General features: G+C 35.4%; 14 protein-coding genes, 1 long non-coding RNA gene and 1 other non-coding gene across 22 annotated transcripts; 9 read left to right on the top strand and 7 right to left on the bottom strand.

Annotated features, from left to right (window-relative positions):
* Nucleotides 1-23,235: 23,235 nt before the first annotated feature.
* Nucleotides 23,236-25,216, top strand: LOC128237094 (uncharacterized). The gene is made up of 4 exons (XM_052952303.1): nt 23,236-23,245; nt 23,616-23,839; nt 24,287-24,397; nt 24,623-25,216. The coding sequence occupies exons 1-4, from the start codon at nt 23,236-23,238 to the stop codon at nt 25,016-25,018; spliced, it is 741 nt and encodes a 246-aa protein (XP_052808263.1). The 3' UTR covers nt 25,019-25,216.
* A 3,848-nt stretch (nt 25,217-29,064) lies between these two features.
* Nucleotides 29,065-32,395, top strand: LOC128239029 (uncharacterized). The gene is made up of 3 exons (XR_008261806.1): nt 29,065-29,251; nt 29,728-29,820; nt 30,385-32,395. It is a non-coding gene; the product is annotated as an uncharacterized LOC128239029 (long non-coding RNA).
* A 586-nt stretch (nt 32,396-32,981) lies between these two features.
* LOC128237435 (uncharacterized) lies at nt 32,982-67,639 on the top strand. 2 transcript variants are annotated; one of them, XM_052952974.1, is made up of 11 exons: nt 32,982-33,164; nt 45,737-45,859; nt 46,733-46,807; nt 48,064-48,078; nt 51,137-51,301; nt 51,864-51,992; nt 59,146-59,271; nt 60,620-60,688; nt 62,654-62,788; nt 63,227-63,286; nt 64,157-67,639. In XM_052952974.1, exons 1-11 carry the CDS (start codon nt 33,083-33,085, stop codon nt 64,444-64,446), a joined length of 1,269 nt encoding a protein of 422 aa, XP_052808934.1. In that variant the 5' UTR covers nt 32,982-33,082; the 3' UTR covers nt 64,447-67,639. The 2 variants fall into 2 exon arrangements, with proteins under 2 accessions (XP_052808934.1, XP_052808935.1); XM_052952975.1 differs by lacking the exon at nt 48,064-48,078.
* Nucleotides 67,640-75,184: 7,545 nt separating this feature from the next.
* Nucleotides 75,185-113,290, top strand: LOC128238982 (centrosomal protein of 290 kDa-like). The gene is made up of 56 exons (XM_052955370.1): nt 75,185-75,271; nt 77,557-77,656; nt 77,898-78,036; nt 78,509-78,564; nt 78,750-78,899; nt 79,117-79,170; nt 79,721-79,870; nt 80,626-80,739; nt 82,465-82,533; nt 82,765-82,854; nt 83,330-83,570; nt 84,560-84,669; nt 85,027-85,098; nt 85,510-85,580; nt 85,898-86,090; nt 86,710-86,922; nt 87,341-87,475; nt 87,829-87,942; nt 88,171-88,335; nt 89,711-89,863; nt 90,278-90,403; nt 91,026-91,118; nt 91,794-91,943; nt 92,224-92,304; nt 92,638-92,811; nt 93,192-93,303; nt 93,826-94,025; nt 95,131-95,191; nt 95,567-95,664; nt 96,112-96,244; nt 96,491-96,693; nt 97,121-97,234; nt 97,551-97,745; nt 98,055-98,243; nt 99,021-99,155; nt 99,443-99,679; nt 100,627-100,845; nt 101,196-101,350; nt 101,700-101,913; nt 102,189-102,326; nt 102,560-102,674; nt 102,966-103,075; nt 103,402-103,551; nt 104,006-104,157; nt 105,530-105,680; nt 105,905-106,039; nt 106,994-107,140; nt 107,357-107,473; nt 107,758-107,922; nt 108,193-108,315; nt 108,689-108,907; nt 109,257-109,349; nt 110,482-110,558; nt 111,048-111,132; nt 111,568-111,693; nt 112,377-113,290. The coding sequence occupies exons 2-56, from the start codon at nt 77,564-77,566 to the stop codon at nt 112,533-112,535; spliced, it is 7,533 nt and encodes a 2,510-aa protein (XP_052811330.1). The 5' UTR covers nt 75,185-75,271; nt 77,557-77,563; the 3' UTR covers nt 112,536-113,290.
* Nucleotides 113,291-132,225: 18,935 nt separating this feature from the next.
* LOC128237093 (protein FAM76B-like) lies at nt 132,226-141,853 on the top strand. Its single transcript, XM_052952302.1, has 7 exons — nt 132,226-132,344; nt 132,721-132,781; nt 133,128-133,283; nt 134,112-134,548; nt 135,394-135,628; nt 137,226-137,327; nt 137,809-141,853. Exons 1-7 carry the CDS (start codon nt 132,226-132,228, stop codon nt 137,941-137,943), a joined length of 1,245 nt encoding a protein of 414 aa, XP_052808262.1. The 3' UTR covers nt 137,944-141,853.
* Nucleotides 141,854-142,635: 782 nt separating this feature from the next.
* On the bottom strand, nt 142,636-157,098 carry LOC128237485 (reticulon-4-interacting protein 1 homolog, mitochondrial-like). Its single transcript, XM_052953064.1, has 11 exons — nt 157,057-157,098; nt 155,536-155,724; nt 155,120-155,236; nt 154,735-154,883; nt 154,424-154,492; nt 154,074-154,198; nt 152,867-152,915; nt 152,473-152,609; nt 151,992-152,169; nt 151,430-151,525; nt 142,636-143,152 (listed from the first exon to the last, which is right to left on the bottom strand). The coding sequence occupies exons 2-11, from the start codon at nt 155,705-155,707 to the stop codon at nt 143,042-143,044; spliced, it is 1,203 nt and encodes a 400-aa protein (XP_052809024.1). The 5' UTR covers nt 155,708-155,724; nt 157,057-157,098; the 3' UTR covers nt 142,636-143,041.
* On the top strand, nt 143,807-143,957 carry LOC128239496 (U12 minor spliceosomal RNA). Its single transcript, XR_008261903.1, has one exon. It is a non-coding gene; the product is annotated as a U12 minor spliceosomal RNA (small nuclear RNA).
* A 20-nt stretch (nt 157,099-157,118) lies between the features above and the next one.
* On the top strand, nt 157,119-161,333 carry LOC128237484 (sodium-dependent glucose transporter 1-like). 3 transcript variants are annotated; one of them, XM_052953061.1, is made up of 4 exons: nt 157,119-157,172; nt 158,322-158,429; nt 158,919-159,210; nt 159,533-161,333. In XM_052953061.1, the coding sequence occupies exons 2-4, from the start codon at nt 158,370-158,372 to the stop codon at nt 160,477-160,479; spliced, it is 1,299 nt and encodes a 432-aa protein (XP_052809021.1). In that variant the 5' UTR covers nt 157,119-157,172; nt 158,322-158,369; the 3' UTR covers nt 160,480-161,333. The 3 variants fall into 3 exon arrangements, with proteins under 3 accessions (XP_052809021.1, XP_052809022.1, XP_052809023.1); XM_052953062.1 differs by lacking the exon at nt 157,119-157,172 and adding an exon at nt 157,182-157,261; XM_052953063.1 differs by lacking the exon at nt 157,119-157,172 and adding an exon at nt 157,655-157,703.
* LOC128237092 (uncharacterized) lies at nt 161,329-167,361 on the bottom strand. Its single transcript, XM_052952301.1, has 5 exons — nt 166,443-167,361; nt 165,113-165,229; nt 164,657-164,785; nt 162,986-163,114; nt 161,329-161,441 (listed from the first exon to the last, which is right to left on the bottom strand). The coding sequence occupies exons 1-5, from the start codon at nt 167,143-167,145 to the stop codon at nt 161,329-161,331; spliced, it is 1,191 nt and encodes a 396-aa protein (XP_052808261.1). The 5' UTR covers nt 167,146-167,361.
* Nucleotides 167,362-167,370: 9 nt separating this feature from the next.
* Nucleotides 167,371-168,267, top strand: LOC128237089 (sodium-dependent glucose transporter 1-like). The gene has a single exon (XM_052952295.1). The coding sequence runs from the start codon at nt 167,371-167,373 to the stop codon at nt 168,265-168,267; it is 897 nt and encodes a 298-aa protein (XP_052808255.1).
* A 5,082-nt stretch (nt 168,268-173,349) lies between these two features.
* LOC128237076 (uncharacterized) lies at nt 173,350-181,022 on the bottom strand. The gene is made up of 7 exons (XM_052952274.1): nt 178,899-181,022; nt 177,567-177,683; nt 177,110-177,238; nt 175,376-175,504; nt 174,921-175,034; nt 174,593-174,633; nt 173,350-174,306 (listed from the first exon to the last, which is right to left on the bottom strand). The coding sequence occupies exons 1-7, from the start codon at nt 179,599-179,601 to the stop codon at nt 173,683-173,685; spliced, it is 1,857 nt and encodes a 618-aa protein (XP_052808234.1). The 5' UTR covers nt 179,602-181,022; the 3' UTR covers nt 173,350-173,682.
* Nucleotides 181,023-196,427: 15,405 nt separating this feature from the next.
* Nucleotides 196,428-203,492, bottom strand: LOC128237075 (uncharacterized). Of its 2 annotated transcripts, XM_052952273.1 has the most exons (8): nt 201,595-203,492; nt 200,621-200,737; nt 200,164-200,292; nt 199,137-199,262; nt 198,656-198,769; nt 198,273-198,343; nt 197,900-198,081; nt 196,428-197,767 (listed from the first exon to the last, which is right to left on the bottom strand). In XM_052952273.1, the coding sequence occupies exons 1-8, from the start codon at nt 202,292-202,294 to the stop codon at nt 197,437-197,439; spliced, it is 1,770 nt and encodes a 589-aa protein (XP_052808233.1). In that variant the 5' UTR covers nt 202,295-203,492; the 3' UTR covers nt 196,428-197,436. The 2 variants fall into 2 exon arrangements, with proteins under 2 accessions (XP_052808233.1, XP_052808232.1); XM_052952272.1 differs by having other exon boundaries at nt 196,428-198,081.
* Nucleotides 203,493-204,763: 1,271 nt separating this feature from the next.
* Nucleotides 204,764-220,072, bottom strand: LOC128237087 (uncharacterized). The gene is made up of 10 exons (XM_052952294.1): nt 220,051-220,072; nt 217,138-217,248; nt 214,349-214,491; nt 212,540-212,741; nt 211,564-211,700; nt 210,305-210,451; nt 209,254-209,393; nt 208,661-208,724; nt 207,815-208,278; nt 204,764-205,127 (listed from the first exon to the last, which is right to left on the bottom strand). Exons 1-10 carry the CDS (start codon nt 220,070-220,072, stop codon nt 204,764-204,766), a joined length of 1,794 nt encoding a protein of 597 aa, XP_052808254.1.
* A 3,138-nt stretch (nt 220,073-223,210) lies between these two features.
* Nucleotides 223,211-232,647, bottom strand: LOC128237074 (uncharacterized). The gene is made up of 7 exons (XM_052952271.1): nt 230,723-232,647; nt 228,220-228,336; nt 227,778-227,906; nt 227,028-227,156; nt 226,584-226,697; nt 225,398-225,462; nt 223,211-225,097 (listed from the first exon to the last, which is right to left on the bottom strand). Exons 1-7 carry the CDS (start codon nt 231,417-231,419, stop codon nt 224,408-224,410), a joined length of 1,941 nt encoding a protein of 646 aa, XP_052808231.1. The 5' UTR covers nt 231,420-232,647; the 3' UTR covers nt 223,211-224,407.
* Nucleotides 232,648-232,737: 90 nt separating this feature from the next.
* Nucleotides 232,738-259,627, bottom strand: LOC128237073 (uncharacterized). Of its 3 annotated transcripts, none has more exons than XM_052952268.1 (13): nt 259,526-259,616; nt 257,569-257,747; nt 257,288-257,351; nt 253,537-253,665; nt 250,608-250,718; nt 245,161-245,303; nt 243,344-243,545; nt 242,369-242,505; nt 241,100-241,270; nt 240,007-240,146; nt 239,414-239,477; nt 238,573-239,036; nt 232,738-234,302 (listed from the first exon to the last, which is right to left on the bottom strand). In XM_052952268.1, the coding sequence occupies exons 2-13, from the start codon at nt 257,719-257,721 to the stop codon at nt 233,939-233,941; spliced, it is 2,142 nt and encodes a 713-aa protein (XP_052808228.1). In that variant the 5' UTR covers nt 257,722-257,747; nt 259,526-259,616; the 3' UTR covers nt 232,738-233,938. The 3 variants fall into 3 exon arrangements, with proteins under 3 accessions (XP_052808228.1, XP_052808227.1, XP_052808230.1); XM_052952267.1 differs by having other exon boundaries at nt 232,741-234,302; nt 259,552-259,627; XM_052952270.1 differs by having other exon boundaries at nt 232,748-234,302; nt 241,100-241,246; nt 259,552-259,627.
* A 3,393-nt stretch (nt 259,628-263,020) lies between these two features.
* Nucleotides 263,021-283,821, top strand: LOC128236603 (venom nerve growth factor 1-like). The gene is made up of 4 exons (XM_052951574.1): nt 263,021-263,164; nt 269,877-270,076; nt 282,686-282,906; nt 283,536-283,821. Exons 2-4 carry the CDS (start codon nt 269,882-269,884, stop codon nt 283,666-283,668), a joined length of 549 nt encoding a protein of 182 aa, XP_052807534.1. The 5' UTR covers nt 263,021-263,164; nt 269,877-269,881; the 3' UTR covers nt 283,669-283,821.
* Nucleotides 283,822-288,358: the final 4,537 nt, after the last annotated feature.

Here is a 288,358-nt window from a genome sequence, read left to right as displayed (position 1 = left end):
TATCAGCCTTAAGGTGGAAGGCGCCAGAATTGCAATCTTAAATGCCAAGCAAATGGTAAACAGCATTCAATGGTTAGATGCATATTGTGGTTTTACAGTTACATCAATGGTTGTATAGAATGAGTTATTTGGCATTATTTGTGCTGTCTTATATTGGTGAAATCGTGAAAAGTTTAAAACAGAAATTAAAGACCTAATTAATGTCTAGTTGATGAAACTGTATATAAAACCCATCTACACAAATCTTACAAATTTCCTAAAAAAATAAAATCAAGGTTTCCTTATTGTAACGAGTGTTAGTCGGTTTTTATCAAATATATTGCTCATTTACTTTTCCCAACTTATCATTTTACTTTTAGATAATTCAATTAATTTACAAGATTAAATGCGATACAGTTGAGCATAGTTGAAAAGGTCAAATACAAACGTCGTACATTTCAAAAGGTGTTCAATTATTACCTATCATTTATTGCGCACACATTATTACAATAATTTTAATTATAACAGCTGACGTCACAGTCGATTTTACTGTCGAAGCAAGTCGGGAAAATACATAGAAATGTCACAGGACTGGCTTTCCAAACCGGAAACATATTTGATATATCAAATTCAAAGGTAAATAAAATATTACATGCACTACTACTACTACTACTACTACTACTACCACTACTACTTCTACTACTACTATTACTACAACTACTGATTATGAAAATACAACAACATGTTTTTCAATAATTTGGAAAGGGATATAAATATTGAGAAAAAATCTAAATTTATATACAAATAAGATGTGTTATTCACCGATTGATTGATTTTTTTAATCTTATCTTACAGATCATAGATTTTCTGCAACTAGACTATCAACATGTCAACGACATCAACGAGATGTTTGAGAATTACCTCGTGAACGGACTAAGCAGTTTTAACAGTGCAGCTTCATCTAGTATCTCCGACATACACATCCGGTTATTGAGTCTCCAGTGCGATATAAAAGTTGGATTACTCGGGATGGGTCGGGCTGTGCCAGATGTGAAAGAAGCGCATTTTGACAGTAGTATAATCCTTCAAAGTTGTGATAGTGAAAGTGCTTGCCTTTTAAAAACATATGCAGTGTTTAATGATATACACATTTACATGGTTAATATGGAACAGTTTTATGGTGGCTTGGATAATTCAATGCAAAATTATAGTAATATTACACAATATTAATCAAAACAGTGGCGCATTATTTCCATTATTCGGGACCATCTGACCTGTAGACAATGGTAGCTAAACATAACCAATTGAATGGTCAGAAAGTCCATTTGAATTAAGGATATGAGTATCAAGTCACTTTAAGTTTATGAAATTGTAATCTCCACTTTAGTTTTATCACGTTCCATTTACAAACGTTGTATTATTTTTGTTTCATGTTTTGTTTTAAATAAAGCGTAGAATTGGATTTTGAATTATTTTACATCCCGCCCTGCAACAAGCAAAACTGGTTTTGAATAGGTAAGTTTATATTGCGTTTTCCAAATTGCAATGGTTGGTTTGAAGGACCAAAAGATAAACCTGTCAAAATTTCATTTTTCATTGAGTTTTGGAGTTCAATATTTAGCATGCATAATATATACATCCTTTCCTTTTTGTGTTGGTGAAATACGGAGTTGAGCAAATTTTAAGGAGAGAACATTTTTTTAGATGTTAAATTAAATAGCTTTTTTTTCTGAAAAGTCTCTTTACAAAATGAATATTTTTTGTTTCAATAATTTTCAAGACTTCCCGTTTGCAATGTCTAGTGGCTATATATAATATATTTATTTTTCACTTTTTTATTGAATATCTTTTTTTATTTCAAAACATATTCGCAAGAAACCACATTATTTTGTTGATTTGTCAGCCTTGGGCATTACAAAAACATATTTGAATTATTGACAAAGCTTTCCAAAAGAAACATTTTTTTATCCAAAATTTGATTAAATTTTCGTTCGTTTAATTTGCTCCACTCCTTATTTGCTACCCCAAAATAGGTTGCAAATGATTCATGTTGTACCCCTGAAAAAGATTGTTTTTTTGAAACAGGATTTAACATGAACTTTTTAAACATTTGAATTTCTGGCCTTCCCCACCTACTTTTGCACTGTGGAAAGCCATTAAATGAGAACACGTATAAAACATCTGAACGTGTGTGAGCATTAGTCGCTCGAATTTCATGGTACAGTTTATGGGTTATATCCCATTCGCAGCTTGAATGCATTACGCAATAATGAATGGTTCAAAATATTCGATGTCATGCTTTTCTTTAATATTAATGATAAATTGAAACGAAAACTGTTGTGACAAATAATAACCTTCGGACTTACTTTATTTTTTTCAAAATGGTAGTTTGTGAGGTCTGTCATTTAATAATAAAAATTTATAGTAAAGGTTTCGGCGCGAATCTTTCTGCTTATTCTCACTGTGACAGTTTTTACTTGTATATCTGTCTCGCCGAGGTGAACCGTGTTTCTAGAAACAGGGTATTGTGACTTTTGGGCTTGTCCCTGTAGCTTCCGTCGATTTATTTGAAATTTATTTAATTGACAAAATTGAGCGAAAATAAGTTTATGCAACCAAAAAAAAAGCAGCACTGTTCCCAAAGAAAAATGTAATTCCCAGCTAGCATTCAACAGTTAAACTTAAAAAAAAAATCATGGCCAAGGGTTTTTTATTCATAAGCTTCAACATAAAATGGGTAATTTTTACATTATTAAATTAATTATTACACGGTGATAATGCATAGCGGATTCTTTCCATCCACAATTTTCATTTACTGGTTCTATCTGGCACTGATCCGTACAAATCGCAACAAAGTTGAGTACTTTTCATCAATTTTTCGCATGTTTACTGTTATCTTTTTGGGTATAGGAAACATCTTTATTTTAATGATGACCATATTATTAATGACTGTAAATTATTGGTATTTAAGGGATGTCGTTTTACGATCGTGTCAAATTAACCAAATCAAATGAAGAAATTTTGCAAGAAAAACGTAGGCGACGAGCAGAAACGGTTTTTTTATTTCTATTTTCGAAATATCACTTATTTTAACATATAATATAAACGCAAAACAGTTAAGAATCATGCTTCAAGTTCATGAAATTTCATTGTTTAATCATGTTTTAAGGACTTACTTTCATTTTAAAACGGAAACGGAATCTAGCCATTGTGGTCACCGGATTCTTCAGGTCTTGACTCGTTGTGTGATATTGTTTTGAAGTCTATAACTAGTTAATGGTAGAGGATTTTGTGTGTATTTTGTAAGGGTATACTCTGGTATGCTCGACTGAATAAAGGGTTGGGCCTTACGTATGCCAAAATAGAAAAATCTGTGCTTATGGTAACGGTCTCAAAAATAGAAGAAGGGTCGTGACAAAGTTTGTATTTATTTTTTTCATCAAAATTTAAAAAAATATTAGGTTTGCAAAATATTTATTGAACATATACTAAAAGACACTCCTTGTTCCAGAGTAAGGATGGTAGGAATATTAGGTTGCCATAAACACAGAAACAATTCTTTGATCTTAGTCTGATACTTAGAAGTGTGTTTTAGGTATAAGTTTAACTCACTGCTAATTTTTTTCGCAAATATGGGTTGTATATTCATATGCATGGTAAATGTAATTTTATCATCTGCCTTTTCCTGATATAGGAAACAGTTATAAAAAGAAGATGAATTTAATGTGGTCATATTTGAGGTGCCTGGACAATGTGAAAGAATCCGCTTTGCATCATCACCGTGTATTAGCCAAGTACCAATTATCGATTTAATCACTCAATTACTGCAGAACATATGTGATCGTTGCCAACTTATATAGTTACTTGACAAGAAGGATAAGACGCACGACCAAAAATATTATTTACTATCATTTTAAACTTAAGGCGATACCTAACAGTCCTTGATAAACATACCTATTTTTTTGTATAATATATAATGCACTGTGTTGTTTGTGGAATTTTGTGCTGTTGTTCCATGTTTCTTGTTTTTGATTTTTTTTATGTTTAAACTTTTGGCTACTTTTCGCTACGGAGCTTGTTTCTGTTTCTGATTTTTTCACATAAATATTGATGTAAGTGTTATGCGCACATAAATCCGTAACAACCCTTTGATCTCATGTTAAAGTGAAATCGTGTTTCACTGACCGTTTTGATGTATGTGTTGTATGTTTGTGTTGTCTGTACGTTTTGTTCTCGTTCTGTCAGTGTGTTTAAAATGTGCCTTTAAACAAAATGGCAGAAAAAAAGAAATGTTTATTTCCAAATTGGCCACATTGTCGATATGAAAAGAAATTTAGAACTAACTTTTTTTGTAGTTTTGTTGGTTGAGGAAACATAAAAACTACATTGATAAAATAAATATATCCTCTAAATGAAGCTATTGAAAGAGACTCGCAAACAGCAGCGTGCAAAAAACGGGCGCGAGTCCTCAAAGGGGCATGATTTGTCTATTTTCAGACATTTTTAAACAGTCATGTTTTAAAAATATTTTTTCGCAAATGGGCAAAGCGTCGACGCAGCGGAACCAGAAATAAATTAGTATAACTTATGATCCCGTAAATTTCTGTTATACACCACGAGAAAACTCCCGCGCGGTTATAACGTCAATTACGTCCGCCGACGTCACACAAATATTCCTATTATTAGCGTCAGAAGTCATCGGACATGCTTTATTTTGTGTAACACAGGTATCAGCTTCGTCAGCAAGTACTCATTTGGTGTATAAAATTTCAAAATATGGAGAAGTGATGAACACTAGAGGATGCAGGAACGGAGTGTCACCAGGCGTCACCTCCAAATAGACTAACCGTAACACCATCCCCCTTCCCACAACGCGTTTTTCTTATTTATTCTAAATTATAGGTTAATCCCAGGCCTAGTGTTTTAAGAATCACGAACCGTCTGAACCATGGTTTGATTTTTAATAAATGAAAGTCATCATAAGCTTCCGAAAGCCGAACACGGCCAACCACCGCACGTGGTTGATTTAAATAAATCAGCGGTGGTTTTTCGTTAGTTATGGTGGCATTTATCGATAAATCCTCAACTTACAAGAACAATTGGAGCGCTTAGCTTCTCTTACTCGAAGTTCAACCATAACCATACTTTCTTGCTATATAAAACAACAGATCAAATAACTTGTCAAAATTTTATTTTGTTTTATTTACATTTAAAGTTTGGGTTTAATGGCGAGGCTCCATGTTATTTATACAAGCACGAATGCACAAGCATGAACAGCGAACGAAGCAATCTGGTCACCTGCCAACTTGGCGTATTACTGGCGACCGCCCCAAAGGGCAAAGCAGCAGTTTTGAATAGCCCCCAATGGGCTTTACGAGTTTGATTATGAAATAAACTCAAGTATTTGAACGTGAATTCCGTCAAGGTGTACTATGGCCAGAACTCACCAATTAGCATTTTAACTTTAAATATACTGTCTGTATTTATATAATTCCAATAGCTTAATAAAACATCATAATTTAAGAGCTGCCGAACGCTAATCACAACTCATAAATCATTCTATACATAACAAACACAAAATGTCACGATTTTAATAGGAGCCACGCCGCTGGTAAATTCACGAGTTGTCCATCCGATGAGAGTTTAGGTCCCACGAGTGAAGAATGTGCACCTGTGTTTGCGTAGTGGTCAGCGACTTTGCAAGTTCGTCGTGGTGGCTTTATACGACCATGGATGTTTTAGCTCTGCTGAAAACAGACATGCAAAACGGGCGCAGACAAATGCAACACATGCCGCTATTCATGAACATAACTATAAACTAATCAAGAGCTAATAAGCAAAAGGCACGGGAATTGGGTGGAAGGGAGGGAATTTTTCTTAAATAGCAATCCTAGCTCTTAAAAAACTGACCTCTCGGTTCGACTGCTTGAACGAAAGTGTTTCGGTGGGGTTGCGCGCTCGATTTAGCGCATGCGCTGAATCTCTGTTTAAGTTTTAACCAATGAAATGCTTTAACGAAATGGCGGGCGCGGGAATCTTTTGATTACGTAATACTGTAAGGCGCCCTCGAGCGGATCTGTTGAATGATTAGATGTGTATTGCTAACGTAAACATAAAGGTGATGAAACGGGTTGATTATTCTCGATAACAACAGCTATTTTATAGTTAATAGCTGGTAATAACTGCCGTAAGATTACCTGTTAACGTTCGCGAATTGTTTCGTGTTACCCATTTATTTTCGCGATTATTATTTAGCTATCTAGTTTATAATATTCGCATTACTTTTTTGGTAAGATAAATATCATAAGACTAAATAAGGCTTGAAAGTGCCCCAAACTGCCACCTATTACCTTTTTAGCTGTGCAACATTAACAGGTTATCTAGGTATGGTTTGCGAATTCCACTTTATATATAGCATACTAACTGGTTAACGTAAATTCGTGATTCGTGTTACCACTTAGCTATAAATGTATTCCAGATTCAGGCGCTAACAAGTTATCTAATTGTGGTTTGCGATTTCCAATTAATAAGTGACTCTCGTTATGAACACTATGGAAATTAGTTCGGAAAAGGCTCGCCGAACTGACGATGAAACTAGCCGTGCACATTCAACTGCACGTGCTTCAGACCAAGAGGCTTCGCAGCCAGACAAAATTGCAGAATATTTGGAACTAGTCGCAGCGGAATTAAAGGAACACAGAAGCGAGCCCAATGGTCTCCGAGAGTACGTAAAGTGACACCAAGTCGCTGTTGCCTCCAAATAAAACGTTTGAAGGAGGGGGGGGGGGGGGGGCAGGGGCGGGTGTCCTGGAAAACGGAAGGTTTAATTTTATCAACAGTACAATTCCAATTCTGAAATAAACGAAGATAATAATTAAAAAATCAATTATGAGGTGGGGGGAATCGTGTGATATGTCTGTATTTGCTTATAAATACAGATATTGTATTTCTACTTCTTTTTTTAAATGAACAAGTACATTTGGCTTGGCAGCCATTAAAATTGCTAGACATAAAATAGTACTTAAAAGACACGGGCCGAGTAAAATTAAGTGTACACACATCATAAACTGTTCTTAAAAAAATAAAAAATAAAAATAAACAAACGTAAAAAATAACAGGTTAAGATAACTGTGTATAATGACAATTAGTTCCCATAAATTTCAATGAAGAAGTGTGTCTTCAGGGCTCTTTTAAAGTTCAACTTTCAAGTTTATTTATCTTTTCCCAGAAGGTCATAGACCCATGTGGTATAATTTGCAAAATATATAATATGGCAAACGTGCATCAATATTAAGTTGACATGATCTCATACATGCATTACAGTAGCACATTTTACATAGGAAATGAAGACTTATATTTACCTATTACATGATGTACATGTTTATAATAATTCACATTTTCGTCGTATGTGTCAAAAGTATATATGCAACATAAGACTTCAAAGAATAAAAAAGTGTGACAAAAATCCAGTTGTACTGACTTTACATATGTAGATAATTTGACAAATTAGAACCTTTCTCATTTGAATATTGAATTTAAATCTTATTGATAACGAAAGTGTGAATTTTACATACATTTTTACATACTGCATACACCATTTTCGACAATAGTAATATTTAAAGAATTTATTTAACAAATTCGATTTGATTGTGCACGGGAGATAATTGCTATGGTCTTATCACTCGACCTGTATATCGAGTTATGTAACATCCGCCGCACTATACCTTTAACAATATATTGATAGTTACAATATAATTTCTTAACATAATTAACTGCAGTTATCTAATAAAATGGAACGCTTTAAAAGAAGCATATGAGTTGCCTGTCTTGGCTGGCAAGCCATTATGATACGTTTTCTTTGTGGGATTTGTGGATTGTGTTTAGTTCTGTAATAATTTGAATGCATCTGATCTTTTTTTTCCAGTGATTCTATGATGAGATAGAGGCGTTGCCAGATGTACTTGCTGAGAAGGTGCCCTTGATCCCGGAACTACTGACACCAGCTAGAGCAGACAGTACTTCAAAGTCTTATTATACTGCATTCAATCGCTTGAGACTCTTTGCGTTGAGTAATACCGTTGTAGAAGAGGACATCTTGCCAGCAAAGCCATTCCTATTTGCCATATATATCTGTGTTCATAAGTGCAAACTGCTAATTCTGCTAGTCCATTGATTAAAACATTTTATGGTTTGAAATATGTTCACGACATTTTTGATCGTCTTTCACCGACTTTTTCATTATAAGTGAAAAATGTACATGACGATGCAAAAAAAAGGAAATTTGCAAAAGTTCCGAAATTGTTATAGACCATTCTTGTGCAACTATATTTATTGAATCCATGGAAACTGATCAGTACAGGACGGAGCTTGGATGTATTTAGGTCGGACAGGTACTAAGTTGTGATCTGAAGTTAACTTAGAAATATTAATTTTTTTGTATAATATAAAAGATAAGCCTTTTTGTTGAATAGAGTTTATGTTAGACCCTAACCCTAACCCTATGTTTATGGTTAAACTTTTTGCTTCTGAGCTTGTTTCTGTAGCTTTTTGCATAAATATTGTAAAAAAAGAACGGAATTTATGACCTAAGGACAAATCTGTGTCTTATACAACTTTACAAGAATTGTTTAGAAATATATTTAAAGATATGGTGGTTGACATTAATAAATATGGGCTTCACTTCCTTCGTTTAGGGTGTGCATCGGCAGCTGCTATTAATGTAGTTAGATATAGACTTTTTAAACGCCATGGTAGATGGTTAGCGAAAAAGCCAAAGATGGTTAACATAGTGGACTCATTGGAAGAACGATTAATTGTCTTTCTCTCTTGGATTGTAATTTCACAAGTTAGATAGATAGATTTATTTCAGAAATAAAATGTACACAACATGTATTGGATTGTAATTTCACAAGTTAGATAGATAGATTTATTTCAGAAATAAAATGTACACAACATGTATTGGATTGTAATTTCACAAGTTAATAGTAATGTTTAATGATTATATAGTGATTATAAGTTTTTAATTATAATTGATATTTGCTGCTAAAGTTTGATCTGATTTTGTCTGGTTTATAGTAACCCGTTCTTTTAAATTCAGCCTTGTCAAAGCGCTATCTTACAAATTACTATTAAACATTGAAATATTCAATAGTTTCGTCTTGTATCGTCAATGAATTGGGAATGTTAGAGGAAATGTATTTTCCGACTTTTGAATGTAATGAATTAAACGGGAAATAATTTCCTCTGTATGAGAATATCATTGGTCATTACAAACTTGTTATGATAGTCACCTGACCAGTGGTCTGTTAATCGATATTGGTGTATATTGGTCATTCAGCGTTAGAACTCTCGTTATGAACACTGTGGAAATTACTTTTTAAAATACAAAATCAGATGTATTGATTTTAAATAGTTTATGATGCAAATACATATAGCATGCTTGAGTATATTTATTTTGGATAAGAATGTATTGTTGAATGTTTGTGTTGCATGTGTATGTGTTTGTAACAACATTGTCCGAGCGCTATGTACAAATTACTGTTAAATATTGAAATATTCAATAGTTTCGTCTTGTTAAGTCAATGAATTGGGAATGTTATAGGAATTTAAATGATTGATCAATTTAAAGACATATAACAGAACTTGTCGTTCTTTGCTTTCACTCATATATAAAAAGCCCGCCCTTTTTAAAGTGCAAACCGGTGATGTTATTTCTGTTTGCTATGACGTACGATAAAACGCCGGAAATAATTGAACTTTTTGAAGAGACGATTTGTCCCAGCTTTTTCGGGTTGGTGTGCAAGTTTATTTATACTCGCAATCGGTCAAGGCCCATTCGGTGAGTGCTCCGATAAGATTGTTAGTCATATTAGATTTTTGGACACTATTTAAAATTATTAAACACGAAATTATCTTTATTTAACATTATTAATGGTAAGAATTTCCACACTAGTCAGGCTCATGATGAAATCACGGGGTTGGGGGTTCAACCGGAATACGAAAACACAGAAAATAAACCTCATAATTATTATGCAGTAAGGTAACTAAATCGTATCAGATTTACCCTGAATTTTAAATTACATGTATCAGCTGATATATTCCATGCAATCTGAAACAAAGTTTAGCTTCCCGCTCAAATTTATTGTTGTACAGTATATCATATATAAAAAACTTTGGCTCACGACAGCACCCTCAATATAATACGTTAATATGACGTTATACATGACGAAAAGTGTATTGCATATATTAGCGAGCAAATAAATACATTAATAAATATATAAATACAGATTTATAAATAGATAAATATAAATATTTTTCCAAAAGATAAACATAGATTATTATCATGACCTTTTTAAAAACTATATATCGGCTAGTGGGATTACTCGAAATTCTCGTGCACGGTCCACTTACAACCGTAAGAAGACACCTTTTTATTAGATCTGCTGGTGGTTTAGTCGTATAAAAAGTCCATACCCTACTTGCTGAAGACAGACATAACAATGATGAATCCAGCAATGATATGTTTGTTAAAATAACTGTAGTTTAATTGTAGAGTGTAGCTTCTTTATTATGCAAATGGTAGTGTCTAACGTATCATATTCACCTTTTCAGTATATCTGTCAGTGGCATTTGTGATTTCTTGACCCGTTAAGCAAATGGCAAGCGCCTTCATTCTGCAGATATATGCATGTAACATGAATAAAGGTGAATCCAACCTCATCAAGAGGACTTTGAAAAAAAAACTTTGAACACGACAATTCAAAGATCTGCTGAACTTGTATCAAATGTCATCGAACCTTTAAGGGTATGTAGAACAACACTTGTCATAGCGATAATAACGCATGGTATTTCTACGTGTTGCTGGGCAGGCCGATGTCATTATTGGCACATGTGTGAGGTTAAGCGCTCACAAACCGGTTTAAACTCATAGTAGGTTATACAATATATATATATAGTTTTCACAACCAGAGACAAAGGCCGCTATCCCAATATTTGCAAATGACGCTATTTTGACAGTTCTTAAGTGTATGTTGTTTTGCATTATTTCTCTCTTGCTTGGTGTTAAGTTGGCCTTGATCCCTGTTTCTTAAAGCAGGACTTTAGGCTACTGTGCTGGCCCCTATAGTTTCCACTTTTTTATCAAATTCATTCATTCTTACTTTCCGACACTGAAAAAGCAAAAATAAGCATTATTATTAATGGTAGTATGCAATTGGCACAGTTGTGAACTTGTGTGTTGATGATAAAAAGGGTTATGGGATACGTTGTTTAATAGGTTTTCTTTTGTCATATACATATGTATATATTTCAATTTCAGCTTGCTGGTCAGGAAAATCGATTGCAACGTATTTCAGTCACAACAATAACTGGTCATAATTTTAACACGAAGGATATAATTGTATATACACATATTACATACTTCTGTTTTCGAACACACGAAAAACTAACTGTCGGCGGCGGGAATAAAACATGCTGGCGTTAGTACTTTCCAAGCTATGGCCTGGAAAGAACCAATCATGAAAAAGTATAGAAGTACTTGGGGTTTACCTATATGTTTATTAATATTTGTTTTATTGATAAGTTTCCTCAAGTAAATGCATACTTTGATAAGATTTACCTTTTTTGCGTTTTATCTTTATTAAGGATTGTAGGGATAAGAGTGAGGTTTGTGCACATAAACTGGTTTAAACCCCCAGAAAATTTACATTTTACTGACCGTTCCAAGAAAATAAATAGAGTCAATAAACTAATGACACAACGTGGATTTAATTCATTTCCAGGTTACAAAAGGGCAAAAATCTTTTATAAAATAGCTGTTATCGCCACAAAGCCTCAATACAGTTCTGATTGGGTAGTTCCGACACAAAAACATATTCATTTTGTGTAAAGACATTTCTGGAAAATGCAAATGCCATTAACTGAAAATCTTATATTTTTTATAAATACAGCTACACATGTTGCAACAGGCATATGTATTATGCTTGTTAAATATTGAACGTCTAAACTAAATAAAAATCTTTTTTTTAAAAACATCAAACGACTTACTTGAGTTTTAAAAGATGAACTAACAATCAATTATCAACATAATGCTTTTAAAATCAATGTTTATTCCCCACTATCTTATAATTTTCATTTCTTTAAAAATTGCAATTATAAATCAATTATCTATAAATGACTCAATATTGATTTCTGCTCCAAATTGGCTTTTTACTTTGAACTTTAAATTATAAATGTAAACTTTTACATCTTAACTTTGCCTCAAAGAGTAAAAGGGTTATACATAATTTGAAAACATTTTAGAGTCCAGAAAAAACGTAAGACAAAAGGACTTTTTAATTTTACGAGACAACCTGAGGTTACAGAGGTGTCGATCCCAATGAAAATTTTAGGTTTGTTAGATTTTGGGTAAAGGTATTCATACAGGCTGTAACCTTGTTAACAACTCCCATGGTTCATATACATTTGCATGGACACATAAAAAACCTAATTAACGTCCCTTCCCGAAAATGGTTCGTACAATCAGTGCTGAGTGGTTAAACAACCCCTGGGTATCTTTAAAGGAAACTGTACAAGAAAAACATCGTTCTTTACGTATACCCATTTTGAAGCGCTAGTACAGTTCATATGGTGCTACATAAATTGGTTTACACTCCGTACACGGGCTCGGACCAGAACGGACTAATCTGATCTGAAGAATACTAAATGAACAAATATTTAAGAAATTAATCAAACTTGTAAAAGTGAGTTGACAAGAATTTTGTGTACTGATTCATGCTGGGTTTGTCTGGCATGTCTTTGTGGATGGAGACCTGGTATTTAAGATAGACAGAGTGCGACTCCTCCAACGTCTGTTTAAACTCCGTGCTTTGTTGGTGGCAACGTACCAGCCGGATCTGGCATGCAAGTGGAAAGCTGAATATCATTGCATATCAAGGTTTGACAACATAATCATTAATAATAAGATATGCTTTATAACAGGACTTAGCCTAGTGATCTTTTTGATTATCAAAATAAACAAAATTTATTTTATAGTAAATCAAGATTGAGAAACAAAAAATTGACTTGTTTCACTTCAAAACTTTCGTGAAACTGGAGTAGTGTTTTCTTGTCAGGTCACACATCATTTATTGATCCAATGTGTGAATTGCAGGAACACCACTGTGACATACTAAGATAAAACTATTTAAGAAACTCATCAAACTCAGTGCTATACCTGTAAAGATATTTATAATGATCACCAACCTCAAGCTTTTGTGCACACTTGGTGGCCTTATCGGGCTTCGCCAGCCAGTCTTCAAGGCTCTTCTCCCCCGTGGCAGACCCGCCCCAACCCCATGGCTTGCATGACTAGGGCCCACAAACTTCTGCTTTAGAAACCAAATACAGAGTTAATGCCAAACAAACAGATACTTTTTGGACATTACATTATAACTTTTTTTGACGACAAGAGCCGTTGATTTGAAAAATTATATCTTCTTATTACTTTACTACCGGTATTTCATTTTAACTTGCACCTATAAGATTCTGTAATGATTTATATTTGCTGGCGCTTTTGGGGAAATTTGTAAGTCTGCCTTTCTATGTTCTATAGCGTGAATAGACACAAAACAATGTCATAAATCCTTATATATGCATTTTAAGTTGTAAAAAAGAATAGCTGATAAATGTCGTGTACCATTCGTTAGTTAATGCAGGGCTCATTCAATCAGAGTGCAATTTTGAAGTAACAATGACTTCAAAACTCCTTACGAGTTATACAATATGGACATCACAACAGAAATATACCTCACATTTCTTACTCCAGAACATTCATTAAGGTATTTATTTGACATCTTTGGTTCAATATATATGCAAAAAGCTACAGAAACATGCCCAGTAGCAATAAGTTTAAACATAAACCCGGTTTAGTGGCAATGGGCAACGCCAAAGACATAGAACACAAATTCACAAACAAAAAACATAGAACAGCACACAACTCTACAAACAGCACATTGAAATTCACAATGAATTGCTTTCCAATTTAAAATTTGATATTTTTCTTATGCATAGGTCAATGTTTATATATATACTAGGGATGCAAACGAATGGCAAAATTGATATTCGAATATTCGGTAATTCTTTCGATCGAATATTCGAATATTCGTTTACCGAAATCAATATTTTGGAAGATGTAGTAAACTACTATTATTATTCGCTTATGTAATAGCCGGGGCAATTTGACCGTATTTGTCGTAGCGGCGGACCCCGATTTTCTCCAAATATGCCTTTGAAATTCGCAATTTTCAGGAAGAAAAAAGAATACCTTATAAACAGACAAACAACACAATCAAATAATTTCAATTCCGCTGCCTTTATATGTGTAAACAATGTGAAATTAGCTGGAGTCCTAGTCAAATAGCGTTTTTCGCCAACAGAGGGTCTTTCCATAGGACAAGCAGCCTCGTTCTGAGATTGATCTTTAATTAAATTGACTAAATGTAACTATGGAAAACCCAAACCAACTCGGGAACTAGTAAAAAAATAAAACGAAAACATATCTGGATTTGACTCATCCAGTGTTCAACAATGGAGGAAATATATCATAAAACGCTATACTATACATTTACATTTTAAAGCGCGAACATTGTATCGAAACATGGAATACAATTTAAAGCACATATATGTAACAACATTACTGTAGCACATGGCATTCATATCGTCACGGCGATTTGAGCTATGTTGCCCAGCTTAATTTGCAGCCAGGACAAAACATTGGTGTTTAAACGTTAATGCCAATTCCTAGTCAGTTATTGTAAAAGTAAGGGGACTTTTTACAGTACCCGACGATATGTCCCTTAATGACATATGACACGTGTTTAGTGTATTGTCATCACATTCACACCTCTGGCATTAGGGGCCAGTCGTTGTAAAAACAAAACAAACAAACTTTCTTTATTGAGAATTAGTATCATTACTCTTTTTCCGAATATTCGAATACCGATTTTGACTTCGAATACCAAACGTTTGATCGAATATTCGAATATTCGAATATTCGTTTGCATCCCTAATATATACAAATACTATACATGAAGACCCTTTAAAACCTCATACATGTTCCTGGATAATTAATGGTGGTTTGTATAGAAACAAACCTTTTTTGATCTCATTTTATTTCTTAATACAAGAATGATCAATCCTTAGGATGATGTCATATAAACATACAGCTTTTACTTCATCCTAATTGACGAACTTCTCTCAACAACTTTTGACCTCACCGGTCTGTGTTATTACATATATTATTTTTTTCCCATGATTTCATTCACAAATTTTCTTAATCTTTACTCATATTTTCAATTAGTTGGACATCTATCAACAAACAATCATTCAATGAACTTCTTTCCAATTTTATATTTATTTTCGTATACTTCGGTCAATGCTTATTAATATATAAATACTGCACATGAAAACCCTTTAAACACCTTGCACATGTACCTGTATTGGTTTTTGTATAGAAACAAAATTCATTTTAAAAAAAATCATAAAAAATGATTCATCCTTAGGATGATGTCATAAAATCTTACAGTTTTTACTACATCCCAATTTACAAACTTCATTCAACATCTTCTCTTTTGACCTCACCAGTCTGTTATTACATTTTCCCAAGATTTCATTCACAAAATTTATTTTCTTAATCTTTTCTCCTATCTTCAATGGGTTGGACATCTTTAAACAAACACTCCTAGATAGCTTTCCCACTTGCTATCTTTTGTCGCCATTTTAAAGGTATACGAAACAGAAAAAGGAAAAAAGTCCCTTTACATTTCTGTATGCTTGGGAGTGGTTGAATATATTTCGCAGACTTAAAAATAGGTCAATCATAAATACAGGTCAACCGCAACTAATGCCAAACCCTGTGTATTAACCTTCTTGTACTTGAGTTTCCAGTTGCTCATCTTTCTAAATTTAGTTTTGACAACTGAGCTTTTGACCGCAATAACAATATATCAGTTTCATGTTGTTATTTAATCAAACTATCTCAACCTTGCACACTTCAGTTAGATAAAAGCAGGTCATTAAAATGATATAGTAAAAATGAATAGTTTACGGATACGATGGTAAAGTCAAACTGAAAAAAACTTGTTCACGTGAAACAAGAAATAGAAGGATTTCAACAGCTGTCGAAGCATAACATATACATATTTCAGATATAACAAATACAATTTAAAATGTTACCTTTTCATTAATAGTAAAATATATTAGCACAAGAGGAACATTTGTTTCTCAAACTTTGCCTTATCTCTTGGTATTTTTTATATATAAATAAGGAACTTAAATAAATGAAAGACTGCAGCATCCTGGATATATGCCCAAACTGTTCAATTTCCTCTACCAAATACAATAATTCTACCTGATTGTTTGTTTAACCTTTGTTGCTTTGGCAGTTTTCTTTCTTTTTCGACTCAGCTCCTAAGCTTTACGACAAGGTGGCAGGCCAAGGTCCGCTCCACCACCGGCACAAGTTTAGTTTAAGGTAGTAAGAAGCTTCTCGATTTATGACTATATCTTTAATTTCAAAAAATTTGGGCACAAAAATAATTTGCTCTCTTAAAAGTTCGTAGAAACTACTGTTGCATGTTGTTGTATTCAAACAGTAAACTTATCTAAGTTAACTTATCTTTAAACAGACTTCAGCGATTAGGGTTCAGTCATTTGATTGAAAAAAAATCCCATATTACTTCTTAGACTTGTGTCAATCTATGTTTATTGAATATGGCAAGATCATCTATGTACAGCTTTTATGTATTCATCTTCAAAATACATGCATTATAATTTAATGTAAATACAATTTTATAATGAACCAGTAACAGTGTTCCTTTCTTTGTCATATGATTTTCTTACTAAATACTACAGGCATCGGAAACAAGCGACTAAGACCGTGTTACTTTTTCCCCTTAAACTGGTTTTCCTCCTCTTCATTCAAGTCACCACCAGTTTGAATACAATTCAGAGCACCTTATGCAAAACCTTTCAAAGATACGATGCAGTCATTGTTTGAAACTATGAGCATCACACACATTCTGCCTTATAAAATAAAAGGCTTAAAACTGTGTGATCATAGAGTTTCATAATAAAAAGCCTAATTGTACTTAAACTGGGAACAAATAAAGAAAACATTATTAAAAATAAAAGCGACATATATTAGCAAATCGTTTCTTCCAAATGATTACCTATGTAAAATATTTGAAGAAAATGACGTCACGTGCCAAAACATTCCAAGGCAGCAAAAATCGGATGAAAGATAACATGAATCTGCAAAATTTTCATAAAATCAAAGGACTGAAAGCTTAGTAGGGTCGGTCAAAGACGATTTTAAAGATAACATGAATTTGCAAAATGTTCATAAAATCAAATAACTGAAAGCTTAGTTATGTAAGGATGCTATATTTAATCCTATATTTTGTTTCAGGAATTTATCTTCAAAAACTAGAAGGCAAGTACTTCTCAAAGTATTGCCTTTATATCCACTGTGTAAATAAAATCCAAGTAATTCATTGAGTCTATCTGCCCAACTACCGGCTGGAAACATTTTAATTTTAAGAATTTTCTTTAAAACATCACCATAAAAATCTATTAGCAATCAGCGATTTAAGACTAATATTGTACTTTGATATAAGATTATAGTGACCATTAACAAATTTTGAGAAAGTTTTCCTTAATTCGTAATATTTAAATATTTATGCGAAAAACTACAGAAACAAGCTCAGTAGCAAAAGGTTTAAACATAAACCCTGCTTTGGAAGTTTTTCCCTCATAAGTTTACTGCGAGAGCTGAAATCTATGACATCAGTACATATTCTAGCAAATCAACTGTGCAATAAAAACACCATATGATGCTGAACTAGGAACATTTCCGTCTAAAGAAGTGTAATAAATTATTTTAAAATTAAAATCATCACGTTTATTGTAAAGATTGATACTCAATATGTTTTCTTTACTTCGAGTTGCAGATCTAAATAGGATGCTTTTAAATCGGATGTATTAGATTTATTAAGTGGCAAATGATTAAGGAAAGTACAACTACATCGAAAAAACAATCATACATAAATTTGCAAATACACTACACGAAAAAGCTAATAAGTGCATTTGGCTGGGTTTGAACCATGACCCCTTGCTCAAGGCCGACACTCCAACAGGTTGGAATAAAATTAGAATAATAGCGAGACATATTTTTTAGGCGCCAAATGTTTATATACTTTGTTTATCTGGTGGAGATCAAACCTCCCAGACGGACACTCTACCGGTGACACTGACTGTGATTAAGCTAGACCAATAACGATACAGTTTAAGTGCAGCTTTATGTACAATGCCAGGTTACCTATTGGCTTACACGATAACATCATATGCTATTTTGCTCAAAGTCGAATACTTAGTACTTCATCGGTGAAAATAGGTAAAAGAGCAGCCCAAAAATGTCATTTAAATCTTGCTACATCATGGTATTTACATTTCACATGGTTGCGGCACAACATTCAATTGACCAATATAAAGCGAATATATTTCATCGTTTAACAACAGCACCCAGTGGGTCACATGATTACATTGACCACCCCTGACCAACAACATCCGTCATGTAAATGATCAATTAGTTTGTCCAAATATATAATTTTATGCTCGGGCAAAATTAAGATGAGTGCATCTCATATTCTCATTTAATGTGATTATTTGTCATTCTTTTTCCCTGTAAATTCTGACACAATATATCGAAGAGCTTTTGAAGCGACGAACATAATCTGATATGTACATGTGATTGAGGGCCATTTACAATTCCCGAAAAATAACCAGTACTAAACATCATGTAAGCTCTGTGAGGGAATAAAACTGGTACCGTCATAATCAATTCAAAGTTTGATATTCTTACCACTTTGCTTGTCCATATAAATAGGGGCTATGAGTTGTTTTTTTATGAATTGAAGTAATATTTTACCAATTACTTCATGTATAACATTGAAACTTATGAACTCAAGTATAAAATGGAATTGTAATCATTAAATAAATCAAATTATTACTATTTTTAATGATACTATGTATCTTAGTAATACCTTCCGAAAAGCCTGTCTGAAATAGGTACTACTTCAACTAACATTGCATGATTAGGATAAGTGATGGAAAAATGATTTGACAGTAATATATATATATTATCAGGGAATATAATTAAAAAAAAGTTAATGTAAATTGAATACGTGCTGATTCTAATGTTAACATTGGCTGTGAGGGAAAGTATCATATTGCTATGAAAACTAAGTTGTATCATTAATAAGTGCATTGCGTATAACAAACGCATTTTTCATATATTTACAAACATTCATAATTTCATTCGTATTCCATGAGGTCAGTAATCCATGAAACTTAAATACAGATGTATTTGCACAGCAATAAGGTTTTATACAGTGTATTTCGTAGTTGGGAATAACATCGGCAAACACATCAAACACATTTTTTAAATATCTGTCAATACATAGTAAACAATAACGTGCATTACGAGGTTTCTTATAACAAAAGTATCCACCTGTTCGTATATTCAATGCGTGTGCAGAAACTCTTAGTTTAACAGAGTATTAACGTAAATTCATAACTACTAAATCACAATATTGCTCTTAATCAAAATATGTTTTAAAATATCTATACATATCCAAAACAGAACTATCATTAATATTTCCATACCATTCATGTTTAAACGTATTTATTATTTCACACTTAGGTTATTTTTAGCTTTCGGTTATAAATGCGTAAACATTAACAATAATGGGGCTATCAAACACATAATATACAACATAGTAATCCGTGATTATTTAAAGTGACACTCTTATTCGAAATCAATACATACGAATGCACAACAAACATAATTTTTGTGTGATAAACCTTTAACTACTTATTAATCAATTTTGCATTTATGGACAATTTTAATTAATGGTAACAAGATTGTTACCGTGTATTTAATAGCTGAAAACGACAAAATGTTAAATTATTGGTGAATGGTTTAAGGTTTTTTTACTGGGATCTTATATTGTTTCATAAGGTAAAAATACCGTGTTTGCTGCGCCTTTCTTTCAAACTGAACACTGCAGTCCAATGTACACGTTCGTTTTATTTTGACTTACCAACATCCCCATATTTCACAGGCATACATCAATATTGAGCCAAAAAAAGCATAAGATAATATGTTAGGTTTAAGGTCGCATTCCATGCATACTTTTTACATAAATATATGCATGTCCTTAATGGCTTTTCAAACCAAATTATCAAGATTCAAGATTCAAACATAGATTGATAACATATTCTTCAAACACTACACTTACTTTTTAAAGCTGAAATTTTCGTCCAACACTGTGGACATCATCAGAGCAACTGGTCTGACTATCGCTCACTCGCAGCTCTGACACTCGGGACTTCCCGCCGAATTTCCGTAATCCGGCGAAAAGTGGGTTGTAAATCCCAGAAAGGAAGGCCCCCTCGTCCCGGTTCATAACTGCCCCCTCAGTTTTGATGCAGATAGCCTCCTTCGTTTTTCGCACTCTCCAGTCTGATTCTCTCTCTATTACGCGTGCCCCCTCCCAGTCTATTTCATGATTATTTATGTTCTGGTGATCTGTGATTGCACTTTTTTCTATTGTCGATTCTGATTGTTTTCTAGTTGATCTAGTAAATGCCTTATTTGAGTTTGTTTCACAATCTTTTTTGTGTTCATTCAGTCTTATTCCAAATTTTCGCCCCGATTCACCCACGTAGACTTTATCACAATTTTTACAAGGTATTTTGTAAATTACTTCTGCTTTCTCTGTTGTTTCCTGTTTGTCCTTGGGGTGCACTAAGATGTTGCGTAGTGTCTGATGTGGGCGCATGGCCGTGGCGACTCGATGTTTATTAAACACCCGGCTCACTGCTTCAGATAGCCCTTTCACATACGGAATAACCACCATCCCTTTAGATTTATTGTCTCTATCTGTATGTTTCACTTTTTTCTTGTCCTTGTTTTCATTTTTTCTTTTCAAAATCTCGGTCTTAACCCTCTTTATTGTCCAATCAGGGTACCCACACTGGCCTAAAGCTTGTTTTACATGTTCTTCCTCTTTATCTGAACACTTTTCGCCGGATTACGGAAATTCGGCGGGAAGTCCCGAATGTCAGAGCTGCGAGTGAGCGATAGTCAGACCAGTTGCTCTGATGATGTCCACAGTGTTGGACGAAAATTTCAGCTTTAAAAAGTAAGTGTAGTGTTTGAAGAATATGTTATCAATCTATTGGATTTACCTACACAATGAACTCATTCAAGAAGATTCAAACATATTTATCAAGTTACGTAAACATATTGTTTCTTGTTACATGATAAGTTTAATTAACATTATATATCACGTGACATAATCATTTCTAATAAATTAATTGCATATTAAGTATATAAATGAAAACGAAAATTAATAAACGTATGCATGCATAAATACCAATATCAAAAGAGGTTGACTGTTACGTTTTTTATCCAACAAAACAATCTAAATCCATTTATATTATTGCTATACATTTTTAACAATATTAGAACGTAAAACAAATACTTCGTGAATAAATTCACACAACCGTAGGAGAACATTAGTTTTGACTGTTTGTAAAAGTTCAATGAATGTGACAACACTTGGTTTTACAAAGTAGGTTTACGAAAGATACTTTTCCGAATATTTTCATATGTTTTACTTACACAGACAAAATGATACTCATCTTCCAAATCACCAGAACCATATATTAAACAATATCGTTGCTCGTGATTTATTCTGTCAATGGCGTATCGGCCAGTTTCAATACGTAAAGTGTGTGAAGATAGCCTTAATTTTGCAAAAGCAATGCGGTATGTTTTCGGTACATTGTCAAGTCAAGTCAAGTCAACACATTTATTCACTCAAATTCATGCACAACATGAAAAAATTGAGGTAATTGATAAAGACGATACATTTCTGAGGCTTAAATTGTCCAAATAAAGAGAAAATTCATATATATGTTTTAACTCTCAATACATAAATATAACCGGGCTAATCTGTAAAGAGTTTAACCATGTTTGTTTGAACTAGTCCATCATTCTTTGTTTATGTAATAAATGGTAATATTTTACATTCATACCATTTGGGTTATACCAAATAACCGTTAACCTGCATTATCTAATAATGTCTTTATATTTGATGCTCCACTACTTTTACTCTTGTAACATCAACCAACATACTTTCATATAAACGCTGTACTATAATATTATTACTTTCTAATATTTTACACCAAAACATGATAATTCTAACATATCTTAAGATTTACCTTTTACGTTTTTTTTCTTCATTCGGGATTGTTGGGATAGGAGTGAGGTTTGTACACGTAAACTGGTATAAACCCCCAGTAAATTTACATTTTACTGACCGTTCCAAGGCGGTACCTAACAATCCATTATAAACATACCTAGTTTTTTAAATAGTATATATGCACTGTGCTGTTTGTGGAATTTTGTGCTGTGGTTCCCTCTTTCTTGTTTGTGATTTTTTTATATTTGTATTATATGTCTTTGGCGTTTACCCAGTGCCATGAAACGGGGTTTATGTTTTAACTTGTGGCTACTGAGCTTGTTTCTGTAGTTTTTCACATTAGTATCGTTAAAAAGTTAATCATATGAACATATTCAAAACATGTTTGGCTTTTAAACTTAAAGATATGTATCATGATAGCATTGTCGTTATTGTCTAGAAAATAGTTTCTGTTTGTTTTTTTTCCAAATGTTGCTGTCCTTCGTTTTGTTAAACATTCAACAGTATTTGGTATTTAAACAAGTTCATGCTATATCTTTATACATAATCATATTTTACATTTGTTAAATTTAAACCTCGTGCTTCGATTTAAATACTTTCTTTGCAGTTTAGAAATACAATGTGTTGTGTAATTATAAAAGTGATCAATAATACCAACATCATATTAGTGAAAGTGAAAATAAGAAAACAAAATAACATTTATTTATTTACATAGTTAATTAAAACCATACCAGCTCACACATTGTTTTTAATTTGCAAATCAATAAGGTCAGCCTTTACTGATATCATGTGTAACTGAAATCAGTACAATTTCCCTTTCTATTTTGGACACCTAAAAACCAACATCCGAGTCAATATATAACTAGCTTCATAATACGGTATAAAAGAACTAAAAGTTTATTGATGTTAACTAAATACAATACAGAATTCGATTGTTACAGACATCACAATGCGAGCAGGTACATAAACTTATTACAGATTAAATTTGTTTTCAATTTTAGCATTACTTGGTACACGGAATATTCATAATTATTTAGTATTATTTTACTTCAATTAAAACTCCAAACAGTTTGACTTGATACAAAGGTACATGGGTAAAAAATAAGTGGACAAAAACCCCCAGCTCGATACAATTTTGTTTTTGTCTGTATCATTCTGCCTTTAAACAAGCTCATAGTTATTATCATTATAATTATCATTATAATTATCATTATTATTAGTGTTATTATCATTATTATTATTATTATTATTATTATTATTATTATTATTATTATTATTATTATTATAAACTATACAATACTAACTTCTCAAATTGTCTGCCCTTTACAGAAGCTATATCTACAGTTGTGTTCATCATCGCCGGAATTTTACCAACATGCATCGATCTTTCTTTCGGAGGACCGGTTCCAAACGGAAACAGTGATAATCAGTCTCCGTGTTTTCTAATTGACAAGGAAGGCAATCTACAGAACAGAAGTTTGGCTGACACTGTAGCCCATGTCAGCCGTGAGGTGGAAGGTGCCAGAATTGGAATCTCAATGGCCAAGCAAATGGTAAACAACATTCGTTGGTCTATTTGGACTATACAGTTGCATTAATGATTGAAAATAATAAGTTTTGCGACATATATATGACATTTGTATTGTACGACATTGGTGAACTTATGAAAAAAACAATAACCAAAGACCTATTTATTGGGTAGTTGATGAAACTGTATATATAAAACCCACCAACCCATAATCTGACATATTTTTCTATTTTCTAAAATATGTTCCAACTAAGGCTTTATAATTGTAACGAGTGTTTGTCGGTTTCTATTAAATATATTGCTCATTTACTTTTTCCAACTAATCAGTTTACTTCTAGATAATTCAATTAATTAACAAGATTAAAAGCGATGCAGCAGCATAGTTGAAAAGGTCAAATACAAGTGTACATTTCAAAAGATGTTCATTTATTACATCACATTTATAACGCACACACTATTACAATTATAACAGCTGAAGTCACAGTCGATTTTACTTTCGAAGCAAGTCGGGAAAATACGTAGAAATGTCACAGGACTGGCTTTCCAAACCGGAAGTAACAGATTTAATATATCAAATTCAAAGGTAAATAAAATACTTCTTCTACTACTGCTACTGCTACTGCTACTGTTACTACTACTACTAATAAAAATAACAATAATTACGAAAAATACAACATTTTGTATTAATATTTTGGAAAGTGATATAAATACTGAGAACAAAATAGGACTTAATATAAAAATAAGATGTGTATATCACCGATTGAAACAGTTATGTTTTTTACGAATTAGTTACATTCTTATCTTACAGATCACAAATTTTCTGCAACAAGACTATCAACATGTCAACGACATCAACGAGATGTTTGAGAATATCCTCATGAACGGACTTAGCAAAATTCACAGTGCAGCTTCATCTAAAATCTCCGACATACACATCCGGTTACTGAGTCTCCAGTGTGATATAAAAGTAGGATTACTCGGGGTAGGTCGAACTGTGCCAGATGTGAAAGAAGCGCATTTTGACAGTAGTAACATCCTTCAGAGTTGTGATAGTGAAAGTGCTTGCCTTTTAAAATCTTATGCAGTGTTAAATGATATTGACATTTACATGGTTAATATGGAACAGTTTTATGGTAACTTGGTTATTTCAATGCAAAATAAAATTGAAACAGCATTAAATGAAAGTAATTCTACAAATAAGTAACCAAAATAATATTGGCGCATTGTCACGATTATTTAAGACCAACTGACCTGTAGTCAACGGTAGCTAAACATAACCAATTGACTGATCAAAGGGTGAATATGAGATATGTTTATCACTGTTTTATCAAGTGACTTTAAGTTTGTGTTCTGTAATCTCCACTTGAGTTTTATCACGTTCACTTTACAAACGTTGTGTCATTTTTGTTACATGTATTGTTTTAAATAAAGCGTAGAACTGGATTTTATATCATTGTACATCCCGCCCTGGAATAATCAAAACTGGTTTTAAATATATAAGTTTATATTGCATACTTCAAGTTTTTTAAAAGTTCAATGGTTGGTTTGAAGGAGCAAAATATAAATTTGTCATGGAGTTTTCGGATCTAATATATATTTATATATATCCTTTGCGTCATGTGTAGATGAACGATTGAAGATTGATTAATTTTTATAAAACAATATTTTATCAGATGTTCAATCAATAAACATTTTTGTCTGAAAAAGTCTCAAAATGAATATGTTTTGTGTCAAAAAATTTTTCCAAAACCTCCCAATCAACAATGTCTAGTGGCTATGACTGTCTATTTATCAATATTTCATTGAATATCTTACTTACTTCAAAATATATCACCAAGAAACCACAATACTTTGTTGATTGGGTAGTCATGGGCATTTTGAAACAAAAACATATTTAAATTGTCGACAAACTTTTCCAAAAAAAATGCATTATTTTTATCCTAAATCTGATAAAAATGTATTTCGTAACATTTGAGAAACTCCTTGTTATCCTCAAAAACGTTGGGTAGGATTTATGTTTTACTCCTGAAAAGGTTGTTTCTTAAAACTAAATACAACATTACTTTTCAACAATTTAGACGTATGACCTTCCCACCTACTTCTGCACTGTGGAAGGTCCTTTAATGGATGTTTCATTTAAACCTATCAAAAGTCTAAACGAGTGAGAGCATCGCTTTATATGAGAATCGCTCGAATTTCCTGGTACAGTATATGGGCTATATCCAAATCGCAGTTTGAACGGGTTACGTAATAATGAGTGGCACAAAACATTCGATGTCATATTTTCCTAAATTTACGATAAATTTTAAAAGGTGTTGCGGAAAACCTTCTGACTTACTTTGTATCAAAATGGCTGATTTCGTAATGCCAATCATAGAAACATAGTTTATAATAATTGTATCGGGGAATCTTTCTGCTTATTCTCACTTTGACAATTTTTACTTGTATATCTCTCTCGCTGAGTGGAACCGTTTATCTGGCAACAGAGTCTTGTGAATTCATTTAATAGACAAAATTGAGGGAAAATAATTGTTCATTTTATTTTAGCGAAGTACCAATTAGTCACGAATCAGTCACTTAATAATTTCATTACATGTGTGATGGCTGCCACCTTGTATGGTTACTTGTGAAGAAAGACAAGGCGCAAGATCAGGTCATTTACTATCATTTTAAACTTTATGTGTAAGGTCATGCGCATTTAAATCAGTGAGACCCCCATTGTTCAAGTGAAATCGTGTTTGCAAGGCGGTAATCCCATCATTTATTAATTAATATATTTTGATGCATGTACTATATATCTGTTTGTGATGTTTGTACGTTTTGTTATCTTTCTGTCAGTGTTTGGTTATTAAAGGGTTCTCGTAACCGATGAAATAACTGCAGGAAGAAAAACAATATTTGCACTCTCACAGATTGAACGTTTTGACATTTTTTTGTTTTGGAACGAGCCAATTTATCCAAAATAAACGCATGGAAACTAGTAATATAAGACTGCAGACAAAAAACAGATCGCAGATTTTCCATAAAACATTAGTTTTCTGACGGAAATATGAAAATCTGTGATTTGGTCTTTTGTCAGCAGTCTCATATCACTGGTTTGCATATATTAATGCAAAAATTGGTTATTCCACGAAAACAACAACAAGTTGTGGAATCGGTAAATCTGTGAGAGTGCAGCTTAAAATGTGCCTTTAAAACTTTTTTTTATTTGACAAATTGGCTGGTCCCTGTATATTTCATTGCACTAAGTAATTCAAATTAGATTCTGAAAACGACTGTTTTTTCATAAAATTAATTGCACAAAATTGTGGTTATAGAAGTCACAACTAAGTACTTATATCTCTATTGGCTACAAAAATTGCCAATATGAAAAAAAAATAAGAACTGACTTAACTAGCGTTTTTGTAGTTTTATTGATTGAAGAAACGATAAATACTAATTTGATAATACATGTTCTTAACTAAATGTAGTCATTATGTGGGTTTGGTAATATTTTATTGCATGAATATAATTACAATGTAAAAAACAATACAACTTAGGCAGGTATACATAGAATTTGTGACAAATAATTAATTATAAAACATGGGCCACGAATTATACCGACATAAATATCGGCGCTCTCCCATTATGTGAATATTTATGACTAACAAACTGCAGGGTCCCACAAACGGGCGTGATTCCAAAAAGGGCAGATTTATAAAATATATTTGACAAAAAGGCAACGATGTCGACTCAGCACAACCGAAAACAGCTTCGTATAATTTTGGATCCCGGAAATTATTGGTATGCACCATGAAAAAAAATCCGCACAGTTATGACGCCAATAACGTCCGCCGATGTCACAAAAGTATTTCCAAAATAAGCGTCATATCTTATCGGGCTTTTTTTTTTATTCTAGTGTTATACACAGCTCTTAGCTACGCCGGCAAGTACTCATTCAGTATTTAGAATAACAAAATATTGAGAATGTGTTGAGCGCTTGCGGATTCAGGGGTTGAGTGTCACCCGGCGTCCTTTCCAAATAGAGTAACCGTAACAACCTCCCCCATTCCCAGCGCGCCTTTCTTATCAAGTTAGGTATATTTTTGTATAGATTTACTGCCTCGCTTAATCAAATAAGCACGTTGCACACGGCTGTTTTCGCTCCAAGAAAACGTATGTGTTTCAGTCGCAATTTAAGTACACCAGTTTAATGATAATTCAAAACGCCTCCTCAGTCTTTACATATAACGGGAATCAGTCGTTATATATTGAATGTCGTTTTAAACATTTAAATAAATCAGCGGTGGTTTTTCGATTGAAGCGAACATCTTAGTATGAACACATAATCTGCAAATTTTAAGCAGAGCATCATTTTCAAATACGTTACATTATCACACTGTTTTAAGATAGTACAAACTTTTTTAAGTAATCGTCCGTTTGCCCACCATGTAGATATTTTCAAAACTCACTGGAATTAATGACATGAACGCTTATGAAAAAAACATAATCAATTATGCCTTTCCACGACCTTCTTTAAATATCAAATTCGATTACGTTATTTCTGATTGTTATGATTTCCGGTATCGGCGGTATGACGCCGTCATGTATGGAAAAACATTAATATCAACTTGGCTGGTACCAAGACGATAACATGGTCACATACACGACAGGCTTTCACCTTCATATTTCGATATTGGACACCTTATAATATGATTTAACAGAAACAATTATTTATGTAACAACATTAATGGTAAGGATTTCCGTACTAGTCAGTCAATGCTCCTGTGAATTCATGGAAGTGTGGGTTCAACCGGTACTCGAAAACGCAGCCCACACATATTCCGTTTATCAACGATGCAAAAGTATAATTATAGCCATAACCAGAAACTGAATAGAATAAACTTCATAATTATTAAGCCGTAAGGTAACAAAACCATATCAGTCTGTACCCTGATATCTAAATTACAGGTATCAGCTGATATATTCCATACAATCTGAAACAAAGTATAGCTTCCCGTTCAGATTTATTGTTGTCATTTATAAAATCCCTGTTGCTCATGAGAAAACACCCAACCAACATTATATAAACCCCATACGTTACTTGCTGAAGACAAACATTACCATTATGAATTCAACAATGATAGGTTTGTGAAATAAACAAATAATTCCTTAAACATGAAGAAGACGTTTCTTGTAATATTGTAAAGCTTCTTTATTATGCAAATGGCAGTGTTTATAGTAGTATTATATTCATTTTTCAGGATATCTGTCAGTGGTTTTTGTGATTTCTTTGCCCGTTAGGCAATGGGCAAGCGCCTTCATTCTGCAGACATCTGCATGTAACATGAACATCGGTGAATCCAACCTCATTAACAGGACTTTTGAAGAAACTTTGAACACGGCAATTCAAAGATCTGCTGAACTTATAACAAACGTCAACGAATCTTTAACCAGGGTACGTAGAACAACACATGTCGTAGCGATAGTAGTGTTTTATATCTATATGTGTTGCTGTGTTTGCCAATATCATTTTTGGCACATTTGTGAGGTTACGCGCACACAAACCGGTTTAAATTCCCAGTGATTTACAGTTTAGTTTTCAATGACAGAGGCCAAGGCCACTATCGCGACATTTGCCAATGACGATATGTTGATGGTTATTAATTGTATGTTGTTTTGCAGTATTTCGCTATTGCTTGCTATTTTGTTGGCCTTGATCCCTGTTTCTTTAAGCAGGACTTTTAGGATACTGTGCTGGCTCTTATAGTTCCCACTGCGTTATGAAATAAGATGCATTCTAACTGTCCGAAACTGAAATACCATAAATAAGTATTATCACTCATGGTACTTGAGTGTTGATAATAACATAGGAAACGGGAAACGTTGTTAAATAGTTTCGATTGTCATAAGGTTATCAAATAAATATTTCAGCTTGCGAGTCGGAACAGTCGATTGCAACGTGTTTCGGTTACAAACATTACTGCACTTTTGCAAGAAAATTATTTAAACACAAAGGATAAAAATGTATGTATACATCTTATTTTTCTATTCATAGTAGATGATTTTGCCTTATATTTAATGGGTTTTTATTTTACGTATTGTTTAGTAAATTGTGTTTGTTTCATATACTTTAACTTGAATATGTATCAGTATTTCTATAGGGATTTTAACAGAAGTATCTGTGTATTTCGAGATCTCGCAATTTGACGTTGGATTTTTTTTTTACGGATATTTTGAATATTTTAAGCCAACTTTTTTATAGTGTATTTGTCGTTGAATGTTGCAATTTGCAACAAAACCTGTCCGTTTACAAAAAAAATGTTTGGTTGATGTTTTTGTTGTTTTGTATTAGCTTTTCTAGTCAAAACTGAAATAATCCTAAGGAATCTCATTATGCTTTTATAATAAACATAATAATGTTTGAACATATTACAGTAAATGTAGTAATATTTGAGTTACATAAAGTCAAAAAATTGCTGAACATCAGGAAAGGGTATATAAAGTAAAAATTTATGAGTATTTAAAAGAAAAAAAACGTAAACGATTATCAATGAAAATGTTTCACTGACCATTCACTTCATTTTATAGGTAGAAGAAGTATTGTTCGATGACTTGACTGTTCTTCAATCATTGGCGGCAACTTTAGAGGATAATAGAAACAATATGACTTGCAATGGTGCCGATGATTTGAAGTCACTGTTTGACACATTTATCACGGATATATTGGCGATATGCTGTGACCTTGAACTGTTTCTACACAAGGGAGCTGAGGTTAGAGGAAAATCAGTCTGCAACATGAAAGATTTCGCCACGTGTTTAGTCTGTTCATACGCCATTGTCCTAGATGTCCAGAAAATACTTATTTCCGTTGGAGATCATTTTCAGTCATTTTTTTGAAATATAAAAATTCTGATCTGGACAAGTCTTTGATTTAAATACATCTGTTGACAATTGGTTATTGACATATTTTTGCGACAATGTAAACAAATATACATGTGTATAATTATAAGTAGATTGTATCAATCAAGGGAAAATATAGATGTACATGTATTTATTTGCTCTGTGAAGAGTGTCAATATTGTTACTCTCACTGTCCTTTTTGCATTGGCGTAAAGTTTTTTTCATGCCTGAAACAAATGTGTGCATAATTTAAAGATTAATAGAACATAAAAGTTTTTATACAACACATATTGGAATAACACATTTTATTGCATTTGCAACATGTGTGCATATGACATAACATTGAACTGAATTATGGAATTATGTCATGAATGTGCGCCAAGAATCTAAATGATTGAAAACATTTTTAACTTCTGGTCATGAATTTTAAATAATTTTTCCAAAGCAATGTATAAAATGAAAGATGAAAGTATGTTTCTTGATAAATCGCTTTTAACAGATCGCTTATTTTAAACAAATTTTGGAACTACTATTTTGCCTATAAAATATCTAAAAGAATTATATTTTTATAAAATATTAAAAAATGCGTTGTCTGTCTTTATAACTTCTTAAAATTTTGAGGTATTCACATCATAATTGGTGAGAACATAAGCTATGGTTTTCTTTTATAGAAATCGCAAGAAAAATAGGAGAAAGGCATTGATTTTGTTTTGTTTTACTGATAGTGTTTATTTAAAAATAAGACAACGTACACGGTTTAAAATGTTTTTTTATAGTGATTAAAAAAATATTCGTCCGTATAACGTTACAAGACATTAAACTGTTTACACGTATCTAGTATTGGTAAAATGTAAGAATAGTTAAAAAATCTGATCCATTTTTTCTGGAGAATCAAGCTTTTATAACCAAACTAATGACGTTTGTATATAGAGGGAACAATATGTTTTGTATTTTTCATAAAACTCTGATTTTTGGAACGTATTAGGTTCAAAAGTGCTATAAATTATATATAGAAACAGAAATACCACTTATATACTCGTTTAATGTTAAGATTTGAAGCTTTCAAAGACAATTACTGATTATTTCAATTGGCAAAACGACTACACCAAGTGCATATGAAAAGGTATAAAATCACATTGTTACTTCTGTGCTTGGCATACCTACAAGCTAAAAAAAAAATGAACTTTTGGAGTAATTTTGCATTAAAATGTTCAGGCATGTATCTGTTCCTTAGTTGTCAAAATCTAACAAAAAAATAATGAAAATTATTGTATTAGCTTATTTTAAAGCTGAACAATGGTCTTTTTGCACTCATAAATACAACTTGCTCTATCTTATTGGTTTTAAAATATTAGCTTATCAACCACATGGAGAAAAAAGATTCTGACATTCTGTGTTTTTATGTTAAATTTGTTTGTACTTTTTCCTTGTTTATTACACTGATGAGAGCAGCGGTCAATGCCCTGTGTATTTGTTTATAGGCTCTGGACTCGATGATTTAGAGTTGACACTTCTAGAGTAGCTAGATAATCTCATTGTCTTACGAATATATAGCCAATCCTTGTATCAACAATGCATTGCCAATGTATTGATTTATTTGGCGATGGGAAATAAATAATAAAACAATAAGAGAGTAAAAAGTGTTTCATGCCATTTATGTGGTACTGTATAGTATAAATCATTTTAATGGGCTATTATATAAATTATAACATATGACATTACTTTTATTTTTTATTCTAAAGTATTGTAATAATAATTTTAATTGTATTTGAAAAAGTAAACAAAATAAAACAATAAGATAAGATGCTTTGTTCATTTCTTTACTTAAACATCCAGCGCTGCACAGCAGGATACTAAGATGTGAGCTCTGATATACAGTAGATGGCAATCAAGATATCAATACACAGAACTTTATGTTTCGTACACGGATTTGTTTTTATTTCACATTTTTTTATTCTTTATATTATTGTGGTTGGGGTGGGGTGACATAAAGAAGGCTTAACCTCGGCCTTTAAATTTAGTCTATTCATAACCTAAGATGGACCATATGAGCCTCATTTCCAATGAGGTCCTTGTTAAGTTCTGTACAAAGTACGTACACAATGCAAAAATATAGTTAAAAATGATTATATAAATCATTTTCAAGAACCCAAAAGAAAAACACAGAAGAAAGACACAAAACCACATTGTATCTATTTAGGGACGAAAATTCTATGGGTCGGAATTTCCAAGGGTCGCTAATAAATAAGTAGTTCTTCGATAGAAACTGTTGTGTGCTACCTAATTCCAGAGAAGGAAGTGGAAACAAAAAAGTTTTCTCTTGCGGTTCTTTTGCAGTACATTCACAAAAAAAGAGTCTGAAACTTACATTCTTTCAAGTAACATCATGAAGTTGGATCAGTACATTACTTGTGTTATTGCTGTCAACCTTTTATCATTAAATGGCATGCTGTTCGATAATGGAACAGGTTTGTAGCTCTTCAGCTCTTAAAGTTATTAATAGTCTATACTTAATTATGTATACAGTAAAACAGTCGCCATCAGTCATTGGAATATTTTGGTCTGGCAGATTCTTTACTCTTTTCTAAAGGGAACATCTGAATGATTAAAAGTTGAAAAATTCCCTAACCCAGCACTGTAGCCACATACTGGTTGACCGTACATATTTCTGAACAGGGCACAAATCCCGAACACCGGTTAAAACACGTGTTTGTTTACCGTGATCGATTATTCGATGATCTAGATCAATACGAAGGCTTGCCTTGGTCACACTTATGATGTTTCATCTTGTTCTGTTAAGTATTTTTTCTAAAAAAATGCCATTCAATATTTATATGCTTAAAGATCAAAATGTAGCGCATGGAGGAATGACGTCAGAGGGCGCAAGGGCATCTTAAGATTTTGCAGTTATGTTGACCTACATTCAAGATATTTATGAATAGAAATCACACTTTACATTTGAATTGGATGTTTTGAAAAACATCAGAAACAATAAATTACTTTGTGTTTATTTAATATAGCATACTTATTAATTATAATTGTATGACCATGTATTTTCGCTTTGCAAGTGTTCGGTATTTGTGCCCTCCATAGCATAAATTTAAGGGTGATTTACTGTTCATAAAATGAACGCTTTTTGACATAAAATAGATGAATCTGTACTTTGACAGATGTTGTCACATTAACCAAAGATGTTTCATACACAATTTTAACTTACTACAGTGAAACTGCGTTCCCTCAAACAAGCGGTCGTTCGAGAACCGGCGTTCCCTCGAGGTCGGAGCTTGGGCCCGAACTTTTTTCCTTCTATTTTCATATAAAATATACCCACGCTGCATCGAAACCTTATTATGTAGAGCAGTCGAGCAATATCCTCTGTCCCAAGCACACTTTTTCCCGAACGCGTGTTCCAAAATAAACAAACAATTGCTAGGTGTTAAAATTTTTGCAAGTAGTAAAAATTGCAATGACAGTAGAAAGGCAATTTGATAAGGTGTGAAAAACCGTTTTTCACTGTTAACGCATGACCGATATAAGTTGATATGGGCATTTGAGATGATAATTATGAGAAGTTAATGACGAGAAGTTAACACTTTAGATATGGTCAAAAGGTTCTTTGAATTCACTGCCGATGTTGACCGTGATCTTCAGACGCTCTGTACGCTGTCACGTCACATTACGATTGAACAGTTTCGCGAAACCGGCAAGATGCGCTAATCAACAATCCTTGATTTTGCGAAACTTAAATCTGACTAATGCCACAATATGTTCTGTCATTCAAATGTTGCTTGTTACGAAAATGTGCTTTTTTGTTAAAATAAACATTAATTTTCTATTTATTCATTTATTGTTTTTTCTTTTGCGTTTTACATTTAGTTTACGTCAACATATTAGCGATTTTCACAACGCAACACACAATCGGTGTATTAGTAAACAGTCTGTTAGACGACTTCAAACTTAAAATACACTGAAAGATATTTCATATCAAACTGGAAAATGGAAAATCGGGTCGTTCGAAACATCGGTTCCCTCGAGGTTTTGGTTCGTTCCCTGGCGACCTCGAGCGATCGCAGTTTTACTGTACAACAAAAACTCTCCAAGATAATTGTGAAAAACCTCAAAAAGTGTTCAGATTTGTGACCTTAGCCAGTATAGCTACAATAATGAGCGATCAGGGATACTTTTTTCTATTATTTTGACATTTCTTATGTATCCCTGTAACGATACAACTCTCAACCATTTAACAGCGGGCGAAAGAATATATAGTAATATTATGCATTGATGTTGAATAATAATGACAAAATTGTTCAACATATACCCGACAGTGATCTAAACTGGATTTAATTTGTCATTAGAGTCTTTATTTTCACATAAATATATTTTGGGTCATGAATACCCTTTTATACATGTACACAACCTGTCAGATTTGTCTAAGATTTACAGATAATTGGACACTTGATAAACAATCGACACATGTGTTTTATGATATCCAAACATGTTTTTTGGCATAATGACTTAAAAAAAATATGTGTTTAATAGTAGGCAATAATATTTTCATAGAAATTTGAATTTCGAAATTGTGGCCGCGAGGATTCTGTGCGCAAGGACCGTTCGCTACTTTTTGCTGGGATAGTGGACGTCACGAGTCATGCCATAGTAAAAAAAAGTCGAAAGACTCGTTGATGGCCATTTAGGTGGACTACATACCTTCACTGAGGCACACTGAGGCAGTGCCACAGTTAAAAGCAAATGAGTTAAATAAAAATGATTAAACCAATCTGAATTTGAGAAGTGACTACAATGTTACATTTTATTTTGCAAAATACCGTAGTTATAGACTCGGAGGCAGCTCGATGCACAATCCTAGCTGTCATTTACATTGCCTAGACTCCATACAATGCATCAAACCCTACGGCAGTGTGTTTTTAGCTCGACTTTTCGAAGAATAAGGAGAGCTTTACTACTCACCCAAGCGTTGGCGTCGGCGTCACACCTTGGTTGTATGTATGTATGTATGTCTTTAGACCTTGTGGTCAAGGATAACCCGTGAAAGTGTAAGCACTTATTTCCAACGGGGTCCTTTGTTTTTTGCTGAAGGGACAGCACGCTGAAGAGACAGTGGTGGGATACAAGGAAGTCCGGGTGCGATACCCTAGCTCTTTTTCGAAGAGACCCCTTGGTTCTTTTGCGTGCTCGGTGTAAAGCACCGATACAGGGGGTACAACTTTCCTGGGTTAAACCAGTACTGAGTACACCACTTTTAACCACTAGGCCACAGAGACGGTTAAGGTTTTGCGTGCAACCACACATATCTCAGCAACTACTTGAGGTATTGCATTGAGACTTTATACAATGGTACTCAACCATCCAACCTACTTAATTAACCTAGTTAGATAACTCTTATTTGCATTAAATGCAAATAATTGCGCTTTATTATTTGACTTAGAAATTCTGGTTACGGTCTTGCATGTTAACACACATAGGATAATATCTCAGCAACTACTTGATGTACTGTATTGAGACTTTATACAATGGTATTCAACTACCCAACCTAATTGAATAACCAAGTTAGATAACTGTTTTTTGCAAATAATGGCCCTTTATTATTAGACTTAAAAATTCTGGTTCAAATTTTGCATGTAACTACATGTATGTTAATATCTCAGCACATCGTGTATTGCTTTGAAATCTTATCTAACAGTGATCCATGCATGTTTCACGAAAATTTTTCAATTCTTACACTGAAAAGCGGCGGAATAGTCGAGCGCGCTGTCTCTGTGACAGCTCTTGTTTTGCTGGCGCTCTGCCTTGTAAATTTTCTCTTATTCAAGAGAAAAAAATCAATTTATCCACACCGGAAATAGAGTCTACGGAGACTATCCCCTCTTCTTACTCAATAGTTCGTGAGTGTCATTCAGCCTTTATTCACATGTATGCTATGTACTTCAGGCATTTTAAGAGCTATTGTAGATGCACTCAGATTCCACCAATTCGGAATTTTATGAACACATTCAACAACTTACTTTCTTTTTTCATAATTCTGCAAAAAAGAAAATGTATCCTAAAAACGACACATGTCAGGTAGAAGCGCAGTGTCCGACGTTTTAGCTGATGCACCAAAGTGTGAAGAGGAAAACTAATCTGTCATATTTCAGTGTGCTTCAAAAAGAGTGTGTGTGACAGTGTTCATAACTCAATTCTATATACTGCAAGGCTATTCTTGTGGGATTCTCCAGGACGTAAAATTGTTATGACTTTTGATTCATGAATCAAAACAAAAAATATGAAATTATATGTGGTGTATCTTTAATCAGTGTTTGTTAACTTCATTTGGCTTGCAATTATCGTAAATCATTGAAAATCAATTTAACCAACTTTTTTCTGGCAATCCTGTTCCAGGAACCTTATACCAATTTATGGATCAATGAAAAATAGCTAAAAATAAAAATATGTATGCTGTGCCAATAATATGAATAATTGTGATATAAGGATACACAAAAGAATACCAAGAAAATACAAACATCTTTGGGAGCATACCATCGGACCCCAGAATACTGCCTCGGTTTAAATGTGCCTCTGGCTACGGCACTATAAACGTCCATCATCAGGTAACAGGTTAAGGGACCAAAATTGGAACATTACACAAATCCTGAACACCTGTTAAAACACAAGTTTGTTTACTGTGATCAAAATTGGATTATCTAGTCCACTACAGGCACTTGTTGTAGGAACTCTTTTTATTGTGTGAGTATTTTCCTTAAAATCCCATTCATTGTTCCAACTTGATAAAGGTCAAAATGTCGGAAAATGACGTCAAAGCCTCAGGGTAAAGACATGTTAACCTTCCAGTGGTAGACAAAATCTACTGCTTTTTAGACCTTCTAGACCTTTAGACGCTTTTGTTTAAATTCACCGCGTTGTAATAAATAAATAAAAAATGCCTAATTTCTAGTAAGGTCATAAATTTGTCATAATGTAACTGAAGCTGTCTGGTCACACATTGCTGGAGGGCAGTGATTAACACTATGTACCTGGCATGATCCTACCAATTAGCAGAATCTGCAATCATTGGTCCATTGTTCTCAAAGCATCTATAAATGATAGACAATGAATGGGATAGAACTATAGGCTATTGTGTATACAGTGTTAATTTCATGTGCTGCGATGAGTTCAAGGGCCTAGAACAATAAAACAGATGTTCACACCTCGTGGAAATAGCCAGATTTGTTGGCAGTTAAATAGCCAGATTTGTTGGCAGTGTAAGCACAGTGAACAAATATATCACATATTGAAATATGACAAATGTTTGATAGATTATTTGTTATTTTTTTTTATGATAAAAACTGTTTTGTAACAACAAAACCATTTACCGGTTCTATGCTTTTATGTAAGGTTTACTTTCGGCATTTTTCTTATATCTACGATGTCAGAGTTCTATTTCGATTTAGTGAAAACACTTCCAACGACAGTGATTTTAAATGTCATAATGTTTATAAATGTCAGCATATTAAAAACTGTTTAACTAAAGACGAGGCAGCTGAAATGTGACTTTCATAACTTTTCCTGATTAAACTAAAATAAGATTTGCACCCTATACTTATGTTTTAAGATTACAGGTGTACATCCGTTATATTATAGACCATTTTGATTATTTAAAATGCTTAGCTGACTTTGTTTGTTTCTTTGTTTTCAATTCTATTTAAGAGAGAATAAAGTGTGACAAAAAAAAGGGCACATTAATGCACCAGTTAGTGGAAACCACGCCCCCCCCCCCCCCCCCGGTCCGTTACCAGGGATAGCGGGGAAAATGGGCCATGTTTTTACGTTCCATGTGGCCCCGCTGTGCCGAGCAAATGCATTGGTTCCGTTATTTGGCGGAAAATAGCGGGCAATGGGCCATGGCTTTGTGCCTGGAAATATCTCTTCTTTAAACAGGATTTGTCCTTGTTTTAGCCAAGCTTTTCCCTGAGTTTAATGAGATCTGTTTTAGCCAAGCTTTTACCACAGTTTGAAGAGATCTCGCGAGATATTTTAAAAAATAGCGCCTCATCCTGATTCTCTCCCAATTTGAAAGAAGTCAGTTTTAAATTACAGGATGTTCCGTGTTGCAGGGGCATTTGGCGGGAATTTTAACAGCAGTTTGTCTCCGCATTATAATATAATAATATGAAAATAAATGTTTTATGGCTAAAAGCGTTAATATGAAAATTGAAAATTTCTGCCATTTTATAAATTGTTTTATTGTGAGTAACCTTGTATGACTGAATTGAAGGCATTGATGCCAAAATCAGCTGAATCTGAGACAAAAATTTATAAAAAATGTCAAAACTGTCAATCTGTGAGAGTGCATCTTTAGAAAACAAAAGGTACCGTATTATATCATTCATAGGACGCACTTTTTTACCCCCAATTATCGTCTTAAAAATTGCCTGCGTCCTTTCTATGCTATTAGAATTTCATCTGTTTTTTTCCAAGTCCATTTCAGGTCGAAAACATCGGACCGGGGAAGAACGCGGTAATAGTAAGTATCTGTACTGCGTCACCGAAGAGAACAACTGACATAGGTAAAATCACGCAAGTTAACACACGCAGAAATATATTGAAAGTTTACTTTAAAATGATTTATTGAAAAATAAATTGAAAAAAAACTTGAGTGTTTACTTTTTTACAAAAGGGACGCTACTTACAAAAACTCGATGTGAGTCAGCACTTTGATTGAGTTATAACGGCAACGGAAAATCGGGAAAGGAGGTATTTATCAATTAATCGTTGTTCATGATTTTAATGTTTCGATATCTTACATAACATTTTGTTGTATGTTACTGTTTTAAAAAAATAATAAAGGAATGTGCATAACGCAAAGTAGCATTATTGTCACTATCAAATCTTTTCAAATGTGCGAAGGTGTGAAAAACACCCGCTGTCTGTCATTAGAAAAACATCAATAGAACGAACTATTGCGATGGTAATACCGTATTGTTGTTTGTTCGCACTTTACCCGAGGTGCCTTCTGCTGGCAAGGCTAATTACCGACACGCAATAATTATGCTGACATGCTTTAATCCGCGCAGCGACAAGCCTTATCAAAACAATCATTAATTTTGACAATACACAGTTTTGCAACGGTTGCAACGGTTGACTGTCATTCAGAGGGCATGTCCGGAGATGCAACGGTTGCAACGGTTGACTGTCAGTCAGAACTAGTCTATTACAGCATTTGTATAAGTCTTATATTATGCGTGAATTTCCTCAAAATGTCAAGACATATATCATTGTTGTGTACGTTTAATTACCGAAATACGACGATAATTATCGAAATACACAAGACACTTACCGAAATATGCCTTTTATACAATTTTTGTTTGTTTTTTTACTTCAATATATGTTATAAATACTTTACCAACCTCAATTTTTCGGCTCCGATTTTGACATTTTTCCGCTGCGTCCTATCTTATATATTAAGGGGTTTTACCCGTTTTCTCAATGATTTTTTACCTGCGTCCTATCTATGCTAGCGTCCTATACATGATATAATACGGTAACTCTGCAGTGGAAAATGAAAATACATGAAGTATAATTATTAAACATAATTTCATGTACAGTAAAACTGCGGTCGTTCGAACAACCGGTCGTTCGAGAACCGGCATTCCCTCGAGGTCAGAGCTTGGTCCCGAACTTTTTTCCTTCTATTTTCATATAAAATATACCTACGCTGCATCGAAACCTAATTATGTAGAGCAGTCGAGCAATATCCTCGGTCCCAAGTACACAAATCGTGCACAAAACCTAATGGCTCCCTCGAGGACATAATTTCACACTTTTTCCCGAACGCGTGTTCCAAAATAAACAAACAATTGCCAGGTACTAAAATTTTCGCAAGATGTAGAAATTGCAATGACAGTTGAAAGGCAATTGATAAGGTGTGAAAAACCGTTTTACACTTTTAATGCATGACCAATATTAGTTGATATGGGCATTTTAGAAGATAATTGTGAGAAGTTATTGACGAGAAGTTAATTGTGAGAAATGTAAATGAGTAATAAAAATATGAATAAACAATAGTAGGCAATAATATTTTCATAGAAATTTAAATTTCGAAATTGTGGCCGCGAGGATTCTATGCGCAAGGACCGTTCGCTACTTTTTGCTGGGATAGTGGACGTCACGAGTCGTGCAATAGTAAAAAAAAGTCGAAAGACTCGTTGATGGCCATTTAGGTGGACTACGTACCTTCACTGAGGCACACTGAGGCAGTGCCACAGTTAAAAGCAATCGGAATCTCTGAAAAGAATTCCTTTTTGTCACTTTGCTTTGCAAAATGGCCATTTTGTAAAATTATTGATTTATTGATATTTCTTTTATAGTATTTAGTATACATATTGTGAACGACAGCCTCTGAAAATATGAGCGATTTCCACAACGCAACTCATAATCGGTGTCTTAGTAAACAGACTACTTCTAAACTGAAATACACTGAAATATATATCATAACAGACTGGAGAATTGAAAATCGGGTCGTTCGAAACATCGGTTTCCTCAAGGTTTAGGCTCGGTCCCCGGCAATCACGAGCGATCACAGTTTTGAGCCTATACTTCGACAGGTGTGACACATTAACCTAATATGTTTAATGAAATGTTAACTAACTATGTTAAAAACCCACAAATATAACTGTAAAAATACCTTCAAAAGTGTTCTGATTTGAGCCGTGAACCAGTTTTTGGAATACAGTTCCAACAAATTTAAAGTAACCAAGGTATATGTTTATGATGTATGAAATATAAAGCACTATTGAAGTCTACATATAATGATATACACATGTTTATAAGGATCTGTTACCAGTCATCATATACATATAATTCGCAACTTCATTCAACAAGGTCAGGAAATAAGTTAGAAAGTGAAAGGCTCGCTTTACCTGCATGTTTCCTGAACAAGTGAAATAAAATTATGTTATATATGATGAAAAGTGTCTGATTTTTAAAATATGACATATTGAAATAAAAGATTATCTGCACTTGTGTCTTAAAATTATATTGTAATAATGTTTGTTAATTTTGCACAATTAGTACAAAAAACTTGTGCATATGTTTCTTGCAATAATTCATGGATCGTGTACCAAATCATACTCAGGATATTGTCACAACATGGACTTTTTCATGTAAATAAAGTTAAAAAAACTGAAAAATGGACTGTGTTTTAAGTTTGACTAATGGAGGAATAAGGAGGCTTTACTAGTAACCCCGGTGTTGGCTTCTGGTTAAAGTTTCATGTCGAGTTGGCATTTTTGCTTATAACTCTAATACCCTTCATTTGTTCTTCACACAATTGTTCTGGACCATCACACAATGATGTTATAAGTTACTCCATATTATTCTGAATACAAATTATGGCCCCTGATTAGCTTAGGAACTTACTGTAGAATTAAATTTTAGGGCACATTGTGCCCAGTTTAAGTTTTAGCACTGTTGGGATTCTAATTAATAACTTAATTCTTTACTCTTAATTCATTGACTTATTACTTCACACAATTGACGAAAATCTTACCAATAGGTTACATAAATACATATCAACTATTTCATAGAAAGATATGCGCCATGTTGATCAGGCAGGAATATGTGATGATGGAGTCAAACCCACCTAGTGAAGTGAAAATGCCAACTTGCCTTAAAACTTTAACAGGTCACTGACGCCGAGGCAAATAGTAAAGCGTCCAGCGTTGACATATTGTGACCAAACTTGGTATAAAGGAAGAGTTTATAGAAACCTTTCATGGGATTGTGTTTCGGGCCCAAAGAATCATGGTCAAGGTACAGGTCTTTGAAATACTGTTTTCTCACATTGCGGTGTTCCTTGTTTCCTTTTTAATTTGATTTTTTTTAAGCTTTTGATAGGCACACATTACGTCATTACTGTATTCATTTCTAAAACAAAGCTGTGTATAGTAGAGCTCGCTGTCTTGCAACAGCTCTTGCTTGTTACCATCGCAATATGCATTTGTAGTATACTACATGAGTTCCTATCAACAAATTTCAATCACATGCTTATATTTCAGTATTAATATAGACTCAAAAGTATGTCTTATTGATATCTATATCAATGTTACAATGTTAAATTTTAACATTTATGTCATGTTCCACCTGGTGTAATCTTTAAAGACTGGATACATTTCCACACTCTTTTTTTTATACATTTCCACACTCTTTTTTTTATACATTTCCAGACTCTTTTGGTGTGATTTTCCAAAGTTAAAAGAGAAAAAAGGAACTTTTATTTGGCAAGAAATCGGGTCAATGTAACAAATAAATGAAACTGTTGCCTGAATTATATGTGATTATATGTCTAAGTACTGTTCTGTAATTTTATTTGACAACTGTACTAAAACTCTGTATTCATTTCAAGATGATTTTCACGATTTTAAGACGATTTTCACGAAGTGCTCAAGGTGAGCTATTGTGATCGCCCTGTGTCCGTCGTCCGTCATCGTCCGTCGTCAACAATTTGACTGTTAACACTCTAGAGGTCACAATTTGGGCAAACTTGGTCAGAATGTTACCCTCAATAAAATCTTGGACGAGTTCGATATTGGGACATCTGGGGTCAAAAACTTGGTCACCAGGTCAAATTAAAGGAAAAGCTTGTTAACACACTAGAGGTCACATTTATGACTGTATCTTCAGGAAACTTGGTCAGAATGTTAATATTAACAATCTCTAGGTCAAGTTCAAATATGGGTCATGTGCGATCAAAAACTAGGTCACCAGGTCAAATTGAAGGAAAAGCTTGTTAACACTCTAGAGGTCACATTTATGACTGTATCTTCATGAAAAGTGGTTCCAATTAAATATAATTTATAAAGTGCCATATTCATAGTAGTAAAGTGAAAGGTTCATTAATTCAAAATCTATATTTGTATTTGAAAGTAGAGATGTGTGGCCTAAAATAATGAAAAAAGTGCATGTATGCATTATCAATTGATATCAAAGTGGCATTAAGCAGTAAAATAACAAAATTGCAAGTATTTATTCATGCACCCCCTTAAATGGTCAAAGTGTACTTTTTATTTTAATAAAGGAGAAAAAAGTAATAAAATACACAAAAAATGCACCATTTTGTAAAAAAAAAACTTGCCAACACTAGAGCAAATGAAATTTAGGTTCTGAGGGAAGGGTGAAGCAAAAAGTGAGTCAAAACGAAATGCCCGTGACGAATATTTTACAGTTTGCAATTCCTACCTGTAATGATTTGTTTATAATAACGTTTCTCCTTCAGATTCCCAGATGTATTGCCTAATGATCATTTGTAATAGTTTTAAATCTGCTTATTTTCTGTGTAACAGGACCTCACCGCACTAACCAAATTGGCCTGTTTCACCACACTAGGTTTCCCAAATTGTTCACAGACTTGAGTTGACAAAAACGCCTGAGATAACAAACTTAAGTCCTATCCATGGGCAAGTACCAGGGTGCTTGTGGGTCTGGGATATATATTCTGCAGCAGACATTTGTCAGTGTGTATCTTCCGGTAATGTCAAACTGCTAACTGGTCCTTGAGACATTTGGTGAATGGAGAGGAGAGTTGAAAAGACAAAGTACTCTTCTTTGTACTGTAATGTGTTGTAAGGGAAAATACACACAAGTTCTGAGACCCTGAACTACTGCTCTACTGAATGCTTTCTGAAAAAATAGGCATCAATTTTTAGCTCGACTATTCGAAGAATAGGTGGGCTATACTACTCGCCCCAGCGTCGGCATCAGTGCTGGTTAAAGTTTTAGGGCAAGTTGGGATTTTCACTTATAAGTCCAATACCCTACATTCAATTGACTTAATACTTCACACAGTTGTTCAGGGCCATCACATGATGAGGTTAGATAACTCCATATTATTCTTTACACAGATTATGGCCCCTGATTGACTATGGAACTTAGGTTAAAGTTTTAGGGCAAGTTGGAATATTTATTAATAACTTCTATATCCTTTGTTCAATTGACTTAATACTTCACACAGTTGTTCAGGACCATCACACAATAAGGTTACATACCTAACTCCATATTATCCTTTATACAAGTTATGGCCCCTGATTGACTTAGGTTAAAGTTTTAGGGCAGGTTAAAGTTTTAGGGCAAGTTGGGATTTTCACTTAAAACTCCATTACCATTTATTCAATTGACTTAATACTTCACACAGATGTTCAGAGTCATCACATAATGAGGTTAGATAACTCCATATTATCTTTTATACAAATTATGGCCTCTGATTGACTATGGAACTTAGTTTAAAGTTTTAGGGCAGGTTGGGATATTGTTTAATAACTTCTATACCCTTCATTCAATTGACTTAATACTTCACACAATTGTTCAGGACCAACACCCAATGAGGTTACATAACTCCATATCCTTAATTAATACAAGTTATGGCCCCTGATTGACTTAGGTTAAAGTTTTAGGCAAGTAAAAGTTAAGGGCAAGTTGGGATTTTAATAAAAAAACTTATATACCGTTCATTAAATTAATGCACTTGATAAAATTCAAAATTGATAAAGACCATCTTACAACAAGAAACATAACTCCGTTTTAAGCCTAAATATAAATTATGGCCCTTGAATTTTTTTTTTTTTTTTTTTTTAATTTCATTTGAAAGGCATATTTGTATATTCTTAACCACATTTTCATAATGGAAAATCAAGTTATTTGAATAACTTGCGTCATTGTTTGGGCGGGCTGGTGGAAGGGCAGCATCAAAGTCACCTTATGTATGAAATAATTTTAGTTAGGTTTGACATAAAGAAACCAAACTTGGTATTATTACATCCTTATTGTATTCTAAGTCAAAGCAGCGTAGTCGAGCGCGCTGTCTTACGACGGCTCTTGTTTATTTCCTTCATAATTAATCATCAAATAATGAATAGACAATATTCAGAATTGTCAGATAGACTCAAGATAAAGTTTTGGGCCAAAGGGGCAATGATAAACCCCCTGATATTGTTGTTTATCACTGTTCATCACTATATAGATCACATGAGGCACCAATGTTCTATTTCAGGAGAGGAGGAATGTGCCAAGACCTATACGGGGGCACATGCCAGCGAAGAGTGTTGTAACAAGGGCTGTATGTGGGGCTCATGCCTGTCCATGGTTTGGAATACCAAACCTGTATATCACTATGGTATGTTTTGAATTGTAGTATTGTTTTTAATATGTTTGTATCTCCTCTTTAGGTTTGTGGGTTTCTTGGTAATGTACCATGACAATGCAGCTAATGCTCACTGCAGGCTACTAGAGACTGACATTTTCTCTGAGCCTTAGGCGTGACATTTGTATTTTTTAAGAAAACAGTTGAGGTATTGCCATAGCCTTGGTATTGTCTTTGTAATGTTTCTTTCGCATCATGTTATTATATATATTAGCCATGTTTTGAAACAGTTAAATTATCATGAAACTGAATGGTATAAATGTTTTACTATACAATATACATAACAAAATCTATCATGAAACTGAATGGTATAACTGTTTTAATATACAATATACAACGAAATATGTGTAGCAAGTCCAATTACAGAAACTTAGCGATATGTTGAGTAGCACCCTTGATTTACTGAGAAAAACTAATGAGCTTTGGCATCAGCACGAGGTGTACTGGAGACTATCATATTATTAGGGTACTTGAGATTGTGCTCTTTGTTCTAAAATACAAGAGACTGCTTTAAATACTGGAGACTATTATATGTTCTCTGGGGTACTTGAGACTGTGCACTTTGTTCTAGAATACAACAGACTGCTTTAAGTGTGTCTGTTGCTCAAAGAAAAAGTTGAGTTAGTGTGATGTGCTGTTCTTGTTTGATGATGATGACGCCTCAGTCTGTGGTGTAACCATGGCCATGTATACTTATTTAAACCATGTGTAGCAAGGTCCATAAATTTAGCATTACGGTAATAACTATTGTGTAAAGTCTTGTAAAACAGATGAGTGATGGTATCCCATTGTGGTGCTCTTGTTTCTCTATTTGTAATATACTTGAGCAATGATATTTTTATTTAGGATGCCATGCGATTGGCTGGAATGGGACAAAAGATTGTCTTGAAGGTAAAATACCAGATATCATCTGTCCAACAGGTAAACAATTTTATTATTATTATTCTCTAACACATAAATCTCTTTGGATATAAAAAAAATATACAAAATACCTGTCTGCACTGATACAATTGTTTTTTTTTATTATGCCCCATTTTTCAGTTTAGGCTTTATTTCTAGCATCATCAAGCAAATGTTCAATACCTTTAAAAATTGGTACGCATATTTTATTTAAAAGTACATACTTATTTAGCAAGCCTCATAATACTTGCTGAAACCTTTGCTACTTTTGTTGCTTGATTGACTCAGAAAATTGATCAAGCATTAATTTTGGAATTTAATTGTGGTTGTCTGTGCTGATAATTGGTTAGATTGAAATGTATGTTTTATTATAATTATTCTTTCAGAGATGTGATAAGAAAATTTGATATTGTTAACAATGTTCTTAAAGAATATTTCAATTTAAATCATTTTTAAGCTACTTCATTTAAGGAACTTGCTCATGTTTTTGACCAAAAATTAGTTTTCCACTTTTTTTATCATTATTTTATTTTTTTATATCGAAATTTTGGAAAAAAATCCATTTATAGTATAAAAAAGTATTTTGGTTTTAGTGGGGTGTGTACCAACACTGATAAAGTCAAGAAAAAAACAGAATACCTGAATGCCTTCACTTCTAGGCCACCAGGACTTATACAAAAGAGATGGATATTTTGACCTTTTGAAAACACATTGATAACATCACATAATTAATATGATAATGTCAATCAACCAATCTTGCAACAACAAAGCTGAAATTAAGTTACCATAAGCGTAATTAAGGCTTATGAAAATTTTGTAAAGACAATATTTGAGCAAATATCAACATTTAGTAAAGGGTTCCAGCTTTATTTCGTCATACAAAAAAGGTGCATTTTACAAAACATAAGCGAGTCCCTTTAAATGAAAATCTGAAACTGTTTTTATTTCTTATGAACACTGAAGCTTTCAGACACAAATATCAAGATGTGGCTCTAATGCAGTGTCTTAACATGGTAACATTATTTCTTGCGTAACCTTTTTGCATGCATTTGCACAGCTTTGCTTTTAATATATGATTTAGTAGGATAGGACTAATGTATGGTGCCATGTGGATGAATGTAATTTTTCATGACATAGTATTGTATACTTGTACTTGTATGGTGCTGTAAGGGCTGCTGTAAAATGCATTCACACCAATATAATGTAAAAATGAACATATATATTTTATCTTTAAAACATGATGGAGCTGTATTGATGATGTCACAATGATATTTCAGAAGCAACGAAGCCAGGTAAAGCATCCTGCTGCATATATCCAGCATGATAAATTAGAATTGTCCAGTTATGTTGAATTGTATTCCAGCATGATAATTTATTACTGGCCGGATACACTTTATTGTAATGAATAATGTATGCTGCATTGTTTCAACATGATAAATTAGTATTTGCCAGTTATGCTGCATTGTTCCAACATGACAAATTAGTATTGGCCAGTTATGCTGCATAGTTCCAACATGATAAAACAGCATTGGCCAATTATGCTGCATAGTTCCGACATGATAAATTAATATTGGCCAGTTATGCTGCATTGTTTCAACATGATGAAATAGCATTGGCCAATTATGCTGCATTGTTCCAAAATGAAGTATGAGTTGACTTGCTGGGTATGCTTTGTTGTTCTGGAATGAAATCATGACTACCAGCATCTGGGTCTGCTGTATTGTTGATGATACAATATGCCCATGTGAAACAAGAGGCCCATGTTTTAAAGGGTGACTCATACTTCAATACTTTTGAATTCTCTGTACAAAGTTGTCTCCGTAGGTGTTTCGTCACTTTCAATTCAGAGCATGAAACCATTTTTCAAAGGATAACACAAACACTTCAATACTACACAACTCTCTGTAAAAAGATGTCTCTCTTAAAAAAATGCATTTCAAGGTCCATAATCCAGCCATACATGGGCGGGTCAGGTTGGTTTTGGAAAGGATAAAGCTTTCATAGCTATCTTGTTACTGTATACATTTAACTAAACACTTTTTTTTGTCCACAAGTAGTTGTTGACAGATGCATGGATGTACACACGGACATCGTGCCATCCCATTAGCTCTTCTGGCCTTTGGCCAGTAAAACCAAAAAGGAATACTCTTTTCCAAATTAAATTTTGCTGTATTGTTCCTGCTTTAAATGTTCACTGCTGAGTTATTCTCTATTATCTCAGCATAAACCTCATCAACTCCTTTCAGTTAAAATGTTGTTTTTATCATCCATGCATTTTTTTTTATTTGAATTCAAAATTGTTATGTTTATTGCCTTGTGTAATGCATGCTGTTAAGAGCATTTCCATATTAGCGTTGAATATTTAACTTACAAATCATACACATTTCAAATTCATTGTTTCTTCATTACTTTTGACATACACATCATTTTAGCAAGTATTCAATGTCATCAATCATTTTCTCTTGCAACTTAGAAAGGAATGAATTTTGTTGTTGCTCTATAATGAAACATTTTGGGCTGTGAATATATTCATTTTCTGTGTTATACCTTTGGCTGTTGAAGTTTGTTTGTTAGGCCATCTTCAAAAACTATTGTTTAATGTCCAGACTAAATTTTGACCTATGGAGCAAGCACAGAATATGTTGTTTAGTGTCCTTAAAAAGTCCTTAAGATATAATTTTCAACATACATGAAATACCAATTCACTGATTTTTTTTATCTAAGTCAGACCACTGCAAACACTTTTTTTTTGAGGATGGCCTTGTATTATTTCATTATTCTTTATTCGGGAAAGTATGTTCACATTTTCCAATAAAACAGTTTAGCTTGTGGTATATGCGAGAAATGTAGGCTATGTTTTAAGGTTAAAACTTGCTGCAAAATTGTTCCTGCTTTCAAGTGACAATCTGCCAGGGTGGCTCAGGATATATTTTTTTTATGTAATTTTAAGGGCAAATAAATAACCTAGGAAGGGGAAAGACAATGATAAAACAGTCGTGTTTAGCAAGATATGTGTGTTATATTTCATTTCATTATTAAATTATGGTAATATTGTAATATTGCAATCATAATTATGTACGGTAGTCAAAACAATAATTGCTTTATGGTCACCAGAGGTCTGAGTGTCACTTGATAAGTTCTAAAATGCAGACTGACCTTCCATTTTATGTTATCAAGTACTGGATTAAAAACAAGATGTGTAATCGTATTTAAATGTGGCTTTTTGGGCATGAGGTCTTTGTTACAGTATTGTTCCTATGCGCTGGATAGCCTGCGTATTACTTCCCCTCGACTCATTTATTGCAGGATCGCTAGATTGTAGAAAAAACCTTGTTGTGGTCTTACTTCTGAACTATAACAACTGGTGTATGACTATGTATTTAAACAGTTACAAGGGCAACAAGACAACAACGGGTTGAATTTGTAAATCCAAAAAGTTTTGACAGTTTTTTTAACATCATTTTGGTTGTAGTAACTTTAAACTTGCATTCAACATGTTTGGTTCAAACCTCAGCATCTGCCAAAGAACAAATTAACAAAATATTTAGATGGTCGAAAGTCTTTATTTTATACACAGAAGATCACCTTTCACCTGATGGCATGAAGTTTGTAAATCCCAATCGCTTTTAAAATATTTTTTTCCAAAGATAAATTATTACTACTTTGTATAAACTGTTGTGATGTGAATGGGAATCAACTCAATCCAAATCAGCTAAGAAATTTAAAGAGTTGCATCCCTTGCAAAAATCTTATAGTATTCCTGATCATGATTAAAAATATAATGAGCAAAAACATGATAATTAGCCTAAACATTTCAGAAGCCATATTACACAAATACATGATGTTTGCATAAGAGGGAAGAAAAGGACAATATAGTAGCGTAGTTGGAAATGCAGATGCATCTTGTATAACATGAACAGTGATTTGTTTGTAACAAAAGACGGCACACGGTCTGTGATTTTATCCCCCTGGTGCTAAATATTTACATTTAAGCTGCTTGGGACCTTGGCAGGCATTTTGTTGTTCTTCTGACTGTATTGAATTCATGAGACACTAGGTTTAGAAATAATAATGCTAGCAAAAGTACTTTTCTTTTGACTGTTTTAAACTTATGAGACACTAGGTTTAGAAGTAATGCCAGCAAAGTAATGTTCTTCTGACTCTTTAATACACTAAAATTCACACTCTTTATTAATATACGTGCTAATTTTATATGCATTATTGAAAAGTTGTTCTTAATCTTTTTCCAAACAACAGTGTATTCTTTGATACTAACAAAATTTTGAAAAAAACTGTTTGAATTAGCTTAGCTTAGCTGTGAATAACATGATGAATGTGTCATCATTTTAGTTGTGGGATCCTTCTGCACGTTCAATCATGGGGAGTGTAATGACATCACTGGTGCATTCTGCAACACTACGGAGAACACAGCAACGGACATTACCAAGGCGTTATGTGAGTGTGCCGCGATCTACCAACCTGGCAAGAAAGGGGATGTGAAATGCATTGCCAGAGGTAAGGCAAAACCTGATAATAGGCCTGTCTTTTATTGGAAAGCCAAGGCAGCTGTAAGCTCTTGTTATTTATTGTAATCTCGAGTAAATTGGTAAAAAAATATTACCACACTTCAAATTGTTTTGCACCCTGTTTTGGTTACTAGGTTTTGTAATAGTTTAGGCCAGTTAAAATGTTGATTTCATTTTTTTCTATTAGACTTTTGATTGAAACTTTTAAATATCATACTTTAGCCGTTTAAAATTGATAACTAGAAAAACAGTCTGTGCGTCAAATATACAGTGTTTGAAGTAACTTAAGGTTAATTACCACTAGTTTGATTTTGTAGCCAGAAAAAAAATGGGTTGTGCAATATTTAGGTGTGGTACCACTGCAAAACGAAAAAAACACCTTGCCTCACATTTTATCCAACATACATATCAACTGAAAGGCTTGCAACATTGTAGGTTATACTTTTATATACATGATGAATTGAAATTGATTCAAGTGAAAGCAGAGCTTATAATGTTTCTCTCTGATAATATATATTATAATATACAAGCATGTTACTAATGAATTTCAGACTGCACAGACGACAAATTTTGTGTTGACCTGGACAAGGGCTCAAAGTGTCATAACAGGACATGTGCCTGTAAAGAAGGTCTGGCGATTGACAGCTCCACCAAAACAAGCACTTGTTCTCAGAGACCTGGTAGGTTTTATATTGGGGATGACATTTATAAATGAATTCTGAAAACACAAGAGGAAGTGTGCATGTAAGGACAGTCTGATGGTTGACAGCTCCACCTATGTCAGCACCTGTTTCTCAAGGCTTTATAGGCATAGTGTCATCTTGAGCTTCCTTTTTTCTTTTGAGAAAAGCATTCTGAGGTTTTTTCATCATGCATAAGAAAAGAAATTTCTTTGGCAGTGTATGAAGGTAAAACATGTATAAGGGCATACGATCTGATTGGGGGCACTAAAATTACCAAATTTGTGAAGCTTTACTGTATTTTTTAACTTGTCTATGTTGTTTTTTCAAAGGTGATGGTGTTGTGGTAGCTTTGGTGTTGTTGCAAAAACTTTAATTTTGAACAAATAAAACAAGATATTTTAATGAAACTTGGAACGCATGTTGCAGCAGACAATAAGTATATTAACATGTAGGCCCATTATCACAGCCTAAATAAGAGACTTGACACAATGGCACTTAAACATCCAACGTACTTAATTAACGAAGTATGAGAACTGTATTTTGCAAATAAAAAAATATGCACATTTTGCTACTTTATTTGACTTAGAAATTCTAGTTACGTTTTGCATTTTATCTATAATTACAGTGATTCATGCATGTTTCACCAAAACTTTCACCTGCAATCATTAAACTTAAAAGCAGTGTAGTAGTCGAGGCCGCTGTCTTTGTGACAGCTATTGTTTTACTTAAAATACCATATGAGCATTTGCAGACTTTTATATTGCAAGAAATCATAGATAAATGCATGTTGCCAATATTATCTGATGATCATTTTCTTCAAGTGACACTCTTATTCAAAATCAGTACATACATATGTATAACAAACATAAATTCTGAGTGATAATCTACTTACTGAATAATGCATTTATGGAAAATATTCTTTATTGATAACAAGATTGTAACTGTGTATTTAATAGCTGATCAAGCAAAAATATTAAATGATTGGTGAGTGCTAAAAGATTTACTATCGTCTCTTAAGGTATAAATACTGTGTTTTCTGCAACTTTCTTTCAAATTAAATCTGTATCCTTTATAAGAATCATTATTTTACGCTATTTATTCATCCTTTTTGCTAAATTAAAACATTTGTTTTAATCGTTGTAAATCTTATTTGAGAGTAAGAGTGCATCTTTCATAAAAGATAGAATTTGACAGATTGCATTGCTTTCAAAGTTCCCATCAATGTGGATAAGTCTGATATGCTTCCTAGAAAGGCTTATTCCATTATAGACCCCATTGTATCTTTGAACTTAGCAAGTGTAATTGCGTCTCATATCTTAGTATTTTGCTTTACTAATAACCATACCTTACAAAAAGTACTGACTTTTTCGTAATCTGAACACAATGACATTTTTGTAAATCTCTGAAATTTCCCTCTTTGTATGTAACGTAAGAAATCATTGATTGACAAAAACTGAAATGCTTCATTTGTTATATTATCCCCCGCTGAACCTGAGGTTTCAAATACCATATCATGGTAGAGATTGGTTGGATAATGTTCAAACTTGGTCAGAATGTTTCCCTTGATGAAATGTTAACCGCTTGTGTCAAACTTAATTAGAATCTTTCCCCTTGATGAACTCTTGAACTAATTTAAAACTGGGACAAATTAGAATCTTTCCCCTTGGTAAACTCTTGAACTAATTTTAAAACTGGGACACCTTTAATAAAAAATCGGTCACTAGGTCAAATCTTATAAAAAAATTTGTCTCAAACCATATGGTAATGAATGGTCAGATTATTTTCAAACTTGGGCAGAATGTTACTCTAACTTGATGAAATCTCAAACACACTTTAAAATTGGGACACAGTAGATCAAAAACTGGGTCACTATGTCAAATCTTAGAAACAAATACCAGAGGCAAAATATCAGGTCTAAATTGTTTATGAAACCTAATCAGAATATTTTCTTTGATAACATTATCAACTTGTTTGAAACTTGGTCACATGAGGTCAAAATCTGGGTCACGAAGTCAAATCTTCTAAAAAAACATTGGGAACACTAAGAGGCTATATTTTTGCAATATTTCTGAGCCAATCTTCATGAGACTAAATCAGATTGTTTGCTTTTATAAAGTCGTTTATAAATTTAAAACTGAGTAACGAAGGGCCAAAAACTAGGCTACGTGCGGATATCAACTCATCGAATTTGCTTGTTTTTATTAAGATTTGCAATTACAGACTTTCATGTTGGGATTGCTTTATCTTGTCTTTTGATACACTTACTGTAATAGAACTTGTTTTAGAAAACGTTTTAGTTTTCATGTTGTCCCTATATAATGCATCTTTTTATGTCCCCAAAGGATAATGCATCTTTTTATGTCTTAAAAGGTGGGCACCCTCAGTCTGTCCATGCATGCATCCGTCCAGTTTTCTTTGTCATGTGTTCAGTACATAATGACGACATGTCGAGTGCAAGACCCACGACCCTACCTCAAAGGTCAAGGTCCCACTTAAGAGTTTGATCATTATGGAATGCTACTTATAGAGTATAGTTGGTCGGGTCCAGGCTGTACCCTTGTCATGCACGGAGGAATTCTAAGATTACTTGGCACATTTGTTTGGTACATGAAGACAACATGTCGCCTGCAAGACCCATGTCCTTACGTAAGAAGGTCAAGGTCACACTAACAAGTTCATGCTTATGAAATGCTGCATATACACATACATCAAAGTTGGTCGAGTCTGGGCTGTAACTTTGTCATGAACTGAAGAATTTTAAAATTATTCAGCACATGTGTACATATAGGTGATGTGTTGAATGTAAGACCAACGACCCTACTTAAATGTACATGGTCAAACCATTCATGCAATGGAATGCATCCGGGAAGTAACTTTGTTATACCAGGAGATTTATTCAAATTATTTCAAATGATATATCTTGATAATTATTATCTTATTGCCAGATAGGTAACCTTTGTTAAATTTAATGTTTTGGATGTTTGTTTTATTCACTATTTAAAGGAGTTTTATATTTAAAAAAAACCCAACAGCTACAGATACATGATAATTAAGAGTTTCTATGTTGTAAATATTTGTAATGAGAGGTATACTTTATAACATGTTTATGTATGCAAAATGTAAAAATTTGCCACCCAAAATTGCTTGAAATGTGATAATAAGGATAAATATATTTCACCTTGGTTGTTTATGTATGAAACATACACTTACGTATAAAGGATAAACTTACTAATAAAAGATAGGCAAATCAATTGACTACACATTTCCTAGATGCAATCAAGCAATGAAAATACAAGCAACATTCCCTAATGGTATCATATCAGGTGCATAGTTTCAGACATGTGAACCTCTGGCTATGCCAGAGAGGTAGATTTGTTTCTCCAGTGAGGTAGATTTTACAGAATGCGTGTATTCTGCAATTTCTTTAGTTTGGGTGTCTTTTTGTGTGTTTGTGTAAAGGTATATAATTATACAACCTTGAATGCATTTACTGGATGGAAAATTTATTAAAAAATAAAGGAATATAAATAGTATTTCTTAATGTGTCCTTTTTCAGTAAGCAAAAGTGTGCTTGTCTGGAGTGTCTTCTTTTTTGCATTGTCACATTCTTTTTCTTCTAAAAAGCATATAAAACTAAAAAACAAACAACTTTAGTCAGCTTAACATATGAAACCATCAGAATCGCCTTAATACATGTACCCTTAACATAAAATAATAAATAATCAAGTGCAAAGGGCAAATGATATTTTGGTACGATTGTCATAGGGTACGAATGTTACTTACAGCTGGGTTGTGTTTTGCTAAACTGACATTTTGGAACTAAACGGCATTTAAAAAAAATAAAAATATTCAAAATAGTAGATTTCACATGTCTTACTAGTTTGCATCTTTTATTTTATACCAAGCATGCCTATATTTTGAGAAAAATAAAGTTGATCTTAGCAATTATTCTTCCTTAAGATATTCTATAGAACTTTGGGGATAAAACTTGCTGACATGCATTATAAAAATGAGGCATAGAATCAATGAGGCAACTCTATTGACAGCTCTTGCATTACTCACCGCCATGAGTGAAAGAAAAACGGAAGCATTGTAACTGCAGCTTGCTTTTATCCAACCTCTCTGTTCAAGCTATTATATTCCTTAAACATCTTTTGTTACGCTTTCAATAACAGAAACTATTTAAGTGACATTTACAAATCTTGCATCAAATCCAATATAAATAGGCCTTAAGATATACTACAACATAAGTAAGGATCTTCTCAATAGTTCATAGTCAGGTTTTCATTAAAAGATTTGATAGAGATTCTTTTAAAGATCTGGGTTCATGAAAAGAAAGAGTAAATAAATTTGATTTTTGTTCGCCATAGATAGATAATTAATATGAAAAAAAATCCAATTTATGTTTGAGCCTTGTTTTTATACGATAATTCTTTATATCCTTATTTGTCTAGCTCAATATGGTGCTAAATGCTGTTGTGTAAGACTTGTTTCACGATCAATAAGGCAGTATTTGTCCGTGAGTGTGGATGTAGGCACTGTACCACAGTCGTGTGACAGTGGCATTGAACAGCTATTGATCCTTACCTTTTCTAGAGGCCCTTCCAGTTGTTATTAATGTAAGAATGGTTGAAAGTAAAATTATTAAACAATTGATATTGTACACTTAAGTAGCAACATAATTATCTTATTACAGAAACAGGTATATGATAATGATTACATTTATCTACTGATTTTTTTTCCACTTCATTTCAACATTAAAATCTACTGCAAAATGCAACATAATAAGATTATTTACAGATACCAACATGAAAAAAGCAAGTCATTTTTTTCTGATTATTTTCTCACTTTTTTCATCATTAAAGGCTATTGCAAAAACAACGCAATTTAACTTGGACCAGAGCCTCATATAATGAAACCCAATACGCAACAGGTCTATACTTCCTTAAACCATGCATTCATATTATTCAGGGACATTATTGGTAAATATGAAGTCAGCTATTTGTGCTCTTGTTCTTATTGGAATAATTTTGAATACAGTGTTTGCTGCAAAGGGTAAAAATCTTCTTTTCATATAACTATAGGTTAACAACATTTCCACAAAAGATGTACAAGAATATAAAAATACCTCATCAAATGTATTTTCAGTTTGACCATGGTTCAACATTTGAACTCCAAAATTTTAATAGATCATTTCATATTTACTTTTTGAGCCATGAATAGACTGCTTTGCAGGTCTTTGTTATGAAAAAAACACACCTCCAACTTTGGTTATCGAATGCATTCTCAGTTTCACAATGGTTCCTCCATGGACCTAAACACTTATTATAGGCCCATGTTTTAAGTTTGAATTGCAAATAGATGGTTTTATGTTTATATTTGGAACCATGAAATGACTGCTTTACCATGTCTTGAGTTTGGAATAACTGTATAAGAAAAACAATGCTACCATATTGTACAGTCATCGAAATTAGACTTTGAGTGAAGTAATGGTGAACATGTTTAATTCTCACACAAGAGTCATGGTAAAGTAATAGTGAACATGTTTAATTCTCACACAAGAGTCATGGTCAAGTAATGGTGAACAAGTGTAATTTTCACACAATAGTTATGGTCAAGTAATGGTGAGCATGTTTAATTCTCACACAAGAGTCATGGTCAAGTCATGGTGAACATGTTTAATTCTCACACAAGAGGCATTGTTCAGTAATGATGAACATGTTTAATTCTCACACTAGAGTCATGGTCAAGTAATGGTAAACATGTTTAATTCTCACACAAGGGTCATGGTCAAGTAATGGTGTACATGTTTAATTCTCACACAAGAGTCATGGTCAAGTATTGGTGAACATGTTTAATTCTCACACAAGAAGCATTGTTGAGTCACGGTGAACATGTTTAATTCTCAAACTAGAGTCATGGTTGAGTCACGGTGAACATGTTTAATTCTCACACTAGAGTCATGGTCGAGTCACAGAACATGTTTAATTCTCACACTAGAGTCATGGTCAAGTCACTGTGAACATGTTCAATTCTCACACTAGAGTCATGGTCAAGTCACGGTGAACATGTTTAATTCTCACACAAGAGTCATTGACAAGTCACTGTGAACATGTTTAATTCTCACACTAGAGTAATGGTTGTGTCATGGTGAACATGTTTAATTCTCACACTAGAGTCATGGTTGAGTCACGGTAAACATGTTTATTTCTCACACTAGAGTCATGGTCTAGTCACGGTGAACATGTTTAATTCTCACACTAGAGTCATGGATGAGTCATGGTGAACATTTTTAATTCTCACACTAGAGTCATGAGTGTGTCATTGTAAACATGTTTATTTCTCACACAAGAGTCATGGTCAAGTCATGGTGAGCAGGTTTAATTCTCACACTAGAGTCATGGTCGAGTCATGGTGAGCATGTTTAATTCTCACACAAGAGTTATGGTCGAGTCATGGTGAACATGTTTAATTCTCACACTAGAGTCATAGTTGAGTCGTGGTAAACATGTTTAATTCTCACACAAGGATTATGGTCGAGTCATGGTGAATATGTCTAATTCTCACACAAGAATTATGGTCGAGTCATGGTGAGCATGTTTAATTCTCATACTAGAGTTATGGTCAAGTCATGGTGAACATGTTTAATTCTCACACAAGAATTATGGTCGAGTCATGGTGAACATGTTTAATTCTCACACTAGAGTCATGGTTGAGTCATGGTGAGCATGTTTAATTCTCACACTAGAGTCAAGGTCAAATCATGGTGAACATGTTTAATTCTCACACTAAAGTCATGGTCGAGTCATGGTGAGCATGTTTAATTCTCACACAAGAGTTATGGTTGAGTCATGGTGAACATGTTTAATTCTCACACAAGAATTATGGTCGAGTCATGGTGAATATGTCTAATTCTCATACTAGAGTCATGGTTGTGTCATGGTGTACATGTTAATCTCTCACACACAAGAGACTGTGTGTTCCAACTTTATCAGGGGCATGTCTCACACTTGGGCTTAAATTCAAGTTAAACTGGCTGCATTATTTGCTATGTGCATGTTTTACGGATCAATCCTACAACCTTTTGCTTTGCTATATATATATATATGTGGAATAACTAGTTTCATAAGTAAAATATGTAAATTATCAGATCCTACCACTACACCTGCAGCAGACACCTGTTCAGAAGTTGGAGGGAAAGATGAATGCTGTGGAAAGGCCTTATGCAAGTTTGTGGAGTGTACGGACAAGACCAACAGTACAAGCACAATCACTGGTATGAAAACCATTTATTTGTAACGGTCCGCTGTAGGCGGATGTACGTTCATAATATTCCCTATAAAACGGTAGTACGTTCGTAGTACGTATATAACTTGGTAAGAAGCAAATTAGTAAAGCCCGAGATCTGTAGGAATAGAGTTAGTTAGTGTATATAAAGACCAGTGGATCCCTTCAGGGTCGAACATGCTTTTCCCTGAAGGGATCTGTTGGTGTTTGTTTCATTACACCAGAAAGCTCGGCTATCTGGTGTTTGTTTGTTAGACGTCGCACGTTACACATTGAATTATTTATTAAGTGGTCTTAAAGGAGAACAATACTGGTTGACCAAAGAAGCATATGATTTGTGTACAGATAAATAAGATATTTTGGAGCCTTTCTTGCTCAGGAATTTGTGGCCATATAGCTATTATTTGGAAAATAAACACACATTTATGAAGGCTAATATTTTTTATCTGTACACAAAGGATACGCTTTTTTGTTTTGATCATTTAAGTTGAATTACTTTTACATAATAATGAATTAAGCTACTTTTTTACAAAATTGCCATTAACTGTACATTGTGCCTCTTTAAGAATATCATGAAATGCAATGCAGGGCCTTTTACCCTTCTTTGCTGTAGCCAATAACTGGGCACTTTCTTAGGACTAGACACTATTTTTTTCCAAAAATAGCCTTTAATTTTCCCCACTTTCAATTATTTTTTAAGTTTGACAATCTCAGGATACATTTAAATGATGTTTCTGGGTTGATAATTTACTCCATTTGTTACCAAATTGTTTGAAAAAGTATAAATTTTCCCCAAAACATGATTAAACGTGGGGGGTGGGGGGTTCCCACAAAAAGGGCTGAGGCCTAGAAAAAAAAATTGTTTGGTTAGGGTAACATCCTTTTCAAAAATAGGTAGGGTAGGTAGCCTTTTTTTTTTTTTTTTTTTTTTTTATTAGATTTACAAGAATGTCATTTTTTATCCTAGCAGTGGGATGGTGTTAAAGTTATCTTCTGTACAAGCATTTAAGGTTTTAAACTACATATTGAAAAAGAATAAAAAAATATTTTTGTTATTTTTTCATTTTTTTTTTCAAACTGACTATAAAACGGTAGGGTTGGCGCCTATTCCGTAGGTAGGGTCGTGTTACCCGAACCAAATGTATTTTTTTATTAGGCCTTAGGTGTGTTCCCCATAAGTGGTAAAGAGACACTGCGATGTAAAATAAGACATTAACTTATAATACTCCATAATTGATACAAAGCAAAACGTATATTCATTTTGAATATTGTGTAGTTCATACATAGCCAAAAGTATCATAATATTTCTCAATAGTTTGTTTCCATGTATATTTCAGTATGCTATGAGCTGGACTCAACCATGACTGCTAAATGCGAGGAAGAGGCCCCTGATAATAAGTGTCGAGGTCAGTGCCCTGCTGCTATATTGTATATTTACTTTCTTATTGTTTTATTGAAAGTTTAGTCATTTAAAAAATCAAAGAAAAATCTAGTTTCATATTTAAAAAAAAATCAAAGAAATTAAAAAGGTTGAGTTATCACTATAAGCCTTGTTGTTGATTGCAGCATTGTACAAAAATAAGTTGTTAAATAGTTAACTTAGTTCATCACTTGAAAACATTCAAGACATTGATGTGAAACATTTGAATGTTGGTATTGATGTCCAGTTCTGGGATGTGAAAATGAAGATGATAGGTTCTCATACAGAATGGTGTATGATGTTGCATGAAGTAGTTTACTATCAATAGCACTCAGATTTTATCAGTAATTTGTCGTAGCAAGAGTGTCCTATTGTCATACGTGCCATATCCCCTGGCGGGGGGAAAAATCCCCTGAAATTCCGACCCATCCCATGGAACCCAGCCATAGCATCTGCAGTGATTTTTTTACTTAAAAACAAAATATGAAAAAATAACATAAAAAAACAACAACATCACTTCACTGTGATAAATGAATATAGCATTATGAGTTTAAGCTAACATGAATGTATTTTTTATTTATTTTTTTTAAAAATGAAATGCTGTATTTAAAAAATGGGTTTCACAGGTTTGAATTCAAACTTTTCCAGTGTCGAGAACAATTTAGATGAGTAGATATAATATCTTGTAAGATAGACATCATGTGAGACCAGCTGTTGCAGAGATTATCAATATACGGCATGATGTCGTCAACAGGCTGTGTGATAAAAACAATTAGCATGTTTTCCTTGTTTACAATCAATAACACCAGGCACCTAAAAAACAAGCAATTCAATCAATTCTAAAAAAAATATTTGATCCATGGTTATATATATTCACTGTATTTAATATCATATTTAAAGCGACTAGACACCAGATGATAAAATTGCAAGAAAAAAAAGATAAAAGTCAAACACATACATTTTGATATCATTTTATACAAAGCACTGAATCTTACTTACTGATGTATTATATCGCTTACGACACATGTTCTTTTAACAGTTTTTGCGTATTTTCAATTTCGAATTTACAGTACTTGGTTTATCTACCTAGACAATCCCAGTTAATTTAAAAATAGCATCAGTATATGTATCTGTACTAATCATGTGACTTTCACATACTAAATACCGTTACACACTGACTATATATAATAAGATGTATTATCAGCCTCATACAAGCTCGTATTGACAATTCTAGTCTAACCCCTTTAAAGAAAAAAAAGAAAGGTTTTTTATATATGAAGTTGTCGTTTTTCCAAACATTTATTTGTGAAGATTAACATTCATTAAGGAAGAGTAATAATTATAATTTTCTATTTGATGACTGGTAATACCTTACATACATTTAAATTCTGTCAATAGTTATTCACAATATGATTTTAAATTGATTTTAAGACTACACCTCTCAGATACATTTTTGCTTATATTTTCTGCTTCCTATGTTTAAGAAACATTTTGATTAAACTAGTTTACGGTACATGCTTCTGAAAATACCGGTACAGGTAATAATGAATGTTCACACCTCTGTTTAACCTACCCCTACAACCACACCCCCACCAGCCCCGACCAACTGATGCCAGGCCAAGAGTGACCAGACTGTGTGTTTTGAAACGACTGACACCAATTGTTATATTTATTATGATAACGGGTTTAATATTTCAGCAACACCTACCACGACGACCAACAGCACCACACCAGCCCCTACTGACCCATGCCCTTCCCAGAGTGACTAGATCGTGTGATTTGGACAGACTGACGCATACTTGTTATATTTATTATTATGTGTATAATATTTCAGTTACCCCTACCACAACCCGACCAAACCCATGCCAGGCCAAGAGTGACCAGACTGTGTGTTTTGGACAGACTGTCGCCCTTTGTTATATCTATTTTTATAATGTGTATAATATTTCAGCAACTAACATTACCACCACACTTGGTCCGACTGACCCATGCCAGGCTCAGAGTAACCAGACCGCATGCTGTGGACAGACTGACGACAAGTGTGTGTTTATCTCATGTACTGGCCTCGATGACCAACCTCATACAGGTACATGGCAATCAGCCTCTCTTTGTGTTTGGGTAATATCTATACAGGATTAATTTCATACCAGAGGCTGGCAATCACACTTATACCATGATCAAGTATTGAAAATAATGTAAGAGGTCGTTTATTTATTTCAAAACAGAAACTGGACATAATTAATACATGTATAAAATAAATTATGCTTGTACAAAGTGCAGTTGTAACCTCCTTCATGATTGAAATAGGTTAATTATAAAAAAAGACAAATCAAGAATACAATCAGACTAGTTAGTCTGCAAGATCAATGCTTTTATAAAAATTAACAGTACCTTAGTTTTAATGTGAAAGTCATTTTTGTTTTAGCATCAGTAAATAGCAAATCTTAAATACCTATGGTTCATTTGGTTAATTTTAAATTTCCCTGAAAATTACTGAAAAAGATCTATGTTTTATGCTTTTCAGGATGTCACAAAAATAGCACAGATTACCCAGCATTTTGCAAGGATGCAGCAACCGATATGTGTAAGTATGGCTATGAGACAGAAAGTATCGGTGAATTTCAGCGGAACATGAAGAACGCCCTGAAGTATCTCAATGAGAATATGAAAGGGCTTCAAAGCGGGCAGGAGGCCCTTGTTTCTCGCATTGAGGCCCTGGAGGGGGGTATGACTAAGATGGACAGAACAGTGTTTGGTCAGGGGCCCGACAAAGGGAAGAAGGGACGAGGAAACATACAGAGCGATATTGATAGACTGAAAAAAGAGAACCGACTCATGAGAAAGAAAACTAAGGCACTGGAGAAGGCTGTCAAAGTCATGATGAGTCTGAACAAGCAAAAAGGAGCATAAAGCAAGAGCGGCTTTCATGTATTATAAAGCAGGGTTAAAGTGAATAATGTTAGGATTGCCTCTACATTAAAAAGTCCTGTAATGAATGTCTGTGGCTGTGAAATTATTGGATTATATTATTGCTGTATTTTTATCACAATTATAATTAAATGTACATGTATATATGTAAAATTGTTATTTTATTCATATTGTGCTACTAAATTATTTTCACATAGAATTTTCTTTTAATTAAACTCCAGGTTATAAGTTGATTGTAAATGGTGATTTTTTGGCTGCTGCATGTGTGTAATTAAGTCTTTGAAATTCCAAGATTTAATATATTCACATGTCACTTCTATGACACAGCAGATAAACTTGCCAGTGATGTATTGTATAGATTTCGCAAGGATGATTTGCTGAATAGATTGCTCTTGCATATAAGCTTGCCTTCAAACCATTAGTAAATACTAATAGTAATTTACTAATTTGTTTTCCTTAACACACAAAGCATGAAATCCCATTCACAAATGCATCAGCATGAGCATGATTGTGTTGCATGTTTCAGGCAAAGGTACGGAGTCCACCACCAAAGAGCCCACAACTAAAGCCTCCACTGAGGCCCCAACTGATGCCCCCACTACTGCCCCCACTACTGCCCAACCCACAACCGAGTCTAATCCAAACTCCACAACCTCTGCAGAGGCAATATCAGGAGGTTCCAGTGAACATGGTCAACATTTTGATGGGGCTTCATTTATAGGAGGGATTGTGTTATGTCTCGGGATTGTGGCTATTGCTTTCTTTGGTTGTAAATTCTATAAGACCAGAACTGAGAGAAATTATCATACTCTGTAAATCTGCTGAAAATTGAGTTTTCATTATAGGCACATTCTGTCAGATTGATAATAGAGTAAAACAAAACTGAATTATTTATGATTTCAAAAAAAATGTATTTAAATCAATACAGTGGAAAACATGTGTCTCAAATTAAAAAAGAACAAACATAATTATAATTGAGATTTATTTACAAATTCATTTGAATTTGAAACCATCACCAGACATTTTGTTTTATATTTGTTTTGACTAATAGTGGTGTGTGTAAAATGCAGTCAATCTTTCAGAACCTACCTTTTAACTATATGAAAATAAATCCATTTCTATAAAAGTGTCAATGTATTATTTTAGATTATTAGAAATTTAACTATGTCATCCTCTAGTCGGCCATAGTAGAGTTTAGTTAAATTAAAACAAGTTTTGCATGCATAAAGAGGCACTCATATCTTTTTACGAAAAAAGCATGTACAAGGTAATTGAAATAAATTTATATTTGGTTAATTTGTTCATGTTTACTATGAAATCCCAGTGTTCACAACTTAAAACAGTTGAAAAGACTCGATCTACAATATATACTATAAAGAATATTTGCTCATGCAAGATGCATTTGTTTTGTGTATTCATATTAATACAGACGATTACAAAACTTGCTGCAAAGATTTTTTTTAATTTATTGATGACTGTCAAATATTCCAGTAATGGTTTTAATCCGTGTTTCCTTGGTAATCAGCAGCAGGAATTTTCCTACGTTCACCAAGGTACTATGAATGTGGGTATTTTAAAATGGTATGGTCCATGTATACATTGCACCAACAAAAAATACAAGTTTAAAGGTAGTCAAGCTCAAATGCATCTTTAAACCCATTAAAACACAAATTTATGATATACTTATTGTACTTAACCTTTTAAAAATGTAATGAATAACAGGAGAATTCTTTTAGCCCTTAAACAGAATGTCCAAGTCTATTTTTAGAATAGAAATGCGATATAAACTGTATGCAACTATGCGCTAGCAGCAAATATATCAAGAAACAGATCATTTTAATCTTGAAAACCTCCATTTGTTATAATTATTATTATTAAAGGTAAAATTAAGCAGATTTCTTCTTCAATTTTTCATGCATGTGGTACATCATACATTGCACAGGCATCCTATTGTTGTAATTTTTATTTTAAGGAATGAGGTTTATTGCCTTTAAAGCATGGTGAATGCATTTGACTCCATTTAATCATGTATTTATGGTAGATTTTGACTTTCAGAAGTAAATGTGATACACAATTGTTGTTTTTGCTAGTTTCATAAAAACTTGAAACTATCTGCCTGCAGAATTAAGGTGGAACGCGACTATGAATTTTTTTTCGAGTTATTGTCTGAAAATTGGAATACGAATAAAAGAGCATATGCCCAGTTAGGGACTGATTTTACATTTTCAATATTCGGAACAGTTTTAAAACTATGACTCCTCAAAATATGCCACTGACGTCAATTTTGAGACGTCTCTCATATTTTTGCGTTCCAGCTACAATAACCGATAGTTTCACCAATTCTTCATTTACCGCTAAGAAATTTAAACCTCAAGTGCATCTTGTGAAAACGTTTACGCACATATATTTTTCTTTCTCTTGTTTTACATTATTTTTTTAAAATCCGTCTTTAACGTCATTTTTCGCGGGAAAAACGGCGTCGTGTTTCGCTGAAAAGTGCGCCTTTCTTTAATTCTTGAAAAAAACTGCTCGTTTAATTTTTAATTGATGAAAATATCGGTTATTGTAGCTGGAACGCAAAAATATGAGAGACGTCTCGAAATTGACGTCAGTGGCATATTTTGAAGACTCGTAGATTCAAAATTGTTCAGAATATTGAAAATGTAAAAACAGTCCCTAACTGGGCATATGCTCTTCTATTCGTATACCAATTTTCAGACAGAAACTCGAAAAAAAATACATAGTCGCGTTCCACCTTATTGGGATAAAATCATGTCTAGACCTTCATAGATTTTAGTATGTCAAGCAATTTGTCACATATACATGAATATGATTATATACGCTTGTTGGTAATTTAGAGGTTTTTAGAATTTTAGAAATTGGGTGTCTATCTAGCTATCTTCTATTAGTAAAGTTTTTTTGTTTATTCAATCCATTAAGGGGCTTGGTTTTCTATCCGTACTAATTTGTTTAATATTACTTCAACTAAAAGTTTACATATTATTCTTTAACCATATTTATTCTAGTTGCTCTATAGTGTTTGTTTTTAAAACATAGTTCTGTCAATGTTCATTCCAATATCAACAAATCACCATTAACAAAATTGTAGCCTTATTGTGATGCTGATGCTATTGCTGTTGTTGATGATGACAATTGTTGAAGAAATGTAAATTGCATTCATAGTTTAATATTACTGTTGAGAATAAATATTTTGAATATATTCACTTTAGATGACATTATTTTTTGTCCCTGTCTGACATTATAATTGTTAAGATGTTTAAGTTGTGCTGATTACTAAAAGAGCTGTTATATGGTCTATTACATTGAACTTCATTTGTACAGGTTTTCAAACATTTTTGCAACAAAATTTCTTGTTCATGACTGTTAGAATTCAAACTTCCCTTACAAGCCTCATACATTTAATATAATACATTCTGTATTAAATGGTAAGAATGTTGATACTTAATCATTGCAATGTCGAATTTTGGTGGAATCTTAAAGTGGGCACCATTGATGCAACAAGAACAATATGGCCATTTTTAAATGAACATGAAAAGTATTACCTACATTACATAATGACATAATCCATTCTGGCAATAATTATTACCAGTAAATAAGTTCAATGGCTATGCCAAGGTGTGTGATTCAAGTGCAATAAAGGGATGATTTAGTTAGTATATTATATTGACAGGTTAGAGTTTGTGAAGAGGGAGAAGTTTTCTACATTTTGGGGGAGTGTTTTCATTTATAGTTTATAGGGAAAGAAACTTCTCCCTCGTCAGCTCAAATAAGGGAGAAGGTTGCCTATGAAGGGGTTGATCCATGACATTGGTTTTAATATGTCATTTAGAGCTATATTTTTTCTCTGAACGAGTATTTTGTGAAATATTCTCTGATCTGCATGTAATCACCCATGACATTGTTTACAGAAATGTATATATAGTTGTGTTGTAAAGAAGAAAAGGATCTGTATTAATCCAAGTGCTTAATAAATTGTTTTAAAACGTTAGTAGTGTTTTTCACTTATGTATCTACAAGTACACTGACCTCTATTTGCTTTAACAATTACTCAATGCAGTAAGTTAAATGTGCCAGCTTTACATTTAATGTTTATAAATCAGAATTTCACTCCTTTTATTCTTCATTTACTGTTATATGTATGTATATATACGTGTATATATACACTGAACTGAATATTTTCACATAAAGAAAAGTATCAAATGTTACCATCGACAAAGTTAAACAATATTAATATTTTACAACATTTTGATTTTTGTACAGTTTTTTAATACACAAAATAAACAAAATCATTATAAATGCAAAACTGTTTATTCTAGCAACTGTTTTGTAGAAAGTTTTAGCAAATAGTTTAGAAAATTGATGTTATTGTTAAATAACCTGTTTTTGTCAGATTTCATTATTAAATTTTAATACTTGGCTATTTGGTCTCTTAGTTTGATATGTGTGTCAAAATGGAGTGCTTAACTATCAATTAGACCATTCAATTAAAAGGTTACAAACTCCTATAAATTTAAACACAAGCTTGATTCTGATTTTTTTTCGTTTTTCATAACAGTTGATCAAACAGTTATAAGGTTTTCTGACAATTTTATCAATATTTCTTTGAATTTTGTTATTTTTACGAAATTACTACAACTTTTAGTGGAATAAAATAAAGCTTATACATGATTAAGTTGAAAGCGCTTTTAAATGCAAACTACTAGCATTTTATAAAAAAGTGTATTTTCTCTAATGCTTAATGGTAGCAAATAGCATAACATTATTACAAAATATAATAATACTTAGTATTGGAAATATTGCAAAGGAAAACGACCAATATTGAATCTGAAGAAAGGAAATGGCACTAAATACTTGGTATTAAAATTAAAATGCAATTGTTTAAACAATTGAAAGGTATTTGAGGTTTTCAGAAATTGCATGATTTACATCTGAAAAGATAGTTGCATCATCATTTAACATTGAATTTAAATTATGTACTATAGTTGTGTTTAAATGATGATACATTATATCCGGTAATCGTGGCAGCTGAATGCTGTTCTGTTTCCAAAGTTCAATTTAAATTAACTTGTGTTTCTGTAAAGCAAGGACAAAAAGCTACATGGCCGTTCCTGGACATTTTGAAAGATGACAATGCTTAAAAGTATATTTTCTTAGTTACCCTTACAAGGTCAACTAAAAATCAGTCCACTTGTTTTATTTGTGGTTTTGTCCTGCCAATTTTTTAAATGAAGAATACATTTCAGTTGCAAAACAGTAGTAAAAAGGCATGTACATAGGGATATTGTTGTGATTAGAAAATTAAACAATTGTGCCGTCCGTAGGTGTATGGGATTGATCATGTCCATAATACACCATCAAAGTATAGCTGAAAAACTGCATTCTAATCATTCTAAGTGTCTGTTTGTTAAAACTAATCTGTATTGAATATTGAGATGTTGCTCGTGATAGTGTGTAAAATAAAAAATATATAATTACCTATAACAAATGTGAGGACTTTATTAAAAAAATATGAATAATATAAAAAATTCATTTTTAATTTAAATCTCAATTAAATGTCTTAGCTTTCAGAAATTCAAATAGGCTAGTATAAATTAATTTAACAATAAAAGTAATAAGTTGATATTGAAATTTGAGACAAACCACCTGGTTTATATAAAACGCTTTTATAAACAGATATTTCTCAAATGACAGACACTACTTAATCCATATTTTAGAACCCTGAAATCAACTTAAACAATTTCTCTTTATGTTTAAGAATAACATTAGGAGGTAAAATATTGGAATAGTGTCATCAAGAAAAAATCAAGCTAAACTGTAAGTATTTCAAAATCGGAGTAAACACCGCAAAATCTTCACTTGTGCTTTTTTGTCATGTGCCTAAAAATAAAGTTACATACCTGCACATCAATCATTAATAAAGCTGTACACGTATGTGGTATGTTTTTGGTGTTGACCAGTACAAGTCATGTCTCTTATTCATTATTGTTTGAGCTCTTACCCTATGCTTCAGCTTTTGGCTACTGGTCTTGTACCTGTAGTTTTCATGGTATTTGCCACTTAACAATAAATTTTAAAAATGTCAAAATGGCTATACAGATATTCTTTTTTATTTCACATTTGAAGGATTTAGTCTTGCCTGTTTATGTCGCACAATGTCTGCACTGCTACAAATTTTGCACGTTTTGCAGAAGAGCATCTTGTGTTCGCCATCTTGACTGCATCTAAAATAAAACAGTGCCTATCCTTATCTTGCTGTCTGTTGTCATACGTTGACAAGGCTGGACAGGACCTTCCCGCTGACTTAACAATGAGTGAGTGAGGTAGTTGATATCAAAACTGCCGAGTGTGCACATTGACGTATCTACAGTTCCAGTAACTTGTAACACCGTTTTCATGTTAAATAAAATCTGCAATGGATTACATCTTTAATTAGTAGAAGCTCCGCCTCTATATGCAAATTAGTAACCGCCCTGCTAAGGCACCAAGGTGGAACCCCTAGAAGTATCAGAGAGGCAGTATGATTCAGACTATTGATGTACTCACATGTTATACACTTGTAGAATAAATGTAGTAAAAACTTTAAGTGCCATTATTAAATACCTACATTGAAACACAACAAAGACTAGAGAAATGAAAACCATATCCAATAGTCAGAGCTGTGGGACCACTCTAGATGTCATTCATCGCAGGTTTCGCGGCATTTTGGGTACAAAATTACTCCTTTGGAGAATATCCCATCAACCGATGGCGGTAAAACTCCCCCTTTGGCTTCATAATTTTGTTCAAGTCACACTTGGGGATGTAACGGGGTCAAGCCATAATGCAGCCATTATAGGGCGCGGACAGGTCTTTATAAACTCAACAACAACAACATTAACTTTAGTGGCGGATCCGTGGTCTTATGGTAAAACACTTGACCATCAATTAAGGCGTCGCAGGTTCGATTCCCCGTCGCATCACTATAAATACTAATCGTCTTCCGGGAAGAACGTTAAATGAGGGCCCGTGTGACAGTGCTATACACTGCTGTACGTTAAAGAACCAGGGTAGCTCTAACCAGGGTTCCAAAAACCTAAAATGACTAACAATTAACGGAGCACTCGCCGAATTGGCAAGGCCTGAGTGCGAGTATAAATAAGCTTACACACCACCACCACCATAAACTTTAACTTTGAACTTTGAGCTTAACATAACGCTGTCTCTGTCATTGTTTTTGAGACTCCACTAAACACAGTAAGTGGTGTGTTTTGAATCTTTGTGATTCTTGTTTTACTTGACTGTGTGTCAGTAATATTACACGAAATGTTTTAAAGTGACAATCATTAAATCCAAGTCCAGACGTACCTCGTCCAATGATATAATCAACATACCAGTATATACTCTAAACGGGAATATTAAAGTTTATTTAAACTGTCAGTGTCTTTCGTTTCGTTCGTCATCCTGATGATCATCAACTCACGCTAAGTAGTTGGTAGACCTCACTGATTGGAAGTATACGATTTCCATCAGTCATCACATTGCCAAAATCTAAACTGTATTGTTATGGTGGAAAATGATCAAGTTTTCTAACTGCCTCATGTGGTCGTTGAAAAACAAATATACATATTTGTAGAAACACTACAATGAAAATAATAGGGACAAGACCAAGGGTAAAAAACCCAATATAAACCCTATTAAGAGGCACAAATAAATAACACAAACGACACTGAACTATGTTGACAGACACAAGCGTACAAACACCGCAGTCAGACAACACACGTATCAATCAGTTAACGGATTAATTTGAGATACCTTTTAACAAAAGAAAATCCTTAATGACAGAGATTTTAGTACAGTTGGCACTAAGCTTTGGAACAAACTGTAGTCTAAAATAATAGACGTGTTAAACGGGATTCTTCCAATCCCTAACCATATCAAATATTTAAAAAAATCCGTCAACGTACAATTATTTGGACTAGAACAAACTGCAATTAATGATAAGACAGTCTGCCTCTTCAGACGATTTTAAGAAAAGTATGAAAACGCACTTTTTAGAGACTTCTGTGCGTTTTAGATATAGTGGGCGAGTAACAGTAAATGTAACGATTTCAAGTACTCAACGAAAATACATTTATTTCGCTTATGCCTGTATCGAGTTATACAATAAGCTGAAATGTGTCGAGACAGCTCAAAACTTCGTTTTCAATTATACAATGTGAAAAGACTTACTTTGTCGTCATTTTTGCGTCGCTTGAAAATAGTAGGTTTATTTCTTGTGTGTATACAAGAACTAGAGTGTACTATCCACTCATGCAATTTGGTGCAAGTGTGTGTGTGTATATATAGATCGATCGTGGTTTGGATCGCATCAGTAACTGTAGAGTTATGCTTCTTTGAGGTTAAAACATATAAGGTCATTATTTGGATATAATTTATGGTACCATTTGGCTTTTCCATATTTCCTAAACATCGAACGTGTTAATAAATACATAATCACGCTGAATGATACTTATTTTTATGTGTGTTTTTGTTCTATCACAGGAAAATAAAACGGCAGAGATAGCCCTAAGAGCAACTGAGTGTAAACCTGCCAAATCGTGACAGTAATCTTAGTTTTTTCCCCTGTTTTTTCTTGTTTTGGTAGAATGACACATACAAACTCTTATCATTTGAGCTGCATCGCGCAAGTTTGGGCATTAAGTCGTACATTTTCTTTTATTGTTGTATAGGGTATTTCAATAAAATAACCATTCCAGATGCAATATGGAAATTTCATGATGATATCTCTTCATTTGTGTAAGACACTGGTTTAATAGTAAGATCATGCATTGCGCATTTCGAAAACTAAATTAAACGACGAGCACAAGACGTCATAATCAAAATCCATTATTGAAATGACAGGCATAATTTACGTACTAATATACAACTAGCTTATTACTTTAGTTTGCTGTCCTTAAAAGGAATATTTATGGAACATGAATAAAGAAAAGTTTGCAGATGAATGTAAACGTAACGTAAAATGTAACGTTTGAAACATACATTATAAATGCAGTTGAAATGAGTTCGGACTAAAGCAGTGTTTGCTATGGAAACATGAGTTAATTAAATGTCGTATATCGTAAAGAAAGAGATGCGTGAATGATAATTGTTTTAAAGAAAGAAGTTTTGAAGATTAAAAACAAATTGAAAACGACATTATTTTTGGCCAATTTGCATTAATTATTATTTATTTCTAATATTTATGTCCAAAGGTCCAAAGTCGTGCGTTGCGCCTCAAATGTTGTATCAGTCAATGCTTTATAAGTGCACGTCTGGGGGCAATCTTGCATTCAAAGCTGGAATCGCAAGAGCTTAATTCAGACATGGTAACTGTTTTGTTTTGTCTGTTGTGGGTTCTGCCTTCTGTGTCAGGTAGTGCTATGTCCAATGACATGATGAGAGAGATGGAGATCATTCGGGAAGAGTTTAAGGCTGAAATAAACTATTTAAAAGGTGAAAATGACGATTTGAAAGTTAAAGTTAACAATTTAATAAGTGCAATGACCGGTCTAAAAGATAAAAAAACGGCTCTTCGAAACGACGTTAACACACTTCAGGCCAATAAACCAACATATACCGAATACTCCGATCATATAGATCCAGGCCTTGGACATGAGGACTTGTTTCCTCTAAAAGGATCGCTTGTCCCGAAACGTACGTAAAGATTTCTATGCGTTCGACCTCCTTCCAAGATTGCATGCGTTTCAGTATTAATTGGACTATTTAACATTTACCGATCACAACTTCTTGGCTATTTTTCGTATTGGTTCGGATAGCAGTTCGCGAACCAATTGATTGCTTGTTTGTTTGAATTTCTTACACGGCAGTTCTGAAAGTAAGCATGTACATATACTGGTTATATTGTCAAGTTTTCATTATTTGGTCTAAAATGATGTTTGCGTACGGTAAAGCCTATGCTGAAAGCTTCTGATCACTAATTAGCTGTGTATATTTCAGGTGCTGTTGATGGAGAACTCGTGGCCTTCCATGCTTATATGGAGAATGGGAAGTGTTTTCAGTCGCACGAAATAATCGTGTTTGACCATATCATTACTAATACTGGTAAGGGAAATCATTTGTAATGTTCAATAGAGAATACTATTATTTCCAAATGAAATGAAAATACTTGCACTCTATCAGAGAAGTGGCTTTGTTTATTTGTCCAAATAAAGACATGTTTAGTTGTAATGGGCCTAAGAAAGATACCCGTTAATCTTCTGACTTAAAGCGAAACATGTCGACAAAAATCTACATATTTGGTCTATATGTTTAATAAAACCTTTGTGCAACCAGACGTCAACGTAGAACTTGGACCTGGCCTGAATCCCTTCTACCGGTGGATTTTTTTAAATTCATTTTTCAATCTTCTACAATTAAATTTCATGATCAAGATTGAGTTAAAAGAAAATGTTTTTCGTATATCTACATACACAGCTCTGTCTTTACTCCATCAAAAGGATCGCTTGCTAACCCTTCAGAACAGACATACGGCGGACCAAATGTGTCAACAGTTTAAGTTAGACAACGCTATAAGCAGCAGTGGTGTGCTTGTAGTTCGTTGAAACGAGTCTTTATATTTATCTGGTTTTCAGTTGCCGCCTACGATAATTCAGATGGTATATTCACCGCACCGACTACGGGAATATACGTCTTCATATGGAACTTCAGTTCCAGCACAAGCTCTCTAAACGTAATGGAGCTTGTAGTTCACGGCGTCGTCGTAGGGGCGTCTATGTCAGACAGTGAACATAGCACTGACTACCACCCCGCAGCTGGATTTGCTATTATTCACGTTAATGCTGGGGAACGCGTCTTTGTGAGGAAAACCCGCCAGGCAGGACATTCTTGCGTAATTGTGAGCAGCTTCTCGTATATAAAAACAACATTCAGTGGTTGGTTACTGTCGTAAGAAAGTTGTATTGATTTTTATGAATGGATACAAAATAAAAAGGACACATACTGTTGTTTTGTTCTAAAACTGTGTTGGTATGATAAGGATAATCCCCGATTGCATGCTCAAGTAATAACGTTGTAATCCTGCAAAGGTCTGGTCAAGATTCCCACAACAGCCGAAGACTGGCAGTGGCGTTAACTTGGCACCCCACCCCCTCCCCGGGTTGCATAACAGCCAAAATTATATCAAGTCGGTTCGAAAGTCCCTAAAGACTGATCTAAAATACAGTATTCGTCAAGCCGGTCACAATGGACCTTTATGCGATGATCGGAATGGTTGCGGGGGAAACATAGGGAATAGTGAAATTCACCTCCTCAACTCATGCAAGATCGTTTGAAGCTACATAGCTGGACACTAACCTTGAATTTTTATTTATTTATTTTTTTGCGGAAGGGGAGGGGGCAACATATATTCTTTGAGCATATGATATTCAGATAATTATTTACTTCAACTTTTTTGCAAAAAGACTGTAAAAACTAAAACAACCATCGCTTGGTGGTCATGTGGAGACCGTTTTAGTTGCAGCCGTTTTGGTAAAAAATATAGAAGCCTTCCGAATCTGTTTATGTTGACAAAAATGGCGGACATTCCTTCAAACTATTTTATTTTACAAACAAATTGAGTGTTTATATTAAACCACTTTAACAGGTATTGTCCAATTGACTGAAAATATTGTGATTACCTTTTTAAGTTTTTATTATGATATTATTTTGTTATTTTTGTTAGCTTCAGCGTGCAATCAGTGTTTTTTTTTATATCCAGAGGCAAGACCAAACTTGATTCTAAATCAAAATATAGCTTCAATATATCATGTCAGTTATGCTAAAAGTATCTTTCTGTCGACTGTTTGTTACCGTCATAGTCAAAAATGTTGTTTACATTGATAAAAACATGTTTATATTGGTAACAATGTCACCAATAATCCAGAAACAGACCTATAGTTATTTATGTGTCACAATGATAAACCAGCAATTTCAAAGTCAGGGCTCTCTCAAGGCCTTTAAAGTCAGACATGGGGTGCCAGTGCTTTTTCTGTGGATTCTACGGGTCTGATTATCCCACCAATTCTTGCAGCCTATAGTAAAAAAACAAAAAACAGTTGCACCAACAATCCAAATAAGAACCACCTCCAAATAACATAATTTTTATGCTTCCCGATTTGTATACATACATCACATACATCTTCATATTTTAATTTTGAATGGAAATCGCTCTATGGGTGGGTTAGCAGTTTCTAACAATTTTTACATAATTTATTGAATCATTCGTACGTTTTAATTCCATACTTAAAAAAAATTACATTTTAGATGACTGCATCTCCAGCTTCTATTGATGATATTTCTGTACATGTGTGTCGTCACACATAGTGTATCTAATAGGGGCAGCAAGAGGGTACCTACACCATTCTGAATTATGTATGAGTCATTTTAGGAAAACCTTGTAGCTATTATTAGTCAGAGGTATGCAAATTAGGTTCACACGCTTGGCAGTTTGGTTCGAGTTTGAGTACAAAATGAAGAATAAACATGTTACATAAATTAATAATAATACTTGCATGTCTCAATATGAACTTCAGCTTTTGATTGCCTAGTAACCATATAATTGAAATGCAGTACCTTCGTTTTGGTGATCTAAAGAAAGTATTCAAAAGACCAATTTTTTGGAAACTACTTCTCAACCAGTAGGAAAGCTGTTGCACAATAAAAAAAAAAAGATTCATTATCTGTCAGGTAAATGTTGCCAATGCCGATGTTCAAACCTCAGAAAATACAATACTTAATAGACAGCGAACTTAACTTATAATTCAAACTACAAATAAGAGCAAAAAAACATCATCCATTACATACTGTAATGTTTTCGTTAAGTTTTCATATTATGATATTATGAAAGTGCAACACTGCAGTTATCTATGCTAATTGCAAAGATTATAAAATGGAGTAGAAATATGTCTTTAGTGGAAATTGTTGAACAAAAAAACTTGAGTGGTAATAAAGAAGATAAAAGTTTTAGTTACCGCGAGGGCACCTAAAACAATCAAAATGGTAGTATCACCGGCAATCAATGATCTAGAATGGTGTTGTGACTACTTCTCCATGAATTCATTTTAATACGGCAAAGAGGGAAATATTGAAAGGCGAATGACATCATATCAGCATAGAGGGCTGCACTCTTTTTGACAATTGTGACAGTAACAACACAGACAGGCCGCAATATTTTGGCAATTGGTGCAGTAACAACATCCATAGGGGTGGTAACAACACTGATTAGCACACCATTTAAGGTGTTCAGAATGGCTACAAGTTATAGCAAAGTCTACAGGCACACATAAAAAAATTATCTTTAAAACAGCCACTAGGAGAATTGGCAATTGTGCTACGAGCTGTTATTGTGTTTAATGCTGCTGGAGACATTTATGGACAGAAATTGTATTGACTAAGGTTTTATTTAACAGGAATCCTAAAAAGACATAAAGAAAATTATACCATATACTGTTTTACAATGCGGAATGAGGTCACCCTGTCCATCGATGCTAATGGATGCATTTCCAAGTGGTGTTGTTAAATTAACACCCCCCCCCCACTGTTGTATTACAAAACTTGAATGGTGATGGAATATGGATGGAGGTCTATTGGGTCCATTCTCCAATTGCTTGTCTTAAGGTGTGCATCAGTAAGAAATTTGGACTGATAACAAAATGTTGATGGAATAATAAGCATTATTCATTAATTTTGGAAGAACTTTTAAATGATAAAAGCTTGGTGGGTAAGAGGGCATTTCTTGAGTGTGCCAGTGGATGAGGGTTGAGTAACACACTGGCCCATTTTTCATGCAAAAGCTATTTTCAGGATGCTCTTTCTTTATGCTAAACAAGCTGACATATGCGTTTTTAAAATACATGTAGTTGTTTGAGACCACGTTGAATTATTTTTCAGAGAAGGCATGGCGCCCTTAGATTGGGATAAGATCATGGGTGCCGACCCTGCCAAACTGTCGGACGATGATGCGGATACATTTTTTGAAGAATTAGTTGGCGTAAGATGTTTTATATGCTTCATGATAACTATTTATTTTCACAGATTCTTAATAAAGGGATAAGCTTAGTTTAAGAAAATCCTATTCTATCATTTTGATAGATATAAAAAACACTTTTTTAAATGGCTTGCTATAAGTATAGTTACAATATTTTCACACATCTTTTTTTTTGTTTTTTTGGAGTGTAAAAAAGTTATAATAATGTCTATGTCTTTACATTTGTTACATCCAATCATTCTAGTATGATCCAAAGGAGAATGATCCTGAGAAGCTTAAGCAGCTTTTCAAGGTGACGCGCGGCGTGATGAAGGCGCGGCATGACCAGGTCGAGGAAATGATGGAGGAGATGGAGAAGGAAACCAAGGCATCCAAAAAGAAAGGTATAATTTCTAGAGCTGATGGAGAAAAGGTTAAACCTATTTGTTTTAACCCCTTTGAGCTCTTCTTTTGATCTGGGTGGCAGTATTAACTTCACTCTCTTTTGTTTTTAATATGTTTTGCTTTTTTCTTTTATAAAAAGGAGAGAGAGATTCCAGTAGTTGACTTTTAATGAGATCTATTAGTGGTGAGAATATAAGAAAATCAGTTTTGACCCAGATGTGAAAAAAGTGAAAGGAAAAGCCCTAATATATGTTTTAAACTTTTGTTGAGCAGATCAATTAAAACATTATTTGTCAGCTTTTAAATTATTTGTTTATGAATGATTTTGCTTTCGGGGGAAATATTGTTCGTCTCATGTACATGTTTTTCATGTGTATTTTTGTCCCAAATTGCCCTTGATTATTTGATTTCCATGAATAATGTTTATCATTTATATATAAATTGTAATCAAAGTTGTCTATTTTTTTGTAGAGCAAGAGCTGTTGAAACACCAAAAGGAACTGGATAAGAAAATACAAGATTTGGAGGTAAGATGTACTTTCATGTTTGATTTGTGTTGTTACCAGTAAACATTTATAACAGACTAGAATGTCCTTTAAGTCTGGTGTTGGGTTATGCTTCAATTTTGTATCATATTACACTGAAGAAGTATAAATTAAGTGGTGCTAGTAGATAATGTATATAATTGTTTATTCTGTATTTATTTCCACAGAAATATGGCGGAGAGGGTACTGGAGGCAGCTTGTCGACAAGGAAGTTTCGGGACGATATGCAGGATCTTGACAAACAAAATGAAGAACTGAAGCAGGACATCCGCGACCTTAAACAGGAGCTGGCCACTGAACGCAGGACTGCAGAGAAGGTAATGAGATGTGGTTTTTAGTGAATTTAAGCTTTTCTTGTTGGTTATCAAAGTTGAAAATAGTTTGGAAGTTTGAATTCAATTTAAATGAAGTCATTCAGCTTTATTAATATTTTTCATAACATTGGTAATGAAATATGTATTGTGTGGACAATGTGTACCTTATGTGTGTCATGTTTCTGTAAAATTTAACATTGTACTTTTTTGTCATTTTCAGTACAGTGAACGTATCAGTGATGTGGAGAAAGAGCTCAAGGAATTGAGAGAGGAGGTAAAAAAATTGGACAAGGAACCATTTTTCCAAAATGTCACCAATAAGCTTATTGAACCACCCTGTTATGAATATTCATAACTGTTAAACAAGTGTAAAGATTTAAACAATAACCCTGGACAAACAAATGAACCATGTTTTTGACTGTTCCCTTCAGTAGAAACATGTATTTATTTTAAGAAAGTGTTAATTTCAATACTTACTGTTCAGATACGCAGGGATTAATTTTTCCTGCTTAATTTGTCAGCAGTGTCGGCATCACACTTTCATTTCCCATCAATTACTTTTGAATTACTTACTGAAGAGTCTTTAAACATGGTGTGCACATAATTAGGATCAGTAGATGTCCCTCAAGATAACATTAAGAAGAAAAATTATGTGCACTCCTTACAGGTGACAAATCTGATTGACAGAATTATTTAATCTATTAACAATGCCGATAGTTTAGAATGACGTTTATTAGTAATGTACAATGCTTATGCTTCAGGGTGAATATTTATTTGGAAAGTTTTTTGTGGTTATTCTTCCATGTAAAACTCTTATACTACAGAATGACCAGCAGCGTCAGGACATTACGGAGTACAAGCTGCAGCTTCAGACTCAGCGGAACATGATGATGGCACGCAATGATGACACAGATATGGCCTCTAAGCTGAAGAAGAAAAACAAGGATCTCTCTGAGGCTATGGAAGAGTTACAGGTAAATATGGGATTACCTTTGCGCAGAAATGGTAAAAATTAAGGATTAATGCTAAAATCAGGTTTTTTTGGTGTTTTTCTAGGGATATTTGCATTAATAACTGTAAGAACTACCTTTAAACAATTTCAAAAGATGTCTAAGACCCATGCTTTGGACCTGAATCCCTCATATTTGAACAAAATATTTTTCAGGAGTTTTATGAATTGCCATGTTTTGTTCTCATTCCATAAATATTGGTTTGTACTGCAATATTCAGGGTTGTACCTGGACAGAAAACTAATTCCTGCACTGCTGTTTATGATATTTAGCCTGTGTTTTATGGAAACGTTTGTCTTTTGTGAAGGATTCGATGTAATTACAACTGTTATGTAGTTTATATTGAATGTTGATTATTCAGAATGATATACAGCCATAAGTCCATTAAGTAATAGATACATATGTACATGTAAGAAGGATTTCTTCTCTAATTAATTAAGTATTAACTACACCAGTTACAGAGGGTGCACCACGGGCCCAAGTGGTTATGGATTAGACCCCAACAAAGGGCACTTTCTCATGGCCTTCGAAAATGGATACTACTAGTGGTTTCTTCTTAAAATCATACTTATGTGTGTTTCTATAAGCAACCAGTTTGTCAGAATCGAGCTATAATGTATTGGTATCAACTAAACTTAACTAACAACACCTTTGGCTTTGTTGAAATAAACCTGTAAAGCACGCCTCCTCATCAGTATTTTTGTTTTTTTCTTGTCCAGAACCTGACAGATGAGCGAGACATGCTGCAGAAGCATGTCGAAGACCTCAACGAGAAGCTGCTCTCCGCCATCACCGAGATGGAGAAAACCACCGAGGACTGTGCAAAACTCAAGGTATATTGTCTTGTTCCCAAGTTAATTCAGTCCTTTAGATAGAACCCACCAATTTATTACAACACTGGCTGTCATTCAGCAATTTTGACCACCTCTGACTGTTTGCCTAGGATCTCATGTTATCTCCAAGATTGATAAAGGGCATGGTAATTGTTCCTAAAAAGAGCACAACAGAAACAGTATGTTGGGATTGGGAAGGATTTAATCAATCCATAGCTGTAATTGTACCATCGTACATTAATATCATTGAAAAAGTGGTGGGATTTACATATATCTTTGATGTTGAAAGTTTTTCTCAATACATTTTTTCGAAATGGATGATCATTAATCATTAAAATGTATTGATTTTTAGCTCGACTATTGGAAGAATAAGGAGAGCTATACTACTCACCCAAGCGTCGGGGTTGTCATCTGCGTTGGCGTCGGCATCACCCATTGGTTAAGGTTTTGCGTGCTAGCACAGTTTGCATTAAATTCCAAAAATAGGCCTTTATTATTTGACTTAGAAATTCTGGTTAAGGTTTTGCGTGCAAGCACACATTGGTTAATATCTCAGCAACTGCTTGAGGTACTGCATTGAGACTTGATACAATGGTACTCAACCAACCAACCTACTTAATTAACCAAGTTAGATAACTCTAGTTTGCATTTAATGTAAAAAATTGCCCTTTATTATATGACTTAGAAATTCTGGTTAAGGTTTTGCATGTAACCACATTTAAGTCAATATCTCAGCAAATATATCATGTATTGCATTGAAACTTTAGATATGTATTCCCAACTATATAACCTACTAAATTAATGAAGTAAGATAACACTTTTTGAATAATATGCAAATTATGGGCCTTTATTATTTGACTTAGAAATTCTGGTTAAGATTTTGCATGTAAGCACACATAGGTTAATATCTCAGCAACTACTGGATGTATTGCATTGAGACTTAATAAAATGGTACTCAACCATCCGATCTACTTAAATAACCAAGTAAGATAACTCTAGTTTGCATTAAATTCAAATAATGGCCCTTTTTATTCGACATAGAAATTCAAGTCAAGGTTTTGCATGTAACCACTTTTAAGTCAATACCTCAGCGAATACATCATGTATTGCATTGAGACTTTATAAAATGGTACTCAATCATCCAATCTACTTTAATAATCAAGTAAGATAACTCTAGCAGACATAGGCTAATATCTCAGTAACTACTTGATGTATTGCATTGAGACTTTATACAATGGTATTCAACCATACATCCTAATTGAATAACCAAGTTAGATAACTGTATTTTGCAAACAATGGCCCTTTATTATAACACTTAAAAATTCTGGTTAAAATTTTGCATGTAACCACATTTATGTTAATATCTCAGCACATCATGTATTGCATTGAAATCTAATCTAACAGTGATCCATGCATGTTTCGCCAAAACTTTTTAATCCTTACACTGAAAAGCGGCGGAATAGTCGAGCCCGCTGTCTCTGTGACAGCTCTTGTATTATTTATTGTTTTCTTAGTGTTCACTCCATAAATTGATGTCACTTTAAAAAAAGTGAGATGTTAGCCCAGACTAATAGTATTAACAGTATATGCATTACATACAAGCATAAACTTGAAAGAAAAAATATTGTTTAAAAAGAAATATTTCTTACTCTTCAAATAAGACTAATTCTTACTCTTTATACTCGATACATTACATATAAACATGACATTTTTCCTGTTTTACAGAAAGTTCTTCAGCAGAGTGACTCCATCCAAGACAAACTGAGAGAGGACAATGAAATTCTCCGCTCAAAGGTCACGGAAAGCAAATTTGATACTGTTTCTATTTTCAAATATGCCGAAAAAGTATTACATTCAATGATAGTATAATATAAGGTGCAATTGATTTATGTCTACAAATGTTACAAGTTTATGTCATTTCTAGGTTTTTATTGTTTTTTCTTCTTCAGGGTAAACATAAACACTGATTTAAACACACACATGTTTATTTAGTTACTGAAATATCACTTGCTTATGTTTCTTCAGGTGGCTGATCTTACTGAACAACTGGCCTCAAAGACTGATGCAGACGATGCCATCATGGTTGCTGTTGACAACAAGATTGAGGAATGGAGGGTAAGTCTAAGACACATAAATGGGTTTTCAAAAAGAGCATGCAGTGCTCACTGAAGATCATGTGGAAATTAACTTTGGCATTCACCTAGTGCAATGCTATGATATTCTAGCTTGCTGTAGTCTTATATAAGTTTCCTTGTACAAAAAAACAAGAATTTATCATACTGCAACAGATAAAATACAGGTGATGGTATGAAGTTTCATACACATATTCGTAGATGACTCTGCATGAAACTGAGTCCCATTTGATGTTTCCAATTAAGCTGCATTATAGGGTTTTAAGCAGCAATAGGCATCTCATCCAAGAGGTACTGGATTTAAGTCTAACTCAGAAAGACTCAAGAACTTGGTTTCTTCCCAGGCAATAGTCACAAATTTATATCAACTTAAAGTAGTCTTCATAGTCAAGCTAGGATAAATAGTATATAAACTTTAATGCAGTAGCAATAAACAGTTGTTATTTTTTTATTTGTAGATGATCCTGGAAGACAAAGACCAGGCAATCTTGGAACAGCAGGACCAGATCTTCCGTCTACGTGAGCAGCTAGTGTCTGCAAACATGGACAGTGATAAAGCCTCTGTTCAGGCCCTCACCAAGGTCATACGCGAGAAGGACCAGCAGATACAAGAGCTTACTGAACAGATACGGACATATACAGATGATATCGACAAGAACGCTGCTCTGATTGAGGACCTCAAGGCAATGGTGGAAAGAAGTGAGTCACAAGCTGAACTGAAGGACTTAAACATTCCCATACTGTCCATATCTTTGTTTCAATTTCTAATTGTTTTGGCTGTGTCATGATTAGTTGCCAATGAGTATAAAAAAGCTCTATTGCCTAAGGGCTGATAATACATACATGGGGCGGTATTCATGAAGCTTCTTAAGTCATTTCTTAATTATACCCCCCAAAACAAAGTTTGGGGGGGGGGTATACTGGAATCGGGTTGTCCGTCTGTCTGTCTGTCCGTCTGTCCGTCCGTTTTTTTTTGTCCGGGATTCATCTTTGTCGTTATTGAACAAATCTTTTTCAAACTTTCAGATATTAATGGCCATGATGTAAACTTGCGCCTCTGTGAAATTGGTACGGGTCACATGACCCTGACCAGAGTTATCTCCCCTTGATGTGTTAAAGTAGGCAAAATAAGCCCTGTCCGGGATTCATCTTTGTTATTATTCAACAAATCTTTATCAAACTTTCAGAAATTAATGGCCATGTTGTAAACTTTCACCTCTGTGAATTTGGTACAGGTCACATGACCCTGACTGGAGTTATCTCCCCTTGTAGGCAAAATTAGCTTTGTCCGGCCTAACTCCAGGGCAAACAACCTAGACATGGAGGGGTGGGGGGTATTCGTTAGCCTATGGCTTACAGTTCTAGTTTTAGTTGATTTCCTAAGATTTTTGAAGCCATATTAAAAGAAAGTATAAGGTTTTTGAACAAAATTTTGTATATATTCAATAAAATCAATGAAAATAAAGTATTTTAGATATTATAAGGTTTACAGTATACAACCAGCAAGGTACATAACTTAAGAAATTGACTTAAGTCAAGAAATGACTTAAGATGTTTTATAAATACCGGCCCAGTGATTTTGACATTAACTAATCTTATCTTATACCAGTATTTAAAGTAAGCAAGCTTTGAATTGGAAGTGTATATTTTTTTTGTACTCTTCAAAATACAGATTATGTCTATTCCAGCTGGGAAGGGTCCAGCCGTTGAACGTCAGCAATTGGCCATCCGGGAGCTCAAGGCCAAGTTGGAGCATGAAACGCAGAAAAACAAGGAGTTTGAACGTGATGTCAGATATGTAAGTTGAAAGGCCATTTAAAGATTTCTACATATGCCAGTTGTTGAATATTGAATAGGTTTGTGCATTAAATTGACTATGAATAGCAGATAAACACCAAATTTGTATGTATCACACTTGTAAGTCATTGGCAAGTTTACTTGAAATAGTTCTTTTTAAATCTTTATTCATGAATGATTCACACAGTGTAAGATTGTAAGGTACAATTCTTTTTGTGTTCAAATAATATTAAAATTCAAGAAAAGTAGAAGATTTTGTGTGTTGATAATTAATTCAATAGCAGGTGTACAAAAATATAAGTGTGGTAGTAAGTTTGAAGTGCATGTATAAAAGACAACCTACATTTGTGCATTCCAGGCGGAGGATGATGCAAAAGCAAAGGACAAAGAGATGACAGAGGCCCTCGAGAGGATGAGGCAGTATGAAGCAGTAAGTGCCAGCTGTTCATTAAACATACACGGTATTCTTATTCTGTTTTATTAGTTTGTCCATTTTCGTTTTTGGGGCAGCATCAGCGTGCATTAATGTTAACCTTGGCCATAATTGCTTGGTACACATGTGACCATACAATGTGCACATATTGTTCATTTATGTCCTTGATCTACCAATTCAAAAAATGGTAGAGCATCAGCGTTTTGCCCACAATAATCTTGTTTTATTCATTTTTGTTGTTGAATTGCTGAGAATATACTGTCTAAAATTATTTTGTTATAAAATATATGAAAGTCTTCAACAAAAAGGTGAGGTGCACATAAGTGTTATTTAATTTTAAAGATATTCCATTCTTACCATAACTGAGATATTGGTTGTGTAGAGTGAACTCATTTCTCTCATTCACAGGGAGAGTATGGATTAGCTGAAGCCGTACAGGAGATAAAGGATGGCAAGAAACAGGTCAACATAAGGGACAAGTAAGTGCGATCCTTTGATTAAAATTATGTTAAAGAAATACATGTTGCTATGTGACCTACTTTAAGTCAATTTGTGTTTGATTTTGATTCTTGCAAACATGTACATTTTCTTTCTGAAATACTGCAAGATATTAACGAATATATTAATTTTATTTTTGTGTTTTAGACCAAAGACCTGATTGGTACTCCAATTTCTCCAATTACATACATGTACATTTTATCATAACATGCTTTATTAGATAAAATGATTAATGAGTATATTATATAAAATACATTTTGAACCTTTCAATATATGATTCAAACATAATCTTCTCCAGGCAAATCGAGGAGCTGACCCAATACATCAACAAGAGCGAGATGACCATTAACGATCTCTGTGATGAGAATGAGGATCTCCGGGGGCGACTAGGCCTCGACCCTCGTAAACCCATTGATCTCACACAGTTCCGGTCTGATAAGGCCAAACGGTCGGAAGGCGACAAAGCAACTGTCATAATGCTGCAGAAAGAGGTGCCAGAATTACATCTATCTGAAATGATATATTATATCATTAGCCTTTGTACTCATGTATTGTTCACTTGTCTATTTTTCTAAGAAAAAAGATGCTGCATTGTCGACGTATATCCTTGATGTCATCAATGTTTTCGTTGTAGTGTAGAAAATTACCCATGGCCATGATTCAAAAACTGTTCAAGACATTCAGATGAAACTTGTTCCACATGTAGCCAGAGACAAAACACACATTTATAACACGGCCCTAAAAAATGACTGTAATAATTGTCAAGTAATGCCCCTTCTTTGACTGAAAAAAAAACAACAGACAAATGTGGGGGTCTGCTCCACAGCGCACTTTTCTTTTGGTTGCATAGTTAACTTCAACAATTAAGTGTTACTGTTGTACTGTAAAATGAGCGGTTGTTTATAACAGAATGTGGTATATATATAGCAAAATAACAAGAAATTATGAAAAAATTATTTGTAAATTTTTTAATGAAAATTTATGTTGCAAAGTGTAGAAATGCCTCCACCATAAAATTCCATCATGACACTTACATGTGATAGATTAGTAATTATAAAAGTTGTGTGTGCATACTCTAAGCACTGTTGTTTTATTTATACTCATGTATAGATTGAAGACCTTGAAGAAGAGAGGATCAACCTAAAACAGAAGATCCGTAAAATGGCCCAACAGCTAGGGCACAGGGCGGTTGCTCTCGGGCTCACTGCCGAGGATATGATTGCAGTGCACGATTACACAGAAACACTGAAGGAGAAGAGGAAACCAGAGTCTGCCGCCACTGTCATCAAGCGGGAGGTCTATATGAAGGAGTCCGAGATGCGGGTCAGTGTAATGGATTATGCCATATTAAAATATTTCTGTTTACAGTTATCCACTCTATATGTTTTGAACGTTATACAGAAAATAGAAGAACCTGAAGCAAATACGCAGGTTATACATAACTTTTGTCAATTACCTTTACTAATACAGTTATAGAAAAGATAGCCGGGAACCAAATGTTCTATGTAATAGAAACATGTGAAAACTTGAATGATACTTCCACAAATAAATGCATTCTCAAATATTTATTCTTTGTAAGATATTTTATTGCTGAACCTACATTTATAGATTTTTTTTGTATGAATTAAAAATCTGCACAATGTACCTAAACTACATTGTATGTCTTCTATCAGTAAGCTTTATGACCATTGTTAAGACTCATGTGTAATACTAATCTCAGTATGTGTTTACGGTGTTACAGAAGTCAGAGTATGACCAGGACATTCGTGAGAATTTCCGAGAGATGGACCGGCTGTACAGTGAGAATGCCCAGATGAAGGCCAAGATGGAACAGCTAGATGAGGAAAACCAGGGGCTTGAGGCTGGGCTCAAGGAGGTTGGCATGATTTTCACGGGATTTACCACAGCTCCTAGAATGTTAATTTATGTTATGCACAAGTATGCTATCGGATTTTTTGTGTTAGGGAAGATTTATGTATGAAAATCTGTTTGAAGTTAATGGGAGCAAACATCTTTTAGGCAACATAACAAATTGGAGGCAGGCAGGGAGCTTTCATATTTCTTATAATTAATCCCCTCTAAATGATTATCAAGTATGGTATTTGTGGATAATCATGATTCATCTGTCACCAGTTTTGATGAGGGTGTAGATTCATAGAAATAATTGTTTTTTGTTTGTTAGATACTGTCTGATGATCAATTACATGCATCTATCAATGTTGAATCAAGGTAATGGAGGCCATGAAGAAGTATGGCATTTCCCGAGATGGGGGCGTGGAGATGGAGAAGGGAGAGAGGGAGGTGGCGGAGATGCAGTTCCCAGCACTAGAGAGAATGCTTGCAGTAAGGGAGTAGTTTTACTGTTTCACCAGTCAGCATAATAATTTTTCGGAACCATCCAGTATCCTATATTATTACATGTAAATGGAAAAATAGGATGTCATTAAAATGGCACTTTAATTTAGCAGTGACAGATCATGATGTTAAATGTCATATGTATAACATTAAATGTATCCTTTCCCTTTTTTCTTTAAAATCAATGTGTACGACATAACATTTATCCTTTCTCAGGCGATAGAAGCCAAGTCAGTGTTGGGTAGACATGACACATCCCTGTTTTTGAAAGCCCAAATGGACAACCTACAGGGTCGCAATGACGAATTGCGCCTTGCAATCCGTGAGATACGGCATGAGGCAAACAAATCCTCCCTTGAGCTGGATAAAGCCATGGAAAAGGTAACATTAGAGATAGAAGAATTAAATCCTCGTATTTAGATAATTGTGAAAGACTAACTTTCTTTTACATATATGTCTTGTATAATGGTAAGGAAGGTGCGAGTCAATAATAGCAAATGGTAATAACATTCTATGTCATATTGTATGTAAACAATTATGTACATGTAAATATTCTGGATGTGTTTATTCAGATTTCTTGTCCTCTTCAAAAAAAGTTAAGGACCACATAAAGTTATTCATTACCTTTAAGTTAGTTTAACACAAACAATGTTCTTTATAGCATTTGTGAACTATCTGAATAATAGAAAATAATGTTGAGCCAATCATCCCCCTCAAATGTAAAAACACCAATCATAATCAAATGATTTCTGTCATGTGGGTTGGTCAAAAGTAAATTTATATTTTGGAGCAAGGAAACAAAAGCAATATTCACATGTGAATATATCTCACTTGAGTAACAAAACACCCATTTCACTGAAATCTAAAGCTGAATGTACGAGAAAATGTTTAAATGTTTATTAATGGCATTTCTCAACAAGAGCAATTGTACAACCAGTGCGTGTAAATAATTGCATGATATGTCTCTAAAATGCTTATGAGAGATTTCTCACACTGAACATGTTGCAATGAAAGAGTATGCTAGACATTTCAACACTTGATCCTCCTAAGTTCCTAACCCTTTCAAATAACGCTTAAGCTAGAATTGCCCTTTTTGACTGAGTTTTTTTTAGATATCAAAACAAAATTCAAGCTCAGTCATATCTCATTCCTTACCATATAGTGGTTTATAAAAGCAATATTGCTCATTGCATTCATAGCTACCAAAGTAGGACCACCAACCAGTTACCTCCTATTAAAAAGTATTGCACAGATTTTTTATTCACCCGTAAATGATATGAACCTCATAAAGGCGAATGTCATCTTTTATTCCTTTCCAGTAGAAGTAGGACAAGTTTGCCTGTGTCCTACCACCAGAATCCACAACAAGTCTAAAAGTGCAAAAATCATAATATCTTAGTTAATAATAATCAGTTTCATCACACAAGACTTGCATATTTTACAGTTTACCCCTGTTGCATGGCAATATTTGCCATATAATAGTCATCTCGTTTACTCTTCAAATCCAATTCATTATTTATATGTCTTAAAAAATATTTCAGGCCTCTATATGTTTTTTTTGAAGTAGAATGCATCGTTCTGATGCATGCCAACTATTACCTCCATGTCATGCACTATTCAAAATATAAGATGATGATATTTATTTTTTAAAACAGAACTTATTGGCTGTTAATTCTCTTTTAAGTCCTTAAGTGATTTCGAGGAGTATATTACAAAAGGTGACGATTTATCTACCCCTGCTTTTTCTCCCCTACAGGTTGGACAGATGGAGGAGGAGCTGAAGTCAGTGAAGGGCCCTGGAGGTGGTGGGGCCGGGTTCTTCAAGCCTCTTTCTTTGCCTGAAAACATGGCCACCACAAGTGCAGAGGTCATTGCCAGCCTCAATGAACACTTGGTTACAGTACTGCAGGTGTGTGATTGACCTACTGTCACGCAGTATGGACTTATATAACAAATAGGATGGATTCAACACAATTTGATGACTCTATGACTGTTCTTGTTACAAAGTATCTTTCTCCTTGTCCCTGTATTACACTCTTTGATGCTCATAAGGAATTGTTATGAACAATGTCATTTCACATTCATAAGTTTTAACTATAATATTTTCACATGTTATATAAATGAAATTTATTAAAAAGATATGGTGTTCAATAAACTTTCAGGGATTTCGGATAACAGAGAAAAGAGATATTTTTCATTAATGATAAAACAATTTTTATGAATTAACCCGTGAAGAATTTATAAGAGTATCTGACATTTAAGAAAAGCTCTGCAGTTGTTCACAATCAACCGCATTTACAACCAAACCTTTTGTGTTTCACAGGAGCTTCATGTAAAGGATGAGGCCCTAACAAAGACAGAGGGTAAACTTGAGGATTACAAGCGGAAATATGCTGTCGTGAGACATCAGCAGGGCCTCCTGTATGCTGACTATCTCAAAGACAAACAGGTAGGACTCTCTACAATTATTTGAATGATGAATCAAGTGATGATCATGTTGAATACTGGATCAGAATAACTAGATTTAGTTACCTTTAATCTGGGTCTATATTCACGGATGTTTGAGTTTGAGACTAGGGATCAGAAAACTGAATTCTTACATGTTTCAAAATATCTAAAATAAAAACTTCTTTCCACAAAAGATGTGTGCTTGAAAGCAGAACCAAACATTTGTAAAAGATACAGCAGAACCAATCATTTGTAAAAGATACAGCAATTTTGACCGTGTTGGCTTCTGTAATAGCATTTTGACAAAAATATTCAAATTTTCAATTCTGATTCTTCCAAACTTGCCCCTGAGCAAAGTCTTGTAGCTTTGATATTTTTTATGAACCATCTGTGATAAGAATGCATTTAAAACTGTTATGAGAAAACACAGATGATTATTTTAAAATGAATATTTCCTTTACCATTACACCTAGGGTTAGGGTTAGGGCAGCTTTAAGAGCTTTTTATAATACATTTATTGGAGAATTCCAAATTTCAGCTTTAATGCTGAAGCATGTTATAGTACATAACTGCTGACAAACAATTGTTCCAGTTTTACCTTATTATTTCTGATGTTAATACAGGCATGGGAGGTGGAGGTAGAGAAGTTGCAGGAAAATCTGAATAACGTTGAGGGGCTGAGACAAGAGGACAGTGTCCGTGTTGCAGAGTTCGATGTGAGTATGCTGTGCTCTCTGTATTTTTAGCTTGTCTGGTTTTTGAGGAAAAAAACTATCTGGTTTTTGGAAAATAGAGTGGGGTAATGTGATGGACTTTGTGTCATATGCGTCACAGTGCAAAGTCTTAATCACTTGTTAATAACTAAATATTTAAATTTGACTTAGTACACGTTTGCCAGAGACATTATGCACATATATGTATAGCAAAGCCAATATAAATTTTGACTTTGATAATTGTTGATTGTTACAAGTGCTCATGTTACTGTAGGATTGTTACAAGTGCTCAGGTTACTGTAGGATTGTTACAAGTGCTCATGTTACTGTAAATGATATTGTTTTAGTCCCCTGTTAGTTGTCTTTTCACGTAGTGTTGTAGAGCTCCTAGAGATGCAAGCACCTTATTAGTAAGATCAATAATTGGTGATGAACATCTGGCATTTATTATTGCTTAACACAAGAAGTGAATTTAAGTTTATATAAGATCAAACATACTTAAAATAGTTTTCTTACATCTTCAAATTTTAAACAGATAACTAAAGAAAAATTAAATGATGCTTGTTATTATTATAATTAATTTTATTTGCAAACACTGAGAAGTGTTTATTAACTTTATTGCCTTATAACTCAAACAAAAAAGTACAGTTATTCCTATATGAAATTTTGTTCTTGTAGCGTTTACTGGACTCTCTGAACAAGGATGAGAGTGAGATAAAGCGACGGTTATCAGATATGTCTCGCCGGATCACTGTGTACCGAGTGAACGAGAAGGCTCTCACACGACGCTATCAGGCTATGGAGGAGGTAGATGGCAAACACAGGAAGGTAGGCAATAGAGTTCTTTTTTTTTATTTGTGTGGATTTGAAGAAAAATCAAGTGGACAAGAAATTTACAAAAAACTTAATACCGAACTCCTTTTTTTGGAAGAAATATTAACATTATAAATGTGCAAATTTATCTTTACATTGTTAAATGTTTATTGAGGCAAAAATTTGGAAGCCATATATGCCAAAGTTTCTTTAAAGTGTGGCACATATGGAACCTTCTAACATTGACACTTATGTAAGTGAGCAAAGTTATTCAATGCATTCAATAATATTTCAGGAGATCAATCGTCTGAAGAATGAGATGGTTGCCATGGAGCAGGCTGTAGTAGAGAGGATGGGATACCTGCAGAGATACAAGGTAACAATAGAATATTCACTGAAACACATGTGAATAATGTGGTGGTCTTTTGCCCATGTCAGGTTCCCTATTACGATCCATTAACTTTTGACTCAAAGCACTGATATTTTCTGAACAGGAGTCAAAATGATAAATAACTAACCCTATAGCAGAGCATAAATTCATACATTGGCAATGTTTATGCATTTAGTGCAGAATTCATAAAGTGATACAATTTTGTGTCCAATTTGTATTATTTATTTACTATTTCTTGCAATTTGCACTATTTTGTGTGGTAGGCATATCTCTGCTTATATAAAAAAATTTTTACTAAGTATGTGTCTGTATTTGTAGGACATAGCAGCATTCAAAATCCAAGGTCTACAGAAAGGTCTGGAAGAGTCTGTGCCCTCCACGGATCTTGACGAGGCCAACAAGAAGTACCATGAGCTCACTGAGAAGTACCGAGACCTGCTGGAGAAGGGAAACAATCTTGTTCTTAAAGCAGAGATGCTGACAGGACTAGAGGTAAATTCATTTTATTTTGTTTTAAGGTCATAGTGACATTGACAAGAAAGGTTTGAAAGTCTTGAACAGTTTTGTGTTACTTTTTCTTTTAGTGTCATAAATACAACAACTTGGTCAGAATAATAGTCAGATAGACATATAAGACCTGTGTGAATATTGGTAAAAAACTAGGGCACTCGGTTAAATATGAAGACCTAATTTAAAATGGGTTAGTAGCATAAAATGAAAATTTAGTGAGATAAAATAGAACTCCCTTTTTTTCAAAAGTGAATTGCTGAAAGCCAGCTCTTTTTTGTATCTGGTGGTAGAGATCTTTCCTACTAGTCAAGGCAGTGAACTGCATACAAGTTTGTTCATATCTGTATTTTACTGTTCTTCAGATTGAGGTGAAGCGTATGGCGACAGAGAATGAGGAATTGAAGAAGACTATGACCTTGGACAAGGAGAAACTGCATGCACTTGAGGCTGCTCTAAATGAACTGCATAGAAAAGGTTTGGAATATTTGCACTTTAGCTACATACTGGATGGTCTGCACTACCAAGAAATTCAGGCCTGTGTTCATGAAACATCTGAGTAATTTCCTAACTTAAGTCAATTTTGTGTTTAAAATTTTGAATAAACTCAGTGAAAGTTAAGTGTTTCCAGATAAAATAATCGAACAATATTATTATATGAGCAATTAGATTTTGAAATAAGGAAGATGACTTTGGTGAGGTTATGACTTATGTTTTATGAAAAACGGCCAAAGGCTTAATCCCATTTTGGGGTGCTTTCTTTTAGCCTCTTGTAATGAACACCATTTCATAAAAGAAACTATAGACAAATTATTTCCAACTGAAGGCTGATCTCACAATTTATCTGAGATAAGGATGTATAAACCAGACAAACCCAAGTAATCATATTTTCGCTTTTATTTATGTGTTGACAACTCATAAAAATACTGATTTCTGTGTTGAGACCATAAAATAGATTTTGATTTTACGCTCAATCAATGTTTTCTATCCACTTTTTAGGAGTGACAGAGGGTACAGAAATCAAGGGTATCACTGATGCAGACGTGATCTCCGTCTCTAAGAAAATCACCACGCTCGAGATGAAGGAGTTGAATGAAAGGCAGCGAGCAGAACACGCTGTTAACATGTATGAGCAACAGAAATCAATCCTACACAACCTTGAGACCAGGAATAAAGACCTGGAAGACAAGTTTGCTGAGGTGGGTAAATTATGTCAGTTTTGACAAGAGGGAGGGGTAAAACACGAGTTTTTTAGCCAGACTTAAAACAGGGCTGGGGTCTATGGGAGAGAATGACTCTCTGTTTTGTGCTGTGAGATACTTTAATATTATGATTTTGACACAAAAAATTGGAAATGGTGTTCACTGGAAGTAATTTCTGGTAAAAAGCCAAGTATGTAAAGTGAGCATGTATTTTTAGAATACAACCTCCATTTTCTGCCAATGAAATTGCAGATAGGCAATAATTAAGTACTAGGCTTAATCATTAAGAATTTTAACCACGGGTGTTTAAAGGTCTGCCTACTGCCACTCATCTGATACACACTCCCTGCGTCAGATTTTGCGTTGACAATGTGTCATCAAATAAGGTAGTATTCTTAGACAGTTCAATTCCTGGCTTTGGTGCATGTGGGTTTGGTTTGTGGTCACCAAGGCAGACAAGTGGGTTTTCTCCTGGTGCTCCTGTTTCTCCCACAACTCAAGTGTTAACGAGGGTGCTTAATACAATGTTGAGATAACTTGTAACACAATTGTTGTAAAATAAATATGATTAAACTCATGATTAAAAAGTGCTCCATGACTACACTCACTCCGCTCATTCTTAACCATTAAAATGTTACTTCATGTCATCTAACTATGACATAATCATAAATTACCTTTTCTCAACAAAATAATGTTTTATTATCATAAACAAATATATACTACTGAACCAAAAAATAGGCATGTTATTCTCATTAAGGACAGAAGGGGAGAACCAAACAAGGGCAGGGATCAGCCCTTTCTAAAACTGTCAGGCTTAAACACTTTACAATAATGCTATTGTAAAATTGGACTCAATTTAAGTTAAGCAAGCTAAACTATTGACTGAGATAACTATTTTTAAGTATTAAAAAAAAATCAGCGTCACTGGGCACAACAGCTACTATAAAGCCATTTGAATGACACAACAAATAGATTAAATTAACTGAGTTTACATTGTCAGAAAATTTTCATTTATTATTAGACATATAAAACAGAAGTTAAGAGCTTAATTGTTGTTCGCAACATTACAAATTTTGTTCATCAATACATTTTGTGTTTTCAGATTACAAAGTCCAATTTAGAACTTCAGAAGATTGAACGAGATCTCAGGGATGAGCTTTCAAGTATGTGTTTATGATTCTGTCAGATGTGTTTATGATTCTCTCAATGATTCTCTCAGATTTGTTTATGATTCTCTCAAAATTTAAACAAAACTGTGGTAAAAACTTTTGACTAACTCTCCTTGGAAAGCTCATGTAGGAAATGCTAACTAAATTTTTAAAACTGAGATGGTTAATAAACCATTTGTTTTATTGCAGTTATTTTATTATTTATAACTTCTCATCAGCAGATAGACGCAGATTAATTATCACAATGATTTTCCTTTAACCTGTGTGTTTCTACAGAGTAGAGGAATAGTGATAAGGCATTGCAGCCGCTCATGAGGTGCATGGATGATTTGTCATAATTGTACTGTATTATTTAAATCATCTGTGCAGATTCGGTAATGCGGGCTGTAAGTGACCTTGACAGGAAGAAGATCACCCAGTTGGAGGAACAAATACTCAACCTGAAGCATGAAAACTCCAAACTCAAGGTTACTTTAAGATTACCAAGATGACCATTTGTTCCTGGGGCGTATGAGCTAGGCGCCGCATTTGAAGCCCCAATATTCTGACTAGCATCGGCAATGGAGATACAAATATTTTTTTGCCAATGCTATTTTGTAGTTGCTAATTGGCTTCATAATTGCCTTTTGATTAAGATGATATTGAATATACCTGGCATTGTCATAACCCTTTGCCAGACAGTGGGCCAGCATGGGTGTCCAGTTATTCACATTTTGCCTATATAAGAATGAAAACAGTGTGATTTAAGCAAAACATACAAAGGCAGGAAACACCTTCTTTCTTGCATGGTTTTGATATTAGATGGTAAACAGATTCAAAATCAACATGAATTTGTCTTATGGAGATACGGCAACAACTTCCTTATATCAAATCATGATACTGATACGTGTAACTCTGTTCCAAAACTCTTACAGGAAGTGACAGACGTTGCAAGCTCCCAGGTGAGGTCACTAGAAATGCAGCACATCTCACAGGAAAAGGAGGTGAAGTCATTACGCCAACAGCTTCTAGACTTCCAGGTCCAGAGTGATGAAAAAACCATCATAGGTAGGCAGTAATTCATTCTTTACTGTAACTTTTCTGCTGGTATTTTTATTATTTAATAATACGCACTTCATTGTTATAAAAGGGTATACGCTTTTTATTTGATACATATTTTTTTTAAATGCACTCAAGTTTGGAAATGACTTTAAACGTTGTACAAAGTCACCTTGAAAAGTGTTATAAAAATGTTTATGAGAAAAGACGATAGCTTACATGTATATTTCTCTATCATAAAATTGTCTTTTTCAGGCAAACTACACCGTCACATTGTCCAGCTACAGGTGAGTGAGGGCACGGCAGTCCGAAAGCTTGAGGAATCACGCAGAAAGGTGACCAAACTGGAGGCCATGGTGCTGCGTCTTGAACAGAAAATTGACGACAAGGAGAACACGCTCTTCCATAAGCAGAAGGAGTCACAGAACAAGGTCCAGTACCTCAAAAGAAACCTTCATGTGAGTATTGCATTAAAGTGGGTTAGACTGTAATTGGAGTAATACTGAGTGACCTTAATTGATGTAGGCATAACTGTTTAACCAATCAAAAAAACCCTGGACAAAAAATATACATAGACTTAAAGTGTTAATGACCTTGTCAGATCTTGAAGAGGATGGACTTGATCTAATTTAATCATGTTAATTATATTGCTGCAATACAGAGTTAAAGCACATCACAGAGATTGATGGAACCATAGGATGACCTCTATACATTTACATGTTTGACTTAAGGCTCAATTTTGCTAGGAAAATCACAAAGTCTAAGCGAAAGAAGAAGTTCCTAGAGTTGTAATGATCCTGTTTCAACATATTAAACTATTCTGTTTACTGTCGTAGTTGGTAGACTTGGGTGAACCTACATTTATTCTTAATCTTTTCAATTCAGGACCTGAGACTACAATTTGCTGGTGCTATTCCTCTGTCGAAGCAGGAGAAATTCTCCAAGAACCTTCTCCAGCTTCAGACAGACAAGGCTGCACTGGAAGAGGAGCTTAGAAATGTAAGTGTTTGGTGCTTGGTATATTTTGTAGCTGTTGAGTTGGAATATAAATGAAGATGTCCGTTATCTACAGATTGATTCCTGGCATAGATGCCTAAACATAGCCTATCACCATGGTAAGCCAACACTGTAGTACTGTGTTTGTATTCAATGAACAGCTTAGGTTTAGCATAGGTGACTGTTCATTGGTTATAATTGTCCAATGCATAGAATTCAATTATTGACAAACTATTAATTATCATGGGATAATGATAAGTATGGTAATGCCTACCATCTAAATGGTTAAGAAATTTACATAAACTAAATTTATTTTCAGACTCGTAAGACCAAGGAAGATATGGAAGATCGTCTTGCCGCACTGGAACTACAGCATCGGTCCCTGCAGGAGCTGATGTTAACACTCAAGGACGGGCGTGGGGCTGCCAAGGTCAAGGAATGGCATGGCAAGATGGACAACCTTCGCCTGGAGGAGCTCAAGCATCGCAGGCATATCACTAAACTGCAGCAACAGGTAGCCCTACTAAAAAAAAAGAGTTATGGACTGATTATCAAAAACTGACATAGTATAGCTACAGTATGTATATTTTGTTTACATTTTTACTAGCGATTGTAGATATAATTAGTATTGCCATTCAAAGAAAAGTGAAATGCAAAGTTTGTTGTATTAAACATAGATATGTTTCTTACTCAGTTTGTTTTTTGTAATTTTAATTAATACTTTGGATGATGTATAATGTATTGATTGCGAATGTTTAATCACTTTTAATGAGCGATTGCCTACAATGAATCTCCCTTACACTCATTGCCCTGTTAATCCCAGATCACGTACCTGGAGGGAATAATCCGCACCCAGGAGGGGAATGTTGCTGAGTTTGAGGCAGAAAATGTGCGACTCACCCAGGAGTTTGAGGATCGACAACTGCGCTGGGAACATCGTGAGGTGGAGCTAGAGAGGCAGATAGCCACACTGGAGAGTCAGTCCGCGCAGATAGCAGGAGCCGCGGCTAAGGTCAGGATAGTTTCTTGGTCATTAGATTGTTGTTTAGATTATACTTGGTATACTTCTGAGAGTGGAGCTAGAGAGACAGGCTGCAAAGATAAGAGGAGCTGTGGCTAAGGTGAGGATGTTGGTTGTGACTTTTAGGATTAAATGTATGTGATAGTTTTGATAGTAGTTTTCAGAAAAAGTTTATTTCATTGCATTTCCAACTTGACCATTTGGATTTACCTCATCATTGTTTCTGTTGCAAATACAATTAGAGGACAGCTGCCATAATTAGGGATAATTTCAGACTATCCTATGGTTGATTTTTTTTTGTTTTTCAGGATATTTGCATAAAAGAATTAAATAGATAAAATGGATAATATTTTTAACAGGGTTCTAAGGAGGCCTAAAGTTGCTTTGAGCTTGAATTCCTTGTACCACAATTGGAATTTTCAGTCTGGTATCATCCATGCCTCTAACTTGAAGTGTAGTCACTACAGGTAGATTGAACTGGTGTCAGTATGAGACTATTTATTAACATTGCATTGATATACACCTGACAAGGATATCCAGCAAAGACACCCTCTTTTAGTATCCCAGTATGTAAAAAAAAACTTTTCTACACAATATTGGTGTGATTGTGTCAGTGGAGCTAAGATAACAAGTATTGCCTTTTTAAGGAAGCGGTTGGGTTTAACCTGTTGCCTGTCAGCAACAAGCCATCTCCTCCATCAAGTCTATCTTTCACATGTATGATTAAAATAAGTTGAACCATTCGTGACCATGCTTTCTCCTTGTCAGTTTGAGGAGGCCGTGGGGTCCCTACCAGATTCGAAGCTACCGGTTGCCAACCAGCTGGAGCAGGCAATCTCTACCATAAAATCCAATGTGCGTGTGATTCTGGACACACAGGCTGACTCCAAGAGGCTCAAACAGGTGGGAATATTACGGTTTTTCTTATGATCCACTTGTGAGTTTTTCAATACAACTTCAGTGGGCAAAAACTTATCATATGGTACCAAGTATATATACGTTTATTTAAAGCCTGTGTTCTATAAAAACATAATAGAGAGTTTTTTGTTTTGTTTTTTAAATTTTTTATAACTTGGAAAGTGGGTGAATTATATATTCCATATGCAAACCTAGAAAATGTAGATTTTTAGTATAAAAATATTGGTTGCTTTCCATTAATGATAACATGAATTGATTGTCACTTCCAACAGCGCAATGAGGAGCTGTTAAAGCACAACCGTGAGATAGAGAAGGCCCTAGTGGCTCGTGACAAGGTGATCGCAGACCTTCGTCTACGCATGCCTGCCACAGCAGAGCGGGATGAGATCATCTTGCGTGCACAGTCCACCGCCAACACTGAGGCCGAGTTGAATAAGGCTGCACACGACCGAAACTTTGAGAGTGCGCAGTCTATGAAAGTGGCACAGTCCACCATGGCCAGTTTGCAGGTGAGATACTGTTGTGCCTTATGTGGAAATATAGAGATTTTGTCTGGCTTTTAAAATATAATGTTTACCTACATTATGCTGAACAAGCATAATTATATATGCATTTTTATGCCCCCACAAATGAACAGAAATGGGTTTTTTCTGGACTTTGTTGCTTAATACTCCAAAACTATTTCACCTAGAGTCAAGAAGTCTTGGTGGAATGTTGTTGTTTTGGTGATGAACTTTTGCACATGGGGTTTTAGTTTCCCTGCTGCACTTAGTAACACCAGTGTTATGGCCTTTAAATCAGCATTTTAGCAATAGTCAAAAAAGCTTAGGGCGAATGTTGTTGGTTTGATGAAGGTGTGCACCAGACCTGCAGTTTCATTTCCCACTGTTCCTAGGAAAACCAGAGATATGGCCCTTGATTTTGCAAAAAATGGCATTTCTGGACTTAAGCAAATCAAAACTCCAAACTATTTCATCTAGAGTCATGACTTGAGGAAATATTGTTCAGGCCAAAGCTGGGTTTTGTTTCCCACTGCAAATAGTACAACTGTAGTGTTGGCCTTTAATTGGCAAAAATAGTCATTTATGAACTTGTTGAACTTGTGCTGCTCCTAACGTGACAATATGATGGTCCTTGCTTTTGTGACAAACACATCATATGGAGGGCATCCATGTCCTGTGGACACATTCAAGTTATCTCTTTTTCTTTTCTTTTCTTTGTAAAACATGTAAGAGTATTGGTATTGTCATGGCCATGCAGCTAACAGTAGTGTGGTATTGATGCCAAATGAATTTGCTTAAAAAACTTAAAAGTTTTGAAAAGAACAAGTCTTGATGGTTGTTGCCCCTTCAAAAACATTTGAATCTGCTTCTGAATCTGAATTTGATACATTTCAATTGTTGTTGCTTTACGTTTTGATATTCATGTAGTAATTGAATTATTTCTCTGTTGGCAGGCACGTATACAACAAAAGGAAGAGACCATTTGTAAGTACCAGGACCTTCTACGTCAGGCGCGAGACGATATGCAGGATATGAACAAACGCCATGAGAAGGAGCTACGCGCCATGCAGCAGAAGATACACATGAACACTGATGCTGCATTCAGCAAGTTTAAGGAGGCGGCCCATCAGATCATGACACAGAAACTGGCACAACCCTTCACAAATAAACAGGTACATGAAGGAAGTAACTTTGTTGCATATCATTTTTAAGGTTCTTTTTATCATAAAAGTACCTCAATAAACACGAGTGATGTATACATAATCACTTAAGATATGCAGTCATGTTTTCAGTGTAAGGGTAAACCTGGTCAAGAGGTATAAGTGTCCTTCCCTCACATGGTTGTATTTTTAGGCTTCTTTACATTTTTTTTCATGATGTCATTGCAAAAAAAGGATATCAGTACTTGTTCCCAGGTAATGGACTCAGGTATGATTTATATCTGCCTTTACATGTAGCTGTTTTTACAATCAGTCTGGAATAAAATAGTATTAATGAAGACACACTATCATGTTCCATCCAGGTTTCACGTCTTAATGAGCTTGAAGACCAAGTGGTTGAGCAGGAGAATGCTCTGGCTGCCATGGCAGAGAAACTGCGATCTAGAGATGAGGACATTATATCACTCCGAACACGACTGCAGGACCAGAATGTGCAGTATGCTGGCGAGAAACAAACGTAGGTCATCTTCATATTTATGTGGTTCATAAATGCGTGATGCACTATACTTAAAAAAAGAGCTCTTCTTTGTAGGTATTTTGAAAAAGAGTATCTGGACCAGCCTCTTTGCCAAACTTTTGGATAATTTGAAGAATTATTCAAGGATGATGTATAAAACTGTAATGCTGTATGCATTTGGTCTGCAATCAAAATATCATGCTTTTTTAAACAAACTTTATAACAGTGTAAATGAATAAAGGCAAAAGGTTTGGTTATTAACCTCTTCTCTATAAGATTATATCAGACCTGTGAAATTCCATACTCAAAACAAACCCTTCACCTACACCTGTCCATTTTATTTTTCCAGAGTTGTTGGACAACTTCGTCATGAGCTGGACAAGAAGCAGACAGACATTGACCGTCTCCAGAAGACCGTGGAAGACCAAGGTCGCGACATTGAGCTTTTAAATGCGGAACTGTCTGCCGCGAAGGATGCCAACTCTCGTGCTCCCACTTCCACAATGAAGAACATGGTGGAACGCCTTAAAAACCAGCTGGCACTTAAGGAGAAACAACACCAGGTCAGACTGAAGTTTGGGCTCCTAAATCACAATTAAACTATAACGAAGTTGAATTGTACAGATGTTATAGTAAATTCATTTTAATTTATCAAGTTTTATGACAGTTAAGTTGCTTAACAAAGACTAATGGAAAGTGTATATCAGGTGTTCTTGTTAGGGTTAGGCTTTCTTGGTTAGGCTAATATAATTACGCTATAATTCCAGAACTGAAATTGCTCAATAGTAGCTTTAAATTTTAAGGCCTTTTATTCAAAGTTCATAATATCATTATGTAGGCTCTGAGCAAGGCGTTGACGGAGCTGCGTGCAGACATGGTGACCCAGGCACAAGCCCAAGTACGTGCTCATACTGATCAGGGAGAACAGGAGGTCAATGTACAGAGGATTGTCGACAAACATACCAAGGAACTTGGGGTAGGTTATTGTTCTTTTTAGCTCTTTTGTGTGTTTTTCTTTGTAAGAAAGTTTACGGTATATAGCCTTGGTGTTGGTGAAGCAGACTTCTGCATAAACTTCAGTCACAATTAGAAAACTATAATAAAGTTATGAACATGAAAATTATTACACCCATGAAAATTATCAGACTTGACCACAATGACTGTGCCCACATCAGCAGCAAGTGTTGACACCTTTCTCTTTATTGGTAGGACCAGATAGAGGACCTACAGAGTACTGTGGAGAGGCAGAGGAAGGAGGCAAAGAAGAGAAAAGACAAGGAACAGACCCTTCAGGCTGACATAGACGATCTCCGGGAAGAACTAGGTTGGTGGAGCTTTCTAAGGGATAGGGACCATGGTCAAGATCTGAGAGCACTTGGGGACATTGTGAAAAAAAAGGATATTTTCCATTTTTAAAATTTCTGTCTTTTTAGCAGTTTAACCTCTTGTGCTTAGTTGACATAGATGAGATCCCTCCATAAACAATTAAAATATAGCATGTTAACATGTAGGAAATAAATATAATAATCAAGCCTCAACCATATTTCAAACAAAATAGCAATGCTATGGTTTCATTAGATAATGTATTTCACCAGTTAAACATCATCTGTTTCAGCCCAGAAAGAGAAGAGTGTGTCAAAACTCAAGGGAGACAAACATCGTTTAGAATCGGAGATTGAAGATCTTGAAAGGAAGGTGGAGAGGATGAGCACCATGAAGAGTCAGGTAAGGGAAGTAAATATATGCTCAATACGGTAATGTCCTTACTGGAGGAAATTAATAGGTTTAAAGAGGTGAAAAGAATTTATTAGCAATACCTAAATTTAACGCAGCTCTGGCTTAAATGCAAGCATCAATGCAGGCCAAGCAAACACTAAATAAGAGACACGCCATGTCATAAGACTGAAATAAGCTTATATCAAATAGATTTGAAATTAAAGAGTTTAATAAAACCACTCGTAAGGCACATAATATGTGAAATACTTTATTAGAATCATTATATTTCCGGTCTTCAAATGAATTACTGAAGCTCCGAATGGAAAATATTTCAGAAAACTGGAGAGGAGAATACAAAGAAGGAGATGGATGAGTTACGTCGCCAGGTCCGTATGATGGAGGCAGAGCTGAAGAGGAAAAGCCAGGTGCCAGAGAAACCATACGAACTGAAAAAAGTTGAATCTCCTAAGGATCCACCTCCTAAGGTAGGATTTAAGGATTTTTTTAATGCTAACTTTCCAGTCATTTAGAAATTGAGGTTTGTATATATGTAACACAATCTGCGAAAGCCATAGGAAAAAAATGACCTGTTACATTTGTTGTATATTATATTTACTGGCTTTTGTTTTTAATTGACAGTGAAACCTCTGTCACACTTATTATACAAGTAACAACATGTTAAATAAAAATTTGATTTCTCGTGTTACATCATTTTCACATGTGGCCTGGTTTTTACAAATTGTGTCACATTCAGTATGCTGATAGGCACACAACACAGCAGTCTAGTCTCACTGTCTGCACTCAATTTCACATTTATTTGCTTGTCTATGTTTAACATGGTGATAACGGGTAATTCAAAATCAATGCATCAAACCCTTGAATATTGAAATGTCGACATGAAAAATGTTTTGTTATTAAAACACTATATTATTTGTACAGGGCAGTGGTGGAAGTGATGACCTTATTCGGTGGGAGGAGGGGAAGAAATGGCAAAAGACTGTGGAGAAGATGCGTGGCAAGATCAAGGAGAGAGACACCGAGGTCGACCGCCTTAACAAGGCCAACAAGATGCTGAAAGACATTAATGACAGGCAAGTGCATCAAAATCGCTCTTTCAACTCTCCTCTTTTGTTAAACTTCTTTATTGACCAGCAATCACATTAGAGTGTGACCAGACTATTTGTTGCATTTGTTTATTGTACATTTGTAAGTGCTATTTCTTAGTGTGATTTGCAACCAAAAATATGGTGAGAAGTAATGTTATTCATAGAATTGTAGAAAGCGGGAAATAAATCAATAGTCACACTTATGAAGTTCATCCATTTATCTAGGGTATGGATGACCATGCAAATTTATATGACTTGATTACATAATGACAGGAAAAAATGAAGAAATTTGGACTTCCATTGAAAGCAAATAAATCTATTTTTGTGAATATATTTATGGAATAACTTTTTAATTCGTGTTGTCTCCCTTGCATCAATATAAATAATTAAGTTCAATATTCTTGTCTGAGCCTGTTTTCTAATATTTGTTAACCTTGCAGAAGATATATAGCATTGGAGTATTGATTATAGGTCTTAATGCAATGAAATCTATGAAGAGTTAAGGTTAACCATACTGCTTGACAGGTGTTTGTGCATACATGCTTATGAAAAACAGGGAAACTCAAATTCTTTATGAGTTTGGGCTTAAAATGAACACTGGATAAAAGCTGTACATAAGGCAAGTTAAATGTATTTGTATTTATACGACTGTGTTTGTTTAATTTTTGGAGATGCTCAGTTAAATGTTTAAAGGTTAATGCACAATTTCAATGCAGTGCATGTGCTTTCCTTGGTAAGGGTAAGGAAGGCAAATGTTTTCTAAATGATATGTCATATGTAACCCATGATAGAGCATAAACACAAGCATGTATAGCATTACTATTGTAAAGTAATATTTTAAACACACTTTAGCATGATTAAAAATCTGATATGTTTTTACTCATTTTAAAATCATTGAAAAACATTGTCTCATAGATTTTGTTGATAAAAATACTTTAATTTTAAAGTAAAACGAGTGAAAGTGTTATTCATACAGTACTGCATGGCATATTTGACTTCATTGTTTATTTCATTGCTACACACTGGTTAGGCAAGCTTGACGCCATTTGCCAAATGGTAAAACCTGAAGAAAATGTCTGTCTTGATTGCAATAAAACCTTAGATATTTACATTGTATATTAAAAAGAAATTGACTGAGAAAATGTAAATAAAAGGATTGAAAATCATTTTGGGGCATTAATGCAATTTAGAATATGCTAGTGAATTTTACAATTCATACAAGAAGTGCTAGCACTCATTCAAGATCAAATGAATGTCCCTGAAAATAATTTTCATATATTTTCTTATATTTTTTTGCCTTAAGTATCAGCTTGTGGTACTCCTATTATAATTATTGTATAACTGTTATTTGTTTCAGGTTGACACGTGAGAAGGAGCAGTTGGAGAGGCGGAATGTAAATCTGGGGGGTAAGGCTGCTCCCGCCCCACCCCTCACTTCCCACCAACCCTACAAGCCTGATCACCAACTAGAGGCACTCAAAAACCAGAACTACCAGCTTCAGGAGCAGGTAAGACAATTTGATTGCTGTTTAAAGCATAAAGCCAATCTATGGAATAAGGCAACTCCCTACCTTACAACTCACCTCACAGCCTTCCAAGCCCATCAACCAGCACTCAAATATAGTTCTATCAGGTTAGATTATGTAGATAATCTCTGGTTGTATATTGTGTGTTGTGAAATAAAAAGGATCTTGAATGTAGAAAAATAATCCAGAAGTGCTTTATCTTACAGATATCAGAGCTGCATCGTGAGTTGGTCCAGGCGCGGGAAGTTCCGGCCGTGGAGGAGAGACTGAGATCTCAGCTGGCTGGTAACCTTGACACAATGGAAAGGGTGGCAGCACAGAAAACTCATGCCACATCATCAGTAAGAGGCTTTAAATTAGATACCAGCACATACCAGCTTCATGGTCACAGCACAATAAGCACATACCAGCTTCAGGGTCACAGCACAGTAAACACATACCAGTTTCAGGGTCACAGCACAGTAAACACATACCAGCTTCAGGGTCACATCACAATAAGCACATACCAGCTCCAGGGTCACAGCACAGTAAGCACATACCAGCTTCAGCGTCACAGCACAATAAGCACATACCAGCTTCAGGTTCACAGCACAGTAAACACGTATACCAGTTTTAGGGTCACAGCACAGGAAACACATACCAGTTCCAGGGTCACAGAACAGAAAGAAGACACATACCAGCTCAAGGGCCACAGAACAGAAAACCCATACCAACTTGATGGTCACTATTGCATGGCTTTGTGTTTAATGATTCCTTCTTGGTCAGACCTGATCAGTAACATTTTTTTTAAATGCAGGATCAGTAGAATAGAGTAAAACCAAGTAGAATTAATCATTAAAATTTGCATTAACAATTCAATGCTAAAATATCAGCATTTCTCTTAAAGCTGCACTCTCACAAATTGACACTTTACCCCTTATTGTTATTGTTGTCTTAAAATAAGCTTATTTTTGCATCAGTGCCTTCAATTTAGTTACAGATCTCAATTGTTTGTTCAAGTTTCATTTTTCTTAAAGTGTTTGTAAAACATCAATTTCAAACATAAAAATGAAAACTGCAATCTGCTCTCTTGTCAGGAGTCTTATATCACTGATTTACAGACAGACATTTATGCTTGGCTCATTTTAAGACAAAACAAACAAACTTGTCAAAACAGTCGATCTGTGAGAGTGCATCTTTAAGTGGCCAAAGGAGGTGGGTACAGATAGGGACCAGGTATGAGGAACCTGAGGATGCAAACATTGTGTGCATGTTACATATAACCTCAATTTAAAAAGTTGATTAACTAACTTCAGTCACCTAATGAGGGTACTGGCGGGGACCAGCAGGTGCTGCTTGGAAAAACTCAGGGTCTACAAAAACAGGTGCTGAAACTCTCAGAGGAAAACATTGAGCTCAAATTTGAGGCTGAGCAGGCCAAGAAAGACATTCCTAGGCTGAAGGTACGGATTCGTTGGGATGGCGGTGAAAAATATTAAATATATATGTTCATTGTACAACACATACCTTAGCATTGGTGTGTGTCAGTTTGTAGCTGTTGATGATATGTTGATATTTTCAAAATACAAAAAAGTATATGTGTGTTGGAGTTAAAATGAATTAACATACCGGGTAAATTATCTGAATCTTACCATGTTTATGTTTATGTATCCTTAAAGGATCGTATAACAGACCTACAACGTTATGTGGAGGCGCTGAAGTCAGAGAACAGTCAGTTGCTTGCTGGGGATGGCACAAACAGATCAATGGATTCCTCAGGATCTTCTGTGAGGAGGGTGAGTGACAGGAGTTTCTACATGGCATACTGATATACTTGAACAACATTGATGTGGGGCTTCTACTGCGTCTGCTGCTGCTGCTGCTGCGGCTGCGGCTGCTGATGATGATGATTTCTTTTCTGTGACCAAAACAGTTAAATCAACTATTATTAAATGTTTTTGCTTATGGAAATTAGAAAATGTTCTTTCGATAGACTTTGGCATGTGAATGTTAGCTATCAGTTTTTGTCATAATCAAGATTTAATGATTTAGTATAAAGTAACCTAATGGTCATTTTTAGATTGGTGAGAGCGGGAAGAGCTCACGTCAGCTTGAGAAGACGATCGCTCTCCTCAAGAAGGTGGTTGAGCGTGTACAGTCGGAAAATGAACAGCTGAAGAAGGCCCCAGGGGTTGTCAGCAATGAAAAACTACACAACCTCCAGCTTGAAAATGATGGACTGAAGGTCTTGAATATAAAATTAATTATTTTAATTTGTTTAATGGTTCAAGGATGATTGGATTGAAAGTATATGATCTTTTTGTATTTTCAATTGGCTGATTTTCAAATTGCTGAACTGAAAAAGTTATTTGGACGTTAATTTTTAAAATCTAAATCCTACAAAATAACTGCAGGTTTGTAGATAGTGGAACCGTTTTTAAATGACATTAAAATTTGAAGCAGATGATAATCATTTCTTTTCACCACTTTTAAGCTCGTTAATGTTTGGTTTCAGTCTCAACTAGAGGAGTTACGTCAGCGTGTTGGTTCGACCCTGAGTGAGCGCTACACCAGCCAGCAGAAGGGCACAGCGAAGATGATGAATGATTATGAGAAGATGAGGAAAGACCTGATGAGGGTAGGTAGACAGGGACAAAGCTAAGTTATATTTGGATATAAGAATAAGATTGTATAACTGTAACACTTTTGTATGCTATTGTATAACAGGAGATATATAGCAATAAGAAGCAAATATCACATTGCTTGCTTGAGAATAACATCAAGCAGCTGTGAGTGCTGTGAAACATTTCAATAAAATACAGTTATATACACTTTATTACTTTTGCAAGAAATGGACTCAATTGAGATTTGAGCGCCTAGATTTCTCCTTGAATAGTGATGGAGCAACAGAAGTCACAACTTATTGTGTCCTGTTGCAGTTGAGCAATTTAGCTGTTACACCTTACGATAACATATAAAATACTAATTGTCTTTTCATTGCCCTTTCACAGGAAATGGACACAAATGAGAAGCTGCGTGCCAATATGACGTCGCTGGAGATCAAAGTTGAACAGCAAAAATCCCGTTTGACGGAATCAAAAACCCGACTGCAGATTGAGGAGAGCAAGGATGAGGGGACTGGCGGTGAAGGAAGAGGCTGGAAGTCAGCTGTTGTGACACGCATGTACGAGGATAGGGTCAAGACTCTGGAGACAGACCTCGAGAAAAAGGTTAGTGATGATAAGAAAGGCGAGACATTTGCTGGCAATAAATATAAGAAAAAAGTAAATCGTATTTCATTTTGGCATCAAGTCTTACCTATTTATGCCATGAGTGAGCATATTATATTAATATACATGTATGGAGTTTATATGAAAATTAGCAAGCCTTTGTAATGACCACAGTTAAAAGTATTGCATTTTGTTTATAGATATTGTTTATCATATAAAAGTTATAAAAAAAAACTTCGGTTATCATGATTTTGTATTTGTAGTTAGTTTCATGTTCAAAGTACTGAAATGAACGCTTCGTTATTTTATAAGAGCTGAAAGTAGTGTTACATTGTTTATGTGATTTCAGACAAAGCTGTTATCAGACGCCAAGACGTTGCTGAAGGAGTCGGCATTAAGAGAACAGAGACTCATGGCAGAGAAAGATCAACTTCTGAAGAAGGTTCGGAAATACTTATTGTATTATACTAGGGATTATACTAGGGATTATACTAGGGATGCAAACGCATGGCAAAATTGATATTCGAATATTCGGTAATTACCAAAATGAATATATTCTAGTATATTATAAATATTCGCTACAGTTAAAGCCGGTACACGGGACGGACGCTGTTTTTTCCTAAAATAAGCCTCTGAAATTCCCCATTTACAGAAAATAAATCCAAGAAAAAGCAAAATATTCTGAACAAACAAAAACCCAAATTAGTTTTAAATTAACACCATTCATATTTGTAAACAATGATCGTAAATTCCTAGTTGAATGTCGTAATGCACCAACGGATGGTCATTTTGTAGGACGAGCAGCCTCTTTCTGGGATTGATCTCTACTAAATATAACTATGGAAAAACCGAACCTACTCGGGAATTAGTTCCATAATAAAACTAAAATAACCCTGAATTCATATAAAACATGGACGAGAATCCATTGTACAACAGTGTCATAAAACGCTATTTTTAACAGTTACATTTTCAAAGGAAGAAAAGTTATAATGAAACATGGAAAACAGTTTAGAGCACATAACTAGCACATGTGATTCATATCGTTATGGCGATTTGAGCTATAGGCAGCCATGACACGACTTAAGGTAGCTGATTTTATATATCCTTTAATGGTATGGCCATTAAAATATAGTGAAAATAATTGAAACTTGTTTGATGTCTAATAGCCAGTTTTTGCAAAATTACGGGGTACTGTACAGTTCACACCTCTGGTATTAGGGATCAATCGTTGTAAAAACAATACCAGATAATATATCAAACAACATAGGTTAGGTGTAGGCATAATTTTTTTTTTATCAAACAAAAAACATCAAAAATTTGAATACTGATTTTGACATTCGAATATCAATCGTTCCATCCATCGAATATTTGAATATTCATTTGCATCCCTATATTACACCCTTCAATTTCCGAAATGCTATTACTTTTGATATATATATCTTTATATATTTGATATATTTTCCATTATTTATAAGGAAATAATTGTGATAAAATTTGCTACACAATGAAGAGAATTTTAAACAAGAATCATTTGCAGGTCACAAATGTATAGTTTTCTGTATGTCCATTCCCAGGTTGCGGTGTTGGAAAGATTACCTCCAGGTTCAAGTGTGTCCGAGGTGGATTTGGCCAGGGACTATCAACAGTCCAGGTATGTACGGTGCAAGATCACATAAAAAGGTAGACATTTACTGGTTGTGGACCATTTTTTCTGGTAAAAAATTTAGACTATTTTTTGTTAAAAGATTTACTGCTTTTTGTTCTCTCTTTGAATAGCATTGGGTCATTTAAGTGAAATTACTTGACAGATAGTGAAAGAGAAATGTCATATGTAAAAATGTTTCTGTTAAGAGTATCAAGAACATGATGCATATTAATGGTGACAAGCAAAAATAGGTAGTTATATGACAGTTTACGTTCAGATGTATTAAGGGACTTGAAAGGATCCTAACGATTGAAAGGAACCTAACCTAACCTAACCTGGCCTGGCCTGGCCTGGCCTGGCCTGGCCTGGCTTGGCCTGGCCTAGCCTAGCCTAGCCTAGCCTAACCTAATGTAGTTTACAAAGAAAGAAACAGTTATTTTAGATCAATTTCTGCTTGTCTGGATATGTAGTTGCATTGTTTATATGGCCTTGCAGGTTGACTATTGACAGACTGGAGAATGAAAAGAAAGAGCTGGCTCATGAGCTCAGCATGGCCCGCAGACAGGCAGGCACCTCTAATGTAAGTATTAATGCATGTAAGAAATAAATGAAAACAAATATAATGTTATTTCTACATTGATTAAGTTCAGTGAGCTATTAATTTGGCACATGTCGTATACTCATTGTTTTCTCCGAGGTCCTATTATATGCATCCTTTAGGTGCGGTGCGCTGTGTTTTAATTAACATGTGTACAAAGTGATGCTTTGGCCTGTTATGTTTAGAACCCTTGTTTTAGAAATATATATAAGTATGAAGAGAGATTTGAAAAAATGAATAACTCATATTCTTAAGTTTAAAATAGGCATGTATATTGTTAAAAACTGAAAAGTATAGAGCATACCATTTTCTGACTTCTTCTGTTTGCTAACTGTCCTTGTATAATTGTTATTTGGAATCTCACTTTTTGGCTATGTTAAGTTTTTAACTAAGAAGTATTCTTTGCATCTTGCGCAGATAAGCGAGGACATCTTCACAAAGGCAAACAGCTATGACAAGGCAATGTCCGAGAACATAGAGCTTGGTCTGCAGTTGAAAACTACCATGTTGGAGAGAGATAAGCTGAAACTGGAGGTGGATAGAGTGAGTACCGTAGTGTGTATTTGGGCATGTTAAAATGGAGCTGGGGGTAGGAGAAATTTGGCTTGAGGGTAACAATGGGTTGGCCTGCAGCCTTAAATCACATGTTGAAAATGTGTGAGTAATCAGTTAAGACCAAATGAATATTCACACGCTCAGAATGAATGGAAGGCTACTGGTATATAATCATTTAAAAAATGTTTGATGCTGTAATGCTGTCAGAGGCGCTTTTTAAAAAAAAATTATATTGATATGTTTGTTTTTTTAGGTTTTTCCATATGCATGCCTAAAAAATTCAAGTTCGACTTTAAGTTTACATAGTGTGATTTGAAAATTACTTTGCACAAATGTTGACAATGAATAGTCTGAATTCCTTATTTGGGCTTGAAATTGGCCTGTGATTTGATTAGGAATTTACAAATGACTTAAATGAAACATAAGTGCCTGTTCCCAAGTTTCTTGATTGTGTTTGGATTGTGTAAATTGAAAACTTTCGTTACATTGTGTCTATTTGGTATATGTATGCGTATAGAATCCATTTCTTAAACAAAACACTCTCAGAACATTAATATTTCTAAAGTCATTCCCCTCGACATAGACTCTAACAAACAAAAGTGTAGAAAACTAGTTTGATATTTTTATTGAATTGACTATTGATTGAATAGCTCTGAATTGTTGAATTTCAGTTACGGAAGGAGCTAGGAAATTTTGGGCCTGACTTTTTTGAGGAGATCGAAGACCTGAAGTTCAACTACAAGCAGTCTGTGGAGAAAAACTTTTCCTTGGAGGACAAATTGAGGCAGATTAGTACACAATATGGAATTTCCATACCAGGCCTCAAGTAGACAGTAAAGATCTGGTTGCTTTGGCTTGGGTCACCTTGAGTACAAGAGAAAACATAATTGTATAAGTGCCCAATGCAGAATATAGGTCTGTTAGTATGATTTCAGAATAGTAACGATTTGTTGATGTTTGATACTACATAGGTTCTGATAAAGGATTTGGAACCCTGCATCAGACTTGCTGGTTGTTAAATGTTGGTAAATTTTTTGAAAAGAGGAAGAAGAAAGAGAAGATTGGATAGTTTTGTTTGTGTGTTCTTTTACATGTGTGTGCTGGCAAGTGTTGTTTAGGCTACATTTTGAAAGGTTATTTTAATTCATGTAGTTTTTGTAACATTTCAGTTTTGCTATATTTGTAGTGTTAATAACCAGTATTGATTTGATTCTATAAATAATAATCATGGTTAATACTGATACCTGAAGTTGAACAAACTTTTAGGTTAAAGAAAAATTTGTGTTATTATGTTAGGATGATATGTTAGGATGAGTGGCAAAATAGTGATAAGTTGCCCTATTAAGATATGTGCAAATAGAACTTCCAAGTAAAGTAAATATGTACTGATGGAAATTAATATACTTGTTAGTATATTTGCATGACAACTGTGTATGTTGTGTGGAAAGATTATATATTGTATACATATGCTGGAATATTAACAATTGATCTGTGATATTTTACCGTCCAATGAATGTTGTAAATTATTTACATGTGTAAATGTAAATTTTGAATAGTAAAGTGTATTTAATATAAATGTAATATGAAATAGAAATAAATTTAGAATATACACTTGGTTTGTCTTTAAGTGTCTAGTAAAGACGAGCATTAATGTCTGATTTCCCTGTTAAAGAAGTTGGTCTATTTTAAGTTTCATTTTTAACCAAGTTTAACTTGTGTTGAAACTATGACCATAAAAGTTTGGGAAGGTACCAAGATTGTAAAAATTCCTTAAACTTCCAGTGTGAGTTTGTCTTGTATTGGAAACAGATTGATAGACTTCATAAAAACAAATGCAAATATGCAATTGAAAGTTTTATAGTATAGTTAACAGTATCCTGGGGAGAGAGAAGTCAGGAGGCATACAAGCTGAAGAAGGGAAAATACAAAGACTTGGTAGACACATGTAGAGAGAGGGGGGTTGGAAGAAATGGATCTTCCCAGTGGAAATTGGATGTAGTGGATTTCCATTATGGTCGGGGTGGAAAATGCTTGGAGTTGTGGGCTTTAAGGGACGAGTCCAGACCATCGTCAACCACGCTCTTGCGAGAGCTGCCAGTTGGCTCTGGCTATGACGCAGTGAACCGACTTGGAAGCCAACATAGACGAGGTAATGACTGATCACCACTACCTGCCCCGCCATCTAGAGGGTGTACTGAGATAAGGGGCCAAACACCCAGTGACAGATGGGCACTCGGCTGAGGATGGCAATGTTAAGAAGTACAGCTGTATCTTCACAACTGCGTGTCATTAGTAGTCCTTTAATGTTTAAGTGTAAGGTTTCTCTTTATAATTAGTGCTTATATTCACCTGCTTATATTCACAATCATAGCAACATTTATTATAACATTAATGAGAGCTCAGTGAGATTGGGCTTGTAAAAATAATATTCTAGTATGCGCCCATGCACTATCCACCAAAGTACTAAGAGGACACAATCCCCTAGTGTTACACGTCAGGTTGAAAAAGCCGTGGCCTAGTGGTTAAGGCAGGCAAGCATCTGCCTACAGAGTGGGAGGTCGTGGGGTCAATCCCTGGCCGCATTATACTGAAAGACGTTAAAAGTTGGTACAAGTAGCTCCCTTGCCTGGCAATTGGCATTTAAAGGGTAGTGCTTGGAAACGTGGTGTAGCTCAGTACTGGTTTAAATCAGGAATGTTGTACCTGCTCCGTGTATCGGTGCACGTAATAGAACCAAAGGGGTCTCTTTGGGTCTCTTCGAAAAAGAGCTTGGGTATCATCGCACCTCTTTCTTGTATCCCACCACTGTCTCTTCCGAATACTGTCCATTCAGCCAAAACAAAAAAAGGACCCCGTTGGAATTTCATGGGTTATCCTTGCCCACAAGGTCTAAAGAAATACACACATACACAAATGAAGCCCTAGAGAACACATTTGATGTTTAGAAACGTATACAGTTATAAACTGGCCTACCTTAAGTTTTGTTGGAAAAACAATGCTTTTCTTCTGAATTGAACTGATTTACTATTACTCTACTCATTTCAATCATAACGCACTGCTTCGACAGGCTCTCGCAGTAATTCACCTGGATGTGAACATATTTACAACGAGTTTGAATTGTTTGTTATTTTAATTGATACTGGTCAGGTCACAACACTCTCATGGGTATGGTCAATGTTAGCATAATGCTTCATTTCAATTTACAATGCTTCATTTCAATACTTTGGACAAAATTGCACAGCTTGTGAGGTAGTGGTGAAAATGACAGTCTTGCTTGAAACCAATAAATGCAGTGGTGAAATCAGTATCTGAATTGTATTAACTAATTTTTATTTAGAGTCAGTGTTAATGTTTTGCAAGACAAGATCAAGGCTAATTATGAACATTCCTTTTTGAGAACAAAAGCAACATGAAAATAAAATTCGGAGCAGTGATGCAAAATCATAAAGAGTTTTATTTTATTCTTTTCATTTGTCAAACATGTTTACAACAATATGAAAGTCCTCATTCAATACTAATGTACATTAGGGGATTAAAAATTGATTGACATTGAAAATGTTAATTGTGTACATTGAATAATGTATTCTTAATATGTTCAAATTCTATTGAAGTAATTAATTTTACTTTTTTTGTGTAATGAGTAGCATAGAATGTAGATTTGAGAACACAAATGTAGTAATGTTGTATGCTTTAGGATGCATAGGTCTTGTATACCCATAAAAATATATACAATACTAGAATAGCGATTGTATTTTGTTCTTGTTAACCATGTCATTTTAAAGTGATTTGCTCATTCATGTTTTTTTAGACAATTTTTTAGACAATTTAATTTGAATGATGAAATATTACGAAAAGTTAATGTTATGTTTTGATTTACCAAATTCTGTTAAAAGATTTTCACTCCAGAGGATTTGCCCTCTAAAGTTATCATTTTGATAAAGGGTCTCCAGCCAGTGTGAGTGTGTTTATTAACACTACTGTGATAATGATCTGGAGCAAGCCACAGATTTATAAATACTGACTGCCCAGTTGGTATTCATTTCGAAGCACATGTTTCAGAGAACCGAGCTGTACATTGTACTTACATATATAATTAAGAAAGATCTCCGCATGGCTTTTTGTGGGATAATTAAATAATTGAAATGAGAGCTATTATTTATTGTCATGAATGTCCCCCACGCCTAAGATTCAGAATGTCAAATCATTTTAAATCTGACATGGTATGACAAAAATGAAGACTGGACACAAGCTATCAGCAGTAAGACTGATAAAGCAAAACATAAGAAAATTGTGACTTTGACCTCGAAGGTAGAATTATGGGTCTTGTGTGCAACAGCTCCTCAGATTATGGTAGTCACTTCTGCCAAATAGTTTAAAATGCAACATTGTATGACAAAGATATGGACCAGATGACAAAGATATGGACCAGAAACATACTATTATCAGTAGGACTTATATAGCAAAACATTAAACAAATTCATAGTTTCTGTGACCTTGGCATGGAAGGTCCACTTGTTTCAAGGGCAACTCTTCCCAATACTGGTCACATCTGCCATGATTTTTCAAATCTAATCTGACATGAAAATGTGGACTTGACAAAAATGGGACGGACTGATGGACATATACTTAGTGAACGCTGTGGAACCTGTTCAAATAGCCAAGTCAAATATCCCCCATTTTGGTCAAATAGCCCCCACACATTTGGTCAAATAGCCCCCACTTGGAAAAAAATGGTCAAAACGCCCACAATTTGGTCAAAACGCCCCCATTTTGGTCAAATAGCCCCCACTTCTTTTTTTATTTAAAATTATATTTGAAAATAAGTTGTAATATTTTTAAGATATGTGTATATATATCTGTCTGGTCTCAGAACAATGCCTGCAGCTTAACCAGAAGGCTGCGTTGTGTACACTGCATGGGACCTGTACCGATCTGGCGATCTGACCGACACGGGCTTGCTAAAAAAGATTTCCTCTATATATGTGCACACTGTTCCAAAAACAAATGAAACAGAAGATTAGTGACAGCTGCATAAGGACCTTTTTACTATGTATTGACATATAATATACCATTTCCATCTATGTTAATGTATATTGTATTGTACAATGAGAATACATAATACATTTTATCATACATTGTAAATTTGTATTTAAAAGATGTGAATAATGTGTAAATTTTTTCAAAATTTAAAAAAAGTTAAATTATATATTCTTGTTGTTCCTTAATTTTGGAACGAGCAGATTTTTGCGAAAATGCATGGAAACCAGTTAGATAAGAATGCTGAAAAAAACAGATTTTTATATTCAAGGTCAAGAATTGATGTTTTAAGCATTTCTGTTTAAGCCATCTGTTTAAGCCATAAAACATTAATTTTCGAACGGAAATATGAAAATCTGCGATATTTACGGAAAAATTTGGTCTTTCCAAGACAATACAAAAAATAAAAAGTTGTCAAAACGGTAAATCTGTGAGAGTGCAGCTTTAAGTCTGATGCGTAATCAATGTTAAAATAAAGCAAAACAACAAAAAAAACACAACAAACTTATGACTTAAAACATTTAAAATGTAAATTTGATGTAATAATATTATTTATAAGTAATTTTTAAAACGTTTGTTATTCTTACTTGGTAAAATTTTCAGATTTATTAATATACAAACAATGTTAATTGCACTTCATTTTGTAAAAATAAAGGTTTAAAAGTGTTTTGGAATAACATTAGTATGCAAACATACATATAAAAAAATATATAAAAAGTGGGGGGGGGGGGGCGTTTTTGGGGGGCTATTTGACCAATTTTAAAAAGCCAGTGGGCTATTTGACCAAAATGGGGGCTTTTTGACTTGGGGGCTATTTGACATGGGGGCTATCTGACTAGGAAGCAAAGCTGTACTCACACACTCTGAGACTTTTAAAAATAATATCTTTGAATGAGACCATTTTTTTTTTTTCGTAGAAGTCTTAAAAGTAGTGATTGAAGACTGCTGACAAAATATAGGGTCGCAATTTATAATATTTTTGTTTGAAAATTTGAACTTAATGGCTAAATGAAAGCGATATTAATGAACGCTTAGAAAAAAAATGAACTTTCTGGCAGTTTTACGAACCATTTGAGATTTGCTGTATTGAAAATTATCTTATGTGACTGAATTGAGGGCATTGATGTCCAAATCAGCCAATTCTGAGAAAACTTCTTTAAAAAGAGTCAAAACATCTGTTAGAATGCAGCTTTAAGATGGTTGCTTTGATCATAAAGTTAGAGACAGAGGTCTTGAGCGTGACACACCCTAATGTTATGGTGGTCACTTTTGCCCGAAAAAAATCAGACCATGAATGAGAAATATATAGAGTGGGAGAAAAGTCGGGCTGACTATCGTAAATAGTAAGACGGACGTGAAAACACAAGTGATTCCTATATAATCCCCACTTGACTTTGTGAAGAGTAAATATACTGACTGAATACATTGTTTTTGTGTGACTGAAGGTTAAATGTAAACAAATCAGGTGCATTGGTTTGTTAAGAAAAGTGCAAACACAAAATAGAATAAAACAAATAGTAGCAAAGATATGCATATTTCACTTTTTATCAAACACAAGAACTGTAAAGAAAACATGTGATATCATGTTTTAACCTTTAATTCTTCAATTTTTGTTAGTGGTTGAGCTGGTAAAATACTCTAAACGAGAATGTGTATGTATTCCTTTTTTCAAGTATATTTTGATACATGCAATTACTGACGAGAAAAGCAATGTTCACATTCTGCAAAAATCAAGGAACATTTGGGAATACACACAGTAAATAGCCCAGCATGATTGTCCACTAAGTGTTGAATAATTGATTGACCGGGTCAATTTTATTTTGATGGTGACTCCATGCACTGATATGCCTTTTTTCAAAATGAGGAGTTTGGGAGGCAATTTCTCTGAACTGTTTACCAAATTCTGCTAAAATGAACATCTGTCAGTGATGGGGTTTACTTCATAAATTAAGACAATTATATGAGTAAAGAAATAGAAGAAAATTTGAAAAAGTTTTTATTGCATAAGCAAAATATGATAGTGAGTCTCTGCACAATTTGTGAAATTCTCAGAAATATTTGAATAATTTATCTTTCTCAATACAATGTTGCAGTGTGTGTGTGTATACCAAGATACAAGTTACAAGATACATGAATCTTTATTTAAAGTCGGGTATGTGTTAACAAGAAACATTAGCTCAATTAGCTATTTTCCGACATGAATAACAGACATACATATCAGATCAAAATAACAGTGAGCTTGTGACCTAGAAATGAAAGTGTATATGTTAAAACTAGAGATTGCTTTTTTGAAAAAGCGCATGTCTCCCCCATTGTGTGGTCGTAGGTGAGAAATAATCAATGATGGACATGAAATTTGTACTTTTGGACTGGAGACGAACAAACATAGGGGTCATCTACTGGTCATGACCAACCTGCATACAAAGTATGAAGTTCCTGGGTCCAAGTATGAAGTTCCTGGGTCCAAGCTTTCATAAGTTATTGAGCCAAAAGAAGTGTGACGTACGTACTGGTGACAAAGAAATTGACCTTGACCTACTGACCTCAAAATCAATAGTGGTCATCTTATAATCAAGACCAACTAGCAAACCAAGTATGAAGTTCCTGGGCCGAAGTTGTGTTTAGTAAATCAGCGGAAACTGTTATTTTACCTCAAGGTCACCTTCACCTTTGACCTACTGACCTGAAAATCAATACGGGTCATCTACTAGTCATGATCAACTGGCATACCAGGTATTAAGTTCCTGGGTGGAAGCATTCTTTAGTTATTGAGCGGAAACCATTTTTTACCTCACAGTATTGTGACCTTCATCTTTGACCTTCTGATCCCAAAATCAATAGGGGCCATCAACTAGTCATGACTAACTGGCATACCAAGTATGAAGTTCCTGGGTGTAAACGTTCTTGAGTTATTGAGCAGAAACCGGTTCTTCACCTCAAGGTCAGTGACCTTGACTTTTGACCAACTGATCGCAAAATCAACTAGACATCATGACCAACCTCACTTCAAAGTTTGGTGAACCTAGATCAAAGCATTCTCCTGATATTGCACGGAAATATTTTTTTACATTAGAGGTCACAGCGACGTTGACCTTTGACCTTGTGACCCCCCAAAATATAGGAGTTTTCTAAACCTCATGATCAACCTCCCTACCAAGTTTGGTGAACCTAGGTCAAACCATTCTCAAGATATTGAGCGGAAATGTTTTTTACATTGGGGGTCGCCGCGACCTTGACCTTTGACCTAGTGACCCCAAAAACAATAGGGATCCTCTACACCTCACGACCAACCTCCCTACCAAGTTTGGTGAACCTAGGTCAAACCGTTCTCAAGATTTTGAGCAGAAATGTTTTTTATATTGGGGGTCGCCGCGACCTTGACCTTTGACCTAGTGACCCCAAAAACAATAGGGATCCTCTACACCTCACGACCAACCTCCCTACCAAGTTTGGTGATCCTAGGTCATGCGGTTTTCCAGTTATCGATCGGAAACGAAGTGTGACGTACGGACGGACTGACGGACTACCGGACTGACGGACAGGGCAAAAACAAAATGTCTCCCCCCGAGAGGGAGACATAATGAACATTCAAGAGGGACCTGTGCAGATGCGGATCAGCCTTCTAAATTCCAGGTAGTTTTGGGAGCACCTTATTTCCTTTGGGAGGCTGTTCAAAACCTGACTGGCCTCAAAGCGGAGTTTTTCCCCATATTTAGTTATTCTTACTGACGTCTACACATTTTTACATATCTCAGATTAAAATAACATGTCTTAAAAGTTACAAGGTTTTGAACATATTCTGGTGAGATACGATACGATACGATACGATACGATACGATACGATACCATACCATACCATACCATACCATACCATACGATATCATACCATACCATACCATACCATACCATACCATACCATACCATACCATACCATACCATACCATACCATACCATACCATACCATACCATACCATACCATACCATACCATACCATACAGACATTTGTAAGTTTCAATAGCAATGTATCTTACCCTGCTGAAATGTAATGTTGGCAATTGAACTCTATAAAGAAGATTTTCATAAGTTGAGGTGTAATCATTGAAAACAATGTTTAAAGCTCTGTATTGAATCTTTTCCAATTTTATGTGTTGGTCTTGCTTCATAAATGCCAACTAAATGTTGAAAACTAGAGGCCCTAATATTGATCCTTGTGGAACGCCTTTTAGGATTGAGTCCCATTCACTGGTAATTTGACCAAGTTTGACACGTTGCTTTGTGTTTGTAAGATAGCTGTGCATAGTTTACATGGTGGGGCTGAGAGACCTTATGCAGTAAGCTTATCTAAGATGAGACCATGGGGCAGGCAGTCGATTGCTTTTGAGAGGTCCATCAGAACTGCGCCTACATATTTGTTCTCATTAAGGGCTTTTTTCCAGTCTTCCACCAGCCTTAACATGGTAGTTTGACATAGTTTGTTGTTCAAAATGCTGCCAGGAAAGGTTGAAAAATGTTATCAAAATGACTAATCAGTTGCTCACTTATGACCCGTTCATAAAATTTGGACATTGATGGTAAAATACTGACTGGTCTGTAGTTCTTTTCAATAAAGGGAACATTTTGCTTAAAATGAAGACTAAAATCAAAGATAACTTTATTCAGCATTACAAACTTATTTCCAAAATAATGTTTTGACAGTGTTCTGTCAGACGGCCGTATTATGAAAAGGTGTGCGGAAGTGTTTTAAGAAAGTACACTCTCAGTCAAACTCTGGTAAACGACTGAAGGCGGGGCTCCGTAAGTGGCGTAGACAGCGCTACAGTTTGTTATGTTTTATTTAAAACGGAAAAATAGGAAAGTTATTTTTGTTTAAAGCAGCTGCACTCTCACATATTTACCATTTTTACAATTTATTTATTTTTTTGTCTTGGAAAGAGCAATTTTTTTGCGTAAATATCTGCAAACCAATGATATAAGATTGCTGACAAAAAATCAGATCGTAGATTTTCATATTTCCATTCGAAAATTAATGTTTTATGGCCTAAAGCGTTACTAATGGTTTAAGAAAAATGCATTAAACATCAAATTTTGAACTTAAATATAAAAGTCTGCGATCTATTTTTTTGTAAGCAGTTTTATCTAACTGGTTTCCATGGATTTTCTCAAATATTTGCCCATTCCAAGACCAAAAATAAAAAAAAGTTGTCGAAACGTTCAATCTGTGAGAGTGCAGCTTTAAGGTCTTGATTTGAAGCAAAATATTGGTCATCCAGCGATGCATTTATGATGCAATGTATACATGGTATACACGCACGCACGCACGCACGCACGCACGCACGCACGCACGCACGCACGCACGCACGCACTGTGTTAAGTATCCAGGTGAAGAAAAAAACAAAATGAAGCCTTTTAATAATTTCTTTATAGGAAACTGGTTAATTTTTTACACCTGAATATGTGTTTTATAGTTGTTTATTGTTGTTTCAAGTTTCATCGCATTACACAGTTTTATTAAAAAATAATTCAGAAAAAAACTTCAAGAAATGTCCCAAGTGTACTGGTTTTAACTGAAATCATCTTTTCAACTTTAAATGACTTTGTCACCACCTACAATATCAAAAAAGGTTTCTTTCATGCTACAGTGTAATGTGTTGGTTATTGCTTTAGCCTTTAGCAAAAGTTTAGAAAATATTTATGAATTTTTTTTCTACATGGTGTCGGGTTTTAGTTTGCTCCGAATATGGCCGATTGATACTTTTCTTCTTGCATCATCGAGTTGTTATAATGGTAAACTGGAAAGATATTATGGATAACTCCAAATTTTGATAGTAATAAAAAATAAAATAAGTGTCTATTTTTACTGACTAACTTAATTTCTAAGTTATATGTATTAATGTGTGTTACTCTTCTTATAGCTTAAAAGAAAGTATGTTCTCATAGAAAACTATTGATTTTGTAAGGTGAAACCCAGCAGGTTTAAGTTATTGCTATTTTTGTACATTTTGGACATTTAAAATATCATATTATAATTATTTCTTCGCAAAAATAACTTGAGTAAAACTGACTTCTACTCTACTCTGTTAGTAAAATTCAATTCTAATACAGGAAGAACCAGAAGTCAGTATTAATCTGAAATTGACTTTCAAAAGTCTGACAATAAATTAAGTAATATTTAACGCAAAGAGCGCAAGCGGATTCAAGAATATCAAAAACAGCTAAAATCAGATCCAGCCTTGCCTTACCAGAAAATGCTAAGAAGTTACAGAAAAAGAAAGACCTTGAGAACAAACTTTACAATGGAAAAGTTGAAGAAACAAGAGCTGTCGTAAGATAGCGCGCTCGACTATGCTGCTTTGACTTAGAAGTGAATACAATAATGATGTAATAATATTATGTGCCTGTTAAAAGCAATAAAACAATCAAATTAAAAAGTGAACAAGAATTGCAATGTGACAAAACCAGGTCATTAATGATTGGCAGAAGAGATTCAGTTTCTACTGCTTTCTTCTATTTTTTGTGACAGTGACCTTGATCCTAAGGGCCCCAAATACAATCCTATAGAGGTCCTCCATAAACTCTTCCTACATATCAAGTTTGGTCACAGTCAGTATGTCAACCATAACTGAAACAGTAATTCATTTTTAGTAACAGTGACCTTGACCCTAGGGGGCCAAAAGGCAATCCATGAAAGCTCTGCATAAAATTGTCCTATATACCAAGTTTGGTCACACTATGTCAACCCTTGTTTGTGTTATTCAGTACTAACCATATTTCTATTTCTAGCAACACTGACCTTGACGTAGAACATCATTCTCGGGGCCCAAATCACAAACCTCTTCCTATATACCAAGTTTGGTCACAATATGTAGACCTTGACTTAAGTTATTCAATACCAACCCTTTTTCTTATTAATAGTAACCTTGACTTTGATCCTAGGGGCCTCAAACGCATTCCCATAAAAGGTATCCACAAACTCTTCGTATATACCAAGTTTGGTCTCTTTATGTCAAACCTAGCTAAAATTATTTGATACATAAGGTGACTTTGACGCTGCCCTTCCACCAGCCCGCCTGAACAATGATGCAAGTCATTCAAAAAATTTTTTTTTCCTTTATGAAAATGTGGTTAAGAATACAAGAATGTGCCTGTGAAAAGAAAAATGAAAAAAAATAAGAAAAAAAAATCATTCAAGGGCCATAATTTGTATTTAGGGTGGAGTTATGTTCCTTGTTGTAAGATGGTTGTCAATAAATCAGCGTAAAGTATTAAGTGCATTGAATGAAGGGTATAGAAGTTTTTTATTAAAATCCCAACTTGCCCTAAAACTTTAACCTGCCCTAAAACTTTTACCGAAGTCAATCAGGGGGCCATAACTTGTATTAAGGATAATATGGAGTTATGTAACCTCATTTTGTGATGGTCCTGAAGAATTGTGTGAAGTATTAAGTCAATTGAATGAAGGTTATAGAATTTATCACTAAATATCCCAACCTGCCCTAAAACTTTAATCTAAGTTGCATAGTCAATCATGGGCAATAATTTGTATAGATACTATGGAGTTATCTAACCTCATTATGTGATGGTCCTGAACAAGTGTGTGAAGTTTATTATAAAGTCAATTGAAAAAAGTCACCAAAGAAAAAAGAAAGAAAGAATGACCTGACCCAAAGTATGACAAAGAAATTAGAGTGAGAGATAGGTTGAGAAAGCAAAAGTATAGAAAAGCTGAAATAGCCCCAAAAGGCAAGAATGCAAAGGCAAAAGCAAAACCTGATCCATAAATGAACAAGAGCTGTCACAGAGACAGCACGCTCGACTATTCCGCCGCTTTTCAGTGTAATGATTGAAAAGTTTTGGCGAAACATGCATGGATCACTGTTAGATTAGATTAGATTTCAATGCAATACATGATGTGCGGAGATATTAACATAAATGTGGTTACATGCAAAATTTGAACCAAAATTTTTAAGTGTAATAATAAAGGGCCATTATTTGCCAAACACAGTTATCTAACATGATTATTCAATTAGGTTGGGTGGGTGAATAGCATTGTATAAAGTCTCAATGTAATACATCAAGTAGTTGCTGAGATATTAACCTATGTGTGCTTGCACGCAAAACCTTAACCAGAATTTCTAAGTCAAATAATAAAGGCCTATTATTGGCATTAAATGCAAGGTAGAGTTATCAAACTTGGTTCATTAAGTAGGTTGGATGGTTGGGTACCATTGTATAAAGTCCCAATGCAATACCTCAAGCAGTTGCAGAGATATTAACCTATGTGTGGTTGCACGCAAAACCTTAACCAAGGGGTGACGCCGACGCCGACGCTTTGGTGAGTAGTATAGCTCTCCTTATTCTTCGAATAGTCGAGCTAAAAATGGCAAAGAAAGACAAAGCTTGATCAAACATGGTCAAGAAGGCAAGAATGTCATTATCTGGATATTCATATTCTGAGGAATGGGCTGATACGATGGGTCATCTACTTTGAAATGCAACACCAAGGAGAAATTGATGGTCAACCTGAACAGAGATTCAAGACAGTTCACAGAAGTAAGTATGAATCCGACAGAATTGAAAGACATGTTTTGGGTAATTTACCCCGTAAACAGAGTAGGTTACTCAATCAAAAAAAAAAAACTGGTCAGCTTGCATCTTCGGATTTCTCTAATAATGTATGGGCTACTAAAAGATTAGTCTAATACATGATATGAAATAGAACAACAGTGAAACAGCTGCATAAACATTTAAAAATCATGCCAAACAAGGACACATTTTTTTTTAAATAGAACTGAACTTAGTTTGTATAATAAGTGTGTGTTTGTGTCCCAAGTGTACACAAAATATAAAAAATATATGTTGCCAAGGCCTAAAAAAATAATACATTTGGTTCGGGTTACCTGAACCTACCTACGGAATAGGCGCCGACCCTACCGTTTTTATAGTCAGTTTGAAAAAAAAAAATGAAAAATGAAAAAAAAAAATGAAAAATAAAATATAAAAAATCTCGTTTTTTTTTAAATTGCTTTTTAATATTAAGTGTAAACCTTAAATGCTTATACAGAAGATAGCTTTAACACCATTCTCCAATGATGAAAATTATTTTCTTATATAAAACCTAATAAAAAATAAAAATAAAAAAAAATAAAAGGCCTACCTACCCTACCTATTTTTTTAAGGATGTAACCCTAACCAAACAATTTTTTTTTTTAGGCCCAATGAGAATTTCTATATCTATCTTTGACAAATGTTGAAAAATTGTTATGAAACTTTGGAGATTTCATTGATTTCATACATCATGAGGTTTTGAAAATGTAAAATTACCACTAGAAATGACACTGTAACTGATCTAAACTGTAACTGATCTAATTAAACTTGAAGTGGTACAAATATAAAAAACTGACCCTTTAAAGTACTAAAAGTTTGAATTTGACACTTTTGTTGCTCTATAATGTTGAGCCTTTACTGTTAAAATGTTGTTTATACATATTATTTATAATAAGATTGAGCTAAAACAGATTTAAACCTGTTATTAAATGTATCAAAGTATGGTACTTATTTTACAAAAAGTTTAATATTTTTAATAATTTTTCTTTTCTTGTTTTTGAATGCTCTTGCCCTTTTGATATAGGTAACTAGAACCTTCTTGCTATCTTATTCAATGTATAACTTGTTTGTTGCATGTGGTATATGTATGTGGTATAAAATTTACCCCTTTTTCACGCTGAGGCTTTATTCTTTTTATAAATCTTTTATCAGCAATTTTAAGCAATAAACAATAAATGAGATCACTGTATATTTTCAATTTTATATTAGAATGCTTTTAAAAAACATAGGATAAGCTATTGTATTAGTTTAATACATTGACGATTGACATAAGTTTAATGAATTGACGATTGAAATGAGTTTAATAATCCTGATATAAATAACATAATTGATGAATGTTAATCCAATTGGGAGATTTATTAAGGTGAGATAACTGGAAAGAAAAAAAATGAATGCAGTTTTTTTTATATCTAAAAGTATGATTTTAATGATATGTAATTATTTATAAGATAACGAAACAACACAGACAGACAGACAGACAGACAGACAGACAGACAGACAGACAGACAGACAGACAGACAGACAGACAGACAGACAGACAGACAGACAGACAGACAGACAGACAGACAGATTATATTCACACTCTTAGCATTGAGCAACATAGAATGGAAATATTTTTAGGTATACAGGATCAGAAATAGAATAATCAATATTATATTTTAGCAAGAAAACATTTAGCAAGGAAACAGAAAATAATACACACATTGATATTAAGCAAGAATGATTGGATGAACTGAAGCAAGTTCAATGTCTGTAACTCGGCGTACTTTGCACATCAAGAGAAATGGCAAGGGCAGGTAACTAACCCAGGCTATTTTAATGTATGTTTTGTAAATTGTTGTTAGCGTTAGCTTCGTGGCGGGGATCCCAAAATATTAGATACTATTAATTTCCACCAATATAATGTAGTCTTGTGTATAAGGATTTTTTTTCTGGTTAGTTTTTAGTTTTTCTTTTCTTTTTCTCTTGTTTAAGAAATACGCATTTAAAAAGCAAGGTTAAAGTCAACTATTTGTTTGAATTGTCAGAAGTAGTAACCTCCCCTGACACTATGTTTGAGGGTGATGCAGTCGACATGAATTTGAAGAATTATAAATAAAGCTATAGAAAATGGATAAAAAGTTGTTTATTTCATTTCATTGCCTGTAGAACAGTAATGGGTTTCCATGTGCATAATTGTTTTAGTTTTATCTGAGCTATTTATTGAATTAGAACGCTGCAAAGATGGCACAACGTTCGAATCGAAATCTACTCTACTCGACGGCGTACGTACTTTGTCGGACACTGGTGAAAATCACAGAGCATAATCAGCACAAAATCAATTCCGATACCAAAGAGAGTACGAGTCGAAGAAGTTACATACATGCATATATTTTGGTATCGTATACTTTGAAACAAATACCACATGATAGTGTTGTAAAATCAATTGCTTTTCAGGTTGTGTATAACATGAACAAGGTACGGGCCGACAAGAGTGTGAAACACAGAAATGTGAGGTGGTTTACTACGAAATGATAAACTTTATTTACAGAACTGGCAAAAATGCTTTCCGAAATATGGCATTGGGGGGTGGGTGATGAAGTACAGTTTAATAAGGGATTCCGAATCAGGGGTAGTTCCGAATCAGTCGTTTAAATTTACCTGAAAATATCTGAGAATGACCTGCATATGAAGATTTTTCTTACATATATATTGTGTTTGACGTTTTGTTATTGCTTACAACAATTTTAGAAAACATGTACACATTAAAACTACCTTTGTGTACATGTTTACAAATATCTCACATGGAACAATTTTACTGACGCACCGGTAATGGAAATGCGCTTTGGATGAAACAACATCAAATAAATAGGTAAATAAGTGGTAAGTACTTGTTATTTTGGGTTTTAACATAAGATGGATATTTACTTTAACAGATGCTAGCACCCCACAAAAATATATTGAGAATAAATATTGATTTTTCATTGAAAATGAAAGTTGGTTATTGCAGGAATTCCGGGTCACATGTTGGGGGCTGTCTCAAAGTCTAGTGCATTGTATATTGTACAGTAAATAACGTTCTGGTAAACAATTCTACATTCTTGTGTAAAAATATTTGTTGAAAACTCAACTTTCTACATAAAATCACTTTTTAGTTGCAAGTAAAATTCATATTGAGTGGTTTAAAGCTGCACTCTCACATGTATACCATTTTTACAACTTTTATTTTTTTTTATCTCAGAAAGAGCAATTTTTTGCATAAATATCTGCAAACCAATGATTTAAGATTGCTGACAAAAATCAGATTGTAGACTATTATATTTCCGTTCGAAAATTTATGGCTTAAACCCTTACTTAATACGGTTAACGGTTTAAGAAAAATGCATAAAATATCATTTTTTAACTTAAATATAATCTGATTTTTTGTCAGCAGTCTTATATCACTAATTTCCAGGGTTTTTCGGAAAAATTGGCTCGTTCCAAGACAAAAAATAAGAAATAAGAAAAGTTGTCAAAACGTTCAATCTGTGAGAGTGCAGCTTTAAGAAGTTTAAACCAAAAATACTTGTCTGAAAATTAAATGATAGAAATCATGGCCTGAAGTTTACAGAACATTACTAAGCCATTGGTTCAGTATATAAATTTATGTTATAGTATACTTTTTCATAAAATTTTAAATGTTGCTAGATCTTATACTTAATAGTAGAAGCAACTGATGGCCATGAGGTTGTGGGTTTGCAGGGGCAAACCTCGAAATTGGAAGTTAAGAACTTGTGGTTGCAAATTTGTAGCTCATTTTAGTTAGAAATCATCAGTGAGTATCTTGTAAGTTATTTAGTGTTTTCTTTTTACTTAATTTCTTAAAAACTTAGATGAGTTTAATCACCACATACAAGTACATTTACATACAATTCATTGACACAGTATGAAGTGTTTTACTAAAAGTGTGTTTTATTTCCAATTTCATGGTGAGAGGAACTGTGTATGCTGAAACATGTGGTGATCCAGTACCAAGTACATGTCAGTGGCCTGAGCAAAATGAAGTTACATGGTGATGGTGTGGTGCTTCAATGTCAATACACCATCCAGCCAATGGCATCATGCTTTGATGAAACTGTTAAGAATTTGGAAGATACTGTTGCTGAAATGACATCTGGGAGTGCAATGAACCTTGTGATCAGAAATATAAACAGTTAGATTTACTTTGTATTGAAATTTTATCAGATAATGGGACAATTATACTTTTAGCTTTTCTTTTTTGAATTTTAAGAAAACAGTCAAGGAATTGTGATACCCTTGGCATTTCAGATAAGATAACGTTTAAGAAATTCAAATGAAACTTGGTACACATGTTTCAATAGCAACTTCATTGGGCAAAATTCCAGCTTAGAAAATGAGTGAGTAGTAATGCCCATTTTCTACTATTTTCAACACCATCATTATCTTATTCCATCATATCTCCATTTCATATACACCATGTTTGTTATCTTTATTTGTTACATATTCTTTTTATTTAATTTCTAGTCAGTGACTGGTACTGCATGTGTTAAAGGTATTAACAAAGCCAGTAGACACTGGTTTATATATTCCATGTATATTTTGTCACAATTTATTTTTGTTACAGGTATTAACAAAAAATAAATATAGTTACAAAAGATATTTGTTACATTCAGCCCTACTTCAAATACATTAACAAGATTGATGGCAAAATCGATCATTTTGGCTTTTCACTTGACCACCTGTCTGAAACCCCACATCCTTACTTTAACCCACCAGCCTTACTTTTTCATTTGACTAGGACAAATGATTATGTAAAATAAAGTTAAATATGACCAACCTTCTTATTATTAAAAAAAAATAAAAGTGCCTGTCAATAAGAGACTGCAAGTTCATTATTTCTAACTAGCCTATTTTTTTCTAAATAAAATTCACCCATACACCCAATTTAATTTTTAAAGTCCGCATGAGAATCAAAGATTATTTTTTTTGGCCTTTTCCATGTTTGTTTTGACATGTGTTTGACAGTTCAAGTTGATTTTGAAACGACCCCCAACTTCAGAGAACAGAAGATGCAGTGATTGGATAAAACAGCCTAACATATCACGTGATCCTAAACATCTTCAATTGATTCGGAATTCCTACAACGAGTGTGTATATTTAGACAACAAGATATATGGACTTCAGAAGTCTCATCATTATTTGAAAGTAATAAAAATCTAGTCCATATATATGAGCTCCTGAACATGTATTGTATCATTTAACTGACTATCCTTATATTTATACAGCACTGGATTTGTCCTTACTGATTCGGAATCCCTTAATCGACTGTAGTCCAATTTGTCCTTTCTTAGCTATGAATAAATAAGTGTCACAACTGTAAACACTACCAACCACACAGTTTTGCAGAATTTGTTTATTGTCACAATTTTTCCTTACCACTGATGTTATCATTTTAATCTGATTTTCACTTCAACTCGCGCTCATATTAATATTTTCCCCTGCGTTGCTCTATGGCTATGCGCAGCTTTGCAAAGTTTTAATTAAAAGTAATAAAGGTAGCAGTTATTTTTCAGAAGGCTGTTCATTTGTTCCCATCCTATTAATATTCAGTACAAACTTGGCCAATTATCTACAAATCACTTGATCCGTAATCACATCATGAAAATTATGCTTTACAACTATCTATCTCTGTTTAATGTCAACTCCTCTTCTGAGTGTTACTGACATGAACTGTAAAAGATTTCAAAAGCTATGGTCAATTTACTCCCAAATTTCGTATGCCCTCTTTAAACTTGTGTGAATAGATATTGTATTGAATACAATGTAGCATATAATTACACAATATTAATTATTCGTTTAATTTAGGGGAATTTTCCACATGATAACGAGGCAAGAAGGCCTTCAACCATACGCTTGTAAAGTTTAAATTCAATTTCTCCTGTGAAGGCCATGCTTTGTTTTGCATAAAACATGTGGTTGGTAGTGTATGGGTAAACAAGTGATTCATTTGGTAACAGAAGGAGTTGTACCAACACAAACTCGCTTCACTTCAAAGTAACGCCAAATACAGAGAAGTTGTCCCATATATTAATTATTTAGTCAATAGTCAAGGTAAGGTGTGAGATGGTTATCGAAGGAAACAGAATAGAAAGATTTTGGCATTGTTTCGTAATTGAAACTGTGGATGATGAGTGGTAAAATGATGTAAAATAGGCATGCAATTGTACAAGTAAAAACAGCACTGCTGTTCAAAGTTTTACAAAATAATTTCAAAGAATATTAAACTTTAAAAAACTTGTAAATTTATTAAAAATTAATTGATTTAATAAGTAAAACAGGCATCTTTTATTTAGTAGCAAATATAAGTATTATCATGGAATAGCACTGGTGATGAAAAAAGATGTGTAAATGTAAACATTCCAATTTATACATGTCTAAAATATATTAAGTATACTGCATGGAGCACTAAAATACAATACACATTGACACCTTATTAGATCGCCAAATAAGAATAAGACATGTAAAGTAAAGTATAAATAAAGTATCCAATGGACACTAAGTTGTTCCGGGGTAGTTGCAGACCCAGAAATAAAGCTGACTTCTCTTAGAAGCTTGCTGGTTGTCATTTCTGGGTCGCCATCTTCACAACTTGGGCAGTCTTGTAGGTTGCTTGCTGGTAAATATTAAACAGTTCAATGTACATTTATTTCCAATTGTCGAGAGCAACAAGAGCAACATTCACTGAGTGTTTTAGATTCATAGAAGTAGTTTGTCATAAAGACCTTATATATTCATTTATTTCAGTAATTCTTAATCAGTAAAATATAGAAAGGACGCATTCAAGCAGTTTTCAAGAGAAAAACAGTTACTGTATGTGTCAAATTTCAAGCTAGGCTGATCATGTTTTACTCATGGTTGACCTTGGCTAATTTGGGGGAATGTTTTTCTTTTCAGAAATGCCGAAACTACCAGCCAGTTGTAAAGTGTACATTGTGCAGAGATGAATTCACACCAGGAGAGTAAGAAACTTCATCATCATCACTTGATTGCCTCACTCCACATGGAGTTTATACATAAGCAGGCAGGATTAAAATTAGTTTAAATACTAATTGAGGTTTTTGCTTGTACATTTAAAAACATAAAAAGATACCGTGGTTAATTAAAAAAGATACCGTGGTTAATTATTTAAAAAAATAAGAAAAAAGTCATCATGAAGTTAAGTAACTTTTTGTTCTAATTTCTAGCACAGTAAACAGATTTTTTCCGTGGTAAAATCAGATATATCATAAGATACATAACCTGTACAGAACCTGTCCTACATGAGTTTATTTTCAATTTATTTAAGAATTCTGTAAAGCCTATTTTAACTATTGATGCGACCATATTGTATTACAGGAAAGGATCCACCAACAACAACTGTCGCTACTGTACCAAAAACCTCAAAGTTTATGGTGAGGTAAGAATCTAGGATTTCATATACAAGAATTGTAGGCAGTTTCTAGACTGATTGTTCAAACATATACTTGCAATTGTAGAGGCTTGCAATGAATGTTTGTGTTTGCTTGTTCCTTGTTTTGAAGAAAGATGTTGAGGTATAGTAAAAGTGCAGGTATAGTACTCCTTTTTGTTCACAGCATACAAAGACAGAACTTCGATGTTTACTTAATTAACTCCAAACTAAAATTATTAAAGAAAATAACTTTTAGAATGTGAACATAATTAATAACTATGCTCAACTAAGAATGATTTTGATAAAATATGATAAATATATATATATATATATATATATTTACATATTTCAGCCAGCAGTGTGTAGATTCTGCAATTTGACAGCAGCTTTTGTTGACCATAAGTGCCAGAGGTGCACAGCATATGAGAAGAAGTATGGGACACCTGCACCGTGCGAACAGTGCAAGATGAAGTGTGCATTTGACAGGACAGACAAGAACAGAGCAAAGGCAAGTCAATATGTCAGGAAACATTTAGACCGATCTGACCTGGATCAAGGTTCTCACTTACTCGTCTTGTCAGTCGACTCATTCTTTTGCTTCACCGATTTGTAGGTTTCTGGTTTTATGAAGAAGAATTGTCCAGGTATTGCCATAGTCTTGGTGGCATCCTTGTGCAAGAACTTAAATGATAGCCTTAACTCAGAAAACTGTTAACTTAAATGTATTCACATGAAATTTGGTACGCATGTTTATGAAGGCCATTACTATGGCTTTATAGTCTAGATGTCCCCTTTTATTATCTGGAAAATAAATTATCAATGGCATCGTAGTGCAATGCTGTTGTATAAACAAAGAGGGATGAACAGAGACCTTTTTTCTTAAACTTGCATTTGCTGCTCACCCTTATCAAATTTAAGTGAAAGAACCTTTGCTGATATTGAAGGCATGTAAAGTCACACTAGTGGTTTCACATAATAAGGAACATATAGAAATCCTAGCCATTTATTCAGTTCTTGCATTAAGGGTTAGGGTGGTGTAACCACTTATGTTAAAGTTTGCGTACCACCTCAAATATTTTCAAAGTCCATTGACATATGGCTTTGAAACTTAGCACACTTGTTCACTGTCATGCCCCCAACCTATACTTATGAGGAGGTTACATTGAAATGTAATCTACCAGTGATCCATGCATGTTTCACCAAAACTTTTCAATCCATACACCGAAAAGCGGCGGAATAGTCGAACGCGCTGTCTCTGTGACAGCTCTTGTTTATTGTGCCACCATGCTAGAAAAATAACACCTTGTCATGTGTAAACATAGCAATATTGTTGCAGGTTGATGGGCGACTCCTGTGCTGGTTATGCACTCTTGCATACAAGCGTGTGATTGCCAAGGCCCGGCAGCGACAAGAGGAGAAGAAACAAGGTCTGCGCCCCAATCCAAGCAGCTACGATAAGTTAGAAAAAATATCAAAAGAGGACAGTAATGGAACACCTGCCAGCCGAGATAAAATATCACCGTTTGAGAGCAATTCTCAGTCATCTATTAACGCACAACCTCAGAAAGACTCCTTGACAATGTTAAATCTCTCCGTTGGGGAGAAGTCAACTCCTCCGTCATTTGCGTCATCATTTGACTTTCTCCGTGAACACAAGGAAGAGAAGAGCAATGACTCTTCTGATGTGAAGATAAAGCAGGAAAATAAAGAAGAGTCTCACAAACATAGGCATCATCATCATCATCACCATCACCATAAGAAACATCATAAAAGGTTTGTTGGATTCAGGTATTTACTTATATCTAATTACATATTTTATAAATAAAATGTTCAATGTTGATAGACATTTAGGTAGTATGTCAGAATTCTTCCTACACCTATATTTCTTGACTTAACTTTTTAGTTAGCCTTACCAAGTAAAATTCAGATTAGATTAAGACCAGCAAATATGTTAGAAGTCCTCGGTGATCTGACTTATGATCATTCTAACTGAAGTGATCATCATGCATCTCAGGGCTAGTATTTGTGGCCATTTTGGGAAGATGACCCATACCTTTCAAAGGTTTTGATTTGTTTAAAATACATTTTCAAGGTATCCAATGGGAAAAACCTTAAAGGGACTGGCTCATGTTTTGTTAATGCACTTTTTTATGACGAAAAATGTGTGGCCAACCATTAGGATGTTAAAACTAAGATACGGACACCTGGAATCCTTCAACAAATGTTGATATATGCCCAAATATTTTCTTTGAAGTCCACAGTTTTGAAGGTACACTTTTCAACGAAAGGCTTAAAGGTTAAATTATTCCTCCATTTATGTAAGAGTTTTTGTGGGCAAGCGGTTTTATTGTCTGTATTCTATTTTTTTCTTGGCTTACTGACTTGGTTCGCTCCCCACTAAAACCAAGTTGTTGTTTTTTTGTACTTTATATGTATTTTTTCTGCAATTTCGGTATAAAAGAATGATAATATTAGTGTTTTCAGTTGCATAACTTTTTTGCTCTAAAAATATGAGCAAGTCCCCAAGTCTGATACCTTTGTTGTAGTTTATAATACTTATTTAATGGATGAAAAAAATGAAATAAATACATATTTAGTAATATCTTGCACTTTTTCAGATCTCATAGTCCAAGGTCCCCAAGCAAGCGACCAAGGTTAGAGAACACTGATTCAAATGGCTTGCCGGGCTCTCTGACCCCGAACAAGACGTCAATGCTGGCAACTGAGAAGTCTCCAGTGGACCCAAACAGCTCGGAGCATATCATCGCAATCAACCGGCTGCAAGAACAACTTAACAACTTGAAGAAACAGCTCTCAATGAAGGACCAGCAGCTCTTAGAAAAGGAGAAAAAAGTGAGCAACTCATGAAGATCTACCCATAATTGAGTAATATTTGTACAAAATTGATTGGATGTACAAGGATTAAGCTAGAGGGATCCTTTGGCGAAGATTTCTTTCTGAACTGTCAAACATAATCTCTGTTTTGATCTGAGAGAGAAAGTTTTCTTTCAAACTAGAGAAAACATAACTTGATGGCTCCCTAATTTGTAAAAAAAACTTTTTCCTGATTTAAAATTCTAGCTTAGTACCGTATTTTCTCGACTATAAGACGGGGAAATTGGGTCCCGATTTTTACCCCAAAAGTAGGGGACCCGTCTTATAAGCGAGTCGATAAAATATTAAAAAAAGATTCAAGTCAAAATCAGTAAATTTTTACATAGTGTATTCGTCTATCCAGTATATCGTCTGCTGATACAAGTATGGGGCAATTAAGTAAACAACAACACGAAATCTCTTCACCGCGCGTGCTCTGACGTCACACAGTGTACCGTTATATCTGCATTTTTTCTCATGGCGCGTGTCAGTATAATTAGTTTGACAGATATATCAAATCAATAAATTGGAATCTTAATATGATGTAGGTACCTAACTGTCAATTTGATTAAGCAAACAAATGACAATGCGAATATGAATCCTTTATGTTCGTCGCCAATCAAGGGACAATATTGCCTAAAGCATTATTGCTAAACAAACACCTATTCATGCATCGGCTTTTCGCAGTTATGTTATTGAAGCCATTTATTTTGCCGAAGAACTTCATTGGTGTCTTCAATAAAAAAATAAACTAAAACAAACATATGTTGTTATTGATTAATTATTAAAATTCCGATAAGTAACGACCTGCAAACTTAAACGCGTAACCATGTACTCATTTTTAACCTACCTCCAAATAGAGAGCTCACACGCCATTTTCTTTGAGTAAAACAAAAACAGTTACCGCGAAAGTCGATAATTGTCCGTTGAGCTTGAACATTTTTACACATTAGGAAGAATTTTAGCATTTTAGATTTGCTTAAAAATTGACCCCGTCTTATAAGCGAGTCGAAACAAAAAGCACCAGATTTCATGGGCAAAGTTAGGGGGCCGTCTTATAAGCGAATCGCCTTATAGTCGAGAAAATACGGTACTTATGCAGGCAAATGATTTAGGATTGTTTTATAAAATCACAAAGCTGAAATATTGAAGTATTGAATATTATGAAGAAGTTGTGGGGTCTGTTTAACAACTTCTTGATGTTATTTGGTCGGATTTCTTAAGTTTTTATGATTTATAATAGCCATATTATTTATTTACCATTAACAAGGCATAATCCTTTTAGCTGTTAATTTATTGTTTTACTAACAAAGAAAATCATCTTGCATTCACCAACTGGTTTTAGTCAGACAAAGAAGGTTGTACTGTGCTTGTTTCTGAGTAAGCACATTTCTAGTATTTATTTAAGCATCAGTGTTTCAATGCCAGATAACGCAAAAGACTTTTATTTGAAATGATATGTGTTCTTCGTCTATAAAAACAAGAAAAAAAATTACTAGTACCACTGGACATTGTCCAGATTAAGCTGTTCAATTAGACAGGTTTCATGAACTGTGATTGTCAATGCATGTTTTAGATGACAGAGATCAAGGCCTCTCAGTGGGAGAATGAAAAAAGTTTACGCACCAAGCTGACAGATGTGACGAGGAAGAATTTGGAGTCTTTGGAGATATTACAGGTGTGTGTGAAACCAAGCTGGAATTTAGTGTTTAAATCTTATTGACATGAATTCACAATTATTTCCAGATTTATTAAAGTACCCTGATCATGAGTTAATTGAGTGAAACCTTTCATTCATGTTTATGAGTCATCAAAGGGAGGCACATAGAACCATCCATGGTTTTATCTGTTTAATTTAGTGTAAAACTATGTATTCTGTCACAAACTATAAAATCATTGTGTTTGTTGAAGGGTGTGCAGGGATACTGATAGACTTACACTTATCATACTTGAACATTTATTCAAGATTATTCCTTTATAATTCTAACATGACCTTTCACAGGTGTGATACCTGTGATAGGTTAAGTTAGAATTACAAAGGAATAATCTTGAATAAATGTTCAAGTATGATAATTGTAATTCATCGTACGATCCTCACATGTATTACATGGAAGGTTGATGATCTAGAGAAGAAAATGGACCTTATTTGTTTGTTACAGGGAAAAAATCGTGAACTCGAGAAGAAGAATCGAGACTTGAGCAAGCAGGTTCAGCAACTGTCCAAGGGGAAGAAAGCTGCGCTTCTCTCCTCTGCAAATAACTCACAGAACAACAGCCCAAATATAAGCTCATAGATATTTAGACCTTCTGTTAAGCCAGTTTCCTTTAACGATTTTGGTTGCAACTTGGAAATCTTACATCTTAAGAAAAGTCCCTGGGACCAATTTGGTTTAATCCTATTAATTGTGACTATTTGAAATACTTTGACAATAGGAACAATAGCTGCCCTATAAGCTCACAGCCCATGATGATAGGGCCTGTTCAGTAGGTGGTATATTTCAGCCCACAACAAGCCAAAAGTAGCAGTAACTGTTGTAATTGCCATGCATTGGTAAACCCTTATACATATGAGCCACATGGAACAATTTCAGTTGCTTCTCTTGAAACATCTCAAACTTTTTTTTTTTTTAAACCTAAAACAAAAGGTTAAATATTTTCTTTTAGATGCTAAGATTTATTCAATTTGTCTTGGAACCTTTCCTCAATTTGTTCACCATTTCAATTGTTGTGAACTTAACATAAAAGATAACTAGACAGTACTTATTTTGAGAATTTCATGAAGCAAACTAACGAGAACACAACCCTAACAATTCCAGGTCACAACTAAAATTGTGTAGAAAATTGGTCGCTGACACAGATTTGGTGGAGTTTTGTGGCAATAAAGGACTGTTTATATGTGTCCATTATAAGTATAAAAGTCAGGCAGTAGAAAGTGTGCGTCTCTTTTTGTGCTTCTATTGTTATAAAGCTCTTGTACGTTCAGATATTGTATGTCATTGCCATCTTCATTTCGCTGTATGGTCATAATTATAACACTTTGATTTTCGTCCATGGGTTTACATGGAAATCATTCTACTAGATCAAAGAATATATGTAATTGATATTTTAATGTTCATGCATGGCAAAGTTTGGGATGCAAATATTGGAAAGACAATTTAAGTTAATATGCTAGCTTTATATCTTTTAACACTGGCATTTGATTTTTTGAAGAAATTGCACTTAACCATGTCATAATACATGTAATTATAATTTATCTCGTTTCATAAAAAATCTGTCCAGTAGACTGCATATATAATCATTTTTTATTGATTAGGATAGTGTTTAAGTGATGTGTTCAAAATTGTATAAATTTGTTAAATTTTGAGTCGCCTGCCAAGCATGTAAGACATGTAGGGATTACTTTGTCATGTGTTATTGTCATCCTCATGTTCACACTTTGATATCCATTTGACACGTTTTGAACTTTTTGGTGCAAAGTTTTCAAATGATATATTCACAATGGTCATTGGTCAGTAGTTGACCCCTATAGGTTTTGGGATTATAGTGACCTTGACTCGAAAATTGATGACTGCTCACGGCAGGCGACGCATCTGATGTATGATAATCTTGTTCCAAACATATATTATAGGATTTTAGGGTTAGTCTTTTTTGTGTCATGTCTTTGTTATAAAATACATGTAATGGACACCAGGCTGAGCCAATTTTTTAAAATATATTTTTATGCGGATGAATTTAAAAAAAAGACATTTGTTTTTAATATATATTCAGTAAGATGTATTCTATATTTTAAATATACATTTTAAGAAAGCTTTTTTTGTAAATGTTTAAAAGTATGAAGTATGTTTTACATTTTTAGCAACAATTCTTGTTAAACTTAGTAAAGTGGTGTCTCCTATTTGAAATGTATGTAAAAACATTCTTTAGTTTTAGGGGAAAAAAATGTGACGCCTGTAAAGCATCGCAGACATGTTTTATGTCTAAAAATGTATTTTTATTTTTTTTAAAGACTTTGGAGGTTACATTGCATCATGTAAGCTCTCACCAAGCTGGGAGAGGATTTTAGTTTATTTTTTAAAAAGTGTATTTATAATGTAGATACTTATTTATGTGATTTTATTTTGATTTATGTCTTGTTCAGTACATTCAATTATTTAGGGTTATACCTAATAGGAAAGAAAGGTTGAATAAAGTTCCAACTACAGTTATTGTAAATCTTAAGCATTGCAATTTGTTAAAATATTTAGAAGTTTTTGGATTGGAAAGGATTGTTTTGAAGAAGAAAATTTATTTATTTGACTCAGTTAAAACGAAAGGTGTCCGGCCAAGGTGTAGATCTATGGTGTATTTTGGTGAAATAATGACACCAGAGCATATTTAACTGAAAAAAATCACTTTTATTGACAATTATAAGAGGTTTTTGAGTTAAATATGTACTGGTGTTATGGTTGAACAAATATACACCACTTTTACATTGACTTGTTCTGGCACCTTTGGTTGAAGCATTGTAGGTTGTAAAACAATTAAGTGAGTCATTTTGAAATCTGCTTGAATGTGTACATTGAACTCACAGAACTCAATACTAATGGAAGGAGAGTCCCATGTATAGTTTAGTGTACATATAACTTGGGCTACATTTTTGCTGTGATCAAATGTAATATATATTCTGAACTATTTAAGGAACATTTAAAGGTAAGTCAGGTGCAAATAAAACTTGGTCCGTCAATATATCAAGACAAATTCTTTTTATAATTGCTGCTAGTTTGCCAACATTTCATTTTTGTTTTATGTTAAATTGAATATACATTCTATAGAACATAGTCTTTACAAATTGAACTCTAAAAAGCCAAGAAGCCCCTTAATAAACAATGCTTGCAAATGCAAATTCCCTTGTATGTTAAGATAATGTATGTTCAGGAAAACACTGAAAACTGGGAAGCAGAACAAGTTGAATCACTTGGGCTTTATTTCCATTCATTGTTTTGTAATGTACATCCTGCAACATATTGCGTTAACCTGATGTAAGAATGTAGTTATTTATACAACATAGATAAGTGTAAGTGCTTTGCAATTAAGAGAGAGAGAGAACATGTTTGAAATTACAATTTTGGCATTATGCTTTATAATACAAATTCAATGTATAATGTTTTGATGGTTGTTAAATTGTCTTTAATGTTTAAGTTTTAACCATTTATTGATTTTCATCAGCTTAGTTAACTTTTGCATTTGAGCTACTTCAAAAATCAAAATTGTTGTCCTATAAGTAGGTGCTCTTGTTTAAATGAATCGTTTTAATCTCATATATTAAACAGTTTTGCTTGAGTAGCAGCAGTTTTTATGACTGTGTTAATAATTTAATCCAACAAGATTGAATTATAGCATTTATTGTACTAACACACATACATATATGCTGCTCCATCTTTTATAGCATAATATACAAATTGCACATGTACACATATAGAAGAGGTCATATGGCAAGTACCATTTCAATCTTTGAACTTTCTGACAGTGGCCAAAACTGCATGTTATTACTGACCAAACATAGGATCAAGCACAAAACATCCGAAATATTATTCACACCTGTAGACCATATGTATGAAATATTGAATACATTGTACAAGAAGCATTTCAACATCTTACACGGTCATCAGTTTCATAAAGAAATATCAAATTATTGTGCCAAAACTGTATCAATACTGTTATGTGAACATAATCTTTATGGCAGTAGAATCACCAAATTATTCAATTGCAATTTACTTCTCTTTTTTGAGTCATATTTCATTTGAGTCATGACCAGCAGGGCTAGGTCTTACTGTAGGTATGAAGAAAGCTGGGAATATGATGTAATAGGGACAAAAACAAGGATGGTGTAATATGATTTTAAAGTCCATCATACTTTAAAGGTAGTTTACACCTTCTATTAGTGAATACATGTAATAGCATTCATATGGTGCTCAAAACATTTAAATTTCTACTATACTCTGCTTTTCATCAGGTAGACAAGAGTATACTTAATTATAGGTGCAAACATTTCATTGTTTTACGTTCCTTCAAAGTTTTATTCATCTCAAATTTTTATGATTATAACTAGGGTGAATGCTTTATCAGTGAAATTTTTTAAAGAACAATTGTATATCATTGGTATTTTACTGTGTTTGACTCTTCCACATGTTATTTTTCAATTTGTGAATAAAAAAATATTTTCAATTTTTGGTTTTTCTTTTCAGTCATTTCCCAGAATAGATTTTTCATTTTCGTACACCAGAGTGATGATGCTATGCATATAATAGATTTATCATTATAAAAAATCTGATGAAAGAGAATGAGATTACTGGGTGTAATTTTCTGACAGGCTTATATTTACTAAGGACTCCACACAGTGATATTGTGGTTCAATGCAGATTTATATCCATTCTGGAAATGTATGAGCAATATAATAGTCCCTTACAAAGACAGAATGCATTTCAGAAGACTGAGGTTGTTCTCAGAAAACATTGTTTTGGTAAATGAAGGGGCCTAGCTCGTCTATCATTAAAGCCAGAGCTATGGGTCGTGCTTCACATTTATGCATCATTACTAGTAATGCACCAGTCAATTGTCCCCCCCCAGTCCAGGGGTATAGCGGGATAAATGGGCCATGATTTACAATCCAGGTGGCCCCAGTGCCAAGTGAAAGCGGTGGTTTTGTTTTTATGCTGAAAATTGCGAGGAATAGGCCTTACCTAGGATCTCCTCGGGGTGGTGGGACATTTGATGCAGATTTTACCAGCAGTTAGTCACTGCAGGGTGGGGATTTCACCTGGGATTGGCTTGACCAAAAGTCAAAGTCCCTGCTATGCCCCGGACCTTGCTTAACATGTGACACAAGTTGAATGTTTATATCATGAACAGTTCTTGGATGAACGAAATTACACATAAATGCATAGGGATGACAAAATGCCTAAATTATGACCAGGCCATCATTTCTTTCTTTGAAAAAAAAAACAACCTTCGAAATAAACTTTTATTTAACAACAAAGGACATCCAACATTACGAATGCTATTTTCAACAACAAAGATATTCAGTGATTTACTGATTACAAAAAAAGAAAAAGAACTGAAAGACATGACAGACTTGTAAATGTGTACCAACGTAATTCTAACCACCTTTTCCTGTAGAAACAAAACAAAAACAGCATTGTTACATTTCTTGTTTTTTGCCCTAAGTTGTCAGAAGTCTCAATTTGGAGAGAAAAAACAAACATACTTGCACTCAAAATGAATTGAGCTGGAAAAATACATCAGTATCCATTATCTTCAATAATCACTGTGGGATAAAGTATAATGTGACACAAGTGTGTCAAGCCATCAATTGATCTTGTATGTTTTCATTGTCAAGAGTCCAGTAGGGTACACCTAGAAAGTTATGTCAATCACTGTTTTTCCTCTGCCGTGTTTCTGGCCGACTTTCTCGTACGCTTCTGGCAAGTCCTCCAGCTTGAAAACCTTGTCGAGAACTGGCTGGATCTGGAAACACACACAATAACAATGCCATCTAGTTATATTCAGATATTAAAACAAGCTACAAGAAGATGCTAATGCTCTTCTTTTTTTTTACAAAGGCAGCATAACTGAATTTATTTAAGCCAGGGTTATCGGTGCATGTATGCATTGTCTCCAGCAACATGTGTTCTAAATTTCATGTACATTTCCTGAGTGTTTATTTTCATATATGGTCGAGGTTAAAATTTTTGTATGATGTTGCTGACATTGACGACACAATAGTTTGATCTTTTTTTTCTTCATGAAACAGACGAGCTAAAAATATCACATGTTAACAGAGTACAAATGTCCTCAAGGGAGACAACTTTAATGATGTCTAGTCATGAATTTTGGCAGTTTTTCCCCTTGCATCATTTCATATATTCACTCCCTTGAAATTTCTATAATATAGAAATAAATAATCATTTCAGCTATTTATTCATGCCAGAAAAAATCAACAGTTTCCCAATCAAAAGATAAATGTACATTTAGCCATTGTATGAAAGGGAATTAAGAGATAAATAAAGACATATTATAAAATCAATGATTGCAAAATGTCTTATTTATATGGTAATATATCACTCCATTTTTACTTTCAACATTTTAACTACTTATTCCACTTTTTGCCAATGTATGTTTATGCCTTAAACTAATGAGTAAGGAAAATAATGGGCTTGTAGGAGTACAGGCCTCAGAGTTTCATCTCTGAAGTATTTCTGAGAAGGCACAGGTTGCCCCTGAGTGACCCACCTACATTTGTGGGATGCTCATGGTGTAGTGATCTTGCCTGAACTAATATTATAATCTTGAAATACTCTTCACTGGTTTACATTAACTCCCCTAGAATGCTACAAGGCAGAGCTCGTGATAAATTACAACAATATGCACTTATATGAACATTATTATTCAACATTGACAACTTTGTACAAAATAGTTATTCACCCACTATTCTACTCTTATAATTGTTCTGCAACAATATCAGTATAATTTCAATAAATCCAGTTGTGACTTCAGAAATTATTATCAGTGGAGCTGGCATTTCATCATGAAGATTCCTACAGCCACTTCTAGCATAACTGAAACTAGTTGCTAGAAGCAAGTTGGCATTTCCACTTTCAATTTTCACCCCTTACAATCTAGTAAAAGATATGATATTTGTCACTTTCAATTTCCATTTTGAAAATATACACAAGAAGTCTAAGGAGTTTTTAAACAAGTTACTCAGGGCCAAAAAGGAATAAGTGTATCAGGTTATTAGATTGCACCAAACCTATCCAGCTTGCCAAGAGACGCCTTACATTTGATCAACTTGCCAAGAAATGCCCTAGATCTTTCTCAGCTTGCCAAGTAATGCTTCAAGTCTTGATCAGCTTGCCAAGAAATGCCTTACATATTGATCAGCTTGCCAAGAGAAACGCCCTTCATCTTGATCAGCTTGCCAAGAAATGATTTATATCCTGCTCAAGCCAATAAACATCCAACATCTCAGTTTTAATCAGAACAACTGTATGTCTGCACATTCAAACAAATTTCAACAAGAGGGCCAAATGGCCCTGAATCGCTCACCTGTCACATATTGCACATTCTTCCATTATATACAAATATTGAAAACCTAAGCCTATGAACACGGGGCGTGGCCAATTTTGACCCCAGGGCTAAAGTTTGAACAATCTTAATAGTGGTCCGATAAACGATGCTTCATACCAAATATCTAAGGCCTTCGCCTTTTGGTTTCGGAGAAGAAGATTTTTTAAGTTTTCATCATATACATATATAAGGAAACCCATGACCGCCCGGGTGGGGCCATTTTTTGACCCCAGAGCCAAAGATTGAACAATATTGGTACAAGTCAACTAGATGATATATCATGCCAAATATCTAAGCTCTTGTCACTACTTGATTTTACGTGTGTATCTATATATGTATATTTGTTAATAATTGTTGTATGTGGCCCATATTGAAAATTGGTTTGTGTACTAAATATGTTATCCAGTTTAAATTAAGACGTTACTTGTCTTTTTGAGTTCGGAGAAGATTTTTTAAGTTTTCACTATAACACATATAGAGAAAACCCATCAGCCCCCGGGTGTGGCCAATTTTGACCCCAGGGCCATAATTTGAACAAACTTTGTAGAGGTCCACTAGACGATGAATCATGCCAAATATCTAAGCTCTAAGCAACGTAAGTTCAGAGGAGATGATTTTTGAAGTTTTCACTATAAACATATAGAGAAAACCCATGACCCCCCAAGGGGGCGGGGCCAATTTTGACCTCAAGGCCATAATTTGAACAATCTTTGTAGAGGTCCACTAGACGATGAATCATGCCAAATATCTAAGCTCTAGTCCAAGTAAGTTCAGAGGAGAAGATTTTTGAAGTTTTAACTATAAACATATAGAGAATACCCTACCCCCCCGGGGCGGGGCCAATTTTGACCCCAAGGCCATAATTTGAACAATCTTTGTAGAGGTCCACTAGACGATGAATCATGCCATATATCTAAGCTCTAAGCAACGTAAGTTCAGAGGAGATTTTTGATTTTTTTTACTATAAACATATAGAGAAAACCCATGACCCCCCAGGGGCGGGGCCAATTTTGACCCCAGGGCCATAATTTGAACAATCTTTGTAGAGGTCCACTAGAAGATGAATCATGCCAAATATCTAAGCTCTTGTCCAAGTAAGTTCAAAGGAGAAGATTTTTGAAGTTTTAACTATAAACATATAGAGAATACCCATGACCCCCCCGGGGCGGGGCCAATTTTGACCCTAGGGCCATAATTTGAACAAACTTTGTAGAGGTCCACTAGACAATGAATCATGCCAAATATCTAAGCTCTAGGCCAAGTAAGTTCAGAGGAGAAGATTTTTTAAGTTTTCACTATAAACATATAGAGAAAATCCATGACCCCCCGGGGCGGGGCCAATTTTGACCCCAGGGCCATAATTTGAACAAACTTTGTAGAGGTCCACTAGACGATGAATCATGCCAAATATCTAAGCTCTAGTCCAAGTAAGTTCAGAGGAGAAGATTTTTGAAGTTTTAACTATAAACATATAGAGAATACCCTAACCCCCCGGGGCGGGGCCAATTTTGACCCCAAGGCCATAATTTGAACAATCTTTGTAGAGGTCCACTAGACGATGAATCATGCCAAATATCTAAGCTCTAGTCCAAGTAAGTTCAAAGGAGAAGATTTTTGAAGTTTTCACTATAAACATATAGAGAAAACCCATGACCCCCGGGGCGGGGCCAATTTTGACCCCAAGGCCATTATTTGAACAAACTTTGTAAAGGTCCACTAGACGATGAATCATGCCAAATATCTAAGCTCTAGTCCAAGTAAGTTCAGAGGAGAAGATTTTTGAAGTTTTAACTATAAACATATAGAGAATACCCATGACCCCCCGGGGCGGGGCCAATTTTGACCCTAGGGCCATAATTTGAACAAACTTTGTAGAGGTCCACTAGACGATGAATCATGCCAAATATCTAAGCTCTAGGCCAAGTAAGTTCAGAGGAGAAGATTTTTTAAGTTTTCACTATAAACATATAGAGAAAATCCATGACCCCCCGAGGGGGGGCCAATTTTGACCCCAGGGCCATAATTTGAACAATCTTTGTAGAGGTCCACTAGACGATGAATCATGCCAAATATCTAAGCTCTAGTCCAAGTAAGTTCAGAGGAGAAGATTTTTGAAGTTTTAACTATAAACATATAGAGAATACCCTAACCCCCCGGGGCGGGGCCAATTTTGACCCCAAGGCCATAATTTGAACAATCTTTGTAGAGGTCTACTAGACGATGAATCATGCCATATATCTAAGCTCTAAGCAACGTAAGTTCAGAGGAGATTTTTGATTTTTTTTACTATAAACATATAGAGAAAACCCATGACCCCCCAGGGGCGGGGCCAATTTTGACCCCAGGGCCATAATTTGAACAATCTTTGTAGAGGTCCACTAGACGATGAATCATGCCAAATATCTAAGCTCTAGTCCAAGTAAGTTCAAAGGAGAAGATTTTTGAAGTTTTCACTATAAACATATAGAGAAAACCCATGACCCCCGGGGCGGGGCCAATTTTGACCCCAAGGCCATTATTTGAACAAACTTTGTAAAGGTCCACTAGACGATGAATCATGCCAAATATCTAAGCTCTAGTCCAAGTAAGTTCAGAGGAGAAGATTTTTGAAGTTTTAACTATAAACATATAGAGAATACCCATGACCCCCCCGGGGCGGGGCCAATTTTGACCCTAGGGCCATAATTTGAACAAACTTTGTAGAGGTCCACTAGACAATGAATCATGCCAAATATCTAAGCTCTAGGCCAAGTAAGTTCAGAGGAGAAGATTTTTTAAGTTTTCACTATAAACATATAGAGAAAATCCATGACCCCCCGGGGCGGGGCCAATTTTGACCCCAGGGCCATAATTTGAACAAACTTTGTAGAGGTCCACTAGACGATGAATCATGCCAAATATCTAAGCTCTAGTCCAAGTAAGTTCAGAGGAGAAGATTTTTGAAGTTTTAACTATAAACATATAGAGAATACCCTAACCCCCCGGGGCGGGGCCAATTTTGACCCCAAGGCCATAATTTGAACAATCTTTGTAGAGGTCCACTAGACGATGAATCATGCCAAATATCTAAGCTCTAAGCAACGTAAGTTCAGAGGAGATTTTTGATTTTTTTTACTATAAACATATAGAGAAAACCCATGACCCCCCAGGGGCGGAGCCAATTTTGACCCCAGGGCCATAATTTGAACAATCTTTGAAGAGGTCCACTAGACGATGAATCATGCCAAATATCTAAGCTCTAGTCCAAATAAGTTAAGAGGAGAAGATTTTTGAAGTTTTAACTATAAACATATCAAGTATACCCATGACCCCCCGGGGCGGGGCCAATTTTGACCCCAGGGCCATAATTTGAACAATCTTTGTAGAGGTCCACTAGACGATGAATCATGCCAAATATCTAAGCTCTAGTCCAAGTAAGTTCAAAGGAGCAGATTTTTTAAGGTTTTCACTATAAACATATAGAGAAAACCCATGACCCCCAGGGCGGGGCCAATTTTGATCCCAAGGCCATAATTTGAACAAACTTTGTAAAGGTCCACTAGACGATGAATCATGCCAAATATCTAAGCTCTAGTCCAAGTAAGTTCAGAGGAGAAGATTTTTGAAGTTTTAACTATAAACATATAGTGAATACATTTACATTTTATAGAGATGATCATTCTGACCAAGTTGCATTGAGATTAGGCTAAAATTGTGACCTCTATTGTGTTCACAAGGTTTTTTTACTAATTGACCTAGTGACCTAGTTTTTGACCTAGGCTGACCCAATATGGAACTTGACCTAGCTTATGTTAAGATGATCATTCTGACCAAGTTTCATTAAGATAAGGCTAAAATTGTGACCTCTATTTTGTTCACAAGGTTTTTCTAATAATTGACCTAGTGACCTAGTTATTGACTGCGTATGACCCAATATCGAACTTGACCCAGATTTTATAGAGATGATCATTCTGACCAAGTTGCATTAAGATTAGCCTAAAATTGTGACCTCTATTGTGTTCACAAGGTTTTTGTACTAATTGACCTAGTGACCTAGTTATTGACCGCGGATGACCCAATATCAAACTTGACCTAGATTTTATAGAGATGATCATTCTGACCAAGTTGCATTGAGATTAGGCTAAAATTGTGACCTCTATTGTGTTCACAAGGTTTTTGTACTAATTGACCTAGTGACCTAGTTATTGACCGTGAATGACCCAATATCAAACTTGACCTATATTTTACAGCGATGATCATTCTGACCAATTTGCATTGAGATTAGGCTAAAATTGTGACCTCTATTGTGTTCACAAGGTTTTTCTACTAATTGACCTAGTGACCTAGTTATTGACCGCGGATGACCCAATATCGAACTTGACCTAGATTTTATAGAGATGATCATTCTGACCAAGTTGCATTGAGATTAGGCTAAAATTGTGACCTCTAATGTGTTCACAAGGTATTTCTACTAATTGACCTACTGACCTAGTTTTTGACCCCAGATGACCCAATATCGAACTTGACCTAGATTTCATAGAGATGATCAGTCTGACCAAGTTTCATAAAGATTAGGTCAAAATTGTGACCTCTGTTGTGTTCACAAGGTTTTTCTAATAATTGACCTAGTGACCTAGTTATTGACTGCGGATGACCCAATATCGAACTTGACCCAGATTTTATAGAGATGATCATTCTGACCAAGTTGCATTAAGATTAGCCTAAAATTGTGACCTCTATTGTGTTCACAAGGTTTTTGTACTAATTGACCTAGTGACCTAGTTGTTGACCGCGGATGACCCAATATCGAACTTGACCTACATTTTATAGAGATGATCATTCTGACCAAGTTGCATTGAGATTAGGCTAAAATTGTGACCTCTATTGTGTTCACAAGGTTTTTGTACTAATTGACCTAGTGACCTAGTTATTGACCGTGAATGACCCAATATCAAACTTGACCTACATTTTACAGCGATGATCATTCTGACCAATTTGCATTGAGATTAGGCTAAAATTGTGACCTCTATTGTGTTCACAAGGTTTTTCTACTAATTGACCTAGTGACCTAGTTATTGACCGCGGATGACCCAATATCGAACTTGACCTAGATTTTATAGAGATGATCATTCTGACCAAGTTGCATTGAGATTAGGCTAAAATTGTGACCTCTAATGTGTTCACAAGGTATTTCTACTAATTGACCTACTGACCTAGTTTTTGACCCCAGATGACCCAATATCGAACTTGACCTAGATTTCATAGAGATGATCAGTCTGACCAAGTTTCATAAAGATTAGGTCAAAATTGTGACCTCTGTTGTGTTCACAAGGTTTTTCTAATAATTGACCTAGTGACCTAGTTATTGACTGCGGATGACCCAATATCGAACTTGACCTAGATTTTATAGAGATGATTATTCTGACTAACTTGCATTGAGATTAGGCTAAAATTGTGACCTCTATTGTGTTCACAAGGTTTTTGTACTAATTGACCTAGTGACCTAGTTATTGACCGTGAATGACCCAATATCAAACTTGACCTACATTTTACAGCGATGATCATTCTGACCAATTTGCATTGAGATTAGGCTAAAATTGTGACCTCTATTGTGTTCACAAGGTTTTTCTACTAATTGACCTAGTGACCTAGTTATTGACCGCGGATGACCCAATATCGAACTTGACCTAGATTTTATAGAGATGATCATTCTGACCAAGTTGCATTGAGATTAGGCTAAAATTGTGACCTCTAATGTGTTCACAAGGTATTTCTACTAATTGACCTACTGACCTAGTTTTTGACCCCAGATGACCCAATATCGAACTTGACCTAGATTTCATAGAGATGATCAGTCTGACCAAGTTTCATAAAGATTAGGTCAAAATTGTGACCTCTGTTGTGTTCACAAGGTTTTTCTAATAATTGACCTAGTGACCTAGTTATTGACTGCGGATGACCCAATATCGAACTTGACCTAGATTTTATAGAGATGATTATTCTGACTAACTTGCATTGAGATTAGGCTAAAATTGTGACCTCTATTGTGTTCACAAGGTTTTTGTACTAATTGACCTAGTGACCTAGTTGTTGACCGCGGATGACCCAATATCGAACTTGACCTACATTTTATAGAGATGATCATTCTGACCAAGTTGCATTGAGATTAGGCTAAAATTGTGACTTCTATTGTGTTCACAAGGTTTTTCTACTAATTGACCTAGTGACCTAATTATTGACCGCGGATGACCCAATATCGAACTTGACCTAGATTTTATAGAGATGACCATTCTGACCAAGTTGCATTGAGATTAGGCTAAAATTGTGACCTCTATTGTGTTCACAAGGTTTTTCTACTAATTGACCTAGTGACCTAGTTATTGACCGTGAATGACCCAATATCGAACTTGACCTAGATTTTGTAGAGATGATCAGTCTGACCAAGTTTCATAAAGATTAGGTCAAAATTGTGACCTCTATTGTGTTCACAAGCAATTGTGAACGGACGGACGGACGGACGGACGGACGGACGGACGGACGGACGGACGGACGGACGACGGACGAAGAGTGATCACAAAAGCTCACCTTGTCACAACGTGACAGGTGAGCTAAAAATGAAGTTCATAAACTTTCTAGAAATCTACACAATTCCTGCATACTTATTGCATGTACCCCAAAATCATGACATCATGTTACCTTTCCAGCATCCACAAGTATTGCAACTTTCTTAAGAGCATTTCCATTTGGCATGAAAAAAGCCCATCGATAGCTTGCCAGTCCATTTGTTATTCCCTACAAACAAACAAAACACACATTTAATATAGTTTTATGTTCAGTTTGAAAAACAACATAAATTTCATACAAAATCAGTTAACAGAACTAAGTCTTGTTGTCCAGTATACAACATTTGTCCCAAATGTCAGTGGTGGAAATAAAGAAACGAAATTCCTGTATAACAGACATGCACTTCTAAGTTTTTACCTGGCGTGGTAAAAACAACAATTACACTGTCAAAATTGAACTTAAATCTAAATTTTTGGTATGCAAGAAAAAGTATAACATGTATGCGGGGCGGATGAAAAAATCGGACCACCAGGCTGGTATCTCATCAAGCCTCATTACAGGCTTCCGCACATGCCCTAGGGTCGGATTTTTCTATCCGCCACCCAACAGACCAAGCCTATTAAAATTTCTCAACATTATGTTTTCTAAACATACAGATTAGCAAATACAATGCTATATAAATTCAGGCCCTCACCTTGGCCAGGTTGTAGTTCAGATTGAGTGCTGATCTGGCGAGGCCCGGTATGAGACCATGTTTGTCAGCATCAGGTAGAAGGGGCATGACAAGTGTCACATAGTGATGGTAGGGCCTCAGACGTGCAAGGGTTCGCTCTGTCTCCTCCCCTCCAACCGGGTCAAGCACCAGGTCCAACCTGCAGATCATGGATGAAAAACAATACAAGTAGGCCATGACCTTGGTCATACCATAACTGGGTCATATAGTGCTGGTAGACATGCCAGGGTCCTCATTTTCTCCTCTCCTTTTCTCCTCCTCCTGGATCAAGCACCAGGTCCAGCTTGTAGTCGTTAGACAAGAAGGGGGAAGGGTTGTTTTTTTTGTCCATGTTGATGCCCATTTTCTCTTATCGGTTTTATTTGGTTTTCTTATTCAACTTTAAAGACAAATGGTTCTCAGTAGAGAACAACTACTTGTAAATGAATATACTCAGCCATACTTGCCAATGCCTTTCAGCTCCTCCATGACGTCCTGTGTGCGATAATCTATCACATGGTCAGCTCCAAGGTGCTTCACGAGGGGCACGGCATCTGAAGCCACTGTTGTCACCACCTCTGCACCCCATGCCTTCATCAACTGTGAAATAGACAGTGTATTAGTGGGTAGAAGTAAAAGATGACAACCACATAGGTTACACTTAGGTTAAGAATACATATTACATCTATGGTTAAGTATATTTACACAAGATTATAAAAAGTGTCACAATGTTTCAAGCAATATTTAAATTTCAAGTTTAGAATTAAGTTTGTTTATACAAGAACTTTCTTATACAATTCACAAAAAAACAAAAAGCATTGCTCAAGAGTGAAGCAAGATCTTTCAATGGGAGTTACCTGTATTGCAAAGGTCCCAATGCCCCCAGCCCCTCCATGGATCATCACCCTGGAATGTGAAATCACCTTATCTCCTTACTTTTCACATCTGAAGGATAAACAATGCCTTTCCTGAGTTTATAATAGTTAAATATACTCTGCAAAAAAAATCATGCAAAACACATTTAAAAGATGAATGTTGTACATTATTTTTTATCTTACTATTCAACAATCATATTTGATATGTGTAGGAGTCTGGGGTCAAAAGTGACTAATTTACATCATTTCCACATAATAAAAGTAAAAATTCATAACTTCACCATGGTTGTTATTTGGATAATGTAAATATCAAATTTTCCCACCAAATCTGAAATAGTTCTGTCTTTTCTGTGATATATGTATGATGTTTGATATGTTAGTTCAGTGGTAAGAATGTAATGAATTGGATGCAAACATAGTGAAACAAGTATTCATTCAAGCCCCTATAAGTGCTGTAAAAATAAAACAAAGTGAAAAGCTTTGTTGAAAATGGGCTTATGAATTGTTCAAGATCCACTTCCAACCAAGCACTTCAAGGAGACAACTTCCTGTCAGCATCAGTGTCACTAAGATCATGCAATACCGCCCTTACACTATGTACAACAATCAACCCTTATAGGATGCGACAAATGGTTGGCACTTTGTTGTTTCATTCATGATTCACATTAAAAGTCAACTGAAGAAACAACAGAATACTAACTGACTTTCAGGTAACGATGACGTCATACGAGCAAAATATTGTGCCCCATCATCATTCTTTACATTTGTTTTATTGTTGTTGTGAAATCATTAAGCCTTGGCTTTATTCATGTTATTAGTTTGCTTAATGTGTATATCAGTTCAGTCTTTGGTTAAACATTAACACAGAGAGCTATTATGTAACTGGCTAAGAAGCTCCTTTTATGTGATATAATACAAATCAGACTTGAAAATATCACAAACATTTTTTCAATTATATTCGCACTACTTTATTGGCCAAATTTATTCAATGCCAAAAAATAAAATCTAAAAGTATACACAAATCAGATTTTTAATAATGAAACAACTTATGATACTAGCCAAACGATGTCTATCATACCATAAAAAAACACTTATTAATCCCAAACTTTATCCATATAATTAAATATAATTATATTCCCTAATACAAAGAGTACTTCCTCTCATGCAATATGCCAAAATAATATCACACCTTTTATCCCTGGCCTTCTGTTCGCTCATTTCACCACAGGTTACGAGGGCAGCCCAACTTGTTGTTGCTACATATGGGATTGAAGCCGCCTCAATGTGTGATAAACTTGTCGGCTTCTTTGAGATCTTCACAATAATCAAAATCATACTGTAATTTCTCAGTTATGTTTGCAATGTGCAGTTTTTATGTGTAAAGCTGATCCTTTCTATTGCAAATAAGAACATTGATGCTAAGTGTATCAGGATTCTGTCAGTATCAAGCAAATTACACAAACATTCACTCAAAATGTAACTTTTAAAGAAGCAAACCTAAATGCAGATACCCAATTTCAGTAATTACTTCATTCCTACCTCATCCTCGGAAGTGACACAAAACTGTGAGTGTGTTCCCTGTCTCTGGGCTGCCAGGGCTCCCCATACCTGCATATAATAAGAATTATTAATTACAATTCATTTTCTCATCTTCATCATACTCCACTGCAATGGTCAATATAATTTGCATTAGTATTGAGTAAAAATGCAATTGCAATAATGACGAATAATATTCAACAGGTCAGGGGTAAATGCTTTGTAATTAAGTTTAGTCATGGTCAGCCATTTATGACAAAATATCAATTTATCAAAAACTTTAAAGGAGAATTTGTATTACAAACTTCATTTACCTCATCACCGGGCTTGAACCTAGTGACACCATGTCCAGTCTGGGTGACAACCCCGGAGAAATCTCGCCCCAGGGTGAGGGGAAATTCTGACCCAGGTCCCCCGCCAAGCCAAGTACGCATCTGGTTTATAATAGTACGACCATAACCTCCTGCAGATAAATGGTTACATTAAATGTTAGAGCAAAATTATGGTAAGAATGTTCTTTGTATCAAAAGAAATTCATGTGGGCGAGTTGAACAAAGTCAATAAAAAAAGTTGTGCAATAATTTAAGATATGGTAAATTTTCAACTTCTGATCTTAATCCTAGGGTCAGAGTATCTTTATTCACTGTTTCATTAAGGATAAGAAGGATATCAACACATATTTTTTCACTTTTTACTAACCTCTCATAACCACATCAATGGGGTTGACACTAGCAGCATGAATCTCTACGAGAATTTCCTTGGGTTTCTTTATTTCAGGAACCCTGGCTTCAGTGGAAAGGACAAGCTCTTCATTGCCTTCAATGAGATATTTTGATAGATTAAAAAAACAACACATTAATGCTTTCTTTACTGTTGAAAATAATCCCTTGGTTCATTTATTTTTAATTATCTAAAAACTTTCTTTAGTTGAAAAATCCTCTAAATATTTCCCTGGAATGACTAGTTGGAAAACATATACAACTTATACCAAAATCACAATGGTGATTAACACTGAGGCATACTTGAAGTACAACATGGTTAGGGTTATAAATGAGTATTGTACATGTAGATGTGCAGTTAAGTGAGTCATCCTCTATATTACAATTTAGATTTACCTCCATATTGGTGTATTTGCCAGGCTTTCATTCGTCGTCTGGACTTTCTCTGTACATTGATAGTCCCTGTTGAGTATAGCCTTTCATGGACATGGTGGATGTTTTCTTCAAGGCCCTGTGGCAGCCTTCTCATAAAAACACACCTCAAACATTGCAGAGGACTGAGAATCATGCTTTTAATTTTTCAATCTGTAATTAAAGTTGCTTATTATTAGAAACAAGGAAACATTGCACGCATCTTCTTATATAAATATTTATTAAATATGTCACTTGTAGGCAGCCAATACAAGGATTTCATCTAGAACCTCCTACTATCAAGTCAAATGCTAGAGTACCTATTAATGAATTAAATGAGCTAACGTGCCGAGCATTTCCCCATACTCCAGCCTTTGCAAGTTACAACCATGACACATACATAATAAAGACTAGTTGACGCCTGAAAATGATTACTGGTAGAGCTGAATTAGCACCTGAAAACAGGACACATATCACAGGTGTGGATTTACTTATTTAACACTGCCAGCACATTAAGCTGTCAGCTGACCGTGTAAGTTGTAACATGATACCACATTGGGCGCCAGATGTCACAATAGGATTGGTTCAAAAGTCAAACATGTGACATATAAATTTATACTAACACCTAAAACACCTAATGTACTGTAGTACTGACAAATTGAGACATTCTGATTATTGATCTGTAATTCAGTTGATATCACTATTTCAGAGATAAACCACTGTCGTTTAATGGGAATTAAATCCTGAATTTGTGTCATATGTTCTATACAAAATTTAGTGGCATTTAATGCACCAGTCAATTGTAACCACAGCACCCCCAGGTCCGGGGAATAGCAGGGACTTTGACTTTCGAACCAGCTAATCTCCGGTAAAATCCCCGCACTGCAGGGACAAACTGCTAGTAAAATCCCCGCTAAAAGCCCCTACTTCCCGGGGGCATCTCAGGTAAGGCCCATTCCCCTCTATTTTCAAAACCACAACATTCACTCGGCACTGCAGGGCCACCTGGAAGGTAAAAACAAAGCCTATTTCCCCTGCTATCTCGGTATACCCCTGGACCTGGGAGGGAGGGGGGCTGTGGCTAAAACTGACCGGTGCATAACAGTGTTTACGCTAAAGCCAGTAAAGGTATATAGGTTTTCTTCATATTTATCAGAGGGGTCACTCAGAGTTACATCTATCATTATGTATAGCATAAAATAACAATGAATTACTGCAGTTTAAAAATGTCAGGCGTAAATTAATAGATAAATCTGGATAAAATTATCAATAACTTTAGAATTGATGTCGAATTTTACAGGTCACATGTCCAGATTTAATAATTAATTTAGGCCTGACGTTTTCATTGAAAGCAGGAGTTCATTCAAACGATAAACTGAACTATTATCTGATATAGAAGACTACATATAACTACATTTGATGCATTACTTGAAAAAAAAACTAGTTTAATGATGCTGGCATGTAGCTGAAAACTCAAATGAACAAATTTACATAATACAACATCACCTTCAAGTAAATCACAACAAACTTGTCCTTGACCTATTGTTGCCGGCGGTGTCAACGTAAACATTGCATCGTGTGATTACGTATCTCTGTCGTGGCCGTAAGTACTGTTGAGTTCGGTAAGTTTTGGAATTCATTGTTTGTTTTCAATAAATACATAACACATATTTGTCTGTACAGTATTCGATCGTGTTAAATTGATATGACCGTATGTATAATGATAATTACTCGTGTATATGTACTTCATTATTGGTAGTGTACGTATTCATGACCATACTTCCATAAAAAAGTCGATACAGTACAGACTACAGTACCAGTACCGTTTGGTTTTAAAGTAATATGCTCTTACAAGTGTAACATGTACGGGCGTGCTCGATGATTTAATATAGTATCAACCAACTTCACTCAGAAAGAAGCTTACCGACTTTTAACAATATTTAATATTAGGCCGAGTTATCGTAAGATAGATCAATACTTAGTAGAGTAACCTAGCTATGATTACCAAAATTGGTACCAGTGGTACGGGTTGACATGGGGACGATTGCTCTGCTACCATGCCACACCCCTATCGCACCGCCAACCCGCCCCTGTCCCAACGGCCCGGACTACCTGTGAATGTTGTATCAGTAGTAGGATTAAAAGCATTAAAGGTAAACATGTACAAAACCGTATACATTGGAATGATAACTCATTATATTATCACTAGATCTTTGAACACGGCCGCCTTTTCGAAACTGAGTCCAAACGCACGTGCATTGGGACAAATTATTTTATCTTCTCATGAATATTCATTACTCAGCTTACTTCTTGCCGCTGGCTCCGTGAACAACTTAAATATATTCACTAATAATTACATATGCATTGTTATAGTCTACATATAATGAAAATTAGGGTGCAAGAACCACACAAATTATTGTTCAAATAAGGTGTGGTAAAGGTTTGTGCGTTCTCACTTAAAGTAAATCCGGGCTATATTTGATCTTTGGTAGTGTCGGTGCGTCCGAGTTTGAGATACAAATGAGCGTGACGCCGGTGTTCCTTTTGGAGTGATAGTTACATATTTCTATTGAAAAGCACATGTTTTAATTGTACATGGCGTATACTGCATTTATATGCAAATGTACCTGCGTCACGGTATAAGATTATTACTTAAACTGAACCTGACAAATGAACGGCCTCATCAATTTCCACTATAAAAAATATGCCGTTGTACAATTATCCATGTACATTTTACACCCTGACGTAACCATAATATTTACATGTTTTAGGAACGCTATGTAGAAGAGACTAGCTATTGCTTAAATGAACCATAAACGATGGTGTCACGACGAAACAAGGCCAAAACCTTTGCTGTCTTCCTACTATGGATAACGAAGGTAACACATACAGTGTTGTCTACAATCATTATCTGAACAAATCGAACCGTTATCACAATTGTATATTTAGAGATGGTAGTGTTAAGTTTTGATGCTCAGTGACGATGGCAATGGTCCAAGAGCTTCAAAAAAAACTTAAAAAATGTAAATCAAAATATATTTTACAAGATACAAGAATCTTTATTTAAAGTCGGGTATGTGATAACAAGAAAAATTAGCTCAATGAGCTATTTTCCGACATGAATAACAGACATGCATAACATATAAAAAAATAGCACATGTTCAGTTTCCAACGACGATCATTCGTTTATTTGGTCGTAAAGTTTTGGTACATGTGTATTTGTTACAAATTTGTCAAATACAGATTAACTTGATATTAATTATTTCAGTACATGGTCATAACCTTTTTAATCATTACTCGAAGCATGTAACATGAATAATCAAAACAAGTCCTTTCAACTTTAGATCAAAGTTATTTTTGTTTCAAAGGGTTTGTACCTGGAAGCGCTAGGACCTGCTATGATAGATCTCCGTCTCATATACGCCACAAACTATGCGTCCGTGACGCGCGCTGTAGCTGGCCGTGGCGCGGGCTGCTTTATTGGTGCGGCGGTAGGGGGCGTATTGATTGATAGGTGGCCGAGCCTCCTAGAGCTCTGGTGCGCCGTCTTCACCACGGTGGCGGGCCTTGGCGTCTCTATGGTAACTTACCTGCCGTCAATCGATCACGTGTGGCTCCTCTATCTTCTTCTCGGTGCCGCCAGCAGCATCGTCAACATTGGTGCATATCCTTACTTACTTTCATAGTCTTAAATATTTTTAAAGTCAATTTTTTATTAAATCTTATTGCATTATAAGATTGTATATTCACTTTTTTATCGGATGCTTGATTTGTGTTATACCATCGGTTCCGCCGGCTCCGGCCTTGTCACAAACCTTGGCCAAATTCACACGAAACTAAGAAACATCTGATAAATGACACTGTGCGTACGTATTGCGATGCCAGTAACTCTTGAACCGATAATTGTCGGCTGAGAAAAGCGGGCGTGCATTGACAGCCGCTTGTGGTGCTAGTGTTTCAACTTCATGTCGTTGTATTTCAGCGGGAACGAAGCTTGCTCTTAGCATGTGGAAAGAAAAAAGTTCCATCATTCTGCAGTTGCTACATATGGGGTTCGGGGTTGGTGCCCTGCTCGGTCCGCTCATGTGTACCCCGTTCCTCGCCGTGATGGAACAGACCGGAACGCAACCCGTTAGGGTCGTCACAGAGTCACGTGTGCACGTGGCATTCCTCCTCATTGGAATAATTACTTTACTGGTCGCTGTGCCGTTTTATTCATTCCAGTTCACAAATCACAATCATAGTAAAATTAAGAATGATTCAAAAACAGAACCAATGATAAGAGTGACATCTACTAGTAAAACTTGGAAAGATCATATAAATCCCGCATCCTATGCAGACGGCAATTTCACGTTCGGTGCATGTGTTTTTTTGTTTATTTCGTTTTACTTCTTCGTTCTCTTAGGCGGTGAAAAGACGTACGTAAGTTTTGTGAGAACAATATCAGTGGACGTGTTCAAGCTGGGAAAGAACGAGGCCTCTTACTTGAACTCCGTATTCTGGATGAGTCTGACCGGCGGTAGGTTTGTCGGATCGTTCGTTTCGCATTTTGTGAGTACTCGGGCCATGATTACCGTCATGGTGTTACTGAACGCAATATCGTCCACGCTGTGCAACATGTACGGACTTACGGACGCTCAAGTGTTGTGGGTTTTCACTGTCCTGGAGGGCTTCCTTATAGCGCCGATGTATCCGCTTGGTGTCGCCTATTCGAACAGTTTGATCAACTTATCAGGCTTTTGTCTGATGTTGATTGCGCTGATGGGCGGCCTTGGTGATATGATATTCCTGTGGTCCGCCGGCCGCGTGTATGACCAGCAGGGCGCCCCCGCCATCTTTCGAATGGTGAACGCCGCCTTCGCCCTCCTTGCCGCCGTGCTGCTTGTTTTCCGGATAGCCACGCGCTCGTGCACTACTCATACAAAGTAATTATAGACTACAGCATCGACGTAAGTGCACGATTACGAGTAGCGGACTTAGAACTCGCTTGTGAGCTAGTATAATTTGATAGGGACTACACACATCGACAGACACACGACCAGACAAGTTAAATGGCACCAATATGTAAACATTACCATATATATTGGTTTAACATGATTTGAAATACAAGTATTTCAGCAGACATGTAAAACTCTATAGTGATTTGTTGAATGTACAACCTCTGTCTCAACTCAATTCTATAGAGCAATTCTCTCGTCAAAAAATAGTGACTACGCAGTTTGTTACAAACTCATATTTCAGTTCTTAGTATGGAGTTATAGGGTTTAACATTGATACCATTACAACACCAGCGGAAGTGACGTGTTTATTGAGTAAAACATCGTAACCCGGGCTCTCACCTGATTTTAATGAGCGTATAACCTTTTCTATTTCTGATTTATAGAATTATTTTGCAAGTGGTAAAAAATTGTCATGTGGGTTGTGTGGTCAGTTGTGGTATTCTAGTTCTTTTTTTCAGATTTTACATCAATATCGTTCTGTTTTGACGGGTCTCCTGGGACATTATTGAAATTTATTTCTAAACCATCGACTACATTTCATCAATGTAATCATTATATGTATCATAATTGTATTGTTTCGTTGCAAATATCAAAATTTGACAGCTATTCTTTTTTTTAAAAGCTCCCAAAAAGCTTTATTTTCACAGCACTGTCGCTACAACGTTCTACAGGTAGCTTTTGCATGTTTATAATTAACGTACGGCACGTGTGCCTGTCCCCTTGGTTCACCATGTAGAAACCATATGTATCTATACCGACGCGATTGCGCATGTGCGGCCTAAATTTCCGGGGACCAGTATGATTTTACTCCTTTGTTGATGTTGATCAAAGGGAGATATTTCTCACCCTCGCGAATAATGTTGACTAAGGCGGAGTTCATCATATCTGGGTCTAAGTTTTAAATTGTGAATTTTTCTTACATCAAAAATTTGCCTTTCGCTGTCCTTTTTATAAAACAAAGTTTGCAATTATCAACCAAATGCCATAGTCAACAATAAATTAGCATATAAACACTTCAAGTATCAGAATTGTCTCACCTCTGCCATCTAATAAATGATATACGACTGTTAAATTAAGCTAACACTGTACTACACTTTTCTCAAATATAATTACAGATAAATAAGTAAATTAGAATAGCATGTTAATTAAAAGTATTTATTATAGGATACAAATGGGACCAAGTGCTTTTCAATATGACCGCCCCGATAGCTCAGTGGTGCTTCGGGTGCGAACGGTCGTGGGGTCAAACCCTGGCCGCGTAAAACCGTAATATGGTAACAGTACCTCCTTTGCCTAGCGCTCAGCATTAAAATGATTGTATTCTGAAAATGGTGTACTCACAGGTGTTCGTCACATTGCTTGAATACAGTAATACATTTTTTTTTATTTTTTTTTTTTTTTAATATTTCTTATCTTTATTTTTTTTTATTATTATTTTTTTTTCGGTCAAGATAGTGAATACATGTCATTTTAAAAATATTCTAGAATTTTTCATGAAAGAAAATTAGTTTTATATATAAATAAATATAATTATATTTATTTATATTTAATACTTTTTTTTTCAAGAAAAATAGTGGAATAATTTTTTAAATGACATCAGTATTCACTATTTTGAACAAAATAAATAATAATAATAATAAAAAAATAAAAAATACGAAAAAAAAATGCATTACTGTATCCAGGCAATGTGACGAGCACCTTTGGGTGTACTCAGTACTCACTGCTAGTTAAACCCAGGGAAGTTATGTACCGTGTATATAGGTGCTTTACACCGAGGACTTTAATGAATAAGAGGTCTCTTTGCAAAGAGCTAGGGTTCGCACCCAGGAATCTTGTACCTCATTCTGTTTCTCCAAGTCAGCTTATATCGGGATTTGACTTGGTATTGCATTCAATTCTATCTCACTTCTCTTATGGTATTGTAAAACACGATTCAAGTCGTAATTTATTTATTTTTATTAATTATCGTTTGTCATTCATTTCCAGACGAAATTTGTTAAAACAAACTACTTCAAGACGCCCTTTGATGCTTTGCACCAATGGCCTTTCTTGTATAATTCGTTTTATTTAGCGTGCATGTATAGGCCGTGCAATTGAACACTTTGTTTAAGGGTAATACTTGCCTTTGGGTTCGAAATCGAATGATAGACAGTTCTTATCGTTTAACCATCTGTTTTCAAGCAATCGGCCATTGCAATCGTCGTCAATGTGAACGCTACTGCTGGTGTAATTTATTGGCCATACTGAGGGTGTATGTAGATGTTCACAAATCAAAATGACATTTGATCATCCTATATCTTAATACTTCTTTTTATAAACAAAAATGTTTAATGAAAAAGTCGTGGCTTCATGGAGTAAATGTTGATATCCATAGTTGTAGCCAATAATCAATAGTGGCTAAATTTTAAATAATAACAACATAATTATTGCTTCACCTGTTGGAGCGAGCACATTTTCCCTCACAACACCATGGAGCTCGAACGTCCGGTCCTCGTGCTGTCTCTTCATCAAGTTATGGTCAAGAAGTTTCTTTACAACAAATTGCTTCACTCTCGAAATCGAATCTGAAATAATCGTTTTCATAAATAGATCAGTAGACGTATTGGTATAGTGAAGGTATTTCAAGTCGATGTCATGAAATGATCATAAAAGATGCGTATACATTATGACAATCCGTTAAAATAAACTACAAGAACATTAATATTCAATGTACATGTTTTGCACAGATCTTGAAGTGCACACATGTATGACTCTATGCCTGCAAAATGTGGGTGTATACTCTTCGTCATTTTTATTTTTAGATATTTTTTTTATTTTTGTGAGGCCTTGCAAAATCCCACAGTTTCTATTCAATTGAAGACGAGGAGAATGCTGACCAAAATAATGGACCTCTTTCATCCCTTTGGCAGTTTTATTTCACAAGTACTGTATAAAATAATATTATATACAATTTTGAATAAACAATTGAAACCATATAATAAAAAATAAAGATTTCTGTTCAAATACCTCAACTACCCTATTTTTCGACCATGTTTTTGTCAACAAAATTACTTTATAAGATATAAATCTCTTGCGGTATGTCATTTTTTTAAGTTTTATTTTTACTTGAAGGCCACACGCGCATGAGAGATAACACACATAAATATAACTACACCGCATGAAACATCAAACAATTATATTAGAATGTATATATAAAGGAAGATGACCCAATTAACATGCAACGTTATTATTTGTGCACTCAAATCCGTGTATGTTTATTAGTACTACAATTACAATTACAATTTATGAAGTTCAAAATGTTTGGATAGCGATAAAGATTATGATGAATATATTTACGTCTTTAATTTTTTCAAAGGCTTACAATTAAAGCTGCACTCTCAAAGATTGACCAATTTGACAACTTTTTTCATTGTTGTCTCAGAATCACCTCATATTGGCTTCCATGCTTTCAATTTACACATATAAGATTATTCACAGTCGGATAATTCATAATTGGTTGGAAAAATGCCGAAACTTTCATTCTTCTTCAAGCGTTAGTGACGCTTTTAGCCATAGAACGTCAAATTTCGAGCGTAAATATTTAAAACTGAGATCTGATCTTTTACCCGCACTCTTATATATCACCGGTTTTCAGACATTGAGTCAAAATTTGGCAAAAAATGAAAGTTGTCAGAACGGTCAATCTGTGAGAGTGCAGCTTTGAAAAGAGAATGAGACTCGGTGCCTATGTCTTGTCTATTACATAGTGTACACAATCTATTTGTCTTCCAATACCATAAACTGAAGCATCTAAATTTTTAAAAGAGCAATACCCAAGTATTTCGGTAAATAATTGTATAGTAGATAATTCTCCGTTCAATTTAATAAATTCTATCGTTAAAACATTTTGAAGGATCATAAACATTGCTTCAGTATATTTCTAGAGTTGATCATACAATTATTATTTCACTTTGATCTTTAAATAATTAAGGTTAGGTATAATCTGAAAAACGTTAACGTTGAACAACCAATGATATCAAAAATATTCCTTATTTTGGCAACATATTCACAGAGAAAATACTTTTTTGATGTGCAGGGGACTCTTATGAGTAAAAGCGAAGTGTTACCGTTTCCTCTGTTGAGAATGGCAAAGGTTGAATCTTCAGCTATGGTCGCGTCCGGTCCAGAACGGGACAACCGCTTGAAACACGTCTGTATCTCTTCATCCAGCTGCTTAAAATTTTCACCCAGCTTTTCTGATGTGAACAAAAGCAAATTGACATTTAGAGATATGTAGAAAAGGTTTTCGGTGTACGTTTAATAATATGTTGTTTTTTGTTTGTTTGTTTTTACAAAAAAAAGTATATTGTTATGTAAACAACGGAATAAACTGAATGATGGAAATTGTTGTTGATTTTTATGTAACACTACTGTCAGTATAAAACGAAATTGTGTAGGGATAATAAGACTAAACTGACTTGCACATTGACATTCACTTGCGATAACACGGTGTCAGTTTTTAATGACTTGAACGTGTTTGCCCATACGATAAAAATACAAATGAAGCTAGTATAAAATTTTACCCATTCGCTCGTCAGATGGACAGTTAAAGGGACTAAGGCAACGCCGGCGACAGGAAATCATGAGTTCGAGCAGTTCCCGCGGCTCCAATAAATAATCGTCTTCTAAGAGTAGCACACCTAATTATAATGAAAGCAAATGCAAGACCCTACAACCCATCCTCTCGTCAAACGGGCGGTTGTAGTGTCCAAAGCACTGCCGCTGACATGTACATGAAGTATGCCTAGCGGCCTGGCGGCCTAGCGGCGTGAAGTGTGCGGCCTAGCGGCCTTATTTTTTCCTATTTCAGATTGATAATTTGTGCATTCAAACAGTTAATTTATCATTGTTTGAGAAGAAAACGGATATAAAAATGCCCTGAATAGAAAACAATCTATGGCCGCTATGTTAATATGATAAAAACAATGATTAATCATTGTTTTCCAAAAAATGCATGAACAATAGAAATAGGGAAAAATTTGGCCGCTAGGCCGCCAACTTCACACTGCTAGGCCGCCAGGCCGTTAGACCGCAAACTTCACGCCGCTAGGCCGCTAACTTCACGCCGCTAGGCCGCCAACTTCACTTACATGCCGCTGACAGGAAATCATGGACTATGGCAGTTCCTTCCAAAATCTTATATCATCTTCACGAATTATCGGGCTGATAGTTATCGGGACTGAGGCAGGAGATTAAATAGCTCTGAATTCTGACCATATTACCGCACCTTTAACATGGTCTTACAATGTAACATTGCTTGCTGTAAGCACGTTTGTTGTCTTAAAATTAGAGAACGATCTGACCAATTATGTTAAAACTTTCTGGATAAATAAAAATGGTCAAGATTTGATGACATTTATTTGTCAATAAAATTTTGTTTTTGACAGGATACACGTTAACTTATCCAGGCATGTACATCAATGAATTGATCTATCTCACACACTTGTCTTCTATAAAACATGTAGAGTACCATATGCAAAGTGAAATTTCGATTTCCCATCTATAGCATTGCTTGTGGGGAAATACCCATGGTATTCCAATCAAGAAACTATTCAGTCGTAAGCTCACATTGCTTTTCGAATGAGATATTTATGTTTCGGTCAGATCTATTTTTGTTTGTCCTGAAATTGTTTGTAAAAGTTGAAAAAATCGGGTTACACTATTACATCTCCTGGCATTTATAGCCACCAGGACCACCAATGGTCGAAATACAGGAGTCCGTATAGCTACTTTTACATGGATCGAAAGCGGCATTTCAAAATGCAGTTTGTTAATTATGGCAGAATGTCATTTGATTAAGTTTATCAAATTTGAATCAGCTTGAACAAATAACGAACACATATATCAACGCACCAGCTGTAATGGCGATTTGCGGCCGACCTTCGCACAGTTTCGCAACTCTCTGTAGATGGACGTTGTGCATCTCGCGATCCTCTAGTTCGCAGTCCTTGTAGTAGTTGTTTGTCACTTCGTGGAGCAGGCACATGACGGCGTCGTCCCCTAGCGGGCGTACCTCGTGATCTATTACAGTCTTTTGTGTGAGTTTTAACTTAATGGACGTTGTCAGCACGATTTGCAATCTAGAACACACGCTGAGAGACATATTCAGAAAGTCAAGAAAGTTGTCTTTTAGAGGTGATTGCATAAAGGAGTCCACGTTACCGAGAAATAACAGCACGTTCTCGTCTTGCTCGGCCACAACATCTATGAACCATTCTTTAAAGAACTCACACACGCGTTGGTCGCTGAGTTTTTGTTCAACGGCTTGAAAGTCTTTTCCAAATGACTTGCACATATTTTTGACCCACGACTTTTGGGAAAAGTTGCATTGAACGTCAAGTTTAACGTCTTGATACAAAAGCTTTCTCTCGCAGTCATCGTCACTCTGTATCCTTCTAATAAGTTCTTTAATAACCCTGGACTTTCCAACCTTTTCGGATCCGTTTATCTGGATTAATCTATACCCTGCCTTCAACTTGGTGTGACGGAAAAGAGCCTTTAAATCAGTGTCGCGACCTACAAGCGAACACGGCGAACAATGGTGCACATTCCCCATCTTTATAACTTATCACGACAGTAACTTGTCGATGACTTAAACGAGGTATTTACCATGGCGATACAAAATCATTGCAAAATGATTACTTAAAAACGTAACAAAATCCTGACCTCTGCATTATATTAAATTCCCGTTATACCTGACACTTAAAATGAACTGTATTGTTCGATTATGAATTGAAATGATTTAAACGTACGAAAATCATGATCCTCCTCCTTTAGATACATGGCAACAATGTTTTATTCGACATTTTCAAGTGCCCTGCTCGGTCCGCTCATGTGTACCCCGTTCCTCGCCGTGATGGAACAGACCGGAACGCAACCCGTTAGGGTCGTCACAGAGTCACGTGTGCACGTGGCATTCCTCCTCATTGGAATAATTACTTTACTGGTCGCTGTGCCGTTTTATTCATTCCAGTTCACAAATCACAATCATAGTAAAAATAAGAATGATTCAAAAACAGAACCAATGATAAGAGTGACATCTACTAGTAAAACTTGGAAAGATCATATAAATCCCGCATCCTATGCAGACGGCAATTTCACGTTCGGTGCATGTGTTTTTTTGTTTATTTCGTTTTACTTCTTCGTTCTCGTTGGCGGTGAAAAGACGTACGTAAGTTTTGTGAGAACAATATCAGTGGACGTGTTCAAGCTGGGAAAGAACGAGGCCTCTTACTTGAACTCCGTATTCTGGATGAGTCTGACCGGCGGTAGGTTTGTCGGATCGTTCGTTTCGCATTTTGTGAGTACTCGGGCCATGATTACCGTCATGGTGTTACTGAACGCAATATCTTCCACGCTGTGCAACATGTACGGACTTACGGACGCTCAAGTGTTGTGGGTTTTCACTGTCCTGGAGGGCTTCCTTATAGCGCCGATGTATCCGCTTGGTGTCGCCTATTCGAACAGTTTGATCAACTTATCAGGCTTTTGTCTGATGTTGATTGCGCTGATGGGCGGCCTTGGTGATATGATGTTCCTGTGGTCCGCCGGCCGCGTGTATGACCAGCAGGGCGCCCCCGCCATCTTTCGAATGGTGAACGCCGCCTTCGCCCTCCTTGCCGCCGTGCTGCTTGTTTTCCGGATAGCCACGCGCTCGTGCACTACTCATACAAAGTAATTATAGACTACAGCATCGACGTAAGTGCACGATTACGAGTAGCGGACTTAGAACTCGCTTGTGAGCTAGTATAATTTGATAGGGACTACACACATCGACAGACACACGACCAGACAAGTTAAATGGCACCAATATGTAAACATTACCATATATATTGGTTTAACATGTTTTGAAATACAAGTATTTCAGCAGACATGTAAAACTCTATAGTGATTTGTTGAATGTACAACCTCTGTCTCAACTCAATTCTATAGAGCAATTCTCTCGTCAAAAAATAGTGACTACGCAGTTTGTTACAAACTCATATTTCAGTTCTTAGTATGGAGTTATAGGGTTTAACATTGATACCATTACAACACCATCGGAAGTGACGTGTTTATTGAGTAAAACATCGAAACCCGGGCTCTCACCTGATTTTAATGAGCGTATAACCTTTTCTATTTCTGATTTATAGAATTATTTTGCAAGTGGTAAAAAATTGTCATGTGGGTTGTGTGGTCAGTTGTGGTATTCTAGTTCTTTTTTTCAGATTTTACATCAATATCGTTCTGTTTTGACGGGTCTCCGGTGACATTATTGAAATTTATTTCTAAACCATCGACTACATTTTCATCAATGTAATCATTATATGTATCATAATTGTATTGTTTCGTTGCAAATATCAAAATTTGACAGCTATTCTTTTTTTTTAAAGCTCCCAAAAAGCTTTATTTTCACAGCACTGTCGCTACAACGTTCTACAGGTAGCTTTTGCATGTTTATAATTAACGTACGGCACGTGTGCCTGTCCCCTTGGTTCACCATGTAGAAACCATATGTATCTATACCGACGCGATTGCGCATGTGCGGCCTAAATTTCCGGGGACCAGTATGATTTTACTCCTTTGTTGATGTTGATCAAAGGGAGATATTTCTCACCCTCGCGAATAATGTTGACTAAGGCGGAGTTCATCATATCTGGGTCTAAGTTTTAAATTGTGAATTTTTCTTACATCAAAAATTTGCCTTTCGCTGTCCTTTTTATAAAACAAAGTTTGCAATTATCAACCAAATGCCATAGTCAACAATAAATTAGCATATAAACACTTCAAGTATCAGAATTGTCTCACCGCTGCCATCTAATAAACGATATACGACTGTTAAATTAAGCTAACACTGTACTACAATTTTCTCAAATATGATAACAGATAAATAAGTAAATTAGAATAGCATGTTAATTAAAAGTATTTATTATAGGATACAAATGGGACCAAGTGCTTTTCAATATGACCGCCCCGATAGCTCAGTGGTGCTTCGGGTGCGAACGGTCGTGGGGTCAAACCCTGGCCGCGTAAAACCGTAATATGGTAACAGTACCTCCTTTGCCTAGCGCTCAGCATTAAAATGATTGTATTCTGAAAATGGTGTACTCACAGGTGTTCGTCACAGTGCTCGAATACAGTAATACATTTTTTTGTTGTTTTTTTATTTTTAATATTTCTTATCTTTATTTTTTATTTTTATTTTTTTTTTCGGTCAAGATAGTGAATACATGTCATTTAAAAAATATTCTAGAATTTTTCATGAAAGAAAATTAGTATTATATATAAATAAATATAATTATATTTATTTATATTTAATACTTTTTTTTTTCAAGAAAAATAGTGGAATAATTTTTTAAATGACATCAGTATTCACTATTTTGAACAAAATAAATAATAATAATAATAATAAAAAAATAAAAAATACGAAAAAAATGTATTACTGTATCCAGGCAATGTGACGAGCACCTTTGGGTGTACTCAGTACTCACTGCTAGTTAAACCCAGGGAAGTTATGTACCGTGTATATAGGTGCTTTACACCGAGGACTTTAATGAATAAGAGGTCTCTTTGCAAAGAGCTAGGGTTCGCACCCAGGAATCTTGTACCTCATTCTGTTTCTCCAAGTCAGCTTATATCGGGATTTGACTTGGTATTGCATTCAATTCTATCTCACTTCTCTTATGATAGTGTAAAACACGATTCAAGTCGTAATTTATTTATTTTTATTAATTATCGTTTGTCATTCATTTCCAGACGAAATTTGTTAAAACAAACTACTTCAAGACGCCCTTTGATGCTTTGCACCAATGGCCTTTCTTGTATAATTCGTTTTATTTAGCGTGTATGTATAGGCCGTGCAATTGAACACTTTGTTTAAGGGTAATATTTGCCTTTGGGTTCGAAATCGAATGATAAACAGTTCTTATCGTTTAACCATCTGTTTTCAAGCAATCGGCCATTGCAATCGTCGTCAATGTGAACGCTACTGCTGGTGTAATTTATTGGCCATACTGAGGGTGTATGTAGATGTTCACAAATCAAAATGACATTTGATCATCCTATATCTTAATACTTCTTTTTATAAACAAAAATGTTTAATGAAAAAGGGGTGGCTTCATGGAGTAAATGTTGATAAAAACACTCGTGGCTTCTTAAAGTAAATGTTGATAAAAGCAGTAATGGCTTCTTAAAGTAAATGTTGATAAAAATAGTCGTGACTTCTTAAAGTAGCTGTTCATAAAAACAGTCGTGGCTTCTTAAAGTAAATGTTAATAAAAATAGTCGTGGCTTCTTAAAGTAAATGTTGATAAAAGCAGTCGTGGCTTCTTAAAGTAAATGTTGATAAAAGCAGTCGTGGCTTCTTAAAGTAAATGTTGATAAAAGCAGTCGTGGCTTCTTAAAGTAAATGTTGATAAAAGAAGTAATGGCTTCTTAAAGTAGATGTTGATTAAAACAGTCGTGGCTTCTTAAAGTAAATGTTAATAAAACAGTCGTGGCTTCTTAAAGTAAATGTTAATAAAAATAGTCGTGGCTTCTTAAAGTAAATGTTGATTAAAACAGTCGTGGCTTCTTAAAGTAAATGTTGATAAAAGAAGTAATGGCTTCTTAAAGTAGATGTTGATTAAAACAGTCGTGGCTTCTTAAAGTAAATGTTAATAAAAATAGTCGTGGCTTCTTAAAGTAAATGTTAATAAAACAGTCGTGGCTTCTTAAAGTAAATGTTAATAAAAATAGTCGTGGCTTCTTAAAGTAAATGTTGATTAAAACAGTCGTGGCTTCTTATAGTAAATGTTGATAAACAGTAGTGGCTTCTTATAGTAAATGTTGATTAAAACAGTCGTGGCTTCTTAAAGTAAATGTTAATAAAAATAGTCGTGGCTTCTTAAAGTAAATGTTGATAAAAGCAGTCGTGGCTTCTTAAAGTAAATGTTGATAAAAACAGTCGTGGCTTCTTAAAGTAAATGTTAATAAAAATAGTCGTGGCTTCTTAAAGTAAATGTTGATAAAAGCAGTAATGGCTTCTTAAAGTAGATGTTGATTAAAACAGTCGTGGCTTCTTAAAGTAAATGTTAATAAAAACAGTCGTGGCTTCTTAAAGTAAATGTTGATAAAAGCAGTAATGGCTTCTTATAGTAAATGTTGATAAAAGCAGTCGTGGCTTCTTAAAGTAAATGTTGATAAAAGCAGTCGTGGCTTCTTAAAGTAAATGTTGATAAAAGCAGTCGTGGCTTCTTAAAGTAAATGTTGATTAAAACAGTAGTGGCTTCTAAAAGTAAATGTTTATAAAAACAGTAGTGGCTTCTTATAGAAAATGTTGATAAACAGTAGTGGCTTCTTATAGTAAATGTTGATAAACAGTAGTGGCTTCTTATAGTAAATGTTGATAAAACAGTCGTGGCTTCTTATAGTAAATGTTGATAAACAGTAGTGGCTTCTTATAGTAAATGTTGATAAACAGTAGTGGCTTCTTATAGTAAATGTTGATAAAACAGTAGTGGCTTCTTATAGTAAATGTTGATAAACAGTAGTGGCTTCTTATAGTAAATGTTGATAAACAGTAGTGGCTTCTTATAGTAAATGTTGATAAACAGTAGTGGCTTCTTATAGTAAATGTTGATAAACAGTAGTGGCTTCTTATAGTAAATGTTGATAAAAACAGTCGTGGCTTCTTATAGTAAATGTTGATAAACAGTAGTGGCTTCTTATAGTAAATGTTGATAAACAGTAGTGGCTTCTTATAGTAAATGTTGATAAAACAGTAGTGGCTTCTTATAGTAAATGTTGATAAACAGTAGTGGCTTCTTATAGTAAATGTTGATAAACAGTAGTGGCTTCTTATAGTAAATGTTGATAAACAGTAGTGGCTTCTTATAGTAAATGTTGATAAACAGTAGTGGCTTCTTATAGTAAATGTTGATAAAAACAGTAGTGGCTTCTTATAGTAAATGTTGATAAACAGTAGTGGCTTCTAATAGTAGATGTTGATAAACAGTAGTGGCTTCTTATAGTAAATGTTGATAAAAACAGTAGTGGTTTCTTATAGTAAATGTTGATAAACAGTAGTGGCTTCTTATAGTAAATGTTGATAAACAGTAGTGGCTTCTTATGGTAAATGTTGATAAAAACAGTAGTGGCTTCTTATAGTAAATGTTGATAAACAGTAGTGGCTTCTTATAGTAAATGTTGATAAAACAGTCGTGGCTTTTTAAAGTTAATGTTATTTAAAACAACAATTCACCAAACACCGATAGAAATGTATGGTAAAATAAGGGAAATATTGTAACTTAAAGGGACTGTAAACCAGATTTGCACCCAAAAAAGTTTTTTTCTGTAACGAATCTCAGGACAAATATCTAATAGAATGTGTTACGCTTTGATATCATAATTGTAAAAAAAGTACCAAAATGTAAAAAAAAAATTATGTCGGAGACCGGGTTCGAACCCGTGTCGCCAAAATTGCAGTCCAGCGTCGTATCCATTGAACTACGACGGCTTACTCTAATTGGGTGATATAATTAAGCTAAACACCTACCTCGGTAATATCACGTGATAACACCGACTAGCCAACCATGCATAAAGAATAAATTCTACCTGGTAGACATACCCGGTAATCTTTTTTAATGGTCAAATACTTCAGTTAGTAAGTTTCAATGCATTTTACACATCGATGCCAAGTTTATGTCAGTGTTAGACAAACAAAAAAATCGCTATTTTATCATACGGAGTACAGCCCCTTTAAGTCGCATGTGATGTTGAAACATAAAAACGCAAGTAAAGGGATAGGTCTATCTTTATAATTAAAGAATCAATTTCACGTTATACTTAAATTGACATGCCTGTACGAGCTTCAATGCGTGTATGGAAATATTCAAGCCAACGACGTGGTTTACAACAAGTTATGGCAGTACATGTATCGTAAACCGCTAAAAATAGCAACAACTAATGGGCTGCTCTAAACACGACTAGAGATCAAATATCGACATAAGTATGACATATGTTTACAAAACACCTCATATGATGACAAAAGAACAAATTATTTACATTAAATAGCATTTAAGAAATACAATGTAAACACGTTTTAGCGTAAATTTAGGTTTTGCATATTTGTCTTTTACGTCGATGCTAGACGCACACACCCAAAGCACCTGTCCGAGGTGAGGGCGAGTGGCCCGGTTTGGAGTGCAAGAGAGTTAATTTCCGGCCGCACAAGTGCAATACTTGACTGCGTTTGAATTGGAGGCGCTTGTCCCTGCGGAAAAGGTCGAACATAAGGGGATGGGGATGTGCCGCGGCCCATCAGTTCACCGGCCGGATGTTCATCGAGGCATAAACGACGGGACTCATACGCAGGCAGTGTGGGATCTATAGTGTGGTAGGAGGGAGGCTGCTTAGCGCAGACGGCGATCGACACAGCTACCGGCTGGATCGAACTAGATGTATTTGAGAAAGGAGCAGCTTTGTCGTCAACAGAAATAGTTCGTCTACTATCGTATCTTAAATCCTCAAGAGTGTTCATAACATGAGATTTTTCATGCTCTTCTGGTAGCAAGGAATCCTCCGGCGTGGAGGAACCCACTTCCTCCTGTTTACCAAGAATGTCTCTCGTACACGTTGTCTCCACGAGCGTGAGATTCCCTTGGCCGTCGGCTGCGTACTGCCACGCCGCCTTCTCCTCATGTTCCTCAGCCACGCGCGGAGAAAGCGGCGACCGGCTGTACCTCTTACCGCCAGCCATCTGTCAGTGCAAATATTACAAGTTGAGCATTATGGTTGTTATGTAACAATATTGCATGCATGAAGCTCATGTTTTTAAGTATTTGATGTAATACAATTATGTTTATTAAAATAAATTATTTCAAATTTGTTAGCACAGCAAATGGCTATCAGCATCACCTTGTTTATGATGCAGTACGACAACAAAATCGGACTTGAAAATAAATACACATATTTTTCAGTTATATAGCATGTCGCTAGACGTTTTTCGACGAGAATGAGATTTACACGTCTGAAGTAAAACTCACATTCATTTCCTTGAGTGCAGTTTCGTTGAGTCTGCCTACATCTGCAAACAGAAAGGATCACAAAATGCGAAAACTAAGCGGTACTTTTATATGATCAATTTATACGTGTTTTTGCGTCTTACCTTAGCAGAGACAGTCGTATGTACTGTACTACATGTCAATACCATCAACGCTCATCTTCCTATTGCAATGCCACATCCCTTATAGTTACTATTTTGGTATCAAAAATGAAAACAACTTTTATGATTGATCATACAAACCAATCTTAAAAGCGCTATAATATAACAACTTAAACAAAGCTGTAACCCCGGTCAATACAAAAACTTACCCTTCAATGCAGCCTCGAGGAGGCGTGGCTCTCTCAGTTCGTCCTCGGTTAACGTCAGTCCGAGTTTCAGGGCATTCGTCCGTGCGACCAGGACGCCCTCTTCTGAATCCGAGTCTGAAAGGGGAATCATATACGTCTTAAGATAGTTATTTTTGAAAATCATACAGTATGATTTCAAGATGATTCTGCACATGAAGACGACTATTAGGATGAGAGGGGGGCTACGACGACTGTGATAAAGGTGGTGGCAGTGGTGGTACTAGCTGCGGTGATAATGACAATGATCAGTAAGATAAAGTTGACGATAATAACGACGATTTAAATCGATGAGGTAGAGGGAAGATCACACGGGGGGCGAGGACGGACAAGGCTATACAAACAATGTTATCCATAGTTGTAGCCAATAATCAATAGTGGCTAAATTTTAAATAATAACAACATAATTATTGCTTCACCTGTTGGAGCGAGCACATTTTCCCTCACAACACCATGGAGCTCGAACGTCCGGTCCTCGTGCTGTCTCTTCATCAAGTTATGGTCAAGAAGTTTCTTTACAACAAATTGCTTCACTCTCGAAATCGAATCTGAAATAATCGTTTTCATAAATAGATCAGTAGACGTATTGGTATAGTGAAGGTATTTCAAGTCGATGTCATGAAATGATCATAAAAGATGCGTATACATTATGACAATCCGTTAAAATAAACTACAAGAACATTAATATTCAATGTACATGTTTTGCACAGATCTTGAAGTGCACACATGTATGACTCTATGTCTGCAAAATGTGGGTGTATACTCTTCGTCATTTTTATTTTTAGATATTTTTTTTTATGTTTGTGAGGCCTTGCAAAATCCCACAGTTTCTATTCAATTGAAGACGAGGAGAATGCTGACCAAAATAATGAACCTCTTTCATCCCTTTGGCAGTTTTATTTCACAAGTACTGTATAAAATAATATTATATACAATTTTGAATAAACAATTGAAACCATATAATAAAAGATAAAGATTTCTGTTCAAATACCTCAACTACCCTATTTTTCGACCATGTTTTTGTCAACAAAATTACTTTATAAGATATAAATCTCTTGCGGTATGTCATTTTTTTAAGTTTTATTTTTACTTGAAGGCCACACGCGCATGAGAGATAACACACATACATATAACTACACCGCATGAAACATCAAACAATTATATTAAGTAAGCCGTTTAACAGCAAAACAAACACATAGATATAAATATATACGACACACGCAATCGTATTTAGAATGTATATATAAAGGAAGATGACCCAATTAACATGCAACGTTATTATTTGTGCACTCAAATCCGTGTATGTTTATTAGTACTACAATTACAATTTATGAAGTTCAAAATGTTTGGATAGCGATAAAGATTATGATGAATATATTTACGTCTTTAATTTTTTTAAATGCTTACAATTAAAGCTGCACTCTCAAAGATTGACCAATTTGACAACTTTTTTCATTGTTGTCTCAGAATCACCTCATATTGGCTTCCATGCTTTCAATTTACACATATAAGATTATTCACAGTCGGATAATTCATAATTGGTTGGAAAAATGCCGAAACTTTCATTCTTCTTCAAGCGTTAGTGACGCTTTTAGCCATAGAACGTCAAATTTCGAGCGTAAATATTAAAAGCTGAGATCTGATCTTTTACCAGCACTCTTGTATATTACCGGTTTTCAGACATTGAGTCAAAAACTGGCAAAAAATGAGAGTTGTCAGAACGGTCAATCTGTGAGAGTGCAGCTTTGAAAAGAGAAGGAGACTCGGTGCCTATGTCTTGTCTATTACATAGTGTACACATTCTATTTGTCTTCCAATACCATAAACTGAAGCATCTAAATTTTTAAAAGAGCAATACCCAAGTTTTTCGGTAAATAATTGTATAGTAGATAATTCTCCGTTCAATTTAATAAATTCTATCGTGAAACATTTTGAAGGATCATAAACATTGCTTCAGTATATTTCTAGAGTTGATCATACAATTATTATTTCACTTTGATCTTTAAATAATTAAGGTTAGGTATAATCTGAAAAACGTTAACGTTGAACAACCAATGATATCAAAAATATTCCTTATTTTGGCAACATATTCACAGAGAAAATACTTTTTTGATGTGCATGGGACTCTTATGAGTAAAAGCGAACAGTGTTACCGTTTCCTCTGTTGAGAATGGCAAAGGTTGAATCTTCAGCTATGGTCGCCTCCGGTCCAGAACGGGACAACCGCTTGAAACACGTCTGTATCTCTTCATCCAGCTGCTTAAAATTTTCACCCAGCTTTTCTGATGTGAACAAAAGCAAATTGACATTTAAAGATATGTAGAAAAGGTTTTCGGTGTACGTTTAATAATATGTTGTTTTTTGTTTGTTTGTTTTTACAAAAAAAAAGTCTATTGTTATGTAAACAATGGAATAAACTGAATGATGGAAATTGTTGTTGATTTTTATGTAACACTACTGTCAGTATAAAACGAAATTGTGTAGGGATAATAAGACTAAACTGACTTGCACATTGACATTCACTTGCGATAACACGGTGTCAGTTTTTAATGACTTGAACGTGTTTGCCCATACGATAAAAATACAAATGAAGCTAGTATAAAATTTTACCCATTCGCTCGTCAGATGGACAGTTATAGGGACTAAGGCAACGCCGGCGACAGGAAATCATGAGTTCGAGCAGTTCCCGCGGCTCCAATAAATAATCGTCTTCTAAGAGTAGCACACCTGTAACAGTCGTATTATTATAATGAAAGCAAATGCAAGACCCTACAACCCATCCTCTCGTCAAACGGGCGGTTGTAGTGTCCAAAGCACTGCCGCTGACATGTACGTGAAGTAAGCGGCCTAGCGGCGTGAAGTGTGCGGCCTAGCGGCCTTATTTTTTCCTATTTCAGATTGATAATTTGTGCATTCAAACAGTTAATTTATCATTGTTTGAGAAGAAAACGGACATAAAAATGCCCTGAATAGAAAACAATCTATGGCCGCTATGTTAATATAATAAAAACAATGATTTATCATTGTTTTCCAAAAAATGCATGAACAATAGAAATAGGGAAAAATTAGGCCGCTAGGCCGCCAACTTCACGCTGCTAGGCCGCCAGGCCGTTAGGCCGCAAACTTCACGCCGCTAGGCCGCTAACTTCACGCCGCTAGGCCGCTAACTTCACTTACATGCCGCTGACAGGAAATCATGGACTATGGCAGTTCCTTCCAAAATCTTATATCATCTTCACGAATTATCGGGCTGATAGTTATCGGGACTGAGGCAGGAGATTAAATAGCTCTGAATTCTGACCATATTACCGCACCTTTAACATGGTCTTACAATGTAACATTGCTTGCTGTAAGCACGTTTGTTGTCTTAAAATTAGAGAACGATCTGACCAATTATGTTACGATCGTACAAAACTTTCTGGATAAATAAAAATGGTCAAGATTTGATGACATTTATTTGTCAATAAAATTTTGTTTTTGACAGGATACACGTTAACTAATCCAGGCATGTACATCAATGAATTGATCTATCTCACACACTTGTCTTCTATAAAACATGTAGAGTACCATATGCAAAGTGAAATTTCGATTTCCCATCTATAGCATTGCTTGTGGGGAAATACCCATGGTATTCCAATCAAGAAACTATTCAGTCACATTGCTTTTCGAATGAGATATTTATGTTTCGGTCAGATCTATTTTTGTTTGTCCTGAAATTGTTTGTAAAAGTTGAAAAAATCGGGTTACACTATTACATCTCCTGGCATTTATAGCCACCAGGACCACCAATGGTCGAAATACAGGGGTCCGTATAGCTACTTTTACATGGATCGAAAGCGGCATTTCAAAATGCAGTTTGTTAATTATGGCAGAATGTCATTTGATTAAGTTTATCAAATTTGAATCAGCTTGAACAAATAACGAACACATATATCAACGTACCAGCTGTAATGGCGATTTGCGGCCGACCTTCGCACAGTCTCGCAACCCCCTCTAGATAGTCGTTGTGCATCTCGCGATCCTCTAGTTCGCAGTCCTTGTAGTAGTTGTTTGTCACTTCGTGGAGCAGGCACATGACGGCGTCGTCCCCTAGCGGGCGTACCTCGTGATCTATTACAGTCTTTTGTGTGAGTTTTAACTTAATGGACGTTGTAAGCACGATTTGCAATCTAGAACACTCGCTGAGAGACATATTCAGAAAGTCAAGGAAGTTGTCTTTTAGAGGTGATTTCATAAAGGAGTCCACGTTATCGAGAAATAACAGCACGTTCTCGTCTTGCTCGGCCACAACATCTATGAACCATTCTTTAAAGAACTCACACACGCGTTGGTCGCTGAGTTTTTGTTCAACGGCTTGAAAGTTTTTTCCAAATGACTTGCACATATTTTTGACCCACGACTTTTGGGAAAAGTTGCATTGAACGTCAAGGTTAACGTCTTGATACAAAAGCTTTCTCTCGCAGTCATCGTCACTCTGTATCCTTCTAATAAGTTCTTTAATAACCCTGGACTTTCCAACCTTTTCGGATCCGTTTATCTGGATTAATCTATACCCTGCCTTCAACTTGGTGTGACGTAAAAGAGCCTTTAAATCAGTGTCGCGACCTACAAGCGAACACGGCGAACAATGGTGCACATTCCCCATCTTTATAACTTATCACGACAGTAACTTGTCGATGACTTAAACGAGGTATTTACCATGGCGATACAAAATCATTGCAAAATGATTACTTAAAAACGTAACAAAATCCTGACCTCTGCATTATATTAAATTCCCGTTCTACCTGACACTTAAAATGAACTGTATTGTTCGATTATGAATTGAAATGATTTAAACGTACGAAAACCATGATCCTCCTCCTTTAGATACATGGCAACAATGTTTGGTTTGACATTTTCAAGTGGTTAAAACTTAATATGACACCCTCGTATGGCCCTTTCACTGCCTAAAAAACTCAATTCAAATAAATAACCGTATGAACTTTAAAACACATGTTCAGCGTAAGTATTAAGTACTCCGGGATGGCGAGCAAACGCATTTCCCCGTCTGAATCATCCATACAAAAAACTCACCCACTCTCTTACAATTTTCATGGCAGAGGTCATCCGTAACGATATTATCAAAACGCTTCTAATCCTCGTTTAACATTGCTTATTATTACATTATCACTTCCATTGTTTCTTCGAAAATCATGAATGTTTTTAAACGCAGCTCCTAGTGCGTAGTTTAACAGAATATATGGTAGCGTACATTCTCTCGATTAATACCGACCCGAGTGAATTTTAAATGTGTACTATATTCTGACACATACAAGGAAGTATTAATAGATGTCCACATTTATTAAAGTTAAGTTGTATCAAGCAACGACGAACTGTATTAAATTAACCATTGAAAGGAAAGTTACGACATAATCCTTCAATAAAAATCCGTGAATATAGTCCAAAGCATGGGACTCCTTTTGTATAACGTTTTCAAACTATTATTCCATGTGACATAAAACCACTTGATTCACAATCTATCTGTTTTAAATAGTTGAAAATATAGCACAAGTTCTTAAATAAATCAAACCACAATCACAGCAGACGTTTAATAGTATACACCCTACAAGTGCATGAACATCAATTGTGCATGCATTCTAAGTGGTAAAAAGCCACTCTATTTATAGAAGAACGATGTCACGTATTTCCTTCCTGTCCATTGGTATTGTTCATGAAGTACAGATAATGATAGATGCTATATTGTCACTCATTTTGATCAAGGTAATCATTAAAAATATACTACTGAAAAAAAATCTTAATGTTCAACTTTGTTGAGTAAAAATTTAGGTTGTCAATAAAACCCAGGTCAAACCTGTCGCAAATGTTTCTAATTCAATGTAATGCATTTGGTTATCTTTTTACCTTATGTATTTTCCATTGGTCGAAGTCCATGGAGTTTCCCAAATGTATTTTGAATATGAACTAAATGGCATTGTTCTATGTAGTCGCGTATTCATGCCAATCTGTACAAGGCAATGTCAACTAAATTGCACCAAAAATAATAATGTAATAGATGGTTTGTGCTATGAGAAATAATCAAAACACATATTTCCTAACAATAAACCATTTAAACACTTAACATTCAAGTACTTCCTATTGCTAACTGTAATCAAATTTACAACAACTTAAACAGCTTTGGGTACAGTGTTATAACAATAATAGAAGTATGCACAAATAATACGTTTGCAAACACATTATTGTATAAATAATATACATGTATTACACTTAAACTACAAATAGTGCTTGCAGGATTCATTCAAAGTGATTGGTTCCTACAGACAATGCAGATATTTATACTGATCAGTGGCGATAAACGTCCTGTAACAGGCCAGGTTGTAGTTTCACCATCAGGAAGAAAACCCAAAGCCTTTAAATTATTTGCGAAAATATCAACACAAAAAGGGAGATTTTTAAAAAAAAGTTATAGCAATGGAGCTTGAAACTTTAAGTGACGCCTGTGCTAAAATACAAATAAAGAAAGAAACTTACAACAGTCCATGAACAAAACAATGGAGGAGTTAATGGATGCAAAAAAAGAATTTTGTTCCTACAAAAGGAAGTCTTATTGAAAGTGTGAACTGGTAAAAAATTCAGCTCCTTTTTCGAAACAGAAAACAAAACTCTGGTCATATACATCAGTATTTAAACAAATTTAAAATCATTTATTTCATTAGTATTCGACTTAAAGCACGATCTCAGCTCAATTAAAAGTCTTCGAAAATGAGCCGCATCTTTTCTATTAAGAGTATGGGATATTTTTAACTCAGTTCACACTCTAGTTCGAGCGATGTTCCGTGAATGCCAGCAAGCCTATTTCCACCAGAATTCAACTAAGCACTATCCCCCCGCGTGGAATCCTTGTCAGTCCGCTCCAGACTGCTGGATTTTCCTTCGTTTAGATTGATACTCAAATGGACATACCCATCACAGCACACATCTTCTGTAGTGGCCTTCATTGCTCCACTATAGCCTAAGTTATAGTATTTGTCTTACGCTAAATGCATTTGTTAAAAGGATTCCAAAATTTTCCCCCAAAAAGATTGTCTGAAATTCACACACTATAGGCTGTTGAGTTTAGCTATTGTCTTGTCTTAAGGGTGATTAATGCGATGGTTTTAAATCTGTTATTTCACTATAGTGGAAGCGGTTTGTCCCACAACTGGTTTGCCTTCAGACTTCGCAATGCCGCAACTGAAGGTTTGCCCAACTGAACGGCAGCCCCGCCCAACAATCTTACAAGTTGCATTAAATGTTTATACAACTGCCATATTGGCAATTTTAACAGGTTACTGTTTGAATACTGTTGTGTAAATAACACAATTCTAGATATAATCAACGTACATCTTTAATCTGTCATTTATCATATCATATAATTAACATTTAATGTCATATGTACATGGTTGCAGTTAAACACATATGTATAGTATGAAAATGATGACAAGCTGCCATATCTAATACGTGCATGTAACAATTTTCTACTGCAATAGAACTCTCTAAACTAGGGATGACAATGTTTGTCCTTTTTGTTTTATTTTTAATAATATGAACTCATCAAATATAGCGCATGCAGAATCATATATAATATACACGTCATGAAATCAGCATTTGAGCAATACTCACTGATAATAAATGATTAAAGTTTAATCGTACACGTGATGACAATGGGCCGATTGTTGGGAACCTTTTTTAAAGTTAACAGCGTGATTATCGGCCAATTGTTTATTAAATGTACAATACAAATTATTACGACATTCTAAAGTTCGTTCTACATTGAGCCCTCATCAAGTCTAGAGAGTATTAGGGGAAAAGATGCAATGGAATTGCTCCGCCTCATACTTAAATTGACATGCATTCTAGCCAACGACGTGGATTCCCGTTTCTTTATAAAACAATCCACCCGCCAAGTTATGTTAGAACTATAAACGCAAAATACAATAACAACAATGGACTGCCCTGAACCCTATTGGAGAACAAATATAAACATACATATTATATATATTTACATAAAATGATATAACGACAAATCATTAACACATAAATACAGAATATGATTAACAACTGAATAGTGTTTTAGAAATTCAAACTCAACGCGTTTTAGAGTATATTCAGGTGGTCCTTAACATCGCTGCTAGACGCACACACCCCGAGCACAGGCAGTGCTGGAAATGAACGTCTAGCTTTGATGATTAACCAAAAAAACAACAATATCCCATCTTGTCACAATGACGTTCTTAAACCCAGCATTCACGTTTTGACGGGGAGTTCGATGAAACATCCAGGGAGGGAGGCAAGGCCCAATTTGGAAGTCAATAGTTATTTCCGGCCGCACCACGGCGACATTTTCTGGCGTGGGAAATTGAAACGCTTGGCTCAGAGGAGGAGCGCGTGCATTGCGCTCGTAAGGGGTGGGGACAGACCTTGACCAACCAATACGCCAGCATGTTGTACGCCAAGGCCTACACGGATGGACGCATTCGCAGGTCGTATGGGATATAAAGTGTGGTAAAAAGGTGGTTGCTCAAAACAGACGGCGTTCGACCTAGTTTCCGGCTGGTTGGAACTAGATGTATGCGAAAAAGGAACAACTTTGTCGTCAACAGAAATAGTTCTTCTACTGTCGTATTTTGAACCTTCAAGAGTTTTCACTGCATATAATTTTATATCCACATCTGCACCCAAGTTATTCGCAGGCGTCGTGTAGTAAATTACTTCCTTCCGTTCACCCGAAGTTGCCCTTGTGCATGTGGTCTCCTCGAGTACGAGTTTCCCCCGAGCCGTCGTCCGCGTACTGTTGTACCGGCTCTTCCTCATGTTCTTCAGCCTCGCGCGCATAAATAGTCGAGCAGTCGTCCCTCTCTCCGTCCATCACCTCATCGATCTGTCAGTACCGATATTCAAGTTAACGATATGACCTTGTATAATCCGGTTTTTATAACCGGGATTGGGGTCTCCATAGAACAGCTTTATATGCGTTTAAAATTTACCATTATGTTTTTTTATTATATTATTATTTATTAAGTAGTATATATTACAGTAGATACGTAACTAGCTAACTTGAAAGTGTATTTACTTTTTTGTTAATGTCTGCAGGAAAACTGACCTTCGTTTTTTTTAGTGTGATATCTTAAAACTTCCTGCAGCTACAAACAGAAATGAAATCACATTTTAATCGTAGAGTGCAATATTTATGCGAAAAGCTACAGAAACAAGCTCAGTAGCAAACTGTTTAAACATAACCCCGGTTTTATGAAACTGGGTAAACGCCAAAGACATAGAACATAAAATCACAAACAAGGAACATGGAAGAACAGCACAAAACTCAACAAGCAGCATAGTGCATGCATACTATATACAAACAACTAGGTATGTTTATCAAGGATTGTTAGGTACCGCCTTGGAACGGTCAGTAAAATGTAAATGTGCACCTACTGCAAAAACTTTTCAAAGATACGATGCAGTCATTGTTTGAAACTATGACCATCATACACAGTCTGCCTTATAAAATAAAAGGTTTAAAACTGTGTGATCATAGAATTTCATAATAAAAAGCATCATTGTACTAAAACTGGGAACACATAAAGAAAACATTATTAAAAGTAAAAACGACATGTATCAGCTAATCTTTCCTTCCAAATGATTTGAAAATGTAAAATATTTGAAGAAAATGGAGTCACATGCCAAAACACTCCGAGTCAGCCAAAACATTTTAGCCAAGGTTTTAAAGATAACATGAATTAGCAAAATCTTCATAAAATCTAAGGACTGAAAGCTTAGTTATGTAAGGATGCTATTTTCAACCCTATACTTTGTTTCAGGATTTCATCTTCAAAAACTAGAAGGCAAGTGCTGTTCAAAATGTTGCCTTTATTTCCACGGTTTAAATAAAATTCAAGTAATTTATTGAGTCTATCTGCCCAACTACCTGCTGGAAACATTTTAATTTTACTAGGCCGCTAACTTCACGCCGCTAGGCCGCTAACTTCACGTACATATAAAAATCGGGATGAGCAATATTATTAGCAATCAGCGATTTAAGACTACTATTGTACTTTGATATGAGATTATAATGACCATTCATACATTTTGAGAAAGTTTTCCTTAATTTATAATATCTGAAACCCTGTTTTAGAAGTTTGTTCGTCATAAGTGTACTGTGAGAGCTGGAATTTCGTACATCTGTACATATTCTAGCAAATCTTGTGGTGGTAGAGGTTATGGTGGTGTCGCCTTGATTTATAAGTCAAACATTTACGTTCAGGTTCTAACCTCAACTAATGATAGTGTGACTACGCAACATTTGAACATTTGGATTGCAAGATAACAATTAAAAATTATTCAATGAGGTTAGCTATTGTTTACCGCCCACCCCCATCTAAAGGAAATGGATCAAAAACTTGTGTATTTTTAGAAGAATGGGCAAAATTTCTAGCACAATTTGCTGTAACTGATAAGAACATTATAATAACCGGAGACCTGAACTTCCATCTGGATATCCCCACTCAATCGGACATAATTAAATTCACAAGCATTTTACAGTCATGTGGAATGGTGCAACATGTACGAGAACCAACTCATGTGCTTGGACAAACACTTGACGTCGTCATCACTAGAGACACGGATACATCAGTTTCGAACATCAATGTTGTTGATCCACGGTTGTCTGACAATAAATCGGGAAAAGTGACAAAAGATCATTATGCTGTTATATTCAATACCGTTGCTGAAAACCCCCCACCTATCCGAAAGACAGTGACATATAGAAAACTGAACTCAATTGATATAGACTCCTTTAAAAGTGACATTGAATCATCAGAAATTTTACGTGACAATCTTGAAAGCGCAGATCCCGAACAACTTGTAGGAGTATATACAAATGTACTATCCACCTTACTCGAAAAACATGCCCCACTTCAAACAAAGACAATAATGTTACGACCGTCTTGTGCTTGGTATACTCAGGAGTTACATGATGCAAAACATCTGCGGCGTAAGGTAGAAAGAAAGTGGGAATCATCTAAACTGACTGTTGACCACGAAATTTACCGAAATCAATGTGCAAAAGTAAATAATATGCTGGTAGAGGCTAAAGCGAATCATTATTTGGATATGGTAGCAGCTTGTGGTCGAGATCAAAAACAATTGTTTCAAATCACAAAAGATCTACTGAACGGTCCAACTGAGACATCTTTACCTACAAACATAAAAACTCATAAATTGCCACAAGAGTTTAGTGACTTTTTTGTTAAGAAAATAGAAACTATCAGAGATGAGATAAAATCAAAATAAGTTCTTAACCCAGTCTAATCAGAAACAGAACAATTGAGTGTTGAAAATAGCATCAGCAGAAGAAGTTAAATAATCAATAAATCTTCCAATAAATCATGTGAACTGGATCCGATACCAACATGGCTATACAAATCATGCCTCGATGAACTTTTACCATTTCTTTCGAACATTATCAACATTTCGCTCCAAAATGATGTTCTTAAATCCCTTGACCATAGTTATGCAACCATTTTAGTAATGCAAGATCTATCGGCAGCTTTTGACACAATCGATCACAAAACTTTGTTACAAAGACTTGAAAATGTGTTCGGAATCGCAGAAAAAACACTGGAATGGATAACATCATACCTTCAAGATAGAAAACAGACAGTATTCATTGATGGGTTGCTGTCAAATCCGGTCACACTGAATTTTAGTGTTCCACAGGGGTCCGTATTAGGACCGAAATTTTATACAATGTACACTAAACCCATTTGCAAAGAGCATGGGCTGCAATACCATCTCTACGCCGATGACTCACAGCTGTATTTATCTTTCAAACCATTAGATGGCATTTCTAAGGAAGAAACATTACAACGCATTCAATCCTGCCTTCGAGACATAATATCATGGATGAATCTAAACATGCTCAAACTTAACACTGATAAAACAGAAGTCATCATGTTCTCATCTCCTCATAACTTCAAACACATTGAAGATCTATCTGTAACCGTCGGTGACTCGAAAGTTAAACAGTCTGTTAATGTAAAAAAATTAGGTGCCATCTTTGATTCAAACATGAACATGGAAGACCACGTTAATTCAGTATGCAGATCATGTTATTTACATCTTAGACAAATAGGCAGAATTCAGAAATATCTGACAATTGATGCATCTAAACAACTTGTGACTTCATTGGTTATCTCGCGCCTAGATTACTGCAATGCACTACTGTATGGAGTTTCTCAAACATTAGTCAACAAACTGCAGATCGTTCAAAATACAGCTGCCCGCATCATCACCAGAACCTTGCGGTACGATCATATCACACCTGTACTTAAAGAACTACATTGGCTTCCAGTGTAATACAGAATTCAGTTTAAAATTTTAACGCATACCTACAAAGCTTTAAACGGAAATCACCAGAATATTTTAAAGAAATGCTATGTGTTTACAAACCACGAACAAATCTGCGATCTCAAAACAAAGCACTTAATTTAGAGATACCAAAAAGTAAAACTGTAACCTACGGCGACCGACGTTTTGAATATGCTGCTCCGAAACTGTGGAACGACCTACCATCCGGTGTGAGAGACTCAAGTTCATTGTGTTCTTTCAAACTGCACTTAAAACACACTATTTTAAACAGGCGTATGAGTAGCATTTTTACCAGGAATGATCTGTGACAGTGATTCACGAAGACTGTGTGACCATTATGTGATTTTAAACATAATTTTACAACCTGTTTTATTTCTACCATGATCCTTTAGTACAGTTACATATCCTATGTAAACGGTTTTAGACTATTGATACAATATATTAATGCAATTTAGATGTCAGGCGTAAATTATACTAATATCATTTTTAATTTTTTTCAAAGTTTCGCTAGACTATTTTTTTATCGTATGATATTGATATTTATTGTTTTTAATTCGGACGACCAATTAAAAACCACATTTCATTTTATTGTGTTTCATATTTTTAGTATGTTGTACATTTATTGTTCAAAAGCTGTCTAGTATTTTCATGAATTTAATTGCTTGTAGTTAACTATCAGATTATATCGTTGTAAAGCGCCCTTGAACGTGTATATGAAAAGGGCGCTATATAAGTTTGGTAAATAATAATAATAATAATTAAATCTTATCAACTGTGCAATAAAAACACCATATGATGGTGAACTAGGAACATCTCCATCTAAAGAAGGGTAATTAATGATTTTGAAATTAAAATAATCACGTTTATCAAAAATATCGAGTTGCATATCTAAATAGGATGCTTTTAAAACGGATGTATTAGATTTATTAAGTTACAATTGTGAAGGGTATATCGATTTAATATTATCTGCGAGATCTCCAGACTTAGATTATTTCAACATATATTCACTTTCATAGCAGTATAAAAAGAGGTCTGCAAGTAAAGGTGCATAATTGGCACCCATTGGAATTCCAATTGTTTGCTTAAATAAACATTTACCGAATTTTAGAAAAGAATTATTGAGTACAAAATTTAAAACTTCAATGACATCTTTGCATGTCCAATAGACATATTTATCTGAGCGATTATTTGTAAAAAAAAGCCTTTTCAACATTAACTGCCATGTAAGTAGTTTTCTCCCTCGCAAAAGTTTTTTCGATAAGAGGAGTCAATTTGTTTGTAACTTAAGATTGTGGAATAGATGTATAGAGCGTTGAAAAGTATTAAGCACTGAGACCTTATACCGTCTTTTTCCAAAATCATTAACTAAATCTTAAGAATTATTGATAGACCAAAAGAGATTTATTCCAGAATTCTCATAAACTTTGCTACAGTATTTTTTCACATGAAACTTAATAGCAGTTTAGCAGGATGTTAGTAAAATTGAAACTTGTTTAGTAGAACAAGAAATGGAATTTATACGGATTTTTATGCATTTTAGGCAACCAGTGTATTGTAGGAATGTTTTTATGATCATCATTTAACAGAACTTGAAATTTAGCATAAGAATCAATTTGATTTTTAATAACACTTTCTTCATCGAGTTGGCTAGGAATGTAAGTTCTAGAAGATTGACACTCTTCAATAATAGTATTAATATAAACGTCAAACTATGATTACATTATTAGCTGCTTTATCAGCTGGTACAAATACAAGTTAGTTATGAAGAGATTTGATATCCATGATCAGCTTTGGAGTTATCAAATTAGACTTTGGGGAAAGGGCAAATGGATTATGGTTGAAAAACTCTATTTTCTTATCTAATAGGTACAATATTTTATTCATCCACGGCATTAAGGCATTTGGTTCAACCCCTTCTCTTTTGCACCAGCTTTTACTATATTTGAATAAAGTGTCTGACAAATCTAATTTACATGTATGGAAATTTATTTCAGATGCTATTCGGTATTTAGGACCTTTATTTAGCAGTTTTCTAAGGAGATTATTTTTAATAAAATTAAAAACTTCTGTAACAATATGTATAACAGGGTCGTAGCGGTACAATGGAGTCAATACAATCTCAAGAAGAAGGTGTCTTTGCAGAAATATCATCTTCTGATACTACTTTATTATAATTAAATATTACATTTCTTATAGGCTTTTTATATATCATTGGCATTTCTTTATTCTTAGAGTATTGTGGAATACAAAACCCATTCGATACCAGAACATTATTCAAATATAACAATTTATACGTGTTTCTTTTTGCGTCCTGCTACAGTAGAGACAATCACGTGTATTATATAACATGTTACCTCATTAACGCTCATCGTCAATCTGCAATGTCACACTTACTCTAAACTAGTAGATATACAAGATGAAAATGATCACTCAAACACCCGTTCTAAAGGGTATAATATGACAGAATGAAATAAAGAAAGCTGTAAACCCGACCAAATCAATAGCTTACCCTTCAATGGAACCTCGAGGAGAGGTGGCTCCCGCATTTGGGAATCGGTTAACGTCATTCCGAGCTTCAGGTCATTCGTCCGTGCTATCAGGACGCCTTCCTCTGAGTCCGAGTCTGAAAGGAGAATCATGTACGTTCAATGTACAACTTACAATTAAATAATGAAAGTAGAAGATGACGACATTTAAAAACCATACACTATTTATTACCAGCAGCTTTTGAATTTGATTATGCTGGTGAAAAGGACTGTTAATGATGAGGAAAATGGGGGGGGGGCACGACGATTGCGATAAAGGATGATTGCAATGATCAGTAACATAAAGATAACGATGATGACGAATATGTTAATCGACGAGGATGAGGGAATTGAGGGATATGATTTTGGTGGGGATGAAATGGGGGTGAGGACGACCGAGGCTGTACAAATAATAGTATCCATAGTTGTAGCCAATCGTCAATACTGGCTATAATTTCAACTTATAACAACATATCGTTTCTTCACCTGTTGGAGCAAGCACATTTTCCCTCACGACACAATGGAGCTCGAACGTACGGTCCTCGGTATGTCTCTTCATCAAGTTATGGACATAAAGTTTCTTTACAGAAAAACTCACCCATTCATTCAAACCTAAAAGAAAAATAAGTTTCAACGAGATCAGAAGAAGTTTTGTTATTATGAAATTATTTCAAGTCTGTATTATAAAATTAACATGAATTTATTGTGTGACCTTTATTTACAAAATCACAAATATATTACATATATTTACAAAATTGCTTCATAAAATGACATAACGACAAATCATTAACACATACATATAGTAGGTGATCAATAAAATTATTAAGAAATGAATAGTATTTTAGAAATTCAAACTCAACGCGTTTTAGAGTATATTCAGGTGGTCCTTAACATCGCTGCTAGACGCACACACCCCGAGCACAGGCAGTGCTGGAAATGAACGTCTGGCTTTGATGAATAACCAAAAAAAACAATATCCCATCTTGTCACAATGACGTTTTAATACTCAGCATTTACGTTTTGACGGGGAATTCGATGAAACCTCCTTGAACGGGGAGAGAGCGCAAGGCCCAATTTGGGAGTCAATAGAGGTTATTTCCGGCCGCATCAAGGCGACATTTTCTGGCGTGGGAACTTGAGACACTTGGCTCAGAGGAGGAGGGGTAGGGGACAGACCTTGACCGACCAATACGCCAGCATGCTGTACGCCAAGGCCCTCCCGGATGGATGCATTCTCAGGCCGTATGGGATCTATAGTGTGGTAGGAAGGTGGCTGCTTAAAACAGACGGCGTTCGACCGTTCAATTTCCGGCTGGTTGGAATTTGATGTAAGCGAAAAAGGAACAACTTTGTCGTCAACAGAAATAGTTCGTCTACTATCGTATCGAATCATTTCATGTGATTTTGTTTTCATGCTCATCTGTTACCAAGGGTTCCTCCGGCGTCGTGGAGGATACCACTTCCTCCCGTTTCCCCGAAATTGCCCTTGTGCATGTGGTCTCCACGAATGCGAGTTTCCCCCAGCCGTCGTCCGCGTACCGCTGTACCGGCTTTTCCGCATGTGCTTCAGCCTCGCGCGCATAAATAGACGAGCACTCGCCCCTCTCTCCGTCAATCACCTCATCGATCTGTCAGTACCGATATTCAAGTTAAAGATATGACCTTGAATAATAAGGTTTTCATTACTGGGAGTGGACTTTCCATAGAACAGCTATATACATGTATGTGTTTAAAAATTACCATTATGATTTTTTATTATATTATTATTTATTAAGTAGAATATATTATATATAACAGTAGATACGTAACTAGCTAACGTGAAGTGTATTTACTTTTTTGTTAATGCCTGCAGGAAAACTGACCTTCGTTTTTTAGTGTAGTATCGTTAAGACTTCCTGCAGCTACAAACAGAAATGAAATTACATTTTAATCGTAGAATGCAAAACCCATTCGATACCAGAAGATTATTCAAATATAACAATTTATACGTGTTTCTTTTTGCGTCTTACTATAGTAGAGACAATCACGTGTATTATATAACATGTAACCTCAATAACGCTCATCGTCAAATCTGCAATGTCACGTGTGTAATAAACTTACTCTTAACTAGTAGATATACAAGATGAAAATGATCGCCCAACTTCCGTTCTAAAGGGTATAATATGACAGAATGGGATTAAGAGAGCTGTAAACCCGGCCAATTCAATAGCTTACCATTCAATGCAGCCTCGATGAGGCGTGGCTCTCTCAGTTTACCAGAATTACCAGAAGTTGTTTTTTTTAATTTGATTATGCTGGTGAAAAGGACTGTTAACGATGAGGCAGAGGGAGGGGGGGGGGGGACGACGATTGCGATAAAGGATGATTGCAATGATCATTAATAAAGATAACAATGATGACGAAGATGTTAATCGAAGAGGATGAGTGAATTGGCGGATGTGATGGTGCAGGTGATCAGACGGTGGTGAGGACGACCGAGGCTGTACAAATACTATTATCCATAGCCTTGGCCAATACATATAGTCAATACTGGCCATAATTTTAACTTATAAAAACAGCTTCACCTCTTTTCACTCACGACACCATGGAGCTCGAACGTCCGGTCCTCGTGATGTCTCTTCATCAAGTTAAGGTCAAGAAGGTTTTTTACAAAAAGTTTCAACCTTGCATTCGAATCGGCAATAATCGTTTTCATAAAGAGATCAGTCGACGTATTGGTATAGTGAAGGTATTTCAATTTGATGTCATGAAATGATCATAAGAAATGCGTTTCATAAAGAGATCAGTCGACGTATTGGTATAGTGAAGGTATTTCAATTTGATGTCATGAAATGATCATAAGAAATGCGTTTCATAAAGAGATCAGAAGACGTATTGGTATTATGAAATTATTTCAATCTTGTATCATAAAATTAATATGCACGTTTTGTGTGACCTTTATTTACAAAACCACAAGGGTATATTAAGTTGCAATGTACATTACGAAGTACACACATACATGACTGTATATCTGTAAATTGTCAGTGAGCGTTTACCCGCCGTCATTTCTGCTTTAAGATTTATAATATAATCTTTTATAAGGCATCGACTCGAACAATCCACCAGTTTCGATATTAAAAAAGGAATGTAGGCTGTCAAACATGATTGATTATATTCATCCTATTGGTAGTTTTATTTCCCAAAGAGCTGTATTCACGTACAGTATTGCTGTTGTAAATATATTAAATTAACAACTAAAACCATGAGAACAAATACCTATTTAAATTCAAACCCACCCTTTGTAATCGACAAAACTTTCCTTTTTTACGACACAGATATACAGGTAGTGACGCTGTGTTGTGATTTCGCATTCGGAGCTCGTTGGCCAACTTCGGATGTATAAGATAAGATAAGATAAATTGTATTTCCAATCATGGGTCATGTTATATGACATGTTAATCACAGTTTACATAATGCAGAACATAAATTGAAACAATAAGGTAACGTATTTAGTAAATGTAAATAAGGCTTCATTTTGATTTTTTAACACAAATAACATAAGCTCATTTGGAAAATGAATGAACATGTTTTCCATTTCTTTTTATGCCTTACTAAATTGTGTGTTTAATTGTTGTAAAAATGAAAAACCACAAACTAAACTACTAGTTAAATATCCAGAGTTGATGTTTAAGTCTGATTAGAACTTAAAAATGGGAATCATGTTTATAATCAACCACAAAATAATATGTATAAAACGTTTAACTGGAGAAAACAGCAAAAAGAAGGAATTCACTCATCAATTGACAATCATTAATATATCACTACTGATAACCTCCCAAATGAGTATTACAGATATCTATTATGCACAATGTTATTGATAAACTATAAAAGATCGCGTAGTAATTTAATTTAGCAGTTAAACCTAATGACTAAACTCTTTGGAATCTTAATTATGTTTGCAATGATATACTTCACTGACAATCAATTAATAGTTCGATAAAAAAATCAAGCTAAATCATTATATTTACTTAAAGGTATAATTAAAAAAAATTGAAACCCGTCTGTTTCTCTTTATCCAGCTGCTTGAATTTTTCATTGAAGTATTCTGAAGAAAATAAAAGACTGAAATAAAGACATATTTAGAAAATGTTTTGAATATTTAAGTTAAATGTTGTTATTAAAAATGTCAGTTATCATATAAAGAACTCTTATTAATAGATTATTGTTGAATTGTATGCATGGCTATTGTCAGTTGTAAACGACATTTTGAAAAACTTACCTATTATTTAAATGGTTTAGATATCATGATTAATCTGGATGTCAGTGTTGATCGAGGAACAATAACGTGAAAAAAACAAATCTTTATTGGCATTAAATAATCACTGGGGCTATAGGTGTATGTTTCGAGAGAAACCTCTTTGACGAGAAACAGTATGAACATTTGTGCACATTGCCATTTAGTCACAGTAAATGTATGTTATCGGGACTGAAGCACCTCCGCCGACTGATCTCGATCAGTTCCCGGGGTTCTAACCAGGAGTAGTGCAGTTTTAAGATGGTTTAAAATCCTAGTTAAATTGTTGTTAAGGCGTTTGTTTTAAAGTAATATGAGACATTTCACCTATTCGATTAAGATCGTTTAGAACGTTCTGGATATATGAAAACGATTAAACTTTTTTTTACAGCAAGGAAATTAAAACTTCAGGCAGTAAAATAACAAATTGAAATTATACACTGTGTTGAAATTTTAGCGCGCAGATGGTCGGGACACAATTTCAACGAAGTCATTTCCGAAATGACGATACGTTTGCATACGATTGTGCTTGCTTTTCTGATTATTACACGGTCATTTTAATCTCTTTTTAGGCATAAATATGAACATATTATTTCACTGTTTCAAACTGTATAAATCTATAAATCCCCGCATATCCATCAATCAATTTATCTTGCGCTTTTGTTCTAAAATACATATAGAGTACCATAACTCTTTATTCACTAAATGCAACAGATGCGGTGCATCGTTAAAATTGGGTAATGAACCTTGCTTTTTATTTATTAGCCCTAGATGTATCTAAAACTTCGATTTTGCGTCTGTTGGAAAGCAAGGAAAATACCCTTATCTTATTCTAAGCATCTATATTTTGTCGCATCAAATGTTGAGTCTTAATCTCACATTTGCTTTTCATGTATTGGAATGTTTGTATGCATTAAATGTTTATATTTCCCCCCAGAATATTTGTTTTATTCAGTCCGATCTTTCATCGTCGTGAAATTCAGTGTTGTGAACATTGCAAAATCGAGTTCCACTGGAAACTCCATCCGATCCTGTCTGGCATTCCTGGTCATGAAAGACCAACAATGGCCGGAAAGCAATAGACCTGTACAAAATGACCAACCTCGCCATATAATTGCACCGGCATGGTATCGATGAGAGCAAGTATCATAGGGTTCGAAAGCGATTAAGTTCCTTAGTTAATTGGGCATTATGGCATTGTTTTTATTTTGTTTATCAGATTTGTTCGATAAACGTCCTGTAACATGTTAGGTTGTAGTTTAACTATCAGGAAGAAAACACAAAACCTTTGAAATATTAATTTTGTGAAAAAAGCAACACAAAAAGGCAGATTATAAAATAAAAACAGTTCTAGCAATGAGACATAAATCTTTTTGTGACCCCTGTGCTAAAATACAAATAAAGAAAGGTACTTTCAACAGTCCATGAACAAAACAATGGGGGATTAAATCTGATTTATGAATTTGTTCCTTAAAGTGTGAACTGGCCAGATTTTCTTCTCCTCTTTTGATACAGAAAAGAAAACGCAGGACCTATAGATCAATATTTAAAGAAATTTAAAACAATTCCCAAGCATTGATTTTATTAGTATTCGACTTAAGCATTATCTCAGCTTAATTGAAAGTCTTCTAAAATGAGCAGCAGCCTCATTTCTCTTTTAAATGTCCATGATATGTTTATGTAGTTCACACTCTTAATTCAGGCGATGTATAGTGAAGGCCACTAAGCCTATTTCTTAGCACTACTTCCGAAAGTGAAATTAAGGTAGTCAATCCTATTGTCATACCTAAGCATGGAAACCTTCCAGTCGGACATATTTTCTTTGCGTCCGCTTTTACCTTCGTTCAGAATGAGACTCTAATGGACACACCCATCACAGCCTGCATCCTTCTGCCGAAGTTAAAGTATTTGTCTTACGCTAAATGAACTTGAAAAAGTGATACCAACCCTTCCCAAAAGCAATATTGGCTGAAATTCACACACTAAAGGCTGTTGAGTTTAGCATTGGACTTGTCTTAAAGGTGATTTTTGTGATATTTTAAATATGTTAAATTAAACACTAACGTGGAAGCGGCATGTCCCACAAGTGATTTGCCTTCAAACTTCGCAATGCCACAACTGAAAGTCTGACCAACTGAACGACAGCACCGCCCAACAATCTTACGATTTGCATTAAATGTTTATACAACTGTGATATTGGCAATTTTAACAGTTTACTGTTCGAATACTGCTGTGTAAATCACACAAATCTAGATATAACCAACGTTCATCTGTTATCTGTCATTTATTATATAATTAACATTTAATGGCATATGTACATGATTGCAAAAACACATATGTATAGTATGAAAATGATGACAAGCTGCCATATCCAAAACGTGCATGTAACCCTGCTCTACTGCAATAGAACTCTCTTAACTAGGGATGACAATGTTTGTCCTTTTTGTTTTAATTTTTAATGATATGAACTCATCACACTACAAATATATCATAAATAATATACATACTTATGTGAAAAACTACAGAAACAAGTTTAGAGGCAAAAAGTTTAAACATAAACCGGTTAAATGGCACTGGGTAAACGCCAAGGACATAGAACACAAAAACAAAACATGTCAAAAAACATCACGTCATGAAATCAGCATTTGAGCAACACTCACTGATAATAAATGATAAGAGTAAAATCGTACACGAATGACAATGGGTCGATTATTAGGAACCTGTTTTAAGTTAACAGCGTGATAAACGACAATCGGCCAATTGAGTATTAAATGTACAATACAAATTATTTCGACATTTTGAAGTTCGTTCTACATTGAGCCCTCATCAAGTCTAGAGAGTATTAGGGGAAAAGATGCAATGGAATTGCTCCGCCTCATACTTAAATTGACATGCATATTAGCTTCATGTCGTATAAATAACGACGTGGTTTCCCGTTTCTTCATAAAACATCCCACCGCCAAGTTATGATAGAAAAATAAACGTCAAAATCAGCAAGAAAGAATGGACTGCCCTGAACCCGATTTGAGATCACCATACATATTACATATATTTACAAAAAAATCTTTATATAATGACAAATCATTAACACAGAAATATATTTGATTAACAAAATTATTCACAAATGAATAGTAATGAAGAAATACAATTTAAACACGTTTTAGATTATATTCAGGTGGTAGTTAACATCGCTGCTAGATGCAAACACCCCGAGCACAGGCAGTGCTGGAAATGAACGTCTTGTAGGTATGATTAATCAGTTAGCCCATCCAATTGTGTCTCAATGACGGTCTTTGATCCATAAGTTTTGGCGGGGAATTCGATCAACGTCCTTGTCCGGGGAAAGAGCGGGTGGCCCGATTCGGGAGTCAATAGAGGTAATTTCCGGCCGCACTACGGCGACACATGATGTTGTGGGTAAGGGACACACTTGGCTCAGAGGTGGAGCGCGTGCATAACACTCGTAAGGAGGGGGAGGACATAGTCCCGTCGGTACGCCAGCCGGCTTTACATGGTGAAACGCATGCACAGGTCGCATGGGATCCATGGTCTGGTAGGAAGGTGGCTGCAAAGAGCAGTCGGCGTGTGACCCAGCTCCCGCCTGATTGGAACTAGATGAATTAAAAAAAGGAGCAACTTTGTCGTCAGCAGAAATTGTTCGTCTACTATCGTATTTTAAATCTTCAAGAGTGTTCGTATCAAGTGATTGATCATGCTCATCTAGAACAGAGGATTTTTCCTGCCTTTGGGAAACAATTTCCTCTCGTCCCCCCGAAGTTGCCCTTGTGCATGTGGTCTCCACGAGAGCGAGTTTCCCCCAGCTGTTGTCCGCGTATCGTTGTTGCGCCTTTTCCTCATGCTCCTTGGCCTCGCGCGCATAAATAGTCGAGCAGTCGTCCCTCTCTCCGTCAACCACCTGAACGTCCTGTCAGTACAGATATTATACAAGTTAAAGATATGATCTTGAATAATTGGGTTTTCATAGTCGGGATTGAGCTTTCCATTGGAAAGCTATGTGTGTGTTTAAAAGGTATCAGTATATTATTAATTAGTACAACAAATGTATATAAAACGCTTGATACGTAACTAGCTTACGTGAAAATGTATATTATATACCTTTTTGTTCAAGTCTACAGGGAGGCTGGCCTTTGTTTTTTTGAGTGTAGAATCGTTATAGTTTCCTGCAGCTACAAACAGAAATGAAATCACATTTTAATCGTAGAATGCAACACCCATTCGATACCAGAACATTATTCAAATGTAACAATTTATACGTGTTTCTTTAATGCGTCCTGCTACAGTAGAGACAATCATGTGTATTATATAACATGTTACCTCATTAACGCTCATCGTCAATCTGCAATGTCACATGTGTAATATAGTTACTATATAGATATATATACAAGATGAAAATCATCACCCACACCCCCGTTCTAAAGGGTATAATATAACACAACGAGATTGAGAAAGCTGTAGCCCCGGCCAATACAATATCTTACCCTTCAATGCAGCCTCGAGGAGGCGTGGGTCTCTCAGTTGGGCATCGGTTAAATTCATTCCGAGCGTCATGGCATTCGTCCGTGCTATCAGGACGCCCTCATCTGAGTCCGATTCTGAAAGGAGAATCATGTACAACTTACAATTACATAATGAATGTAGAAGAGGATGACATTTGAAAACCATACAGTATTTATTACTATATTATTTTTTTTGAATTTGATTATGCTGGTGAAAAGGACGGTTAACGATGAGGGGGGGGGGGGGGCGACGACGATTGCGATAAAGGATGATTGCGATGATCAGTTACATAAAGATAACGAAGATGACGCAGATGCTTATCGATAAGGAGGATCAACTGGCGGATATGGTGGTGGTGGGGATCACGCTGGGTCGGTGTTGACTGAGATTGTATAAACAATAATGTCAATAGTTGTAGCTAATAGTGGCCATATTTTAACTTATAACAACATATTGCTTCACCTGTTGGAGCGAGCACATTTTCCCTCACAACACCATGGAGCTCGAACGTCTGGTCCTCGGGATGTCTCTTCATCAAGTTATAGTCAAAAAGTTTCTTTACAAAAAGTTTCACCCTTGCATTCGAATCTAAAAGAAAAATAGGTTTCATAAAGAGATTAGAAGACGTATTGGTATTATGAACTTATTTCAAGTCTGTATCATGAAATGAAATGCATGTTTTGTGTTACCTTTATTTACAACACCACAAGGGTATATTAAGTTGCAATGTGCATTACGAAGTACACACATACATGACTGTTTATCTGTAAATTGTCAGTGAGCGTATACCCGCCGTCATTAGATACATTTGGATATAAAACTATCTCCTTTTTATAAGGCATTGAGTCGAACAGTCTACCAGTTTCGATATTAAAGCTGCACTCTCACAGATTGAACGTTTTGACTTTTTTATTTTTTGACTTGGAATGATTTGAATTAAAACCATGAAAACAAATACATATTCAAATAACTCTCCCTGTGTAATCGACACAACATTCCTTTTTACGAGATAGATATAAAGGTAGTGACGCATTCGGAACTCCTCGACCATTTAAATCGAAAACAACCTCGGATGTACTATGCCGGTACATCAGTTGAAGAAGTTCGTTTTTTAAATTATATAATTAATTAAGTGTAGTGTTTAGTGTTGCATTTATTGATCTAAGTTTAAACTGATTGCCAGTGAAGTGTATTATTGCAAACATGATTAAGATTCCCAAAAGTTAAGTCATCAAGTTAATGACTTAACTCTTTGGAATCGTAATTATGTTTGCATGATATACTTCACTCACAATGAATTTAAAGTAAGATAAAAAAAAAAGCTAAATCACTACATTTTAATGGTATAATTAAAAAAAATACGAACTACTTCTTCATACGTACTGACCCACATCCTATGTTGTTTTCGATAAAAATGGCCGAGGAGTTCCGGATGGGTGATTTCGATGATGTGCAAGGGACTCCTGTTGGTAAAAGCGAACAGTGTTACCGTTTTCTCTGTTGAGAATGGCAAAGGTTGAATCTTCGGCGGTGGTTGCTTCCGGCCCAAAACGGGACAACCGCTTAAATCTCGTCTGTTTCTCTTCATCCAGCTGCTTAAAATTCTCAGTGAAGTATTCTGAAGAAAATAAACTGAAATAAAAATATATTTAGAAAATGTTTTTTTATAGCTTAGTTAAATGTTGTTTTTAAAAATGTCTATTATCATATAAAGAATTCTTATTAGTAGATGATTGTTGAATTGTAATCTTAATTGGCACAGCATAATCACAGGGGCTATATATCTGTATTTTTCGAGAAAAACCTCTGTGGCGAGAATAAGATATAGTGTACATTGCCATTCATACACAGTAAATGAATGTCGTTTTTGTATTTTCAACCTGTTCGTTTAATCACACGAAACAAATACAATGAATGCGCATAAAATCAGTTAAGAATATGATTACCCATTCGCTCGCCAGGTGGACAGTTAAAGGGACTGAGGACATCCCGGCGACAGGAAATCATGAGTTCGAGCAGTTCCCGCGGCTTAAAAAAATAGTTGTCTTCTACGAGTAGCACACCTGTAACATTTATATAGAACACAGCGAAAGCAAATGCAATATATCTTACAACCGAGTTCTAGGGTCATGCTGCCCCTGACAGAAAATCATGAACTCCAGCAGTTCTTTCTTATAGCCGTCCGCATTCATCAGTGTTGCGTATCTATACCACGTGATAAATTGCGTCATAAATGCTACGTTGGAAGGCAACATTTTGCTTCGAATAAACACTAACTAAAAACAAACACAACACTATTTCTTCACCATTTTTAATAAAAATAGCACTGTCTACGCCGCTTACGAAGCCCAGCCTTCGGTCTTTTACCAGAGATTAATTAAGAGTTTAGTTTCTTAAATCACTTCGACAAATCTTCACAATTTTGCGTCATGTGGAAATCAAGGGAAATACCCCTTGTATTCCAAGCATCTATATTTGTCACACCAAACGTTAAGTCTTAATCTCACATTTGCTTTTCATGTATTGGAATGTTTGAGATGTATGCATTTAAGTTTTTATTTTTCCCTAGAATATTTGTTTTATTCAGTCCGATCTTTCATCGTCGTGAAATTCAGTGTTGTGAACATTGCGAAATCGAGTTCCACTGGAATCTCTGTCTGATCCTGCCTGGCATTCCTGGTCATGAAAGACCAACAATGGCCGGAAAACAATAGACCAGTACAAAATGACCAACCTCGTCATATTATTGCACCGATATGGAATCGATGAGACCAAGTACCATAGGGTTCGAAAGCGATTAAGTTACTTAGTTTAGTGGGCATACCATGTAATGCAATTGTTTTTAGCTCGTTTATCAGATCGATGCTGTAAAAACTAAATGAACAGTTTGCACAAATAACGAACAAAAATATTAACGTACCAGCTGTAATGGCGATTTGCGGCCGACCTTCGCACAGTCTCGCAACCCCCTCTAGATAGTCGTTGTGCATCTCGCGATCCTCTAGTTTGCAGTCCTTGTAGTAGTTGTTTGTCACTTCGTGGAGCAGGCACATGACGGCGTCGTCCCCTAGCGGGCGTACCTCGTGATCTATTACAGTCTTTTGTGTGAGTTTTAATTTAATGGATGTTGTCAGCACGATTTGCAATCTAGAACACTCGCTGAGAGACATATTCAGAAAGTCAAGGAAGTTGTCTTTGAGAGGTGATTTCATAAAGGAGTCCACGTTATCGAGAAATAACAGCACGTTCTCATCTTGCTCGTCCACAACATCTATGAACCATTCTTTAAAGAACTCACACACTTGTTGTTGTTTTAGAGTGTTTTCAAGGGCTTTAAAGTCTGTTTCAAATGAATTGCACATTTGTTTTACCCATGACTTTTGGGAAAAGTTACTGTTAACGTCACGTTCAAAATCTTGATACAAAAGCTTTCTCCTGCACCCATCGTCACTCTGTATCTGTCGGAACAATTCTTTAAGAACCCTGGACATTCCAACCTTTTCGTGTCCGTATATCTGGATTAATCTATACCCTGCCTTCAGCTTGCTATAGCTTACTAAACTCTTTAAATCATCGTCACGACCTTCAAGCGTATACGATGAAGACGGCACATTCCCCATCTTTATAGCTTATCACGACTGTAACTTGTCGACAGGTTAAACGAAGTAGTTACCATGGCAATTCAGAAGCATTTCAAAACGAATACGCATAGCAAATTCCGGACCTCTGCATTCACTGAAATTAAATTTCCGTTCTACCCGGCACTTTAATAAACTGTATTGTTCGAATATGAATGGCAATCAGTAAACGAATAAAACGTTCGTAAATCATGATCCTCCTCTTTTATATACAAGGCCATCTTTCTTTGTGACATTATCATGTGATTAAAAAATAACTTGCCACCCTCACATGGCCATTTCACTGCCTAAAACACTTTAAACTCACTTCAAATTAAGTATCATTTACACGATGAAACAACATATACAGCGCTACCATTTGTCCCATGGCATGTCGGGCAAATCCTGATTTTGTTTAGAGTGCCAAGCCCAAGTCACAAGATCGATTGTGCTTCCTTGTATTCCCGAGTCTGAATCATCCATACAAATAGCTCGGCTACTCGTGTGCAGGGTTGCCCATAACAAATTTTATCAATGCTTCTTATTGAATCAGAATGAAGGTGTCATTTAACATCGCTTGCCAGGACATGTTCACATCCATTGATCCTTTGAAAACATATCACTAAAATGTAACTCCTAGTTACTCCTGGTAGTTTAACAGAGCATATGATAGCGATATTCTCACCTTACATACCTGGGTGATGTTTACATGCATATGCACTCGAGCAACCAGGAATTAAATTCACCATTAAATGGAAAAATTAATCATTCCCATATTAGTACGAATACAAATATGTCAAAATAGCCAAAAGCGTGGGATCCTTAGAGACTGCACGTGTATAACGATAACATCACAAGAATCACAATCCGTTGGTTTAATATGGTCGAATCCGTCGATTAATAAAAGCACCTATTCCGAAGCAAATCCAAACACTATCACAATATAATCATGTATTTGGTCATCAATGGTGTTTGCAGCGCAAAACCCAACTCTATTTATAGATGTACGTAATAGCTCAGTTTGTACAGCGCTCGAGTGCGAATACTGCTTATTGTTTCACTGTCACCCATTTAGACAAAGTTTATGATCAAACAGATAATTAACTTCAAAAAATGTAAACGTTAAACTTGCGTTGAGTTAAAAAATGTAATCCGTTTAGTTGTCTATTCACCTAATGTATTTTCCTTTGTGAAAATTACATGGGAGTTTCTCAAATGTATTTTAAGAATTTTAAATATGAAGTAACACTAAATGACGCATGTTCTATATTTTGTATCAATGCCAATTCAAACCAGTGCAAGGCAATGCCATTGATTAATTTGCACCAAAACTAACAACGTAATGCATGGTATGTGCTATTAGAAATAAATCAAAACACAAGTTTTTAAAGCTGCACTTCGAAATAAGATTTACCGCAATTAATACAATTGTTTTAATACACCACAATGGAAGAATACATGTTGAAAAAAATAGTTCTTATGAAGCATATCCTGTTTAATTTGAAAGGAAGGTTCTGCAAACACCGTATTTCTACCTTATGAGACAATAGAAGATAGCATTAAATCTTTTAGCATTCACCAATCATTTAATATTTTGGCGTTTTTAGCTATTAAATACTCAGTTACAATCTTGTTATCATTATTAAAATTAAAATTTTCCATTAATGTATTATGAAGTTAGTAGTTAAAGGTTATCACTCAAAATTTATGTTTGTTATGCATTCGTATATATTGATATTGGATAAGAGTGTCACTTTAACAATTCTTAACAATAAACCATTAAAAAAGTTCAAGAACATTCAAGTACTTCCTACTGCTTATTGTAATCTAATCTACCACTTAAACAGCTTAGTGGACACTATTATAACAGCTATAGTTTGCACAAAGAAACATTTGGAAAACACATAACTGTATACAATAATACACATGTAAAACATTCAATACTGATAGAGCTTGCAAGACTCATTCAAAGTGATTGGATCCTACAGACAATGCAGGTATTTATACTGATCAGTGGCGATAAACGTCCTGTGACATGCCAGGTTGAAGTTTCACCATCAGGAAGGAAACCCAAAACCTGGTCTTTCTCATCCATTCATAAAGTGAGTATTCAAAAAGGTTCTGAATAGTGAAAATACTTTAAATAGACGCACAGAACTGTGAAAGAGTCAGGTTTTCAAAAAAGGATTATTAAAAAAAGTGCTAACAATGGGACTTAAATCTTTTTATAACTTCTTTGCTAACATTAAACTTAAGAAAGAAAATAACATCACAATGGGGGAAATGAATGCAAAATCGGATAGTTTTTCAGATTTATGAACTTTGTTCCTACTTTGCTTCAAAATAAAAATGTAGTCTTTTTAGACAAAATTCAGCAACTTTTTAGGAAGAGAGAAAAATTGGTCCTATTAAGCAGTATTTAAACAAATTGGATATAATAAAGCAATGTTCAAGCATTAATTTCATTTAGTATTAGACTTTAAAGCATGATTTCAACTCAGTTGAAAGTCTTCTAAAATGAGCAGCATCCTTACTTTTCTTTAAAGAGTCCAGAATATTAGAAGTCATTTCATACAGTTCACACTCTAGTTCGAGTGATGTTCCATGAAGGCCAGCAAGCTTATTTTCACCAGAATTCAACTTAGCACTACTCCCTTTAGTGACATTCAGTTTTTCAATACTATTGTCATCCCTAAGAGTAGAATCCTTGTCAGACATCTTTTTTCCGTTTGCTCCAGGCTCCTGGATTTTCCTTCGTTTAGACTGAGGCTCTGAGGATGAACCCATCACTGCCCGCATCTTCTGTCTGCGCATGTCCGATATACTCTGTATGGCCCTGTTATAGTGAAAGTGAATAGTTGTTAATGATTCTGACACACAATCAGGGCAATATGTGTAGGCACAGCGCTATGTCAGTACCACATGAAAGCCCTCTTTATCTAAGCAACAACCTGAATTAAACAAGAGCTGTCACAGTATGTGACGAATGCCCCCGAATGTGACATTGACCTATGAACAAGGTCAGTATGCTCTATGTCGTTATATGCAGCATTCCATTGTGAATAAATACTAAGTGTGACCTTGACATAAGAAATAGGGACACAGATCTTGCACGCGACACATCGTCTTGGTATGCAGAACACATGTGGCAAGTTATTTTAAAATCTGTCCATACAAGGAAAAGTTACAGCCCGGACACGACAATCTATACTCTATGTCCTTATATGCAGCATTCCATTGAGAATAAACACCTAAGTGTGACCTTGACCTTAGAGGTAGGGACACAAGTTTTACACACGACACGTCTTCTTGATATGCCGAACACATGTGGCAAGTTATTTTAAAATCTGTCCATACAAGGGAAAGTTAAAACCCGGACACGACAACCTATACTCTATGTCCTTATATGCAGCATTCCATTGTGAATAAACACCTGACCTTGACCTTAGAGGTAGGGACACAAGTTTTACACACGACACGTCTTCTTGATATGCCAAACACATGTGGCAAGTTATTTTAAAATCTGTCCATACAAGGGAAAGTTACAACCCGGACACGACAACCTATACTCTATGTCCTTATATGCAGCATTCCATTGTGAATAAACACCAAATGTGACCTTGACCTAAGAGGTAGGGACACGGGTCTTGCACGGGACACGTCGTCTTGGTATGCCGAACACATGTGGCAAGTTATTTTAAAATCTGTCCATACAAGGGAAAGTTACAGCCCGGACAGGACAACCTATACTCTATGTCCTTATATGCAGCATCCCATTGTGAATAAACACCTAAGTGTGACCTTCAACTTAGAGGTAGCGACACGGTTCTTGCACCCGACACGTCATCTTGGTATGCCGAACACATGTGGCAAGTTATTTTAAAATCTGTCCATACAAGGGAAAGTTACAACCCGGACACGACAATCTATACTCTATGTCCTTATATGCAGCATTCCATTGGGAATAAACACCCAAATGTGACCTTGACCTTAGAGGTAAGGACACGGTTCTTGCACGCGACACGTCGTCTTGGTATGCCGAACACATGTAGCAAGTTATTTTAAAATCTGTCCATACAAGGGAAAGTTACAGCCCGTACACAACAACCTATACTCTATGTCCTTATATGCAGCATGCCATTGGGAATAAACACCTAAGTGTGACCTTGACCTTAGAGGTAGGGACACGGTTCTTGTACGCGACATGTCGTCTTGGTATGCCGAACACATGTGGCAAGTTATTTTAAAATCTGTCCATAATATTCTGAGTTTTTGAGTCGGATGGACGGATGGACGGTGCGATTTTAATATGCCCACCTTCGGGGGCATAAAAAGTGTGATTGGTCAAAAATAGAATGTTAACCAATAAAAAGAGGGGAAAGTTAAAGCACCACCTCCATAAGAGTCCACCGAAATTTCTCAGCAGTTACACTATGCATCAACCTGGATACAATTTCTTGCAACTTCTTAAGCCTATATTTCTGTTAGCCAAAATAAATACTTAAATTTGATTTTGATAAATGAAAAATGGTTGATAGCTATTTTCATACAGAAAATTTCTATTTAAAGTCAACAATTTAAATAAATATAGATGATAGGCATATAATAGATAAATAAAAACAGTGAGCTAAGATTTCATGTAGTCCTGTTATAAGGGACTTAAGAAGTTTTGAGAAATTAGGGCCTGAATTCAAATAGAGCTTAGGTGAAACTTGGAGGCCATTTTGGTGAAAACTGTCAAGTGAAATCATGTGAAAAATGAATTTCAGGAGGTAACTTAAAGATTTGGTGAAAAATCACATTAAAAGTAATAGAGGAAGTGATACTTAAAAACATATCCCTGACATCAACTGTATAGAGCAATGAAAACTTACTCATAAAATGAGACTTAAAATCCTCTTGCCATCAAGAAAGAAAAAGGAAAGAACAATCTTGTTTATTAAAATTAAAAAAAACAAACCTACAAGCACATGCCACAAATGTAGATTATAATTTTTAAACTTAGTGTACGGAGTCTGTGACTAGGCCTTGAGTAAAACACTTAAAACTTCCTGTTTTATGGGAATAGTACTTTACTTCATTCATAGACCAGGGAACATGTATTGAATAAGAGTTGAATCACACTTGAGGTCAAAGGGAGAAAACTGTGTAACTGACTCACTTAATTGTTGTCACTAGATAATTATAAACATTTTATTTTAAACCCGACATCTTAAAGACTTTAAAAAAAGCTTTAAAATTTACAAAATTATTAGAATAACTAATTTACTACTATAATGTCTCCTAACAACTATCTAAAATTTCAAACTATTTAGACCTAGATATATTTATATATATATACATCATTTTTGAATATACCATGTTCATATTTATGTAAAAAAGCTCTTCTATCTGGTAATGCTTGGATCTTCAGTACAGGTACATAATCCCATATCATAATAATAAGAGCTTTTTATCTAAGGTTAATTGATAAAACATCATTTCGTTATTCTATTATTCTATCACTTATCTTGTGAAGCCTACCTTTTCAAACAGATCAATGCATCTTCTATTTTCCCAATCTTGTGCAAGGCCAAAGCCTTAAACTTCAAGGCCACAACATCAGTATCGCCATGGTGACATTCAGAGGCGCGATCTTCTGAATACTTCCTCTTCAAAGACTGACCAGAGCAACTGGTCTCCATCTCCTCACCATTGTTAGACAAATCTTCATTATTTTTACTATTTTGACTAAAATTTTTGTTCACAACTCTTTTATTATAAACAAAATCTATCACATCTCCAGCACGAGGCAACTCATCTGTGAATTCTCCACTATGGCTTGACCCTTGACTCGGATCATAGGTGGTATCCATGGAGACTGCGTTTCCATGGTAACAAGCAAGAACGTGGTCACATAGCTTCAGGCAGTCTTTGTATTTACCAGATCCTAGTGTAGCTTCCATAGTCTCATGATACAGTTGTAAAACTGGCGGCAAATCTTCGCTCTGGAAAATGATGCATCAGTTTAAGATATCCTGTGCAGAAGTAAGTGAACTTTAGTTGCCTGGTGACCATATATTATTTTGGCATTATTTGAAATGGTTTTATGTGAAGAAAATAACAAGAGGTCCATAAGAGCGTATGCTCTCCTGGCATGACCTTTTTTGGTTATATACTGAACTCACATTCCAAGGGAAGCAATCAGTGAAAAATATGTTTCACAAAGGGCAAAGTATCAAAAATTACTCTTGTTGCAATGCTGTCATTTCTTATGCTATGTTCAGGTATATACTGTGGCAATGGAGATGTCTTTTCCCTAAATTTATTTTGTACATTACTTATACTAATAATATATGTATTTCTTCTGTATAATGCAAGCATACTAACTTGAACAGTTCCTGTCCTCAGATGTTGTAGAAGTATTGTGTATTTTTCTGCAGCTACATCAAACCTACATAGACAGACAAAATAAAACTTTACCTGACATGGAACAGTTTAAAATTAAATAACATGATCACTGGCTGATCTTGTAAAATGCTAGCCAGCCTTTTTACTCCACCTATCTCATTCATGATAAGGCTCTTCCTTCTTTGATTTCAGTATTAAACATTAAACCCTCCCTCAGGTCTTTTATAATAATCCCTGTCTAATTACATTATACATCTAAGCAAATACAGTACACTTTACTTTCTAATTACTATAAGCACAGGTGAAATATAAAATGTTGTCTAAATATAATGAATGCTTTGATCAAGCTTAACACCCCCACCTCCCTACCCACATAAAATACAAATATATGTATGCACTGACTGATTTTGATCAAGCTGAGACACTTAATGTGTCAAACTTTTTGAGCTGTATAGAAGAGCAGTTTGTCTACAAATCAAAATCATTGAGGAAAACACTACTTGAATAAATTTTCTAAATTGTCTGTGGAAATCTTTTCCTTCTTTTTACAGTCTAGCTTGATCACTGCCTACCTGTGCAGCTTGTGTGCCCTGCTGGCCAGAGTGTACAAGGCTGTGGGGTAGGTGATATCTTCATCCTCAAAGTCTACTAGAGACAGGACGTCCACACCACTTGTCACTGGCAATCCTGGGCTGTCCCGCATCTCCAAGGCCTAACATGATAAAGCAGTTAAAGTTATAACATGTGCCAGTATTATTGTTTTAGAGTATGTACTGCTGATCCATGCTTCTTAGAATCCCCTTGGTTTATTATGCTCCCAGTTGGGAGTCTAAGAAAAGTCCATAGCAAAATTCAAAAGCCTCTTAATTTCAGACACACTTTAACAGAGTCATGAAAGCCACAACTTTAACTTAAGCAATAACAGTGTGTGTATACCAGGTGATAAATTACATCATGTATGCTACATTGAAAGGCAACCTTTTGCTTAAAATAAAGACTTGAATCAAAGATAACTTTTCTTTTACTACACCATTTTCAATAAAACAAAGGGCAGTCTATGCTGCTTTAAGAGCCACGCCATTGTTTTATTACCAAAGTTTGATAAGGTGATTAGTTTCATGAAGCACTTCAACAAACCTATTTCCAAAATAATGTTTTAAAGGTTTGTCGAAGTGTTTTAAGAAACTAAACTCTCAATCAAACTCTTGCTAAAGACCAAAGGCGGGGCTCCATATGCCACAACTTAAAATCAGGCTATAACATAGTCATGAAAGCCACAACTTAACATTAGCTATAACTGAGTCATGAATACCACAATACCTTAGGTGATAACAGAGTCAAGAAAGCCACAACTTTAACTTTGGCAATAACAGAATGAAGATAGGTTCGCTATCTATACCAAATAATCCAATTAGCTTCACTGTTCTTAGATCCAATTAAGACCTATATATGAATACCACGCTTGGCCTAAGATATTTTCCTACAACTTTTTTTTTGACAAAAAGGTATTTTGCATTTGAATAGAAGGATGGAAGTACATTTACTTGAAATAAATACAAAGGAAATATGCAAGTACTTCCTTCTATACGTGAGTTAAAAGATGATATTTCTAACTAAGCTGACCATTGTGAGAAGGTTAAGGCACTCTAGTTCCATATCGTTATCTCCAAAACTGCGGTACTGCAGGGCAGTTGTGTACAGTGGCCGTAGGAAGCTGAAATCAGCACACAGGGCCTCACGAAACATTGCCAGACCTAGTGGCCTCTTGTCCTGGAACACAGCAACAGGACAAGTCTAAACAACAGTTATTCACTAGAATAAAACAAACGGGTCACTCTAGGGTCAGCAAGTAGTGGCTGAAGGCTTTTCAAGAACATGGCTTGTTAAACACCTACATATAACTAAATGCCAATGGAAACATTTTGAAAAATATGTTAAAAGAGCTGTGACACAGGCGTAATGCTCTTCCATGCAATTGCAACACAGAATAACATGGAGTTGAAGGAAAAGGAGATAATTATTATGTATTTTGATGACATAGCATTTGGTTAGGTTCTTCTAGGAACTGTAAATAAAGTATAGGTGCGCCTTTTAATTTATCATCTACTCAATTCATCAATGTATCAAGAGTACTCATTTCATCTTTTGACCTCTAAGAATGACCTTGACATCTGAGGTCTTGTGCATAACACATCGCCTCATCATGGCAAGTTTTTGTTTAAATCATTTGTAAAAGATACAGCCTGGACAAGGTTTAGACAAGACTAGTCCTATCAACAGTACTCATACATTTAACCTCTTAAGTGTGAACTTGACCATTGAGGTACATACCTGGGACTTGTGCATGACACACCACCTCATCATGGAGAACCTTCATTGCAAGTTTAAAAAAATATAAATCCTAAAATTATAGTCAAGATACATTCGGGACATTCGGGACAAGGTTCAGTCCGGACGGATGCACTTACTGCAAACATGCACATACAAAGAACCGTCATTGTGACAGCTTTGTCAGGCTCACAAATATATGTTTATAAAGCTAGGTTTTATTTATATATGTATAAAACTCAATTTATCTGATTGTGCATTCAAGTGCAAGCTTACGAATTCCTACAAGATACGGAAGCAATGTTTGGTTACAATGCAATTATCATGAAATAACGCATTATCCTTATCATACTTGTTCATAAAGTTTAATGTGCCAAAGTGGTCTTGTGATGTACAAGAAACAGTACCTGCTTGAAGCTCACTTATCTAGCCACCAACCAAACGTGCCCAAGGTTGGGGATTGAACCTCTACATCTTTGTGAGCAGCAAAATGCCAACCCCACATTAAAGTGTTATGTATTGTATATTATGTTAGAAAAGCTACCATTTCTTACAAGTTTAGCGAAGCAGAGTCCAATAAGGAAATGTACACGAGCCCTGAGTCTGGGGGTGGCAGGGGGCTGGGAGCGGACAATCTCCATCAGCGTCGAAATACCCTCTGTGTACTGTCCCAGCTTGTAGCTAGCAAACCCTGTAATATGCACACTGGACAATCAGGAAGTGTACAGAAGCAGGGGCTGGGAGCGGAAATCTCCATCTCTATCAATGTATAAATCCATCAAAATATACTCTGTGTACTGTCCAAACTTGTAGCTTGCAAAACCTGTAATATTTACACTGCACAATTAGGAAAGGTACGTGGGCTGGCAGGGGCTGGGAGGAGACAATCACCACAAGCATAGAGATATCCTCTGTTTACTGCTAGCAAACCCTGTAATATGTACACTGGAAAGGTACAGAAGTCCTGCCCCAAGGGATGGCAGGGGGCTGGGAACAAACACTCTTTATAAGAGTTGAGAAATCCTCTGTGTTATGCACTAAAATGAAAAACTCTGAAATAAACATATGGTACATTAAGAAAGTGTATACCGTACACATGTTCAATTATCTGGGTGGAAATATACCCTGTATATTGTCCTAACTTGTACAAACCATTGTGGTAAAAGAATACACTGAAAAAGTCACCATTCATCATTGAATTACTTCTTAAAGGGATGATAGAGCCTTTATGTCTATGGATGTTGTCAGCTTGTCACCTCACATTTAATATATGACTTAAGTGTTTTAGGTACATTTGTCTAACTAGGTAAAGAAAATGCATCTGACACACAATGCTTATCAATTAGTATTAAAACTATTTACTCCAATCACATACACAAAGATGCTCTATTTTGTAAATGCCTGAAAATTTTGCTTTTAATAATAAAAGATATTTAGATGTTTTCTGCCGCAAATACGTTTGAAAGTTTTAACTGCATTAAATTCAGTTTTAAACAGTCAACATCTAGATTAACAAAAAAACATCAGAACCTGATAAGAACTTGACAGATGGGGCGAGATGTTGATCCTTGACTGTGTCAAGTACACTGACCACCAGGTCATACCTAGTATTGCCTGACAGACTGACTACCCACAGGACACTGGAAAGGGGTCCCTCCAGGCCTGGGGTCACTGGCAGCTGGATATGGTCTGCATACAATGGGAAGGTCAGCACTGGATAGTCACCTGTCACCTGAAAACAGTCATATCATGGTTAAGGGTGGTGATGGCAAAGTGGTAAGTGGTACGTGTAGCCCAACTGTCACAGACAACTAGGTGTGGTTATGGTCAAGTAGTTAGTGATTCTAATTACAGGATCACAAATAGCTGGAAGTGGTTAAAATATCAAGTAGTTGGTAGATAGTTTCTTAGGGTCACCGATACTAGGTGTGTTAATGGCCAGGTAGTTAGTTTATTGTTTTATCGTAATTTTAATACTGTAGGATGCTTACCCGTATATTCAGGGAGGATTAAGTATTTGTCGTAAATCATTCAGGTCACTTTGAGATTGCCATGTTTAAATCATGGTGTATCAATTTTAACAATCACAAATATGGCATTAGCCACAAGATGTCAATAAACATGGACTTGGTGATTCAAATTATTTCTCCATAACATTGTTCCTCAGTAACATCATCGATGTACTGCATGGGTGAAAATAATGTTAGAATGTATTCTCTGTCTGTGGCTTGCAGATATGATTTAGTTTTGTTGCATTGGTATGTAGTTCTGACTTTTTGTGGACAAATCTTGTCTAACACGCATTGTACATTTGATTGTTATACCTCAGCCCTATGAACATTCTGAAACTATGAATGAACATAAAAAAGTTAAAAATGATCTAAACATCCAATTGATTGGTTTTGCAAATACCCTGGATGTTGATCGGCTGTATGAACAGGAATAAATAAATGAAATCAATAAAACATGAGAAAAAAAAGAGATGAAATAATACATGGCTCAGAAAATAAGTATCATCAATATCTTATACAAATTCTAGGGCAAGCTGATTATGCTGATAGTCCGATACATTGCAACATAGTGCCACCATGAAGGGGAAATGGTTTTGGAGTTTTATGCGACACAAGTTCACATTATTTAAATATTGCATGGCTTCCAGTGTGAGAGTACATATTGTCAACATGAGGGATATACTGTTAACTTTCCCGAGGCGAAGCCGAGGGTAACAGTATTTACCTGAATGTTGACAATATGTACTGTCATACTGGAAGCCATGCAGTAGTTATTTTATTATACTGAACACAGTTACATTTATATACATATATAAAGATGTTTCACAATTACACAACTCTCAAGTTTAATCAATTTATTCTGTAATTATTGTTTGTTTTCATTAGTTGTCATTTTGCTGCAAATGTCGTTAAGAAATAATGCAAACTCCAGAAGTTACCAGACTTACAACACATTTTAATAAACGCTTACCACCTCAGACTTGGGAAACCAAAAAGTGGCTATTTTTAGCGTGCTATGTGACAGTATCATGTCAACCGGTCAAAACGGTACTGTCAGTGTGTGACAGTACAAAATTGCCCATGATGGGTATATGAGAAATTTTAACATGGGCAGGTCACGTGAGGTATAATAAACTGTAATACTTACTGACAGATGAACGCATGGACAGACAAGCGAAAATCAATATGTCTCCCCCTCCGATTTTTGTTTGGGGCATGAATAAGAACATTATCATTACACAAATTATAACTGTTTGGATAATTATCAGCGCATGCATGTTCCTGGATGATCTATAAAACTATTTACGCAATGAGATTACTACTATACCAGAAAATCTGTCTTGTTTATGGCATCAGCTAGGGTATGTAGAAGTTGTTCAGCCTCTGTATGATTGTTGATCCGTGTCTCCTGTATACACCACAGCCATACACACCGAGCCAACAAACAACACACTGGCATGTATCCACATGCTGGAATACACAGATAGGGCATACATCAATGATAGTTAAATCCAACAACCAGTGCTGTAATAAGTGTGGCTTTCATGATGAAGACATTTTTAGGCAATAACTTTAAAAATACCATATATGCATGGTTGAATATTTGAAGAAAGAAATAGCATTAACAGAATAACATCCTGTGGCCATGGTTCTGCAAAGGCTCTAACTTCAACAGGTAAAGCCCTAGTTAAAAAAGTTCAATAAGAGAAAGACAAGCATACGGGTACTATAGTATCTATTGTTCAAATTAATTACAGTAGACAATGACAATAGTGTTTAATGTTAATGTCTGGTGACCATTTAATTATAATGTTTGTATCATTTGAAAAGGTACTGCTTTCTGATTACAAATATGTTAAATAAATACTTGAAAATACATCACAGATAAAGAAATTGAAGTTTGTAGTGTGTTTTTTTTATTCAAACAAAAATCAAACATGAGCAAAAATATAACGAAATCTTTCAAACCCAAACAATATTGACTGTAAATTAATTGTTGGTATAATCTTTACCAATGTTTTCATTACTCATAAAACCCTTCAAAATGATACCAAATAATCATCATTGTACATCTAAAACCTTATAATACATGCATTAAGACCATTTAATATGACTTGATAACTGGGGGAAGAAACTCCGGTAATATGAAGTTGAAGTCGGTGTACCAGTAAATGATTGGATTCATATCTGACAAATTAAACTACAACTATGAGACTACCTCACCTTTTTTAAATTTTCCATTTTGAGAAGGGATAACATGCCAATTGAAACAAAAGCATGGCGGAGCCAACATATTTTCTGTTGCTGTTTTTCAGTAAAAAAGATAGCATAACTAACCAATTATTCAAGCTTGAAGTATGGGCCTTTTTGTACTACCAGTACTATCATATGTGTATTGGCTTTTGCAACACAACTTCCAAGTTTCATATGAGAATCTATAATGGTTTTTGTATAATGGCAATGATTTTTGTGATGTGTAACCTCGACTAAGGAAGACAACAACACCAAGACTATAACAATACCTCGATCTTAACTTATGACTAGCTGAATATAAATAGATCACATCATATGCTTCCCTCCTAATCCTCAAGCAGTAAAATCACCTAAATATACCTGATGCAACCCCTATTGCCATCAGATATTGTCAGATCAGACCAAACCACACCTGTAGAAAGAGACCCAAACACACCTTATGCGACCCCTATTCCCATAAGACATCGTAGGATCAGACCGCGACCCCAATTCCCATAAGACATTGTAGAAAGAGACCCAAACATACTTGATGGTGATGTGACCCCTATTGCCAGAAGACATTGGATGAACAGACCGTGACCCCTATTCCCATAAGACATTGTAGAAAGAGACCCAAACATACCTGATGGCTGATGTGACCCCTATTGCCAGAAGACATTGGATGATCAGACCGTGACCCCTATTCCCATAAGACATTGTAGAAAGAGACCCAAACATACCTGATGCAACCTCTATTCCTATAATACATTGTAGAATCAGACCCAAACATACCTGATGCGACCCCTATTGCCATAATTCATTGTAGAAAGAGACCCAAACATACCTGATGCAACCTCCATTCCCATAATACATTGTAGAAAGAGACCCAAACATACCTGATGCGACCTCTATTGCCATAATGCATTGTAGAAAGAGACCCAAACATACCTGATGCGACCTCTTTTGCCATAATACATTGTAGAATCAGACCCAAACATACCTGATGCAACCTCTATTGCCATAAGACATTGTAGAATCAGACCCAAACATACCTGATGCGACCTCTATTGCCATAATACATTGTAGAATCAGACCCAAACATACCTGATGCAACCTATATTGCCATAATACATTGTAGAATCAGACCCAAACATACCTGATGCAACCTCTATTGCCATAATACATTGTAGAAAGAGACCCAAACCTACCTGATGCGACCCCTATTGCCATAATACATTGTAGAATCAGACCCAAACATACCTGATGCAACCTCTACTGCCATAAGACATTGTAGAATCAGACCCAAACATACCTGATGCAACCTCTATTGCCATAATACATTGTAGAATCAGACCCAAACATACCTGATGCAACCTCTATTGTCATAAGACATTGTAGAATCAGACCCAAACATACCTGATGCAACCTCTATTGCCATAAGACATTGTAGAATCAGACCCAAACATACCTGATGCAACCTCTATTGCCATAAGACATTGTAGAAAGAGACCCAAACATACCTGATGCAACCTCTATTGCCATAATACATTGTAGAATCAGACCCGAACATACCTGATGCGACATCTATTGCCATAATACATTGTAGAAAGAGACCCGAACATACCTGATGCAACCTCCATTCCCATAATACATTGTAGAATCAGACCCAAACATACCTGATGAGACCTCTTTTGCCATAATACATTGTAGAATCAGACCCAAACATACCTGATGCGACCTCTATTGCCATAATACATTGTAGAATAAGACCCAAACATACCTGACGCGACCTCTATTGCCATAAGACATTGTAGAATCAGACCCAAACATACCTGACGCGACCTCTATTGCCATAAGACATTGTAGAATCAGACCAAAACATACCTGATGCGACCCCTATTGCCTTTAGACATTGTCGGATCAGACCCACACAAGCAGATTTCTCATCACAGTCGTAATTGAGCTTTGTTTTTCTGGGGTGGAATACTCTGCACACTGAAACAAAATATACAAATGGTTTACAAACAAATTGATCATTTCTTTTACATTTTGTTAAATTCACTAGATCTTGAATGGTTTGATTACAGGAAAATAATGACTGATCAGAGCCAGATGGAGCATGGGCATGCACCACCAAACCAGGGTTGTTATGGCTGAGCACACAAAAACAACATCATGTAACTTACAATAACTTCTGTTTTTAAGTTTTATATCACTTACTGCTGACCAACAAATTTCAAACTTTTTTTTAATTACTGGTATAAAAAGCCAGTAACTTGATCCAGAAGAGACTTGCATATTACCACACAAAAGTAGTGGCTATGGTTATACTGTAATACTTAGAGGATATTTGTTAGTTTCCCAGTAAGAATGTGCACCAAAAGCTACTTTTCAAAAGTGGCTTTGCTAGATGTTCAAGAGAAATATTTAAATTTGGTGTAAACAAGGTGAAATGCATTGCAATCTCAGAGTGAAACAAACAATTATATATATGTTTTTAAATAATAAAGAAAAAAATGAATGAATGTTTCAAAAAATTTACCATTTATATGCTTATAAAGTATCAAGATATAGTCCAACGCTTTTTTTTCGAATAAAGGGGCCATCTTGGCCCTATAGTATAATTGTCATGGTTCTCCAGACATCTCTATAATTAAAGGGCAATAACTCTTGGTTGACTTAAGCCAATGACTAGTTATCAAATTTTTCAAAGGTATTATGCCGATCCACATTCTGACCAAATAAAGTGATGATTGGACAAAGTTATTGATCAGACAACATACTCCACGCCACCCACCAAAAGGCTGGCCTACTTCAGCTGAAACAATAATATGTCCTGTTTGTTTTACATCTACATTTATAAAAACGGAGCATGGAGTTCTGCATGGAACCATTTTTATTAAAGGAATCTGGAAGAGGCCAGCCCAAGGAACATTCCTGTGAAGTTTGGTTAAAACTGTCCCAGTGGTTTAAAAGAAGGTGTTTGCATGAAAACATTGATGATGGACCATGATGGACAATAGATCGCATTGAGCACAAATGTTGTACACTTTTGCCCAGGTGAGCTAAAAAACAACTTTAAACACCTGCTTAAACTTTTTTGAGAGATGGACCAGTGGTCCACTAACTTCGAAAACAAACTAGACCTGAACTATACTGAACTAGACCAAAGCATATGGCACATTATAATAATGGCATAATAATTGTATATTATACAAAAAGGTGTTAAAAAAATAAATTAACATTCAAACTTATACTTAGATTAACAGTACCATTATTTCTAATTCACAAATTTCTGTAAGCATTTGCATGCGCTTAGCATAAATTTAACAAGCATTTCAAAAGCATTTTGCCAATACAATTAAGTAGCTATGATACCTAAATGTCTAGATTTTAACCTGAAGGACAATCAATTCTATAATTTCAAACAATACAATGAAAACAAAAATTGCTTATTAATTAATTGTTCAATATTTTGCTTTCGTCTGCCATGCGTTAAGTAAACGTTTTCCCCGCTTGCAGTTTATGCCCTGTGCAGCAACAAGAATACAAAACAAGACAGTTCGCTTACAAATGTAACGTTAGCCTTTACTGAAGGCATGACTACTCATCACAATGACACATCGTAAAAATCCTGTTATCATAATACTTGGGATTCCATATTGGCTTGGTAAAGGTAGCGTTTGTGTGCATAATGCGCATTGTTTTACTAGAACATACATTTACAATATGAGTAATAAGATAAAAAGTTAAACCATGCTCATTGTTAATTTCCATGATCATTACGACATTGCTAATTTGGCGAGCATGCTTCCAAATGCATTGATCTGAATACACAAACCAATCAGTGAATGCATGTCCAGGTTGGTTCTAATATAGTTCATACTGATTTCTGATCAACTTTTCAGACATATCAATCAACCAACAGTTGTGTTATGTGTTTTGGATTTGTTTGAAGACATCATTGCGGCAAACTTTGACCGAACACGAACATGACCAATTCGGTCAGCTAGCCTCGAAAATAGCTAGACCAGACCAACAAGTGAATGTGAATGGCATGAAACACACTTCAAATAAGATTCATTAACTTCTGTCTATCAGTTACGTACATGTAGTAATGGCTCAGGAAAGATGGAAGAACCAAAAGATGGGGAAAGACAATGACAAATCTATTACCTCTGCTGAAAACTTTGGTTTGGGATAACAAAAAGTTTTAACACTTTGTTAGCCTCATCTATCAGAATTATTTTTTTGAATCTTTTTTCGTAATTCAAAAGCAGAGTAAACTGTTTTTTAAAGTGATAAACATGTGTACCATTTTTTATAATCAATTGTTCCTGTCATAAATTATCCTCCAGACACATTTTGGCAAATTCTATCCAAAACATCTTCAAAAATCATAACTACATGTATGTATAAAATTGTTAGTTTGGTGGATCTTGACCTGTATTCAGGGTGTACCAAAAATCCTTAAAATCCAGTAACCCCTTCATGAGTTATTGTCTGGGCACTGTAATTTTGACAATTTCTAAGTTGAAAAGGGACCATAACTCAAAATTGGTTTGTTACCAAAGTTGAACATGAGCTGAATGATTAAAGGGCCTTTCTCTCCTTCATATTTTCAGCCGTCAGTTTTATTTCATATATTAAGTGACCAAACTGCTTAAAACAATGATAAAATATCAGAAGTGCAAACAAGAGATCTATTTCTTATTAAATGTTGAAAAAAATGAGACAGAAAAGGCTTGTTGTGTTTACCAAAAATCATTTAAATCTGTCAACCCTTTTATGAGTTACCTCCAGACAACAGCAACCACATGACTGACAAACCCACCAATAAGCTCACTCAGACATATCCCACATGGTTAAAACAAAAAAAAATGTTCTTAAGTTCATGTAAAATTGCAAATATGTCACTTTCAAAAGTTTTCATTGTCACAATGTTCTATGCATATTTTTTACTTAAAGTTAATGATGAATAAATGTCTGGAAACCAGCGATAAAGGACTGCTGACAAAAGATCAGACCACAGTTTTCAAATTTACAATAAATAATGTTTTAAGCTGAAAACCTCATTTATTTTAAAGCATTACTAACGCTTTTAGCCATAAAACATAATTTTCGAACGTAAATAGCAAAACTGCGCTGTCAAATTTTTCGTAACTGTCAATTTGTGAGAGCCCAGCTTTAACCCATTTCATTCTGAGACCCAGTTAGATATGATACGGTTTAACTTGATTACCTGGGCATTTTCCAATAACTGATAAGCCATCAGACTGTATATGACCCTTGTGCTGTATAAACATAAATAACTTCTTTATTATTGGTATAAGACCCAATGAAGATTACATGTGAATGTACCCCTTATCTACATGTATCTACCTTTGATTAGGCTCTTATGCCACAGTTTAAGGTGACGGCAGGCTGGGATGACATGTACCAAGGAGAGGTATGTGTGATTATACAAGGAGGCCAGCTCCACGGTCAGCACACCCACTCTGGCAGGGACGCTTAACACAAGCAGTCAAACAATAGTCATTTCAAAAAGCTTTACCAGCTTATGTGTTATTATATCTTGCCTACCTCTCTCTAAGTGAATGTGAATGGCATGAAACACACTTCAAATAAGATTCATTAACTTCTGTCTATCAGTTACGTACATGTAGTAATGGCTCAGGAAGGATGGAAGAACCAAAAGATGGGGAAAGACAATGATAAATCTATTACCTCTGCTGAAAACTTTGGTTTGGGATAACAAAAAGTTTTAACACTTTGTTAGCCTCATCTATCAGAATTATTTTTTGAATCTTTTTTTCTTAATTCAAAAGCAGAGTAAACTGTTTTTCAAAGTGATAAACATGTGTACCATTTTTTATAATCAATTGTTCCTGTCATAAATTATCCTCCAGACACATTTTGGCAAATTCTATCCAAAACATCTTCAAAATTCATAGCTACATGTATGTATAAAATTGTTAGTTTGGTGGATCTTGACCTGTATTCAGGGTGTACCAAAAATCCAGTAACGCCTTCATGAGTTATTGTCTGGGCACTGTAATTTTGACAATTTCTAAGTTGAAAAGGGACCATAACTCAATTTAATTTTAGGCATAAATATGAACATATTATTTCACTGTTTCAAACTGTATAAATCTATAAATCCAGGCATATTCATCAATCAATTAATCTTGTGCTTGTTTTCTTAAATACATGTAGAGTACCATAACTCTTTATTCACTAAATGCAACAGATTCGGTGCATCGTTAAAATTGGATAATGAACCTTGCTTTTTATTTATTAGCCCTAGATGTATCTAAAAACCTCGATTTTGCGTTTGTTGGAAAGCAAGGAAAATACCCATGATATTCTAAGTTGAGGGTACCTATGATATAAACAATCAATAGCAAAGAGGTATCCCGTGCCGCTGCAAAACCGAAAGTAGGGTGTTTTTATGAATTTACCACATATTTTAGACTTTAAATTGCCATTTGTATGAATATGATATATAAAAAGGCGGTGGGCGAGGCAAGACATATCAATATTTTGTAGCTTATTGTGGAGTTGCAGTAATTGAAAAATGGGCACATTACTAAATAAGACATAGCTATAACATTCTAGTGTTCCGTGGTATACTTCTTTTGCACATGACATACCTCCTTTCATCAGTTGAATGAACATTTACTGGCTTGTTATCAATCGCCGATTTGTTTTCAGCAGAGAATGACCGGGGCTTGTGCAAAGAGGGTACCTTTTCAGTAGATTTCGCAGTGGGTACCGATATGGATATGCACCGTGCACTCTGTATCCGTCCAAATAGTTCTTTAAATAATATACATGTAGATTGTATTACACTTAAACTGCAAAATAGCGCTTACAAGATTCATTTAAAGTGATTTGCTTCTACAGACAATACAGATATTTATACTGATCAGTGGCGATAAACGTCCTGTAACATGTTAGGTTGTAGTTTCACTATCAGGAAGAAACCCCAAAACCTTTAAAATAGTTGTGAAAATAGCAACACAAAAAGGCAGATTCTATAAATAACAGTTCTAGCAATGGGACTTAAATCTTTATGTGACGCCTGTGCTAATATACAAATAAAGAAAGGTACTTACAACGGTCCATGAACAAAACAATGGGGGATTAAATGGATGCAAATTAAAAAAAAAAAACAGATTTGTCATTTTTGTTCCTACTTTGCTTCAAAAGGAAGTCTGTTTTAAAGTGTGAAGTGGCCAGAATTTCGGCTCCTCTTTGGAAACAGATAAGAAAACGCAGGACCTAAAGATCAGTATTTAAACAAATTTAAAATAATAAAACAATTTCCAAGCATTGATTTTTTAGTATTCAGCTTAATTGAAAGACTTCTAAAATGTGCACCATCCTCATTTCTCTTTTAAATGTCCTTGATACTTTAAAATAGTTCACACTCTAGTATAAGCGATGTTCAATGAAGGCCAGTAAGCCTATTTCTTAGCACTACTTCCGATAGTGACATTAAGGTAGTCAATCCTATTTTACCTCAGCGTGGGATCCTTCCAGTCGGACATATTTTCTTTGTGTCCACTTTTGTCCTTCGTTTAGATTGGGCCTCTAATGGACATCATCACAACATGCATCTTTTTGTCTAAGTTAAAGTATTTGTCTTACGCTAAATGAACTTGAAAAAGTGATATCAACACTTCCCTAGACACTATAGGCTGTTGAGTTTAGCTAAGGACATGTCTTAAAGGTGATTTTTGCGATATTTTTAAATCTGTCATAACACTGACGTGGGAGCGGCATGTCCAACAACTGATTTGCCTTCAGACTTCGCAATGCCCCAACTGAAGGTCTGCCCAAACTGAACGGCAGCCCCGTCCAACAATCTTACGAGTTCCATTCAATGTTTCTACTGTTCGAATACTGCTGTGTAAATAACACAAATCTAGACATAACCAACGTTCATCTTTTATCTGTCATTTATTATATAATTAAACATTTAATGTCATATGAACATGGTTGCAATAAAACACATCTGTAAAGTATGAAAATGATGACAAGCTGCCATATCCAAAACGTGCATGTAACAATGTTCTACTGCAATAGAACTCTCTAAACTAGGGATGACAATGTTTGTCCTTTTTGTTTTATTTTTAATAATATGAACTCATCACACTACAAATATAGCGCATGCGAAATCAAAAATAATATACATACTTATGTGAAAAACTACAGAAACAAGCTCAGTAGCAAAACGTTTGAACACAAAAACAAAACATGTCAAAAAACATCACGTCATGAAATCAGCATTTGAGCAACACTCACTGTTAATAAATTATAAAAGTACATGTAATGACAATGGGTCGATTGTTAGGAACCTTTTTTAAAGTTAACAGCGCGATTAACTATTTGGAACTTCTCGGCCATTTTTATAGAAAACAACCTCGGATGTATTTGGACGATTTACATACTCCAAAAGCGGTACGCTGCGAGTAGATCGCTTAGTAGTTTTATTTAGCAGTTAAACTTTATGACTTTACTCTTAGAAATCTTAATTATGTCTACAATAATACACTTCACTGACAATCAATTTAAACTTAGATCAATAAATGCAACTCTAAAACACTACATTTGATGAATGATATAATTAAAAAAAATACGAACTACTTCAACTGATGTACCGGCTTACATCCGAGGTTGTGATCGATAAAAAAATGGCCGAGGAGCTCCAAATGCGTGATCAACGAAAATCGGCCAATTGTGTATTAAATGTACAATACAAATTATTACCACATTTTAAAGTTTGTTCTACATTGAGCCCTCATCAAGTCTATATAGTATAAGGGGAAAGGATGCAATGGAATTGTTCAACCTCATACTAAAATTGACATGAAAATTAGCTTCAAGTCGTTTAGTTTCCCGTTTCTTCATAACACACCCCAACTGCCAAGTTATGATAGAAATATAAACACCAAATACAGCAACAACTAATGGACTGCCCTGAACCCGATTGGAGATCAAATATATATATATATATGTATGATATATTTACAAAAATGCTTCATCAAATGACATTAACACATAAATACAGTGTTTGATTAATAAATTTATAAACAAATGAATAGTATTTTAGACATACAAACTAAACGCGTTTTAGAGCTTGAATGATTTACCAAAAAAATACATCACATATTGTCACAATGACGTTCTTAAACCCAGCATCAAGTTTTGACAGGGAATTCGACGGAACGTCCTTGACCGGGGAGAGAGCGCAAGGCCCAATTTGGGAGTCAATAGAGGTAATTTCCGGCCGCACCACGGCGACATTTTCTGGCGTAGGAACTTGAGACGCTTGGCTCAGAGGAGGAGCGCGTGCATTGCGCTCGTAAGGGGGGGGTGACAGACCTTGACCAACAAATACGCCAGCATGCTGTTCGCCAAGGCCTACACGGGTGGACGCATTCCCTGGCCGAATGGGATCTATAGTGTGGTAGGAAGGTGGCTGCTCAACGCAGACGGCGTTCGGCTCAGTTTCCGGCTGGTTGGAACAAGATGTAAGCGAAAAAGGAACAACTTTGTCGTCAACAGAAATAGTTCGTCTACTGTCGTATTTTGAACCTTCAAGAGTTTTCATATCATGTGATTTTGTATGCTCATATGTAACCAAGGAATCCTCCGGCGTCGTGGAAACCACTTCCTCGCGTTCCTCTGTTGCCCTTGTGCATGTGGTCTCCACGAGTGCGAGTTTCCCCAAGCCGTTGTCCGCGTACCGTTGTTCCGGCTTTTCCTCATGTTCTTCAACCTCGCGCGCATTAATAGTCGAGCAGTCGTCCCTCTCTCCGCCAATCACCCCATCGTCCTGTCAGTATAGATAGTATTCAAGTTAAAGAGTTAAAGATATGACCTTATATATTCCGATTGTCATAACCGGGATTGGGCTTTCAATTGAACAGCTATATGTTCGTGTTTAAAAGTTACCATTACCATTTCTATTATATTATTATTTATTAATTAGTGTTATATATATAACACTAAACGTTAGCTAGTTACGTATCTAGCGTATATATATATATATATATATATATATATATATATATATATATATATATATATATATATACGCTAGATACGTAACTAGCATACGTGAAAATGTATATACCTTTTTGTTCAAGTCTGCAGGGAAACTGACCTTCGTTTCTTTGAGTGTAGTATCGTTAAGGCTTCCTGCAGCAAAAAATATAGAAATAAAATTCACACTTTAATGTAGAATGCGAAACCCATTATAGTACATACCATGACATTAGATCAATTTAAATCCGTTTCTTTGTGCGCTTACTATAGTGGAGACAATAATGTGTATTATATAACAGATATGGAGCAGCATCCTAACAAACCAAATTGGTGTTCACTCACAAAAGACCTACTTTGATGCCTGGTTTTATCAAGAAATTGGAAATGTTAAGATATTGTTGTGTCTTGTTTAACAAAGGTTAAAAGATAATTTTATTCAAGATTGGCAAAGTAGATTAGACATGTCCAGTAGGGCTAGGTTTTACAAAAATGTGTCAGAATTTAGATTTCAACCATATCTCAACATAATAAATATTACTAAATTTAGAATGTCGGTGTCCAAATTGCGGCTATCTTCACATAGCTTAAGCATTGAAACGGGACGATGGAATAGACCGCAATCAACGAATGTGAATGTAAATGCACTGTTTGTTCCTTATTAGAAGATGAATACCATTTTCTTCTAGAGTGCACATTATTTAATGAACTAAGAATGATATTTATACCTAGGTATTATAGACAACATCCTAGTATGTATAAATTAATTGCGTTGATCAATACATAAAATGAAACTATTTTAAAAAATCTAAGTATGTTTATATACAAGGCTTTCGAACTTAGAAATGTTGCATTATATCCAACATAAGTGTGTGTGTGTTATGTGTGTATATGTATGTATGGGTGTTTATGTATATGTATATGCATATAAAATATGATCACCCATATACCATTAATTGAATTGTTAAAATTGTGGTTATTGTATGTTTTGGTATGTTAAATGTTGTCTGTAGTGCACGAAAGGTCATACATATGTATGACTATTTACACATGTTTTGTACTTGTCGCCATTTTTGTATGATATTCGGCCACATGGGTCTATGATCTTCTGGTAAATAAATGATCTGTTCTAATCTGTTCAGTTCTATAACATGTGAACGTCATTATCTCTATCTGCAATGTTACATTTGTAATATTTACTATTTAGATATAGAGTATGAAAGTGATCACCCAAACCACCGTTCAAAACGCTATAATATAACAGAACAATAGCCTACCTTTCAATGTAGCCTCGAGGAGGCGTGGGTCTCTCAGTTGGGCCTCGGTTAACGTCATTCCGAGCTTCTGGGCATTTGTCCGTGCTATCAGGACCCCCTCCTCTGAGTCTGAGTCTGGTAAGAGAATCATACACGTACATTGTACAATTACATAGCAAAGGTAGCAGGTGACGACATTTGATAATCATACAGTATATATTACCGAAAGCTTTTATGATAAAGGTGGTGGAAGTGGCGGTACTAGCTGTGGTGATGATGACAATGATCAGTAAGATAAAGTTTTACAATGATGACAAAGATGCAGATCGATGAAGGGGATGGAACTGCCACTTGTGATGTTGTTGAGGATGAGACGAGGTGAGGACGATCAAATAATATGATCTGTAATTGTAGCCAATAGTCAATACTAGCCATATTTTAACTTATAACAGCATATTGCTTTACCTGTTGGAGCGAGCACATTTTCCCTCACAACACCATGGAGCTCGAACGTCCGGTTCTTGGGATCTCTGTCGAGCAATTTGTGGTCAAGAATATCCTTTATTACAAATAGCTTCACTCTCGCAAGCGAATCTTAAAAAATAAATAAAATGTTTCATAGAGGGATCAGTAGACGTATTGGTATCAGGAGATTATTTCAAGTTGATATCATAAAATAAACATGCATATAAAGTAGGACCTTCATTTACAAAACTACAAGTAAATTAACTTTCAATGTACACCTCGAAGTGCACATATACATGACAATATTTCTGTAAATTGTAAGAGTGAGTGTACACCCGCCGTCATGTAATATTTTCTCCTCTTGTTAGGCCTTGAAAAAGTTTCGATCTTGAAAAAGGAACGTATGCCGTCAAATATAATGGATTATTTTCATCCCTTTCGTAGTTTTATCACCTAAAGAGCTGTATTCATGTTTGTATTGCTTTTATATGTTTAATAATATATATATATATATATATATATATATATATATATATATGCATTATTTATATAATTGTTTTTAAACATATAAAAGCAATACATACATGAATACAGCTCTTGGGGTATAATAAATCTCCAAGATATATATATATAATATCAAACCTACTCTAATTATGTTTATGTACACAACATTTCTATATGTAAAAGAGATACAAAGAAGGTGACGTTTTTGTGCAGGGGACTGTTGATGGTAAAAGTGAACAGTGTTACCGTTTCCTCTGTTGAGTAAGGAATAGGTCGATTCTTCAGCTATGTTTGCGTCCGGCCCAGAACGGGACAACCGCTTAAAACACGTCTGTATCTCTTCATCCAGCTGCCTTATATTTTCACTCAGGTTTTCTGAAGTAAACGAAAGCAAATTGAAATTAAGAGGTATTAAGAATAGGTCTTAGGGGTACCTTTTAATTAGGTTTTGTTGTTTTTGTTTTCTGCCTAAATTTTAGTGTGGTTTTCTGAAGAAGAAAATGAAGGTACAATATGGAGAGAAAACAATTATTTATTGGAACACGATTAATAAGATCTAAACTATCGTGCACATTGTCATTCAGTAACTTTAAATACGTTGGTAAGTTTTTGTAATTTCATCTGTTCGTGTAATCATACGATAAAGATACCATGAAGCAAATATAAAAGCAGTTGAGAGTAAGGTTACCCATTCGTTCGCCAGGTGGACAGTTAAATGGACTGAGGCACTGCCGGCGACAGGAAATCATGAGTTCGAGCAGTTCCCGCGGCTTCAAAAAATATTCGTCTTCTACGAGTAGCACACCTGTAACATTCATATAAATTACAGCGAAAGCAAATGTAATAAATATCTTGCAGCTGAGTTGTAAGGTCATGCACCGCCGGCGACAGAAAATCCTGAGCTTTATCATTCCTTCCAACATTGTATCGTACAACAGGAGCAGAGCAGCAAACCTGTATTAAGCCGTCCGCAATAATAGCTAATCAGGAATTCACTCGTCGGGCGGTCAGTTATCGGGACTGAGGTACCGCCGCCGACAGGAGATAAGGATTTCGATCAGGTCCTGGGATTCTAACCTAGAGTAGCGCAGCTGTAACATGGTTGTAAAATCTTAAACACATTAATTGTTGATAATACGTTTGTTTTAAAGCAATATGCGACGTACACCGATTCGGTTAACTTTCTGGATATATGGAAATGATAAAATGTTGTTTGTTTGTTTACAGTATACACTGGTATTATATGCATTCCGGTGATTTAATGAGATTCATCAGGAGAATAAGTTTCAAACAGTGAAATATTTGATTTTTGCATTGTTTCGACATTTTACACCGCTCTTACTTTCAAACGGTATCGCGCACGTGGTCGGAAAACAATTTCAACGAGGTCATTATTTCCGTCGGAATACAATTGTGCTTGCTTGCTTTTCTAAAAATGTAGCTACGAACAGTCATTTTAATCTCTTTTTAAGCTTAATTATGTAAGTGTAATCTCACTGTTTTAAACTGTGAAACGATTTTTTTCTTCACTGATAGATCTCTATAAATCACCGGAAAGCTCATAATAATTGCGGTCTTGCTCTGAAACAAAATATTTTCCTCTAGCTTTAAATTCAGAGATGTGCATCACTCAATCTCGCGTTTGTTCTCTATAAAACATGTACAGTACCATCGATAATTGTTAATTCACCAAAAACAACAGATGCAGTGCATCGTAAGAATAGGATATTGAATTTTGCAATTTATAACTAAGTAAAAGTTTTAATTTACTAACTTCGATTTTAGTCTATTACATACGTTAGGTGGAAAACATGGTATTCCAAGCAAATAGTTTGCCACACCGAATGTAAAGTAGCTTGTCTCGCATTTGCTTTTCATAAATTCGAATAAGTGATATGTATGCAACGAAGGTATTTTTTTTCCATAATATTTGCGTCCCGTTCAACGGTTCGGTGACGTGTCGTAAAAATGTTGTGAACGTTGCGAAATAGAGTTCAACCGGGACATCTGTCTGATCCTGTCGGGCATAACTGGCATGGAAAGACCACGGTCGGAATACAATGGACCTGTACAAAATTACCAATTTTGTCATATTATTGCACGGGTCTGGAATAGACTAAAGTCTATTGGTAGTAGAATATCTATCGAAAACGGCATCATATAGTGCAGTTTATTTATAGCTTACTGTGAAATCATTAATGTTCGTGGGGCATTAATGTTCGTGGTTTTCGTGGGTTGGATGATCCACGAATTCAAGATCCCACGAAATATTGACCCTTTATTCCCTTTTTCAATTGCCATGTTATGTACATACTCTAGTTTATTGGATACAGAGGTCGCAGTATACATCGTAAGTATCCGTCTAACTGTATATCTTACTATCATTGTTTTGTTAATATATTATATCAGCCTTTAACAAATAATAAACCAAATCATTTTAATGTGTTTTTATGAACCAAATGACAGAAGCACGTGCCTTAACATGTGCTGTTCATGGAAATCTCCAGGTTTACAAGATGTGAGTGATGAGTGTCGGTTCTCGATTTTATTTCTTTAATGAAATAATTAATCGATTACATTAGAGGTTACTGAGCACCCAATGTGACAATGTACAAAACAAAGCGTTCAATATATATACTTATTAGACAAAAGCGTGTGAATAAATATTGAAATTAGATGATATTCAAAAGTAATTGAATTTGTAAACATCAGCTATCTTTAGGGATTGTGTACTCAAATGTACGGACCTTCTCGGTGTTTTCACAGTTTGCAAAATTCTTAATTGGCATTCAATGGCTTCGTCTATCTGTATTTAGGATCAGGGTACATCTTCTTTTATGACCTTAATTTCCAATTAAATCGATATGGATATATGCACTAATTGGCATGTCGTACCACTTTAGCGAGTGTCGTAAACCGAGTGACGTCGACAAAGGAAATCACGGGCCAGCGCGTGGAGTGCAGTAGATCTAGGACTATCGCAATTTCGATTATATTTTTTTTCAAAATTGAAAAACCACGAATTTCAAGTACCCACGAAATTGTAATTTTTTTGCAAACCACGAAATTTCATGCCAACGAATATAAATGATTTCACAGTATTATAGCTGAATGCCATTTCTAGCTTGTCAGATTTAACAGTAAATTCATTGAATAGTTTGCATAAGTAACGGACACATGTATGAACGTACCAGCTGTAATGGCGAGTTGCGGCCGACCCTCGCATAGGTTCGCCACCCACTGTAGATAGACGTTGTGCCTCTCGCGAATCTCCAGTTCGCCGTCTTTATAGTGGTGTTTCGTCACTTCGTGGAGCAAACACATGACGGCGTCGTCCTCTAGCGGGCGTACCTCATGATCTTCTACAGTCAGCTGTGTGAGTTTTAACTTAATGGACGTTGTTAGCACGATTTGCAATCTAGAACAATCGCTGAGAGAAATGTTCAGAAAGTCAAGGAAGTTGTCTTTTAGAGGTGATTTCATAAAGGAGTCCACGTTATCGAGAAATAACATCACGTTCTCATCTTTCTCGTCCACAACATCTATGAACCAATCTTTAAAGAACTCGCAGACAGGTTCATCGTTGTTTTTTTCAACGGATTGAAAATCTTTTCCAAATGACTTACACATATGTTTTACCCATAACTTTTGGCGATACTTACTTTTAACGTCACGTTCAAAATCTTGATACAAAAGCTTTCTCTTGCATCCATCGTCAGTCGGTATCTGTCGGAACAGTTCTTTTAGGACCCTGGACTTTCCAACCTTTTCGTGTCCGTATATCTGGATTAATCTAGACCCTGCCTTCAGCTTGGTATAGCTTACTAAACTCTTCAAATCATCCTCACGACCTTCAAGCGTATAAGATGAAGACGGCACATTCCCCATCTTTATAACTTATCACGACTGTAACTTGTCGACAGGTTAAACGAAGTATTTACCTTGGCAATTTCAGAAGCATTGCAAAATGAATACTTTAACGCATAGCAAATTCCGGACCTCTGCATTCACTGAAATTAAATTTCCGTTCTACCCGGCACTTTAATCAACTGTATTGTTCGAATATGAATGGCAATCAGTAAACGGATAAAACGTTCGAAAATCATGATCCTCCTCTTTTATATACAAGGCCATCTTTCTTTGTGACATTATCATATGATTAAAAAATAACTTGCCACCCTCACATGGCCATTTCACTGCCTAAAAAAATTTAAACTCACTTCAAATTAAGTATCATTTACACGATAAAACAACATATACAGCGCTACCATTTGTCCCATGGCATGTCGGGCAAATCCTGATTTTGTTTAGAGTGCCAAGCCCAAGTCACAAGATCGATTGTGCTTCCTTGTATTCCCGAGTCTGAATCATCCATACAAATAGCTCAGCTACTCGTGTGCAGGGTTGCCCATAACAAATTTTGTCAATGCTTCTTATTGAATCAGAATGAAGGTGTCATTTAACATCGCTTGCCAGGACATGTTCATATCCATTGATCCTTTGGAAAATATCACTGAAATGTAACTCCTAGTTACTCCTGGTAGTTTAACATAGCATATGATAGCGATATTCTCACCTTACATACCTGGGTGATTTTTACATTCATATGCACTCCAGCAACCAGGAATTGAATTAAATTCACCATTAAATGGAAAAATTAATCATTCCCATATTAGTACGAATACAAATAAGTCAAAATAGCCAAAAGCGTGGGATCCTAACTTAGAGACTGCACGTGTATAACGTTAAATCATTTATAAAATATATCATTGATATGACATAACATCACAAGAATCACAATCCGTTGGTTTAATATGGTCGAATCCGTCGATTAATAAAAGCACCTATTCCGAAGCAAATCCAAACACTATCACAGTATAATCATGTATTTAGTCATCAATGGTGTTTGCAGCGCAAAACCCAACTCTATTAATAGATGTACGTAATAGCTCAGTTTGTACAGCGCTCGAGTGCGAATACTGCTTATTGTTTCACTGTCACCCATTTAGACAAAGTTTATGATCAAACAGATAATTAACTTCAAAAAATGTAAACGTTAAACTTGCGTTGAGTTAAAAAATGTAATCCGTTTAGTTGTCTATTCACCTAATGTATTTTCCTTTGTGAAAATTACATGGGAGTTTCTCAAATGTATTTTAAGAATTTTAAATATGAAGTAACACTAAATGACGCATGTTCTATATTTTGTATCAATGCCAATTCAAACCAGTACAAGGCAATGCCATTGATTAATTTGCACCAAAACTAACAACGTAATGCATGGTATGTGCTATTAGAAATAAATCAAAACTTGTGTTTTTAAAGCTGCACTTCCAAATAAGATTCACCGCAATTAAGACAATTGTTTTAATACACCACAATGGAAGAATACATGTTGGAAAAAGTAGTTCTTATGAAGCATATCCTGTTTAATTTGAAAGGAAGGTTCTGCAAACACCGTATTTCTACCTTATGAGACAATAGAAGATAGCATTAAATCTTTTAGCATTCACCAATCATTTAATATTTTGGCGTTTTTAGCTATTAAATACTCAGTTAGAATCTTGTTATCATTATTCAAATTAAAATTTTCCATTAATGTATTATGAAGTTAGTAGTTAAAGGTTTATCACTCAAAATGTATGTTTGTTATGCATTCGTATGTATTGATATTGAATAAGAGTGTCACTTTAACAATTCTTAACAATAAACCATTAAAAAAGTTCAAGAACATTCAAGTACTTCCTACTGCTTATTGTAATCAAATCTACCAATTAAACCGCTTAGTGGACACTTTTTTAACAGCTATAGTTTGCACAAAGAAACATTTGGAAAACACATTACTGTATACAATAATACACATGTAAAACATTCAATACTGATAGGGCTTGCAAGACTCATTCAAAGTGATTGGTTCCTATAGACAATGCAGGTATTCATACTGATCAGTGGCGATAAACGTCCTGTGACATGCCAGGTAGTAGTTTCACCATCAGGAAGAAAACACAAAACCTGGTCTTTCTCATCCATTCATAAAGTGAGTATTCAAAAACGTTCTGAATTGTGAAAATACTTTAAATAGACGCACAGAACTGTGAAAGAGTCAGGTTTTCAAATAAGGATTATTAAAAAAAGTGCTAACAATGGGACTTAAATCTTTTTATAACTTCTTTGCTAACATTAAACTTAAGAAAGAAAATAACATCACAATGGGGGAAATGAATGCAAAATCGGATAGTTTTTCAGATTTGTGAACTTTGTTCCTACTTTGCTTCAAAATAAAAATGTAGTCTTTTTAGACAAAATTCAGCAACTTTTTAGGAAGAGAGAAAAATTGGTCCTATTAAGCAGTATTTAAACAAATTTGATATAATAAAGTAATGTTCAAGCATTAATTTTATTTAGTATTAGACTTTAAAGCATGATTTCAACTCAGTTGAAAGTCTTCTAAAATGAGCAGCATCCTTACTTTTCTTTAAAGAGTCCAGAATATTAGAAGTCATTTCATACAGTTCACACTCTAGTTCGAGTGATGTTCCATGAAGGCCAGCAAGCTTATTTTCACCAGAATTCAACTTAGCACTACTCCCTTTAGTGACATTCAGTTTTTCAATACTATTGTCATCCCTAAGCGTAGAATCCGTGTCAGACATCTTTTTTCCGTTTGCTCCAGGCTCCTGGATTTTCCTTCGTTTAGACTGAGGCTCTGAGGATGAACCCATCACTGCCCGCATCTTCTGTCTGCGCATGTCTGATATACTCTGTATGGCCCTGTTATAGTGAAAGTGAATGGTTGTTAATGATTCTGACACACAATCAGGGCAAGATGTGTAGGCACAGCGCTATGTCAGAGTACCACATGAAAGACCTCTTTATCTAAGCAACAACCTGAATTAAACAAGAGTGGTCACAGTATGTGACGAATGCCCCCGAATGTGACATTGACCTATGAACAAGGTCAGTATGCTCTATGTCGTTATATGCAGCATTCCATTGTGAATAAACACTAAGTGTGACCTTGACCTAAGAAATAGGGACACAGATCTTGCACGCGACACGTCGTCTTGGTATGCAGAACACATGTGGCAAGTTATTTTAAAATCTGTCCATACAAGGAAAAGTTACAGCCCGGACACGACAATCTATACTCTATGTCATTATATGCAGCATTCCATTCGGAATAAACACCTAAGTGTGACCTTGACCTTAGAAGTAGGGACACGGTTCTTGCACGCGACACGTCGTCTTGGTATGTCGAACACATGTGGCAAGTTATTTTAAAATCTGTCCATTCAAGGGAAAGTTACAGCCCGGACACGACAACCTATACTCTATGTCCTTATATGCAGAATTCCATTGAGAATAAACACCTAAGTGTGACCTTGACCTTAGAGGTAGGGACACAAGTTTTGCACACGACACTTCTTCTTGATATGCCGAACACATGTGGCAAGTTATTTTAAAATCTGTCCATACAAGGGAAAGTTACAGCCCGGACACGACAACCTATACTCTATGTCCTTATATGCAGCATTCCATTGTGAATAAACACCTAAGTGTGACCTTGACCTTAGAGGTAGGGACACGGTTCTTGCACGCGACACGTCATCTTGGTATGCCGAACATATGTGGCAAGTTATTTTAAAATCTGTCCATACAAGAAAAAGTTACAGCCCGGACACGACAATCTATACTCTATGTCATTATATGCAGCATTCCATTCGGAATAAACACCTCAGTGTGACCTTGACCTTAGAAGTAGGGACACGGTTCTTGCACGCGACACGTCGTCTTGGTATGTCGAACACATGTGGCAAGTTATTTTAAAATCTGTCCATTCAAGGGAAAGTTACAGCCCGGACACGACAACCTATACTCTATGTCCTTATATGCAGCATTCCATTGAGAATAAACACCTAAGTGTGACCTTGACCTAAGAGGTAGGGACACAAGTTTTGCACACGACACTTCTTTTTGATATGCCGAACACATGTGGCAAGTTATTTTAAAATCTGTCCATACAAGGGAAAGTTACAGCCCGGACACGACAACCTATACTCTATGTCCTTATATGCAGCATTCCATTGTGAATAAACACCTAAGTGTGACCTTGACCTTAGAGGTAGGGACACGGTTCTTGCACGCGACACGTCATCTTGGTATGCCGAACATATGTGGCAAGTTATTTTAAAATCTGTCCATACAAGGGAAAGTTACAGCCCGGAAACGACAACCAATACTCTATGTCCTTATATGCAGCATGCCATTGTGAATAAACACCAAGTGTGACCGTGACCTAAGAGGTAGGGACACTGGTCTTGCACGGGACACGTCGTCTTGGTATGCCGAACACATGTGGCAAGTTATTTTAAAATCTGTCCATACAGGGAAAGTTACAGCCCGGACACGACAATCTATACTCTATGTCCTTATATGCAGCATTCCATTGTGAACTAGAAATGTGTCCATAGGACACGGATGCCCCCACTTCGATTTTTTGTCACAGAAAATAAGCCATAATGATTATTCAGGATAATCTGCACAAGGGCAAATTCTTTTCAAAAATAAGATCGGATAAGATATTTTTTAAGTATTGTTGGGAAATAAAGGGCCCTAACTCCTAAATGATTAAAGCGATTTCCATGGCTATCGAACTTGATCAAGGTATTATGGTCACAAACATGTGTTAAAAGTTTGGTGAGGATTGGACAAACAGTTTTCAAGAATTAGATCGGAAACAATCTTCGGGACGTATTTTTCAAGTCTTTTTTTGCAAATAAAGGGCCGTAACTCCTAAATGACAAAAGCGATTTCCATGGCTATCGAACTTGATCAAGATATTATGGTCACAATCATTTATGTAAAGTTTGGTGAGGATTGGACACATACTTTTCAAGAATTAGATTGGAAACATATATTTTTGAAGTACTTTTGGCAAAAAAGGGCCGTAACTCCTAAATGACTAAAGCGATTTCCATGACTATCGAACTTGATCAAGATATTATGGTCACAAACATGTGTTTAAAGTTTGGTGAGGATTGGACAAACGGTTTTCAAGAATTAGATCGGAAACAATCTTCGGGACGTACGTACGTACAGACAGACAGACAGACAGACAGACAGACAGACAGACGTACGGACAAGGGCAACCCTATATGCCGCAACTTTGTGGGGGCATAATAAACACCTAAGTGTGACCTTGACCTTAGAGGTAGGGACACGGTTCTTGCACGCGACACGTCATCTTGGTATGCCGAACACATGTGGCAAGTTATTTTAAAATCTGTCCATACAAGGGAAAGTTACAGCCCGGACACGACAACCTATAATCTATGTCCTTATATGCAGCATGCCATTGGGAATAAACACTTAAGTGTGACCTTGACCTTAGAGGTAGGGACACGGTTCTTGCACGCGACACGTCGTCTTGGTATGCCAAACACATGTGGCAAGTTATTTTAAAATCTGTCCATACAAGGGAAAGTTACAGCCCGGACACGACAACCTATAATCTATGTCTTTATATGCAGCATTCCTTTGGGAATAAACACCTAAGTGTGACCTTGACCTTAGAGGTAGGGACACAAGTTTTGCACACGACACTTCTTCTTGATATGCCGAACACATGTTGCAAGGTATTTTAAAATCTGTCCATACAAGGGAAAGTTACAGCCCGGACATGACAACCTATACTCTATGTCCTTATATGCAGCATGCCATTGGGAATAAACACCTAAGTGTGACCTTTACCTTAGAGGTAGGGACACGGTTCTTGCACGCGACATGTCGTCTTGGTATGCCGAACACATGTGGCAAGTTATTTTAAAATCTGTCCATAATATTCTGAGTTATTGAGTCGGACGGACGGACGGTGCGATTTTAATATGCCCACCTTCGGGGGCATAAAAAGTGTGATTGGTCAAAAATAGAATGTTAACCAACAGAAAAAGAGGGGAAAGTTAAAGCAGCACCTCCATAAGAGTCCACCGAAATTTCTCAGCAGTTATACTATGCATCAACCTGGCTACAATTTCTTGCAACTTCTTAAGCCTATATTTCTGTTAGCCAAAATAAATACTTCAATTTGATTTTGATAAATGAAAAATGGTTGATAGCTATTTTCATACAGACAATTTCTTTTTAAAGTCAACAATTTAAATAAATATAGATGATAGGCATATAATAGATAAATAAAAACAGTGAGCTAAGATTACATGTAGTCCTGTTATAAGGTTTGAGAAATTAGGGCCTGAATTCAAATAGAGCTTAGGTGAAACTTGGAGGCCATTTTGGTGAAAACTGTCAAGTGAAATCATGTGAAAAATGAATTTCAGGAGGTAACTTAAAGATTTGGTGAAAAATCACATTAAAAGTAATAGAGGAAGTGATACTTAAAAACATATCCCTGACATCAACTGTATAGAGCAATGAAAATTTACTCATAAAATGAGACTTAAAATCCTCTTGCCATCAAGAAAGAAAAAGGAAAGAACAATCTTGTTTATTAAAATTAAAAAAAAAAACCTACAAGCACATGCCACAAATGTAGATTATAATTTTTAAACTTAGTGTACTGAGTCTGTGACTAGCCCTTGAGTAAAACACTTAAAACTTCCTGTTTTATGGGAATAGTACTTTACTTCATTCATAGACCAGGGAACATGTATTGAATAAGAGTTGAATCACACTTGAGGTCAAAGGGAGAAAACTGTGTAACTGACTCACTTAATTGTTGTCACTAGATAATTATAAACATTTTTTTTTTAAACCCGACATTTTTATAAAAAGCTTTAAAATTTACAAAATAATTAGAATAACCAATTTACTACTATAAAGTCTCCTAACAACTATCTAAAATTTCAAACTATTTAGACCTTTATATATATATATATATATAAAGCTCTTCTATCTGGTAATGCTTGGATCTTCAGTACAGGTACATAATCCCATATCATAATAATAAGAGCTTTTTATCTAAGGTTAATTGATAAATCATCATTTCGTTATTTTATTATTCTATCACTTATCTTGTGAAACCTACCTTTTCAAACAGATCAATGCATCTTCTATTTTCCCAATCTTGTGCAAGGCCAAAGCCTTAAACTTCAAGGCCACAACATCAGTATCGCCATGGTGACATTCAGAGGCACGATCTTCTGAATACTTCCTCTTCAAAGACTGACCAGAGCAACTGGTCTCCATCTCCTCACCATTGTTAGACAAATCTTCATTATTTTTACTATTTTGACTAAATTTTTTGTTCACAACTCTTTTATTATAAACAAAATCTATCACATCTTCAGCACGAGGCAACTCATCTGTGAATTCTCCACTATGGCTTGACCCTTGACTCGGATCATAGGTGGTATCCATGGAGACTGTGTTTCCATGGTAACAAGCAAGGGCGTGGTCACATAGCTTCAGGCAGTCTTTGTATTTACCAGATCCTAGTGTAGCTTCCATAGTCTCATGATACAGTTGTAAAACTGGCGGCAAATCTTCGCTCTGGAAAATGATGCATCAGTTTAAGATATCCTGTGCAGAAGTAAGTGAACTTTAGTTGCCTGGTGACCATATATTATTTTGGCATCGTTTGAAATGGTTTTATGTGAAGAAAATAACAAGAGGTCCATAAGAGCGTATGCTCTCCTGGCATGACCTTTTTTGGTTATATACTGAACTCACATTCCAAGGGAAGCAATCAGTGAAAAATATGTTTCACAAAGGGCAAAGTATCAAAAATTACTCTTGTTGCAATGCTGTCATTTCTTATGCTATGTTCAGGTATATACTGTGGCAATGGAGGTGTCTTTTCCCTACATTTACTTTGTACATTACTTATACTAATATTTATTTCTTCTGTACAATGCAAGCATACTAACTTGAACAGTTCCTGTCCTCAGATGTTGTAGAAGTATCGTGTATTTTTCTGCAGCCACATCAAACCTACATAGACACACAAAATAAAACTTTACCTGACATGGAACAGTTTAAAATTAAATAACATGATCACTGGCTGATCTTGTAAAATGCTAGCCAGCCTTTTTACTCCACCTATCTCATTCATGATAAGGCTCTTCCTTCTTTGATTTCAGTATTAAACATTAAACCCTCCCTCGGGTCTTTTATTATAATCCCTGTCTATTTACATTACACATCTAAGCAAATACAGTACACTTTACTTTCTAATAACTATAAGCACAGGTGAAATATAAAATGTTGTCTAAATATAAAGAATGCTTTGATCAAGCTGTACACCCCCACCTCCCTACCCACATAAAATACAAATATATGTATGCACTGACTGATTTTGATCTAGCTGAGACACTAAATGTGTCGAACTTTTTGAGCTGTATAGAAGAGCAGTTTGTCTACAAATCAAAATCATTGAGGATAACACTACTTGACGCAATTTTCTAAATTGTCTGTGGAAATCTTTTCCTTCTTTTTAAAGTCTAGCTTGATCACTGCCTACTTGTGCAGCTTGAGTGCCCTGCTGGCCAGAGTGTACAAGGCTGTGGGGTAGGTGATATCTTCATCCTCAAAGTCTACCAGAGACAGGACGTCCACACCACTTGTCACTTGCAATCCTGGGCTGTCCCGCATCTCCAAGGCCTAACATGATAAAGCAGTTAAAGTTATAATATGTGCCAGTATTATTGTTTTAGAGTATGTACTGCTAATCCATGCTTCTTAGAATCCCCTTGGTTTATTATGCTCCCAGTTGGGAGTCTAAGAAAAGTCCATAGCAAAATTCAAAAGCCTCTTAATTTCAGACACACTTTAACAGAGTCATGAAAGCCATAACTTTAACTTAAGCTATAACAGTGTGTGTATACCAGGTGATAAATTACATCATGTATGCTACATTGGAAGGCAACCTTTTGCTTAAAATAAAGACTTGAATCAAAGATAACTTTTCTTTTACTACACCATTTTCAATAAAACAAAGGGCAGTCTATGCTGCTTTAAGAGCCACGCCATTGTTTTATTACCGAAGTTTGATAAGGTGATTAGTTTCATGAAGCACTTAAACAAAACTATTTCCAAAATAATGTTTTAAAGGCTTGTCGAAGTGTTTTAAGAAACTAAACTCTCAATCAAACTCTTGCTAAAGACCAAAGGCGGGGCTCCATATGCCACAACTTAAAATCAGGCTATAACATAGTCATGAAAGCCACAACTTGACATTAGCTATAACTGAGTCATGAATACCACAATACCTTAGGCGATAGCATACAGGGTCAAGAAAGCCACAACTTTAACTTAGGTGATAACAGAGTCAAGAAAGCCACAACTTTAACTTTGGCAATAACAGAATCAAGATAGGTTTGCTATCTATACCAAATAATCCAATTAGCTTCACTGTTCTTAGATCCAATTAAGACCTATATATGAATACCACGTTTGGCCAAAGATATTTTCCTACAACTTTTTTTTTGACAAAAAGGTATTTTGCATTTGAATAGAAGGATGGAAGTACATTTACTTGAAATAAATACAAAGGAAATATGCAAGTACTTCCTTCTATACGTGAGTTAAAAGATGTAATTTCTAACTATGCTGACCATTGTGAGAAGGTTAAGGCACTCTAGTTCCATATCGTTATCTCCAAAACTGCTGTACTGTAGGGCAGTTGTGTACAGTGGCCGTAGGAAGCTGAAATCAGCACACATGGCCTCACGGAACATTGCTAGACCTAGTGGCCTCTTGTCCTGGAACACAGCAACAGGACAAGTCTAAACAACAGTTATTCACTAGAATAAAACACTCTAAACGGGTCACTCTAGGGTCAGCAAGTAGTGGCTGAAGGCTTTTCAAGAACATGGCTTGTTAAACAACTACATATAACTAAATGCCAATGGAAACATTTTGAAAAATATGTTAAAAGAGCTGTGACACAGGCATAATGCTCTTCCATGCAATTGCAACACAGAATAACATGGAGTTGAAGGAAAAGGAGATAATTATTATGTATTTTAATGACATAGCATTTGGATATGTTCTTCTAGGAACTGTAAATTAGTATAGGTGCGCCTTTTAATTTATCATCTACTCAATTCATCAATGTATCAAGAGTACTCATTTCATCTTTTGACCTCTAAGAATGACCTTGACATCTGAGGTCTTGTGCATAACACATCGCCTCATCATGGCAAGTTTTTGTTTAAATCATTTGTAAAAGATACAGCCTGGACAAGGTTTAGACAAGACTGGTCCTATCAACAGTACTCATACATTTAACCTCTTAAGTGTGAACTTGACCATTGAGGTACATACCTGGGACTTGTGCATGACACACCACCTCATCATGGAGAACCTTGATTGCAAGTTTAAAAAAATATAAATCCTAAAATTATAGTCAAGATACATTCAGGACAAGGTTCAGTCTGGACGGATGCACTTACTGCAAACATGCACATACAAGGAACTGCCATTGTGACAGCTTTGTCATGTTCACTGCATTCAGGCTCACAAATATATATCTATATAGCTAGGTTTTATTTATATATGTATAAAACTCAATTTATCTGATTGTGTATTCAAGTGCAAGCTTACAAATTCCTACAAGATACGGAAGCAATGTTGGGTTACAATGCAATGATCATGAAATAACGCATTATCCTTATCATACTTGTTCATAAAGTTTAATGTGCCAAAGTGGTCTTGTGATGTACAAGAAACAGTACCTGCTTGAAGCTCACTTATCTAGCCACCAACCAAATGTGCCCAAGGTTGGGGATTGAACCTCTACATCTTTGTGAGCAGCAAAATGCCAACCCCACATTAAATTGTTATGTATTGTATTTTATGTTAGAAAAGCTACCATTTCTTACAAGTTTAGCGAAGCAGAGTCCAATAAGGAAATGTACACGAGCCCTGAGTCTGGGGGTGGCAGGGGGCTGGGAGCGGACAATCTCCATCAGCGTCGAAATACCCTCTGTGTACTGTCCCAGCTTGTAGCTAGCAAACCCTGTAATATGCACACTGGACAATCAGGAAGTGTACAGAAGCAGGGGCTGGGAGCGGAAATCTCCATCTCTATCAATGTATAAATCCATCAAAATATACTCTGTGTACTGTCCAAACTTGTAGCTAGCAAAACCTGTAATATTTACACTGCACAATTAGGAAAGGTTTGTGGGCTGGCAGGGGCTGGGAGGAGACAATCACCACAAGCATAGAGATATCCTCTGTTTACTGCTAGCAAACCCTGTAATATGTACACTGGAAAGGTACAGAAGTCCTGCACCAAGGGATGGCAGGGGGCTGGGAACAAACACTCTTTATAAGAGTTGAGAAATCCTCTGTGTTATGCACTAAAATGAAAAACTCTGAAATAAACATATGGTACATTAAGAAAGTGTATACCGTACACATGTTCAATCATCAGGGTGGAAATATACCCTGTATATTGTCCTAACTTGTACAAACCATTGTGGTAAATGAATACACTGAAAAAGTCACCATTCATCATTGAATTACTTCTTAAAGGGATGATAGAGCCTTTATGTCTATGGATGTTGTCAGCTTGTCACCTCACATTTAATATATGACTTAAGTGTTTTAGGTACATTTGTCTAACTAGGTAAAGAAAATGCACCTGACACACAATGCTTATCAATTAGTATTAAAACTATTTACTCCAATCACATACACAAAGATGCTCTATTTTTTAAATGCCTGAAAATTTTGTTTTTAATAATAAAAGATATTTAGATGTTTTCTGCCGCAAATACGTTTGAAAGTTTTAACTGCATTAAATTGAGTTTTAAACAGTCAACAACTAGATTAACAAAAAACATCAGAACCTGATAAGAACTTGACAGATGGGGCGAGATGTTGATCCTTGACTGTGTCCAGTACACTGACCACCAGGTCATACCTAGTATTGCCTGACAGACTGACTACCCACAGGACACTGGAAAGGGGTCCCTCCAGGCCTGGGGTCACTGGCAGCTGGATATGGTCTGCATACAATGGGAAGGTCAGCACTGGATAGTCACCTGTCACCTGAAAACAGTCATATCATGGTTAAGGGTGGTGATGGCAAAGTGGTAAGTGGTACGTGTAGCCCAAGAGTCACAGACAACTAGGTGTGGTTATGGTCAAGTAGTTAGTGATTCTAATCACAGGATCACAAATAGCTGGAAGTGGTTAAAATGTCAAGTAGTTGGTAGATAGTTTCTTAGGGTCACCGATACTAGGTGTGTTAATGGCCAGGTAGTTAGTTTATTGTTTTATCGTAATTTTAATACTGTAGGATGCTTACCCGTATATTCAGGGAGGATTAAGTATTTGTCGTAAATCATTCAGGTCACTTTGAGATTGCCATGTTTAAATCATGGTGTATCAATTTTAACAATCACAAATATGGCATTAGCCACAAGATGTCAATAAACATGGACTTGGTGATTCAAATTATTTCTCCATAACATTGTTCCTCAGTAACATAATCGATGTACTGCATGGGTGAAAATAATGTTAGAATGTATTCTCTGTCTGTGGCTTGCAGATATGATTTAGTTTTGTTGCATTGGTATGTAGTTCTGACTTTTTATGGACAAATCTTGTCTAACACGCATTGTACATTTGATTGTTATACCTCAGCCCTTTGAACATTTTGAAACTATGAATGAACATAAAAAAGTTCAAAATGATCTAAACATCCAATTGACTGGTTTTGCAAATACCCTGGATGTTGATCGGCTGTACAAACAGGAATAAATGAATGAAATTAATAAAACATGAGAAAAAAAGAGATAAAAAAGAAAAGAAATAAAACATGGCTCAGAAAATAAGTATCATCAATATCTTATACAAATTCTAGGGCAAGCTGATTATGTTGATAGTCCGATACATTGCAACATAGTGCCACCATGAAGGGGAAATGGTTTTGGAGTTTTAAGCGACACAAGTTCACATTATTTAAATATTGCATGGCTTCCAGTGTGAGAGTACATATTGTCAACATGAGGGATATACTGTTAACTTACCTGAGGCGAAGCCAAGGGTTACAGTATTTACCTGAATGTTGACAATATGTACTGTTACACTGGAAGCCATGCAATAGTTATTTTATTATACTGAACACAGTTACATTTATATACATATATAAAGATGTTTCACAATTACACAACTCTCAAGTTTAATCAATTTATTCTGTAATTATTGTTTGTTTTCATTAGTTGTCATTTTGCTGCAAATGTCATTAAGAAATAATGCAAACACCAGAGGTTACCAGACTTACAACACATTTTAATAAACGCTTACCACCTCAGACTTGGGAAACCAAAAAGTGGCTATTTTTAGCATGCTATGTGACAGCATCATGTCAACCGGTCAAAACGGTACTGTCAGTGTGTGACAGTACGAAATTGCCCATGATGGGTATGTGAGAAATTAACATGGGCAGGTCACGTGAGGTATAATAAACTGTAATACTTACTGACAGATGAACGCATGGACAGACAAGCGAAAATCAATATGTCTCCCCCTCCGATTTTTGTTTGGGGCATGAATAAGAACATTATCATTACACAAATTATAACTGTTTGGGTAATTATCAGCACATGCATGTTCCTGGATGATCTATAAAACTATTTACGCAATGAGATTACTACTATACCAGAAAATCTGTCTTGTTTATTGCATCAGCTAGGGTATGTAGAAGTTGTTCAGCCTCTGTATGATTGTTGATCCGTGTCTCCTGTATACACCACAGCCATACACACCGAGCCAACAAACAACACACTGGCATGTATCCACATGCTGGAATACACAGATAGGGCTTACGTCAATGATAGTTAAATCCAACAACCAGTGCTGTAATAAGTGTGGCTTTCATGATGAAGACATTTTTAGGCAATAACTATAAAAATACCATATACGCATGGTTGAATATTTGAAGAAAGAAATAGCATTAACAGAATAACATCCTGTGGCCATGGTTCTGCAAAGGCTCTAACTTCAACAGGTAAAGCCCTAGTTAAAAAAGTTCAATAAGAGAAAGACAAGCATACGGGTACTATAGTATCTATTGTTCAAATTAATTACAGTAGACAATGACAATAGTGTTTAATGTTAATGCCTGGTGACCATTTAATTATAATGTTTGTATCATTTGAAAAGGTACTGCTTTCTGATTACAAATATGTTAAATGAATACTTGAAAATACATCACAGATAAAGAAATTGCAGTTTGTAGTGTGTTTTTTTTATTCAAACAAAAATCAGACATGAGCAAAAATATAACGAAATCTTTCAAAGCCAAACAATATTGACTGTAAATTAATTGTTGGTATAATCTTTACCAATGTTTTCATTACTCACAAAACCCTTCAAAATGATACCAAATAATCATCATTGTACATCTAAAACCTTATAATACATGCATTAAGACCATTTAATATGACTTGATAACTGGGGGAAGAAACTCCGGTAATATGAAGTTGAAGTCGGTGTACCAACCGGTAAATGATTGGATTCATATCTGACAAATTAAACTACAACTATGAGACTACCTCACCTTTTTGAAATTCTCCATTTGAGAAGGGATAACATGCCAGTTGAAACAAAAGCATGGCGGAGCCAACATATTTTCTGTTGCTGTTTTTCAGTAAAAAAGATAGCATAACTAACCAATTATTCAAGCTAGAAGTATGGGCCTTTTTGTACTACCAGTACTATCATATGTGTATTGGCTTTTGCAACACAACTTCCAAGTTTCATATGAGAATCTATAATGGTTTTTGTATAATAGCAATGATTTTTGTGATGTGTAACCTCGACTTAAAAAGGAAGACAACAACACCAAGGCTATAACAATACCTCGATCTTAACTTATGACTAGCTGAATATAAATAGATCACATCATATGCTTCCCTCCTAATCCTCAAGCAGTAAAATCACCCAAATATATCTGATGCAACCCCTATTGCCATCAGATATTGTCAGATCAGCCCAAATCACACCTGTAGAAAGAGACCCAAACACACCTTATGCGACCCCTATTCCCATAAGACATCGTAGGATCAGACCGCGACCCCTATTCCCATAAGACATTGTAGAAAGAGACCCAAACATACTTGATGGCTGATGTGACCCCTATTGCCAGAAGACATTGGATGAACAGACCGTGACCCCTATTCCCATAAGACATTGTAGAAAGAGACCCAAACATACCTGATGGCTGATGTGACCCCTATTGCCAGAAGACATTGGATGATCAGACCGTGACCCCTATTCCCATAAGACATTGTAGAAAGAGACCCAAACATACCTGATGCAACCTCTATTCCTATAATACATTGTAGAATCAGACCCAAACATACCTGATGCGACCCCTATTGCCATAATACATTGTAGAAAGAGACCCAAACATACCTGATGCAACCTCTTTTGCCATAATACATTGTAGAATCAGACCCAAACATACCTGATGCGACCTCTTTTGCCATAATACATTGTAGAATCAGACCCAAACATACCTGATGCAACCTCTATTGCCATAAGACATTGTAGAATCAGACCCAAACATACCTGATGCGACCTCTATTGCCATAATACATTGTAGAATCAGACCCAAACATACCTGATGCGACCCCTATTGCCATAATACATTGTAGAATCAGACCCAAACATACCTGATGCAACCTCTACTGCCATAAGACATTGTAGAATCAGACCCAAACATACCTGATGCAACCTCTATTGCCATAAGACATTGTAGAATCAGACCCAAACATACCTGATGCAACCTCTATTGCCATAAGACATTGTAGAATCAGACCCAAACATACCTGATGCAACCTCTATTGCCATAAGACATTGTAGAATCAGACCCAAACATACCTGATGCAACCTCTATTGCCATAAGACATTGTAGAATCAGACCCGAACATACCTGATGCAACCTCTATTGCCATAAGACATTGCAGAATCAGACCCAAACATACCTGATGCAACCTCTATTGCCATAAGACATTGCAGAATCAGACCCAAACATACCTGATGCAACCTCTATTGCCATAAGACATTGCAGAATCAGACCCAAACATACCTGATGCAACCTCTATTGCCATAAGACATTGTAGAATCAGACCCAAACATACCTGATGCAACCTCTATTGCCATAAGACATTGTAGAATCAGACCCAAACATACCTGATGCAACCTCTATTGCCATAAGACATTGCAGAATCAGACCCAAACATACCTGATGCGACCTCTATTGCCATAATACATTGTAGAAAGAGACCCAAACATACCTGATGCGACCTCTATTGCCATAAGACATTGCAGAATCAGACCCAAACATACCTGATGCAACCTCTATTGCCATAAGACATTGTAGAATCAGACCCAAACATACCTGATGCAACCTCTATTGCCATAAGACATTGTAGAATCAGACCCAAACATACCTGATGCAACCTCTATTGCCATAAGACATTGTAGAATCAGACCCAAACATACCTGATGCAACCTCTATTGCCATAAGACATTGCAGAATCAGACCCAAACATACCTGATGCAACCTCTATTGCCATAAGACATTGCAGAATCAGACCCAAACATACCTGATGCAACCTCTATTGCCTTAAGACATTGCAGAATCAGACCAAAACATACCTGATGCAACCTCTATTGCCATAAGACATTGCAGAATCAGACCCAAACATACCTGATGCAACCTCTATTGCCATAAGACATTGCAGAATCAGACCCAAACATACCTGATGCAACCTCTATTGCCATAAGACATTGCAGAATCAGACCCAAACATACCTGATGCAACCTCTATTGCCATAAGACATTGCAGAATCAGACCCAAACATACCTGATGCAACCTCTATTGCCATAAGACATTGCAGAATCAGACCCAAACATACCTGATGCAACCTCTATTGCCATAATACATTGTAGAAAGAGACCCGAACATACCTGATGCGACCTATATTGCCATAATACATTGTAGAAAGAGACCCAAACATACCTGATGCGACCCCTATTGCCATAATACATTGTAGATTCAGACCCAAACATACCTGATGCAACCTCTACTGCCATAAGACATTGTAGAATCAGACCCAAACATACCTGATGCAACCTCTATTGCCATAAGACATTGTAGAATCAGACCCAAACATACCTGATGCAACCTCTATTGCCATAAGACATTGTAGAATCAGACCCAAACATACCTGATGCAACCTCTATTGCCATAAGACATTGTAGAATCAGACCCAAACATACCTGATGCAACCTCTATTGCCATAAGACATTGTAGAATCAGACCCAAACATACCTGATGCAACCTCTATTGCCATAAGACATTGTAGAAAGAGACCCGAACATACCTAATGCAACCTCTATTGCCATAATACATTGTAGAATCAGACCCGAACATACCTGATGCGACCTCTATTGCCATAAGACATGTAGAAAGAGACCCAAACATACCTGATGCAACCTCTATTGCCATAATACATTGTAGAATCAGACCCAAACATACCTGATGCGACCTCTATTGCCATAATACATTGTAGAAAGAGACCCGAACATACCTGATGCAACCTCCATTCCCATAATACATTGTAGAAAGAGACCCAAACATACCTGATGCGACCTCTATTGCCATAAGACATTGTAGAATCAGACCCAAACATACCTGATGCAACCTCTATTGCCATAAGACATTGTAGAATCAGACCCAAACATACCTGATGCAACCTCTATTGCCATAAGACATTGTAGAATCAGACCCAAACATACCTGATGCAACCTCTATTGCCATAAGACATTGCAGAATCAGACCCAAACATACCTGATGCAACCTCTATTGCCATAAGACATTGCAGAATCAGACCCAAACATACCTGATGCAACCTCTATTGCCATAAGACATTGCAGAATCAGACCCAAACATACCTGATGCAACCTCTATTGCCATAAGACATTGCAGAATCAGACCCAAACATACCTGATGCAACCTCTATTGCCATAAGACATTGCAGAATCAGACCCAAACATACCTGATGCAACCTCTATTGCCATAAGACATTGCAGAATCAGACCCAAACATACCTGATGCAACCTCTATTGCCATAAGACATTGCAGAATCAGACCCAAACATACCTGATGCAACCTCTATTGCCATAAGACATTGCAGAATCAGACCCAAACATACCTGATGCAACCTCTATTGCCATAATACATTGTAGAAAGAGACCCAAACATACCTGATGCGACCTCTATTGCCATAATACATTGTAGAAAGAGACCCAAACATACCTGATGCGACCCCTATTGCCATAATACATTGTAGATTCAGACCCAAACATACCTGATGCAACCTCTACTGCCATAAGACATTGTAGAATCAGACCCAAACATACCTGATGCAACCTCTATTGCCATAAGACATTGTAGAATCAGACCCAAACATACCTGATGCAACCTCTATTGCCATAAGACATTGTAGAATCAGACCCAAACATACCTGATGCAACCTCTATTGCCATAAGACATTGTAGAATCAGACCCAAACATACCTGATGCAACCTCTATTGCCATAAGACATTGTAGAATCAGACCCAAACATACCTGATGCAACCTCTATTGCCATAAGACATTGTAGAAAGAGACCCAAACATACCTAATGCAACCTCTATTGCCATAATACATTGTAGAATCAGACCCGAACATACCTGATGCGACCTCTATTGCCATAAGACATGTAGAAAGAGACCCAAACATACCTGATGCAACCTCTATTGCCATAATACATTGTAGAATCAGACCCAAACATACCTGATGCGACCTCTATTGCCATAATACATTGTAGAAAGAGACCCGAACATACCTGATGCAACCTCCATTCCCATAATACATTGTAGAATCAGACCCAAACATACCTGATGCGACCTCTTTTGCCATAAGACATTGTAGAATCAGACCCAAACATACCTGACGCGACCTCTATTGCCATAAGACATTGTAGAATCAGACCCAAACATACCTGATGCAACCTCTATTGCCATAAGACATTGCAGAATCAGACCCAAACATACCTGATGCAACCTCTATTGCCTTTAGACATTGTCGGATCAGACCCACACAAGCAGATTTCTCATCACAGTCGTAATTGAGCTTTGTTTTTCTGGGGTGGAATACTCTGCACACTGAAACAAAATATACAAATGGTTTACAAACAAATTGATCATTTCTTTTACATTTTGTTAAATTCACTAGATCTTGAATGGTTTGATTACAGGAAAATAATGACTGATCAGAGCCAGATGGAGCATGGGCATGCACCACCAAACCAGGGTTGTTATGGCTGAGCACACAAAAACAACATCATGTAACTTACAATAACTTCTGTTTTTAAGTTTCATTTCACTTACTGCTGACCAACAAATTTCAAACTTTTTTTATTTACTGGTATAAAAAGCCAGTAACTTGATCCAGAAGAGACTTGCATATTACCACACAAAAGTAGTGGCTATGGTTATACTGTAATACTTAGAGGATATTTGTTAGTTTCACAGTAAGAATGTGCACCAAAAGCTACTTTTCAAAAGTGGCTTTGCTAGATGTTCAAGAGAAATATTTAAATTTGTTGGTGTAAACAAGGTGAAATACATTACAATCTCAGAGTGAAACAAACAATTATATTTTTTTTTTAAATAATAAAGAGAAAAATGAATGAATGTTTCCAAAAAATAACCATTTATATGCTTATAAATTATCAAGATATAGTCCAACGCTTTTTTTCGAATGAAGGGGCCATCTTGGCCTTAGGCTTATAGTATAATTTTCATGGTACTCCAGACATCTCTATAATAAAAGCGCAATAACTCTTGGTTGACTTAAGCCAATGACCAAAAGGCTGGCCTACTTGAGCTGAAACTATAATATGTCCTGGGTTTTTTTACATCTACATTTGTAAAAACGGAGCATGGAGTTCTGCATGGAACCATTTTTATTAAAGGAATCTGGAAGAGGCCAGCCCAAGGAATATTCCTGTGAAGTTTGGTTAAAACTGTCCCAGTGGTTTAAAAGAAGGTGTTGGAATGAAAACATTAATGATGGACCATGATGTACAATAGATCGCATTGAGCACAAATGCTGTACACTTTTGCCCAGGTGAGCTAAAAAAAACTTTAAACACCTGCTTAAACTTTTTTGAGAGATGGACCAGTGGTCCACTAACTTTGAAAACAAACTAGACCTGAACAATACTGAACTAGACCAAAGCATAAAACACATTATAATAATGGCATAATAATTGTATATTATACAAAAAGGTGTTCAAAAAATAAATTAACATTCAAACTTATACTTAGATTAACAGTACCATTATTTCTAATTCACAAATTTCTGTAAGCATTTGCATGCGCTTAGCATAAATTTAACAAGGATTTCAAAAGCATTTTGCCAATACAATTAAGTAGCTATGATACCTAAATGTCTAGATTTTAACCTAAGGACAATCAATTCTATAATTTCAAACAATACAATGAAAACAAAAATCGCTTATTAATTAATTGTTCAATATTTTGCTTTCATCTGCCATGTGTTAAGTAAATGTTTTTCCCCGCTTGCAGTTTATGCCCTGTGCAGCAACAAGAATACAAAACAAACTTTGACCGAACACAACATGACCAATCCGGCCAGCTAGCCTCGAAAATAGCTAGACCAGACCAACAAGTGAATGTGAATGGCATGAAACACACTTCAAATAAGATTCATTAACTTCTGTCTATCAGTTACGTACATGTAGTAATGGCTCAGGAAAGATGGAAGAACCAAAAGATGGGGAAAGACAATGACAAATCTATTACCTCTGCTGAAAACTTTGGTTTGGGATAACAAAAAGTTTTAACACTTTGTTAGCCTAATCTATCAGAATTATTTTTTTTGAATTTTTTTTGCTTAATTCAAAAGCTGAGTAAACTGTTTTTTTTAAACTGATAAACATGTGTACCATTTTTTATAATCAATTGTACCTGTCATAAATTATCCTCCAGACACATTTTGGCAAATTCTATCCAAAACATCTTCAAAAATGTATAAAATTGTTAGTTTGGTGGATCTTGACCTGTATTCAGGGTGTACCAAAAATCCTTAAAATCCAGTTACCCCTTCATGAGTTATTGTCCGGGCACTGGAATTTTGACAATTTCTAAGTTGAAAAGAGACCATAACTCAAAATTGGTTTATTACCAAAGTTGAACATGAGCTGAGAGATTAAAGGGCCTTTCTCTCCTTCATATTTCAGCAGTCAGTTTTATTTCATATAATATATCAGAAGTGCAAACAAGAGATCTATTTGTTATTAAATATTGAAAAAAATGAGACAGAAGAGGCTTGTTGTGTTTACCAAAAATCATTTAAATCTGTCAACCCTTTTATGAGTTACCTCCAGACAACAGCAACCACATGACTGACAAACCCATCAATAAGCTCACTCAGACATATCCCACATGGTCAAAACAACAAAAATGTTCTTAAGTTCATGTAAAATTGCAAATATGTCACTAAAAAGTTTTCATTGTCACAATGCTCTATGCATATTTTTTACTTAAAGCTGAACCTCTCACAGATGAATAAATGTCTGGAAACCAGCGATAAAGGACTGCTTACAAAAGATCAGACCACAGTTTTCAAATTTACAATAAAAAATGTTTTAAGCTGAAAACCTCATTTATCTTAAGCATTACTAATGCTTTTAGCCATAAAACATAATTTTCGAACATAAATATCAAAACTGCGCTGTCAAATTTCTCGTAACAGTCAATTTGTGAGAGCCCAGCTTTAACCTATTTCATTCTGAGACCCAGTTAGATATGATTACCTGGGCATTTTCCAATAACTGATAAGCCATCAGACTATATATGATCCTTGTGCTGTATAAACATAAATAACTTCTTTATTATTGGTACAAGACCCAATGAAGATTACATGTGAATGTGCCCCTTATCTACATGTATCTACCTCTGATTAGGCTCCTATGCCACAGTTTAAGGTGACGGCAGGCTGGGATGGCATGTACCAAGGAGAGGTATGTGTGATTATACAAGGAGGCCAGCTCCACGGTCAGCACACCCACTCTGGCAGGGACGCCTAAAACAAGCAGTCAAACAATAGTCATTTCAAAAAGCTTTACCAGCTTATGTGTTATTGTATCTTGCCTACCTCTCTCTAAGTGTCAGCCATCACTTTACATTTATTTCATTGTTATTTAGGTAACAGTCAATACTGTTGTCCCAAGGTGCCAAGGTGTAGACCTATCGGCCTCGGGGCAAGATTTAGATTTAGATGTCACCTCCACACCAAGGAACAACAGTGCTTTTCTATACAAATAGTAAACAACTGATTTATAAGGTTTAAAAACCTTTATTTAAACAATGTTAAAAACAATCAAAACTAGAAATGTGTCCATAGGACACGGATGCCCCCACTTCGATTTTTTGTCACAGAAAATAAGCCATAATGATTATTCAGGATAATCTGAGGGCCCTAACTCCTAAATGATTAAAGCGATTTCCATGGCTATCGAACTTGATCAAGATATTATGGTCACAAACATGTGTTAAAAGTTTGGTGAGGATTGGACAAACAGTTTTCAAGAATTAGATCGGAAACAATCTTCGGGACATATTTTTCAAGTCTTTTTTTGCAAATAAAGGGCCGTAACTCCTAAATGACAAAAGCGATTTCCATGGCTATCGAACTTGATCAAGATATTATGGTCACAATCATGTATGTAAAGTTTGGTGAGGATTGGACACATACTTTTCAAGAATTAGATTGGAAACATATATTTTTGAAGTATTTTTGGCAAAAAAGGGCCGTAACTCCTAAATGACTAAAGCGATTTCCATGACTATCGAACTTGATCAAGATATTATGGTCACAAACATGTCTTTAAAGTTTGGTGAGGATTGGACAAACGGTTTTCAAGAATTAGATCGGAAACAATCTTCGGGAATTTTTGGCAAAAAAGGGCCGTAACTCCTAAATGACTAAAGCGATTTCCATGACTATCGAACTTGATCAAGATATTATGGTCACAAACATGTGTTTAAAGTTTGGTGAGGATTGGACAAACGGTTTTCAAGAATTAGATCGGAAACAATCTTCAGGACGTACGTACGTACGTACGTACGTACGTACGTACGGACAAGGGCAACCCTATATGCCGCCACTTTGTGGGGGCATAAAAACGTTAATGATATGCTGTCTAAAAATAAAATTTGGAAATTCCAATAACGTCATAATGCAAGAGAGAAACAGTTCATATCGAGAGGCGGACACCACTTCACCACCAGCACGATCAGCAATGCTATGATTTAAAAACATCAAATAGATGTCTGCTGGTGGATGATTTTTCAAATGAGTCAGTAGAATAACTAGATGTCTGCTGGTGGATGATTTTTCAAATGAGTAGAATAACTCAATTTGAACATTTTTTGAAAACAGTTTCCAACAGTCATTTCTAAAGCAAAGCTTCTTTTGTATATTTCAAAATATAAACAAAAGCATCATTATTACAAATATCAAAGTTTCATGAGGCAAAAGACGGAAACAGATCATTAGACAGCTGGCCCCTGAGTGTTAAACATTAAAGGTAAGTATAACTCCAAATGTCTCTCAACTTAAATGCTTGACGACATGCCTTAGCAGGTAAACTGAGCTGAAAAGGTCCAGTCATTCTCTACTTAGAAATTATAACACTTTAAACAAGAGGGCCATGATGGCCCTAAATCGCTCACCTGAGTAAAAGAGTTTAACCTTTGTTATCAATATAGCTTGATATTTATTCTCAAAGAATATTGAAAAACATACTGGTCAAACATGTTGCCTGGATATTCACTGACAGGACTTGTAACTGTTGCTTGCACACTGACAGGACTTGTCACAGTTTCCTGCACACTGACAGGACTTGGTGATTGATTGCACACTGACAGGATTTTGTTCAGCTGTCTGCACACTGACAGGACTTAATGATTGACTGCACACTGACAAAATTTGAGTGTCATACCTGCACACTGACAGGACTTTGTTCAGTTGCCTGCACAGTGACAGGACTTGATCATTGACTGCACACTGACAGCACTTGGTACAGAAACCTGCATATTGGCAGGACTTTTTCAATTGCCTGCACACTGACAGGACTTTGTTCAATTGCTTGCACACTGACAGGACTTCGTTCAATTGCCTGCACACTGACAAAACTTTGTTAAATTGCTTGCACACTGAAAGAACTTTTAGTACAAATACACAAACAACAAACAGTGTACCATCCAATAAAATTAATAAACTGCCTTAAGCTCTAAAAATCAAATATCAGAACACATTCAGCACCTTCAACTAATATTATCGTTTCTTCCATCTAGGACAAAATCTTCTTCCTTCAAATGTTAAGAATCAATGTAAGGCTTATTCGCTATCCACACAGAAGATAAGACTGCAGCTTAGAATAATCTACATGAAGTTTACAATAATCTACATGAAGTTCAATGGAAAAGTCTGATTATTAAATTTATCATTAAGTAAAAATGAAATTTCTTCTAAAGAATAAAGTGTATAATAATTATTTGAATCTATGAACCTAAAAAAAACAATAATTACCTTAGAAGTGACTATGTTGAAGACTTAATAAAATTTAAAATCTATTCCCTTGTTACTAAAAATAGAAAGTAGTGGAATTTCCTAAATAAAGGGAGACCATATAGCAAGACTTGCTGCCCTTGCTTCAAGAGTCAACTTTACATAACTATCAGATTATAACAAAATGTATTTATAATGAACTTGTAACCCACGGGGTGAGGCCAATTTTTCTCCAGGGGCATAATTTGAATAAACATGGTAGATAACCAATACACAATGTTACACATCAAAGATTTCAGCACTAGGCCTCATAGTATTTGCCAAAAAAAGTTTTGGAATTTTTCGTTTAGGCTGCCATGGCAACAAGAGATCTGCATGGAACTTATTTCTTTGAACAATTTTGAAAATGCAACAACTAAGGATCACTCCTATGAAGTTTCATTAAAATTGTCCAAGGGGTTTAGGAGAAGATGATGATTATAACCAATTATTGACCCTTTTCCTTTAGGTTGCCATGGCAACCAGAGTTCTGCATGGAATTCATTTCTTTGAATGATTTTGAAAAAGCACCATCCAAGGAACATTCCTATGAAGTTTCATTAAAATTGTTCAAGGGGTTTAGGAGAAGATGATGGTTATAATCAATTGTTGACGCTTTTCCTTTAGGTTGCCATGGCAACCATAGTTCTGAATGGAATTCATTTCTTTGAACAATTTTGAAAAAGCACCAACCAAGGATCATTCCTATGAAGTTTCATTAATATTGTCCAAGGGGCTTAGGAGAAGATGATGATTATAACCAATTGTTGACGTTTTCCTTAAGGTTGCCATGGCAACCAGAGTTCTGCATGGAACTCATTTCTTTGAACAATTTTGAAAAAGCACCAACCAAGGATCATTCCTATGAAGTTTCATCAAAATTGGAATAGGAGAAGAAGATGATTATAACCAATTGTTGACGCCGAATGACGGACGACAGACGATGGACGACAGACATAGACCAATCACAATAGCTCACCTTGAGCACTTTGTGCTCAGGTGAGCTAAAAACACTTCTGTGTTGTCAAGGACATTTAAGGCTACATGTCAGTATCTATCATCATTCCAGGTGACTCAATGATCCAGTATATACCAGCACAGTTCTGTAGACAGTTTTCAAACTTCCACTTGAACAGATCAGCGTCAGAAGATGTTCTCTAAAACAAAACAAAAAACCTTGACAGATAACAAAATAAAGTCTAAATTTCAGCTGACGGTTTCCGAGCCATTTATTCCAGATTTTCAGACAACACATAAAAGTTTCCCAACAAAAAAACCAATAAGAAATGCCCGAAATGGGACTTGATTCCATTTGTGTGAAACATTAGAGAGGATCATGAGCATATACATCTTTTACCCTAATTGTGTATTAACCTGTGCTTTCAGTTGTATGTAAGCAAGGACAGCAGCATTGTTCTCAGTGGCCAGTTGTGTGGTAAGATCTGTTGTGTGCCCAGTTATGTTGGTCAGCTGGTCACTAGCAGCAGCAAACTGACCATTATCAAACAAATCCAATAGACAGGACATCTCTATTAAGTATTACATGGTCATCCCTGCAGAATAAAAACAAAACATTAAAGACTTCCCAGGATTTAACACTACAGACATTTTAGAAGTGACATCAACTGTTGAAATGAAGGAAGTCCCTTCTTGAAATTAGTTGTTCTTTCCAACTTGTCTTTTCTTTCTTATTGGTGCTTGTGAGGGCTTAATATAAAGCAGACTGAGCAGTATTTGCTTGTTCTTCCAAAAACTGACACACTGTAACAGTATGGCATCAAGGGCTTTTACGTTCTTTATATTTTAAAAGGATGTCTTTAAAGACATGAAATAAAATAATCATAAAATCATAAACACTAAAACAGTGCATGAAATGCTTCAAGTATAAAACATTGGGACGAAATGTTTTAAGCATGAATCATGACGAAATTTGAGTTCCGTTTTGCAGTAATAGTGATAGATTTATGATATCTTTAAGTTATGCGGTTTGAATTGATGATACCAAAGCAGGATAATACACTTTTTATCTGGAAAACTTTGGTAAAATTAGCTGGTAATTGGTTTGTCGAGTAGTATGTTTTTGCATCTTGGTTTTGAAATTGCATAAGAATATCAGGTCACCCAAGCTTCTCAATCCACCCAGGTGGGCTTGACATGTGATAAAAAATAGTGCAAAACCTAAATTAGTCTAAAATGCAACAACTACATATGCAGACCTAGTATGTAGATAGTGAAAAGAACAAGAATGTTTGTGCTGTTAAAAAAGATAAAAAAAATATCTGTACTGCGTAAGGGATGTGTGGCAATGTAGCCAGTGCTGCCCAAACACAATGGCAGTGTCAACACTGACTACATGTACCGAGTGAATTCCACTCGACAATAGTGCGAGGAAAAAATTGAGTATTTGATGGAGTCTGTTGATGAGTGTGGTATCTGATACGTCAAATGATAAAAAAGTTTAGAATTTCATTGATATGGCGTCATGTATTCAGAGTCTGTAATATCGACTAATCCATAATGAATGTTATAAAAGAGTCTAAAATGGCTGGTCTGTCTTCTTCTTTCAAGTGATTCCCAGTTCAGTTGGTTCATAATGCACCAGTCAATTGTAACTACGCCCCCCCCCCCCCCAGGTCCGGGGGTAAACGGGGGGATAGCCGGGGAAATGGGTAATGTTTTTACCTTTCAGGTGGCCCCGCAGTGCCGGTTGAATGCAGTGGTTTTGAAGAGCGGGAAATGGGCCTAACCTAAGGTCCCGTGGGTGTGGTGGCATTTGGCGGGGGTTTTACCATTAGTTCATCCCCTCAGGGCAGAGATTTTAGCCGGGGTTGCCTGGACCGAAAGTCAAAGTCCCCGGTATTCCCCGGACCTGGGGGAGCCGTGGTTACAATTGACTGCTGCATGATGTCTGTTACAATTCTCAGAGCTTTTTTGTAGTTGTTTGTAACATATCTAACCAACTGAGCAAACCAGGTGGCTGGTTCTTAGCCATACAGTATTTTTAGTTAATGTATTTTTGGGGGAGGGGCGTGGTCATATGGGTGTGGTATAACGACACGCCCTGCCTCTGTGGGCTATGTGACAGAAATAATTCGGCCCAACTATGTGTCGTTTACACAGTGATTTGGAGGGAATGTGCTGAATTTTGACTTCTACAAAATTTAGTGCCATTATACCTAAAATAGATATTTTTTCTTCAGATTCATCAAAGGGGTCACTCATACCAACTACGTATCTAGCATAAATACCTATGAATTACGGCACTTTTACAAAGTCAGAAAATCTCGATTTGTCTAAATAAATTTAACAAAGTGAAAACAAATGTACTTACAATTACTTTCGAAACCTTTACCTTACCTAGACTTTAGGCCTGGAAATAAGCTTATAATATTATTACATAGCCAACTTGATGATTAGAATTTCCCGGGATATGTTATAAAGTTGTGGAAAATGCAAATATGTAAAACAAAACGTCGACAATTAAAACGGGATTGAAAAACGGGTTTCAGTAGACTGGTACCCTTCGTTACTTTTTGATAAAAAAATGTAGAAAAGAGAAAAAGGGTACCAGTCTAGGTTTCAGTAGCTGCCCAATGCCCCACTTGTCCTATATATGAATATGAGAATCAACAGTCAATGGACATCGGACACTTTCTATATAAATAAAGCAATTATTTACCTTTATTTGATTTGTATTAATTTAAAGTTCACTGTTGCATATTCCATACATTTGTAAAGGACTATGGTATAAATTATTATGTATGACCTCATCATTCATTCATTCATTAAACCTTTCAAAAATATACATCGATTTATGAAATAAACACAAATCTACATTAATTGATTGTCAGAATCGTTTGTGTCATCCAGCGTTTAAATGTAAAGAAATATTACTTTAACTATTGAATCTACAATTGTACACTGTACAAAACAGTGTAAAGCTTCACTTGACATTTAGTAGTAATTTTAAATAGGTTTATGCAACTAAGAAGTTATTTACATAACCATTATATTAATAGTATTGTGCAGTGATGTATTCGGAATTACTGATACATCTCGCGTTCATGTCAATTCATAAACTAATATCTTGATGTAGGAGAGTGTGTGCTGTGTGGGAGTGTGGGGAAACTTCATGTTTAACGTGGTGGAGATTATATTTTAAATGTAAAAATCAATAAATTATTCCAAAATTTTAATAACTTAAAAAAGATATTACATACAGACATTTTAGGATATCGAGCTCTTGTATCTGAAGAGTATATGATTATTTATGTTCAGTTTGCATTACATTGTTGGTAAATTAAAGCAGATAGTGTCCGAGGTTATTTTTTACATAATTGCAACGAGCAGAACACCGATGGCACACACTTCTGCACGTATGTTACTAATGACGACTAATAACTGTCATATACACAGGATCCGATTGTATCCTCGAATTATATGCTCGACCCCTTAACTTTCAGTCGACAACTCTGAAAAAAGGTCGACCATTATGAAAAATAAAACTTTCAGCGAACTCCTTCTGAAAAATAAAACTTTCATGCGATCGCTCTGTAAAATGAAAGGTTCAGTGTACTTCTCCATGAGGACAGAAAGATAGAACGGCGGTTATTACCCCATTGTCAAGAGTGCACAATACAATTGAAGTGATATACGAACAATTTTTTATTCTTAACCTTTTTATAAATATTATTTCTGCATATAAAAAATTGTATTGTACATTTCTAATATCAATAATCACGCAAGCAATGCCATCTCGGAATGTTAGTGGGAAAACATAAATATGACGTATAAAGTATTGCCATAAAACATTTAATAACAGTTCTTTTGTAGTCTAACTCACGGAATTTATGTTTGCAAAGATTTATCTTTTTTGAACTTTGCTGGAATTTTGTTAGATTACTTCCTGTTATGAAAAACACTAAACAATTCTGGCAGATACTCATTTCAGTAGAACTTTGTATATTCAAGTAAAACAAATCGAATAACTCTATTAAGCTTGTCCGGCAAAACCGAAAATGTTCTGTTACATTGGCAGAAAAGTGTAAACAGTAAAGCTCTAATTGATCTTTTGATGATATTGTATCATTGTACTAAACATTTTGTTCACATTTCAAACGAATCTTCGCTATCTGTTCCTATACAGCTTAACAGAACAGAATAGAACATTTATTTAGATACAAGCATATACAGCTTATGGTCATCGAAACAATCATCATAGCATGCACAACCGCTCAGATAAATTAACTTGATCACAAACAAATAACAGCAAGAGAGCATACAGCCTATACATTGTCAACGAGTCCATTTGAGCCAACATATTTAGATTACTTAAACATTACACACGAGTTAAATACTACCGATTTACAGCACTTCCTCTGCGAAAGAGAGATTATACTATATGTACCGGTAAACTTGTATATTTGTACTGTTTACGCCATGTATATGTTGCTATTAGCTCTATTAGACCATAGAATAAACAAACAAAAAATACGATTGTGAAATGTTTGTTCTTGTTGGACAATTTACCCATGTAGAAAATATCAAACTTGTCAACTATCAAATTATTCGCAATTTTGTAAGTCTTTTTTTGTTAAATGGACTAGACACCAGATGGTCCAATAATCGGCATTTACAGTACTTCCTCAAAACAAGCCTAAGATTGTCATTGCGAGCTAGTAGGAGGCCGATAACACATCATTTTACAAGATAAAAAGAATAAACGCAAGAATCATGTTGCTGTCTCATCTGAGTTTCCCCGTTTAAAATAGCGCATAATTGTTTCCCAGTTTAAATAATATCTGTTTATGAGTGCATAAATATACCGACGCTTTATTCTAAATTTACTGCGATTTACATGGTTACAACCAAGTAAATTTCGAATTGGAAAATGCGCAGACACTGCGAAAGATGCATTTGTCCTTATGTCATTGTTATGCAAGTTGTTTTGACATTTGTCTGTTTTCTTGCTATTGCATCATCTGGTCCCTTTGGTGTCTAAGCACACTTTTCACAAGTTTGATAGAACACTTTCGCAACGACTTTTTCGAATGAGCTGTTAATGTCACTATGCACCTTCCCCTTAAAAACCTCAATAAATAACTACATCTTTAGGGAGCAACCAGTTTACAGATCATGAGAAATGGGGCTCACTTTTCTCGGTGCTCCCCTAAATGTAGACTATTGATAGACTAAAGGAGGGAGACATACGGATATGAAACAAACAGGAAGAAGGGAGACAGAAACACTCGGACCGACAGTGGTTTTGGATTACAAACAAATAATGGTATATTTTATATTAGTGTTTAAGATTGAAATTAAATTCCCTTGTATACGATTGCATGCCAACATTCAGCAATATAATACCAATGTGTAATAGTCAGGCAATCTGACATTTGGCCAAGGAACAGTCAAACCAATCAAAGTACAGACTGACAGACGGACGAATGAACATTTGATCTATAGTTAATAAAGAACACGTCAACATTTCGCTATTAACACAAACAAATCGTCTAGCTTTACTTTTGTTGTCGATATCGGATAAAAAAAAAACAATACTAAAATACAACCAAAAAGCACCATTTCGGGCTAGAAATGATCAGAATTTCATTGCAGGAGTACCCCAAAGCCTTTCTGCAAACATTTAAAACCATTCTTTTTTTGTTCTGAAGGACTGACGCTTGTCAAAAGGTTGCGCTCCTTATTGGAGCCGCCCCTGATTCATGACACATGTCACGATTATTGATAATAATTGTTGGCACAAACCAGTATATAACTGCACGTTGCTTTGAAGATGGCCAGTTCCTCCGGGAGATCTCTACAAGTATGCATTACATCAACTGCTGTGTCTTTTGGAGGACCCTTTACGTGTGTCTTCTCTCTGTTCGGCTAGTATTTTCTTTCTTTATTGAAAGCAAAGGCACTGATTTTTTTGAATCTCCGGACAATTTTGAAGAATTCAAACCGAAAGGTAGGTACAATTTTACCTTTTCATATCTATGTTAAACACATTCAAGGTATTTAAATGATCGATACATATCTTTAAAGCCCCATTATTTGCATTTTTGGAGTATGAAAAAGAAAACATTTATGAATTTACGCAGGTTAGAAATAAATTCAATTCAATAACATATTTTCAATAAGCAATTTATTTTAATAAGTCGGCAAACGGACTTTTAGTCTTGCGCGTTTCGTGGATATTTCTCTGGATCATTCCTGTATTAATTCATACAGTCTGCATGAACACACGAAAACGTGCGCAACCCGCTTAATATTATAAAGTACACACATACCAAATTGGTAGACGTTGCAGACGAAGTTGTCAACATATTATTTTTTTGTAAGTAATTTAAGCATTCTTTTAATAGAGAAATGCTTCATATAATTTTGTCGACCTTTTGACTATTACATCATAAGGAAATACACGTTCAAGAGGTATAATTCAATCTTTTGTTTACTTCTTTGTTCTAAAATGTAAACAAACTGGCCAAACTGATAAATCGGACTTTAAGCGATAAAGTATGTTATTCTTAGTCGAATTCACTGTCATGTAAAATGGTGACCAAGTAATATACCGTTTGAAATGAGTTTGGTTGAATGACCCAATTAAGTGAAAATCCATTATGATTAGTATGTTTTCCCTCAGTAGATTTATGCTCTTTTAAATAGTATGCAAATTAACTGAGCAAGGTGGTGTTACTTGTTATATCGGTTGGTAGAACATTTTATACATTCTATATCTCTTTACGTGAAATGATTTAAATACTACAGATTGTATGTACGATAATGATGGATGGAATATATTATATAACTTGTATTTTGCAAATTTTAAGCAATTTATCAATAATATATATCCAACTATCGGAAACAAATCTTATCGAAGACAATGCATTTTTCTTAATACATACATACAAATATTCTATACCAATGCGAACGTAGCTTATCAAACGAAAAAAATCACAAAGAAGCGTTTAGCGACGGCCGCACTTATTTTGTTAAGAACTGGGCCAGTCATAATAATGTCTTTCTTTCGAGTGAATTTCTGAATATGCTACTTCATGGTAGGTCGTTGCTGGGCGTGATTACCTGACTAAATCTAAAGTAAAAATGCACATTTTTAGGTTACAAATCACTAAACTGTACAGGTCATATGAAACCTGGGACAAATAATAATCCTACTCCGTAATGAAACTAAAGGAAACAGCAGGAGTTCATTCCCTTGTTGCGACTGTGCATAACAATACTTCAACAAATTAACAGATGACATACTGATATTGTTTCTTACTGATATGTTTATATTAATTTTTCATACCTGAAAAAAAGAACAATTACTCAGGATATTTATGATATAGATTTGAGTTAATTTAACTGTTCCGATTAAAAAAATCAGCTTATACATTACTTTAAGATCTTACTTATATACTAGTATCAGGGGTATACATAAAGTGAGCCTGCAACGGGTTAAGTGAGGTTTTTGATAATGATGGTAATGTATAAAACACCTTGTTTAAGGTCACATTCACATCTTTTTCGGCTTTGTTGTCGTTTGGCTTCTCGCGTTATTTTTTGTTAAATTTTAGTTTGTAGATTCCAAAGCAAACAAGGAAACCTTCGAAGAATATGATGTTTACAAATTTGAGAAGCGAGACTTTTGAGTCTGATTAGCATTTCCGCTAAAACATACTATTTTACAATATATTGTCTCATCTAATCTTTTTAAATGTTGATTTTTAGATCCTTTTTGCTGCCGTGGTTGAAGCAGAGCCTTCATAATAGCATAAACATGTCGGCTTAACCACCTTAATGTTTACTCAAGCTAGTTTATACACATTTTCGAGACTTGATACTTGTTGATTTCTATGCACTGTCTTCATGAAAAATATGTCATAGTTTTGTACTATTTAGAAGAAAGTGGCATTGACCATATTCAACTTAATGCTTCATTCAATAAATATAAACAAAGGGATTGCTCACTTTATTTTCGAAGTGAATTGATTGATAGATGGCTTGATTGATAGACCGCTCTAAGATAAGGGTGTACTTTTGTCATTGATCTTGTGATTTGTGGTTGCTTTTAACGCATGTTTAATGAATAGGTTCCGATTTATTAATATGGGAATCATTTGTGGTGCGAACTTCAGCGATAGTTTAAGAGTTATCACTCTGATACTTGGTACACATTACCACCATGACAGGTTGAAGTGTTGGTGGTATTTCCGTTACCAACGGTCATTTCGTCTTAGAGTAATGTGCCCTTGAATATGGCTTTTACACTTTTGGCTACAGTTTTTAGAGAAAACTTCTCCCACAGTTAAAGAGGTATGATTCTCATGGATGGTACATATTACCACCATGATGTGAAGTTATGCATGGAATAAACATGTTTTGTGACCTACGCCCATTTAATATTTGCCCTTGAAAAACGATTTTACACTTTGGGCGATTTTGGAGTTTGCGGAACGAAGTACTTCCACAGTTTTAGATATGTGACTCTAATACTTTATATTAATCCTACATCATATTATAATGGTGGATAGTAGTACTTAACCTATTATTCTCGATCTATGGCTAATGACTCCGGCCAACTCTTTTTTAAATGTATTGTACTCGATTTGATCTGGTGGAAAATAAGAATTAATTACGTTTCTATTATTTTGAAAATCCAATAAGATTTTTATTTTAACATTTGCCTGAGTAAATCAATAACAACCTGTGAGTTCGAATAATCATTTCTAAAATGTTGCATGAACTAGCATCAGGTAAACAAATATCTTTTACCAAAAAGTGTCTACAGCCAAGACAGAGTTAGGAAATTAAAACCGCCGCATATAACCAACATTAGAATAGAAAATATTGCAAACAATACATTTTTTTTTGGGGGGGGGGGGATTCCGGTACCCTTTTCATTATTTATGTAAAATATATAGTGTATAATACTATGTTAAAATACTGTGTTTTACTACATTTTCGTAATCAGACACGAAAACCATGCTTAAACCACCGCAGACGCACTTTACATGTGTTTTATAATGTCATCAAACTCAATAAAGAAGAAAACAATTAGATACGCTCAAAATGTAACCATTTCGCACTAGAAAATATTACAAATTTATTGTGGGAGTACCCCCGAACCCCTCTGCCAACACTTTAAAGCTGCACTCTCACAGATTGAACGATTCGACAACTTTTTTTATTTTTTGTCTTGGAAAGAGCCAATTTGTGCGAAAATCCATGGAAACCAGTTATATAAGACTGCTGAAAACAAATTAGATCGCAGATTTTTATATTTAAGTTCAAAAAATGATGTTTTATGCATTCTTCTTAAACCGTTAGTAACGGTTAGTAACGGTAACTAACCAATATAACGGTTTAAGCCATAAAACATTAATTTTCAAACAAAAATATGAAAATCTATGATCTGAGGTTTTGTCAGCAGTTTTATATCATAGTTTGCAGATATTTACGCAAACATTTGCCCTTTCCAAGACAAAAATTAAAAAAGTTGTAACAATGGTAAATCTGTTAGAGTGCAGCTTTAAACCAAATATATTTCTGTTCTGAGGAAGGGGCGCAAGTCAAAAGGTTACGGCCCTAAGTTACGTCCCCTCAAAGGTCAAATCCTGGACTTGCCCTTGGCATTCCAGGAAGGCGGATTTCTGAGATTTTGTGTTTTCATGTTTTCACGTAGATAAGCGAAAATGCGCCATGTGACGGGGCGTCAATGCACCATGTGACGGGGCGGCAATGCGCCATATATGTCCCGCCAATTGTTGCCTTGTCGCCCCGTCATTTAAAACATTTCAGCTACGATCTTAAGCACCATAATCAAACATCGACGTTACAAAGCTCACACGTAAGATGAAATCAATCATCAAGGGTACAAAAACGTCAACACTAGAAAAAAATATTGGTTCAAAAGTACGCGTATGTAAATAAAACCGACAATTCACTTTAAGTGAACATGTTCATGTTACCGTAAGGAGGTCATATAAATGAATTTATTTAAGTACGAAACCATATATATCATTGTAGTAATGCTCATTTGTCATTTTTTCAAGGTATTCACACTAATCACATATTTCTAACTGATGAGAAAGGTGAGAACCAGGAATTAAATAACAAATAAACTATGATGAATACAAATTTAATTCTTCAGAAAACTGCGCATGATATACAACCTGCGAGAAATTATATGGTTTTTTTTTTATTCAGAGCACCGTTGTCGGTAACACCTGCCCTCTGTCCACAGCTGCCATAGCTAACAATAGTTCTGAGCATTTTAAATAGCTTTGCCATACAAAACAGGAAATAGTTGTTCATTGACTATCTCGCAATAACAAAGTTTGTGTGGGGACTTGTATTTCAATATAGATTCTAGTAAAAAGAATTTATCTTAGTGCCATATGATCGTTATTTGCTACATATGTTCACTAAACTTCAGTCAGTGTTCAAAAATGAACTCACAGTTGTAGAAAATAATCAACATGTTGCTACGTTTATACAGATTTATGATTTTTGAGATTACGGCTAAAATCATTCATGAAACAGGCATTATCATTTGAGCATTACATATGGCCTCATTCAAAAAACTGATACAGTCTAAACTCTGTCTGATTCCAGAGGCCTCCAACCGTACATAGGTGCATGGATCGCTGACTGGTGATCCTCTACAAAGTGTTTTCACATCTTGTTTCTGGTCATCCATACTAACACGGATTCATTGTATGGACGTCTGGAACATAGAATCTTTTTTATCGAGACATAATATCTAACTCTTTTCATCACATGCATTCGTGTTCCTTCAAATCAATCATTTGAACTTTCATTGATTTCCTTCTATCATAATTGTTCAATACTCTTGCTATTGTACTACGGGGACTAATATGCCTGTAGGACCATCATGGCATCCTTGTTTTTAAATAATTCAGTATCGTGCAGATTGAAGATAATTGACGTTCAGTAAACATAATCATTCATATAATTGTTCACTAATTTGTCAACTATTGTCAGCCGTTCCCTTTTAACTATCACCACACACATCTCGACAACACTTTAAATAAACACTTTCAATTGCAAATCATCACTGAATTGAATGGCATAAATGCTTAAGTTGTAAATTTAACTTCACATTAAAAGTACCTGAACAATTGTGTGACAGTTGTAATGTAATTTCTGCTTTGACCGTTTCATGGCAGTTTCTTCCTTTATAACTAACAATGTATTCACTGTAATGCATGATGCTTGTGAATAATGGGGACCATTAAACAAACATTAACCATTTAGGGGGGTTGGGGGTGGGGGTTTAATACTATTCAAATTGTAAACAAAAAAGGCGCCAGCTCAATGGATGAACAAATGTAAGTTTCTGGTTATTTCTTCTGTTTAAAGAATAGACTCGAAGCAGTAATGTAGTTGTGAACCTGCTCCTCACATCAAATTGGTTGCTACCTACATCGAGTTCAAACTCAATTTTAGGACAAAAGTTACGTTGGTATGGTTTGGATCAACGTGTAATGTCGAAATGAGTTAACAGGGTAAAATGCAGTGCGTTTTGCTGTTTCTCACTGTATTTGTCCTAGAAAGTAATTTTGTTGGTTAACCATAGTTATAGTGTTCCATGACAAGGTAAGCACTAGTTTTCAGTAAAAGTCCCCCCCCCCTTGTAAATGACGAATGACATTTTTGTCGGTGATTTTTTTATACTGGAATGAGTAAGCCAATGACACCATTGTTTTAACTTGGTAACTCATTTAAGTAGCATATAAACATTCAAATAAATGAGTGTCATTAGTAAAAGTAAGTGTGTTTGTGAGTATTTTGTATCAGCTGTCTTCACAATCGAACTAAATTGGAAACAATACATTCAAGGATATGTAAAACTATATAAGCTGGTCTATTAGCCTAACGCCGTTCACGGGTTCTTACCAGTTTTTACATATCCTTTCTCAGTACCTGATAACATTTCCACATGCAGCTCTGCAAAGGTATGAGACACAATAATAGTCAGGCTTTATTCTCACAATCAAACGTCCACTAGACTTTGACCAGTCGGTATCCTTAATTACAGCAGCTATATGCCACCATAGACTAGGAATATTCGTAATGAACGTAATAATACAGTGGCACACATTCTGCTTAAGTTAATTCGTTAAACGGAGAAATCACAACACATTTCCTTTCTACATCCAAGATGGTGGCTTTTTTGTTTACAATTTGAATGGTACGGTGCAGGTCGATTACCCGTCCTGCATTTTAAGACTTGGAGACCCTTACCACAAAATTGCCTTAGCTCAACGCTAAATGCAAATTAAATTGTATTTGTCCTATTTCTATTTCTAAATCTAATATACGTAAATTGTGTCTCAACCAAATAGATGAAAGAAACACTTGAAGTTTATAATATAAATATTTTAATTATTTTTAACTTTGATTAATCAATAAATTTAGATAAAACATCATTTACTGTCCTAGGAATTGTTAACCCATCATCACCATTCATTTTCAACCCTCTGTGAGACGCAACAGTATATTTTAATACCATAAATAATGAACACAAGTATGAATGAATAAAACAAAAACACAACAATTATAATATCTGGTATATCGACAATAATGCCAATTAGTGCTGGTCTTATTCGGCCGTTTTGACTCGATTTCATTCTAATTGTATCTTCTTTTCTTAGAAAAAATGCAAGGTAGACACTCGGGAAGCACCCACAACAACTACGAAGATTTCAAACGGAACCAAATGGATCTTCGCGGTCTTTACTCCACATTGAAGGCACATCCGGCACTCATGAACAGGCGCATGATGGTAAACGGTCACAACCCGCCGCCTCTTCCGGTAGATTGGGATGAAGCAGCAGGGGAGCTGTCTGTTTCGGTAAAATATGAATGTTGTTTACTGTTAATTATCACTTAAAATGTTGAATGTAATATTTATCATATCGTGCCAAAATATGTGACTATAGCTGTATGATACCTGTCTGTGCCATATACACGCCAGGCACCAATTTCTCGAAATTTCTTAAGTCCCTTATAACAGGATTAAGCTAAGCTGACATTTTTTGTATTCAAATAACTTGCGTAATATTTATTTATTTAAGAGTTTTTATGCTTTTGATAGGAATAATCATTATGGTAGTCACAGTAAATTATTTTTCTTTCATTAAAATCCAATTTAAGTATGCACATTGCCTTAGTGAAATAAGCTACTTAAGCCTGTTAAGCTTATTAAGAAGTTTCGAAAAATTTGGGCCAGAAATTTGTTAACGTCATCATTGTTAAGTTTCAAATCTTAGTTGCTAGGGCACATTTTTAACAAGGTTCGAGATAACTGCTGCTGCTGTATGCATTTAAATAAAAGAAATATGAACATATCGTAAACTTTTTTAACTTTAAAACCTATAACGTTACTATTAACAACGTTTTTAACTTTAACGAAGTCATGTACATTCAGTCCGATATTTGTCGTTTTCGTAATAAATTGTTATGTTTCTTGATCGTCTATTGTTCACATTAAATGCCCAGGTAAGCGATATAAGGACAACATGGTCCTCTTGTTTATTTTCACAATTTGTTGAGAAATTAACGCAGATCAAATGAGTGGTTTCTGATCTTTTTTAATTGCACATGCAGTTTTTGCTTTATAGTAACATATGTTCATTCTTACAGAAACGCACTTCAATATTTGCTCCATTTACGCTGGTAATTATTTTGTTGTAATTGTCAACAAAGTCCTGCGATAGCGCTAGTTTATAAAATATATATTATATATATATTATATCTTGAACATATAAAATCTTTCCTACTCGAATATTTAAATAAAAAATCGTTAGTACCAAGTTCAAAAGTTCAATTTCACCAAATCTATGATACATCCATATAAGAACAGGAACGTCCACTTTGATAAACTACTGTGGCCGTGAGATAATTTGGTGATGCATTTTGTTTGCCAAAACTTTGATAATTTAAAACTTAAACTGAAAATACAAATGAGAAATATGACGTCTGCCATGATTTATGCAAGGTTTGTTCAAATATAAGCAAGCAATAGACAGAAAATACTCAAATGAGGTAGGCCTAAGTATTTATCTTCATAAGAACTATGTGTAATGACATGTCCTTGCACAGCATATCATGCATTGTATCAATGTCACAAATACCAATTGGTTTCTTTTGAGTGTAACTCAATCAATGTAAAGTACATTGACATCAACGTGACATACACATGAACACTCGATGTAAAGTACATTGACCTTGAACGTGGCATACTCCTGAACAATCGCTGTAAAGTACATTGACCTTGAACGTGGCATACACCTGAACAATCGATGTAAAGTACATTGACCTTGAACGTGGCATACACCTAAACACTCGATGCAAAGTACACGGTCCTTCAACGTGGCATACACCTGAATAATCGCTGTAAAGTACATTGACCTTCAACGTGACATACACCTGATCACTCGATGTAAAGTACATTGACCTTCAACGTGGCATACACCTGAACAATCGGTGTAAAGTACATTGACCTTCAACGTGGCATACACTTGAACAATCGGTGTAAAGTACATTGACCTTCAACGTGGCATACACCTGAACAATCGGTGTAAAGCACATTGACCTTCAACGTGGCATACACCTGAACAATCAGTGTAAAACACATTGACCTTCAACGTGGCATACACCTGAACAATCGGTGTAAAGTACATTGACCTTCAACGTGGCATACACCTGAACAATCGTTGTAAAGTACATTGACCTTCAACGTGGCATACACCTGAATAATCGCTGTAAAGTACATTGACCTTCAACGTGGCATACACCTGAACAATCGCTGTAAAGTACACTGTCCTTTAACGTGGCATACACCTGAACAATCGCTGTAAAGTACACTGTCCTTCAACGTGGCATACACCTGAATAATCGATGTAAAGTACATTGACCTTCAACGTGGCATACACCTGAACAATCGATGTAAAGTACACTGTCCTTCAACGTGGCATACACCTGAACAATCGGTGTAAAGTACACTGACCTTCAACGTGGCATACACCTGAACAATCGTTGTAAAGTACATTGACATTTAACGTGGCATACACCTGAACAATCGATGTAAATACACTGTCCTTCAACGTGGCATACACCTGAACAATCGGTGTAAAGTACACTGACCTTCAACGTGGCATACACCTGAACAATCGATGTAAAGTACATTAACCTTCAACGTGGCATACACCTGAACAATCGATGTAAAGCACACTGTCCTTCAACGTCGCATACACCTGAACAATCGGTGTAAAGTATATTGACCTTCAACGTGGCATACACCTGAACAATCGCTGTAAAGTACATTGACCTTCAACTTGGCATACACCTGAACAATCGATGTAAAGTACATTGACCTTCAACGTGGCATACACATGAACAATCGATGTAAAGTACATTAGCCTTCAACGTGGCATACACCTGAACAATCGATGTAAAGTACATTGTCCTTCAACGTGGCATACACCTGAACAATCGGTGTAAAGTACATTGACCTTCAACGTGGCATACACCTGAATAATCGCTGTAAAGTACATTGACCTTCAACGTGGCATACACCTGAACAATCGCCGAAAAGTACACTGTCCTTTAACGTGGCATACACCTGAACAATCGATGTAAAGTACACTGTCCTTCAACGTGGCATACACCTGAATATTCGATGTAAAGTACATTGACCTTCAACGTGGCATACACCTGAACAATCGTTGTAAAGTACACTGTCCTTCAACGTGGCATACACCTGAATAATCGATGTAAAGTACATTGACCTTCAACGTGGCATACACCTGAACAATCGTTGTAAAGTACATTGACATTTAACGTGGCATACACCTGAACAATCGCTGTAAAGAACACTGTCCTTCAACGTGGCATACACCTGAACAATCGGTGTAAAGTACATTGACCTTCAACGTGGCATACACCTGAACAATCGATGTAAAGTACATTAACCTTCAACGTGGCATACACCGGAACAATCGGTGTAAAGCACACTGTCCTTCAACGTGGCATACACCTGAGCAATCGGTGTAAAGTATATTGACCTTCAACGTGGCATACACCTGAACAATCGCTGTAAAGTACATTGACCTTGAACTTGGCATACACCTGAACAATCGATGTAAAGTACACTGTCCTTCAACGTGGCATACACATGAACAATCGATGTAAAGTACATTAGCCTTCAACGTGGCATACACCTGAACAATCGCTGTAAAGTACATTGACCTTCAACGTAGCATACAACTGAACAATCGCTGAAAAGTACACTGTCCTTTAACGTGGCATACACCTGAACAATCGCTGTAAAGTACACTGTCCTTCAACGTGGCATACACCTGAATAATCGATGTAAAGTACATTGACCTTCAACGTGGCATATACCTGAACAACAGCTGAAAAGTACACTGTCCTTTAACGTGGCATACACCTGAACAATCGCTGAAAAGTACACTGTCCTTTAACGTGGCATACACCTGAACAATCGATGTAAATAACACTGTCCTTCAACGTGGCATACACCTGAATAATCGATGTAAAGTACATTGACCTTCAACGTGGCATACACCTGAACAATCGTTGTAAAGTACATTGACATTTAACGTGGCATACACCTGAACAATCGCTGTAAAGTACACTGTCCTTCAACGTGGCATACACCTGAACAATCGATGTAAAGAACACTGACCTTCAACGTGGCATACACCTGAACAATCGATGTAAAGTACATTAACCTTCAACGTGGCATACACCGGAACAATCGGTGTAAAGCACACTGTCCTTCAACGTCGCATACACCTGAACAATCGGTGTAAAGTATATTGACCTTCAACGTCGCATACACCTGAACAATCGCTGTAAAGTACATTGATCTTCAACTTGGCATACACCTGAACAATCGATGTAAAGTACACTGTCCTTCAACGTGGCATACACATGAACAATCGATGTAAAGTACATTAGCCTTCAACGTGGCATACACCTGAACAATCGATGTAAAGTACATTGTCCTTCAACGTGGCATACACCTGAACAATCGGTATAAAGTACACTGTCCTTCAACGTGGCATACACCTGAACAATCGATGTAAAGTACATTGACCTTCAACGTGGCATACACCTGAACAATCGGTGTAAAGTACATTGACCTTCAACGTGGCATACACCTGAACAATCGCTGTAAAGTACATTGACCTTCAACTTGGCATACACCTGAACAATCGCTGTAAAGTACACTGTCCTTCAACGTGGCATACACCTGAACAATCGATGTAAAGTACACTGACCTTCAACGTGGCATACACCTGAACAATCGATGTAAAGTACATTAACCTTCAACGTGGCATACACCTGAACAATCGTTGTAAAGCACACTGTCCTTCAACGTCGCATACACCTGAACAATCGGTGTAAAGTACATTGACCTTGAACGTGGCATACACCTGAACAATCGATGTAAAGTACATTGACCTTCAACGTGGCATACACCTGAACAATCGATGTTTAGTACATTGACCTTCAACGTGGCATACACCTGAATAATCGATGTAAAGTACATTGACCTTCAACGTGACATACACCTGAACAATCGGTGTAAAGTACATTGACATTTAACGTGGCATACACCTGAACAATTGTTGTAAAGCACACTGTCCTTCAACGTCGCATACACCTGAACAATCGCTGTAAAGTACACTGTCCTTCAACGTGGCATACACCTGAACAATCGGTGTAAAGTACACTGACCTTCAACGTGGCATACACCTGAACAATCGATGTAAAGTACATTAACCTTTAACGTGGCATACACCTGAACAATCGCTGTAAAGCACACAGTCCTTCAACGTCGTATACACCTGGACAATCGGTGTAAAGTATATTGACCTTCAACGTGGCATACACCTGAACAATAGCTGTAAAGTACATTGACCTTCAACTTGGCATACACCTGAACAATCGATGTAAAGTACATTGTCCTTCAACGTGGCATACACATGAACAATCGATGTAAAGTACGTTAGCCTTCAACGTGGCATACACCTGAACAATCGATGTAAAGTACATTGTCCTTCAACGTAGCATACACCTGAACAATCGGTGTAAAGTACATTGACCTTCAACGTGGCATACACCTGAATAATCGCTGTAAAGTACATTGTCCTTCAACGTGGCATACACCTGAACAATCGCTGAAAAGTACACTGTCCTTTAACGTGGCATACACCTGAACAATAACTGTAAAGTACACTGTCCTTCAACGTGGCATACACCTGAATAATCGATGTAAAGTACATTGACCTTCAACGTGGCATACACCTGAACAATCGTTGTAAAGTACATTGACATTTAACGTGGCATACACCTGAACAATCGCTGTAAAGTACACTGTCCTTCAACGTGGCATACACCTGAACAATCGGTGTAAAGTACACTGACCTTCAACGTGGCATACACCTGAACAATCGATGTAAAGTACATTAACCTTCAACGTGGCATACACCGGAACAATCGGTGTAACGCACACTGTCCTTCAACGTCGCATACACCTGAACAATCGGTGTAAAGTATATTGACCTTCAACGTGGCATACACCTGAACAATCGCTGTAAAGTACATTGACCTTCAACGTGGCATACACCTGAACAATCGCTGTAAAGTACACTGTCCTTCAACGTGGCATACACCTGAACAATCGATGTAAAGTACATTAGCCTTCAACGTGGCATACACCTGAACAATCGATGTAAAGTACATTGTCCTTCAACGTGGCATACACCTGAACAATCGCTGTAAAGTACACTGTCCTTCAACGTGGCATACACCTGAACAATCGATGTAAAGTACTTTGACCTTCAACGTGGCATATACCTGAACAATCGGTGTAAAGTACATAGTCCTTTTACGTGGCATACACCTGAACAATCGCTGTAAAGTACATTGACCTTCAACGTGGCATACACCTGAACAATCGCTGAAAAGTACACTGTCCTTTAACGTGGTATACACCTGAACAATCGCTGTAAAGTACACTGTCCTTCAACGTGGCATACACCTGAATAATCGATGTAAAGTACATTGACCTTCAACGTGGCATATACCTGAACAATCGCTGAAAAGTACACTGTCCTTTAACGTGGCATACACCTGAACAACCGCTGAAAAGTACACTGTTCTTTAACGTGGCATACACCTGAACAATCGCTGTAAAGTACTTTGTCCTTCAACGTGGCATACACCTGAATAATCGATGTACATTGACCTTGAACGTGGCATACACCTGAACAATCGTTGTAAAGTACATTGACATTTAACGTGGCATACACCTGAACAATCGCTGTAAAGTACACTGTCCTTCAACGTGGCATACACCTGAACAATCGATGTAAAGTACACTGACCTTCAACGTGGCATACACCTGAACAATCGATGTAAAGTACATTAACCTTCAACGTGGCATACACCGGAACAATCGGTGTAAAGCACACTGTCCTTCAACGTCGCATACACCTGAACAATCGGTGTAAAGTACATTGACCTCCAACGTCGCATACACCTGAACAATCGCTGTAAAGTACATTGATCTTCAACTTGGCATACACCTGAACAATCGATGTAAAGTACACTGTCCTTCAACGTGGCAAACACATGAACAATCGATGTAAAGTACATTAGCCTTCAACGTGGCATACACCTGAACAATCGATGTAAAGTACATTGTCCTTCAACGTGGCATACACCTGAACAATCGGTGTAAAGTACATTGACCTTCAACCTGGCATACACCTGAATAATCGCTGTAAAGTACATTGACCTTCAACGTGGCATACACCTGAACAATCGCTGAAAAGTACACTGTCCTTTAACGTGGCATACACCTGAACAATCGCTGTAAAGTACATTGTCATTCAACGTGGCATACACCTGAATAATCGATGTAAAGTACATTGACCTTCAACGTGGCATACACCTGAACAATCGTTGTAAAGCACATTGACATTTAACGTGGCATACACCTGAACAATCGCTGTAAAGTACACTGTCCTTCAACGTGGCATACACCTGAACAATCGCTGTAAAGTACATTGACCTTCATCGTGGCATACACCTGAACAATCGCTGAAAAGTACATTAACCTTCAACGTGGCATACACCGGAACAATCAGTGAAAAGCACACTGTCCTTCAACGTCGCATACACCTGAACAATCGGTGTAAAGTATATTGACCTTCAACGTGGCATACATCTTAACAATCGCTGTAAAGTACATTGACCTTCAACTTGGCATACACCTGAACAATCGATGTAAAGTACACTGTCCTTCAACTTGGCATACACATGAACAATCGATGTAAAGTACATTAGCCTTCAACGTGGTATACACCTGAACAATCGATGTAAAGTACACTGTCCTTCAACGTGGCATACACCTGAACAATCGGTGTAAAGTACATTGACCTTCAACGTGGCATATACCTGAACAATCGGTGTAAAGTACACTGTCCTTCAACTTGGCATACACATGAACAATCGATGTAAAGTACATTAACCTTCAACGTGGCATACACCTGAACAATCGATGTAAAGTACACTGTCCTTCAACGTGGCATACACCTGAACAATCGGTGTAAAGTACATTGACCTTCAACGTGGCATATACCTGAACAATCGGTGTAAAGTACATAGTCCTTTAACGTGGCATACACCTGAACAATCGCTGTAAAGTACATTGACCTTCATCGTGGCATACACCTGAACAATCGCTGAAAAGTACACTGTCCTTTAACGTGGCATACACCTGAACAATCGCTGTAAAGTACACTGTCCTTCAACGTGGCATACACCTGAACAATCGATGTAAAGTACATTGACCTTCAACGTGGCATATACCTGAACAATCGCTGAAAAGTACACTGTCCTTTAACGTGGCATACACCTGAATAATCGCTGAAAAGTACACTGTCCTTTAACGTGGCATACACCTGAACAATCGCTGTAAAGTACTTTGTCCTTCAACGTGGCATACACCTGAATAATCGATGTAAAGTACAATGACCCTCAACGTGGCATACAACTGAACAATCAATGTAAGGTACAATGACCCTCAACGTGGCATACAACTGAACAATCAATGTAAGGTACAATGACCCTCAACGTGGCATACAACTGAAAAATCAATGTAAGGTACAATGACCCTCAACGTGGCATACAACTGAACAATTAGTGTAAGGTACATTCGACCTGAACATGGTATATAACTGTCCATTAAAAGTACACATTTCATAAATGTCAAGAACAATGTCTAATGAATTGACAATATTATAACACAATGTTAAGAATGACATGGTACCATGCATTGCACTCATTACATCGACGTAAGATTACGTAAATTTGCGTAAAGTCAGTAAATAGTTCGTACGTTGAGACACGTAGCCTATAAAAAATATTGTTATTCACAAAAATAGAGGTATTTTATCGACGGTCTAAACATACTCTTCCTCTTAGTAAATAGCCATGTTCATGCAGAATGAGTGTGAATAGTAATGGTTTCTACGCTAGATCACGTGACTTTCAGTTAGCATCCTTGATTTAACGACAAAGAGCCGTCTGACAATGGCTGGATGTACATAATGTAAGGGCGGTATTGTATGTTCTTAGCGACACTGATACTGACAGGAAGTGGTCTTCTTAATTGGAACTGGACCTTGAACAATATATAGGCCCATTTTTAACAACGCTGTCCACGGTATTTTATTTTACAACGTCAATTAGGGATAGATTGAGTAGTTTCATTATGTTGCTTGCAAGTCATACCCACAGAATCAAAATTGCATACATCATACGTGCGTCACGAAAATGAATGACGTCGTATTTCAGATTTGGCATTTTGGTTAAGAATGTATATGACACAATCTATGTCAAGTAAATTGTATTCGACAAATAACATCACAATCATGTATGAACAAGAAAAAAAGAAAGTCTTGAAAATTGGCTTTGCTGTTTTCATATGGAAATAACAAAAATGTTGTGACTTTTGAAGCCAAAATGCAACCAATATCAAATATGTTTTTGACCCTGTAAATGAATAATAAAAAGTATTTCACCAACATGGTAGAAGAGATAATGGTTTACATTTCGTCAAAAACATCGTGACTGATGATTAGTTATTTTCGAATATCGATATTGTCGCGTGACTTTTTGCCGTGTAAACTAAGTACAATATAATTATATCCAAAAAAGGTTGTTCCACTATTTCTGAGTGATAGTGCCACCTATGCCACCTATGCCTTAACGATTTTAGTGTATAAGTGTGTTCCCCTTTTAATAATTTAGAAAGCACCTGAAGAAAACAACCTCCAAAATTCCACTAAGTCATTAATTGGTTTTATGAATTGGGTTATTATAAAGTTAGCGCTTCTGTGCTGACCATTAAAGAGACCTTCCGCGCCCGCCAGCCGAACTGAAGTTTTAGAAAATCAAACATTAGTAATAACTATTACTTAATAGGCAAATGCCAATTAATCACATGTTATGAATAACATACTAATACCATTCGTTACACATTGTTACATGTAAATTTAAGTTCTTAAAGGTGTACATCTAACATAGATACCAAACAATTAAACAATGCAGTTTTTAACTCGGGCCGGGCCTCCTTGCTTGCTAGCTGTTTAGACATTGTGTGTTTGTTCTATAATGGTATGTCTGTGAAGTGGTGAATATATCGTAGTCTATACCACATGTATTGTGAATAGACTGATTGGTTTGTATTGGTTTCACCTGTAGTAAGTACTGTATGGAAAACAATCTAGAATAGGAGTGATTTTGAAAGAATATATACAATTATTTACAATAAGTATTTCACATGAATTAATTGATTTTTTATTATAGTGGATGACGTAAGAACATGTAGGAATTCCATTAAAATTCAGCCCAATTCAAAAGTTTGTGAACGTTTATTTACAACATCAGGATGAGGAATCACGTGACATCAACGGGATTCTCACATGTGTCACCACGGATCAAAACCTATGTAAACAAGCAAGAAAGTGACAGTAATTTCTAAATAACTTTCTTTTAGAAAAAAGATAAGAAAATATGTTTTAGCCTATAAAAATCTATGATATTTTCTGCTTTTACACGTATAAAATATTTTAGATATGCTTGCATTTTAATGATTCAATCCTTGGCCAAAATTTCAACTCGAAGGAATTTTGTAGAACGATGCAACGCTGTGTGCGCCGTGATTCTTTGTTTTGTACATATTTCTTAGTTATTAGTAATAGTTTATAAATCAGATATGCGTTAAAAAGTTAGTTTTGCTCAATAGTTTCATAAACAAATTGTTCGTTAAATGGTTTTTTATAGTGTTTTTTTTTCAATTAACATCGAGTTTTCAAGAAATGCTGTTGTAAATGTGAATGTTATATGTGCTGCAGTTAACGTGAACTTAAATCTTCTTCTCATATAAATAAAGCCGACTATGTTTAAATCGGTATGCTTAACAAACGTATCATAACATGCTTATTTTATTCTATTGTATACTTTGTTTTGCTCTCTTAATTGTGACGAGAATGTATACAACACAAAACTCTTATTAATGGTATGAATTTACATCAATTTGATCGATTTGAAAATGTTCAATTTATGTTGAAGGCCATCAAAGGGAGACTTCCAAATACTCATTGTTACTCTGTAGTTTTACCAAATGTTTACAAAGATAAATGGATACAGTAATAAATACAATAAAATGGACAGCAAATTACACTTTGAACAGCCAAACCCGTCCTTAGTACGTTCCAAAGTGAAAGAAAATCAACAGCCAAGAACTGATTACATTCAATAACAAAATCGCCATTCCTAAGGTTAATCATAAAAATGCTTACACTCCAGTTAAACCTGCTTCGAAAATGGTCAAAATATCTTTATCCAGAAGAAAACAGGAAAGAATAAGAAGCACTGACAAAGAAATTGACTACCATGAAAATGAACTTCTCTCGTAAGATGATCATTTGTATCTTGCATGGACTTTCGTGTAAGAATATAAGTATCTACCATGGCCGAGAGTGTAAGATAGGTTCATTCCAACCCGAGCGTAGGGTGTTTTGCGGAAACGAGGTTTACCGGCGCGAGGGTCGGGATGAACCTATCTTACACGAGTGGCTATGGTAGATGCTTTTTCTCCCATCTCAGTTAAACAAATTTAAGTAAAAATGTTTTTTTGCCGGAACTCTTTTGTACTTAGTGAAAATAATTGCGTATGGATATGCGATAAATCATGATTGTCATGGATATGTACGCAGTGATATAGATTATGTTAATAGTCAAATCGGTCTTTAAATAGTTCTAAGGAGAGTGAAGCATTTTTTCTTGAAAGGTGCGTGTAAACTGTTTTATGGTGACATTTGAAGCGAGATATAATTAATTAGCGTTCTAAATATTGCCACAAGACAAGATTTCCATGATGCTACAGACGACAGTCTTCAACAAGGGAGGTAATTATAATGTGGTGACCATTCAAAAGGTGTTCCATACGGGAAGAATTTCTAGCATGGTTATATTGTTGGATCTACTTATCTGATGTGGGAGAAAGGTTCATCCCAACCCGAGCCTAGTTTGTTATGCGAAAACAAGGTTTACAAAAGATTTAAAATTTCAAATAATACCATATGACAATGTTTCTATTGTGCTAGAGATGACAGTCTTCAACAAGGGAGGCAATTTTTGATGACAATAGCAGAGTAGTTCATTACGGTTTTTTATCTTTGATCTGGGTGGGGGGGGGTGATGGCTTTGACGCCATAGAATAGTATATTACCAACCAGACATCGCAGGTGGAATCTCTATTTAACTATTAATAATAACTAAGAAATATGTACAAAACAAAGAATCACGGCGCACACAGCGTTGCATCGTTCTACATAATTCCGTCGTATTGAAATTTTGGCCAAGGATTCCATCGTTAAAATACAAGCAAATCCAAAATATTTCACACTTGTAGAAGCAGAAAATAGCAAAGTCTTTAATATGCTAAGAAATATTTTCTTATCTTTTCTCTCAAAAAAGTTATTTAGAAATTAGTGTCACTTTCTTGCTTGTTTACATCGGTTTTGAACCGTGGTAACACATGTGAGAACCCCGTTGAAGTCACGTGATTCCACACCCTGATGTAGTAAATAAACGTTCACAAACTTTCGAATTGGACTGAATTTTAATGGAATTCCTACATGTTCTTACGTCACTCTCTATAATAAAAAATCATTTAATTCATGTGAATACTTATTGCAAATAACCTTAAAAATAGTAAGATTAAGTATAATCTGGTGGGCGTGTTGTCTGTCTGTCTCTCTCACTTAACTTATACGACCAAGTTGGATAAGAACAGAGTAAAATAGGGAAGACAATTGTTACTAATATGTTTGAAATACATTTTTTGACGCAGAAGCGGTTTGACATGGGCATGGCACAGTCAGTGTGCCCAGTTAAGATAAGCTGGGAGTTGATCTCGCGAGCCCGGGACATGAACGGGACGGAAGTGGAGGTGTTCCAGCCCCTGGACTCCAGCGACCGCTTCCAGTGGTTCTACACGGTCACGTGCGACCAGCGCCGTCTTCAGGAACGAGAGAATTGCCCACAATGCTGCTACGCAATCAACACGCAAATGTTAGTATTTCCCGAACACGGAAGTTTAAGTCACTCCGTCGGGACTATTCAACTTGTAATTGGCTGAATCGGTCAGTGATCGTGATCTTTATGTAACATGGTATATAACCTTACATACGTAATAATATATAGTTTCACCATTAATTATCCAAACTGCCATCCATGATATAGCTATATTAATAAACAACAGCATGACTTCACTTCGCATTCAGCTGTACTTACCTACGTGTACGTCACTTCAGCTTATGCAGGCTATATCAATAACGTAGTATCACCCGTAAACTAGTAAGGTGGTATGTTTTTCGAAAGGAAGTATGAGATAGCTTTGGTTGTTGTAAGCATCGGCGTCGTCAGCGTGCAAAAACTTTAACATTGGCAGTAACTAAAATTCATTTCAAATAGAACATGTTGCCAAAGACAATGCAGCAAGACCAATACCTCTTGCCTTAATAGCCGAGCGTAGGAGTTGTTTCGCAAGGCTTTTGTTGTTATATTCTGTGGTTGCACTTGCCTGTCTGAATGCTTTTCACGCTAATCGTTCTTGATGGTGCTGATTAGGCGGACGCGTTTCCACAAGGATAATACATTGTATATTTGTTCGAATATTCGGCGCTTACATTTGATTTCAGGTACCTGTCTAGGTGCGTCCCCCGGCAGTCATACGTGATGGCGCTGATATGGCGACCGGAAATGGCCTCTTACGACTGGGGCTACATCCAGGTGGATTCAAGCTGCGACTGCGCCATCACACCCAAACACTGACATAACATTCTAATATTGTCAATGCTACATAAGAAGTTCCGATGGAAGGAGTGCTATTTTATCCAGTTTTCTAAAAAAAAACAAATGTCATTGACACTGGTCATTTTGCATAACCAAATGATGGTAGACATGGTGATTGTGAAAATTAAAGGGTTTAAACTTTCTATCAACGTTATACAGAATCATATGAAATCAAAATTTGTTAACTTGCTAAAGTGATTAAAGGCTTCATCACTTAACTTACATGTTCACAACAGCTCTCGAAATTCTCGATGGACCGTGATGTTACTATTATACGTAGTAGTAGTAGTAGTGGACGCATACAAATTGTTCTAAGTATGCTGTAGATGAAAACTGGATACCGTGTCAACATGAAGAATAGGTAATTCCTTGTGCTACGTTAACTCTTTAGTCTGTATGTAAGATAGGTGATATGTTTGAATGCAGTTCAGGAACATACGATATCACTATATGCCCTATTCAACCTTGTTGTAACATTTATCTGTTCTCATACGATCATGAATAAAACAAGTCAGAAAAAAAACGTGAAAAATACAAATTACGAGTTCATTTTAAATCTTTATAGATAAAAGTGTGTATAGTTTATTTCAGTCTTATGAATGTACATAAAATATACAATTTACATGATAATTGTAAACAGATACATAATGAGTGCATTGCCTCAAATTTGAGTTACCGGAGCCTATGCATAACTATAACATTTTAAAATACTTCAATGTCACAAACGACTACAGCAAAAGTACGCATGTCGCTTTCAATTCTATTCAATTCAATATGTTTATTTCCTAATTGTAGGAGATATGCATTTTATATACAAATAGGAAAGTCAATATTCAAAATTCTAATGGAGCATTACACATATATACAACATGTGTTCAATTAGGATAATTAGTCTACCATCTGTACTTTTCATTGAGTCACATATGTGTCACATTCAACTTAAACACAATGAACACATTTGGATGTACTGAAATGATATCAGTAAGAATGTCATGTTCACGTCATCTTCAAGTAATGGCTGTATCGGAGCCCACATGAGCCTTAACGCAAACATAGTTTAGCTCAAGTTCAATAACCCTGATACAAAGTCACTGCCACAAAACAAACTGTCGCTCAGTAGTTGAGACCTCGGTAAAGCTGTCGATTCGCATTCGCTAAAACATGCACAATTGTGTCCGATATATGGAGGTTGCAGCGTTCACAGACGAGCAAGTCCATCCATTGATTTCCACGGCACCATATTTTAGCAACCGCATGCATCATGTTCCTATGATCAGTTCTGTTGCACACTTGGAATACAACAGATGGAGTGATGGTTGGCTGTAGTTCCCTACAGTAGGCAAAGTCGGAGTCCGTCATTACCCTATGTTTCCAACTGTGAGCTTCCACCGAGTACACAAGCTGTTTGACAATCCTTTTCCACAACAGCTTGGTAGGTAACGAAGAAGGATTGATGAGAACAGTATTAATAAAAGTATGGATACCAAGTTGGCAAAGAATGTTACAGATATCGGGACCGAAGCCGTATCGTACGTTTGTTTTACATGATACAATAACAAGTATCGTCGAATAATGATGTTACGACAGGTGCATTTACAATCTAGGCTAAGAATTTTGTGTAAAAACATAAGCTTCCTTAAAGTAACATCACAACTAAGTTTGTGCAACCCAACTTTTGATTCGCACATATCTGACCTAGTGCGAACTGTATTTTCTTAACAATGAAATGTTGGAATTTGTCAATCAAGTACACGTTGTGTTTAGTTAAATTACACCATAGCCCAGATCCATATAATACTATTGGTTTTACTATATTTGTAAACAAAACAAATTGACACAAACTAAGGGGTTTGTACCATACGGGTTGACACCTTGAGCTGCCATAGAGAAGAAGGTTACACACCACCATTGTTATTCCCTATATAATTCAATGTAAAATTATAATTTTTAGACAACATTTAAAGGCATTTCGAGCGAATGCAGGCTATGATAACCACATATATTCTTAAAGTACAAGCTCCAAATTACCTTTTAAGCCAATAAAAAAGGGGGGTCAAGTTATTCCTAAGAAAAATCACTCCACTTGAAAAACAAACTCTAAAAACTGCACCGTCCGCCATGACAGATCTTCCAAAATGACCTTTCAACTATAGGGCAGCGGTTTATGCTTTAATCTCTTCTCTAAATGATAAATCAAGCAAGAATAGATACTTAAGGTATAAAAGTTTCAGGAATAATGATAGTTTTGATTTACAGTGTATTGAGCATGTGAAAACATGTCTATCAATCATAAGAACATTTTTTTTTATTGAGAATTTTCCACACAACGGAAGTACATATGACGTAATGGTGACGTCATTCCATCAATCGTCAATCATAGTCTGAAGAGAGAGGGGGGCTACATCAATTAGCGCAATGTCATCTGCGAAGGATGGGTTTCTCGCCTTTACGGACATCATCGTGCAACCGCAATTGCTATTCACTAAGCCCAATAACAACTGATCGACGTAAACTAGATAGAGAAATGCCGAAAGTACTCCTCCTTGGCGTACTTATCTGCGAACGTTAATGATATCTGAGTTTAGTCCGTGTGTGCGTACCACACATTTCAGATTGGGATACGTGCTCATAATGATACGTAGAAGTTTTCCAGTAAATCCTAACTGACCGAGTTTGTAAATCAAACCGGTGTGCCATACAGAATCAAACGCGGCCTTCTGGTCCAATCACGCCGTGTACACGTTACTTCCGGTTTCTATCAGTGTGTACACTGTTTCCGAGAAGTCGAAGGCGATTGTGAGACAGCTGAGTCCTGTCTGAAAACCCTGTTTCTGTGGCGACGGGAATTGTAGGCGATGCATTTTGACGTAGTTATTTATTCTATTCAAAAATATTCGTTCAAATAAAAATGTGAACATGAAGGTTTTAAACCCTATTTATATAATCCAGTGTTGGCAATATCAGCAAAAACTTGCCTAGAGCCACATTTGCTACTTTGCCAAATGTCCAGTTATGCCAACAAAACGTAGAAATTCTTATTCTTAATTTTAAGCAAAATTATCAAAATAATCTGAATGAAAAAAATATAACATAACATATCCTCACTGTTTTATTACGGATATCAAGAGACGATGCTTATTCTGGAGGTTTGTGTAAAACTGATACACGACTTCTAATATTCGTTTGTCGTACAAAAAGCCATGGGCATTTTGGAGTAAAGTTTTTCCAAACGTATTGACAAAAAAATGTCATCGCCAGTAGTTAAAATCTCAAGTCATGCCAGCAAAAATTAGTATTTATTTTTTTGTCTATTTAAAGACAAAATCATCGAAACTTTTTTGTAATACGTTTTTTAAATCAAAATAAATTTTATTCGAAATGAATTTTAGAATGGAAAAATATTGACATGCCATATCCTCATTATCACCCATTAGCTGACATGGAGCAAATAATGAATTAATGCATATTTTGTATGAAATGTGGAAACAGTAAACGAAACTGGAAATTTCAGTTGGGAATTAATTATAATGGGATTGATGTCATGAAATATAAATCACTTTATACACGTTAGAATATCAATATACACATGAGCATGCAGTTTTAAATTAATGATAATAATGTTAGCAGACGATAGCTTAACGCGACAACTTTTTATAAGGAAATATATAACATTTCTTAATCGCCGAACAAGTAATCCAATGCTTGGCTTTATACCTGACATATGCGCTTTGGTAAACAAATATCGCTTACATTATAGCCTTAACGATTTCATATTGCATAATGTAGCGCGTTCGAAGTCGAGCTGGAAAAGCTCTATTCATAAAACCGTGAAACAGACAGAACTTACTTTATGGCGCGAAAGACTTATTAGCGACAGGGATTTTTTACTATTCAAAAATCTCTATAAACAAATTGAGCCATGTGTTGTGTGGCAGTCCGCAAATAATCGCTCGGACTTAAAACTTGCGCATTTTATTGCTAACTTGTGGCTAGACAAGCCCTCTTTACTGCACTCCGTCTGCTTAATTTGCAAACGCGTGTTCTTTAACAAAACCGAGCATATCGTGTTTGCTTGTCCGTGTACAGCAGCTGTACGCGATAGTTTTTATTGTGATATAAACATGGTATTTGGTCAACATGTCGGATCCGACTTAGCTAAAAAAGATTCGACAATTTTCAGAGATCTTGTTTTAGGGAGCAAGTACAATCATACAAAAACACAAAGACTATAATCAATTGCTGTTATGCAAGCTCAGTTTTCGTTATGTACAAGATGCGTTCAATGTATACAATACTTTCGATAGTGTTTAAATAATACTGAAACAGTGGCATTTGTGCATATATTGCGTAAGATGATTATGTCTATATTGTATGATCATACAATTGCTGTTAGTTTGTCATAAATATTGTGTTTGACTTGAACCCATTGTATACATGTATGTATTACTCTCATGCTACTTCATGCATGAAATAACTTTTTCTTCCTACATATTTAAACATGCTTATATATGTTACATTGTGTTCTTATCTCCCATGCGGAGGATATATTGAAATAAATGAATGAATGAATGAATGACTGTTTCACCGTAAACTATACAAGAAACTGCGCTTGATTTAACACATAAAATGTGTTTGTACTCTTTTCAAATTGTTATTATTTTCGCACCCC

This window comes from Mya arenaria, chromosome 6 (genome assembly GCF_026914265.1).
Source record: "Mya arenaria isolate MELC-2E11 chromosome 6, ASM2691426v1".
Lineage (NCBI taxonomy): Eukaryota > Metazoa > Mollusca > Bivalvia > Myida > Myidae > Mya > Mya arenaria.
The sequence above is the reverse complement of the archived record's forward strand: the minus strand, read 5'-3'. Positions and strand labels throughout refer to the sequence as shown.

Coding starts and splice junctions, on each gene's coding strand:
- LOC128237073 (XM_052952267.1), bottom strand. CDS start 257,721: ATGTCCTGTCTATTGGATTTGTTTGATAATGGTCAGTTTGCTGCTGCT. Junction 257,352..257,568: donor ACATACAACTGAAAGCACAG/GTTAATACACAA, acceptor GTTTTGTTTTAG/AGAACATCTTCTGACGCTGA. Junction 242,506..243,343: donor ATCTGTCAAGTTCTTATCAG/GTTCTGATGTTT, acceptor TGCATATTACAG/GGTTTGCTAGCTACAAGCTG.
- LOC128237092 (XM_052952301.1), bottom strand. CDS start 167,145: ATGGGGAATGTGCACCATTGTTCGCCGTGTTCGCTTGTAGGTCGCGAC. Junction 165,230..166,442: donor GCAAATCGCCATTACAGCTG/GTGCGTTGATAT, acceptor CATTATAATTAG/GTGTGCTACTCTTAGAAGAC. Junction 164,786..165,112: donor TCCATCTGACGAGCGAATGG/GTAAAATTTTAT, acceptor TGTTCACATCAG/AAAAGCTGGGTGAAAATTTT.
- LOC128236603 (XM_052951574.1), top strand. CDS start 269,882: ATGCAAGGTAGACACTCGGGAAGCACCCACAACAACTACGAAGATTTC. Junction 270,077..282,685: donor CAGGGGAGCTGTCTGTTTCG/GTAAAATATGAA, acceptor TTTTTGACGCAG/AAGCGGTTTGACATGGGCAT. Junction 282,907..283,535: donor TACGCAATCAACACGCAAAT/GTTAGTATTTCC, acceptor ATTTGATTTCAG/GTACCTGTCTAGGTGCGTCC.
- LOC128238982 (XM_052955370.1), top strand. CDS start 77,564: ATGGCGCCCTTAGATTGGGATAAGATCATGGGTGCCGACCCTGCCAAA. Junction 92,812..93,191: donor AGATGCTGACAGGACTAGAG/GTAAATTCATTT, acceptor ACTGTTCTTCAG/ATTGAGGTGAAGCGTATGGC. Junction 100,846..101,195: donor AACCCTTCACAAATAAACAG/GTACATGAAGGA, acceptor TGTTCCATCCAG/GTTTCACGTCTTAATGAGCT.
- LOC128237074 (XM_052952271.1), bottom strand. CDS start 231,419: ATGGGGAATGTGCCGTCTTCATCTTATACGCTTGAAGGTCGTGAGGAT. Junction 228,337..230,722: donor GCAACTCGCCATTACAGCTG/GTACGTTCATAC, acceptor TGAATGTTACAG/GTGTGCTACTCGTAGAAGAC. Junction 225,098..225,397: donor CTGCAGACTTGAACAAAAAG/GTATATACATTT, acceptor CTATACTGACAG/GACGATGGGGTGATTGGCGG.
- LOC128237435 (XM_052952974.1), top strand. CDS start 33,083: ATGAAGTTGGATCAGTACATTACTTGTGTTATTGCTGTCAACCTTTTA. Junction 45,860..46,732: donor CAAACCTGTATATCACTATG/GTATGTTTTGAA, acceptor ATTTTTATTTAG/GATGCCATGCGATTGGCTGG. Junction 62,789..63,226: donor CGATGACCAACCTCATACAG/GTACATGGCAAT, acceptor TATGCTTTTCAG/GATGTCACAAAAATAGCACA.
- LOC128237076 (XM_052952274.1), bottom strand. CDS start 179,601: ATGGGGAATGTGCACCATTGTTCGCCGTGTTCGCTTGTAGGTCGCGAC. Junction 177,684..178,898: donor GCAAATCGCCATTACAGCTG/GTACGTTGATAT, acceptor CGACTGTTACAG/GTGTGCTACTCTTAGAAGAC. Junction 175,035..175,375: donor AAATGTGCTCGCTCCAACAG/GTGAAGCAATAA, acceptor TTCCCCTTTCAG/ACTCGGATTCAGAAGAGGGC.
- LOC128237087 (XM_052952294.1), bottom strand. CDS start 220,072: ATGTGGTTGCTGTTGTCTGGAG. Junction 211,701..212,539: donor ATCTGTCAAGTTCTTATCAG/GTTCTGATGTTT, acceptor TGCATATTACAG/GGTTTGCTAGCTACAAGCTG. Junction 210,452..211,563: donor GACTCTGCTTCGCTAAACTT/GTAAGAAATGGT, acceptor GCTGTGTTCCAG/GACAAGAGGCCACTAGGTCT.
- LOC128237485 (XM_052953064.1), bottom strand. CDS start 155,707: ATGATTCTCAGTCCTCTGCAATGTTTGAGGTGTGTTTTTATGAGAAGG. Junction 154,884..155,119: donor CATTGATGTGGTTATGAGAG/GTTAGTAAAAAG, acceptor ATTTATCTGCAG/GAGGTTATGGTCGTACTATT. Junction 154,199..154,423: donor GTGTCACTTCCGAGGATGAG/GTAGGAATGAAG, acceptor ATTATTGTGAAG/ATCTCAAAGAAGCCGACAAG.
- LOC128237075 (XM_052952272.1), bottom strand. CDS start 202,294: ATGGGGAATGTGCCGTCTTCATCGTATACGCTTGAAGGTCGTGACGAT. Junction 199,263..200,163: donor CATTCTCAACAGAGAAAACG/GTAACACTGTTC, acceptor TTTTTCTTTTAG/ATTCGAATGCAAGGGTGAAA. Junction 198,770..199,136: donor AAATGTGCTCGCTCCAACAG/GTGAAGCAATAT, acceptor TTCTCCTTTCAG/AATCGGACTCAGATGAGGGC.
- LOC128237484 (XM_052953061.1), top strand. CDS start 158,370: ATGGTGTCACGACGAAACAAGGCCAAAACCTTTGCTGTCTTCCTACTA. Junction 158,430..158,918: donor TCCTACTATGGATAACGAAG/GTAACACATACA, acceptor TTTGTTTCAAAG/GGTTTGTACCTGGAAGCGCT. Junction 159,211..159,532: donor CAGCAGCATCGTCAACATTG/GTGCATATCCTT, acceptor GTTGTATTTCAG/CGGGAACGAAGCTTGCTCTT.
- LOC128237093 (XM_052952302.1), top strand. CDS start 132,226: ATGTTTTACTCATGGTTGACCTTGGCTAATTTGGGGGAATGTTTTTCT. Junction 132,345..132,720: donor GATGAATTCACACCAGGAGA/GTAAGAAACTTC, acceptor ATTGTATTACAG/GAAAGGATCCACCAACAACA. Junction 137,328..137,808: donor AGTCTTTGGAGATATTACAG/GTGTGTGTGAAA, acceptor TGTTTGTTACAG/GGAAAAAATCGTGAACTCGA.
- LOC128237094 (XM_052952303.1), top strand. Junction 23,840..24,286: donor TCTCAATGGCCAAGCAAATG/GTAAACAACATT, acceptor CAATTATAACAG/CTGAAGTCACAGTCGATTTT. Junction 24,398..24,622: donor TTAATATATCAAATTCAAAG/GTAAATAAAATA, acceptor CTTATCTTACAG/ATCACAAATTTTCTGCAACA.
- LOC128237089 (XM_052952295.1), top strand. CDS start 167,371: ATGGCAACAATGTTTTATTCGACATTTTCAAGTGCCCTGCTCGGTCCG.